The sequence below is a fragment of the Falco rusticolus genome, chromosome 2 (assembly GCF_015220075.1).
Source record: "Falco rusticolus isolate bFalRus1 chromosome 2, bFalRus1.pri, whole genome shotgun sequence".
Taxonomy (NCBI): domain Eukaryota; kingdom Metazoa; phylum Chordata; class Aves; order Falconiformes; family Falconidae; genus Falco; species Falco rusticolus.
In genome coordinates, this window is record NC_051188.1 from 8,449,398 (window position 1) to 8,737,755 (window position 288,358).

At 44.8% G+C, this 288,358-nt stretch overlaps 3 protein-coding genes and 1 long non-coding RNA gene across 7 annotated transcripts; 3 read left to right on the plus strand and 1 right to left on the minus strand.

The window, feature by feature from the left end:
- The first annotated feature begins 21,662 nt into the window (after positions 1 to 21,662).
- Positions 21,663 to 23,789, plus strand: FAM181B (family with sequence similarity 181 member B). Its single transcript, XM_037378548.1, has one exon. The coding sequence runs from the start codon at positions 21,882 to 21,884 to the stop codon at positions 22,953 to 22,955; it is 1,074 nt and encodes a 357-aa protein (XP_037234445.1). The 5' UTR covers positions 21,663 to 21,881; the 3' UTR covers positions 22,956 to 23,789.
- Positions 23,790 to 37,300: 13,511 nt separating this feature from the next.
- ME3 (malic enzyme 3) lies at positions 37,301 to 173,329 on the minus strand. The gene is made up of 14 exons (XM_037378101.1): positions 172,955 to 173,329; positions 98,797 to 98,930; positions 97,089 to 97,238; positions 79,776 to 79,851; positions 74,558 to 74,719; positions 71,439 to 71,542; positions 55,134 to 55,243; positions 43,118 to 43,215; positions 41,805 to 41,918; positions 40,730 to 40,835; positions 39,981 to 40,123; positions 38,916 to 39,089; positions 38,399 to 38,497; positions 37,301 to 37,584 (listed from the first exon to the last, which is right to left on the minus strand). Exons 1-14 carry the CDS (start codon positions 173,141 to 173,143, stop codon positions 37,423 to 37,425), a joined length of 1,821 nt encoding a protein of 606 aa, XP_037233998.1. The 5' UTR covers positions 173,144 to 173,329; the 3' UTR covers positions 37,301 to 37,422.
- A 51,398-nt stretch (positions 173,330 to 224,727) lies between these two features.
- Positions 224,728 to 232,799, plus strand: PRSS23 (serine protease 23). 3 transcript variants are annotated; one of them, XM_037377694.1, is made up of 2 exons: positions 224,728 to 224,849; positions 229,619 to 232,799. In XM_037377694.1, the coding sequence occupies exon 2, from the start codon at positions 229,632 to 229,634 to the stop codon at positions 230,748 to 230,750; it is 1,119 nt and encodes a 372-aa protein (XP_037233591.1). In that variant the 5' UTR covers positions 224,728 to 224,849; positions 229,619 to 229,631; the 3' UTR covers positions 230,751 to 232,799. The 3 variants fall into 3 exon arrangements, with proteins under 3 accessions (XP_037233591.1, XP_037233593.1, XP_037233592.1); XM_037377696.1 differs by lacking the exon at positions 224,728 to 224,849 and adding an exon at positions 225,797 to 226,675; XM_037377695.1 differs by lacking the exon at positions 224,728 to 224,849 and adding an exon at positions 226,714 to 229,097.
- A 15,854-nt stretch (positions 232,800 to 248,653) lies between these two features.
- Positions 248,654 to 258,257, plus strand: LOC119143434. Of its 2 annotated transcripts, none has more exons than XR_005102710.1 (2): positions 248,654 to 248,818; positions 258,023 to 258,257. It is a non-coding gene; the product is annotated as an uncharacterized LOC119143434 (long non-coding RNA). The 2 variants fall into 2 exon arrangements; XR_005102709.1 differs by lacking the exon at positions 248,654 to 248,818 and adding an exon at positions 255,088 to 255,300.
- Positions 258,258 to 288,358: the final 30,101 nt, after the last annotated feature.

The following is a 288,358-nucleotide window of genomic DNA, read 5'->3' on the forward strand; positions in this document are numbered from 1 at the left end:
TGAGGTCTGCCTGGGGAGGGAGGCCCCGTGCTGCTCTGCCCTCAGAGCCCTGCGGTACATCAGGGCATTCAGCTGTGCCTTGCTGCAATGCCTGCTGCCACACAGATCGGTTTAGAGGTGACGTTCAGTCACCACAGCCTCTGTGCTGCAACGGAGACAGAACCCAGGCATTTCTGCGAGGGACTGCAGAACGGGTTTAACAGTGGAGCACTGTCCAGATAGCTGGGGTGGGGAAGAAGAGCAGCCTGGGCTCCCTCCTTGCAAACAGCTTTTTTTGGATGTCCTGTTTTGGAGGATGGCTCATATGGTCACATGAGTCCGAGAGAGCTATGCGTTGGATCACCATTGGTTTATCACAGGTATTGTATCACCATTTCGTGAGGGAGGACTTTGGACCAGAATAAGACCAGAGAGACCTTGACTGTTTTTCTTCAGGGAGAATGATAAACCTTATAATGTGGTATCACTGCCCAGATCTTGAGTGGTGCTGCAGGGCTGCTCAGCAATGCCAGCGAAGTTGTCCCGTACATCTGGGCAGATGCTAGGGGGAGAGTTTCGGGAGTGATGGCAGGCATGGCCTAGTGGGTCACTATTTCCAACACTGGGCTTCCCCGAGCACCCAGGGCTGTGCTTCCACACCTGCATGTGCATCATAGGAAGCAACACAACTTCTCACTGTCTTAACGTAACACCTTTTGGTGTTCCTCCAGGCATCTCACAGATCCACTGGCTGCCCTCGGCTTCGTAGCTGAGGAGGCTCTGGTGACCTGGAGCCCCATTTCTTTGGTCCAAGGGGAGAACAGCGGCCCCCTCTCCATAAAATGTGGAGCATGCATGGGGAAAAAAGGAATTTCCACCTTCCCCCCCCTTGCAGTCTGCTGATGTGTCCAACCTTAAAAACAGTGCTCTTCGACTGCCCCTCAACATGTGCCAGAGAGGACAGGAGAGGAAGCAGAGGCTGTTATTTCCATGCAGAGGACAGTGCTCCATTCTCAATCACCATGAACGAGGCCATCAAAAAGGGCCAGGCCCTCCCAGGTCACACTGGAGGAGAGCGGAGGCTCCCACCTTTCCACCCAACAGATGAAGTCAGTACTTGCCACACAAACTAGACTAATAAATGTCGGGGCAGCAGGAGGTGAGTGCAATCAAGTGCGAGAGCCTGAGTTATAGCAGTAACCTGCTGAATTCCTGGGTCACAAAGTAATTTACAGAACAACCCTAATGTCATTCAATAATTATTCAGACAGCCCAGACCCCGGGGGGCACAGCCTCCTGCTGGGTGTATTATTAATACCATCAACAAGCAGCAGGATGTTGGTGTGAAGAAAAGAACCACAACACAAGCGTGTGAACCTAAGGAACAAATGGGAAATGGTATTTGTAGGAGATTGTACCAGCCTCTAAGGAGTAAAAAAAAAAAAAAAAAAAAAAAAAAAAAAAAATCTGTCTATCTTGTCCTAGCAAGTCATTCAGCAAAATATGAATGTGTCCCCTTTGACAGTGAAAATTGCTCGGGGCCGTTTGCAGCAGAAGGGGAGGAAGATCGGTGTGTCAGTGGCTGCTCATTTGTACCTCCCAGCCTCTGCGATAGTCCCCATGGAGACTGAAGAGGGGGGGGGGAGAGGGGGAGGAAGGTGGTTTCCAAGCACCCCAGAATAATTTAAATTAATATCCAGCGAACAATGTAAACCTTCTCTTTGACGTGGCGTGGGAATAGGCAGTCGCAGCGCTCGAACTAGGTCAGCTGAAAAGGAAGGTAACGCCACAGCCCGGGATTTGATCAGCAGAGTAAGCCAGGGGCTCGACCTCTGCTATCTCAGTCCCTCCCTTCCCCTCCCACCCACCACCCTCCAAAACATCTAGAAATGGCAGCAGAGACTTCTTTTTGTGATTGGAGACTTGCTGGATGGTAAGGATGTACATAAAGGCATGAGAGTGGGTGTAGAGGGCAACATCTTCTGCCGTGTGTACGACATGGGTGCCCGGAGAGGCCAGTGTCAACAGGGCAGCATTGCCACAGCTGCAATTTTAAACCGTTTTACATCACTGCTTTGGGTTTTGTGACCCTCCCTCACCCAGCTGAAGCTCTACACAGTCTAAAGGTTGCTGCAAAGTTGCAATAAGGAGTTACGTGGGCAAAGCCTCAAGTGAATCGAGCCTGAAGTAACCTGTGAGTTGTTTCTCAGCTGGAAAATGAGAGCAGAGGGCTACTTACAGCCTTGCTTTGATCTGGTGTGCACAGACAAGGAAAACCTCCCTGGTTTTGGCCCTTCCTCATGCAGAGGAGCATATAGTTTATTTAAACGTGGGGGTAAATGTTTCTCGAGGGCATTTACAGGATCAGAGAAGGCTTTCTGGCCGCTACCTCGGGGATAAATGGCATATGTTGGTTTTCAGCAGAAGAGGTTTTGCCTCAGAGCTGTTCTTGTAGCACAGGAATGGAGCTGGGCTGTTGCCTCAGGCACTACCTGAGGTGGTAGACCCATGTCGTCATTTGATCCACCACGTGTGTGGGATGTAGGTCACCACCAGTGACTGGGAAGTGACTGTTGTGCCTGGGGTGCCCTGCTCTGCATGGAGCCCTCCAGGAGCATCGCTGGCCACAGACTGAAGTTGTTACAGGAGCAGTAGCATCAACACATCGACTTGGGCTATGGGTGATTCTCTTTAGTCCTTAAAAGTGCAAAATGAGTAAATCTCCATAAAATTGCGCAGCAAAAAGAAGTTGGTCATGTGGAGCTGCCTGGTGGTAGGCAATATCCTGGACCAGTGCACTGCAGGACCATTTCATACTCCACTGGGAGTGCCCAGCATGTGAGGGGTGGACATGGGTCTATCCGCAGAGCTGTCTGGGTCCATGATCCAGCAAAGCACTTATGGCGGTAATGAGACTTGCTGGGTCCTTTGTCAAAAATATTGTAACTCCGTTACTAGATCAGGGGCTGCCAGAGCGGAGTCTGGAAGGCTGTCACCTCCCCAGTGGAGACAGAGCGGAGCACTGCCTGGGAGTCATCTTCATGTTTCCTATCAGAAAAAAAAAGACACAGGGTGGCTCTCCTTCTCCATCTGTCACAACTGTGGCCAATTCACCACTTTTTCATAGCACAGGTGGAATACAGATGGCTGTTTAACTACATCAGAATTAAGCAGAGGTCCAGCAGCTGATAGATGTCCATCTGCCCAGGAGAGGTGTCCCTGAACCTGCAAAGCCACCAGACTGGAGAGCCCCAGAGGTCCCGCAGGAAGGCATTTAATGTATTTGGGCAGTGGAGGGACAGCTAGTCCTATGACTGGATGGATAACCCATCCCTGGAAGTGCTCAAGGACAGGCTGGATGGCGCTTTGAGCAACCTTATCTAGAGAAAGATGCCCCTGTCCATGGCAGGGGGCTTGAACTGGGTGATCTTCAAAAGGTTCCTTCCAACCCAAACCCTTCTGTCTATGGAAACACATGAAGACGGGATCTCTGGCTGGGAACTGGGGGAAGCCAGAATCAACAGGTGTCCCCTATACCCGTGGTGGGCAGCCACAGCCTGAGGCTTAAGAAGCTCAGCCGTACAACCTGGTTCACTGGCCACAAGTGACTCCTCTTTCTGTGGCCTTTTCCAGTGTCTGGCCAGTGATCTTTTCCAGTTTGGGGTTTGGTTTTGCTTTTGCGCTGCCAGTGCACAGCTGGCAGGCAGGAGGGCCACAGAGCGCCGCGGACATCGATGGCAGGAGGTACGCAGGGCTCTGATGTGAGTTGCAGGCTCCAGCCCCTTTCTTTTGTTCACAGTTTAGCAATAAATTGCTAGGGACATCCACCCCCCATCTACCTCCCTCCTTGGCTTCTCCCACTGCCAGACGTGACGGTAATTTTGTGCCTGTGCTGCTTTTCTTGATGAGACCCAGGAAAAAGGGGTGAGAGATGTGTTATTCTGATGTTATCACTGTTGCTGCCTAAGAACAGGATCACCAAAATACTTCTATTTTCTCTTTTGTGCTTATGCACGGATGTTGCTGCCGATATTCCCTGAATTCCCCTGAAAAATAAAGAGTGTTTTATCCGTATTCCCCAAGTGCCCAATACAAATGCAAATCAGCTCCGAGTGTAAACGTTGTTTGGTTTGTGGTTGGGGTTTTTTTTGGGTTTTTTTTTTTTTTTTTCCTGGCTGCGCAGCATCACTTGGCAGGTCTTTTCTCACTTGTTTCTTTTCCTTCCTTTCCTTTAGCTGGTGTGTCCTAAGCGAGGTCCCCAGGAGGGTCAGAGACCTGCTCCATTCCCACACCTCTGCCCTCCTCTTCCTCCTCCTCCTCTTGCCCAACTTGTTTAAAGCCTGTTTGTTTATTAACCCCTTGAGCAGAAAGAGCTGAAGGGCTGAAAATAAACCAGGACTTGCTCAAATTCCCTAAAATAATGGCTGGGTGACCACACTGGTCCCAGATGAGAATATTCAGGCATTTTATGTTCCTGCTTTGCTGCCTCTCTGCACGGTTCATCTCTTGGACAAAATCAAGTAGGACATCATGGCTGCAAGGAGTCAAGATCAGAGGGTGCAAAGTGACTCTGAACTGTCCCATCACTTTAAATAGCTCAGTGCTTTTTAGGTAATAAAATACCTAAATGAGGGACTCCTAAATCCCCCATGAGTGGCACTGGAGCAAGTGGGATTTTAACCAGTGAGGCTGGTGAGAGTAAATCCTTTAGCCAAAGCAGATGTCTACTCACTTAGAAAATTCATGCTCGTATTTTTTAAAAAGTACAAATAGCCAGTAGACCTGGTGACCGGGTTGAAGCCGCGCCTGCCATTTCTTCTTCTGGATTTGTCACATTTTCTCACATGCTCGAATTTCAGACTGACGTAGACTCTCTGTGCCTTCAGAATCTTGGATTTGACTTTTTTATTTGAAGGTACAGCTGAACAGATCCGCAGGTTATGCCAAATGCACATAGGTTTACTGCAAGAAGACATTAAAAACAGGATATCAGCATCAAAATTCAGCCCCAGCAATCCAGCAAAAGGTGGTCTGCAGGTCCTGTGCTCCTGGCATCGCTGCCGGCGATAGGCACCGGCACGGTCAGGATCCATCTCATCCTCCCATGGGTTTCAGATCAACTGAGCACTTAATCAAGTGCACGAGCAGCTCCCACTTAGCGAAATGTTCTTGCAATGGGCTTAGCATTTAGGATGTCCCTAAACCCAAGCGAAGGGCTGGTGAAGCCCATGTGAGGCTGAGGGATGCCGCTTCCTTCCCCGCTTGGGTACACCAAGGGGCTCGATGTCCCGTGAACCTGCTGAGCCCGTGGGCTGGCTGCGTGTCACGGCGTTTGAGCCCACAGCAGGGCTGGAGCTGTCCGCTGGGAGGGACCGAATTGGGGTGGAAAACACGTGGGGCCCGATCCGTCACCTGCATCGCCTCACTGCCGTCTCCCATCTGCCCGGCACTGATACTGAGCAGCTTGTTCTGCCCTGAATGCCGCAGCTGAGCTGGTTCCTAAAAAAAGACCTCAGAGTTAAAAAATTCATTTGTGTGGGTTTCCTTTTTTTTTTTTTTTTTCCCCTTTTTCTTTCCCCCCTTTTCATCTTCTTTCCTGCTGCTATTCATTTAGCATGAAATAACCTTCCAAATCAATCCGGAAGAGATCATTTGAAACTGTTGCTGTTTTCCCATTGCTAATTGCTGGTTTCAAATCCCATTCGAATTGGCCTGAATACAGTCTGATGTTCCTAAGTGCCTACCAGGTATTTTTGCTGACAGGCTTTTATTTTCCTGCAAAAAAAACCCCAAAAACCCACAACACCCCAGTCCTGGCTCACTGGTTAGCTTTTAATGGGACAATAGCGTCTCCATAGTACGTCTTGTTTCCGAAGCAGAGCTGCATTTTGGCAGGAACCGACTGCTGCCGAGTTTCACAGAGCCGGCACTGGTTTGGTACTTGTGGACCCAGAAATGAAGCAGTTAATTGTCCTACTGGGAAGGAGGAAATTTCTTGTAAAAATCCAGAATCTGGTTGAACAATGTGGCCTTTTATTTTTCAGCCTTGGAATCAAGCCTGGCTGCCCTTGTAAACAAAGAAAGGAAAGAATCACTGAACCAACCCAACACATAAAAACTGACCATGTCTGTCTTTGAAGTTCCCTTTATGTTGTTTGGAAAACTTGGGATTATAGAGGGGTTTTTTTTCTTTTTTCTTTTTTTTTTTCTTTTTTTTTTTTTTTTTTTTTTAAGAAAAAGAGAGATGGGAGTTAAGGGAAACTTTTTCTTAAACAGAGCAGAAGTCATTAATTAAGTATCCCATTCATCCCTGAGGCACCGGCTCATCAATCAGATTTCTTATTAGCATTCTGATGACCCGCCTGACCTCCTGTCTCTGTACTGTCTGCATGACGACACGGAAAACCAGACCACACACCGAACGGAGGGGGATTATTCGATGCTTTTCCTTACTCTGGGCGGGGGAATGGGCTGGGAAGAGGAATGATGACTGACGTTGTTGTTTTGGGTTGAGGCAAGTCAATAAGTGCCTCCTGGAGAAACAGCCCTGAGAGCTTGGGAGGGTGACATACGTGGTGTCCTGGTGGGCTTGTGGATGCATCCGCAGGGCTGCTCCGGAGCTGGGACCTTGGTGCCATTGCAGGGTCTCTCTGCTCCCGTCGTGGTCATGGGAGGCTCAAAGTCAGAGTGAAGAGCAGGATTTTAGCCCAGTGACACCCTTGGGTAACCCCGGTTGGGAAAGGACTGGCTCCTGAAAATGTGCTGGCAACTTTGGGCCCCCTAAGTTGGCTGTGCCCTCAGGACGGGTAAGGATGCCATATTACTAGTCCTCCAGCCTTTCTCCTTCCAGGTTATTCCAGTTACAAGTAATTAGCGGATTATATCTTTACACAACTGCTCTTAGGCAAGTTTTTGCATTGGAAAAAAAACGAAAAAGAAGGCGGCAGTGACAGCAGCAAGTTACGATGTGTGCCCATCTTGAGGGAATGTCCAGCTACAGCAGCCCCTTGCTTAGCATGGGAATTCGCACATGCACACAGAGGCACAGGGCAGGCAGCCAAGGGTGACCCTGAGCGACGCCAGGGAAGCGGTGGGGTGGCCAGCGGAGGGAGGCAGCAGGGAGGACCACGAGCTGCCCTCCGTTAGGTTTGCAGCGGTGTTAGGTGGAGCGGCGTGGCAGCGAGGAAGAAGGGCAGTGTGAGTGATGTGCGCGTGTGCCGGCCGTGGTGATGGATACAGGAGTATGGCGCTGCTCTCAGGGCAACTTGTTACCAAGAGCTGGCTGAGATTTCCCAATAAGATTGGTTTTCCCAACTGTTCTCAAAATAAAACTTCTTGACTTTCTGTCTTAAGCTGGGGAGGCTGCTTTCCTGATGAAATAAAAGACTATTTGTTTTACTATTTCCTACTTCATTCTTCTCTTTTTTTTTCTCTCTCTTTTTAAAAGCAAAACTATAAAAATGTGTATGGTGGACAGAAAAAGGAAAATTGGAAAATGTGGATAAAATTGGAAAGTTTCTAAAGTATTTGGGGCCATTCATTTTTTTTTTTTTTAATTATTTCTTCTTTTTGATTTCCTCTAGTTGGAAGCGGTTGTACTTGACCAAGCGTGACGTGTTCTTCTTTTAGTCTTGCAGCCCTGGATAGTTACCATTACAGCTCATCTTGGAATTCAGGCAATATTCCCTGAGTCACACTAGAAACTGGTAGGGATTAAGGTCCATTAGACCATTAGGGGTGTGAGCCTCAAGGTTTAGCCCCAAAAGAAATGTCTCTCTGGGCAAAAAATTTATATCTGATCTCCAGCTAAACCAACAATGGATAAAACATCCTTATCTTTGGGGCTCATCCTCAGGGCAAAGGGTTGCACAACTGAGGGGGACATCGGGGAATGTCCTGGGCATGCAAGGACATCCATGTCAGCTGTTGGTGATGGAGTGATGGAGGAGGAGATGGGGAGGATGTAAGTGAGAGGGAGCAGCAGTTTGGTCTTTCATTTAAATACCAAAGTAGGTACCTGAACCCAAGGGCTCTGCATCCCATCCAGGTGCCTTTGGCACAGAGCTGCAGGAACATTGCCAGTGGATCCTGAATTATTGGACACCAGCGTGAGGGGTGCAAGTCAACTTCTTCTGCTCTGTGTTCCTAAATTAGCATGTTGTCATGGTTTAACCCCAGGCAGCAACTCAGCCCCACGCAGCCCCTCGCTCACTCCCCTCCAGTGGGATGGGGGAGGGAAGCAGAGGGGTAACAGTCAGAAAACTCTTGGGCTGAGATAAAGACAGTTTAATGGGTGAAGCAAAAGCTGCGCACACAAGCAAAGCAACCCAAGGGATTCACCCACCGCTTCCCACGGGCAGGCAGGGGCTCAGCCATCCCCAGGGCAGCCGGGCTCCGTCACGCGCAACGGGGACTTGGGAAGACAAACGCCGTCACTCCCCGCGTCCCCCCCTTCCTCCTTCTTCCCCCAGCTCTATACGCTGAGCATGACGCCATATGGTATGGAACATCCCTTGGGTCAGGGGGGTCAGCTGTGCCGGCCGTGTCCCCTCCCCGCTCCTTGTGCCCCCCCAGCCCCCTCGCTGCTGGGGTGGGGTGAGGGGCAGCAAAGCCCTTGGCTCGGTGTCAGCGCTGCTCGGCCACAGCTACAGCAGCCCTGCGTTATCAGCAAACGCCATTTCCAGCACAAATCTAAAACATGGTCCCACATTAGCTACACGCTAGCTACTATGAAGAAAATTAACTTTATCTCAGCTAAAACCAGCACACATTTTATTTGCCTTCTGCTGTAGAGTGAAGCTTGGGACACTTCATAGCATCTGAGATTTTGCTCCATGAATTCCTTGCTACTGTAGGAACTCAGACACTAACATTGCAGGTCTCCCCTCCTCTCTTCCTGAGGCACGCTACAGTTCCTGATTTGGTCATTTGCTGGCATGTGTTTCCTATGGCCCAGGGTGCACAGTGGCAAGTGAAAGGGATGCTCTATAGATCCTTCTGAACCACATCTGCTACAGCAGCTTCATGTTTCCTCCCTGACAGAGGCCAGAGGAGACCCTTGGGAAGAGTTGTATGAATGGGATGAGCAAAGAGCAACACTGTCCCCAAATTTTTCCCATCCTCTTCCAGTCTGTGGCCTGGGGACCTCTGACTGTGTAGCTGTCTGGGCTTCATGACCCGGATGGTGTCTTCTGGTCCTGTATAAGCCTAAACACATACCACCCAGGCAGCCCCTGTGGCCCCAAGTGCCCAGCTTTGTCTAATGTCGTAGGGGCATAACCAACCCCTTCTTGGCCAGTAACTGTGGCCTGGGGCCAGCAGGATCAACCGGACCAAGGATTAGGCCAAGCCAGAAATCAGACTATTAGTCAGAGTGGCTGGAAACCAGCTCCCTGGGCTACCGGCACAGACATTCCTCCCATGCACTCAGAAAGGGATCTGTGTATCCCAGGCACTTTAAAAAAAGGTTGTATTTTTGCTTGGCAATGGGAAGGGCTGGTGTGTGTACACAGACAGCCCTTAAAGGCATCCTGATGGTGCCTGGCTGAGGGCATCCTCACCAGGTCACATCTGGTCTCAGCTCCCTTCTTCTCAGGATCCAGAGTCCTCAGGAAGTGTTACCCAGTTGGGCTATTGCTGGACCTCCACATAGTGGCACAAATCGTGGACTGGGGGCATCAGGCTGTGAGGCTCCTCTCCACACCTCCATCGCAGCAGATTTCTGGTGTGTATTTTGCAGCTGGTAAACACAGAAAGGAATGAAAACTGTTACATACTGAAATGATGAGGGTGTGTTTTAGACATTGACAATTAAGTCTGGTTGTCATGGTCCTTGTTAACCGGAGCAATGCTTGATCTAGTTCCTCCCTGAGGTATCTGCTGTGGCCTGTCTGTCAGTTGTCTTTGTGTGCTGTGCCATGCCATTCAATACTCAGTGTATTTTAAATTTACATCAGCTGAAATGTCAGCTATTTCTCTGATGATGTCATTTTTTCCAACAGAGCGGCCTGGGAAGCAGCAAGTAAAATAACACAAGGAAGGAAGAATGTGTATTAGGTAGATACTGTCACAAAAGAGATCAGATGGGGAGAGTTTCCTATGTGGAAGACCTAAGAAATGCACAAAGAGTTGTGAGGGGGAAGGCTCAACCCCCTTCCATCTCTCTCCAGTGCAGTAAATGAGGAGGCGAGTTTGACTGGGTACCAGTTTGGCAGCTGCTGATCTGGTGCCCGACCGCCTGACACAGCGATCAGATGTTTCCAAAGCCCGCATAAATTAAATTCCATATACTCGGAAAAAATTTAAACAGGATCTCTGGTGCCAGCAGCTCTTCTTATCGCTTTGTAGCCTGTTTGCATTCCCTAGCAGATAATCACCATGACTAACATTTATCTGGCACAGCCAATTTTGCTACCAAAATCTGTTTCCTGACCTTAACTGACTATTCACAGAAATGACAGCTCCCCCTGCAACAGTATAAATGCTAAAAAAAGATCTCCTAGTAAATAGATGAGTTTTGTGGACACTTTATAAAGTCAAAATAAGATGCAATAAGTGCTCCAGAGAGCTGGAGAGAGGGGCTGAGTGTCTTTTATTTCTCCATTTTAGATTTGTGGTAGTTTCCTTCATCTGATTTTTTTTTTTTTTTTTTTTTTTTTTTTATTGCTGCTGCTGCGTGTTGCATCTTCAAATATAGAAAGACTTGTGCAGTTGGATGGCTGGAAAAAGAGCCACCTGCCATGTTCTTCGTGCCAGCCTGTCTTCTGCTCTTTCTTTCTTTGCTATTCCTAATCTGTATTTTCAAGAGGTCTGTAAGGTAGGAAAGGCTGGTACAAGTCTTTGGCAAGGCAGTGAAGGGCACTGGGGGATTGACCAGGGTTCAGATAAACCTGTCAAGATGAAAAAAGGAGAGGTTCAACTTTGAGCAGTCATGGGGCTGCGCATGATGCTGGCTCCAGACAGCGGTGGGAGCTGGAGCTGGGACAGGGGAAGAAAGAAGGACCAGGGCAGATGCACACAGGTCTGCCTGTGGCTCGTTAGCAGATTTCTAATCTAACAGGGCTCTGCTGCCCAGACCAATTCCCTTTCCTGACCTGTGTTTCCATAGATCTCCACTCATGTCATGTGCGTTATGAATCCACAGTTCATCCTCTTGGGACACAGACTAGGCCAGAGGGCAAGGAGTACTTGCTGGCTAGATATAGGAATCTTTTATCCCCAGTGAGTTTTTAAGCACTTCAGAGTTAACTTATCTTTCTCAAGAACTGAATTCTTCAAGTGGATCTGCCTATTCCTTCCAAAAGTCTGTAGTCTGTATTTTCTTGGAGACCTTCTGATTCTTCCTCCATGAAGCCCACAGCCTCCCATGAACCCATACCATGCTCCTAAGGAAAATCCCCCTTTAAATAGTGTGTCTAGGCCAAGTGTTCACTCTGCAGTGGTCCAGACCTAGTGGTCCTCACCTGAAGATCAGAGCTGAAGGCCCCAGGCTGCAGAGGGATGGCTTAAAGATGGTCCCTTGCAAAAAAAAAAATCACCAGGGTTCCTCCAGGCAGGGCTAAATGAACTGCCTCTGGGCAGCACTGAGTGCGAGATGTTTCTGTTGCCGTGTCTTGCGTGCCTGGCTGTTTGTGAGGGGTGCCGGCCTCAGAACTGGCTTGAGTCACTGGCAAAAGCAACCCACCCTGTCTGTGACTGGGGATGTACCCTGAATCCCCTCGGCCCTCAAGGTTTCTCAGTGGTTCCTCTTCTTCCTCCTCGTGCTGCCACTAGAAGACTGAATTTTTGCCTATACCGATGACTCTCCCCACCCAAGCTGAACGCGTTCTCCAAATCCCCATTCAGATCCTTCTTAGAAGTCCCTTCCGTAGGCCCAAAAAGCAACAATTCAAAGCTCCACCCCAGAGAAGATATTGCCCTTCCTTACCTTCATTTTCCTAGAGCATCCAACCATATGGACAAGGCTTACTGCATCTGCCAGCTATTTGTTGTACCATCTGTACATTCTTCACATGGGGCTAATTATGGATATTTTGAGATCTTATTAGCTTGTTAAGTTTCAAAATGGGAGCAGGGGGGATTAGATGACTTGGAGAATTCGGAAAGAGAGATGCTTTGCATTTTTTTCTTTTTCCAACTTTGGTGCCAGGCCAGTTGAAACCTGCAATGACCAGAAGCAGTTAGTAGCTGGGAGTTTTCCCCCTTGAATGGGAGTGTGGTGACCTCTGAATGGCTAAAGAGCATTTTCTTTCAGACGACTCTCCCGCACTGGTTTGACACCTGTAGCTCCAAAGGATGTTGGACCGAGTTGGCAGGCGCCCTGAGTTTTTAAGATCTGGGTGGGATGAGTTTGATTAGGTTGGTCATGGGGGGGCTGCTTCAAGGTTGGTGGGAAACCAGTCAGTTGCAAGGCAGGATCACTAAAACAGGGCAGAAAAGTTACTCCAGAGCTGCCCGCTTCTCTCCACCAACAAGAAGAGAGTTGAAGGTGAGAAGCCCATGTGGGGTCCTCTTCATCAGCCACGACCAGTGGCTCTTGGGTCTTTTTTAGTCAGTGTCTGTATTTGGCAATGTGGTGGGCAGCGTCCCGTGGTCCTTGTTGAGGTCCTCGCTGAGATGAACTGTGGATGGGGGGATGGCTGGGGGGATGGCGGGGGGATGGCTGTGCCTGGGTTCAGCCTGCAACAGCTGGGCTCCTCCTGTGGCTCCCCGTGGAAGGCACGATGGAGACCCTCGCACCCGTCACCCAAGGGAGGGTGGGCAGCGCACAAACCCTCCACCCTCCAGCTGGGAACCCTCTGGCAGCACCAAAAGGAAGACGAGAGCGTTAACACACAAAGCTTGAATGTCTTGACCAAAACCCAAGCCCCTGAGAAGGGGGCTGCCAAAATCCCCCTTGCATGAGCCCAGCAGCCCCCAACACGCGTGGTGGATGGGCCACGCCGAGCAGGAGCAGCCGCGTTCCCACCGCCGGGCGCGCAGCGATATGACGGCGTGCCAAAGGATCTTTAGGGGCTGGGGCGGGGGGTGGCGGTGGAAATCCTGGCATAGAATTTAAAATGTGCTCTAACCTTTTCTGCAAACTGAAAGCAAGAAAAATGCTCATAAAACTACTCTTTGTGCACAGAAAGAAGTCCGTTTTTATACTGTTGCTAAGTTCCTTATTGTTTTCTGGCTGTTTTTTGTGTTTCTGTGGCAGCCTTTTCTGTGGGCCTCTTTCAGTGACTTAGCTATATTGGCCTGCAGATAATTAGATCAGTGCTATCATTTTCACTGTCCTTTTTCCTCTGGGGCTATTTGCATGATAATGGTAGTTTGTGCGACTCTCCCTCCTTCTCTCTCTCTCTTTTAACAAGACACCATTTCTAAACATGAAATAATTCGGGGAACAATCTGCGAGTGGCTCTGTTAAGAAAAGATCGAAAACATCTGGTTAAGAAAACATTTCTGTCACCAAAAATTCGTTAGCTATAGCTTTCAAAAAAAAAGTAGGGTTTTTTTGTTGTTGTTGTTGTTTTTACAGTATTTTTAGTCTATATGTACTTGCTGTATGCAAAGCTCCTAACTACAGGACACCCCCACTCTGGGTGTGTATGTGCATATAATGATTTATTATGTGTTTAAATAATTTATAGACAAGTAAGATATTAGGATTTAAACTCTTAATGAATCCAATGAACACTGAAAAGGTAGCCTTTCCCCACAAACTGGTTTTACACCCCTCTTGCCGTGAATGAAGGCTTCCCTCCAGCAAGTTCTGCCCAAACTGAAGCATGAGAGTAAGCCCATTGAAATCCAGAGGCTGACCTGGGTGGCTGACGCTGGCGTGGCGTTGATTTAGGGTCTGGCGTTTTCCATGTGGGAACGTATCCCAGCCAAGGGTGGGCCAAGGAAGCGCTTTGTGCAGGAGCAGGGGGGTCCCACCGTGCCCAGGTCCCACAGACCGGTGGCTATTTCAGCCTGCAGACTGTGCTGCACCACTGAGAAGGTTATTTTTGCTGTAAGAAAGGGGTCTTGGGACCAGTTCCTGCTCCTGATGGGATTAAACTCCCTGCAGACATACCTCAGCAGGGGAGAAAAGAAATGGTTAAAAAAATAAAGGGAGTCAATAAAATTGGTGCTGGTATCAGGAGATCATGGAATTAATTTGAGAATTGGATTTCCCCATGGCAGCTCAGCAAGGGGCATCAGCCTTCCTACACCCAACGTTTTTTGACATGGATCTGTCAAATCTTCCAGACACCCTGGGAAAAACATATTCCTGGTCCAGCTCCAGGTCTCAGAGACCTCCTCAGGGCAGCCCAGCGCTGCAGTGGATGGCTGGTGAGGCTGGGAGTAGAAAATCGTATTTGCCCGTTTTTTTAAGCTTATTAAAAACTGCTTGAACCTTTCTAATGGGCAATTTTCAATAGGTAAAACTGGCCACAGTTTTGATAGAATTTTCAATTAAAAGTAAAGCAATTAAAAATTCCACAATTGTCCTTTTTATGAAAAAAAAAAATATCTTGAAAAGAGACAGGGTTTAACCATTTAAATACTGGGACACAGTGCTGACCAACATCTTTAAATATGATCCCATGCAGCCAACACCTCATAACAACTGTAACACACCAGAAAAAAAAATATTTCTTTAGGTAAATACCTATGAGAATTGGGCTCTGTTATTGTCTTCCGTGGGGTCACACAGCTCACACAGTGTGAGCCCCAGCTGGTGTGGACACAGAAGAGATGGTGCCAGAGCAGCGTCCATTGGCAGAGGTCACTTTGTTGCCACTGTCATCACGTTACAGATCCATCAGCTGAGCTGCACCAGGTTTGTTTAAGAGACATCAAGGAATAAGGAGAGTTATGATAGCATTGCTGTGGTCACAGGTACCTGAAGTCACCTCCAATTCAGAGACTCTTCAGCATGGTTGAAGCATCATTCAAGCTCTAGCTGGAGTGGGGAGAGGGCTGAGACCAGGCCATGGGAGAGCTGGAAGGACAAGCAGAGTTTAGCTTAGAGCTACTTTGGAAGGAAGATGTGACATGGCCTATGAAGACTTTTGCATGGGGTTTCCTGGCTCAAGAAAAAATTTTATTCCCAAATGGAGGGCAAAGAGACAGGGACTGGCTCACCAGAGTCATGCGAGTCGCAGATGCTCAGTGATTCTGAAAATTAGGTCCGTTAACTGGGGTCATTCATCACAGTGAAAGTCAGTGGAAACGGCTGCACTGTAAGTTGGACCGGGTCCTTACTTCAGAGCATAAATAACTAATGAGAAGACTTCTTTCTGAAACACTGGTGCCAAGCTGTGTATGACCACGGACCACACACCAAACAGCACCCAGCCCTCCTATGCTCTCCCCTGTGCTGTGGATGGCACATGGATGGACCTCCAGGAAACACCTCAGTGCCTTTGGTTTCAGTGACCATTTTGAGATACATGACGACTATTTTGCACCATTTACTAAACCCTTACTGTTTGCATCAGGTCAGATGTGAGGAGCTCCTGTCCTCCCCAGAGCTGTGCAGCATCTCCCAGCAAAGCCTGTCAGGCACCATGAGATCAAATAAACTGGTTCCTGCCAAGCAAACAGAGATTAGTGGATGGATAGTGCGCCGCAAACAAGGCAGTGCTTGACATTAGTTGCTCTTTGTTTGCATTTCACATTTTATTTCCACCCAGCAAAACTCTTCCAAGCAGTGCCCTGCACGACTAGTGAAAATAACGCAATGAGTTTGATCTTGAAACCCACACATCTACCTGCAGAAATGTTCCTGAGTGAAGATAAAACCCTGCAAATGTCAAGGAATACACAAGGACTGAGGAAAAAAAAAATAATATGAAAAAATATTTCTCAGTAACACAAAAAGTAATTTCCTTTCTTAGCCTTTCCTGGTACCTATAAATGCTTCCTCAATGCATATTTCTACCAGTAGCCAAGTGTCGGACTATGAGCAGGACTTGATGAAATGCAATTACAATTTCAACCCCCAAAACTCTTTCCTGAAGAGGCAAGTGGTGGGTTTTGCACAGCCCTTGTAGTGGTGACCTTGTAGACCCACCAGCAATACACCCAAGTGCTGTGGTCAAGAAGGCTGCCCACAAAACTTACCAAATGCACAATTTTTGTGGCAGACAAATTAATGTTTTTGCAGCTTTTTTGGGATTTTAGTCCATACCAGGTTATTTTTTATCAAGCCATAAATAATTACGCAAAATTTAGGTGGAAGACTGATCTATTAGAGCTAATACTCTTCCTGAATGGTCATGTTTTCAGAGAGTATGAAAAAATATTTAACCCACTGAAGGCAACTTCAGTGAAGAGCTGAAAGCCTGCTGCCGTCGCCTTTGAAATAATATAGGAGATTTGAACAAAAGTCATGATAGTCATAGGTATTATGTCCACGTATTATAGATAGAAACTTCTCCAACGGGAAGTTTATATAATGAAAACCTAGCTATGATCTGAAACAGTGAAAGCAACAGTTTTTTAAGCTGATGCTGAGGTTTGTTTTCAGATGAGCTGCCCCAGGAATTAGTTTTGGACATGTTCCCTTCCCCATTGCATGCTTCTTCTGATCTTGTTGTCTTAAGCTTCCAGTCTACCTTCTCATAGATAGATTTCCTTCACATATATCATCTATAAAGTGCATAACAGCTGGGGAACAGTATTTATGACTGTTCAGATGAAGAAGAATGAAAGGGCTATGATGGAAGAGCTGACTCACTGCTAAGCAACCCCAGTTTTACACAGGAGTAACCTCACTGAAATAAGGAATTCCAGTCTTCTAAAACCCGGAGTTGGGTCAGCCTCAGCTGAGTGATGGACTTCCCTATGCATCCAGAAGATTAAATATAGCCCTCGCTACGTGTGGTCCGTGTTTCAGCTGAGTCCTGCATGGCCCACATGGGTGAACTGACCATTGCCTTATGGGTGACGTGATCCCAGAACAGGACATGGCAGGACTGGGCTGCCTAAATCCCCAAGATTTCAGAAAGTACTGGAAAATGGGAAATAAAGTCTCTCCCTAATGAATTTACGAACTCAGTTCCAGCAGAAACTTTGGGTATACAAAGTTGATTGAATGAGGGCTTGAACTGACCTACTGTTTCTTTTCCAGTTCTAAACCATATATGTATTTCCGCCCCCCCCCCCCCCCCCCCCGCTTGCTTAAAATCACCACATAAAAATTTCTCAGGTTAAACGTTTGAAGTCCACCTCAGATAGTTGTGTCTAGCTCCGCAATACTTTGTTGAAACCCAGAAGCCTCCAGTGGCATCTCAGAGCTCAGCTCAGCCCATCGCTTTTATGTGATCTTCTGGTGGAGTGATGATCCCCTAAACACAGACAACACAGCTTTGTCCTTGATCCTTGTACAGCTCTTTCCAATGCAATGCAGTGCTTATAAACGCACGTCACCCACTCACTGGTGCCAACAGAACCACCAAAACCTGCTTTGCCATTTCTTCCGGAGGGAATGTATCACAGGAGAACATGAAACACACACCGAGATTGAAAAAGGGGAAGGGAAACTGAGACAAGGGCATCCAGAAGCTGCAAGAGGCGAACAGGGCTTCATTTGCAGGGTGCCAAGTCTGCAGTCCTGTGCCCACTGATAATTTCATCCTGATAAAATAGCATCTCTAAGAAGCCAAGAGTGTAAAGGAAGGAACCGTGTGTATGCACACATATGAACGTGCATCGTTTGAAGGGGTCTGCAGTGATTTAAGGCAGGTGAGGACTGGATCTACATAAGCCACGCAATCTTATATCTATACACATATACCAAATTTAGGTTAAGGGGCTTGAATGTGGCTTAGGTGGAATATGCCTTTCATGCCTCCTGATTTTATTGACTATTTTATTGTCAGTTTTTCTTCCTCTAGTAGTGGAGAAGCAGACTTACACGTTTTAAAATTTCTCCAACTGCTGCGAGTATAAACTTCCTGAAGATTTTAGCCTCCTTGCAAGAGATCCAGTAAAATGAAGATTTTTTTTTTTTTTAGGTCAACATTTTCTTCTGGCAGACTGAGCCTGAAGTGCACTTTATTTCCCTTTAATTTAACAGCTCCAGCAGCTTTTCCAGTTAAATCGACTGTTCATTATTGAGCCCATTTATGAAGGGCTGTGCAGTGCAGTTTAATGAATCCCTGGCACAAAGCTCCCTTTCAGCGTAGGGAAAGAATAGCAGCCTATTTAGGTCCTGTAGGGCTGTATGTCAAAGGCTGCCTATAATACTTGTCAGGGAAGGGCAGAAATTCCCACTGATATAAGAATGTGCAAGAAATCAACTTGCACAACCAACTCGCCGATTAAGACGCGATCAGGAAATGAGACTGTAGGTTGCGAGCGGTGACACCTGTTTGGGCAGCCTGATTTTCCCATAACTTGAGAACCATATGGGCCATACAACGGGCAGGGAAAAAAACACCTCCTCCCTCCCCTGCCGTAGAGATTTTCTTACTTTCACGCTGCCTTCCCAATGCTGTGATGAAAGGAGAATGGGTGTTGTGAATTGTGAGGGCTAGGCTCAGTGCTGGATTCGGTTTGCCTTCCCCATGGGAAGATTTTACTAGTGATGACAGAATCATGGAAGGGTTTGGGTCGGAAGGGAGCTTTAAAGGTCGTCTAGTCCAACCCCCCTGCAATGAGCAGGGACATCTTCAACTAGACCAGGTTGCTCAGAGCCCCGTCCAGCCTGACCTTGGATGTTCCCAGGGATGGGGCATCTGCCACCTCTCTGGGCAACCTGTGCCAGTGCTTCACCACCCTCATGGTAAAAAATTTCTTCCTTCTATCTAGTCTGAACCTGCCCTCTTTTAGTGATGGGGCACAGCATGAGCTGCTTCCTTCAGGCTGGACCCTAGTGGGATCCTGTCCCTGCCTTGCAGAGGATTTACTCTGGGGTTGGGCACCAAGATGGGCAGTCCCACGAGCATCAGGAGGGCAGCAGCTTCAGCCTCTGCAACCGCCTCCGGTGAGGAGCTGCTCCATGAAAATGCTGGCACCGTAACATGCTCCTCAGCCATGCAAGGCTTTCTTGTTTGCGTAAGCCGCTCTCTCCTTTTTGGCCCGCTCGGTCTGTAAGGATAACATATTGTTCCTCTTGAGAAGGGCTTGATCGTGTGGCTTTGAGCTCAATTTGTGGCCTGTGCAAAGCACCAGTGAGCACGGCGTGTCCCTGCTCCCTCTGCTTCACAGGGCAACTGTGCCGTGGTTCCCTCTTAAAAGCCAAGCTTGATGCCAAGGGGATCATTCTGGAAAGCCTTGGTTTAATCCTCAGAGCTGGTTGAGATGCTGCTACCTATAATGAGCAAGAAAATAAACAAACCCACACAAAATTCCTACACAGAAATGGGCAAGAAAATAGCAGTAGAGCCCTGAGAGCCCCTTAGTGAGTGCTGAACGCTCTCCCGCGGGGTGGAGGTTTGGGGTGGAGGAAGCGCTTCTGCAGCCACTTCACTCACCTCCCTCTGATGGGGGGGGAGAGCAAAGGGACCAGGACATCTGGTCCAAACATTTGCCTGGGGCTGGGATTATTTTGCGGGTCTAAACCCAGAACTTCCCAGACCTTGCCAGTGAGTTGAGGTGGATCACTAGTGGGGTGAAAGCCATGCTGCACAGGCTGAGCATCATCATCCTGAAAGAGCACAGGCAGAAGACAAGTGTTGGCTCACATAGCCACTGGGAAAGAGAGACGTTTTGCAGGAATAACCAAACTGCTATTTCCTTGGAAAAATTAAGTTGCTTTGAAAGTTGTGGCTTAGCAAATACCCCTCCAGGCATTGCCCAACTTGGGGTAATCAGCTCTGCTTGAGAGAACATGGAGAATGAGCATGTTTAATGCAATTATGAAAGCTTTCTAAATCTCCAGATCTGGTTGAGAATATGTAAATTCAGCTGCTTAGCACAACTGAATGCAAACTTTCCTTTGCATGCCTGACAATTGTTTTAATACTCTCCAATTTTTAGAAGGTAATAAAGTCTCCCACTAAACCGTAGCTGAGCTCTCAAAGCTGTTTATTTGACTGAATTCAGCCTTACAGAAGAGAAGCCGGGGCTTTCAGCTTTTTTTTTTTTTTTTTTTTTTCCTCTAAGCCACCGGATATTTAGCCACTCTGCATATAATACCACCCAGACTCATTAACAAGCCCCTTTAGACAGGCTATGAAATATTGCTGCTATAACACCGAGGCAGATACTAACCTGAGGACCATTTAATTGCTGTTCTGTTAAGAGTCATTTCACATTGCTCCGATAAGAAATGCTCCCAAACTGGCTGCACATCCAGCAACACACAGCAATCCCCCTTTTCTAGACCCATGTGGTGTCTGAAGTGGCCTCAAAGCAGATGCAGAACTTAGTGGAGCACACAGGGTATATATATGTTGCTCTTTACCTTTCCCCATCAATAAGGGAGCTTGGAGCAGGCTGTAAAGCTTGTCAGGGATGGTCAAAGCTCAGGTAGCTAATCCGTGTCGGTTGTATTCCAGCTAAGTAGTTTAAATCCACCTGCTATGTACAGATACTCATTCTGATACGAAGAGATACAGAGGTTTCCCATAGCCCTCTGCCTATCAGGATTTTTTTGCTTCAATTACACGGGTGCACTCAAAGCAGCTCCCCAGATAAGAGACCCTGGGAGGCTCCAGATACACAGGTTTGGCACAGAGACCCGGCTCTGATGTGCCGGCACCGGAGCCAAGGCTGTGCCTGGGACCGCGAAGCCTGATGCTGGGACCCCGCTGAGACCGGACCCCGCTGAGACCTGCTGGGATGCAGGTGAGAGACCAAGAACATCAGCATTTTTGTTTCGTAAAGGATTTGGAGCCTTTTTTTCCTCTCCTGAGATAGGTGCTGTCTCCTCTTTTCTCCTGGCCATCACTTGCTCTGCATTCAACAAGTGTTTGACACTACAGTGAAGTGAATTTGGCTGATTTTTCCACTTTACCACTAAGTAAAGTGATTTTTCCACCTTAGGAGCTCATTTCCCTTTTCATCTGCAGAGTTTTGCTTTCTGCTTTTTCCTTCCAATACAAAACCTGCTGCATTTCTAATGTGATCGATGCAGACCAAGAAAACTCACTTTATCTCAGTCTAAATCAGGTATGCATCTTCATCACTTGGACTTGTGAAGTATCATGGAAAATAAATCCGGACGTCAAAGGGTTGAGGTTGTTCTGCACCAGTATGAGTTTTCTAATGGGAAAATCAATCAAATACCTCCTGCCCCGCCCCCCCCCCCCAAAAAAAAAAAGACAAGATAGCTCCTTCAGGCGCTGTTATTGGTACTTGTAGCCACATCGCTGATTTTCCTGCCTTCCATAAGGATGGTTTACGCTGCTGCTTCACTAAACCCGGGCAAGTAAAAATCTTCAGTTTTAACTGAATGTGACCCAGTCTCTTAAAATCTCCACTGGATCACTGCGCTGGATTTTCTCAGGACTTGACCTGACTGGGAAAATACAATACGCCGGCTGACGCTGCATAGCAATGAGATGGGGAAAAAAACCCCCAAACCGACAAAAAACCCAAACAGCTTTGCAAATTAATTTCGGCTTGTGCATCCCGGGGGGTGCCCGCGCCCCCGGCGGGGACCCAGCCCCGCGGGACCGGGACCGGGACCGGGAGCCCCCGCCCGGCCTCGGGGGCGCTGCCTACCCGCTCCGGGGCGGCCGGGGGATGCCGGGGGGGCGGGCCCGGGGGGGTACCTGTCCCGGGGCGGTGCTCGGCCCGCCCCTCCGCCGCCGCCGGTGTCCCCGGCCCGAGGGGGGGGGCGGCGGGGGGGCGGGGTGGCCGGGGCCAGCCCCGCTGCTGAGCCCTCCCCCTCCCCCGCCCGCCGCCTTTTCCCCGCCGCCGCCGGCCGCCCCGCGTATCCCTGCGGAGCTCGGGGCGGCGGCGGCCCGCCGCCGGCCATGGCCGTGCCCGCCGCGCTGCTCAGCCCCCACCACCTCCTCTCCTTCTGCTTCCCCGCCGCCGCCGGCGGCCTGCTGGGCTATGCCGACCTGGAGAAGGGCTACGAGGGCGGCGGCGGGGGCGAGGCGGGGGACTTCAAAGAAGCCACCCGGGACCTGCTGAGCTTCATCGACTCGGCCTCCAGCAACATCAAGCTGGCGCTGGACAAGCCGGTGAAGTCCAAGCGGAAGGTGAACCATAGGAAGTACCTGCAGAAGCAGATCAAGCGCTGCACCGGCATCATCGCCGCCGCCCCGCCGCCGCCGCCCGCCCCGCCGCCGCCCGCCGCCGCCTCCCCGCCCGCCGCCTGCCCCGCCAAGCCCCCGCCGCGCCGGGAGGCCTCGCAGGCGGCCAGCAGCCTCCAGAGCAAGAGCCTGGCCGCCCTCTTCGGCTCCCTGCAGCAGGGCCGCGGGGCGGCGGGCGGCGGCGAGGCGGCGGGCGGCGGCGGGGCGGCGGGCGGCGGCGGCGGCGGGGCGGGCGGCCCGCGGAAGGTGCCGCTGCGGGACCGCAACCTGCCGCCCTCCTTCTTCACGGAGCCGGCGCTGCCCGCCGCCGCCCGCGGGCCGCCGCCGGCCGCCAAGGAGCCGGAGAAGGGCGGCGCGGAGGCGGCCGAGTTCTTCGAGCTGCTGGGCCCCGAGTACGGCGCGCTGCTGCCCGAGCATGCCGCCCCGCCGGACGCCTTCCCCGGCGGCGGCGCCCGCCTGCCCGCCGAGTTGGGCCTGGAGCACGGCCTCTACGAGGCGCCGCTGCCGCTGCCCGCCGCCCACCACCCGCTGCTGGGCGGGCTGCTCTACCCCGAGCCGCCCTGGAGCCCGGCCGGGCCCTGCAGCCCGCCCAAGAAGGCGCCGCCCGAGGCGCTGCGCCCGCTGTACCCGGCCGGCGGGGAGCCGGGCCCCGGCGGCGGCGGCGAGGAGCCCGGCGGGCACCTGCCGGCGGGGTTCGCCCCCTTCTTCCCCGAGTGCCCGCTGCCCGCCCCGCAGGTGCCCTACGACTACGGCGGCGGCTACCCCCGCGCCGCCTACCCCGGCCTGTAGGGCAGGGCCGCGGGGCCCGGCCGCCGCCCGCCGCGCCGCCGGGAGGGGCTGGGGCGGGGGTGAGGGCCGGGGCGCGGGCGGGCCCACGCCGGGGCCTGGCGGACGCTCGGGAGGCAGCCGGGACCTGCCGTGCGGCTGGGGGCTGCGCTCGCCCCCGCCGCGCACCCAGGGCCGCGGCTGCCCGCAGGGCTCGCCCCGCCGGCCCCGCCGTGCTGCGGGGCGCGCTGCAAACACGGTGTGAGGCGCTGGGTCCGGCGGGCAGGCCTGTGTCTGGCGGCCGGGCCCACTCCCCGGTCGCCCCCCGCCGGGCTCCCCCGGCCCGGGGTGCGCGGCCGCCCGGCTCATCTCGGCAGGCACTCCATCGTTCCAGTCCAAAACCACAGCTCGGTCAAACTCTTCGTGGGATGCGGTTTAAAATTTTCCCCAGCTTGGCCTGCATCGCAGGCGCCGGTGGGATGTTCGGCTGAGGACATGAAGGCCAGGGGGTGAAAAAAAAAAGAAAAAAAAAAATTATTCAAGCAAAAGCGTTTTGCTGCTACCGAAACTTAGTGTCCCGAAATTTAACAGTGCCTCGCAGGATCTCGCCGACAGCCATTCATAGCGCTACGTAAAGTTAATTGACGGCATAATTTGGGGACAAAAACGTACCGATCGCAGCCGCTACGGCGATGCGGCTCCTGCAGACCCTTGGATTTCTTCCAGGAATGTGTCGAAGCTCGGAAAGCGACGCGGCTCGGTTTCATTGTGTACAGGAGATTATTTGATAATCATTTAAGTTATGTAAAAGAGTCTATGATAGGTCCTATCGAAATAAAGCTACACAATAGATCTAAAGGTCTGTGGTTGTTACTGCCCTGGAAATGCAGCGGTGGAGGGGCTTCCACCGCGCCCCCGCCCTCTGTAAGGGTTTCTTGGCAGGAGTTAAGACGGGCCGAGGGTTTTGTCTGTCCTAGATCTTTTGAAATGCCAGTGTTTTACCCACAGCACCCCGTGCTTGTTTTGCCTTCGTTTGTACCCGGCTGTTTCTTTAACTTCCTAGAAAGAAAGGAATGATCATACGCTACAAAGCCGAGGGATGAAAACTGTTACCGTTATGAAAACAGATCAAAATACTCGGGAGTTTTCCTATTGTGATGTGAATCTCAAAAGGCAATCCCGCAGCCGGGCTCCTTGCCAGGCCCAAGCGGGCTGTTTGTTTTTGAAACGGGATCTACATACGGATCAGCCTGAGGTTTTACCCTCAGCCGTGACAAATCCATGTGCCTTCTGTCTTTTAAAAGATAACGTGAAAGGTAAAGCAGTTTCCTTCATTCATCAGCCCAGACTGAACTTTTCAGAGACTCGGGGTGGAGCTGGTGGGATGCCTGGAGAAGTGAAGCAAGATCTTGTGGAAATAAACTGTGAGATACATTGTTTTGGAAATGAGCTTAATTTTAAATAGCAAGAGCTGTAACTTAATGCTGCCTCTTTCCTCCCAGAAAGCTGCCCGAGGTCTCTTCAAGCTGTATGGAAAGGAACCGCCATGGGTGAACATCCACAACACTCCAGTGTCTTAATAGCTGGATGCTGTTGAGGAATTGCGCTTCTCAGGCATAATTTTGTGGTAGTTTATTTAACCAAGCTTCACAGGAGCCTGTATGAGGAACAACGAGTGTCCGGTCCAGCCAAGGTAGCTACAAATTAGGTTAATCCTGCCCTGCTGCTGGTTTTGATGGCGGGACAATGTCCTGCTCTGTGAACTCAGTCCTGCCTTCTCCGCTTTGGCAAACCTCCCAGCCACGAGGGCGCGAGTTCGCCTTCGCAAAGCGCCGCTTTGCCAGGTCCAAGCAGAGCTTGCCTATAACTATCTAGACAAGACCAACCGGCAGGTTATTTTGGTTGGAGAGGTGGTGGTGGTGGGGTTTTTTTGTTATTTTCGGCAACTGCTTCAAGCAATGGAATTTGTAGCCTATACGAGCAGCTGCTTGGAGTATTTCAGCTTGATGGTGCTGTGCTAATATATATATATATATATATAACAAATATTTTTTTATATATATATATATATCAAATATTTTTATATATATATATAATATATCATATCACCCGGCTCCCCCACCTGAGCCGTGCGCCTGAGGTCAGCGTTTTCAGCAGGCCAGGCAAACGAAGGGGAAGCTGATAATGCTGCGGTCTCTGCTAAGGAAAGAAAACACCTTGTTTCACTGAGGATTTCACCAATTTATTTCACAAGTTCGATATGCAAATATGTGTTAACCAGAGATCTAATCCTGAAGACCTCGCAGCCTGTCCTGTCAGCTGTCTCATGGACTTCAGTGAGATTTTGCTCAAAAAAAATTCTAAAGCAAGTCTTCAGGAACAGACGCTGGGATGTGCTATGTAGACAGCGTGAACCTGAGTGGTTTGGTTGCCCGCAGGCCTCACCTTTTTACTCCAAGTAGCTGTGAAGTGCCACAAATTGACCTGTCAGGTGGCTTTCATGACTTTGGTGCTCCGCTCCCTTGTAGATGGTTACCTGTGGTGCTCAGAAGCTGAGCATCATCGGCCTTCTTGGGTTAGATCTTGCCTCAAACCAGTGGGAGAAGCGGCTCTGTGGGTGTCATCAGAGCTGGGCAGCCCACCCCGGAGGCTGCCAGGTTGAAGGGCTCTTTGTGGGCTTGCAAAAAGTTGGAGGCAGGCTCCAGGAGTCAGCCTGACTGAGCAGCAGCTGCGGGTGTTGCTTCAACTTGGCCTTCTCTTCTGCAATGGTTCCCTAAAGCAGACATTTTCAGTTTACACTGAAAATAAAAATAATAATAACAAAAACCCCAATGTAGGACCAGCATACTTTGAAGCACCGCTGCATTTCTGCCCGAGTCTGCATTTGAGGAGTACTCAGTATGGGGAGTCTGCTAAGGCTGGAGAGGAGCTCACCACGGCTGGGTTGATCCCGGCTGCTTTCCCCACAGCGCTGGCAGGACACAGGGTTTCTGTGCAGTTCCTGAGGAGCGCTGGAGCTCACTGCCAGGCCAAGGGTTGCCGTCTGCTGGAGCTGCGGCTTTTCCCTTCGTTGGCTGTATGTGGGCATGTTTTGTTGTGGTTGTTTCCCCCACCTTGAATAGCGCAGGCACTGAAAATGTCACATGTAAGAGTCTCGCGCAGAAACACCCTTGGGAAATGGTTTTCTCCACTGGAGCACTGAAAAGCACCAACTTAAGCATCTGTAAGACTAAAACCTTGTGTGACAGAGCAAGATCATTCGGTTTATCTGGTGCACTTTTACAAGGGGTCTGTCCCCAAGAACTAAAGCCAATGCTTTTTAGCTTTTCTATCTTAAAAGAAGCACGTCTCTTTGAATGGAAGTGTGGTTGGACTGAGGTCAGACTATCAAACTATTTCGTTTTACAAACTTGCACTGAGTTCCTCAAATATAATAAATTCTGTTTTGTTGTTGGTGCATTTCACACACACCTGATTTTACTGGAGATTCTGGTGGAAAAGCATACACATCTTAATAATTTTTCATATGAAGTCAAAGATGATAAAGGGGAGTGACAAGAACCCTTCACTCTAATAGAGAGAATCCTATCTTTCCTTAATGGTGCTTTACTGATGAGTAACAAAGGGTTCACCAAGAAGTTATTACTGTGCCTCAATATGTTGTGATTTAAACAGTCTGGGTCTTTTCCAAAGGTCCTTCAAGAAAGCAGAAAGGTTCGTTCATTTTCTTGGATGGGCTTTTGAAACTATTTCATGACCCGAGTTTGGGATTGCTCTAATCCAGCCTGACCATCGACGATGAGTCATCTTCAGTGAGTTTACGTAGTTGTTCAAACAATGTTAGTAAAAGAGATACAGAAGTTTATTGTAGGCTGCTTTTGTTTTCTGACTTCTTGAATAAACTGCTTTTGGCAACAATGCAAAAACTGAAGGTCATTCTGCAGTTATTGGCAACAGGAGGAAAAAGGTGGTGGAGGAACTCTGTAGTCATGTGCAAGCAACTAAGATGGAAATGCGGGAGCTCAAGCCTACAAACCTGACTGTAGGAAATGAGAGTTGGGAATGCTTTTAGGATAGCTTTATGTCAACGGAAGAGACTGCAGCCTACCCTCTCTGCAATAAACTCATCTCTCATTTTTAAGATGGGTTAACACTCATTTAAAAATCCAATGGTTTTTGTAACACATCTACATAAAAGAATAAAAATAGAAGTGTATGATAGTAACCCCCCCTTTCCCAAAACCTGCATGTGTAAAGATTGGCCGAGGATTGCTGAAAGGTGGCGTTATGAAAGGTGTGGGAGAGAACTACTATTTTCTGTGTTTTATAGTATTTTTCAGTACCTCACTGTAACCTCGTTTATCCTTGGTGACTCCCCTCCCTCACTGGCAGAGAACAACTTCACTGGGCTGGAGGATTTTTAGCCCTTTATGCTTTTTGGACCCCCTCCCTATCAAATGTAAATGTACTGTCAAAGCCTTATTTTTCATAGTTATTTTGGTGGTAGTCCACAGACCCACGGTTGTCCGGAGATTACAGCCTCAACATCACTGCATTGCTGCCTGTGGAAAATATTTTTAATTGCTTGAATCACCCAGTGTAAGGTTGGAGGAATAAACTGGATTTCTGAAATGATCCTTCATCTCTCCTTCTCTGAGACGGGGGATTCACATCTTATTTATGAAATCTCTGTGACCCTGCTGGAGGCAGCTATAGCTGCACACTTACCCCTGTGCTCCCTCCAGGTGTTCCTTGACAATGCTGGGCATGTAAGAAAATGTGGACTGGTCTGTAATAAGGGAGGGGGGACAGGATTCAAGCTTTGCAGTGACAGGTTCTGCTGTTCCTGTTAGTGTGTTTTGCATGCCAGGATATCTCCTGGTGGGCATTTTAGGCTGCCCCGGTCTTAGCAGCTCATTGGTGTTCAGTTTGTGGGCTCTGCTGAACAGGTTGTGGCAAAGCCAGCTGTGCCAGACGCAGAGGTGACTGTCCCCATTTGCTCCCCTGCCTCTTTGCCACAGGTGCCACCCCTTAGCTGCGTGTACTGAGTGGAGCTGTGCCCGTGCATCCCTTACTCCAGCCTGTGATCAGTGCCCAAGCCCAGCTTCAGGGATGGTTTGAAGTGAAGTGGGGGTCGTACCGATGAGCCCAGGAATGGCTGGAGTGCAGCTCAGCCGGTTCAGCCACAGCTCAGCTAAGCAAATCTGTTGGCAGGCTGGGAGCGAGTTAAACCTCAGGTACTGGGCGACAACGGTACTGCTTTCTAGTAGCTGTAGACAGTGAACAGAGACTGCTTTCTGTTTGAGCAGAAGGTGGGCATAATCGTTACTGATTTTTGGTTTTGTTCAGCTTTATAAAAGCTGTAGGTCCACTGCTTAAACCTCTGTGTGCCTCCACGGCAGTGAAAACTCAGTGAATGCTTCTAAGTTTGATGATGCCAAGACACTCTTTGAGACTGGCTGCTGGACCGGGGACGGTCGCACAGGAGAGGTTGTGGACCAGATTTCGTCTCTTCTCATTTTCTGAATTGCAGACTGTGATCCGGGCTCTTCTACGCTACAAGGTGAAGAACTAGTTTATAGGGACTGATCCCCATGACCCGTCTCAATGACACATAGCAGACGTGGCCCCTTCTGCAGGTGGCCATCCAAACCTCATGGGAAGGACTCGACCCTGTGCTGAGTGTACTCGGGTCTCTGCTGTGGGTTCCGGCTGAGGCAGCGCTCCAGGGTGGCCTTGAGAGCTATCCTGGACCTCCCATAAGTATGTCATACATAATACTTCCTCCTTCTCTCAAGTCTCTTTGATGTGTTCAGCTCCTAAGAGAGCTGGAGCGCTTCTCTGGGTTTTGAGGCTGAGCACCCTGAAAAGTGCTCTTTCCTTCCAGCAATTAAAAATGAGGTTCATGGTGAGTTTGTGAGAGCTTTAGAAATCTGAGTGAATTTTTTGAACCCATCTGCAGGAGTTACGGATTAAAATGCCATTTATTGTCCTGACTGCTGGACAGCCTGGGTGACTCCGAGTTGAGCTGGACCCTGGCAGAGCCCTTGGTTGAATAATACCAGCCAGCGTTACAATTCTGTGATCAAATGCCCTCCCAGTTCCAGCAGTGTCTCTCCTGTCAGAGGCTTGTCAGCTAGATTCATTAGGTCTGGAGTAAGGAGCCCTGTTGTTCTTGATATACAGAAAGCAGAGATCAGATCGGTAAAACTGGGTGTGAATTCTAAATAAAAGGGAAATTCCATCCTTCCGCCACCATTTCTTTTCAGTGGATAACTAATAAGGAATCATTTTTTGCATAGTAACGCTTGACGGTAGAGCTGGGCTTTAAAGAATAGCTATAATTGCTTCTGTGCACTCAAATAATTGAATATAAATCAATTACCACCATTTTAGGTATTTGAACAGCCAAGCTCGCTCCATGAAGAAAAACATTTCTTTCCTGTTTAATAGCCAGACCTTTAGCTTCTTTGTTTATCCACATATCTGGGACAAATGATTCAAACTCAGTCATTAATTAGTGATTTTATCAAGATTTTTCCTTTCAGGACTGAAAGGTCAGCACACCCTTGAAGCGCTAGCAAAACAAATGTCTCCGATTTGCACATGAAGTCAAGGCTTGCGAGGAAGAAGCCTCAGAAAATGGCTTAAAGGGCAGGGGTTTAATTCAGGGTGGCTGCCTGGTGTGCTAAGCACCGATGTGATGACCAGACAGCCTGTATTTGATCAAAAACTCTGTGGCTGATATTTTTTTATCAATTAGGTGACCCTTCAGGGGTAAAGCCGGGTGACAGAAACATCAGGCACAAGGGCTGAAGTAAATGTTGGGCCAGAGGAGCATGGCCCTGACTTCGATGTAACTTATTTTTATTGTACTGTTCAGGGACCCTCCGGCTGCCAGGGCCACACGCTGGTTCCTGGATGCCGGGGATGAGCCAGCACCGCAGCCTGCGGCACAGCGCTCCGAGCAGGATGGGCCCTGCCAGGGAAGGGAGAACACATTTTACTATGAGACAGACGCCACCTGACTAATCCAGACCAGCTGAGATTATAAATAAGATGCAATTTTGTTAACTAAAAGGAGAAAGGTGAGTGAGTAGGCAAAGAGGAGTGAAGGGGGTTTCCTGGCAGAGGCAACCCAGCCATCAGTCAATTGCTAGGCTTAGCATCATGTTAGGATGCCATGGCGATCCTTTCCTGGCTTGAAACAGGTATTAATATTGCCACATTATTACCTGTATTGATATCTTTTTCTTGTATTTATGCTGGTTTTATGACTGGTTTCAAATCACCTCCCTTTTCAAAGGAAGAGAAAAAGAACAACTTGGGTAATAGAGGACTTGTTCTGCTGCCGAGAGAAGAAGTGGGAGCAAACAGAGCAATCCAAAGGGATCTGTTATAAATAGCCTTGCTTTAAGTTAGAAAACAAAACCGAGACAGGCAGCAGCTAAAAATCCCACAACATTCAACTTGTGTTTTTCCTACACCGATTTAATCTCTTTTCCTAGTTACTGTGCCTTGTAAAGCAGCCACGCAGTGATTTTGGGGAGTCCTCCTACGGGAGATTTTTCTTCTACGAGGTTGGACAAGAGCAAAAATACTCATTGCCACTGCTTAAGTCCCTGGCAAAACGTGATGTATGATGTATGGCTGACAGGGCGTTCGCAGCAGCCAGGGACAGAAGTCCTCTGCAGCCCTCGGCTGGTTCGCTTTGCATCCTGCACGTTGGGAGCGCAACGGGCCAGCCTGGGCGGTGGGGAAGCTCCTGGGATGGGCATGGTCTTCCAGAAAAGGCTCCTAGCGAGCTTGCTGTGCTCTTGCAAGCCTTCCCCTTCCTTCCCAGCTCCAGCAGCCACGGGGAGGATGCGCTGCCTCCCAGCAGCTTCAGCACACCAGGCGGCATTTTCAGCTACGGGGCAAGCAAAAGCATGGAGTGAGTTATAGCCAGAGGTGCAAAGCCAGGGGCTGTGGCTCGACGGCACGGCAGGCCTGCTGGTGGGGCTTGCCTGAGCTCGGGGTAGTTTCCCCTGCAGCCTGCTTTCTCTAAGGAAGCCAGCGGGAAAGGCTACAGCGCTCAGCCTCTAAAGCCGAGGGGAAGAAAGCTTTCCCTGCAGTGGGCATGGGAGCGACCCTCGTCCTGAAGGGAGGAAAAGAGACGCAGAAAGTACCGGGCTTTCTCCTGGAGGAAAGCTAACAGGTGAAGCTCAGAGAGGGGACAAGCATCTGCAAAGGGCCTCCATGGGTGGAGAAAAGTCGGGTTTTGCAGCACTTTAAACCACTCGACATATGCAAGCCCTCTCCGCCTCACTCCTCTCCCTGCGAGCCTGGCACTTGCACTCCTCCTCCCTTCCTTTCCTTTCCCCTCAGGCAGCGATGCCTGCTGATTTCTTTCATCCCCGCATAGCCGGTAGCATGCCTCCTGCCGGGAGCTAAAGCAGGCAATGGTGAGAGAGATGCTGATGAAGGAAATGTCCAGAATAAGGACCCATCTAAGGAGGCAGGTGCGCCATCCTCAGTGGGCACCTGTCCTGCCCGCCGGTGACCCCCACGGGCTGGCGCTGAGCCTGGGACTGGGCTGCAGCAGGGCTGTGTGTCAACAGCCCCTTGGTGGTCCTGCAGCCAGGCGGGAACCCCAGCCCCACCCTGAGGTTGCCCCGACAGCCGTGCCGAGCACACGGCTGTGCCCAGGACCTGTGGCTACACCAGTGGTGTCCCTCCATGGGGGAGTTGCTCTAGCCTGGCTTCAGGACATCCAGTGGGCTGGATGATGGGAGAGGTCTTTGCATCGCCACCTCTCATGGTGCTGCATGTTGGAGTGAGCTTGGGCTGGGCTCACATCTTCGTCTCATGGCAATATAGGTGCAGGTGATACCTGGAGGATGGTTGTCCATATGGGTGGTGAGCCTGGTGCTCAGGTAGTACCGGTGGAGTCGAAGCATCATCATCATCTTCTCATCCCTCACCCTCCTGGAGAAGACAGAGGCAGCCGCTCTGGACAGGTCAGTGACCAAGTAAGCATGTGCCAGCTCCCTCAAAGGCCTGTACGAGTGAAGTGGCAGCAGGCCATCTGAGGGGTCAAGCATGCAGGCTGCTGAACTGTTGGCTTTGGCTTTCCATCCCCTGGCTGCTTCTGGTAGTTCCCTTCTAGGTGGCAAGGAATAGATGCAATGATGCAATGATGCAATGACGCAATGATGGGGAAGAGACCCTGACTCCAGCTGTGCCCCAGCTGCCCAAAGCCCATGGGCTAAGCCTTCCCTGGAGCTGCTGGTCACAGGTACCCCGTGGAAGGGGCTGTGCTCCCTGCCGGGAGCTGCGGGCAGGTTGGCAGCCCGAGTGGGAGGGAGCGCTGCCTGCTGCTGCAGCTGCCGTCCTGTGCAGTGATCCGGGGGAGCAGGCTGCTGGAGAAGAGGAAGGAAGCCCGGTAGGAAGACAGGTGCAAGAGCAGAGCTGTGGAAATCCTGAGGGAGACTGGAGAGGAGCTCCTGTTCTGGTAAGCCTCTCCTGCAATGGCCTTCTTCCCCGTGCCAATAGCCCCTTGGGCAGCCAGTGCTCTGGGCTCTCACCGGACGAGGGGCAGCTGCAGGCTTTGGAGACTGTGACCCTCAACCAGCCATCTCTCCTGCTCCGGAGCAGTAGGTGGGTGCTCCAGGCGAGAGCGCCGGCTGGCACTCAGCACCCATGGGTGGCTCCACACTTAGGGATTCTCAAGGGGGATCAGGCGCTGGGCTCCAGGTCCCCAAATCACGCAGCCCCTGCTCCCTCCCAGCACCTGCAGCTAGAGGGGCTTGCCCTGCGCCTCTGCACCTGCTCAGCCAAAGGTCTGTGCCCTGGCCTCGCGTGGTGCCTCAGCCTGGCTCTGCTGTGGGTTCCCTGCCACCGCCTGGGACACGAGGGGCCTCCACCGGAGCCCCCGGGATCATGGGGACACCCACAGGCCAGGCACATGCCTGGGAGTGTCGGGGCTGAAGGGGACAGGCAGTGTTTTTCAGCCTCCCTTGCTGGACCTGAATCTTGAACCTTTTATTTCTCACTCCTTAGCACTGCTGAGAAAATCCACTGGTAGGCCCAGCCCGAAGGGTGCCAGTGCTCCATGTCCTGCAGCTGGCAGGAGAAGCTGGGGACGCGGTGCTGCCCTCTCGCAGCTGCGGAGCTGTGAGCAGAGCAGGGAAGAGCATTTTCCAGGGTGAAATCCCACTGCTTAGTGAGCAGTGAAGAGAGTTGCTTCCAGCTGCAGGGTTTTGCAATTTATTTATTTGCAGGAGCTGGGGAAGGAGGATGGGTTAACAGCCCCCCACACCATCCCGCAGGTTGCTGTGTAGAGTGAAGCCAACGTGTGCAGTATCACACATGAATAGCTGCCCGAACGGCTTCTCCTTTTTGCAAGGAAGCCCAGGTGGTCCCTTCATCCTGCCCCAAGCAGCCCTTTGTCTAGACTCACCAGGCTCTCTTCGTCCTAAGCTGCTCACTGACCTGCCCCTGTAGCCTGGCATTGCTCTGTGTTTCGCTGGGCCAAGGCCAGGGAGGTCTTAGGGCTTCAGGGAAAGGGAAGGCTCGTTTTGTCCTGAAGAAAAGCCATTTTTGTGGCAGGCACAAGAGAAGCACCAATGGTAGGACCACTTCCCATGCCAGACTGCTTTCACTCTTGCCCTCTCTCCCAACAAGAATCCCCCTCGGGTTCCTACCCCAGCATTTTGGACCACCCAGCACTGTCTCATGAAGTGGCAGGAGAGGAGGGATGGCCACCCTGGGCGCCTGCTCTGTGAACTGTCAGTATTGGCCTCTCTGTCCCCAGGGGAACCCATCTGAGCACCCCAGGTGGGAGCCCACAGCCGGGCAGCGCAGCGTGGGGCTACTGCTCTGTGTCACACACCGTCCTCCAGCAGCTGTGCCTTCTGCTGCACACCTGGGCAACCTTGTGGCGAGCACAAGCTGAGGAGATGCCTCCAGTTGTGTGCCTGCAGACTGCTGCTTGCACGCCAGAAGAAAGGTGGCAAGAGCCAGAGCCTGGATGGAGACATGTTTGTATTGGACATAAGGGAGCTGGAAAGGCACCTTCTATGTGTCTGTGCCATTATTCATACTTTGTGCTGCTAAGGAGCAGAAGCAGAGAGCAGAAAAATGTCTCGGGGAGAAATGTGTCCAATTTGCAGGCTCACAGGGGACAGTTTTAGAGGGAGAGGGCACTTTCAGACCTCCCCCAAAACAGCTGTTGCCTCTGCCACAGGCAGCTCAGGACTTGGTAACCCTGGACACCTGCGTTCGTTGGGACACGTGCAGCGCTGCGTGCTCCCGTGTTCCTCAGAACACCGTACCGCACTGGGCTCGAGACCCCGCCGCTTCTGTCTTACACCCTGGCAAAAAAGCAGGCTTTGAATTCATCTGTAAGGACATTGTCCACTTGTTCCTCTACGGAATTAAAAGTTCAGGTGTGTTTTACCGCAGGATTTCTTTGCACCCTGCCTGGATTTGATGGCCACCTGCTGAAATCTCTCCTCAGTGCGAGTGTCTCACTCTGCCAGCACTGCCACTAGTTCTGGGGACATGCCCTGAAAGGCCACCGGCAGCGACTTCTTGCTGCAGCAAAACCTCCTTGCGGGTTTCACTCATCCCCTGCTTGAGACGGCTGCGCCTTGCCCTGCACGAAGCCGGGCAGTGCTATTACAGCAGCTCGCTGTGCGCCTCCTGCTTCTGATAGAGGGGCCAGCGTGGAGGACAGGGAGCTCTGCCAGAGCACAGCTTTCTGCCTTAGCAGCCCAAAGGCTCATTGCCTTGGCAATGCGATCCTTCCCTGGGAACGGTCTCACCCAGGGCCATCTCTCCTGCAGAGGCCAGGGACGAAGGGTTTGGCCATTTCAGGCAGAAAAAAAGCCCTTTCCCAGGTGGCTCCTGGTGATGTCGCCGTGTTTCCCAAGTGGGTACGTTTGCTGCTGCAGCCCTTGGTTCTCTTGCATCAGCCAGTTGTGCTAGGGCTTGCCCACTGGTTGGGAAGGAGCTGGAGGGAGGCTTTCTCCAAGGGCTAGATCCTGTTGTCTTCTTGAGGATTGGGCTCTATGTAGCAGCTGGAGGCAGATGCCCCCGGGGGCAGATGGAAGAAAAGGGAGAAGCAAGGATGGAGGAAAAGCCTAACAGAACAAGTAATGCGGGAGGTGGCTCCAGGGAGTAACTGTGTGTGCAGGTTTTGCTTTACGCTTTAATCTGTCTTTTATCTCAGCCCAGAGGTATTCTTACTGTTACCCTTCTGATTCTCTTTCCCGTGCCACAGTCCGGGAGTGAGCGAGCCCTTTTTATGGTACTTAGGTGCCTACAATCGTTAACCAAGAACAGACTGTAACGGTGACCGGGGTTCATGGTATGGGGAGAGGGCCACATGCTCTAGGGATCACTCCTTGTGTGCCTGAGCTTCTTCAACACACCGGGCTGTTCCTGAACTCCCATGAGAAATGGCTCGGACACTTAGAGGGAGAAGGGTCTGGGTATGGAAGGCACTTTCAGGCTTCCTCTGAAACAGCTACTGACTGTTCCAGGGGAGGTGAAGGTGGAAGGTACCCAGGTTCCAGGAGTGTTGTTGCCTCCAAAGAGCCAGGCAGGGGCTGTTGCCTCTCGCTGGCCTCATCTCTAGAAGGCATGCCGTGCATCAGACAAATCCAGAGGATAAAAAGAGGTCCCTGCTGTGGCAAGGGCACAGCTCGATCCTCCCTCTCTTGCGCCTGCTATTTGCCTGGCCAAGATGACCTGGATCAGAGCCAATATTCTGAAGAATAAACCATGATTCTGGAAGTCTCATTTCTAGAATAGCGAAGAATTAAGACTTCTAAGCCACCTGTCAAAAAGCATCTTGACTTTGGCTTCACTGGTGGAGGGGGAAGCCTTTCCTGCTGGCAGTGTTTGAAGAGAGACTGTCCGGTGATCATCATGAGACCGGCTGAGCACTCCCTGATGCTTCCAGGCTGTTCAGGAAAATTTCCTCTCTTTGTGCCTCCACCTATAAGGCATTTTCTCTCTCTTCACTTTCCTTTTTTTCGTTCTTGCCTAATATCTGAGAAGTTAGGCCCAGAAGCTGCACACACAGAAAGGCTGAGCCTTTAACTGAGCAGTGAGGAGGTGCACAGGAAGGAAAAGAAGAAACCAAGAGAAGCTCTGTAGGGACCTTCTGATGCAAAAGAAGTAATTGCCACCCTGCTACCTCTTTTCTCAAAAGCAGAGTTTTTTCCAGAAGCCATGGAAAAAGAAAGGAAACCTCAGTTTCCAGGTCTCTTGCTCAGGAAATGCGAGTGTTTCTCAGTGTCTCTCCCTGAACCTGAAACTCAACAGCTTTCTCTTTCCAGAAGACCTGCCTATGTGAGGAGCGTGAAAACTGCTGGCATCACAAGCACACAGACATTGGAGAGGCCAGGGCTCCTCGGCAAAATGATGAGGTTCATTTCCTGGTGCTAAATGCCACTTACAGATACTAAATAAAGACTGGTAACCAGCCTTGGTCTTGCTGTGTGTCTTAGCGGTGAGAACTGGGAAGGGAAGAGCTGCCAGCAAGTCCCTCTGTTCTTTCCCAGTTATGCTCAGGAACACTGTTATCCCACTGGGACAGTATTTGGCAGGGCGTGACAATTTTGCAGGGTTAGGGGAGGACTCCCTGGGACTCTGTGAGATGGAAAAAACCCCAGGAGGGCCTTTGGCTGATGGCAGTGCTCGGTAGCAGATGCAGTGATGCAGTGGGGTGCCTGTGTGTGGGTGTGTAGCAGGGGTGGTGCCCTGGTCTCCAGCATCTTCTCCCTCCCTGCATCCCTTGGCTCCTATTCCCTCTAGAGAGCAGCCTGGACTGCAAAGGGGAGGGAGCCTGTTGTCCCCATGAGGCTGAGGGAGGTTTTGGGGTTTGTTTCCAAGGGGAGGTGGGAGCACAGGACAGTGCCAGGCTGCACAGCCCATACACCAGCTTGGGTTGGATGAGACTCCTCGAACACTTGGGGACATTCAAAGGAGGAAAGGGTAGCGCCGCCCAAATGTACAGCTCTCCCAGGGCAACGCACGCACTTCCCACCACACCCGGAGAGCCACAGGCAAAGTATGGCCATCATGTGTGAGGGATGATCACGCATACAACTGTCACCATGAGAGTGTGGCTCCGAGCTTCCCGAGGGCACTCCCACTAGGAACGGAACTGTTTTGCTTCTGAGGTGGCCCAGGTAGCTTCTGAGGCAGCTGGGCTGAGAGCTGAGCAGCATGTGAAGCAAACAGCAACACACAGCGCTGACGGACTGGGACAGGCTGTGGCCACAGCCTGTCTCTCTCCTTGGAGTACTGACTGCCCAGCTTGGGCTCCGTTTTATTCCCTAATGATATGCTCCCAGAGAGAAAAACCAGCAGCAAGTAAAAAACTACTTGGATTAATTTACTTTTATCATTCTGCAAGCCTGGAGGTGCGTTTGATATCAGCAATGATATGAACCATGGCAATTCGTGGTAAAAATGAGAAAACAGTTCTCACAAAAACTTAGACATCTTGTGTTTGCATGGCTGCGGGGGGCCACCTGTAATCATCAATAACAAACGAATCATAATCAGGGCTGTAAACGAGCCGTTTCACAAAGGCTTCCTTGTCTGCTGGCTCGGGGTACCAAGAAGCAAGACCATGCTTGTAGGCCCAGTCAACAATCTGCAAAAAGATAGCAAAATGAGCCGATGAAACAACGTCAGCAAGTTGAAACCAGCTGCAGTTTGGCCCTGCTATATCTTCCCGATTTCCTCCCCTCAAAATTGTGTCCATTTTTGCTTTTTTTCTCTTTGTGCAATTCCTTGAGTCACCCGCACCTCATCCCTGGGGTGAGGGAATGCAAGCTGCCCGCAATTCCTGGATGCTTAGAAATGCACACCCCTGCCCTGGCAAAACGGCTGGAGTGTGCAATTAAAGGAGAGCAGCCCTTTAACCACCTCTGCTCACACTCTTAAGCTCCTCAGCTACACTGTGCATCCATCAGTTACTCCTAGCAGGCCAATGTGATTCTCCGTGGGTGTCCCCTGAACAGGAATTACAGATTTGATGTATACAGGCTACCAATCCCACAGTTAGATAACAAGCCCAGATCTGGAATAGTATTTAGTACTTAGACCCTTATCAAATAACAGGAGAGGTTCCAAAATAGCAATTTGGAACCTAAAATCTTTTGGCAACTTGTATCATGTTTGAATTTGGCTCTAAACCTGATTTTTTGAAGTGCTGAGCACCCACAACTCCAAGTAATAAAGCAGAGCTTTGTGAGCTGTGAGGCACCCAAAATCAGGTGTTTTTCACGTTTGGGCTTTAATGATGGGAGAAAACAAAGCAGCAGTTCTGGCTGGAAAGATTCCTGAGAATCACTGCTTTAGGCTGTAGAATAAGTTGAATTAAAACAGCACAAAGCAAAAATGATGCCACGGCAATTCCTGCCCTCCCTACCATGGGAAGTGGAAATAAATGTGGAAATACTCACTTTCACAGCAATTTTGAGAGACACCTCTCTGATGCTGTTCAAGGGAGGATAGAGTCTTCCTTCTGCAAGATTCTGCTCTGTCACCTGGGCAGCAATAGACTAGAAAGAAGAGAAAGGTAGTTTATGGAGATGGTCTCAAACTCTCATGGTATGTGGTTGAAACCTCAGCAGTGGCAGAGCTGGGACTTTCTCAATGGGAACTGCTGAACTATTCAAAATACATGTGTGCATAATACATTTCATTACAGACTTAAAACTGGAGCCAAAATAGTGGAAGTGCTGTGCCAGAGCAGCAGTTGTGAAGAAGGAGGAGAACCTTGCCATGGCTCCTGCACCTGTGTAGGTGCAATAGAAGTGTGAGCTTTCCCCGAGTCTGGGAAAAGCTGTAGCTTTTTGCTGAGGCTGTGCCATTTCCACTCAATGCATTGCCCCAGGCAGGTTCTTGAAAACACCCAAAGCAGGTGCATGTGTCTGTTACCATCTTTTAAAAAACATTAGTGAAATGCCAGTTGGAAACCTCTGCTGTGACGAGGAAGATATCATCAGATATGTGCCGGACTCCACAGGCAATGACTCCCAGTGCCACTCCTGGGAAGACGTAGGCGTTGTTTCCTTGGCCTGGGAAGAAGGTCTGTCCATTGGGCAGAGTTACCTTTGAGAATGGACTCCCACTTGCAAATATTCCCCGGCCCTGATCAAAGAGAGAGAAAGAGGCATCCAAATTCAGAAGAGAAGTCTTATATTCCTGCTGCACACCATGATTTGTGCTCAGGGGACTCTGGTGACCAAGTAGAGAAACCTCCAGCCAGTCAGTGAGAGCCATCTCCACTTGACATCTCTGGAGGGCCTGGTCCCCAGAGGCACAGCCAAGGCCATGGACAGGGCCACTGCGTGGGCGTTTGCACTGCCCAACTGCAAGTGCTATGAGCTGGCTGAGGAGTCTCTCTCCCTTCTCTATCAGCCATCTATGGAGTGTGAAGAGAGACTCATGTGGGATAAAGGTCTGGGGGCTGTGTGATTGCTCTAGCCAGCAGCAGTTGGTGGGGAGGGCAAAGTGGATAGTGAGACAAGGCCTCCTCTCTCACACCAAGTCAATGCACATGACAATAATTCTTCAGTGACATTGTGTCCAAGTTGGGTGATGAAACTGTTACATAAGCAACTCGGACGGCAAAACACAGGGGACAGTCAACCTGGGAGGATGCGACATCTCAGACAGCCACGGATGAAGGAGGCAAGCACTTTCTTTACAGGATCACAAAGTAGTTTGGGTGGCAGAGACCCAAACTCCTGCTCACAGCAAGGTCAGCTATGAAATCAGAATAAGTTGCTTGGGGTTTTATCCAGCCTGGTCTTGAAAACTTGCAAGGACAGAGACTGCACGAGCAATCTGGGCTCCTGTACCACCTCCTGGCCCTCCTCACAGTGTGAACATTTATCTTTACGACCAGCTTGAACTTCTCTTATTTCAACTTATACCCACTGTCATTTTTCTGCCCACCATGCACCACTGTGGTTTCCTTGGTACAGTCATCCACGGCGCACCCAGAGCACCCAGTTTCCCTATGCTGAGCACCAGTACCTCGGTGAGGCGGTAGCACTGCTCCGCTGTGCACTCTGCTTTACTTGTGGGGTTGCTCAGGGCAAACACAATGGGCCTTTCATTGAAGGCTGCCATGTCCTTCAAAATCTTCTCAGTGAAAGCTCCTGCAACGGCTGCAACACCTAAAACAACAACAGCAGAGTGAGATGGTGCTTTCTGACTGTCTGGCTTCAGTGCACTGGGCTGATCCCTCTGGAATGCCTCTGTTGGTAAATGAACTGTGGGAGGGAGCGGGCTCCATCTCTGGAGATGCAGGTGGTGATGCTTCTGTCTCATATTACGGTGAGATTAAGAGCCTGTCTCAAAATAAAGCCCTCTGCTCCTTTGGGCGCAGTGGGCATCAGTGTTTAGACCAACCTGGCTGCGGCAATGTGCCTCCCAAAGGCTCAGCACTTTGCTTTCAAAAGACTTACCTGAGCTGCCTGTTGCCGTCGTCATCCTGCCCACCCTGCCAGGGCCATGTTTGCTGCCGAGAGCCCCAGATCCTGCCTGCCCCAGCACCTCCCTCTACAGCCCTGTCCGGGAGGGCTCCTACAGCTCCAAAAGAGAGGAAGCCTGTGCCCCACAGCCAAAGGGGAAAGGATGTGGAGAACTCAACCGACAAAATGGGGGTAAAAAAAAAGCTCATTTCATCTTGACTCGGAGAACAAAAGGAGGCCCTGGAAGAGAGACAGAGACTCCCCTAAGAACTGAATTGATGTGAAAAGGTCATGCCAAGGGAACTCCACCTATAATTGCTGTAGGCTTCACTTTCTGCACAACCTCTTCCAGCGTGTTCACACTGGGGTGGTCCTGGGCAAACATTTCTTTCTCATGGTTCAGGTGGCTCCTGCCCTGTGAGGAAAAAGGAGTCAGACTTGGGTCTGTTGGCAAAAGGTGGAGACATAATGTAGTAACTCATCAGTTCATTTCACCTCTTGGCCCAAACCCTTCATCTCTACCTAAAACAGATTCCACAGAGCAGGAATTCAGCGTCAGCCAGTCAGGCACTGCGGTGTTGGTGTAATCATAGAATCACAGAATGGTCGGAAGGACCCTTAAAGACCACCCAGTCCCACCCCCCTGCCATGGGCAGGGACCTTCCACCAGCCCAGGCTGCTCCCAGCCCCGTCCAGCCTGGCCTTGAGCCCTGCCAGGGATGGGGCACCCACAGCTGCTCTGGGCAGCCTGGGCCAGTGTCTTGTCACACTCACAGGGAAGAATTTCTTCCTAATAGCTAATCTAAATCTAGATAAACTAGTTCCCCTCCCCCCGCTTTCTTATAAGCCCCCTTTAAGTATTGAAAGGATGGTAATGTCACGTGGGGCTAATGTCTGCTCCTCTCACCCTCCAAAATGCAGACCGTGTGGAAGAAGGATCTGGCTGCCAGGGCAGAGAAGCTGTACATACAGCACAAGTCTCCTCTGGCCTGAGGAGGGACAAGGGCAGAGGCTCTGAGGACCCAGGGAGTGCAGAGTAGAGCTGGACCAGGCTGGATCACCAAGCAGGGCACAATGTTGCTGTTGTAATGCCCCATATGACATGCAAGAATTGCAGCACTGCTGGACCACGGCCAGCAGCATATCCTACCACTTTAAAGGTCCAGCCCAAAGCATTGCCTTTAGGGCAGCCAGTGCTGCTAGTTCACTGTTGTAACCATAAAACCTAGTCCCCTGAAAGCAGGAACAGCTCTGCTGACACCCATAAAACTGCAGCCCTTACTCCAGGGCTGAGCAGGGGTCCAAGGTATCAGCCTGCTCTGGCCTCTCTCTAGCTTGCAGGAGGTGGCCGGGGACTGGAGCTTAGCTCTAGAGACAAATTTACCTTCACAATCAGTCCCTTGGAGTCCACCATCCAGATTTTTTTTATGGCATCCTCTCGTGAAATTCCTTCCTTTTCCATGGCCATGAGAATGAGATGAGCTATGCCCATTGCAGCCTGGAACACAGTATATAAACACTTCATTGGGGTATCATCATCTTTTGGGTGGGAGGGAAAGATTTTTAATGAGAGATGTGTTGGGTCATCCCTCAGTGCTGCACAAAGCAGGGAGGCTTTCTGCTCCATGGTTGTACAGTGCCATGGCACGGGGCAGGTCTTAGCATTGTAGGTGCTGCTATAAATAAAAAACCCCAACAAAACAATTGTCCAACAGAACAGGCTGCCTGTAAGGCTGGAGCAGCGGAGGTGGTACCTTGACAGGCAGAGGCTGTCTCTGTCATTTAAATCAGCTGCTGCAGGGGAGGAAAAGGGGCAGACACTGAAGAAATGTTGGTGACGATGCCAGCGAGGAACTCAAAGCAAAGTGGAACTGCTGCATCTGAAGTACTGCCAAGAGGCAGGTCCTTTTCTCCCATTCCTGCCTGAGGAAGCAGCCCTGGACAAGCTGTGTGTCTCAGTGGTCCTACAGCTGTGCTTGGCCCTCCTGCCCAGATGGGGACTAACAAGGCAGGAGGGTCTCTGTGCCACAGAGAGAGTGACCAGCACAAACATGTCTGCCAGGAGGGGTGGAGAAAGGGAACTATCAATCTTTGTTTCACAGAGGGATAGACAGCTGTCACAGGTGGCTGACAGCTGAGCCAGGACCTGGACCAATGCCTTTAGTCCGCAGTCCAGGCTTCAGAGACTTGCTCTTCTCCCCGCCTCTCTGAGCAAGGTGCCATACAGACTACTCGACTTCTGCCATGGGGGCAACGTGACTGATGCCCAAATTGAGGTTACGCTCTTACGGTTCTTTGAGACTGAATCCTTTTTGACTCTATTGCTAAAGAGGCTGTGGTTTACCTACGATACCACCCCTGAGGACTCAAGCCAGCCTCCTTAATCTTCCTGCAGCACCCCGCCTCATCAGGGGCTTCCCTCATGGTACTTAAAGCCCCATTGACACAGGGGCAGCCTCGTAACACCCAGGAAGTCTGCCCACGACTCAGGGGCCAAGAGGCCACTGAAAGATTGTTGGTAACTTCTACGCAGCGGCAAGATCCACTTGTGGGGCCCACTCTTGCCCAGTGGCAAGGAACCTGCCTCTGTGCTTTGTTTTCACGAAAGCCAAGCCTTGCAGGAAGTGTCATGGTTGACTTTTCTCTCTAAATTTGAATTTAGATCGTATTTAGGAACAAACTCAAGAGCATTCTTACCTCTCCCGCTCCCTGGAAAACAAACTTATGGTCAGAGAGCTTGTTCTTTGTGATCCTTAAGGCTGCAAAGATGCCAGCGACTGCAACAGACGCGGTGCCTGAAAAGAGAGAAACACCATGAATATGGTAAATGGATTGTCTACCCCACTAACATGCTGTTAGAAACCTTGCGGAAGGAACCATTCCCCTAGATTGTGTCACTAAAGGATCAGAGTGCCTTCCCTACTCTGAAACCTTAATCCTCAGAAGACCCCTGCAAGGCAGGAGAACACCAATGTCCCTCTACATAGAGTCAAAAGGACACCAAATCCTAGAACGCCTGAAGTTAATACCAAACTCCCAAGGGTTTAAGGTTCATGTGACTTGTCTAAGGTCACCTAAGGCATCTGTAGCAGAGCGGTGGTCTGAAATTGGGCACCCTTGTCACAAAATCCTCTGTGATCATGGAATTACCATCCTCTTCTCCTCATTTACCTTCACAGCCCAGCACCACCTTCTCTTTTTTTACTTCCCTAATACTCTTGACACGCTGACTCAGAGCCATCATCCCTCGCTGCCAAGCATTACAGAGTCATTGAGAACATGAGCTGGTCCCAGATTAGTGAGAAAGTATCCAGTGTATGGAGAGCAGAGTCCTGCTGTTACAGCCACTGTGATATGTACAACTTTGCATCCATCGAGAGAGGCAGATGTCTAGACTGAACCAACCTGCCCTCACCCCACATCAATCACACATAGTATTCATCTAATGTCCTATTCCAGGTGAAGGAACACGGTGGGAAGAAATCAAGTGAGGCACAGAGGAATGAGCATTCAGGCACTGGTGGTATCTCAGGTCACCTGGGCAAGCTGCATACAAGCGTTAAAGGTGAGCTAGGAATGAAGGAGACAGTTTTATCACAGAATACCTCGAGTTGGAAGGGACCTATAAATATCATCAAATCCCTTAGTTTTACTCCTCAGCATTTTAAAAGATACCAGTTTGGATGCACCCCAGCTCTGATGCTGTCCCCAGCTCTAACGCTGGTCTCTCCATTCTCATCTTCAGAAGATTTGTGAGAAATCAGGGAGTCAACAAGTAAAAAGCCTTGTGTGGGAGGTCACAGGTGGGGCGGACAATGAACCCTTTTAGGTTAATAAAACCCGATTTCAGCAAATTTCCAGCATTTCCTCTTTTCCTGCCCATTTAACCAGCCAGTGCATCAGTGTTCCAGTCAGCCAGTCCTTCAGGGAGACCCCCTGCCTGCAGGGTCCTTGGGGGCTGGGGTGCTGCCAGGCATCAGTGCACAGCCCGGCTGGGAACAGAGCAGCTCAGGAGCCAAGCACGACCACGAGCAGTGAAACCGGCAGATGGTGCTGCCTCATCTGTCAAGGACCCAGAAAGTACATTCAGCTTTACCTGCTGCGGCTCTTGAGTGCAAAAGTCACGGATGAATTAGAAATCTACTGGTATATCACGTCGCCGGGGAATTATTCTCTCTTTCATTATTTCCCTGCAAGCAGGACACCTAGTGGGAGCACAGGTACTGTGGCAGAGAAGTAACTTTTATTGACATGGCTTATTTTGCTTAAGGAACCTATATAAGCTCCTCTGACAAAGAAAATCTTTATTGGCCAGACCAGAAGCATTTATCGGTACCATTAGCTCACCAACATTTTGTGTTTATAACTTGGATGAGTTTAGTTCTCCCAAATTTAATCATTAGTGCCACCTAAGAGTGATTCTGGTTTAGCAGAGGTGGTAGCGGCCGCACTCCTGCAGCAAATGTTAGTGCTGTGGTGTCCGTGCACTGGGATGCTGGTACAGAATAGCAACGGCAGCATTTCTTACTCACGAGGGCATCGCAAGCGTCTGTGTCTTAAACGCAACATGGACTAGACTAATGGCTGGTGGCTTCGTAAGCTTCTTTCTTGCAATGAATCACTTGAGACACTCGCTTCGGCACCAAGGATAAATTCCCTTCATTAGCTCAGAAAACAGTTTGTATCATTTCCAGACCAAGACCATCTGAGTTCAGTCCGTTTAAAAGTGAGTTGATAGAGACGGAACCGGCCCCTGAGTGCTCTGCTGCTTCAGTGTTAACGAGTCAACTCAGACAACTGAAGGATGTATAGGAAGGATTTCCCCTTGCTTCTGCACCAATTCTCTGCCTTTTTAAGCTGTATTTGTATTGAATAATGTATTTGCCTGGTGAAATGCCACGCTATCGGACTAGAAAAATTACAGAGGAAGATAATGAACATCCAAGATATCTAAAGGAGCACCAGATAATTGCCTAGTTTTAAGACTTTGCTTTTTATGGGTGTCACATAGCTGGCCCATGCTCATTCTGTGTATTTTGGGAAGTATCTTGGCTTGCTGCCATGCCAGATGCTGAGGTCAGGACTCCTCTAAAGAAACATGTATGATCCTGCTCATGCTGAAGCAGATACCTGAACTGGGTCAAATGAAATGCACCGTGAAAGCGTCATACCACCACAGATTTTTAAGAGAGACAACATAACAAGAATACATGTAAACATCTCTGTTGCAGACATCTAAACGGTGAAGGAAGGGATCCCACCCTGGCACTGAACTGCAAAGAAGTGAGGTCCCACAGCGGTCAGCGATGCCAAGCTTGTGACGTGTAGCAGAATATGAACCTTTACATATATGCTCACACGTGCTCACATGTTATCTCCCAGGCTTACTTTGCACAGAAATCCCTGAATCCTCATGTGGGTGGGCGTGGGGAACTGATCAGAGGAAAAAAGCCAAAATGGAACAATTACAGTGTGACAGTGTACGTATCAGGTTACAGCATTAGCAGCAATAGATGCCTGGAAAGTATTTAAAAGAAAGACATGTAACTGGAGAAATATCTTGTTTCTCTTGGTCGAGACCCAGGCAAAATGGCTTTATACCCTATAATTGTCAAGAAGTCTGGCAGGACATCTGCAAACCCATTTAAATGGAAAATGCTCACAGGACATTCAGCAGAGGGACTCGAGGTCTTTTAAAGACGTTAATAGCAAGAATTTGAGAACTGAGGTGGCGGAAAGAAAGGGTGCACAGCCGCAGTCTGCAGAGCAGCGTGCACTCTGCAGAGAGGAGAGCTGTGGGACTGGGTGTGCCATTACTCATCCCCCTGCACTTGTACTGCAGCTGACTAACAGCAGGACTCTGTTCAGCTCTGCCATGCCTAATCATCTTCCTCTCTCACCAATGTGTTTCTAATCCCTCCACGTCTCCCAGACTGCATCTCACCCCCATTATTCAAGTAACGAAATTACTGTACCTTGGCCTTAGCTCAATATTTTTCTTCGATAATTACAATTTCTGAGCATGGAACAACAGAGCATCTCTACAGAGGGGAGTTAACAGCTGGTTCATGTAAGGAATTGGCTAATCATTGTGCTTCAGGTCTGAAAAGGCCACAAAATGAGACTGGGTGGGGGAAGGCCAGGACCCCTCACCATGAGTTCTGGCAAGAAAAAAAACACCACGCTTCAACATGTTGGTCTATCTATTCTCCTAAGAGACTGAATGCTGCTATTGTCGATAACTACTTCCCTAAGTAATTAGCGAGAGCCAGCTTGGCTGGTCCGTATCTGAGGTGAGATATGGAGGGACACAGAGAGATGAAAGGAAAATCCTTGTAAATCATCTTGTCTGTCCAAGGCTCAAAGCGAACACTCACCATATCACAAAAAAGCAAGCAGACCTCAGGAGCCTCTCTGGGGAGTCCAGAGCAACAGGACCAGTAAGGAAAAGAGGCATTGCAGACTGAAGTACACTCAGGAAAATGGCCATCCCCACAGGAATTAATCTCTGATGCTCAAGCACATTCAGAACATTGTCAAATGTTAAGAAAATCCCCTCCGAGGTTAATTCCACTTGCACTAGTGTAAGTAAGAACAAACCCCAGTAGATGTCAGTGGAAGTACACTGGAGCAAAAGCCGGGGGAAAGGGTCTGCTCCACCGCTTCAGGAGACTGCAGGGATGGAAAAGGCTGCAGCCCAGAGGCACCCATGCCCATGGACCTCACCCTTCCTTCAGAGTGGGGAGCGCAGACACATGGAATTTTGGGCAGCGCTGGCATGAGCGAAACAGGGGACGTGCTGCCCAGCGCCCATGTCAAGGCTGTATTGCGTGTGACAGCACCCAGTGCCTAAGCAGGGGACATGGGGAGAAGCAGGGACCCTGTGGATGCTTGGGGGCAGGAGTCCCCCCATGCTGAGGACTGGCACTGCCCTGTCACCTGGTCTAGGTGCTGGCTGAGGGGCAGAGCATCACCACCCTGCCGAATCCTTCTGATAGCAGCAGCGATGGGAGCACGCAGCGGCACAACTGCCCGTTTCTTCATACAACACCCGCGTGGGTGATTCCCCCTGGTCCACAGCACACTCGTGGAAGAGATAGCCAAAATCTGCCTGATCTGTTATTTTTTACCCTTGCCTTGCCTGCTTACACTTTGCTGCATCAAAACCATGCCAAGATGAGGGCCCAGGGAACTGCAAACACCAGTTTAACAGCTACAGCCACGGGCAGCCAAGAAAATATATCTAAAGTTATGGATGCAGAGAAAGCATAGGGCTTTTCCAAAGCCTGGTTCACATTAATTCCCTGCAGCAGTTCCGCCTGTTACTGGAAAGCAGAGTGGAGCGCGTCCAGATCCACTCCAAATAGACAATCAAAAGTCAAACACAGCAAAACTGAAGCAAAAAGCTGCTGAAGCATTTGCAGCTCAAGGTCTTCGCCTCCATGGCTGTGGGCTAGTGTTACCTTTCCCCCAAAGGGCCTCTGTAAAACATTAAGAAAATAAACCTCAGAATGGTGTGGAGTGCGTCAGTAAGAACAGCAGTAAAACACAAAGCATCGACGCTCAGGGAAGGAACTCGCTTTTTCCACTAACAGATTTAGGGCGACCTAACCCAGAAGAGGTGGTGGTACGGTGAAGAGCTGTCTGACAGTGAAGATGCAGAGCTCATCTTAAAGTAGATGCCTAATGCAGGTCATCTTCAGGTGCCTGTTTTTAATCCTTCCACTGTAAAGTGCTTGGACTATACAGTGCAGTGCCTTAAACCCACGCTGCAGCGCTGGCCTGCAGCACTGCCCTCACTCCTGCCTGCACGAGTGCCGGCCAGCACGCAGGCTGTGCCATTGGGCACACTGAACCCCCTCGTCCACTAAGGCAAAGGCTACCAGGCAGCTGCCAGCACTTTGCAAGAAAGCTTCCCCATCCCCATCAGCAGTGGAGGCCCTGTGGATGCTGTTTTATACCAACAACCTAAACCAGGTCAGAGCACAGCCTTGTTGTTCTATCCATTTTGCCTCCTTAGCCTGTACTTAAAAGATCACAGAGAGCTTAACACAGAGGAGATGCGTGCTGTTCTTTACTGCAAAGGAGAAGCTTGCCGTGGCATCCAGTGAATAAGAAAAACAGCAAATAAGAGAAGTAGGAGAGGAAAGGGAAACCAGTTTTACAATCCCCATTTACAAATGGGATGGATCTTTAGAGCTCTGCACCACTAAGCCCAAGAAACTAAGGCCCATCTACACCCAGGAGTCCACACTGTTCTGACCGGGCTTGTTTAGCGGTCAATGTGTGATTAAGAGACAAGCCTAGGATAAAAAAAAAACCAAACAAAAAACCCAGAAAACCTGGCCCTTAAATAGTTAACATAGTAGCATCAAGGGAAAATGCAGAAGCCTCCTCTGCTGCAGGGCACAGCAGGTCCCAGAGCCTTGTAATGGTGAACCTGTACCGGACTGAGAACATCTCCACATCCATCTTCAGGCTGGGTAAATCCCCACCGGGAAAGCGTGCTGCTCAGGAGCTGCCTGGCAGGACATAGCCTGCTTTGTTCTGCGGCACCGTATCAACCAAGCGCTCCCTTCCCATTGTGCTTCCCCCCTCTTTAGTTTCCTGTGATGATTACCGATGCGTTTTCCACGCCAGCTGAAACAACAAAGTAAGATACTGTACCATTTTAATCTGCTGAAATGAGTTAACACCGACCCAAAAACTAGCGTCGCCTGCTTCTCACAGCACATGGAAACATGCCTGCAAAATAGGCCACGTTTGCACAAGATTGCTTTCTAACTTGTGCAAATGTTTGAAGCCGCTCAGATTTGCGGCGCTGGAGTTGGCGTGTTCCCAACCACAGCTGAGGTCTGGGAGCGGTGTTCCTCCAGGCTGAGACACCGCTTCCCGAAGTGTCCTGGAAAGGTTACAGAAAGGTTATCTACTAGGATAATAGGAAAAGGCGCTGGTGGGTCAAGAGATATTTTGAGGCTCATCAGCAGTCACATACCTGTCAACAAAGGGGACCCATTGCTCTAATGCTGGAAAAAGACTCAGAGAGGTTTTGCGAAAGTGATGACCCCGGGCATTGCCTGTAGACTACTTTAGTTGTGGAGGGACTGTGGAAATACAAAAGTTTTTTTATGTGCCTTTGTTGATTTGGTGTTTCCCATCTTGAAGTGCCTTGAAGAAATCTCATTTGCGTGTTGTAGGTATTCAGGATTTTAGAAATCCTGTCTGTTTACAGTGTCTCAAACTGGATATGGATATATCTGAACACTCAGACTGGTGGTTTGAGAAGCTATCAATGTCATACTTTATATCAGGTCTAGTTTTAAAAGACTGTTAAAAATGCCCAGAGCCAGGAGATAGTAAGCTTTATGCTTCTGTGTGCTATTCTCTCTGCCCTGCCCATATGTGTGAAAGGCTTTTGAATGACATGATTAGATACAACTAATGAAATAACATGTTAGAGCTTTCTTCATTTTTCTGCAACTCTAACTGAACAACTTCTTTTGCAGAACAACTTCTGCTGATCAGTACCGAGTAAGCAATCTACACCTGAAGAATTCATTTGATATGTGAATATGTGGGGGTTGGGGGGCGGGTAACACACTGATCAACCAGGAGAACAAACTTTCCATAGTAAAAATAAGCTTGGAAGAGATGCCTGGAGGTCATCTAGTCTGATATCTGCTTAAAGTGGGGCTAGCTTCAAAATTAGAGTAGAGTGCTTAGGGCCTTCTTGAAGGATAAAAGTCCCAAAGCTTTCTGCACAACTTGTCCCAGTGTTTGACCACTCTCATAGTGAATAATGTTTCCGTTCTGTCTGATCAGATAACTGAACCATGACACCGAAGCATCTCTGTTGCAGCATAAAGATTTCAGCTCAGCAAGCCGAGCCAACCAATTCCAATCACAGGTTGATGCATCTGATCCCACTTTTGCTTAGCCCAGGCATAAACCCCTGCTGATTCTTTGGTTACTCAGTGCACATCTTTGAAGACTGTGCTGGAATTAGACCGGCTTTTTTGCCACAAAGATGGGGAGGCACATGCACACAGAGCCCTAGTCCCATGCTGAGAACCTTAGGTATGCAAATTTACTGGGTTTCTGTGGACTCCTGCCTATTTAGCAGGGATTATTCAACACATCCATGAGACCTGATGAGATTCATCTAAAGATGCTGAGGTATGTGCCCAAAGGCATTGTGAAGTCATTCTTAGAAAGGTTTTGGTAACTGGAGAGATTCCTGACTCCCCAAAAAGACAAATGTTACACCCATCTTCAAGGAGGGCCAGAAGGATCCAGGGATTTTTAGCTCAGTAAACCTAACCTCAGTATATGGGGATTACAAAGCAAGTCTTCTGGAAGATGTTTCTAGGAACGTGAAGGTGACTGAGAACAGTATGGATCTCCCAAAGCAAAAGAGGCCTGACCAACTCAGCTGCCTTCTACAATGAGAAAACTGGCTATGTGGACAAGGACAGGGCAGCGGATGTTGCTTTCCTTGACCTGCATGAGGCCTTTGAAATAATCTCCCACAGCATCCCTGTAGTCAAACTGGAGAGACGCAGACTGAACAAGAGGACTACCAAGTGGGTGAAAAAGTGGCTCAGCTGCTAGGCTCAAAGGTTTGTGGTCAGTGGTACAAAGAGGACAATGCTATTTAAGTTCTATCAACAACCTGGATGGTATGACAGAATGCACCCCCAGGAAGTTCAGGGATGATTACAAGCTGGGGATAGTGACTGATACTCTGGTGGGTATGACTGTAATTCACAGGGAACTCAGCAGGCTGGAGGAATGGGTTCAGGGAAACCTCATGAAGGTCAGCAAAGGCAAATGCAAAGTCCTGCAGCTTTGCAGAAGAAGACTTGGGGGTAATGGTGGACAACAAGTTGAAGATGAGCCGGCAATAATCCCTTGTGGCATAGAAGGCCAACAGCCTGCTAGACCGCATCAACGGAAGTCTAGGCAGCAGGTCAAGGAAAGTGATCGTTTCTTTGTATCACAGAACTTTTGAGGTCATTTCTAGACTAGCATCTCCAGTTTGGGGCTCTCAGCACCAGGAATATATCGACAAACTGGAGCAAGTCCAGAGGAAGACTGCAAATGTCACGAGGGTGTACAGAGGACTGTGGGATCTGGGTTTGGTTAGGCTGGAGAAGACCAAGAGGGTAACGAATTTCTGTTGACAACTACTTAACTGTTTGTAAAGAAGCCTGATTCTTCTCAGAGGTACACAGCAAAAGGATGAGGGGCAATGAACACAAGTTGCATCTAGGGAAATTCCAATTGGATATTAGGGGGGAAGATGGACAAGCAAGATGAGAAAACTTTGGAACAGATAGTACAAAAAGATTGTGAATATCCGTCCTTGCAGATATTGAAAATTATTTGGCTGGACAAGGCTCTGAGGAAACCTGATCTAATGTCAAAGCTGGATCTAAGTTTGAAATCACCTTTTATTTGAGTGAGGGCTGGGTGACACCCAGAGGTCCTTTCCAAACTAACCTCTTCAATGATTTTATATATTTTCTTGTATGAAGCAGGAAGCCAGAGATGCCTGTCCCAGGGATTCACAACACTTGACACCTTTGTAATACAGACTTTTCAGTCATCTACTTTCTTTTTACCACTGTGCACAATTAAGTGGAACAAAGTTATAGTAGGAAGAGAAAGAGCAGAATCTAAAGCATTCTCACGTCCCTCCAATTTCATATGTGTTTCACTGCCTGCCCTGGCGCTTTACTGGAAAAAAAAGAAGTGACAATCAATTTTCTCCTGTAGAGCTGCAACTGAAGCTGTTGCCCCTTGCATGAACCCAGGCAGAGCTGGGAAAGGACTGATGTCATCACCCCCATAGAGGAAGGCGAAGCATTCCCTTCATGGGGAGCTCCCACACGCGGGCACAGCGAGCCCGCTCCCGCCAGCTCCCAGGCTAGCTAATGGCTTTCAGAATAAGAGCAATCACCTCGTCCGGGATTGTGGTACCTGGCAGGAGTCCCACTCAGCATCAGCAGGCTGGCTCAGACTGGAAGGGGTCTGAGTCACTTTCAGTTCTGTGGGGTTAGGGCAGATTTGGCAATACAGTCATTTGTGTCACACAAAAAAAGTAGGTGTTAACAATTTAAACTGCTTTCTGTTCGTGTGGGCACTGGGGCAGCACCAGGGATGCCTAAGGGAAATCAAGCGGAACAAGTTATATGCTCATCCCACATCTCACCTCTGTGTGTGTGTGTAGGCACATTGCACTCAGAGTCCCACTAACCAGTGGGCAATGAGTTTAAATTAGTATAGCTCAGGCCTGATCTAACGTACACTGTGCCTAAGATGTGCTTTTAAATCAATATACTTAAAGCAATGCCACATCATTCAGGCTTCAGGAGGTCTGTTCCTGCTCGACTTGAGGAAATGTAATCAGGCCTGCTTCAACAAGGCTTTATATAATTCTCACTAATAATTTAAAACACAATTTGCATTGAACTCTCCCACTTTTTTAAGTAGGGGAGTCATGAAACACTGGAGTGTTAGAAAAGAGAGAGCCTGAGGCAAAACCAAAGAACAGGAGGGTGTAAGTGAGAAAATGGCAGTTCCTACCTTTCTCATATCGTCTGGGGATACAGAGGGGTATATCAGGGCGGGTAAATCAGACTACTCATCCCAGCTTCAACTCCATTAATCTCTGACATGACTCCAAGACCAGAGTTAACTGTGCAGATCCAAGTTACTTCAGCTTCCCGTAAGTCCTCAAAACTCATTCCTGACTACAACTCCAGCTTGGAGTTCCCCATTCTTTCTGACTGCTACATAAAAAAGCCTGAAACAGTGCCTTCCTTCCCTTGATTCATCACTTGTCTGTCCAAAAGATCCAAAAGATCTGTCTTCCCTTACCTACAACTGTGAAACCAGTGCCAGCTAGATGCTTCATTTGAGAATATAAGGGAGTTTTACTAGTAAGAGGTAAAATCCTACTGTTTTAACAGGTGGGACTCCAGAGAATTTTCAGGGGACTTGACATCTCCCATGCACCGTGACACGCATCTAACCGGGGGGAAGAAGACAAGGTCCATTTTATGGCAATGCTGCTTTACAGCATCATCCTGGATGTGGTTTGCCTCTCTGGGGGGGTCATTTCCAGAAACCATCTCAGGCATTCAGCTATGACCTATGGCCAAAAAGCAACTATAAAAAAGATACAGTCTCCTGCTTCCCACTCATAATCTTCAGCTTTGCTTTAGTATCGTCTTTTTCTTCTGTCAGTTGAAGAAACCATTCCAATTCACCAAGAAACCCTTCCAATTCATGCAGGTTCCCCCAAGAAAACCTACATCGAGGGCCATATATCTGCCACATCACCTGACCTCTTTTCCTTCTGACTGCTGAGTCCCCTTCCACTAGCAGAGAGAGCAACTAATCCAAAATAAACCTTTACATCATGGGCTTCTCATTATGGGCTTCATCTGTCCATCTCCTGAAAACTTTGAGTTCTTGGTTCCTCCATTCAAGACTACAATTAAAAATGTGTCTTCTGTGTTCTCTTTTTCTGTGCTTCTCTCTCCACTGAAAGTTTTTCTGGGTGGCAAGAACACCTAATGCATCTTCTTGTACAGGCGTTTCTATCTCACCTTTTCTGAAATGCCTTAAGCTCCTCTGCTTCTAAACCCTCTTCATGAAAGTGCCTTTGAGCAGGACCATGCATCTCATTATACCAACCATATTTCCATCAGCCAGGGTCTTACTCCTTCCTGTGTCATGACAGATATTAACAAGCTGTTACACACACTGAAAATATTGCTAGATGGGTAGCAGATGCAGAAATAGCGCTGTGTGAAACATGACACTGACATTTCTGCCAGTCTCTTTCAAGTACAAGTGAGGATAAGTCCAACCGAGTGCAAATAATTAAATCAACAAACCTTGGAAATTTCTGCATGTTGCAAGCAGGACTAGAATAAATAAGAAAAGATGAAGGGACTCACAGAGGAAAACTGGTTATTTGTAATCACTCGGGAAGATGCTGTCCCTGTTGGATAGGCAAACAGCCCTTCCAATGGTTTAAAGCGAAGCCAGTACCAGACCAGGATGCCACCAATATGCAGCTTGCATCCCTCTGTGAACCTGAGCAACTCTGTTGACTGCTGAGCCTCACAGCAGTCTGGGAGGCATGCTGGTTATAACTCCAGGTTTGCTGCTGACATTTCTCTTTGGTGCTGGAAGAGTTACGTTAACCGCTCTAGGGGAGAACATACCTGTTCTCAGATTACGATGGAGTTAGCATCCACGGAGAGGAAAGAAGCTGGTTTACCTTTTAGTTTGTGCATGTAATAATGAGGATAACAATAGAAGGACAATACCAGGATCAGCTGCTGACCACCTGGCTCATGGAAACTGAAAGCCTTGCATAACTGTTAAATTGTCACCATCGTTTTAGCTAAATTATAGAAAATGAATGGAACTCTCTAAATTACCTTAATCTAAAGCACATGATCCATTTCCTCCCTTGAACAACATTTCTGCAGTGAACAGCTAAATTCCTAAAATCAATGGAGACTCACTTGTCAACTTAAGACTGCTGTGCTCGTTCTTATTTTCAAATGCTTATGTGTAAACTCTAAACTTTATTACACATCTGAGTATTGTATAATAAACAGTCTTCTGATCTTAATCACCTTTCCTCATGACAAGCTGAAGGTTAAACTTGCATTTTCCTAACAGTACTTACCCTGAATATCATCATTGAAAGTACAGTATCTGTTGCGGTATTTATTGAGGAGACGAAAAGCGTTAGCATTAGCAAAGTCTTCAAACTGGATCAGACAATTCATGCCGTACCTGCAAGTTAAAAGGTAATTAAAAATGGATAAAAACATTCTCACAGTGTAGGATGATAGATACATCTTTCACTGGGACAACAGAGCTAGAGACTAATGTAGAGATAAAAGTATCGCAAGAGAAATGCATCACAGTAACAGCAAACAGGATCACACCCTTCCCAAGGTCCATACACTCAGAAATGTGGAGTCACCAAGAATAAATTGTATTCATAAATCAAGGGGGGGCTTCCTAATATGTATTCTATACCTATATCGCTATCTATCTATCTATCTATCTATCTATCTATCTATCTATCTATCTATCTATCTATCTATCTATCTATCTATCTATCTATCTATCTATCTATCTATCTATCTACCTGTGCATCTTTGGACTATCAGTACGATGAATTTTCAGTGATGTCTTTACCAAGGAGCTTCTCAAAGAGAAGGAGATGCTCTTTTGCAATGGACATTGCAGCTGCCACGTTACAATACGTCAAATCTGTCTGCAAAGGGAACATCAGTTAAAGGGACACAACCAAGCGCCCACTTCAACTGTAAGTGACCGAGAGATGAGAAAAAACCTGCTTGTAGGATTCCATGGACCGAGGGCTTCATGGTGTGATTTCATAGCCGCATTTTTGTGCTTTGGAAATGTTTCTCTCCACTGAGTTGCTTAGCAGGAAACCAGCACACAATGACAGCTAGTGACCCGTAGAGCGAAAAGGCGGGAAATAATTGCAGACTTTCCATAATTGTCCAGTAATATCAGGGCAAGTGTGCAGTTTCTAAAAATTGGGTTATATTCAGACTACTCCATATCTATACACTTTCAGCACTTGGTATGTCTCTAGGCTGCATTAAAGCTTTGTGAATAAAGTCTAAAAGAGCCATAAGTACTCTTCTATCTTGCATAAATGTTACAGGGCAGTGGGAGAAGCTCAGGGAATGAGTACTGAAACTATTAGCAACCTCTGGGCTGCAGGTGAAAGGGCTCTGAATAGCTGCAATTTTAGAGACCTGAGCCTCTCTGGGACTGTGAGCAGTGCAGGGGCAGCATCACCTTACATACCTCCCATTCAGACTTTCCTCCTTTGCCACTGAAACCTCAGGTAGGGGACACCTCTGCTTTAGACTAGAAACTGATACTGGATAAAACATGCTCCATTTGAGAACCGTGGCTCCTGTCATGAAAAGTTCTTTTCACAGCACTCGCAGTGCAGAGTGCCAAGCTCTCCTGAAAGAGCCTTGAATTTTTTATTATTATTTTCTATTTCAGGTATGTCTGTCAGCAAGGAGACAATGATAAGCACATACATTGTGCTCCTTTATTTGTTCCTCATGAGAAACTCTTGCTTCGTAAACCCTCTGGTCTCAAAAAGGGAAAAGGGTTGGCTCTTACACTTGCTTCACATTCTCTGTGCTTGCTTTTAGAAAAGGACCACAATGAGGACAGACCTCTCAGCAGGGCCTGCAGCTGTAGGACAAAGGGGAATGGTTTTAAACTAAAAGAGGGTAGATTCAGACTAGATAAAAGGAAGAAATTTTTTACATTGAGAGTGGTGAAACACTGGCACAGGTTGCCCAGAGGTGGTAGATGCCCCATCCCTGGGAACATCCAAGGTCAGGCTGGACGGGGCTCTGAGCAGCCTCATCTAGTTGAAGATGTCCCTGCTCATGGCAGGGGGGTTGGACCAGATGACCTCTAAAGGTCCCTTCCAACCCAAACTGTTCTATAATTCTATGAATGATTTTAGAGCTGTGTATGACTCTCTTAGATACAAAAATTTCAGATTCAACTCAACTCCAGTTGTCTCCCAATATCCTACTAAGCTTAGTATTTGCAAAATAATAGTAATATTTGCAAAATTTTCAATGAAAAATTAGGTGCTTGGAGTCTTTGTTGAATCAGGGTCACAGAAGCTGTGGAAATTTTTCTATGGGGTCTGCAATGCAGTGTCATCCCCAGAGGGCAATGTCCACTGCTGCTGTCACCAAAGAGCAGCAGAATGGGGCATGTCCACCTTAGAGAGCCATGTAGGCAGCAATCACTGACTGCACACAGCACAGCTCCGTGCCAGAACATGGTGCTGCTTCCTTTCTGCTGGGCACCTTCTGGCTCTCTTCAGCTTCTCCTTTGCTGATGCTGGGAATGGATGTGGCACACCTGCAAGGGAGGACATGCCATGGCAGGTGGCTTTCTTCCCAGCTAATGTGGAATCCAATGACTGAGGGCATCTTCAATTTATCTCATATGCAATCCGGGTACCTTTCTACTATCTGGGCACCATCAGAGATGGACTGCCATGCCCAGTCCCCACTGTATGTGCACCCCCTCGTCTCTCCTGAAAGAGAACACAGTGCAGAGGGGTTAAAAACTGCTTTCAACATTAGCCTGTATTTATTGTGTGCATTTGATAGCTCCTACTTTATGAGGTATACTTACTCCCCACCCTGCAATGTCACAGTCCACTAAGCCTTCTCTAGGTAGACAGAGGCAAGCATGACTGGTCATACTGGCCAGAAAGGCAGCAACTTCTTGCCTTGTTTACTATGCTCAAAGGAGCAACAAAAGAGCCCTGTGCAACATCCCTGTTGTAATTGCACCACAACTCTCACCCTGAGTAGGGAGGTTTAGGCATGGATTTTCCAGGGGACCAACAGGCCTTGAAATTCAGCAGAATCTAGATGCTTAGGTGGGGCAATTCCAGCTTGCCATAATTCAAGGGGGAAAAAAGCCCTAAAAGAGGGACTGAACAACCGTCCCCCTTGGTTTTGTGACTTTGAACAGGACAGATCCTTTCCTTCACCCTATATGACAGGCCATGTTATGTGGCTCAACAGCAAACTGGCGTCTATTAAAATCTTGTGTTTCTTTTTATAAGATGCTCTTAATTTGTCCCCAGTGTGCTGCTAACTGCAGGTTACACTGAGTATTTGAGGGACAGACTACTTATGTACTTTAAGCCTCCCCACTGCAGATTCTGGCAGCTATGAAGCAGAGATCCAGTATCAAAATTTCTAAAAAGTTGAGCAACACTTTGAAAAGCAACAGATTAAGAGTCCCAAGTCACTTTTTCTCTGTAGTCTTGGGAGTCAAAACGAACACTGTGGATATCCAAGGAATCTGTGCAAATAAACTACAAAAAGTGCCTGCAAAAATCAGTTTTCTAATGGACAATCCTGTTATCCATCATTTGAATGTGTGAGGAAAACATGGCTAAGAAGGAGAAGACACACCATCCAGATCATCTGCTAACATCTCACAGCAAAGAATTACTAAATCTTTAAGCAACTTCAGTTGCTATAGAAACTATTTTTCTAACACCAATCTTATTATTTATTTGTATCACCGAGGAAGTAACATTACTGACCTGCTTAATGAAATCAGTGATCTCAGTCAGCATTGATGTATGTGTGACCAACTCTCTGAAGAGCATAAGGGTAGGTGGGTGGGTTTCCCTGGCTACAGACTCAAATTTGCAAGAGTATTAACCTGAACATTTTTTCCCCCTCTCTTTTGAGCACAGAATTCTTTCTTCACTTCACATTCATGGTCTGCAGCATGAGAGTGCACAGTCCCTTCTGTTTTTGCTTTTGATCATTTTTTATGAAGCAGAGCCCAAGGAAAGTATGACGCCCTATAAAGACCTCATTTCTCTTCCTGTCCCTCAGTATGACAGGAGAATGCTGGAATGCAAACTCTTTTTTCACTGACCTATTTTATTGAAGATTGTTTTCTTCTTCTCTGCAATATGTCCACTGAGCTTTTAAAAGTATAAACCACATTTCTGAGCTTATGTGTGCCTTTGCATAATATGAGAATCAAAGTCTTCAATGATAAAGGTCACAAATTGGTCACGGCAGGACCCTAAGACCAGATGCTTTAAATGAAAGAACCGAATATTTCAGATTCACAATTAAAGAGGGAAATGTCAGGATGATGAACCTAGTCCTCAACGGCTACCCACCATATTGGGGTTTTGAGAGGACTATAAAGCACTTGTGCTGCTCAAAGTCACTGAAATTAAACACAAATTGGGCAGCCTACTTACTGAGCCATCTTAGAAATCCACGGGTTAATGCTTACTGCTCTTTCCTAATGGTACTTTGGTGGCTGTGTGTAATGCTCCTTCTTATGATGACCTGAGCAGTCTAAGGGTAAACTTAGCAAGGACTATGAACAAAACGGCTGCTGGGGCCATCTGCAGTAACATCTTTGTGAGTATCAACATGATGAGTCAGTTCTACTGTCCTTCCTCCACAGCACAGTAACTCACAGGTTGAGTAACCTGCTTCATCCCAAGGGAATTCAGAGCACTTTATAAAGAGCATTTGGGTGGCATCCAAAAGTAAAATGTAGCCAACTTGGGACTGGAGCACAGAAGTGGTTTAATATGCAACAATGCTAAAAAAAAAAAATAAAATATCCAGCTCATGTGAGAAGGTGGAGAATACTTGTTACTGCAAAGGGAAAGGGCGGCCAGAGAGCTGCTACTTGTACTGGAATTCAGCCAGCAAAATGCAGTGCAAAATGGGATTTCTTCCACTACCTTTACGTATCTAAAAGCTGGCTGTGTAATGCCCAGCTATACAACTCTGACTGCCTTCTCTGACGATGGAGAGAAAGAGGCACGTCCAACAGCAACTTCTCTGAGCTAGTCTAAGTGGAAAATGGAAGCAGATAACATCTCTGGAGATGCCTCTTTCTCCACAGTTTCTGCGAAGACATACTAAGGTGACCAACTTGAATTTAGATGTCTAATTTTAGACACCTAAATTAGGAGAGATAATCTAATGTTATCTAATTATCACAGCTGGTTAGGAAGATCTTAAATACATGTCATGCACCCTAGGTCACTGCCCTATCACCCTTTCAACTGCAATGCTTTGCTGTCCTTCAAAGCCTGTAATTTCTTTGTTGATCTTCTGTACAGAAATTGCCCTGCTCCGTCCCTTCTGTACGGTATCCAAGTGATCCCCTATCAGCATACATGGAAATACTTGAGGATAGAATTAATTATATTGGCCAGTCTCCCCCTATTGTAAGGTTTTTAAAATGAAAACGGGATTTTGACAAAACCGCTTCATTGGAAACATTGTGGTTCCCATTAAGAAACCAAAATTAATGATTTCTTTTTGGAGGAATAATTTTTAGTGAGGTATGCTTTTGTCTAACCAGCTAAGAAATTTTGCTTAGTTTAACTTATGACATCTGATATGAATGCAGTCCCACTTGGTACACCCACACTTGCCGTCTATAGGTGCAGGACGCCTTTTAATAGAGAAAGCAATTTTAAAGAGTATTTGAACACAGATTTCTGAAGATCCCCTCCAAGAAATTTAAAAATCCTTAAATTTGTAGCTAGAATTGAGGGTGGCCCTGCAAAGAGATCTTGAAAACTGCTGTGGTAGGAAGAGATTCCTGAGGTCAGTCTGCTTGGCTTGTTGCCAGTTCTCATAGATTCCTCCATGCTTCAACTGATCCCTGTGACTCATCTCCTAACTTTCAGCTTGGAGCCCAAAGGAGAGTTTGAAGCCAAAAACAGCAGGTCACATCAGGACTGAATAGTTTCCAATCCAGGAAAGGCAGAGCCAGCTAAGGGTCACTCCCTCCAGTAATCTCATGCTGACCGTCAATGACTCATGTCTCTAAGGCATTCATTCTACCATAGAACCACAGAATCATAGACTGGTTTGGGTTGGAAGGGACCTTAAAGACCATCCAGTCCCACCCCCCTGCCATGGGCAGGGACCTTCCACCAGCCCAGGCTGCTCCCAGCCCCGTCCAGCCTGGCCTTGAGCCCTGCCAGGGATGGGGCACCCACAGCTGCTCTGGGCAGCCTGGGCCAGTGTCTTGTCACCCTCACGGGGAAGAATTTCCTCCTAATAGCTAATCTAAATCTCCCCTCTTTCAGTCTAAAGCCATTCCCCCTTGTCCTGTCACTGCCTGCCCTTGTAGAAAGCCCCTCTCCAGCGTCCTTGTCGGCCCCTTTAGGCACTGGCAGCTGCTCTAAGGTCTCCCCGGAGCCTTCTCCTCTCCAGGCTGAACAACCCCAGCTCTCCCAGCCTGTCTCCACAGCAGAGGGGCTCCAGCCTCTGATCATCTTCACAGCCTCCTCTGGACTTGCTCAAACAGGTCCATGTCCTTCTCCTGTTGGGGGCCCCAGAGCTGGACGCAGCACATCTTCTTGCCATCTGGGGCCTTAGTAAACACCCAGGATCTAATTGCCTTTATCTAAAAGGAAAGCTCAAATGTATCAGGGTTTCAGACTGATGAAGTACATTGAAATACAGCAAGTGCCAATCTCCAGTTTGGTTCCTTCCATTCCCAAGATCTTTCTTCCCTGGTCAAAAAAGGAAGGTTTTGTTTTTTGACCTTCTGATTTTGGATTCAAAGTTGTTCCCATTCCTCTTGGGCACACCGAACTGTGCACATCTCTGCAGTCCTGTATCTCCTTGTGGGATTGGAGCTTTCCCCTTAGCATGAGTTAGACATTTTCAGTCTGTGGAAAAGCACGCTCGGACAGCGCATTTCTGTGCCTGTCTTACAGAGGTGCTGTATGCGGTCCCCGTGCCCGGGCGCTGGCGGGGGCCGGGTGCCGGTGCCGCGGGCAGCTCCCCCCGGCCGGCAGAGCCGCTGCCCCCCGGCTCCAGGCCGGGCCCGCCGCTGGCCGAGGCCGAGCCCCGCAGCCGCGGGGGCAGCGCCGCGGGGAGAAGGGGCTGAGAAGGGGAAAAACCCCCGCGGGGGGGAACAGCGGCGGCAGCGAGGGGGGCCGGGAGGGGCGAGCAGCAGCCCCGCAGCCCCCCGGGGCAGGGCCGGGCCGGGCCGGGCCGGAGGAGGCCGGGGGGGCTCCGGGCGCCGCAGCAGAGGCTCCCCGGCAGCCCGCGGGGAAGGGCAGGGCAGGGCAGGGCAGGGCAGCCCCCGGCGGGGCAGGCTGTGCCCCTCAGCCCACGGAGCCCGCGGGGGAGCAGCTCCCCCCCGCAGCCCGGGGCAGGGGGTGCCCGCGGGGGGCTGTGACCCGCGGGGGCCGCGCTGGAGCCGGCTCCGGGCAGGGCCCGTGGCCCCGCGGGGAGGAGCCCGGGCCGGGGCCGGGCTGCGGGCAGGGCCGGTGCCCCCGGGGGGGCTGGAGCCGGCTGGGCCTGAGGGGCTGCGCCCCGCGGGGAGGACCCTGTTCTCCACCATCTCTGGAATTACTTAAGCCATTTTATAGTATTGGAAACAAAAAGATGTACCTTCTCAGTTCCTCCTCCTCAAAAAAAATCACTACTCTTTCACGGTAAAGATTAATATAATCTTTTTTATTGCTATAATTGCTGTCTCATTCCTTTGCATATGTTGTGGGTTTGTGCCATAAATAATTATAACCCAAAATCTGTCTTTCCCATATCTTGCAAAAACCTTCCTGTAAAAACAGCCTCACTGGGAGATGCTTCATACAATGATCCCACACACTCAATGTAGTCCAGTCTCCAGATCTCGCCTAGCAAATTTTGCACAAACAGTCTTTTTAGTGAAATAATATACTATTGATCAAACTAATAGCATAAGACTGTCACCCTGAGGAAGGATGACTCTAGGAGCTAAACACATAGAACATTAAAAGTGTGTTGTAAAAGTTACCACCCAAAATCTTTATTAAGAAATTATTCAATTTCCTGGAAAACAAACAAGCATAGGATTCAAGCTTTGTTTATCACGGTACTGCTGTTCCAGTACTGTTACTGTCAGCCGAGAGCTACACGGGATCTCGGGGCTGTGCTGACAGGAAAGGTGCTGTTTAGTAAAGTCTGTATCCCCTGCAGAGGATGATACACATCTCTCTTGGAGGAGCTCGAAGTGTGGAATAAAAGAGTGTGAACCCCAGAAGAGGGAGGCAGATGTTTTCCTGATGACAATGCTATCAGCTTCTTTATTCAAGAGACTTCTCAATTGCCTGAACAATTCCATTATGCAGCTTTTGTTCTTTCATCCTTATTTGTATGTACCTCTTTGAGTTCATCCAGCCTCATTATAAGCCATGAGGTCAGAGAGGAAAATATTCACGAGGCAGCAGCAGTCACCATTTGAGAAGCATCTGGCCAAAACTGCACAAGTCAGAACTTCAAGGGTGGCCTGGGCACCTGCACAGTGTCTTCGCCGACCAGTATCAAAAGGGCATTTTTTTTTACCATGAACAGAGAGTATTAAACATTCCTATATGCATGAAAAAGTATTTGCAAGAAGGTCCCGTTCCTTTATGGAAATAATCACAAGAAGGAAGTTCCAATCCTTGTCTGAATTTAGCATTTTATAGCACTGCTTTCAGTCATTCATGATTGAAGAGATCTGCTTTGATGCGCTGCGACTCCTACTCATAGTCTTAGATAAAACCAGGCAGAGAACAACCAAATTGTCCTTGCCCTTGTCCTCGAGACCTTCTTGCTGCTGCTTGGTACACCAGAAAACAAAGTTCTGATTTCCAAGAAAAATGAAATTTTCTGTAAAGGAGACTGCCATCATAAAAAAATCATGCTTGGCAAGTGATGAGCATTTAGGATTGGAAAACCAAAGTCCACTCTAGCAAGTTAAACACCACCAGCACCTGAGTCTGGCCAGTGCCCCAAGGCTATTCTTACTGTAAAACTGTTAGCATGATCCTTCTTCTTCTGATCAGCCCAGCAGTACTCTGCTGTATGATACCTGGCCACATTTAGGGGTCAGTTTGGTCAGGCATGTCCCCAAAAGGGCAGCTGAGGGCAGCTCTGTGGAGAAGGATTTGGGGGTATCGGTGGATGAAAAGCTGAACATGACCCGGCAATACGGGCTCACGGCCCAGAAAGCCAACTGTATCCTATGCGTCAAAAGCAGCGTGGCCGGCAGGTCAAGGGAGGGGATTCTGCCCCTCTAATGCACTGTGGTGAGACCCCACCTGCAGTGCCGTGTCCAGCTCTGGGGCCCCCAACAGGAGAAGGACATGGACCTGTTGGAGCGAGTCCAGAGGAGGGGCGTGAAGATGCTGAGAGGCTGGAGCCCCTCTGCTGTGGAGACGGGCTGGGAGAGTTGGGGTTGTTCAGCCTGGAGCAGAGAAGGCTCCGGGGAGACCTTAGAGCAGCTGCCAGTGCCTAAAGGGGCCGACAAGGACGCTGGAGAGGGGCTTTCTACAAGGGCAGGCAGTGACAGGACAAGGGGGAATGGCTTTAGACTGAAAGAGGGGAGATTTAGATTAGCTATTAGGAAGAAATTCTTTACTGTGAGGGCGGCGAGGCGCTGGCCCAGGCTGCCCAGAGCAGCTGTGGGTGCCCCATCCCTGGCAGGGCTCAAGGCCAGGCTGGACGGGGCTGGGAGCAGCCTGGGCTGGTGGTAGTAGATTACTTTTAAGGTCTGTTCCAACCCAAACCATTCTATGATTCCATGATTCAGAGAGAGAAAAGGCAAGCAGTTCCCATAAGGTCTTTGCAAACTGAGTTTTTACAAACAAGAGTAGAAGAAAATTAGACTTGTCTCATCTGAATCCAAGGCACAGAACAAGATATACTTTCATCCATGTTAGAAATAGAGACAGAACCAGCAATCCTAAACAAGGAAACACTGCTGCCAAGCTAAGAAGAGGCTTAGAGGGAAAAAATTACCTTTGTTAATCCTACAGAAAAAGGGTGCAAGGCCCAGACTCATTCTTGCTATCAGGGATCCAGTTCTTTCCCCCCTCTGAGTGTGCTGATAGCCCAGGTGGCAGCTCTGGTATGGTTGTTGGGCTCTTTGCAAAAGAAGTTACACAAAAGCATAAGAATGTCCCAGAAGGCTAAAGCTTTTCTAATGTCATTCATGTCTCAGAAATCTCATGTCAAGATTGCAGTGTTTGCATATTTGTATGTGTTTCTGGCCAAGAAGAGGAAACCCAGATGGCAAAGAGAAAATAGGAAGACAAGTTTACTACTTGGAGGCATGGGCCCAGGCAAGTGCACTACTGTTTACAGGGGGAGCTTACAAAATTTGTATGCTTACAGGCTGCAAACAGATGTTATACTTAACATCAGAAAAAGCCTTTCATTTTTAAGACTTCCACACAGCTAAGAAAGCAAGTTTTCCCTTAAAAAAATGAAATGTCAGTGAAAACTAAAATTTTGGTAAATTAGAAGTTGACCTGGTTCTGAATCCACTGAAAAAACCCTTCAAATCCTCACCCGGTACCATGATGTGATTTACTAGTACTATTTATATCACTCATGAAATAGTTCTAATAGTGTTAGTGTTAAAAGGAGAGATGAAAAGGTAAGTTAGAAAACATGATCATATCTTAACTTTCTTTTGAAATGGAAACGTAGTGAGTAAGGTTCTTTGATTGCCGGTGCGTTTAAAGTCAAACCCAAGGATCCACATTAGAGGTCATGACTGTTAACAGCAGATGTAGCAGTTATGAAGGCCATCATGACTGAGATAAAAACGCAATTCCTTTTATGCTAGAATGTGTGTTTTGAGCCAAAAGATGGGAGCTTTGCAAAAACTTGTAGCCTTTTGAATTGTAGCCAATACAAAATTTGGAACTCTGGGTCTTGGGTTTAGAAAACCCATGCCAGGGGGCTGCATCATGAACCCAACAGGACCTGCTGCCTGCCTCACCATCTGTCTTAGGCTGCAGACGATTTTGGGTTGGAGTCTCACTAGGTTTCTGCCAACATAAACACAGCCACCACACCACACTCTGAGGCACAGAGCCTGCTGTGGATTCAGTGAGTGCTAAGGCAATGAAAGTGACCCCTGAAGCACAAAGATAGCAGGAAATCCTTGAATCTTGCACTACTGGAAGCTGGGGGGGCATGCCAAGGATTGCATGCTTGCTGTTCACAGTCATATGCCAGGGCATCTGCTATGAGCTACTGTTAGAGACAGGATATGAGGCAAGATCAGGCCAAGATCAATTACAAAGTTCTTTGGGGAAAAAAAAATCTTGAAAAATCATAGTCAACCTTCCTCATAGTGATTACAGCAGAAAAACCTGCAACAACTCTTTTGCCCAGCATATCTCATGACTTCCAAGACCAGCACTAATGGCTGCTAAGGCCATTCTTGGTTTTTTATACAAAATGATGTCAACCTGGCAGTGGGTCTGAGGAAAGACTGCAGCTGGAAGTACAAGGTTTATTAGGAGCCAGGCATAAGCAAGAGATGCAACCGTATTAGTGCTGACCCTCAGATGTAGGCTTGAGCTACCCTCTGACACACAACAAGGAATGGAGCCTCACCGCCTGCCTTCCAAGCAGAACTCCTCCAGCTACGTCTGAACCAGCTGCGGTAAATCCGGCTTAGGTGGAAAAACACAGACAGAAAGCCTAGAGCAGAGGGCTTTTTGACATCTGTAGCTGGATTATCCCAGAGGATTTGAAGGCAAGGTAATAAAAGTCCATTACCACTGAGATCCTGTAGCAGCACCTCGGGAGCTCAATCATTCCTCAGTAGCAGAAAACCAAGCTAATAAAGCCTAAATATTATCCTTTGACTTTAAATATCATCCAGTGGTCAAAAGTAGTGAGCTCATCCCACAGCAAGCTAGGATAAAGGACAGCAGGGGTGGGTCTTCCCATTACCGTCACTTCTTCCTTCTGGATGGTGTCAGAGTCCAGAGCTCTGACCATGGTCACTGGGGAAGATGGGCAAGAAGAATATCCACCTTGGATTCCCGTGATGGCCGGAGTCGGTCTATACCATCAGCCCTGCCCGGGCACTGGTGATGGTGTGCGGGTCTCCTAACCGACACAGAGATGCTGAGGGGGGACTTTAGGTGCCAGCAGTATTATGTGAGGGCTTTGTGGAGGCCAGCAGTGCCTAGGGACTAAGTCTTTCAAGATCAATTAGCCAAGTTAACTAGAGCAGCTGAAGAAATAACACGGGGGCACCTGTACTGGTGGTTTTGTTTCTGAAAGGTGCTGGTGAATTTGTGATCCACAGCCCTGGAGAACTGCTGGAAGAGAGGCAGCTTGTTTTTGAGCAGGCTCTGCTTGTTGGAGAGCACATGGGACCTGACTTGGTATGTTTGTGGGTGAAAGTACTGGGAAGGTATTAGGAAAAGAGAAATCAGGTATAAAACAAGCTCAAGGAAAACCAAACTAAGCAGAGCTACTTTCCTTCTTCTCCCATTTTGAGAAACGGAGTGCTTGATCTCCTGAGGTCTTCTGTGCTCTGCCACATGGCACAGGCTGATTGACAGAAAGCTTCTGCTTCCCTGGTCACCCTGGTAATAAACGCTGATGGGAAAGGAAAGGGGAGTGAAGTTATGACAGCTTAATGAAGCTTCTGCAACATGGTTTGCTTGTGTAGGGAACTGCACCTCACAGAATCTCAGGCTCCGTGCTCAGCATCTGCTGGCAAGTGACTGAGGCCAGCATTCAAAACAGAGGCTGAAGCTTGGGGACAGCTCATCTGTCAATACCTCTGGCCACTTGGAGCCACCAAGCTGCCCTGTTACCGTATGATGAAACTGCAGAAGGAGTGAAAGGAATAGGACAGATAAGGAACTGGTCTCCAGTTTCTATACCAGTTTAGGAGAAAAGAGAAGGAGGAAAAAAAAATCCAGTGGTAGCTTGCTTTGGACGAGAGTCCAAGGATTAATGCATGTTGTTAGTGTAGATGCTGGGCTGAAGCCCTTCAGAGCCCAGAGAACACGCGCCAGCGCAGCTCCCATGGCATTTTGACTTCAACCTTAATTTGCTCATATAGGCAAGCCCCAGAAATTCTGTGGGTTACTCAGATTACAATCCTTGGACACTTCAGGTGAAAATCTATTCCAGCCTACAAAAATGTACCAGTTCAAGAATAAAACTGATTTGCCCTTTGCCATGGTAACTGAGGAGAGGGAAAACTGTAGCAGTGCATTTTCCCATACAAAGCAGATTACTCATTGTAAGAAAACAGCAATTTGTCAGGCTGCTTCATTCGGTCATAGGCTAGGCTCAACGGGCCAAATTTTGCATATAGTTGCCTCCCAAGAGGAGCAAAATGCATAGCTTGGAACTCCTGTTAAAGAGCTCAGTCATTTCATGTCTTTTAGGTGAAAGAGTAATGAATGGAGGTTTAGGCAGCAGGAAAATGCAGAAATGCATCCAGCTGTTTCCGAAAGGGCTTTTCTTTCTAAAATTGCCCAGAAGTTGCACTTTATTTCAAGGTACTGTAAGTGCTAACTCTGAAGCCTCTGACACTCTCCTCGTTTCATTACTAGGTGGCTATTACAAGACCAGGAGCCCTTTCTGCTGACTGTAGGGGTCTCCAGCTATAGAAATTTGACATCTGTTTGATATTATTATTCCATTAGAAGAGTAAATCTTCGCTTCCCTGGCTTTCTTGTGGGCTCTGGCACATTCCACTTTGGTGACAAATGTCCCTTGAGCCAGCAGTGATTTGACAGGGTGGGAAGTACTCCTGCAGAGGAACTGACAAATGGTTTCCATGAGAAGCTGAAGTACCCTCAGGAAGTAGACAGAATTTCTGCACGAATATCAAGCTGAAAAGGAAATGCCCAAATTGCAAGAGATTTGTGGCAACCCAAAAGATTTCTCCCCAGATAACTGAATTTGCATGTGACATTATAGACTTGCAGAAGAAATCACAGCAGACCGAAGATCACAGCAGTTCATACTCACAGGTTTCCTCATATGTGGAAGCAGACTACAATAAAGCAGCATGTTCTTGACCTTCTGAACAATTTCTGCTTCCTTTCGTAACAGATGCAAGAGCTCCTACTGGGTTGCATCCAGTCATTGCACTGGCACTGGAAATTTGAGACCAAATGAATCCGTTTCATGTAAGTTTGCCAGACCCAGGCTGATAGCAGGATTATTCACCACCCCAGAGGTCACAGAGGATCACACTCCAGCCACGCTTTAAAGTATGCTGGTGGTCAGGATGGTAACATAGGGTAATGGCAACTTTCACTCAAGGATCTCCAAATACTTCACAGATGGGAACCGAAAAGTGCAAAGTGGAATATCTCAGCCCCACTTTGTAGATAACTTTTTGGGGGCTTACTGTGTTCAAGCAATTCATCCTGGCTAAGAGAAATAGAAAAGCTGGGACACGGGCCCCAGGAATTTGATTCCCAGTACCTGGATGAAAGCATTAGACATGACATCACCTCCTCACAAGATAAGATTTCATTGTTTCATAGCCAAGTGACTTCTCCCTTCAACATGGAGATTAGCTCATATAAACTAACCAGAGGAAAACAACAGCCAATCCTTCTCCTCCAGCAGCAAGCACAAAAGAGACGAATTGTCTTTCTGGCCCTGTCACTGACATCGAAGGAGTAGTGGGTGCAATAAGCTTTACATTTAACACAACGAGCATAAATCTATGATGGCTGAGCCCATCATCTGAGCTGTCAATTCTATTGTCCCCATTCTACCACCGACACCAACACTGCAATACCCCTGTGGTGTCCTGGCCAGAAGGAAGTGGGATAGTTTCCTTGAAGGATTAATTAGTGACTACAACCAAAATGAACAAAAACCCCATAAATCAACCCTGACAACTCTTAAATCTTGTCTACTTGTAGAGACTCTTGTGATTTCCTAGTTGTGTTTGACCACTTTTCTAACCTCCATGAATTGCTTTCCCCTAGGTAACCCACAAGTGTCTAACATAATACCACGCTCTAGCCAACTGATATTTCAGTCAAGCTTTCTTACCAAATAGAAAGAAGGACAAACCAGAGCACAAACACAAAAGTCTCTTCTCTGCAGTCACTCTTAGGTATTTTTAATCCAACCGGCAAGGCAGCACTACTATGTTCATATTTGCAGATATAGGGGCTATAGCACTGACTGACAGCAAGTATCTCTGCACAGTAAGTGGGCAATTGCAGCTGGGTGGGTTGATGTACTGGCTGGCTGTCACATGGGACATGTCTACACCATGCTGCTAAACAGCAAAGGCAAGACTCCTGTCCTGACAGCAGCGTTACACATGCCGCACAGAACCACCACATCAACAGATGCTGAAATGCTCCCTGACGCACTCGTCCCTCTCAAAACTTGGTTCATCAGCTGTGACTGAATGGTCCTCAGCATTTCAGCCCCTGTTTCCTACATCCCTCCACCCACAGCCAGCTGGGCGGTCAGACATGGAGAAGATACGCTTCCCAATGGACGGGTAGGTGTTGTCATTAGACACTGGGCATGATGCCTCCTACCTCAAGGATGAACTGTGAGCTGATGACACACGCACCACCCACTCCCTTCCATATATGCAGGAACACACACATGCTCATAAAGCCGGCTGGACACGCAGAAAGAGGGAAGATCAAACATACCCCCTTCAGCTGTGAAGAAAAGATCCTACAACACACAGACAGGCAGCAGCCTATTAATCAGGCACAGGCTGCAGCTCCCTGCCAGTCCTTATCAGTATCACCTGCTGCTTTGGGAAAGGCAGAAAAAGCTGCTTAGGAGCTTGGGCTTTCCAAAGACTATTATTTTTTTCCTTAACAGTTGTTCTCAATTTCCTTCATATGGTAACTTCTGATAGTCATGGAGATTCTAACATACTTCTTTTTTTCCAGAAAGGAACTCAATGCAGTGCAAGAGGTGCCCATACAGCACTGAGGTTGTGGTTCTGCTCTTCCCAAACTCCCTGGTACCTCAGAGACCCTCTAGCCCAGCTAGTAAGTAAGAATGGAAATGCAAACTTGCTCTGTGCCACCATTAAAAAGACAATGCTTATACACGTATATGCCTGGCCATCTCACTTCACAGACTTAAAATGCCAGCAGGGAAGCTCCTATTTTTAACAAAGCGATAGACAGGCAGTCTGGGGACTCAGACATCACCGTGTGGAGTAACATGCCATTTCCATTGAGATGATTTCCTTCACAATGGTGAAATCTAAAAACTTCCTTTACGAAATGTAAACAAACCGAAGTTTAGATTCTGCCTGTGCTGAACGAGGCTCATAAATGCATGATGGAGGCCAGATACAGCCCACAGGGCATATGTTTGACACCTCTGGCCTATATGGACAGGAAATGGTTATAAATAGTCTCATTTCAGTTCTCTGAAGACAAATATTTTTGACACAGAGCGCTCAAGCACAAAGAGCCATTTGTAGACCACCCAGGAGACTTGCATTTAAATGACCTTTCTTTGCTTGGGCGATCAATTATACTAATGTTTATTTCACGAGTTGCAACATTTGCTCTTAAATGGAAGCAGCCCAGAGGAGCCATGTATATAATCCCACTTACTTGTTGGTAACTGCCTGCATAAACTCATCAATCAGTTCGTCGTACTGTTTCCCACGAACCCTCTTGTGTTTCAGTCCAATATAGAGTGGATCACTCAGGAGAGCCTAGGACACAAAGCAATTCTGTTGACATCTTCTCTTCCATGGATGGACAGAGATTTATGTCCCAGCCTACCCAAAAAGTTTGTCTGTTGTGGTCATGCTATTTTTACTTACTATGCAGTGACGGCTGGGTCACACAGCGCTTCCTGAGCAGCAAGTGTTTGCGTAAGAAGTTACGGGCTATCTTTTTGTGTAAATAAAGTCAGAGGGATGTAATGCTTCTTGACTGCCGTAGGAAATAGAGCTCTGTGTCTAGAACAGCTCTACCAAAGGCTCTCTGCCAAGGTGCCTCGCTGCTAGTGCATAAGACTGACCCTGTGTGGGGAGTCTTTACTGTTCATTCAGTTCTTAATTTTCCACTGACATTACCAGGAAGCCTGTTGACTGTAGACAGTGCTTTGAGCAATGAAGATCGCCTGAAGCAACTTGAAATGACATGTGTCATTTAGGTCTTTATGCGACATCCCAGCGTTGACCAGAACCAGTGATCAGATGCCAAAATGTTCCCAAGACCTGCACCTATTTAGCACTCACCTTGGTTATCTGCAGGTGTCAAGGCAAGGTATTTTCACACGACAGGTTAGTTTATTTTTTGGCTCCCACTACGAATATATAAACAGGCTGTTCCTCCAACCCGTCCAGCAGGTGTTAAGTCAGGACCCCTAAGCCACCTAAAAAGGACTGGTTCAGCATGGAAACAGCACATATTTTGAGGAAAATTTCAGGACAAACTGTGGCAGGAGACAGGTGACACCTCTGTGAGTCACTGCAAAACAACAATACTTCCCGTCCGATTTCAGGAACTGAATCATCCATGTGAGAAGGGGATGAGCCATCTCAAACCTATTGTCCTGCAGCCATATGGGCCCTATGTATTGGCAGGTATGCTAAAATCAGATTTGTTTTTACAGCCACAGCTGTTTTCTCTTAGAATTAAAGATGAAAGTATCCGAGTATGATACATTAACTCTTCAGGGCCATGAAACAGAAAGCAGACTCATTTGCATTACTTCACTGATTGCTCCTCTAGCACGGTGTGCTCCGGGGCTGGTTCACAGAGTATAAAATTCTTCTGCAGGCAAGTTGAGAAATGCCAAGCTCTGAAAAAACATCAATTTGCTGAAAGAGTATACAAAGTATTATGGACTGTTAAAAGACAAGGTGGGAACTGATGCTAAAACTATGGTATGACTGCTGTATTTACTCCATTCTACCTGAGGTTCCTGTGTTAACACCACAGTTACCCTAGGCTCACCACATACTAACAGGCAGAGACAAACAGGATGAATGCCTGGAAGAGGTGTCTTATTTCTGCACTGATAAACACGTTTATTCATGGGGCGGGATGCTTGATAAATGGGTTTACTTGTGGGGCAGGGTGCTCCTGTGATGTGCTTAGGGTTCAGTTAGGCTGGGTTTATGCACATGAGAACCCCATTAAATAAATAAACACATTCTTTATATTGTGAGGAAATATATTGTTCATATTGCTGGAAAACAGCAACTTCTGTATCTTAATCCCAGATGTGGAAATTGCCTCCACAAAGAAGTTCCTGGACACATAAGTTACATTTGATCCTGCGCAGTATCAAAGCGCCCAAGACTGACTCTGGGAGTCCCTTTTCTTGACACAATTTAACCCTTGGAGATACCTAAAAATCATTGGGGCCACTCTGGATTTTAGTGTCCCCTGGATGCTGAGATAGAAACAGGTAGTCATGCATGGTCAGAAGCTTCCCATGGGAAGGGAAGCACTTTCACCCAGGTCCCTCTGGAGGGAAACTCCAGCTGGGGGGCTCAGAACATGCTCTGGGGGGCTCCTCCAGCATGCAGGAGAAGGAGGAGATGAAGGAGCCAAAGTCAAGTGCAACGCTGTATTGACTGGAAACTAGAAGCGAGAGACAGAGACTTAATTCCAGCTTTAGCCTCAGAGGGTCCAAACTCAGAGTTCCCACTTTTCAGGAAAGACCATGGATCAGGCTGAGATGAGCACACCCTGTCTTCCACAAGTCCATGACAGGCCACTGTGCTAAAGGGATAAAGTAATCCTGGGACCAAAGACCAAAGAAGTAATGGAGAATCTTATCCCAGATGTCATCTAGGGCCACAGATTTTGCTTTCTTTCATTCCTTTCAAGTGTCTAGTGTGACACACTTGGGACTGGAGTGAAAGAGGTGCAGAAAATCTAGCTTTCCAGTGAGCATTGGCATGTCTCAAAATGTCGGCACTCATTTATCTTCATAGACAAACTCAAAGCTCTTATACCCCAGATTTATTGTTTCTCTCAAAAAACCATGTGTTTGGTTTACTTGGGGTCAAGTGAGGCTCAAGTACATTTCACAAAAATGGACAAACCCAGGCGATCACAAATAACTATAGGATATTCGTTTAAAAATGACATCCTCGCAGATGTCTGTTCTGGCATTGCTAAAATGTTGCACTTCGGCCTTTCTGAGCCAGAGTCATAAGGCAAAAATCTACAAACAGATGGAGTCTTCTTGTCTGGTTATCATGTGCAGTGAAGTGTGCAATCTGACAAAACACTGAAATTAATCATTCCCAAACCACCCACCAGGGATTCTCAATTTTCTGGAATATAGTCACCTCTACGCAGACACGAGTATCTGCCAGTTTTCTCACAACTACCAGAGGAAGAATAAATCCGGGATTTCCTGTACAAAACCTTTCAGCTCACCTTGCCGTGCTGAAAGGTGGTGCTGACCCTTCAGCTCCAACTGGCACTGCTCTGAGTCTTCTCACCAGGGGACCACGAGGCTATTTAGTGTTTATTTCAGTTCCCCATAAAAGCAAGAGTTTCTTGAGCATCAAAGAGGAATGAAACCTCCCCACTTCCCTGCAGTGCTGGTCTAGCCATCTTCTTATCTTGGATGGCTCTGACTTTGTCTCCACGTTTAGGGAACTGGCCTCACTTAAGCATTGATCTCAATTCTTTTTCTCCCCTCCCCCCCCCCCCCCCCCCCCCCCCCCCCCCGTTAGATTTATGAAAAACTGTCTTACCTCATTGTCTGTGCCAACGTCCAGCAGGACAGGGAGACACTGTTGTGGGTGAACTCCACCACAAGCTGTGTACAAAGCAAGCTTCCCGACTGGGATACCCATGCCGTAACTTCCTAGATCTCCTAAGCCGAGAATCCTCTCTCCATCTGTCACCACGATAGCCTAGGAGGATCAAATGAGACTGTTCTATGGTGTGGCCAAGGCTTTAGAAGCAAAACTAGCTCCACTCTCTTCACGCCGATGCCATTTTGCAGTTGCATCGTGCAACGGATATTTGCTCCTTCTACATGACATGACGTTAATTGGCCGTTCATTTTTGGGGGCAGAGATAATGTGTTTGATGGGTAGCTGCTCGCAGTGTGGGAGAGCAGCAGCTCTGTTTGCCAACACTTCACTTGTAGCGGAGCCCAACCAGCATGGCTTTTTGTGCATCTTGAGTTGTATAACAAGCATCACAAAAGGGATCTGGCTTTGATTTTTCCTCTCTTTTTCTGGAAAAAGAGCGCTGTACAAAAGTGTTTGTGCTTATGAACTGCATCTGTGGAATTAACAAGCTCATGTCTTCATACTGTTGTAGAGTAGCTTGTGGAGTAGCCAACACTGGATAATCAAACCAAAACTCATTATCACTGGGTCCCTTTGCCTCTGGTTCCCCTGACTGCAAGGCGGGCAGGCAGAAGCCAGCAGCATGGACTGTGGCGGGGCTCCCATGCCAGGTATTAAATATTTGACCTTTTTTCCCACCCAGTTGGGAGTTAAACAATTGCCATTTAACTTGTGCAACTGGCCTTTGGCATTTCGGCAATACTGTGATGTGCTACCTCACCAAAATCTCCGATCCATAATTTTAGGGTTTTCTTGTTATTGTATCATTTCTTTGTGACAAGAAGGGAAATAAAAGCCTGCTTAATGTTGTCCAAATTAGAAGCCTAAAGTTGAGCTGTTCGGCCCTCACTGTACATCACTGATCCCTTAGGAGGCAAATGACCGAGCAGATCTGACTAAACTTCCCAATTTTTAGGTTAACTACTCTGTTCGTTTTGTCCCCAGGGTCAGGCACTCTTTCGGGCAGTCCTGAAATCCAGTAAGAACAGGAATATACTGGAATCCAGTCCCACTGCGGGAGAAAAGCTGTAAATACAATAATAAACTTCAACTTTCAGCGCTGTCCCAGCACTTCAGAGAACAAAGCGCTCACATCAAATGGTTTATCAGACTGCGGGGGACTCAAGTTTAGCTTGGATTTCAAAGGAGAACACTGCAAAAAAGTCCTTTATTTTCTGATCTGCAAAGTTAAGGCTAAACTTAGGACATACACATGCATGTGCTTTAGTGAGAAAATAAGAGAATGGGAGATTAGAAGCTATCTCAACAGATATACTTCCTTGGGGAGGGGCTAGATAATAAAGATGCATTCATTTATTGCTGTGATGGAGAAGCATTTAATTGTTTAGGAACGGAATAAACCTCTTGCTGTACTTTTCTATTTCAGGAAGAACTGTACTCATTTGGTGCAGTGTCCTTTCTTACTCAACATAAACTATATACACATCCCAAGCCTATTTTCTCCCTCAACGTAAACCACTGTTTCAGGAATAAGCCTGAGGAGAAACTACAGAAACAGAAGACACATGCACCTATTCCACCTTTTACATCTGCTTTGCCCTCCTGCAAAAAATCCCGAAACCTCTGGCAGTCTGAGGCACGATACGTTCCAGGGTTGTATTGCACATAATAATAGTGACAACTAATATGTAATAGGGAATATTTTGAAATGGTCCTCCTATATGTAGAATATGTGTTGTTGTGCTGTTGCCACTTTCTTGTCACTAGGAGACAAGAATTCCTAAAAGTGATCCTTCAATGAAAAATCTATTACAAATAAAAGGACTATACACCTATCCTTAGGCTAGAGGCTGGATGATCCCTGACACGGGAAATTCAGTCATGGCAGTGATACACTTACCCATCTCCATTCTTTAACATTTTCCTATTTGCTTTTCCTTCTGAGTCAATGTGAAATGTTAGCAATGGGAAAGTCTCTTTTTGTGTGGGCTCCATCTGTTTCTGGGTGTGAGCTCACTTCTTTACTACACCCAGAGGATGCAGTTGGAACTGGAAGGCAGTAATGGGAACAGGGAAAGCAGCAAGCACATGCACTGCTACAGGTTTATCCTTAAATGGATGCAAATTACATGAAAAGGAGTTAAAATCCTAACTATGTGAAGAATATTAAAAAAAAAATCTCTAATGAATCAAAAATATTTCTCTGGAGCACAGATCCGCTTTCATCTAAACAAATAAATGTTCTCAGGCAAGATCTCAATAGCACTCAGATATCCATCAGAGACAGAAAATTTCTTCAGCCTTAGATGTGCTGCATCCTGTAGGTACCAGAGCTCCTCAAGGCAACAAAGAAAAATCAGAAGAACAGAAAATACAGCACAGGAGACATTCATTGCTGTCTGTATCAGTGATGGGAAACTGGATTCACATTTGTTTGTGGCTCTTTGGATTTGAAAAACACCAGAAAAAAAAAGTGCACAGTTCCAGTGGGTACCTGATATACAAGCACATTAAAGGAATGTTTTCAATCGCTCATATTCATGTGATCAGAACTCAACAAATAGGACATTAATCTCTGGCTGAGCAGGACAGAGCCTTCTAACTGAACCACTGGTTTAACAATTAGGAACCTATTTTCTACTTCCAGCTGTGCTACAAATTTTCTGGATGACTCTAGTCGAGTCTTTGGCTAAAGGTTAGGTGTGCAGTTTAAGCCAATCATCTAACCAGCTTCTAAACTTCTTTGATAGCTGATGGGGAGAGACAGAAACCTCCAGAGTGTACCTCCTCCCTCCAGCAGCTGTTTTGGGAAGGGATGAAAGGGGTATTTCTCTTTGAAGATGCTCATCTCCCTCTTTATTGATCACTGCAGAGGTACTCACAAGCTGAGGTTAGGCACCGAGTCTTCTTCAGGCAGCTGACGTTAACTGAGATGACTCTGGACCATAGGCTGTATCCAGTTAGCCAATGTAGGTAGCTAGCCCAGTTTTGCAATGGGTCCAGCTGTGATCCAGAGCCGATCTCCAAGCTGCCGAGACAATGCAGAGAGGCAAGTGCCACTGTTGGCATTCCCAGTTTTCTGCATCAGCTGCTGAGGTCAGCTTTTACAGGATGAACTGATACTCTGCCTTGAATGCACCAACAGAAAACGCTACGTGGAAGGATGAGTTTGAACAGTCCTGTGTGGCAGTAACCCTGATGGGGATTCAAGATGCTGAGTGCACTTCTATGGTAAGCATCCTATGGAAGGAGGGAGGGAGGGAGTAGCAGCAGCAAGCATGGCAGCACACTTGTCTTGGAATAGAAAATACAGTTTCTGGATTATCCTCACTTTGAGATGGTCTGAACTCACAGCTGCCAGGATGAAACCCTACCACAATGCTATCCTGTATGATTCTCTGCATCCCTCTTGCTTTAGCTCAGCCATTGTGCAGAAAAGAATACAAGACTGAGCAACCAAAGAGAAAATTAGCAAGGGGAGGTATTGATGAGGGCTATCACCATTTTATCCAATGGTTCTTCATGGCAGGATTCATTAGTCACCCTGGAAGGGACACAAAACCCTCACACTCCCACATGAGTATGTTCAGAAATGGCTTCTTCTTGCTTGTTCTGCTTCTGGCACTATGATTCTTTTAGAGCAGCCCAGCTTCAACAAGAGGGGTGGAGGTGGGGCACACTGAGCTTGGCTGAGGCTTTGCAAAGCTAAGCAGAGCACTCTTCCAGCCCCTCCTGGCAGAGATCCAGGTCTATGTATGACCCAGATTTCCCATTTCTATAGTAAATGCTGTTGCCACGAAGCTTTAACAAGCCACAAAGCAAAATATGGACAGCATCTCCAGGTATTTCTTCACTGTCTTTAACAGGACTCACTCGTGTTGGCATTCAGCCTTTTCAAAAAAACAGTGGGTCCCTCCAGGGACTTAGGTGCAGCCCAGGTGCCTCCCTACTTATCTCAAAATCTCAAGTGTTCCAGTGCCTACCAGTTCAGGCACGGAGAAGTCTGTGTACAAAGACACAGGGAACCCTGCAGTCCAAAATAGTGATACTGATGAAATCAGCTGCTTTTGTAGTCTGGCAAAACTGGAAAGCAGATAATCTGAATTTCTTCCATGGACCACTGCCCTTCCTATGGTCTGTTTTGGGTGCCAGAGGGGGCTGTTTCAACAACAGTCTCTAATTTTTCTGTGCCAGTTTCCCCATCTGCACAAACGTATCTATTAGCCATAATGAGTTCTGCTCACAGTCTTGAGTCAGAAACAAATGGAAATATTGAGATCTTTGGACAGAGCAAGGACTAAATATCTGGTTTGCATCTGTTCTCCATGGCTCCAAAGACAAGGTTATAGAAATATGATTACTTTTTCTGGAATCATGTTAAATTCCTTCCCCCGCCCCCTTAGAAATAGAGAATGCTTGTGAGGTTTTCTCAGTCGCCAAACCTTTGTTCCTGGAAGAAACAGCTGACCGATAGGGGACCAAAGCTCTGTCAATAGCCAGGGAAATTCCTAGGCACATATACTTTCAGACTGATGGAAGGAGGTGACTGGCAAGACCTGTCTTCAGTGTTGACTTTATTTCATGCCAGGGACTTGCCCAGCCCTGAGCTCTAGCAAAAAACACTTCACAAGATCACTTTTTGGGTGGGGCATCAGTAATATTTTCAGCTGCTGGATATCAAACATTATTTGCAGAGTTGCCAGTGTTCTGGATGTTGCATGACTCATTGCATTTGGGAAGACTCCTTCCCACAAGCAAGTTGGTTACAGAGCTATCTTAAACAGCTTTTTACATCTAACAAGTTACAAGTTAGCCACACACTTCTTCAACACGTCTTCCTTCTTCACTAGGATCTTTATTTTGTACATATTTATTATCACACATGCTCTTTTTTATTGACCAAGGTCCTGCTACCTTTGAAAAAGTTGTTCTTGACCACACAGAACATGATAGAGTCTCTGAAGTCCAACCTGGACTGGAAACTGAAGCTGAACTGAAGTCCAGGCTGGTAACTCCCTGAGGAAGGGAATAATTCTTTGCTTGTCCTTTAAAATATGCAATTCTATAAATAATGCAAAGCAGCTCCATTCAATGTCCCATCTTGCACCCAGCTCCCTGTAATTTCCCGGTCCACAGAAGACATGCCACAAACCTTAATATTTTCTTCAGGCCAGGAGTTTAGCATCGTTGCGATATGGCCTTTGTCATGGATGGTGATAAACAACCCCCTACAAAAGGAAAAAAAAAGAAGAAAAATAAGCCTTGTAATAAAACTAATAACTCCAAGATAAAATAAAACAGGTACAACTTGAAAACGCAGGGAAATGAGCTGCTGACCACAAACCCAGGTGATTCACTGACATGGAAATGAGACCTTAAGGGACTGCTAATAAGTTAAATTTGCATTTCAAAAGCCCAAGGCTCAAGATCATTAATGGCAACTTCACTCCACAGCCACTGGCGTTGCACATTTCACCCTTGCGAAACACCTTTGCTTTGGGCTGCAGAAGAGCTTTCTAGTTAAAATAATTTTGACACAGGCAGGGGAGGTGTTTCTTTCCCAGGGAGCCTGTTGTTGCCAGCTGTTGGAACAGTGAAAGCACGATACTTCTCACCCAGCTACCAGTGTCAATGACGTGGATGGCTACTGCAGAGCTAGATATTTTGGGTCCCCTCTCTAGCCAACAGGGCTCCAACGGGATCTGACTGGATCAGTATTTGCCATGGCATTTGCTTTGACCAAGCCAAACCTGCCCTCGCAACACCATTTCCCCCCCAAATATCTGACACTTACATTCACCAAATGAAACCCACCAAAAATTATGAGAAGTGAAACAGAAAATTAACTGTTTGGGTGAAACCTCAATATGAAGTATTTACTCTGACAAGAGTATACCTGATTGCATGAAGGTTCATCACTTCTTAATACAAATGTCTTCAAGGTTTAAACAAAAATGCCTTCTCTTTAATAAAATTAGGAACTGGAAGACAGCATTCTTGAAACGTGTTTTAGATTTGTGGTTTGTTTCTCCTTTTTGCTGTTAATACCAAAAATAGTATCCTTAGTAGGGATTCTTCCAATACCCAAAGTAGTAGCATTCACATTGACTGATCACGGCTCAGATATTATGGGTTGATTTTTTTTATATTTTAGCTCCTTTTAGGCAGCACTAACCCCGAAGAAGCAACCTCCTCCATTATCTGTCTCCGGGGAAACTGCTTACAGTGCTCACAGTGCTCTCTAATCAGCACAAATCAGGGGCTCTAACTTGAGGACTCCTCTTGGCAGGAGGTGGCACACATTCTCCTTGCCTTGTTATCTGCTCACAAAAGCTGGAGTTGTGCCGGTGATTAGTATCAGCTGGAACAACGGAGAAATGCATTTTTGCTGCTTACTATTGCTCAGCCCCAGTAAGTTCAGATCTGGTCACGGTTTGGGGTGAAATATTAGGTAGAAAAAGCTTGAAAACAACCTCCATTGTAAGTCCATATGAGTGATGAATAATCAGAGATAATTGGGCTACTCTCTCTGGCAAGGACTTCTCTCACACGACTCTTCTAGGGGGCAGATATCTTCCCACAGTCAGCTGTGGGATTCCTAATGAAAAAGCCCTTTACTTTGAAAAGAAGAAAAACAAAAGTGCTGACTTCAACACTGATCAAGTCACAATCACACAGGAAGATCAGAAACGCATAAAAAGGAAAGTAAAGGTTCATTTATCCAGCATAACTCTTGAAAACTGTGCCCAGTGTCCAACAAACTAATCACACACACATGGCCTGTCTCAAAGGCAGTATTCACAGATGTCAATCTTCATAAAAAAGGGGGACTGTGCTGCTGCTATCTAGGTTTAGGAAGCAGCTACTAACTGTGAGTTAAAAGCACAAATTAGTAAATCATTTACTTCAAGTTACAATATGCATTTAGAAAGAATGCTACTGTTTTAATGTAACATTTTCCATAAAAAATTCCTGTTACTTAAGTGTCTAGCTGTGCCTCATCTCATCAGTGCTGAAGGGAGTCCACCAGCTATTTCACCTATGAAAGACACCCAGTGCTCACAGCAGAAGCTGAAGCCCAGCTGTCTACCCACCACCACCAGTCCTGGGGCTTGATGAATTGCAAACTGTTTCACACAAAACGGAGAGGGCAGATACCCACTGCCTCTGAGGAGCTCCTGACTCTGACTGTTGTCTCCGGAGGGCAGTGGGCTGGTTTCCAATCCCTGCTCCAGATCTTGCAGTAGAGAGAGTTCATCCTGGGTCTTCCAAAATCTGATGACTGCTCTCACTATGCTCCTTGGGAGAAGGGCTCTCACAGCTGTCATCACGGTATGTTTTGCCTGAGGAAGGACTGGCTTGGCTTAGATAGCCGGATTGGTGACTGAGAACCAAGCATGGAGAGGCACCCTGCTCAGAATTTTTGTTCCCTTCCTTAATATTATGTTTATTTGATGTTAATCAGGCCTTCCCATTGAGTACGCTGGCTTCTCTGGATCCTTCTCTGAAAACAAAATGGCCACGACACGCATTCGCTCCCTTCAGGCTACACCACTGACCACATCCCTAGTCCTAGCCGCTTACCTCCGCTGTCAGCTGCCGCGTGCATGGAGCTATTCAGGTGAACAATTTCTCCTTACCTTACTCCAGGCAAAATCAGATTGCTTGATTTAGACTCACAGTTAACACACTAATGGCACTACCTGCTTTGGAAGGGAAACCAAACCTGGGGAAAGGGACCTCTCTTACTGACACAACCCCACTGGGGAGCGGGCACATACCTAAGCAAGCCTCATATTTCCTAACGCTGAATCCAAGAGCCAAGGGGCCAGTTTCAATAAAACATAAAGGTTTCCAATGCCATTAAGGCACCCAGCAGGGGCCCATTCCTGCACCTGGTCGAGGCCCTGTGGGCTCCGTTAGGTGTCCAAGCATTCAGAAGGGGATCCTGGCAGCGGTGAGCTGCAAGTCCCTTCGCAGACCGAGCATGCAACAACCACCTCTGACAGGCACTTCAGCAAATTCACTGTTTTTAACAGGATGCAAAGGGAAAGAGACACACATCAGGCTTCAGAGTCAGGGGTCACAGGTAAGTTCTCATTTTTAATGATCCCTCCCTCCTGCTGACAACAGTCACCCACAGAGATGAGGTGGCCAACTTGTTGAAACGAGATGCCCAAAACTGGCAGAGGGTTATTAGTCTCTCCTAAAATCCCTTCTGCAAGGAAGGCAGAAGGAACAGACAAGCTCCACAAACTGAACTCAGCAAAAGGTTTGCTGATGACTGAATGGGGAAGAGCAGCAGCCAGGTTTCTCTCAGGGGCACACAGATTATAGGAGAGGTAACGGGAGCAAAAGCTTATTTATGCCTTTGAGAACCCAGGGACAGGCTGGTCTACGTGGACGAGTACTAAATAAGAAACATCCAAGTGGCAATAAAATGAATTAACTCGATTTTTCTGAGGAAAAGATGCAGCCTAAGCATTCTGAAGAAGGAATGCAACCTAAGTAACAGATTCTGCCTCTGTCATCATACCTGCTTCATCTCTCTTGGGATTACAGGTGATAAATTGCTTCAGAGAAACAAAAACCCAATGAGGCAATTTCCCTTTAATCTCCTTGGGACTCAATAAAAATGATTCGATTAAAATAAAACGCTAAAAAGACAAGTCATTTTGATCAAGTCACGTAACATGGGCACTTTTGGGGGCAAACACACAGCCTGGTTTTCCAGACCAGAAAACTCACCTGTGCCCAGGAATCTGCCATTCTACATGGGTTTAATCATTGTATATCCCCCCCTGCTCCCCGAGAAGCAGCTACGCACACAATGAGCTGGAAGCCAAGCACAAAGCGTAGGGGCAAAACCACAAGAAGTACAGTTTAGTAAAAATTAACTGCCCCAGCAATTTAAAGCCATAACGTACACAGTGTACCACTATTTCTGGCCAAATGGTAACCTTCAGAGAGCTGTTACCTTTGTGGGGGTAATTCAGAGTGGGGAGTGTTCAGCCACACCATCCCAGACCTTTCCTCATCCCCAAGCCAGGGACAGTATCTATTCCGTTCTGGTTTTGTCCTGGCCGAGTTCACGGAAGCACTCCCGGAATTATAAAGCTACACAGCGTACCGTGTGAGCCACGGGAAGATTCCTGCTGTGATGCTCAGTTCTGGTTAGGTCTTGGCCATCCTGATGGCATTTTGACCCACAAAGAAGACAATCCCAGAACTGCAAGGCTCGTTTTAGAATTCAGGGTCAAGGGAGACAGGACATATTTTTGATGGCCAGAGGAAGCAGTGCCACATACTGGTGGTGCGTTTGAGAGTAACATTCATTTCTTTTAGACATTTGGGAAGGAATAAGTTTTAACATGTCTCAGGTATGAGGAAACAAAAATATTCTTTAATGTTTTTATTCAATATGCGGCTACTTCTTCAAAAAGGCAAAGTAGTAGTCCCCTTTCTGATCTTCCTGGTCAGCGGTGCTGCCTTCTGAGCTATTTCCCATTAGAAGAAACAGTGTATGGTGGAGCCAGCAGTGCTATCTCTAAAGCACTATTATTTATTTACAGAGAATGTGCAAAGCTTTATTTCCCCAAAACACAGAGGGGAGTGAAAAGATTACGCAACTTCTTTCCTCACAGCTCCAAATCTCTCCTCACTTCCCTTCTACCCCAGAGTCTCCCTCCCTCTCCCTAATAGCTTTTCATTGGCAATTACCAGCGCTTCTGTGGCTGTTTTGTTGTTGTCTTGCCCCACTTTTCTAGCCTACTGCTGCCTCTGACACGCAATCAAACGGAAATCCAATGCAATCTAATGCAATCAATGCCTTTGCTTTATCAAGCTCCATGTAAAAACCTCTTTGGCCAGTGCCGTGCTCCTCTTACAGTCTTGTCCTGTGCTGTGGTTTCGGGTAGCACTCCTACGACTTCAGTTACTTGTTTACATCTATACAATTACTGGCTTCTACACTTACCATATATGAATAACAGTCAGCAATTATATCCACAAGCTTCACCACACTGAGCAAAAGCCACAGAAGAGCAGAACAGGGGATGCTGCTGGATCACTGATACGTATACTAGCATGGAGCAAAAGGACACCACTTTGCTTCATGTGAATTTCCCTTACTAGCTAAGATAGGACCGTATTTGTATATTTATGTTTCTGTGGAGGAAAAAGGACACCACTAGAAGGATCTCAAAAGCTCCTAAGTTGACAGGAGTTGAAAAACACAAAACCAGCCACTCAACTATTGCAGCTTCATCCTTCTTTTCCTCCCTCACTCCTCCAAAACGACTACTCTAAAGAAAAAGATACTTGTTCAGTAAGGGTGGAATGTGGTTGCACTGCACTATCCAATACTTACAGATACTGCAGTGGTCAGGTTCCTCAGGGTTTGGTATATAGCATGAAGAACACAAAAACCCTCAGCTGCAAGTTCTACATTCTTCCCGCACAGCAATCAGTCCATCAGTCTTGTTTATTTGATCTCAGAAAAGAAACATCAGAAGTGTCTTCTTTAATGGGCTACCAGTCTTTGCCTTACATCATTACTTGTTCCTGACTGATGAAGGGAAGCAGATTAAAATAGTAGCTAAGTCCCTGATTCTCTAGATACTCAAACCCTGCTTGTCAGCCAACACGAGAAAGGGTGCTGGCAAGGAGTCTGGTTCCTTCTCTGTGTGCTGCCGTACCAGTGTGCAATGAATTGCAAGACTAAACCTGAATATGGCAACAAAACTCAGGCTTTTGTTTCATTTTCTTTCCACTTACTGACTTCTAGTTTGTGTGCTAGGAGGGGAACTTGCCCTGCAAGCGAGGACAGGATAAAGACTATGAGGTGAGATAGCATCAAGAAAATGAGCATACTCATATATGTGTATCAGACAGGCAGGTATCATGATTCAGTGTCTTCATCCAGATAGGAAAGGCTCATTCTCAGAACAAAAAGTTCAGGATAAAGGTTAAGCATCTCCACTCACAACCTGAAGGTGACGAAATCCTGCCCACGTAAAAGTCCTTGAGTATTTTGACTTAGTAGGGCCTGGACTTCCTTCAGAAGGGGTAGGAAGTCCATGGGAAGCCATTGCTTAGAAAAGCAACAAACAAAAGAGGTGAGTCAGATCTTTGCTAACATCCAAGCCTGCACCAGGCTGTGGTTGAACAACCGTGAAAAAGTTGTGAGACGGTGGTCAGAAACCTACACTGAGATCCGAGGCTGCGCAGGAACAGGCTCTGACAGGCACAGCACAAGCTGACCTTCCGCAGCGAGCACAGCCATCGCCTTACATAAAGGCATGATGCTCTTAGAAAGCTTTGAGCAAGACCCTCTCAGAGTAACACTGAAGTTCACCTGGCAAAATTATCGTTACACTCAAGAAAGTAAAGGACAGGTTGGTTTGTCACTGTGGAAGGATGCTGACCGCTGCTGCATGCTGCTCTGTGCTCTTCGGAGTTTGGCTGAATTATGCTCCAAGCCCAGATGACTGGGAGGTATTTTGGCTGTCCAAGGCTGCAAAGGGGACACACGCGAGGGAGGGATCAGCTGATGGCCTTGGCTTTTGTTGCATGCTAACCACAGAAAACTGTCACAGCTGTGCCAGAAGAGCAGATTGGAGGACACGTTCTAGATTAAAGGCCAGTCTGTGCTAGAGATGCAGTAAATGTGGTTACAGTAAAGCCCTACATTTGGTTTCATTTATTTACACTTTCAAGACTCTTACACAAAATTGACAGGTTGAGCAATAGGAGCCCCTAGAGACGTTTCCACCAGCTGCACCCCTATTGTTGATTTCCTTGGTTCAGGTCTCTGCCAGAACAGGACAAGAGGCTTCAGAACAAAAAAATAAACTTTGAAATTGCTTAGGTTTTTTTTTTTTGTTTTGGTTTTTTTTGTTTGTTTGTTTGTTTTTTTTAGAAAGCTTGAGATTATAAATGCCTGTGGGCTACAGGCTAGCATGCACTGATTTGTCTACAGTACAATTAATCATCAAATTGGACAAAATCTCTGTAGTGATTCATCAGCTTTTTTTGCAGATTTTTTAACAATAAAAGCCATGAACTTTTTGTTGTCTTAGATAATTTTCTTTGTAAATTGTAGGATGCTGAACAGTACCCTGAGGACACTGATGAAAAAATAACAGAAACCAAGCACAATCAACTATTAATGAACTGATATATTGTACAGAGATTTATAAGGCAATATCCTATAATTTAAGTATGCTAAGAGATTTAATTTCAAGTAATCTTCAAGGTGAATGATTGCATTAATATTATAAATGACCTTAAAGTTGTCGTCATTTATTTTAGGCAGGAGAACCAAAAGTCAGTGTGGGAGCCAGAAGATGCAGGCTCCAAGGTACAATAATGAAAGATTCACTATCCACACCAACCCCCCAAACCCACGCAGGGAAATCTCCATGATCCTAAGGGACAGCAAGCAGCTAAGCTGTAGGAAACTGCCAAAGATCAGGAACAGAGAGATTTGAACGAGGACATATGAGTGATTTCTCCGAAAGGCAGAGCAGTGCACGCAGTCTTCAGTGCAAGCTGCAGCCCCCCCAGTTCTCTGGCACAGTTCAACCCCTGCCGCAGCAGGAGGGTCCAGCTCAGAGCCTAAAGCAAAGATTTTGGATCCATCTCCTAGTCTGCCACGTTATTAACACCCAGCACTATTTTTAGCACATTGTTTCCACCCCCCTCCCCCCCAAAAAAGGAGCTTATACAATCACTCTGTGTCCTCTCTTACCTGCTAGCTCATTTCAAGCAAATTTATCAGAGAGGCAAAGGTCTCAAAGATGTTTGCTCCTACATGCTTTTATGGAAATCAGTGTTGAGATAAAGGGAAAAGATAATGGGGTTCATGTCCCCACCACTCTGGGGAGAGGAACGCAGATCTTCCTCTTACAGTTATTCTGACAGTTGGCCAAAAAGGCAGTTTGCAGCTAGACACAATATGTGCTGACTCACAGCCAGCTCCACTAGCCCAGCCCCAGCAAAACCTTAGAGCCTTCCTGGGCTGCAGGACTAAGCAAAAGGCAGAGAAAAGGAGGAAAAATCTGACTGTAGAGGAAACCAAATGAAAAAAGGGAATGGTTATGGGGCAGGATCAAAACTGCACAGATAGGAAACTAGAGGGGACAGCACACAGAGCTTTCAAAGCTGTGCCCGCTGCTCCCTGAAGAAAAGGCGAGGGAAGGGGAGAAGCACAAGCTGGTGTGGGTGGCTATGGTATAGCACAGGTGGATATGGAGAAGGCACGAAAGGGATGCAGAAGGGAACAGAAGGTATCACAAATGTGAAGCGGTAGGGGATAGTGGACAGAAACCAAGAGGAATCCTGAATTCATTGGTTCTGCTAGTCAGGAAACACCCTAAAGAATAAACAAAAAAATAAAAACAAAAGAATAAAAAACCCACCACCTTTCTTTCTCTGCAGAGGCGAGTCGATGGAGAAAGAGCAGCTCAGTAACTACTGGTATTGGTCATTATGCAGCAATGTGAAAATGCAGAGAGTTGACATCAGGTCCACAATGAATCTCTGCTATCCACAGTCTAGGATTAAGGGAGGAGGTAAACAGACCCACGTTGCTCTTGGCTTGTCATGAGCCGCTTGTCCCTACTGGATTCTCAGGACTGGATCCTCCGGTTTAACTGCAGAACTGTCACGTCATAGTATACTTCAGTGCTTAAATCTTGCTTGTCCTTGAAAGCTTTGGAAACCAATTTTTTGCAGTGTCCTTTTCAAGCAGTGGTGTTTCAATAGTGGTGTTTAAGAGGACATCTGGGAAGGTGTATGTAAGGATGGAAGCCCTGGAGCCAAGGGCTTGTTGAGAGTCAGGCAGGTCTGCAGCACGGGGTCTGACTTGCTTACCCTCAGCACCCACAGCTCCCCTCCTGCTGGTGTGCAGGAGGCAGAGGGAGAAACCAGCTCATAACTACTCTGCCACCCACGTGTAAATTTACAGATGCGCAAGGGTAAAGATCAGGCTTTGAGGTGAGACATAAGATCCCACCACCCAGGGCTTCCACCAGCCAGCACGTGTGGGCATTTCCCAAATTCAGTATCCTTTGCTGCATTTAAGCTCATCACACTCAACCTCTGTTCAAAAACAATTTTAAATGTAGGAAAATCTGACTCAACCCTGACTTTTCTCTGCCTTTTTAGAGGCTCAGTCCTACACCTGCCTGTGTGTTGGATCCTGGCAGTGTCTCAGTAATTGGAAGATTACAGCATTGCAAAGAGAAACACGCAGAGATGGGCAATCAGTGCTGCTGCTCAGTGGTGTTGACCAAGGAGCCCTTATCTGTTTTCACTGCTAAGCAAATTATGTATTCTGTTTTACTTGTTAGTACAGAGATTAAGGTGGGATCAAAAATCCCTGGGAAGTTAAATTAAGTCCTACCCTGATTATATTTCCTTCCTGCACTGTGCAAATTCTTCCAAGACCCATACCTTCACTTTTAAATTGCACTGCAGGGAGCCCCAAGAATAAGCACAGAATTAGGATGAAGTTTGACAATGAAAAGAAACAGAATATTAACCATACCAGAGCAATCAGCTTTCAGAGAAATTAAATCTAACCTGGCATACTTTGTCTTAGTGAATTTACCTAATAAAAAATTTTAACTTTTTGCCATAAATTGCAGCATATGCAGAAAATATCAGCAGCTTTTGCAGCAGATCTTCCATAAGCATGTATTGAAGATATTGAGCTTGCCTTGTCAAAATGTTTGAATGGTGTATCTGCACACAGAGTTCTCCAGAAACAAAACCCAAGGAAAGTAAGAATTATGGTACCAAAGCACAGAAGCCCTCACTTTATGCAGACCTGTTGGGGAAGTCTTTGGCAAATGCAGAACAGCTCTTTATGCTGCCTGTTGATTCCTCTCCTCTTTCAGAAATGGATACCCTGTTATTAGAGGATAAAAGTGCCACCTTGCTAGCTCTGACACAGCTGTAACACAGCAACATGAGACTGTAACTCTCACAGTTATCTTGCAGTGGCATATAGAAGTCAATATAAATTATATAATAACACCATATCGTTTATTAATATAAATAGCCCATAAAATAAAGTTAAAAAGAGGATTGCTCCTTATAAAAAATGTCCTGAGGTCACAACGTGTAGTCCATGGGAGGCTGTCCCATAGCCCAATGGACATTGCTGTCCAAGGTTTTCATGACAGCCAGCGTTATTCCCCCTCCAGTTTGCATCCTGGTATTCATTATTCCAAATAATTCTCTTCCCTCCTCCCTGTCTCTGGCATTTTTTGTTTAAGGTGGGGTTGTTCCTTGTGGTAGCAGCATAGATTTACAGCAGATTAAAGGCAAACACTTCCTCTTGAATTTCCTTCACCAGGTCAACCTCTTTCTTTTGGCCAACCCCACCTCTTCCTTTGAGCTTTTCCTGGTAAATCAGGGAATTTCAACAGGCTTAAATCTAAATCATCTCTGACAGCAGGGGAAAGCTTGGCCTTCACAAATACGAGACCTTGCTGTTAACTTCAGTGGGCATGAGATTCTACCTCGTGCCCATGGAAGTTTCTCTTGGTTGTCAGAACCACTGCACATACATTTTGCTCAGGAAAAGTAAGGGGAGACAGAGAGAAGACTGGAGAAATGGAAAGAGGTGCACTTCTTGTCTTTCTAATGAAAAAATGGGTCTAAGACCTTTTTAACTCCCACTGCGGTATAACAACTGTGGTACAGCCTTCCAGCACCAACCATGTCCATCCTATTCTCCAAGCCTCCATGGTACCTCAGATCACAGCTGATACACAGCTCTTCTCTCTGTACGGCCAGAAGCCACTCTGTGCTCCTCTCCCCATCTTGAAAGCCACTTAACTGAAGGGGGAACAGAGCAGGGAGAAGGATGGGGGTACAGCATGCTGAAAAGATTGACCTGGAAAAAGCGGGGTCAGCACAGAGGGAGCAGTGGGAACCCTTGAAGTACTCTGGCACCTCTCCGCAGAGGTTTCCAGACAGGCTGAGCTGTTCTCATCAGCCCTGGGCTCCCTCTGCACTAACTGCTTCCTCTTCATCTACTCCAGCCATGGTCTTCTCCTCATTCCATAACCTTGTCCCATCCAAAGGACTGCCTCCCACTTATACCTCTTGCCAACCTCTTCAGGGCTTCCTGACGACAAGTCTCCATGGTCCTTTCCACAGATCCCCCGCTCAGTCTGTTACAAGACCAGTCTGCTTGTGGTGATGTTACCCAAACACACGTCAATAAACACATCCATTATCCCGTACACTGACTTCAGCTCCTTCTGGAAGAAGGCTGAACCAGGCTGGTGGCAACAAGAGAAGTTATGACAACCAGTGTTTTTACAAGAAGTAGATTGCCTAAAGGGGTTTCAAAGTACCATTTTCAGGACAATAATCCAAAACCTAGTCTTCCCACTCACTTTTGTTCTCCACTGTTTTATAGAAGAGGGAGTGCAAATAATTCTGTAGTTGGGGACAAATCTATGGGATTTGCACCTTTGTTCTAATTTCCATTTGGTTTGGGTTTACAGGTAACTTTCTCTCCTGCTGCTCAGACTGTGCAACACCATTAAAAAAACAGTGCCTCAGTAGAGCCAGATCTGTTGACAAGACAATTCTGTAGACTGACTGATGGTTCATTTGCTCATTTTTTGTCAGACGCACAGATCATTATTCTGTCAGACTTAATTTTCGCACCATCTGCATCCTGTTAGCTTTCATTCTGCAGGTTCAGCTTCAACCCAATATGTTTTGCATTGTTCTACAATCAGTCCTTAAGGATATTTATGCCTCTAGAAAAGAAAAGTAAATTTAGCATGTTTTTTTCTGTCCCCATAGCTTTCCTCCAATGGTGACGCACCAACCTGTTCAAGTCCAGCTCTCAGGGGATGCCAAAAGCTTTCAAATACCAGTACGCTTATGAATTACCCAGTGTCTTGAAAGACTGTGGTCTTATGGCACTGTAAAAAACTAACACTCACTGTCACAGAAGAAATAAACCCCTGATTCCATGACCAGAGATAAGTTCCCTCTCTGCTTTCTCTTTGTGAAAAAAATGTAAAGTCTCTTTCCAAGGATAGTGTCACAATTAAAAGAGATCCTCCAGCTTAAAAAATACATTTTAAATAGCACATTTAAATATGCACATTTCTTCATAGAGGACTTTTTATCTTCACTCTAAAGCAAAAAGGACTCTCAACCACAGTCTGAAAGTTTTTAGGGCTGGTAGCAGCATTGCCTAAGGTAACAGTGACTCTTTCTGTTAATGGAATCAAAGAACAAAGAATCCTCCTTCCTTCCCTCTTTTAGCACCTCAAAAAGTTGTAAGCTCTGCTCTTGCATTTAATTTCTTCCTCCTACCAAATTTCTGATGAGGATAAAGGGTCTCTGGGCTTTGAAAAGCAAACAATTCCAAGGCCCCTGTTCCTTAGTACCTAGGCTAACCTGTCCTTTGCTTGAAGCTACAATTATTTTATCACTGCTGCTGAACACAAGCAAACTTGCTTGCCCCATGCCTTGAGCAGCTTGTTCCTGCTTCTGCACATCCCTTTCATCACATCAGCACAACTCCTGTTGCAGCTGGCAGTGAACTGGCTCTCATCTGGACTACCACTAGTCTGGCCCAGAAAAGACTTGGATCTACCTAGATTTATTCCTGACGCAGATCATTGCACAGCTGCGTGGACATCTGTGGAGGTGCAGGGGTGGCGGAAGGGAGAAGTGAATAACCAGGGATGGATTGCAGGAGACAAACTGCAATGCTGGCATGTGCAGCCATAGGATCTGAAACTGTAAAACTCTGCAAGAAATCTCCCTTAAGTCTGGCTCGCCCTTGACCATCTGAAATTACACCTAGAAGCGAAACAAGTCTTATCACCTTAGGACACTATTTCCAGCCATTTCCCTTGGCCTTGACCGTGTACCTACATCTGGGTCCCCTCCCAAGTAGGAGAACTTGTGAAGCCAAACACAGCAGCAGATTTTTGTAACAAAACTACCACCACAAGACCCTGAGATAGAAAATGAGGAGGAACATAACCTGAGAAGCCCCCAGAAAGTAAGCATGTTTGTCTACCCTAGTCTCATACTCCTCCTGTTACTGGCCACTGCTGCAGACAGGATCCATGGCTAGGAAGACTTCTCTTTGGACATGGTTGCTCTTCTCTTGTGCTTAATTAACCTGGTCTGATCACAGAGAAGACATTTTGACAGGGTCCTTAATCATAATTGTGACAGAGGTGCTATTGCATGGGACTTCAACCTGTACTTACAAATTATACAATAATTCATATTTTTATGTTAAAAATTCAAAATATAAAATTATATATATAAATAAAAAATATATATATAAATAAATAAAAATTATAAATATATATATAAATATAATCTTCAGGCTAGTACTTCGGCCTGAAGATTTTAATGCTTATTGCATGACTTTGAATAAATAAATATTAGTAAATCAGCAGGGAGCTGCTTGGAAAACAAGATAGGAAAAATGTGATTCAGCATAGACACCTTCCAGCAAAAACTTCACAGCTCTTAGGTGACAGTGCCAGAATGTCATTTATAATAATTTGATGGTTTCACCTCTCACCCAGTCATTCTAAAACCCTGAGTCTTCATCACACAGGGAAAATCTGAGGCCACAGAAAAAAGAAAAAAAAAAAAGCCTGCTTGAACAATATAAAGTGATTCTGCAGAAGTCTGGGGAAGGCAGAGACAGGAACCTGCAGGGGCACCAGGAGCTCTGCCTGGCACGCCAGAAGAAGTGGGAAGATTATGGGTATCATAGATAAGTATGCCAAGAGTTGGATGCTTGCAAGTAGTTTTTTCCTAGTAGCATTTTTCTACTGGTAAACAGAGAAAGCCTGTGATTTTAGACTGCTGGCCAGGTAGCTTTTTGAAAGGAAAGAACATCAGGTGTCTGATCCCATTTGGAGCAGATACATCAGCTGACAGAGAGGATTCTGGAGCCCTAACCTGGAAGGAGAACTCCGGACATCAGCCCCGTAAAAGTGCAGATAAAAGGTCCACCCTTAAGAGTCTGTATAGAGAGATCAGGGAAGGTAAAAGAGGCATTGAGCCCTGCAATTATGACAGCAGTATCTGGCAAACAAAATCTGCAGCCATGCGAACACTGAGAAATGTATCCTGATGAGAGAAGCCCTGCTGGATCTCACAGGACTATTTTCAGATGCTCTTGTACAAGAGTTGCTTTGCAAGCAAGTTACTTGTGCTTTAATCTTTCTGGGCTCAACCTTCAAATATAAAGCCAGCACTAATGGGGCTGAAAGATCTCAACACAGCAAACAAGTCTACTGTGTCCAAAGGTCACTAATTGCTGCTGCTGTGGCCGCAGAAAAACTACAATATTCTGTAGACTTCCCTCATTACCATAAGCTGTGCTATATGTTCACGTCCATCCATGTTGGAGCACCATGTGGTGTTTTCAAACTGAGACATCTCATCTCTCCTACCTGATCGACGGCATTAAATGTGACAGTTTGGATGAAAAGGTAATTGCTACAGCAAACACTCAAACCAGCTCCCTGTCACCCAAAGTCAGGCTGAGAGGTGCAGCACTGCAGAGGACTGATTTAGAAAGACTTTGATTCACTGGAGAGATGAACCAAGACCAACAGGACCGAGTTCACAGCAGGACATGTAGTGTGGAGAAATGCTAAGCACAATTCTAGAGTGGCTCCTATTTGGTGGGGTAATTGTGTCAAAGAGAAGATTCACAGGGAAAAGGTGATAAAATGAGTTACAGTGACCAGACCACTCAGATAATGCCCAAAGAGGTGAGGGCACGCTGGGATGTGTTAGCAAAAGATAAAATTTAACTGCTCCAGTCTCCGCAACACCACCAGTCCTCCACGGCAAAGCGGTGCTCACTCTTCTGTGGGTGCCTTTCAGGAGAGATGTAGCCAAACAGGAGACACCAGAGTGGGACAACCTGGACAGAACAGCGTGAACTACTGGCAAGAAAACCACCAGGCTGAACATGATCCCAGTCTTCTACTGTGAAGAGGCCATTGTAGAGAGGATGACATTGGCAAAGAACATTTAGGTTATATACTAGGGGGAAAACACTTTCTACTTATTATGAGAGTTACGTACTGGAATGGGCTACGTAGGGCAGCTTTATTGCAGACTTAAAATAAGACATAATCAGCTAATGAACAGGATTATATGATAAGGCTTCCTGTGACAGCTGAGCAAAACTGAGTGGCTTGGACAGCCTCTCCAGTTCTAGGTGCTATGTTCTCCCTAAAACCAGCGAAATACATTTACGTGGGTGTCATTTTGTTTAAAAAATCTTCCAATACAAATAAAATTAGGTTTTAAGAATCAGTTTTCCAGACTGCTAGCGCAGCTTAGGAAAACGAAAATGGGAAGAGCTAGAAATTCAGACTTAGATCTTAATTCCTGAGCTCCCCAAACCTGCAGATCTCAATGATTTTAGCAGAAAGTGTTGGCATCCTACCCTAAACTAAGTGTCTTGCAGGCCAGCTCCTGATGTACATAATATGTTCCAGGAGAGAAAATACATACTGCAAGACAATAAGAGTCAGACTGACATAAAAAGCACACATGAATGCTTCTCATTTTAATCTCATCACTTTACATGATATAATAGCTCTTTTCTTCTTGCAAGAAAAACACTTCTGCTAGAACAACCTTGATTAAAACCAAATCTGAGGCTAGGCTGAGATTCACTCTACATCTTCAGGGAAACAAACTCCCTGCCATAGGAAATTCAGTGTACTAAGGGCATGATAGTTTGCCCTTCCCTGCGGAAGACATGGGCTAGAATCCAGAACAGCTTGAAGCCCCCGTTCAGCAGCAAAACTGTCAGACTACAAGAACAGATGTTCTTACCACATTGGTAAAATACTGTGGGTTTAAAACACGAGAAAGAAGGGAGTTACAGGAAGGGGAATTCTCCCACAGCAACAACTGCAGAAACAGTCCAGCATATGGAAAGATACCCCTGCTTTCCTGAGGATAACACACGAGGGTAGGTAAATAAAAGAAGCAGAGCTCCCAGATATTGTTTTAACTTCTTGCAAGGTAAAGGCAGACTGAAGGCAAAGACACAGTGGCTGTAGAGCAGGAATTGCTGATGTGAATTTTGATTAGCTGAGAACCAGCAGCGTGCTCTTCCCTGCCCGACAGTGCTCACAGCTCCCTCAGGAGACAGAGTCTGGATTCTTTTCTGTCTGCTTTTACTCCTACCCAGAAGGAGTAAGTGTCCTTCCCCTGCACAAAGAACAATTCCTTCTCTGGTTTCCTCATATACACTGAGGAGGAGGAAGAGTGGGTATGACCAAGGCTTGACCAGATGAATGACACCACAGCCCAGCAGATCCAGAAGCTGGGTATCAGGGGGAACAGATCATAATTACCTGGGATAGACACAAGCCAAAAAGCAATCCCAAGGAGCAGCTCACATGAAGGAATACAGTGGCTTTACCAGAAATTTTGATGACAAGCAGGATGCAAGCTCGTCTGCCAAGATAACCTTATGCATAATATGTTATTCATTATCAGTGTACACGGCCCTTACATCTTCAAGGTCTGCCTCAGGGTCCCCTGCGACCTTCAGTTAGTTAGTAGAACTTGCCTCAGTTTCCCCACCTACCTCACTACTCTCAGCTGAAACTACAGCTAAACCTCATGCTCGTGAAATGCTTTTAAAATGGTATTATTCCATTCCTTTACTTTGCACATTTCTACAGCAAAATCAAAAATGTTTATCTGCTTACTGGCACATTGCAAAGAAAAAAAAAACCAAAAAAGCTTGCAAAGAAAACTGAACCTTACCAGTGAATTTTCAGGCTAGGACTAAAATGTATTTCAGAATGCTAATGAGGGCTTTATCTAAAAGTTAATCAGTAAAAAGAATTATGCAGAACAGGGCCTTCCAACATGGTACAGAGTGTTTAATGTTGCATGAATTTACACAGTAGCTGTTCTGAGCAGCAAGGCAGTCACTGAAGCAGAGCATCATCTCCTATGGAAATTATTCTTGTGGGGTGGTTTGTGGAAGTGCACACAAAAGTTCCAAATCAGCACAACGTGTTCAATCTCAGCACAAGGTATCCAAAATCCAACAATTACTCGAACGCCAGCACTGCAGAAGGCACTCAGTGCTCCTGAGACAGCAGATGGCGAGGGGTGCAGCCATAAGTTCAGAGTGCTGTTTGGAGCTAAGCTGCACAGACTGTACAGTACTGTTTGAGAACAAAACCATTCTGTTTGCTGTTCATAGGAAGAAGGAAGAGCTATTCTCGACTCCCCAGCTCATCATCAAATGTACACACACGAAGCTGCTTGCTAGTCCATCTTTTGATGAGAGATTGAGTATTAGATGTTTCGGGCCACCCACATGAAGAGGGACTGTCAATACAAAAGAAACGTTCACATGAAATTAAAAAAAAGGGGCAAGAACAGCCTCTTCACTCACCGTGGTCTCCTGAAAGCCAAACCATACTGCTGACAAGCCAGGCCAACTGTTGGGGTGTAAACGATGGGCATGAATCTCTCAATGTCAGAGGTCAGCACTCGGTAAAAAAGCTTCTCATTCCTGTCTTGTAATGTCATAAGGACAATATATCTTAAAAGTAAAATAAAATAGATACACATTAGTATTTATGGTTGTTGGCAGTTTCATAAAAAGCACTAGTGGGCTCACTCACTATGTACTCGGCTCTCCCAAGCCCTGACACTCCTCAGTGCTACATTATGAGCAGATACTTAGAGCAAAATTTCCCAGAGGACCTGGCCAGCTCCACCATCCTCACCAACAGCCCACAAAGACTCAGCAGGGTTGGAAGTCCAACCCATGCATAGCTGCAGAATTTTGGAATTTCATTGAAGACAAATGCATTGGAAAAGGTCAAAAGTAGATTTCAGGGCTACCTGGGACACAGTGGGATATAATCTTAATTATAACAAATTATCATGCAAATTGTCAGATGAAATATGCATATATGCAAATATAAATATGCACATTTCAAAGCACTGTTTGTCCTAAAGTAAAGTTTTTCCAAAAAACCTCTCCATTTTCAAATGTTCTCAATTACTTAATCACTAAAATGAGAAGGATGGCTACATTTCATTTTGGAAAAAAAAAGACAAAGCCATTAATTTAGAAAATGAAAATGTTAAATCAGCTTTGTATTATTAGTGTTGTTCAGGCTTGCATGTGCATCACTAGGTTTATGTGAGCGCTTAGTGACTTAGAATACATTACATCTCTCCAAAGATTTTTCTTTCTTGAAAACGCTTCATTGGCTAAGATTGAATTTGTCAAACTGAAGCCAGAAAAATGAGTATATCAGAAAAATAGAGATTGCAAATGATGTTCTGCCTGAGAAACTTGTGTGAACGTAATGACAAACTCCCTTTTGTGTTCAGCACCCAATTTTGCAGCATGGCTTCAGAAAAAGCATCACACATTGCCAACAATATATGATTTGCAAGATCAACACAGGCATTTATGACACAGAAAAACCAATGTAATTGCTCTACAGCAGAAGAGTCCTGCTGCCTCAGTCCCCAGATCAACGGCAACTGAGACAGATGGAGATGCAAACCTCACCATCCATCACAACAGCAGTCAAACACCTTCTTCCACTGATAACTCTGATGAACAATACTGGAAGCAATGGAAGCTCAGGAACAGAAACATTAGTCAATACACATCATTGCTTCTGCTTTTTATTTTTATCCTACCAGTTGGCAGGTTCTTTCTTACTGCTCTTCCATCCAGTATTTTAGTGAATGCGTTGATGAGCATTCGGATAGGTACATGCGGTACATGTGGTCATTCTACCTCCAGTGCCCTGAAGCATGGACTGACTGCCTTTTTGTTGTGCACTTGTACCTGAAGTACAGTGAATTGCTTGCCTAAGACCAGAGATCTCCAGCAGTGTGGTGGTTGAAAAAAGCAGTACCAGTGCTATTTTGGGACCGGGATGGCATGTAACTGAGGTGAAGGTGGACAGGCCAGAATAAAGACTGCCGGTGCTGGAGAGTATGGACAGCTGGAAAAAAGTGCCTCTTGGGGAAACCTGTAAGCTTTGAAGCAGGAACCTCAGGTCTTCCTGGGGACTTCAAGAAACTGAAAATTAAAGGGGAAGGGAGATGGAAATTTGATGTTTTTGACATACTTGTCTAGATCATTAGATTTGTTCTCGTAGTTTTTCATCACACGGAGCACTTGAACATCTTGGCTCAAGAAGCAAGGAGGAAGGAGGCCATGAATTCCCAGCTGCAGCCTCTCTTCAAGCGTAAAAGCCATTCCCTGGGAAGAAGAGAGGAAGGCATGTTCAAATGGCATGCTATGCACTACTAGAGTAAGCGACATCATGCAACTCCCGAGGGCCCCGAGGCAGTCCTCCCCTGCAGGGACCGTGGGGCTCGGACCACCCAGACCCTACAGCTTCTGGATTAGCAGTCTCAGCGCCAGCAGGGTTTTGATGATTCTCACTCTTTTGCTGTTTTAATTTGGTAGGTCTCTATAGTGCACATATCTTTAGAGTGTATATATCCTTAGGGTTTTTTTCACTTTATGCTCTTCTTAGATTACTTAATTAGCTTATGCTTACTAGGTTTAATGGCCTTCCTGAAAGCCCAGCTCTCGGTCTTTTACAAATCACATAACAGGTTTAGAATTATAGAATCATTTAGGTTGGAAAAGGCCTCTGAGATCATCAAGCCCAACCATTAACCTAACAATGCCAAGTTCACCACTAAACCATGTCCTTAAGCACCACATCTACACAGCTTTTAAATACCTCCAGGGATGGGGGCTCAACCGCTTCCCTGGGCAGCCTGTTCCAATACTTGACAACCCTTTCGGTGAAGAAAATTTTCCTAATATCCAATCTAAACCTCTCCTGTCACAACTTGAGGCTGTTTCCTCCTGTCCTATCGCTTGTCACTGGGAGAAGAGACCGACCCCCACCTGCCCACAGCCTCCTGTCAGGCAGTTGTAGAGAGCAGAAGGTCCCCCCTGAGCCTCCTTTTCTCTGGGTTAAACGCCCCCAGTTCCATCAGCTGCCCCCCCCGAGCTGTGCCGCAGCCCCTTCCCCAGCCCCTGCCCGGCTCTGGACACGCTCCAGCCCCTCCGGGTCTGCCTGGGGGTGAGGGGCCCAACGCTGACCCCAGGGCTCGAGGTGCGGCCGCACCAGGGCCCGGCACAGGGGGACGGGCACTGCCTGGCCCTGCTGGCCACGCTGCTGCTGACACCGGCCAGGGCGCTGCTGGCCGCCGTGGCCACCTGGGCACACTGGGGGCTCATGCCCAGCCGGCTGCCGACCAGCCCCCCCAGGCCCTTCCCCGCCGGGCAGTTCCCAGCCCCCTGCCCCCAGCCCGCAGCGCTGTGGGGGGCTGGTGTGACCCACGGGCAGGGCCCGGCACTCAGCCCTGTTGGGCCTCATACAACTGGCCTCGGCCCCTCGGCCCGGCCTGCCCAGACCCCCTGCAGAGCCCCCTGCCCCCCAGCAGGTCACACTGCCCCCAGCTCGTGTCCTCTGCAAACCCACTGCGGGTGCGCTCCATGCCCCTCGTCCAGGTCATCGATGAAGATACTGAACAGAACTGGCCCCAGTACTGAGCCCTGGGGGACCCCACTGGCGACTGGCTGCAAACTGGATTTCTCTCCGTTCACCATCACTCTTTAGGCCCAGCCATCCAGCCAGTTTTCTACCCAGCCGACAGTACACCCACCCAGGCCATGAGCAGCCAGTTTCTCCAGGAGAATGTGGTGGGAAACAGTATCAAAGTTTTTACTGAAGTCTCTGTAGACAACGTGCACAGCCTTTTCCTCATCCACCAAGCGGGTCACCTTGCCATAGAAGGAGATCAGGTTCATCAGGCAGGACCTGCCTTTCATAAACCCACACTGGCTGGGCCCGATCCCCTGGCTGTCCTGTGCATGCCATGTGATGGCACTCAGGGTGATCTGCTCCACAACCTTCCCCAGCATCAAGGTCAGGCTGACAGGTCTGTAGTTCCCTGGATCCTCCTTCTGGCCCTTCTTCTAGACCGGCATCACACTGGCTAACCTCCAGTTAGGAAAGATTTAGATTTGGATACTGAATAGTATACCCAACTCATCAACTCATCATAGTATACCTAATTCATCAACTTCAGTTACCTTATGGTTTTCCACCACACACAATGTGTATTAACAGCACATTAGCAGCACAGAAGACAGACACGACAGGCAGGATGCTTTCTCAGTGCTTTTTTTTAATTCAAGGAGTATATACAGTGCCACAAGTCTTACAGACTGGCTGTCACTGGCCCACAGATGAAGCTTGAATGCTAGATTGAGTGGGATAACCCTGCTCTTATGGGACAATTTCATCCTTCCTAGGCAGAAGCCTGATCGTGTCCCACTCCCATGCATGCAGGGGCTGATGCTCCAGACGACCAGCAGCGCCCTGTGCTAGACTCAGCCTGATGAATAGCAACGGTAAATGCATTCTGCAGGCTGTGAAGAAGATTAAAAAAGGTCTTAGTCCTTAATTAATGGGATTTCTGCTATGCTGATAGCAGATTAGACAGCAGGATAGAAGGAAACATTTTCAGAACCGTCTAAGGAGCTTAAATCCCAGCAAAAACTTCACCCATAACTAACCAACCGACTCATATCTTGATGAACAGCTGGCAGTAAAATATTCAAAATCAGTAATTTTTGGACTACATCTAGTCAAGCACACAGACAAATGCTTTAAAAAAATCTTAATGAGCAGCTTTATGACTACATAGCTGTTAAAATGTTATTTTCTTCCATGGATTTAGTGTTTCCCTCTGACAAATAACTGTTATTACCATTGCACAAGAAAATCTGAGGATGTATCTCGATGAACTTGGGTTTGGCAGCCTTCCCTCACCTCCTGTTGCTTGTTCCTGTCCCTGTGCCATCCCAATGGTTGTGCCAGCGCAAGCATGTGTGCAGTCACATGGTTAATCAGTGAAAGGAAGTACCTGGATTAAAAATAACCAGGTCATCTGAGCTCAGAGCAGCTCCCCTGGCTGACGATACACTGTAGATGGCTCTACAGACATCGGCACAGCCCCTGGGGACATACAGCCATGGGAATGGACTGCTGGAAGAGCCATTCACTTCTAAGTGGTGAATACACTTGTAAGCTGGTGAAAAAGTCTGTCAAACTATCAGTGATGCCAAGTAACCTGTGACAGGAAAGAGGAAAAGACTGAAACTGATTCTCCTGTTTGCCAGATCCATGCTTTGAGCATAGTATGACACTTCTTTTCCTAGTAAACTGTGTACTAGCAAAATTTTTTTTTTTTAAAAAAAGTTTTCATATGTTTCAGAAAAAATATTCAGCCTCTAGGACATCTGAGAAGAAAATCATCTTTATCCCAGAAGCATTTTCAAAGTTTTTTCTGCTGGGTATTAGGATAGAGCCAAATATTTTTGAAATCTTTGATGTAAGAACATGGCAGAGAGAAATCATTCCTCTCCCAGCCAGCAGACCAGGAGTCAGCAGTTGCCTAGGAGGTGGGAGGTCAAGATTTTGCTGTCAAACCCAGAAATGAGATCGAGGTCTCTGTGGTCATTGTTGAATGGAGTGCCCAGGACATGGCTGGTTCTGCTGAAGCGCCTGACATTTATGACTCAAATTTCCTTCCTGGACCTGAGAAGCCTTTCCCTAAATGAGTTTCATAGCAGAAATGCTAGGTTCCCACAAGATAAAGTTCGAGTTTTTCTGAGTCATCATTTCTGAATTTAAAAGCCCCAACATGTTCTCATCAGAAAAATAGTAACCATCCACATTCTCCACACTGGAGCCTTCTGAAATATTAGACTAAGATCAACATCAGTTCTCGGTCAGTATTTGGCTTTACACTGGCAATATTATATCACAGCAGAGAAAATACAGCTAACTGTGGAATGTCAAAGTTTATCTGCAATGAATGGGAAAAAATAAAAAGATACAATTTCAAACCATTTACTTCCTGCAGCCTTTGAACATGGAAGATAGATAATGGGAGACAGAAATATTTGGCAGTAAACACTCCACTTGCTCGTCTAGAGGGAGTCATATCACAGCTTGGCTGCTCAGGGTCTCAGACCTGATCTCAGACCAGCTTAGCAAAAAAAGTAAACCAGTGATGCTTACTCTCCCAAAAGAGGTAGAAAAGGCCGAAACACACTGTCCTAGGCATTATTGCCCCCAAGCACTAAAAATCTTCTTGCAGGATTTTTTTCAATAGGAAAAAAGGTCTTTCAGTTATTTGCCACGCACTAAAATAGTGAAAAGCTTCACCATTTCAACAAATGATCACACACCCAATACAAGAAAAAAACTTCTATATTTCAGCTCATTTCTGTTCAAGGTTATACCATGACACCCTACGACACCAGCAGTCTGCACGGCCACTGGTAGTCCCCCGTTTTGCTTCCAGTGGGTTGGACATCCCCAACGACCCAGCATGGGCAGGAGTTCCCTTTGCCCAGGGGTGCTGTGAGATCCGTGATGGAATTACAGCTGCCAGGAGGGTGAAGCACCTGTATTTGGGCACTTGCCCTTCAGTCCCACTGGGACTTTTTTCTCCTTTTAGGGGGAAATTGGCTGAAAAGTGTTCAGCAGTGTGCTGGGAAACCTCTTGAAGTGGTATTGGGAATTAATGTAATAATTAGTAAGACTGAATAAGGCCAAAAGGGACCGTGGGGTTGTACAGCAGTTTGTCTGTGTAACTAGGGCTGGGAGGGACATTTGTGCGTGCCTTGGGCACAATGCCGCTTGGTGCTTAATTTCTGGCTAGTTTTTAGGTCTGCACAGTGCCAGGAGTATCTCCGTGTCTCCAGTGCCAACTCACTATTTTAAGACACAGCAAATACAAGACTCCGAACTTGAATCTTAAGCAATTTGGAGATCTATGCGCATGAATGCATGTTTCTGGACGGTGAGAGCAGATTGAACTGTTTAAACACCACAGTTGTGCTGTTAACAGTCCAAGGGTAAGCACGGTTGTACTAATATACAACATCTCTAGCTCACTGCACTTTTGCATTTATTTCATTTGAACGAGCTATACCAGTACAAGCATCTTCATACTGGAGCAACTGCAGCCATGTGAGATGAGGAAGTCGCTGCCTTCACAATCAAGTTAAATCTCCAAAACACTTTTAAGTGCAGAGCTGGTCCATCATACAGTGGCACTGTGGCAGGGTTGGGAGCAGAGCAGAAATTGCCTGCTCTAACTTTGAAGGCTGCTTTCTGAAGTTTCTCGGAAGGTCTAGGAGTAGGACCCCTGGGTGAAGTGGTTATATTCACTGAAACAGCACAGCGTGAAATGAATTTGGAAACACATTCTGCCCCAGATCAAAAGCTGGAATTCACTGAGGTATTGCTATGTTTAAGATTAAAGCTTTTAGGGTTGGATTTTTTTTTTAAGACTGCCTGAAAGCCATATTGTACCACTCTTTTTCTGGTCTTGAAAGGTCTAATGATTAGATGGTGAGCCACAGCCCTGCAGAGCTAAAGCCAGGTGCTCCAATTCATTTTTAAATGTGTGGGAAATGAGTTGGCATGGAGAGGGCAGATGCTATGTCACTACCCAAAAACAAAGGCAAAAATATCAGCTGCCCACAAGGCTTCACGCTACGTAGGGGCTAAGCCAGGGGTTTTGTTCTGAAAAGGGCTTGCTGCAAAGAACCTCAAATGCTTCTGTTCTCTTATCACTGACAACACCATGTCTGTTATGTGGCAGCTCCCTCTTTGCAGCTCAAGCCCATAAAAGCCACTTACTTCAGAAACGGAAGGGTGAAGCAAATTCACAGATAATGATGAGTTTTATCACTGCCTGTACTCTCTAGCAATCAGAAGGGAGCATTTCACTCAGGGATGAAAACAAGCAGGAGGGATGCTAGCATGGCTCAGCCTTGTAATTTACTCATTAGAGATCATACTTCCGTAAGTGGGAACAAAGACACAAAACAGTAGCTCCTAGCGTAGGAGAAAACTGTTGTTGAGGTAATGGGGGCTTAATCAAGGGCTGAATTAGGCCTTACCTAGTAAAGAACATGCAGAGTCCACTGTGGCTCAGGCCATCTCCAGCTGCTCAGCATCTGTTTGGAGCAAAGTCCTGGCTCGCTGCAACTTTCCATGTCCCTCTGCTCTAGAGTGCACGAGCAGCCACAGCACAGGGAGGGCTGTGGGGTGGCTTGGGTGGCCAGACCAAGGGGTTTATGCAGTTTGTACAGTCCCAGGCCACCGCCCTCTGAAGCTGCAGCTCTCAGGCAGCCTTTGGGACCACAGTACCTAATCCACACAACTGGAAACTGGCCTGGCAGTTTCTGAGCTGAGTACACAAGGATCAGTGAACATCTCCCAACCCTCTGGAAAACAGGCCCTGGAACAGGGAACTTCCTAGTTTGATAACAGCAGAGTGCTGGAAGGGGACGCCGGGGAAATACAGACACACAGGGATCACCACTGCAGGCTGCAAGAGCAGGCACAACTAATCCGCTTCTTCTTTATCATTAGTACGTTAACAGCCATGCTAGGGAAGTCCTAATAAGTCAGGGAACTTAAAGGCTTATTCTGTACATATTTTTCCTGTAATGTGTTTTCCATAGATATTTGCACCTGTCTAATTTTACAGCCGGGATGTACTTTGACTATTTGCAAGCAAAAGTTCCTCCTGTAAGGGGTCAGTGCCAGAAGCTAAACTAATCCCTACTGAGACTGTACACAGGGGCCGGGGAGCAGAGAGCAACAGCAGGGAACATTGATTTTCTACACTATGAAAGATTTTTCGGCAAAGGTCAGATCCTGCTGTGGCCTCCTTGGCTCCAGCTGACTTGATAACCCTCTTCACAATGCTCCTTCACAGCTGCTCAAGCTTCTCTTGCTGGCGTGGATGGACTGACACAGGCCTTGTCCTGCCCTGCATCCCACGCTGGAAAAGCTGTATGGAAAACATTACTTGCATAAAAAGCAGGAAGGAGAGGAGGAACATCAGAGAAGTAATCCTTCATTTTCACATTTTACATGTCTTGTAGCTTCTTATTAATTTGTATGTGTTTGTGCTCTTAGGCTTGGAAGAAACCCAAACCTGTGATGCTTTGGTGTATGGGGAAGACATCAGCATGTCTTCTCTGAAACCTGGAAAGAAGACTCCCCACTGTCCCTTCTCAGTAGTTATTGCTGGGCAAGCATTTTCTTGACTAATTTACAAACTCTTCTCACAGTGTGTGTCTCTTTCTGGGTTCAAAGTCACCAGCTGAAAAATCCCACACTTTTGCCCATCCCCTTTGTTACAAAGTGATATAATAGTGGATTTCTAATCTTTTCATACCACTGTTCCTTCCTCTCCCACAGAGCCTGGGAATGTTAAAAAACCCTCCAAGACCAAGATAATTAAGCAACTCAACTTCATGTTTGTTTCAGTTCCCGGGGAACCATCTTTAATGAGGTCCACTAACTCTATTACAATGTGAGTTGTCCATACTATTAATGAGGTTTTACCAGTAACTGTTTTCTTGTCTGCAGGTAACTTCCTTTCACTGGATTAGAACGACAAATTTCCATTATTCTTCTCATTTTTACCTTGTCCTACAACAGTGACTTTTGATTTACATCAACGTAAGAGTGAGCAGAACTGGAACATGACAAAGTCCCTGTGCCAGAATACTTACTGACCAAGCACCTGATCCTTCACAGTTTATCTCACAGAAGCAAATCCTTTCCTGAGGAGGACATCCCTGATGGGCATGTGACAGGCAAGATGTGACAGGGTCACAGGCAAGAAGAAGCAAAGCCATGCTGTTCCTGCATGTTCCCAGGTGTTGTCGAGGTTTACCTCAATAAATCTTGCAAGACAAATGTCTTCAGGATTTTGTTCATTTATTCATTAATCCACAGGAAGAACTTGAGCAGTAAACTCTTCAAGCCCTGCTCTGTGATTTCAGACTGCAGGGGTACAGCTCTATACCAAATCTGGCAAAGAATTCATTAATATTTCCCACAGTTTGCCAGCCTCCAGGGCTCCTTAGGAAAAAAAAATAAAAAAAATCCATATGCTAGAAATTGTATGTGTTTAGTCTGCAAACAAGAACCTGCTGCATTGAGAAAAAGAGATTTTTAAAGCTGAACTAGATAAACTTCCCCAAACAACATCTTGTTTGGCATATTGGTTTTGTGAAGGAACTATGAACTTCGCAGACGGGTAAAAATAGCATCATTGCTCTACTAATAGGAAAGGTGAAGACTGACAATTAATGCCACGTAAGAAGTGACAAGATACAGCTGGGTTTTTTTTAAGAAACTCACGTTTTTCGGTTCCTTGTTTCTTCTCACAAAAGCAGTTATTAAGATCCTCACAGAGTTCTACCCAAGGTAATGGGAATACTTCTTTGGTTTTAGTGAGAAATAGGTTAGGCTGGTATTTCTTTTGAGATTTTGACTAGATTCACAGATGCCTTTACATGCATGAAGTGTCTAAATACAAGCTTCAGTGTCTTCCAATAAAGGAGAAGAGTAAAATCACTGCATGGAGAATACAACTGCCATGCTACACAAAAACCTGGTGTCAGGGGCAAAAAAAGAGAGAAATGCTGAGAAATTATTAGGAGCAACAGAGCAGCACGGAATCCCAAATGGCATGGGACACATGGTGCATGAATACATGCAAACAACAGAGTAAAAGACTGTTCCTGCCCAGATGAGCCTAAAATGTAAAGTACTCACTGGTTTCTTTTTCACGTATAGCAAAATACTGGGTAGAGACGGGAGGTATGATGGCACAAGCAGTAATGAGAACGTCAGGTTCTAGGCTACAGCCAAGCGCATCGTCAGATTCCTGAGGCAAACAGCAAATTCTCAGGACCCTATCAAAAAATATCCCACGTGATCCTGGCACACAGATCCCAGTGGACTGGTCCTCCTGACTCCCAAGAAAATGAAGACACCCTGGTGTCTTTGTTCATCCTCTACATGATTCCCAGTCTCCTTGTATAATTCCACATCTGTTTTACACCTACCATTGTCACACCTTTACATGCCAATTAGTCAGTGAAATGAGCTAGTCCACGACAGAAATTAAAAGCTCATAATCCACATGGCTATCCATCTCAGCTGTGGGGGATGCTATTTGTTCACCTCATGGGGAGAGGGAGCAGGGTAAAACCAGTTCGCTGCAGGAGATTTGCCCAGCACAAAACAGTATTTCTGTCAGAATATGGCAGTTTCTGTGATGCTGCAGACACACATTTCTCCCAATATGATGTCGCCCCTAGACAGGAAGAATACAGCATAAATTACAATGCTTGCATTCCTAAGTCTATGAAAACCAGCCCTCATCCTCAATTCGAACAAGCAAGTATGTTTGAGAAGAAAGATCAAGGCAATTTTAAGGTTTAAATGTGATCCAAAACATTAAGAGGATACAGTTTTAAAAGCCAGTTTTACAATGCCTGGAAACTTCTCCCACTGTACAGGCAGCTGGTCATGTGAATCCTGGTTGTATATAATTTGAGTTCGGTGGTACAGAGAGCACTAACTTCCTTTTGAGGTTCCAGCAAATTACATAAAATGAGGCTTGTGCGCTTACTGCTCGCACGCAAACTACATCATGCTGTGGGTTTGGAGGATGGGAGTCTCTCCACAAGTTGTATCTCATTTGCTGTTGCCGCTCCAGCAAGTGAGGTTGCTTCAAATGTAGGTTGGATCTGGATTACAGTTAATGGATGATTGCTGATGGCTGTATTTGGTTAAAGACCACTGAAATGCACTGCCTAAGCTGTAGAACTAGCTGTTTCACAACAAGATCGCTTGGGTGGAAGCTTAATCTGAATGAAACCAAGAGTAGTTTTGTTACAGACTTTACCAGAGATGACTTCTCCACTGTACCATTCGTATGTCCTTGTATGCTTCTTCTACCAAAGCTCTGTAGAAAGGAACCATCAGCAGCAGCTTCTTGAACAGTACCAGATGCTCTCTCATTCCCATCTAATCCAGGAAAAGCAGGCTTGGCTTCTGAACCACCATTCTGATAGCTGTTTAATGAGATGCCTGCTTCAGTGCACTACGGGGATTTGAGATGCTTACGAAACATTCAGATACCCCCTCAGATAAGATTCTGGAGAAAGGCAATGTCTTCCCTTAAAAATTAGGAATATGAGAAATAAAGAAGGCTCTAAATAAGGAATCTGTCATCTCAGTACAACAAATGCACTAGAAAAAACACCACTAAGCTCTCCTCCACTTACACAGCCACCACTTGAAGACAACTACACATGCAGGTAAACACAAAGCATCCTGCAGGAAATCTGCAAGCCTCCATTTCCCGTTTGAGTAATTTGCCCTGGTTTTGTTTTTCCCCTCACTGCTTCTGCAGTCCATCTGCACTGTGAAGTCGCTGATGGACTTCAATCCAGGCAGCTTATGCTGGGGCTCAACAGAGAAACTAGCTATCATGAAGTGCACAGGGCCAAGGTACACTCACCCACTGTGGTACCCAGCGGCATTGCAACACACCAGCTGAAGAGACCTACAGCACTCTCCGGAGTGTCCAGCTTCCCTTTGGAAAGTAAGAGGAGATCCTCGCGCTCTCCTCATTTGGCAGCTCACCTTAGAGTTTAGCTGTGCTTTGCACCATGATGATATTTTTCTTCCCACTTCTCAGCCTTCCACCGGCTCAGCTCTCTGATGGTCTTTTATTTCGCCTCTCAAGGCATTATGCACCTTGCTTTACTCTAGCATTTCTACAGCTGTATTTCACAAAACCAGTCTTTAACACTGACAGGTAGCTAAAGCTGTATGTATTGCACACACACATATATACATATATATCTGTAGCACAAACGTCCTTTTCCAGTCCAGCCTCCAGCCAGCCCTAAGATGATCTCCATGCTGACCTCAGGGGCTGTTGTTTTGCCAAGGACATGTTTTGCTTAAATGCTGAGATCAGTCATCCAACTGTCCAAACTACTTTTGGCATCACCAGGAGAGTAGCTAGCCCACCGTGACTACCCTCTGACCCAGTCCCTCGTCCTCCTCCTCGTCTGAGTATTTTACTTCAAACTTTTTCTTCCTTTTTCATGCAGAGGGGAAAAAGGAAGATGCATGAAGTGCTCACAAAAGTGCAATCTGACCTTTTGTGTCTACAGCTCTCATCACCTTTGCGTGCACTCTCCCAGCTATCCTGGTCTATTGTCAACTCGATTTGAGCTGTCTCTAAATTATACACAGTTGAATGCACAGCACTCGGCATGCTTGGCCCCGATACCGGAGCATCTGGACTGCAATTTGTACAATAACACAAATACAAAACGATACATCCTTTCTAACGTACTTCCCCCCCAGGACCTCTAAATATTCTTCCAATTATATAGTTCTTTTATTTTCCACTTTTTTTGCTCCTCAAAACTTCAGCTCTATTTTTCCCATATGGTGTGAGAAAAACTATGTCCAAATACTCCAGGTGATAAAATACCACTAATTTTATACAAGTGCTTCAATTTTTATCACTTGCTTGAGATCAAGCTTAACCACTTCCAGTCTCAAAAGCATCCACTGCACTACCAAGATATTTACACCAAACTATAAATCAAATAACTAATAAAGTTCCTGAGATTTTCCCAAAAAAGTTCAAAAAAAGAAAACTCCCATCCTCCTCTTCCAACTGTTTTTAATCAAGGGCAGTATGAAACAAGTTATCCAAGTCCAGGATGGGGGGGGGGGGGGGGAAAGTACAATTACTCTGAGATGAAATTTAAAGATTAAAACCCTTTTGATTCCCTGAGCTGTTTGACAAACATCTCTGTGGAACAGGAATTGCAGCAAGATGTTATAAACCATTTGTCAGTTTGCAACATGTGTGACCACATGTTGGTCAAGACAGCTGAACTGTTCATTATTACTAGGAAGCTGTAAATCGCCCTTTTGGCAAACCTTCAAATGAGTTTAGAAAAAAACCTGGTTCTGTTCTTGATTCCAATAGATGCTATAATTTAAAATGCAAATAATATTGTTCTTGGCATGGCTGCTGCCTGTCCACCTCAGCACAATTACTCCAGCCTCTCCTAGCTTGGACGAGTACTATCTGAGGCCAACGCAACAGCTTCCTTCCTCCAACAGAACATCTATTCTTCTGTAACCGAAACAATTTGGCTAAATGACACAAAGATGAAATGTGACTGCAGCAAGGGTAACAAACACAGCCCAGGCTCCTTGAATACACAAGTGTTATCTGAAAATAAATTGCTATATTAATGATCAGGAGAACGCAATGGCTAGAGCATTGATTTCCCTCATGCACGCCTGTTTTTTTTAGGAGGTATCAGCTGATGAATCAAACCTTTAAACCTGCCATTCAAAGTTGGGTTGCAGCTTAATAATACTTGCCTTGCTGAAAGAGCATGGTGCAGTGCCGGGAGCACTGGAGGCAGAACCAGCCAGCCAGAGTCCGCAAACACTGGAACGGTTTTCACTTATGACCTGCTGTGAAAGACCTGCATGAAGGACAACGGGATGGCCACTGATTTTGTTTCCTTCAAAACCAGCCAGTGACACTGGGCGCATCTTTGGGAAGAGACCTCTCAAACTCAGGTTTCAGTTCAGGGTTTTGATTCTCCTCTGCCTGGCACCACAGTCATGCAGCAACATCGGACTAAGGCAAATGTAAAATGACTTTGAACTTGCTCAGTGTTTGAAATAACCAAAGCCCTGGATATTCAGAGCTGACGAGCTAGAGGGAGACATTACTGTGATCTGTCAAAATATAAAAGGTGCTTATAGGAAAGATGGGGACAGACTTTTTAGTAGGGCCTGCTGTGACATGACAAGGGGTAACAGTTTTACATTGAAAGAGGGTAGGTTTAGACTGGACATAAGGATGACATTTTCCCAGATGAGAGTGGTGAGGCACTGGCCCAGGCTGCCCAGAGCAGCTGTGGGTGCCCCATCCCTGGCAGGGCTCAAGGCCAGGCTGGACGGGGCTGGGAGCAGCCTGGGCTGGTGGAAGGTCCCTGCCCATGGCAGGGGGTTGGGACTAGATGGTCTTTAAAAGTTTCTTCTGACCCAAACCACTCCACAAGTCTATATTCTGGGGAAAACAAGGCTATACTTTGGCATCAGTATGATTTTGTCAGTGCTCGATGATTATATGATGTTTTATCACACACCTTCCTCCTGGGGCTGAAACTCAGATATAAGCAGTTATCACAGTATCCATAAAGTCTGAGTGAGTGAGCACTCACTCTTGAAGTTGTTTGGTTACTATTATGTTTGGTATTGAACAAAACCTAAAAAGTCACACTCTGCTTTATTATCCTTTACAATAAAAGCATAGTTGTCAGAGTATGTGTCTGTATGGCATGTCCTTTGTGTGTTTAAAAAAGCTTTGTCTTCCGTTCCATCAGTACGCAGAAGTGCTGACTTTGCCAGGTCAGTAGTTAACATCATTTACTTTCTGGATGTGCCTCTGCCTTAGTGCCACACGACAGCATCCTTTCCCAACCCATGAGAAGAGGTCAGCAGTTTTGACTGACTGATCCATTATTGATGCTGATGAACTAAAGGATGCTCTCCAAGGGAAGGCGTGAAGCTGAACGGCACCCCGGGGAGTTATTTAACGGTTATTTAAGGATGCGCATACAATTGCATCAACAGCCTCTTCAATAAAAACCATGCTCTGGACAAAGGTCCAGCATCCCTAATGACAGGATCCCAGTCACGATACCTGTGTAAGCAAACTGACAGCTTTTTTTTGTTGGTTGAAAGATCCAAACAGCAATTTAAGAACAGCATAGTGTTTTGCTTTTGCCTTCATACCTCTGGAATTGTTTCAGTAGTATGTGCTTGATACTATAACCTTGTGTCTGTAAACTTGCTCAAGAGCAATAGAATAGCCCTGGTGATCTCCACCCGAGGAAGTGGCAATCTCTACAGGAGGGTGCTAGCCCAGTCCCTCTGGACCCAGAAGTCAGTACAAGACGTCAGTGAGAGGCAGTGGGCTTTTCCTTCACTGAGCTGCACAGATTGGTTTGCAAGCTCATGACATCGGGGTCTGTTTGAGGAAAATGTTTTCTTCTGGGAAGCCCTAATCAGGGCAGCAAGAGGAGTACCTGAGCGTAAGGTCTCTTGCAGTTGTTAATGCCATCGTGTCTTACACTCAGTAATTCAAGACGATCATACCCTGCAGCTCTGAAAGGCTGTCATGGCAACAGAATTATCAGACTGAGTGCCCAGTGAGTCCAGCCAGCTGGTTAAGAACTAGCTTGACACACTTCCTAGACCCTTCTGTCAAAAACAATGTGACCAAAAAAAAGTCGACTGGGATGGGCAAGGGGAAAATGAGCAGTTAATGGGTTATGAACTGTGCAGCACTCTAATACTGTGCAAGGGTGAGAAGGAAGCCCACGGGATACTTCAGCCCCCACAGCAGCACCGTGCACTGCCCCAGGGGCTGACTCCGTCCCTCCAGGGCCCAAGGGGGGCTTCCAGAGAAAGTCACTCAGGCACCAGCATTTCCAAGCTCAATTGCATTTCCATTCCTAAAACAGTTTCTACGGCTTTACTACATCGATGTAGCTTGCTTATTCAGACCCACCCCTCTCTCTCTTCACTTTCACAGAAAATGCAAAGAAGTGGCAGAGCCGATAATCAATGCCAAATTATCTTGTGGAAGATGCTATTTCTAGGATGTATTATTTGGAGCTTCCAAGTACGTCAGTGAACGTTGTTCAGTAGTCACACACTGTCATTGTGTTTCCTCTGATGACTTCCCGAAGTAAGGTTTTTGTTTTTTCTAGCTGGTAGTAGATGTGTGCATGTCAAACTACGGAAACAAACACTATTGGTGCCAAATCTGCAGGATGAACCTTACTGCTACTTCACTGTGCAATAAAGAAAACGTGCAAAGTAACTCAGGTTGCTTTCATGGAAATGTTCTGTGTATGAATAATGTCAGTGATAAATATAGAGGATCCTTCAGAAAGTTCCCACTCATTTGCTCTGGGCTGTGTTAGGCAACTCGGTGCACATTGATTTGAAGATTACGAAGTGACTCCAGATGGCACAGAGTGGCTATCTGTTCCCTTGGGGACAGCAGCGGCAGCGAGTCCCTCAGCCTTATGTTCAAGTGTGTACACTGGTTTCCAGACAGCAACATTAAACATTGGGTCTTGCTCTTTTGAAGAAATCAAGGGACAGAGCCCTTGGTTATGCAGGTTGAATTCTGATACAGAGCTTGATCTCTGAACCACGGCAGTGGCTGGTTTTCTGGGACAGGGCAGATACCACATCCCAGGGCAAGTTGTGTGCAAGCTGTGTACACGCTGACAAAGATATCAAGCTCAGGAAGAAGCTTTCAGTGAAAGTCAAGTAGATCCAGGATGTGACCTTCTGGAAACAACCAAAAGCCTTTCCCTTCAGCATGATACCCCTCACAACTCCAAACAACCTTTTATTCCTAAAGCCCTGTTAATTCAGCCCTTCAAAAACACAAAGCACAACGAAGGAGAGCCTAACCACAGAGTCCGGACTCCCTGAAGGAGTCCCTGAAGTCTAAGGATGATCAACTAGGAGGACCTAAAGGCAAAAACTGCTGAGTCAATCCTTCTGGTAGAATAAATTTCAAAAATGAAAACTTTAAAGCCGGTGTCAGAAGTCTGCCTGAAAGCCATCGCTTCTGCCCAAGGCTTGCAGTTTTGTTCTGAGCTTAACACAGGCCTTTGCTCAGCAGCAAGCTGGGGTAGAAATTATGAAGTTGGCATTTAGGCCATGCAAAATCATACCCTGTATGTACTGGAATGGAAAGCAAAGTGGACTAAACTTTCTTTGTTCCTTAGCTGGAGGGTTTGGCTTAGCACTCAGCCGAGCCCTTCTTTCCAGCTGAAGATAAATTAGATTCCAGCGATAAAACCCTGGCTCCAGCAAATTACACAGCAAAACTCATACTAAATCCAGAGCAGATCAGATATGATAAGTATCTGGCATTTGTCTGCTACACAAAAATATAAATGTAAATAATGACACGTATTCCATTACTATTCAAAAATAAAACCTCTAAGTGAAAGTTGAAGCAATGGCAAGGCATACTGCGAGGTCTTGAGAGGAGCAGGGACTTGGACTTGATGATCCTTATGGGTCCCTTCCAACTTGAGGTACCCTACGATGCTGTGATATTACAGACTTAAAGTTTTTAACATAAATAGAACTTCTAACAAAAGAAATGGTACATTATTAAGTTACTTTTAATGGAAGGAAAACTCATGTTTAATGTATATAGTCCAGTATCAGGTATGATATGCAACAAATGCCAATGAAGTACACGCTTCCAAACATAAATCCTTTCATTTCTGCTACCCTGAAATGTCTCATCTTAGTGTCCTTGGATTTGAGTTTAGCTAGCAGGTACAGTATTTTTTCTCCACTTGGGCTAGCCACAAAGTGGGAGAACCAACTCATATTTGAGAAAAGAGAACTTGTTTTCCTATGACATTCTTTTACCAAAACAGGAACAAGAATCAAATCTATTTAGTCAAAATGAAAATTAACTTTTCATTTACTTAATGAAAACAGAGCCATATTTTCCAGGGGTATTTAGGTACTTGTAAATGCAGAAAGATATCTACTGGGATTATCAAAGCTGTATTAATAGGACAGGTCTGTAATTTGCATTGTGTCCAGATTCCAGAGATTTAATACAGCACTGCCTAAACACCTCCACATTTCTGATTGGAAAGATAATAAGAAATTACAGATTCTCTAGTGGCTGTTAGTAATTTATTTATTTTATACATTTGCTTTTCTCAGTAAGATAAAATTATTCTGAGAGGGGCAAGCCTACACAAAAAAAAGCTGTTAAAAATTCCTTTCAAAGACAGCTCTAATTTCTAGCCAAACAGCCTTAATACAAAATCAGTAAAAGCATCTGGAAAAGGAAAAAAGAACAACACGTATGAATTGATCTAGACAAGCCACCTCACTGCTTAAGTAAAAACAAAGTTTTGGGGATGCTTTCTGATAACAAGAACTTGCTTAGAGACAAACGCATCCATAAGCATTGCCAGCCAAGGAGAAAGAACATTTAGGAAAACAAAGAAAAAATAAAAAACCAGGTTTCCTGCTTGTTACAGGTCAGCCCATCTCACCTCAGTGGCCAGCACTTCCCTCTAGATCATTTACTGTTTCTGCACCACAATGTTGTAACCGGTGACTTGCTTCCTCTACAGGGTTTCACTTCATTCAGAGGGCTACGTGAGTTTCCTAGACGTACAGTTTGCTGCACAACCAAATCCCTCACCTTCTAATTTTGAGACCTCCTCTGCAACTTCCAAGGCTCAAACTATCCCAGCATATTAAGAGGATGTACATGTGCTTGAGTATATTGTTTTATTAATGAGAGAGCCTAGAATCACTAATTAGGAGGTTAGTGTCCGTAGCAGAAGTGCTTAATATAAAATGGCATTTCAGGAAAGCCTCTACCAGTTGATTTCTTCTATTTAACCACGAAGCAAAAAAAAAAAAAAAAAGGCAAAAAATAAAATAAAAACAGTAAATACATACACATTTTTCCTACAGAGCCATGTAAATGTATTTCTTTTTGTTATTTTTTGTTGTTGTTGTTGGTTTAGAGGAAGAGGAAATAATGCTGTGCAGGTATTATTACACCGTACTGTGGAGACAGACACATTCTGTTAGCACAGTTTTGTCAGCAACCATCTGATTACTTGGAGCTTTCTTTAGAGCCTGGAGCAGAGCCAGGTGGTGCCTATTGATGGCACTGAAAGAAGAGAAACGCGGTGGAGGTCAGTCACCAAAAGAGACCTTTCTGCTTTGCCAAGTTGCTTGACGAGGTGGCTGATGGAAACAGCTTCCTTTCACTGGTTACAATGGGATTCTTTCAGGCTCTTTCTCATCTCAGCCTTATTGTCAGCACCGTACACAGGCCAGTGCCGAGTCCTGCAACGAAGTCACCATAGAAATGACATGGAGAGCATTTAGTGACCTCCCAACTGCGTTTCCTGGCCCTGAAATAAATTTGAGCTCAGTTATTACAGCGCCTCTGATTTAGTAATTGCCTTTTGGGAGACACTCAAATGCTTCAAATGGAATCTTTTCTTAGGGTCAAATCCTGTCCCTATTGTAGCCTACGGGAATTTTGCCATTGGACTTTAATGAGACAACAATTTGGCCATTAATCCGTGAAAATCTGCTACTGTAGTTCACACTGCACTCCCATTTAGGACCCTGTTGTTCAATTCACTCTGAACCAGCTTGTTTTCACTTCCAAGATAATTGCACAGACTAGGGAGTAATTCAAACAAGAAATTCAGCAGTAGCAGGCATTAGCTGCATTAACTATATGACTGCTGGGTGGACACTGCCAAACCCTGCTGCAGAATCTTCCCAAACCTGCTGACAGTCACTAAGTCAATGAAAATACTGAAGAAGCATCTTCCTCCTCATTTCAACAAAAAGACAACAAAAGCCCCATAAACAAGGAGTTTCTACGGTGCGCAGCCTGGGACCATTAATACCTTTCACTTCCAAGAGCAGGAGCTGATTCTTTAGGTCAGAGAGCATCAAGGATCAAATTCTGCTCTAGATGTACCTTAGGGCAGGCATTCCAAATCGGCACTTGCACATCCTGGCTGATCTCAATAAGTTTCTATCATAACACACTGCATTTTTGTAGCCTTGTTTTGAGTTGTAGGTCACTGAAAATCTTCCGGCACAATGCAAGCGCTCTTTTAGAAACGTCCCTACGTGGTTTACGGTTTAGCAGATGCGTGCTTGTGTTCCTAACCACCCTTCACAGACATGCTTAGTCACAGATTCCTGAGGTTCTCAGGTTAAACACTAGTGGTATAGAAAATCGAACAGATTTTCAGAGTAAGTCCCAGTGACTTTAAGTCTGTTAGCTGACTTTTCCTACCTCTCGCTCACAGCCGATTCTAAGCTATACTCCTGGACTTTATTCCTGCAACATTTTGCAGCACCTGGAGAAATACCTTTATACGTAAATGGCAGATTTCTCTGTGTGGAAGGGGGTTAAATAAGAGAATACCCAGGTTTCTGTGTCTCTGGTTAATAAAACACAAAATTTCTCTCCTGTTGCCTCTCATTGACCCTGTTTAAGTGATCTGGCACGCTCTGAAAATGCACAAGGGCTCTATTATGCACACGCACTAGGTACAGCAGCTTTCACTGGACTGTAACTGATTTGTTTCAGATGAAGGGATGCTGTTAACCACCACTGTGAATATAATTGCTTAGTTGATTTCCACATTCTTGTCATTGTTGGCCTGGCTACTGCAAGAACAAGCTGGTGAGGAATTCCCTAATGCTGGTTAAAAAAAGAAAGGGGGGGGGGGCGGGAAAAAGGAAGTCTTCAGTTCAAACCAGGAGTTCATCCAGCCAGGCCCACACCAGAGGCAATACGAATAACCCCTTTCACCACTTCACTGCTTATCTTTTGCTCCTTCTTTAGACCACAACCAACTCCAGGAGGAGAAACCCTCTAGGTGAAGAAGGAAAGGGACCCTTGCAGATGGTCAAGATACTGAGGTGCCACCTTCGAGCGAGCTCTGGGATGCACACTATCCAATTCCTTTTGTCACACATGGCAGGGGGCTCAGGAGGCTTTAGCAGACTTTCACGACAGGCTGTTGCTCACAGCTCGTCCTTGCCCAAAGCACAGCTCTGCTCCTGACACGTTGCCTCTCTAGCATGTCCTGGGCTATTAAGTTTGTGGGAAAGCCCCCAAATTCCAGCTGCGATCAGAGCTGGGCTCTCTCACCACAGCAGAAAGAAAAGCCACAGTTAATGCACCACACGTAGACTTGCCAGTTGCGGATCTGGTTCTCTTCCCTCTCACAGGCTCGGAGCAGTGTGTTCCCACTCTGGAGTCTGGTGGCACCTGCAGCCTCCAACAGACTAGTGCCCACCCGTGCCAGGCACTGGATATACACAGGGAACATATATTCTCGCTTAAAGCTTGTTGAACAGCGTGGCACCAAGAGTGGGAATGTTACGGGGAAGGTTTTTGCAAAGGCATAACTGCACAAGTCTGGCAGTCCATGGGGACTGGGCATCCTGGTGACCTTAAGGTCTCTCTCTACTGCCACTTCACACTACATTTCTAATCCAGATTGCTGAGTGAGGAGAAAGGGGTTTTTTCATTGTGTTCATCACTGCAGGTTTGAATCTTCTTCTCCTTATGGTCATTTTGTCTCAGTCATGGAAAACTCTCCTTGACGTCCTTCCTCCTCTGACTTAATTCTTTTCCAAACACCAAAAATGAAGGCCTCCTGATTTTACAAAGGCTTTTGAGTATGCTTTTGTTTCTTCATTTGACATGTAATGTTAAGCGTACACATAATCCTTTCAAGAATGGAAGTCCTAGGCTTTCTTTCTTACCTTTTAACTTATCTCCTTAGTCATTATTATCTAGATCTAGGGTGCACTATATTATTCATTTCACAGTAAAACTCCTTTGAAAATAAGGAGGAAACACTATCATTTATTGAACATTTTACTTGTTTTAAATAATTAATCAACATGAATTTGCCTTATGAAAAAAAACAGTGGTAAGACATAGGCCTTTACAGAAACGGCCTGGCAGCATTTAATATAGACACCTACACTTAAGAGCATTGCTTGACAGCAACACAGACAAATGAGGCCAATGTACTCCAGGTATTAGGAAGAGACTGTGAAGTGCAGACAAACTGGAAGAATGGGAGCACATTTCAATAAATGCTAAAGTTTTGTTTGGGACTATGAACAAACACTCAAAAGGTATTCGTATCAGAAAAGCTCTTGTTATGCAGCACAGCCTTAGGGTCCAAAGCACACGGTAAAAAACAGGAGATCAAAACAAAGCAATGAAAAAAAGATCGGCTTTTTTCCAAAGAGACAACAGGTAAAGAGAAGGAGGAGACAACAGCGGAGCAATACTGATTAGCACGACAAGCTTTGTCCTCGGCACAAGTCTCACAGTACTCTCAGCATGCCTGCAGCCAAGTCGGTAAGCCAGCTCAGAAATATTTGTTATGTTAAAGTAATCCTTCTGTGCTTTTGCTCTAGGATGACAGTCATCTCCAAAGTAAAACACAGAGGATCTTTGGCTGAATTCTTATTGTGAGTGACACGGAAAAAAACCCCTCGCCATAGGACACTGATTTATTGCCTATGGCTCCATTGAAATGGCTGCATAGAAAATCAGGCTGGTCCCAACGAGCTGTGTGACACCCAGCTGAGCACACCGTGCAAATTAGGAGCTCGCAGAGCTTTGGCAATAACTGGGCCTGCTGGGGAAAGACATGGCTACAGCACAACAGGCAGCCAAGGAATGCTTCCTCAGAGGCCCTATATATCCATTGAACAGGCACTATGGATCTATACAGTAGAACAGAAAAAACAGCATGTTGTTCTTTGTAAAAGCAAGGAGCACCGACCGAGCAAGAGACACTCCAAGTTTCTACCTTGCTTCACATAATTAAGATGCATTACCAGCTACAGGAGGTATGTAATCAGCATAAATTACTTGATCATTAGCTACCTAATATGCAACAGTTGCCCTCAGAATTAATCGGGTAAGCTAGGAAGGGCAGAATAAAAGTAGGCAATGACACTGTATGATGTTTTTCCTGCTAATGCCCCTCAGTAGCAAGCAGCAGCGGACCAGCCCTAAATGCTTCTCCCAGAATTTTAACCAAAATTTTCCCAGGAATATTCAAAAGGAAAAAGGCTAGGAAACCATAATGGTGTGATGCTAATGTTTCTCCATTCTAAGAGCTCTACAAGTAGAATTATGCAATTGGTGTAAACTGGGGAAGACCCTAAGGGGGAAGATGTAGGGGCTTGAAACCGCTTTTTTTTTTTTGGTGGAGATATGATCATGTGCCCAGAAAATAATCTTGATGGCATCTACCTGGAACAGGCATATTTCCACAGAACATCACTATATATGTCTTGCTGACCAGACATTGCTAGTTACAGCAGTACATACGTTATAGATCATCCCGCTATTTATACTAGTGAAAACCAAAGACAAATACTAAACAAAAACAATCTAAACAAATAGCTAAAAGATAGTTAAAGTTAATAAAGTAGGGTAGATTGGAATGCACAGAAATCTGGTATTTAAGTTCCTAAATATATTATTTTTTATCACTCATTCATTTCTAAAGTTAAAAAATAAAATAGCAACAAGTGGATCGTTACGTGATGACTCTTCTTAGGAAATCTCAAAGAAACCTCAAATCCTCCTGTCTGGTATTATTTGTATGAAGTTTATATATATTTTTATATATATATATATATATACATACACACACATATATGTAAAAAGGCACACTCCATAAGAGGGAGTCCTTCCCCATGTTCTGGTGGCTCGGGCTCAGCCTGGATTAATGCCAGCCACCCCTCACACCAAGAATACTTCATCAGTGTTAATGCTGGTGGTCTCCTGTCTCACCAGAGAACTTCTAGCAGGGCACAGGTATCTAAGTAAAGCTAAGGTTCAGGTAAAGCAACAGCATTTCTCACAGCTGAAAAAAAAGCCCAACAAAGGTAATACTGCTGTATCTCAGCTGTAGGCAGATTTCTCAGCTCAGGTGATAATACCCTCTACGTGCTTATTTCTCCCCACTGGTTATATGGGAAGACCAAAGAATTGCCTCTGGTGGTAGACGTCTACCCCATGTCTGTGTCAAAAGCAGACCGAGAACGTAGGTCAGGAGGCTATAAGGAGCAGTTTTGGGATAGCACTACATCAAAGGGTATAGATGGCTTCTAGTAATATTCCATCACTAGGGGTGTCGTACTTCAGTCCTATTACATCCTTTCACAAACTCTGTGAATACATCATTGATCCTACGAATCTGACATACGGTAAATAATACGTTAAATACGACCTCAATTCCCCCAATAGCTCACATTCTGTACACATTTTACTGCGAACACAAGGACGCTTCTGCCTTCCAATTCTGCTGCCATGCAAAGTTCACAAGTCGAATTTCATAGTCTGCATCTGAAACGTGCAAAATGAGTTTTCAGTTTTACTGCGCCAAAGGGAAGTTTTTCCACGCTGCAGAGGAACTGCAGCCGAACATGAATGTTTAGTTTCAGCCTTGCAGGAAGGGCTGAGAAGCACACGCAAAGCACACTGCTGCCAGCACAGCCCTTCAGGGAGGTCACAGGCTAAAGGTTTACAGCACTTTCCCTAATATGAGAAAGGAATTAATCCATTGTTTCCATACTGGACAAAAGGTTAAAGCAAGACTCTCAAAGGCCAGGGCTCAGAGGTAAGCAGATGGAGCCTATCAAATATTCTGCAAACTTCCTTTTCTTCTTGAATTACCAGAGCATCTTACCAGGGTAAGAATTACCAGGGCTGTGTGTGTGTGTCAGCTCGTGAGACCCAGAGTGGCTGTCCTGGAGGTGGTACTAGCAGAGCAAAAACCTGCCCAAAAAGACCATAAAGCATGGGAAGGTCCAGCTGGTATAGGCACACAGCAGAGCACAAACATGTATCTGCAAGAGAAGCAATGACTTTGATATACCAGTGGCTTAACTTGGTAAGGTAGTTGGGTTTTGAAAAGTTGGTGAGCATAGCAGTTTTGGTGGTACTCAGAGGAACTTCTTCCTAATGTAGGGGAAAATGAGAGAAAGCAGAAAATATAACGAGGGAATGATGGAGGCTCATGTTGCAGGCTGCTTTCAATTGGGAGTCAATATCTTGACAATAAATAAAAACCCTATGCAATGAGAATCACCTGTGAACCACTCTCCTACCACAAAGACTGGTTTGTTTTACTGCAGAAAAGTGGAGAAAGAATAGCAGCACACAGTAAAGCTAGGAACAAAGCAAAAATGCTTCAGGTTAATTTAGGTACAGATTCTAAAAGCCTGGATGAAATTATAGCTGTATGACATTTTAGCATAAGAAAGACCATACATTAGAGATGTTATGCCCAAAGCAGTTGATAACATGCAGCCATACTGAGTACAACCTTCAGAGAGACACAGGGTACAGGTTAAGCATCAGGATGGAGGTTGCCACTGTTTACCTGAAAAGAACGCAGGGAATGAGATACCAAATTATCTGTTTGGTATGGTGAGCTAATAGCTAGATACCCCTTAAGAAAGGTCAAATATGACTGTATCTGAATTAGGCTAAAATTGTAGCTCAGAGAGAAAGGGCTGTAGTTTGGAAAGGATTTGCATGGGGAGAAATATAACCATAAGATATACAGGTAGTGATAGTAGTTGTATCTGTGGTTCTGGTGAAGGTCTCCCAAAGAACGAGGGAAGAGAAGAGGGACAAATGGCAGACGATCTTCCCCCAAGAAGTCCACCAGTGAAAAGAAAAGAAAAATGTGATGAGAGAAGTACAAGTAGAGGCAAATAGTCACAGATGGCAAAGGATGTCACGACTTATAGAAGAGAGATGTCATGGGCTTTGTTGAAGGTGGCAAACAGTGGCACAGAAGAAACTGTGTAAAATACTATCTTTGAGTTTTTCCTAAGATGAGGTCACTAGAAATGTTTCTCCCAGCAGGAACATGCAGTGTGTATCACACAGTTATTTAGAGCACAGAGAAATGCTGCATTTGAACTTCTATTAAAGAAGGAGAAACTCCCATACCACCAGGATCACTGACTTCCAATTCCTGGTGTCATAGCTGTTCCTGCTGAAAAAGAAAAATTGTGATGCAAAGGATTAATGACTCAAGGCACAGCTCAGCTGCAAATAGAAGAAAGGGAGAAACATGGATGAAAAACACAGCAAAACCTCAGAAAGGGTGAAGTACAGCCAATGGAATGACAATCATCTGGGGACACGCAATTCCTGTCCCATGGAAACAGGTTGTAACATTTTGATGTGAAAAGCTTGTATCAGCCTTAAAAACAGCCACAAGATATGAAATCTTGCAATCCTTAAAAATAAATTTTGAGCCTTCAAAAACCCTGCTGAGGAATCTGCCCTGTCCAAAAGCTTCAGGTCTCTGCATCAGTCTTTACATGGAGCCTACAAATGAGGCAACACCGCTACTAGGAGCAGTACTGGGCTATCCCAGTGGGATCTGGAGCAAGGTCTTAAGCTGAGCCGGTAACCTCCTGCAGCTAACGTCACAGCAGAAGGCAGCCCTCAGGAGAGGAGATTCCCCACAGTTTGGGGTCCCTCTCTCTCTTTTTTTTTCTCTTTTGATTCCTTCTGAAGCCTGAGCAGCTCTTCAGTGCGGTTCTTAGATCCAGAGCCAAAACCATTTAAACACTCGTAACGTGCAAGTTATTGAACGCTTGCCCCAACAGCATGCACCTTCGTTTATAGTCCCCTTGACTAACATAGGCCTTTCCCAATTCAGAACCTATAGGACTGCATATTTTAACAGGGTATTCACCCTGTATTAAAAAAGCATCCCTTAACTGTAGCCAGATGTCCACTGAACTCTGCAAACAGCTTTTTCTACCAATGCCACTTGGTTTACTCTTACATCTGTTGCGTAGCTCAGGAATCAGTAGAATGTAAAACATTTTATGAATTCCCTCTGCTCTCATTCAGCATTAATATATTCAACATGTTTTTCTAAAATCACATGCAGGCACACACATGCACGCTTTCCCCCATTTATTTTAATCTTTTTGCATAACTTAACTCCCGAAGCTAACCTGGAAAATTCACAGAAATGGGAAACAAACCCCATTCACCTCCAGAAAAGCTTATTTCTAGTTCTAGGGAGGATCATTTCCAAAGGGTGAAATCTGGCCTTCCTGAAGCTAGTGGCAAATCTCCGAGGGGCTTCATTAAAAGCAAGTTTGGTCCAAAACTACCTCCAGGACTCTTCCCTCACCCCTTTTATTTACAGTTAAGGCACACTATGCACTTTATACGAACTTGTTTGAACTAGTATTCAGGAGTTTAACACTGCTTGGACTGTGCTTAAGCCTATACGCGCCATAACGGCATCACGTTGGGATTATTAGCATTGCCGTTGCTTTTTTTCTACACGTTTCTTTTTTCTCTGAGACTGAACTTTCTAACTTGCTTTCTCCCCTTCAATCCCAGGAAGCAAGCACAGGTGTCAAATCTGCCAAAATATTCCCAAATCATCTTCGTCTTTTGTTTTTTGGAAATGAGTGAGGGAAAAATGACAAACTGTAATTACCATCTTATTCCCTACTGTGCAAAGCCCAAATTGCTTCATATTCTCAATAAATAGTAAATCTGTTTGCTAAGTAAATTCTGACTTGATTCCAATTTTCTCCTTGTTCATAAAGGTCGTTGTTTGTTGCAGGAAAGGAGGGAGAAAGCAAGTGCTCAGTGCTGTTTACGCAGTATAGACTTAACAAGAAGGGTTATGAAAATCAATGAACAGGAATTTGCTGTTCAGGATGCTGCATTTCCATCATTCTGATCTCAGACTGTGCTCACAGTGCCAACATAAATCCACAGATAGCAGCAGCCTCTGCAAATCTTGTGCTTCCAGCTGAACTTGCTACTTTATTGAAAGTGAATTCCCTTTGCAAACTGTTACCCCAGCCAAACGCTTTAAGGGACAAATCCAGCTCCTTTCTCCTTGCCAGTGCCCTGCTACCATAGCCCACATAATGTCATTGCACGTAGGCACAGGGTAGGAAATACATCTGGAGGAAGATCTACGCACAATTTCGCAGTCATGAGCCAATGTTTTTTGCCTAATGCTGCTTGCCCTTGTTGGCTTTCCTGGGGTGGGGAGAGGGAAATGCATGATCATTGACCTACCTGAAGAAATTACATTCCCTATCAAGTGCCCCTGGGAGAGGATTAATTTCCTTCCTACTCAGTCAAGCCTCCATGGAAATATCCCACAGCCAAAATACCCTTTGGGTCTAAGGTCCACTCAGCAGCAGTTACTGTCCTTCCGCCCCAGAATCAGAGAAAAAAGGGGGTTGGAAGAGGCACGAAAGGATCATCTAGCTCAGTCCTCCACCAGAAGGTAAGATGTGCTACACATACGTCACTTGGGACAGACATTTTAGTCCTAACAATCTCCCCGTTACAAGTTCCACATGATCCATTCATTTCCCTCCAGAAAGACCTTCTTGTTGTTCAACCCTCACTGCAGTGAAGCTCACTACTTCCCATCACGTCTCCCACAGTTACAAAAGTCAATTTATCCCTCTGTGTTACTGCTCCACTTAGATATTTGAAGACCACTGCCATGTCACCTTCTCTCCTTTACCAAATGGCCACCTTCTTCTGGCCAAGTGGGCCACAGCTTTTTGGAAGCACCATGCCCCAGGTGGGGCACAGCACCCAGCTCAACTACACAGGCCAAAGAGAGGAGGTTTACTAAACACATCTTGCAAAGGACATTCCAGTCCTAGTATGTCCTAGTACGAAGACTGCTTTTTTTTTTCACAGCGGTACGACACTGTTGTCTAGCATTTGGTTTTTGATCCATCACAACTGCCCCGGATCCTTTCCTGCACAACGGCTCCCTGGCTGGGTTTCTCCCCTTATCTTGTGTTTGCACTGCTGATTAGTGCAAGTCAACCTCACATGTATGCTTTTCCCACATAATTTCTGTAGTTTGTGCAAATCATTTTGAATTCTAGTTCTGCCCTTGGATGGGCTCACAGGTCCTCCATAGCTTGTTGTCACCAGCAAATGTAAGGAGCAAATACAATAATTGCACCGTGTTGCTTAAATTGTCTTCAAAATTATTGCTAACTCAGTGCCTACAATATTCAGAAAGCAACAAAAAGCACAGGGGAAAAAAAAAATCACTGCTGGCATTTGAATTTCTAACAGCCAGTTTAGAGGAATGATTTCTCAGTTTCTGTCTTCTACCATGGCAAAGCGCATGGGAGCATGATGGGAGGTTCTTCTCATTTCGGTCAACTCAGGAAGGGGGAACCATTGCTCTCAATGCCAACAGCATTCACACTATCTCAAGCAGCAGCAACCATCAGCATTTGATAAACACAGATTGCTTAAACCTCCCCAGTCCAGGAGGACCTGGAGGGAAAAGTGAGTGAATGAGGAGGTAACATACCAATAGAGTAATTTTACTGTATTGTCTACGTATTGCATCCAAAACACGCAAAGCACAAGCTGTTCAAGTGAACAAAAAGTAAGTGCTGCAGCTGCCACTACCAGAAATGTTGGCTACACCTCACATTTCAGCAGAAAACATCCTAGACTGGATGTTTCAAAGAGCAGCAGGGTCCCATCAGAATGAGTTACTTAACGGCTGTTGCCAGAGCATCTCTGCACTGCACTTCTCAGGGGAACAATACAGGACTGGAAAAAGCAAAATGGAACAAATGTTTTCTTTAATTTATGGCCCACAGCTGTTATACAAGTATAAAAGTTAGGTGGAAAAATTTCTCTGAAAGCATGAAACAAAGCAAAAATGCATTAAGGAAACAGTCTATGTACCTCTTTTTCTGTCTTGTACATGTTCTCTGGCTTCTTGATGCTTCTTTTCTCCCTCCCATTCCTTGAAGCTTAGGCATAGAAGTTACCACATTGTAGCAATGAGCACTCTTGAACCCCCACTTCTTCACACTACCATGGCCTACAACACAGCCTCGTGTACAGCATCCAGCCAGAACACTGCTGCCAGGCCTTACCTTCCATCTCTCTCTATCCATACCTCTTGGCTGTGGCTGCAATCAGCCAGGACAGCTCAGGGCTGCAGGCAGAGGTGGCTACCAGCTCACATTTGGAGCCAGCTGATGGCTGCTTCAGTCAGCTAAAGGACTCCTTTCTCATTGCAAAAGCCACCCCTGCCTGGTCCATGACTTTTACAGCTCCCCTGCAAACTGCCTGTGCTGAAATAGGAAGGGAAAGAGATGCACAGGGATTGGGTACCAGCTCCTCTTCCCACTAAGAAAAACCTTTCATATCAGCTTTTACCTGCCTGGTTCACAGGCCTTTTATGACCCTGCATCAGCCCACCTACAAACCAAATGCTGAGCACAGTACCATTGAGTTTATGACTTGCACCAGGGGAGTGAAAGCAAAAATTTCCTTATTCCCTAACTTACAGCTAGGGAGGATAAACACCATAATTCATGCTTCAGAAGGTCTCCTCTTTCAGACTTGGACAATGACCTAGTGGTAGACAAGGAAAAATAGCAATAGCCAAGAAAGCATCTCCTGCCTCCCTATGAGACCTGAATAAGTAACAGTGTTAAGCGATGTTTTCCCATTTACCCTAGCCTCTCCAAAGGCCAAATTGTAAAGGGAATAAGAAGCAGACAACTTGAAGAAGTGATCCTGCTGCATTACATTGCTCCATGCCACAGGCTACTTTTTAAAAAGCTTCAGTCAGCAAGCCGTGGAAGCTGGAGCACGCTGGCTTGAGAGGATTTGAGCCAGAGGGAAGGGTGCAGAAAAAGCAGTAGCAGCAGCGACCTGCAGCGAGCTCCCCTCCAACCCAGCACCTTCAAGGGCAGTGAGCATGTCGCAGCAGCAAAGCTGGGTGTCTGTGTTCCTGAAGAGCTGGGAATCACACGCAGTGCAGGAGCAGGCGGGATGTCTCCTACTAGAGCTGGAGAAAAGGCAGGAGGAGCAGGCAGGACGCAGAGCAGCTGGCAGCCAGGCAGGTGCAGCAGCCCAGCCAGAACAGCAGTGGTGTCAGCAACCTGCTTACCTCGCTCAGACAACGGCCAGCACTGGCGGTTTGAAAAAGCGGGAAACGACGTGCAAGGATAGCAAAAGGCATTTGCTTTGTATCCAGTGTGTTTCCTTTTGAAAGTCTGGAGTTTATGCCTGAACAGTCTATCTGCACCTACATATGTACCAGCTGAGGTGTTCATGTGCTCAGCTCAAAAGCCCTTGGAAGTAGAAAATAAAACCCTGCATTTTTATTGTGGTTCTGCAATGCTCCGAACCTTCAAGTTCATTCAGTAAATAACAGGAAAATCCAGGGAACTATGCCAGGTCTCTTTAAATCCCAACCTTTCTGTAACTGAATCTCACCTGCGAAAATGGGTGATGTTCCTCACTTCACTGCTTCTTTCCACCTCTCCCTCTAACTCAAGGCAGCTATGGATGCCTCTTCAGCACCTGTCTCCAGCACAGCACAGACCCCTCAGTGCTGGTCTTGCTGCCCCAGCTCATCCCTCCTATACAGGTGAGCAAAGCTCTGCACTAGGCTATGGCTCAGGCAGAGAGCATCGTACTTTTTCCTGGAGTCAAGGTTTGCAACCCAGTACCTTTACAATCTCATCTCAGGTAACTGTAAATACTGGTTTTAATCCTTGTATTAAATGTTAGCTTCAACAATGTCCAGAGTTTCATGGATTTTATACACAATTTTTTTTTTTGGTAGTTATCCTACGGAAACTGTGGGATGTTGGAAAAAAAAAAGGGAGGCAGCAACAAAAACGTTTAGAAATCTTGTATTATGATGAAGCACAAAATTATTTCTATTTCACCAAAGCAAGAGATATGGGCTAAAGCTTTTGAACACTTCAAATTTCTGTACATGGTAGAGTAGGAAAAAATTGGCAAACAACTCAGGTACCTTACTAAACAAAGGACAGAAACGGGTCAGGGCAGGTCAAATAGCTAAACCCATCTTTTCAGGCCAAACTGATCTGAATTCAAACCAATGATGTCCAATTCTGTAATTTACAGCTTAGTAGCATCTCCCTCTGGAATGTCAAAATAGCTTTCCATTTGTCCAGTGCTTTCACATTTCCCTAATGGAGCTATTCACATGCTAAACAAAGCCTGAAAAGAGCCAGGCTAGGGGGGAAAAAAGTATGAATCTCACTAAATATTCAGTATTTAAAATGCAGCTCAGAGAACACAATTGAGTTTAATTAGAAAACTAAAATGGGATCCTGCATGTTAATGCACTTGCTCACTGCTTGGGTTCATGTCAAAGTGTTCCCATTTGATTGTCCTTGGAGACATTTGTGTTCGTAACTAACAAAGGAGATAAAAAATGACAGGAAATGTTTGTTCTGGGTGTATCTGTGTAAATCTGCTTGCAGCAAAGATGTTATTGCAGCCCTCCACTGCACCACTAAGTTCATGAGACAGGAATGGTTGGACACAGCGCTGTGCAAACCCTCTCCCCTGGAAAAGCCCTTGCTAACCTGTATCCGTAGCAAAATGTAGTTTCCAGTGCACTGGCTTTTGACTTTTACAACTTTGGAAAACTGCGGCAAGAATTAGAGCAGGGACACACATCCGTGTCACAGCCTGCCTGTAAATGATTGGGTTTTCAGTGCCTGGTGGCCAGTTCCCAGCTGTAGTGCACAGGGATGCTGCTGCAATGCACAGATGTGATGATGGTGGATTTAAAAAGTAAAACTTTACATGCTTTTTTATGGTTATAAATAATATTGCTTCTTGAAATCACTCAGTGTAATACTGAAGGCAGAAAACAAGTGTGTGAAGCACAGTCCCCACTGAAGATCATCAGCTACTCCTGTTGATGCTACTTGAATATGATTATAGTGAAACAAGTTGGATAGTGTGCCTATAAATAATTTGTTCAAACTCTCTAGAACTCTTCACTATCTGCTTTTAAAAAGTTATCATATAACATAAACCAGCATTTTTTATAGCTAGGTTTAATAAATTTTATGTAACCAAAAGTAAGCATGTGTTGTGCTTAGTTTTCCTTCAGTTTATGGCTTTCATGGAAAAAAACACAGGGCACAAATCACAGCTGAATTAAACACTATGAAATGTATTCAAGAAACAGTATAGGCTACTTTAGACCAGGACTGACCTGAAGGGAATATACTAGGGGGTTATTCTCAGTATATATAAAGTACACATATGGGTACAAGGAAAAAGAAATGAAATACTGACTGGAGGCACACAATATCTGTCTGTGATTGCAATGGACCTGAAAAAATAGCCCAAAAGGAATAGTCAAAAAAAGTCTGAGTGTTTTCAGACTACTCCTGTTTTCCTGTTGTGTGTGCAGTTCAAAAGTTCCAACACTAAACCAAGGCCCTCGTTCTCAAATTTTCCATGCAGAGATCTTTCCTTCACAGAGACCTCTCCTGGCTAGAAGGTACCTCTTCTGTTTGTGCAGGGCAAGAAGGGATGGAGGGCTGGAATCCCAGTGCTGGGGCACGTAAGGAATTGAACTGGAATCAAAACAGATTATGAACAGAAGATTGACCTGTGAAGATGCGTGTTATTTTAGCTGAGTGAAATGTAACTATAGCAAGTGGCAGCAAACACACACACATGTAAACTAAGCTTGTTAGCACCAAACATAAGATGTAAACCATACTCGAAGAAACATTCAAACCCATTTTAAAGCATTATCCACAGATATAAACATAAAAAAAACCAACCAAAAACCACCCAAAGAAATCACAGTCACATAATGGGGTGAAGATGAGGAGGAACATCCTCTTCTGTTCTTCATGACTATCTCAGCTCCAAGAGCAAATGCAAGACTAGAACACAGACGTGGGGTTGTCCCATTTTCTGTAACAGCCACTTGTAAGATGGCCTGTGCATGGACCATGAAAAGTCTTACTTTGTGTTGCTTCAGCCTGGAAAATGCTAGATTTAAGTGGTTGCTTACTGAAATAACTGAATCTCTGGTTCAATGCACTTGGTCAGCAGTGGTGGGTGGCTCATTCCCCTCAGTGTGACCCAGATGCATGGGATAGTCTCAAGGAATCCATCCATGATCCATTGCTCACCAGTTTCCTTCCCATGATCATGGTGGAACCAGCCCCAGACACCTTTCTGAGTTTTAATCTTAGAGGACAACTTGTCCTAGATAAGGTCTGCTGCAGCTAAAGGCTGTCCCATGAGGGGCATTCCCACCCCGCACAGACTGAGTGCACTCACGACCAGTCTCAATACAACACCCATGTCCAGCAGCTGGAGGTGGGACATGACAAAGGCACAACTCTCCATCTTCTTCCCATCATTCCCTCTTGTGGTCATCAACAAATTCCATGCCCATTTGAGGAGCCAGCTGGGACACCACAAGGAAAATCCCAAGAAGATTGGCCTAGCTTCTTCCTAGGAGGCACCAGCAGCGCTGGGGCATCTCTCCAGTCACCCTCACCTGAAGAGCACACATCAAGCAGACCAAATCCTGGGAGAAACGTTAACCGCCTCATTTGAGTAAAACCTTACCCAAAGGTACTGGCTGAAATAAAACCAGAATCTGCTCTTAAATTTCTCACCTCCTCATTCATGACTGAGGGTATTCTTTGGCAGATGCCTGTGTGCTTGTATTCTGTCTAGACGAGCGACACTTCCCTGCCTGCCCTTAGCAATATATTGTGGTAGTTCAGGACAGATTTCACTCACCAGCAGCACAACAGGGATTGCATTTTTTTTTTTCCCCAAAGGGGAGACAAAAGCTGCTAAGCATTTCTGCATTGAACCTTGCAGACAAACTGACGAAAAAAAAAGAAATCTCATTACTTGGGGCATATTTTACCTCCTGCAAAGGGTGAAACAGGCCAAGTGCAGAGATAGCTAAAAAACCCAAACCCATCCCTACAAACTCCCTCAAGCCTAAAGCATTACCAGAGATCTCCCACTGTGGGGAGCTACAGACCACAGTGCCCTTGACTTACCCAGAGAAAAATAAAATTAAGGGGCTTTAATACAGCAGGTAGGAGCTGGATGTCAGGCCTTCCTCCTGGAGATTGTACCAAATGCTGCAGTGAACGGAGAGTCAGAGATGGGTACCCGTATGCCAGAACCACGCTGGTCCCCTGAGCAAAGGGCTGGCAGGTCGCATGTTGCATGTCCCTCTCAAAGCTGCAGGTAGCTGATGCTCTGGAGGAATGTAAGCTTTTCCCTCCTTCAGAAATGCTCCTGGCTCTTTGTGTGCTGCTCCAGATAGAGGAATTCCCTTCCTGACCCCCAGCAGGAGATCGGTTTAGGCATGTGCACAGACAGACAGCCTGCTACGCCAGCCAAAACAGGCTTTCTGAAATCCTTCACGTTGACATCAGGTCGTGAGCTGATGTCTAAGAAAAAAAATCTTTGTTTTAAACTAGTCCCTTAGTGGAAAAGCTTGTAGCTGTAAACAGATGACCCTGTTTCACCTAGTAGCAAGCAATGGGAAAAGTTAAAGAACTGTTAGATGAGCACTTGAGTGAAGTGAGGCTAAGTAGCATAGGGATTTCACCATGAGCTGAACACAGAGCTGAGAGCTGAAATCAGACGCAAGCTTTTGTGTTTCAAAAAAAAAACCTTCACAGAACCGAGTGACAGTGCAACACAGAAAACCACGGAGGAGTGGCAACAAGTCAGCCATAAGGAGTCGAGATGCTGCTCCTCCAGATAGCTCCAGGGCTGACTTGTATGTGAAGACATGAGCTCGAATACCCACTCACCTACAAGACTCTAGGATGCACCAAGACACTGACCTTTCAAAAGGTCAAATTCTTAATAAGCAGCAGAGTGAATAAGGCACAAGAAACAGCCTGTTTCTCAAATTCCAGGCAGGACAAATCCACCCCATCAGCAGTGAAGCAGTGTCCGATTCGTGCCAAATTCAGCCCTGCTCAGGGTTGGACTTTGCTGCTGGGCTGAATCTGATTCAAGCAGTACAAAGATGGTTGTTTCAGTTCTTCACACACACACCCCACCCCCAAACTGCTATTGTTTTTTCCACCTTTTAATCCATTTATAAAAAAATAAAAGACCTGGTACAAAGAACATAGGCCAGGCAAACGAAAGTTGCTCCATCTGAAACTGCTAAGGAGAAAGGCCTCCGTTTTTGGCAGGGAGGTTGAAGCAAGTTCACTCACAGGGTTGTTTAAGTTGGTTTGTTTAGATTCAAAGTAGAGGCCACGAAGTATACAAAAAGCATTCACAGATACAGCAGTGAAGGCATTATGATCCCCAGAGTTTGCCAGGCTGAATAAGAAAGTACTTTTCTGCCGCAGGTTCTACAAGTATAAAATCCTTCTTCCCTGTATTTTCACTGTATCTGCTGTTTTTCCACACACATAATCAGTGGGTAGTCTGTTAAAAATGCAAGACCTGATGATTCAGCAGAGGTGATACCCAACACGCATAAAACAAGGCTGAATTTATATCTGTTCCTCCCTTCCATCTGCCCTGTGGCCTCTTGTGTCTATCGCCTACTCCCTCTGCTTCAAACCCCCTCCTCTCCCTCTGCATCTGATTTTGGTAGATTATCTGCAAGTGTTAACTTTTTGTACTTTTAGGAGGTTCAGTTTATACAAGTGAGAAGAAAATGACCAAACAACAAAGCTACATTTAAATGTTTGCTCATTATTTCAGAGAGAGTGGGCCTTAGAGCAAAGGGGTTTATTTCAAATACCTGCAGAGTTTGACGGACCACAGCACTGCAGCATCACAACACCAGCTCAAAGCCTTTTTTACCCACTGTGGGAACAGCTTAGAGCTTTATTGAGTACATACAGCCTAAAACAGGATAACTGCATTCCTGGCAATAGCTGAGGAGCTCTTAAGTAAACAGTCCTAGGGAAAGTTGATGAAAGGAGACAACAAACACCCATTTTAAATCTCTGGGCTGTGCTGTCCGTGTTTATGACATGCTGCAGCAATCCCCCTTTTGCTCTCTCCCTATTACTTCTTCCACTGCTTTGTGTTGAGTTTCCCTGGCTATATTAGGGTCACAGAAGATGCAATGGGTATTTATCTGTAGGATAGCCCCCAAATCAGAAAATGCTTGCATAGAAGCACGGACTAACTTCCCATTAACTTCAGCAGAATGTTACGCTGACATGAGGTCACAGTTTACATCTCATTCTGGTTCTAACCAGTGCAAGTGGTTCTTCCATAATAGCACGCAGGTGGGTGTAGGTAGGAAATGCACCAGCTGTGAAACTCTTAAAGAGTTAAAAGTGGTTGGCTAATAGTAATTTTTCTCTCAATGGCAATAGACATTTTAGTAAGATACGTACCTATGCTTTAAATGAAAACTGGAATTAGAAGACATTCGAGATACACCATTTTCAGATATTTTGTTGTTAAAGCAGTTAAACTTTCTGTGTCCTGTACATTGGAAAACCCTGTATTTTCATATCAAATGTACATGGCCTGACTGGATGAAAAATAAAATGACCACAAATCACAGGCAAGATACAGTACAGGCAGTAGAGTGACACTGTGAATCTTTTAGATTTTAAGGTCCCTGCAGGAACTGCCTCTCTGGTGATTTTGAATGCAACTCTAATATAAACGTAACATTTGCAGCACAAGTTGAACATCTGTATTTTCACCTTCCAAAGGAAACAAACTGTGAAACTGACAGAACATAAATCTTATGCCTTACAGAGAGCACACTCAGATGCAACTAAGCAATCCATGGATGCTGTAAGAGCAAAATCCTCCAACTAACACAAAGCGAGGGTGGGCAGGTGGGCGGATTAATTTAGGACAGGGCTCAGTGCCAAATCTGGCATATACATTACCGCACTGTGTGTAAAGTATGAAACGCTTTCAGCAAGCTCCACATGGCAAATCCTGTAACATATGTCTACATTTAAACATCCTGGGTTTTCTGAAGGCTCCAAACAGGAGAAATCAGCTGAAAGCCAGAAAAGATGGGGACTGAAGAGCATAGGGTAGAGTAAGTTACACGAGGTCAGGAAAGCGGAGAGTTCAGTCTAAAAGCAGCACGGGGGATCAGTGTCCTCCCAGAACCCAGATGCAAAGAGCGGAAAAGATAGACATTATCCGTATACATTTAATGCCAGTCCTAAAGCAGAATTCTTATTGAAAAGCCCCAAACAAGATGCCTAAAATGATGGAGAAAGGAGGAAACACGGTCCCATCTATAGAAGGTGAAGTCTCACCCCAGTGACCACCAGGTACCACAGAGAAGAGAGTCAGCTCTTTGGCAAACCAGCCAAGGGTGGCTGGAAGAGAAGTCAGCTGCAGTGAGCCAACCACTGCCACCGAAAAGGAAGGGTATTAGCTAAATGCACCCTAGAACTACATTTTCTTACGATTTTCTTTTGTTGATGTTCAAAGTAGTGCAATCATAACTTTTGACTATCTTTATTCTATGAAGATAATGGCCAAACCTAACTCTTACCTTTAAATTTTGTCTGGTAATAAAGCAATTTCCCAATGATCTGACACTTGTGGGGAACCTTTGGGATTAGTTCCCATTAAACACAGGGAAGTACCACATACTGTAAGATGTAAGCTAACTAGTTCTCTAAAGCCGAGAGATACTTTACGTCCTCCCGAAAGCAGCTGTTTCAGGGACTGGTGGGACAACAGACAAACTTCTGGTCCTTTTAGTGGGTAAGAAACCATTGCCTGAAGGCAAAGAACAGCAGTGTGAAATCAGCTGCTGACCCTGAAAACACTGTCTCATTCCATCATCCAGAAATTAATATGGTTAAACTAAATGTCCTGGGAAGAAATAGGTCATTTGAAGGACACAATACAAAAAAAGATAGCTTGAGCATTCCGGACTTTGGGTGCATTTTTGAAATTATTTACTGGGCATCTTGCAAAAATATCCATTTCTGTGACTGCACAGGCAACAGAAGTAGTGCGTTATTGAGTCTGAAAGTTGGTATGTGCTCCAGAGACCCAAGCCTACTCAAGAGTCTTTACTTGCATCTTAATTATAAATGCATTGCCCTGGGACAAGACAAACATTTCTTTGCCAAACGTGACCAACCTTCACATTTTGATGATTGCCAATTTTCATTTTTAGCAATTTTCATGGTCTTCAAACACAAGCATTTGCAATTATTGCATTATCTAGATCAACACTTTAATACATAAATTAAAATTAATTAGTTAAGCTCAGGATCTTGCCTAGCAGCATTTCCTGTTCAGTGATTTGGATCAGCGTGGGCTGATCCTTATTGGAATGCCTGAAACCTTTAATTGTATTGCATGTAAACACAACAGGATTTTATGTTCATGGCAGTGATTTAATGTCCACTCCCCTTTAATGCAGTGAGTCTTTTAAGTGATCCACACAGAAAAAGTTAACAGTTTTAATACTTTGGCCCATGCGGTTTACAGGAGTCCCTTTATTGATCAGCATAAACCCTGATACTTCTGCAACAACTCTCATAGCAAATAATTGGGCGCTCAGCTCAAAAAACAACTCTCAGCAGCAATTGGCCTGGTTTGGGAATTAGTGCTGCTCTCCTGGCAACAGTTGAGGGAACTGTTTTGCCCAGTTCTTATTAAAAGTCTGATTTTGATATCGCTTATCAGCAATACCTGGAGCAACTCCACTGAGGTTAGTAACGTTACAACAGAGTAAAATCAGGCTAAGTGAAAATAAGGACTCAGGACCACAGGCAATAGAAGTTTTGTGTCTATATCAGATCCAGGCTTGGCCTGGCTGATCAAACTCATCTGTATTCATGAAAAACAAGGATGTGCAATGCAGGAGAGGTACCAAGTAAACTTGAAAGAGAACCCACTGAAATATTCTTGGCTGCTTCTAATCTTGTCATTCTTTATTTACCCAGTGAATGCAAATCACTTTAAATGTTATTTCCCCTCCGAAATTGAGATAATCTTGAAAACACCTTTCCTCTCTTCCCTCTATTCTGGCAGGCCTGTAACATCCTTCAGAAGACTATGAACAACCTGGGGGCAATACTGTACACCTGCACAAAAAAAGCACAAATTTATCGTCCTCACATTCCTATCTAAATAAGCCAAAGCTGCTCCACTCTGGAAACAATGCAGCAGGCCGCTTCATCAATGACTTATGTGGCTGCAGACTTCTGAGGTGGAGCTCTGTTACTTCTGGCCAGTTTTCTAGCAGAAGCAACTAAGCTTAAGTCTCTCTAGACTCATTCACTTAGATACAATGTGTGTCTTACCAAAAAACCCAAGCAATACTCAGGAATTTGAAAATTGTCACTAATTTTGAGTTCTTGTGTTGAAGCACTTTGTGTCTGACTTCTAGATACCAGGGGAAGAAATGACTTCATTAAGCTCTGGAGATGGCCAGGACTTCAGAAACAAAATGAAAACAGAAAGACCAAAACCAAGCAAATTAAACTCACGACTCAATTTAGGGTCTGAAAAGTTAAGGAAAGTACTAAGAAAATCACAGGGAACTAGTGACATTTTCACCTCCCTGTTTTAATTCCTGGGAATTTTCTTCCAAGACATAACTCATGGAAATGGCATTCTACATTCATATATGCTGGAAAAACTGAAGTTTGTGCATCCTTTCCATGCCACTCACAATTTTTTAAACCAAACAGTCCTAATCTGGTTAACTGTTCCTTGTAGAAGCCCTTGTACATCTCTGATCCACTCTGCTGCTCTTCTGTGGGTCTTTGTCAGGACATCCCTTTTGGCAGGGCATTTATAAGCTGAGCAGGACAGATCTTAGCACAGATTCCTCTGGGACTTCACTGACAACCTCCCTCTACTCACCCCAAGCCTTTGTTTCTCATCTTTTGATTACTGGTATAACCATGCCAGGATCTTCCCTCCTCTATCACAATCGCTTTGTCTCCTAAAAAAGCCTTTGGCAAGGACTGCATCAAAACCATCAAAATCCATAGAGACAATATTAATCAAACCACATTAACTATGTATTTGTTGAACCCTTTGGAGATTTACAAACCAAGAGGTTTACAGAAGCCTTTAAAGAAGCTGTATGGATTCTTCCTCAGTAGATTTTATTTATCCAAGTATCTATTCATTCTATCCTGTATTAGAGAGTCTCTGCTAATTTGCTGATGTTGCAGGCCTGTAGCTCTCCACATTCCCTTAGAATCTTTTTAAGGTAAGACAACCATCATCCACCTTGTAATCTTCAGATGCTGAGTAAGTTTTAAGCGATGATACATTCTACTGCAACCAACACAGCTACCTTTAATGTTTAAATTCCTCTAGAGCTCCTAGGTGAACACCGTCACGCTTGTAGTATCTACAGTATCATAACTTCTTCTACAGCCTCAGTATCGGACATATTCTCTCCTGACTTTACCCCAAAATGCTCTATGGCTGTCTCATAGCGAATAACAATGTAAATGATTAATCTGGCTTCTCTGCAATGGGGTGTCCATCATCTCCAGCTGCTCCTTTTTAAACTGTGATCATAAAGTGAACTCTCTGGAAAGCTTTTTGCTCTTGATGTGCTTGAAGAATTTAGTACTAGTTTTGAGTCCTTTAGCTAGTTACTCCTTTTTTTGGTTTTGCTTTGTATTTTCATATCACCTCTACTAGAGATTAGGATCCTTTCCATTTTCATTCTTTGGATATGCTTTTATCTTTTTGAGGACTGCCTTCCCATCTTTTCATAACCTAATTTACTTTGCTGTTTAGCCCATACCTGCTCCCTTTGACAATTTTCTAAGCGCTTATTAAAAGGTGATCCATACTAGTGATTCTGGTGTGGTATCATTCAGCATCTCCACACCTTCTGTTAAGTGTTTATTTTTCTTAAAAGCCCTTTTAATCATCCTTTTATCAATCTTTCTCATACACACATATAATCTTATAGAAGATGAGCACAACTGTGGTGTATGTTTGACCTTTATCTCTGCAGGGACACCGAATCTAAAGTACCTTGTAGTCACTGATATGAGCAACACTTAGAACTGCAAAATTTGCAGTCAGATCTGGCACCTTAATACCAGATCAAGGGCTGTATTTTCTTTTGTGGCATACCTTGATCACCTGCTGCAGAAACAATTGCTGACAGTGTCGCCCCATTTCACCTCTGGGCAAATATTAGACAAGATGTGATGCAACAGATACGGTGGTAACTGGATTTTCCACATAGAAGAGTATTTTCTGCCCCTGCGATCTCCGTATATGCATGGTCCTGGTAGAAGAGCCAACAGTAAGGATCCAATGTTGTATTCCTATTTAGACATGAAATTTCAATTCAGGTTGCACAGAATCCCTGACAACTCCTGCTACCTAATCTGACCTTTAAACTATTTTTTTGGAGGTGGGGGGATGTTGAGTGCGCTCAGACAATACAAATTCATGTCCAGACTTGCACCTTACTGTGAATTAAGCCCTTCCAGGTGGCAAGTGATATCTAAATGTTGAAAGTACAGTTGTGCTGCTCTCTCTTATGTCTAAAATAAGCCACTGACAGGTCTCCCTGATGTCCTTTAAAGAAACAAAGAAATCACCTATGTACAAAGATTAACTTTTTTTAAAAAAAAAAAAAAAAGAGTCTGAAAAAAGTTGCAAAATATGGATTCATTTTTGTGTGGAACTGCTATTTGTAAGGATTTTAACCCCTGAGAGATGAGATGGCAAGCTCTCTGTCTGCCTGGCTTTCACATAAACAAAGCACTGTCAGGAGATGCTGTTCTCAGAATTATTTTTTCACATCCCTATAGTGCTATACCAAGCACATGGACTCTCATCTTGAGCAATGACCCAAATATTTCTGGTGGAAAACAGGTCAAGCCCTGGCTTCAAGTTTTAAATGAACCAGAGACTTTTCTGCATGAAAACTAGTTGTCAAAGTACTTCTTGCTGTCGAAGAGCAGGTTTAAATTACCTGTGAAGACCTTGCTAGCAAGAGCAATGTCCTTGCTCCCTACTGCTTCAGAGATGCTGTATGGATATGCAGGTTTTTTAATTTTGAGAGCTCTGTGCTAAGGAATAGGTAAGGAGAAATGAAACAACAGTTCCCCTTGGCACAGATTAACAAAAACCAAACTGCCTTCTTCCAAAAGTTGTAGTTTAATTTTGGTCTCACTTTGAAAATAAACATTACAGAACATTAAAATCCTGTATTTTATATCCCTTAAGCAGCAACAAAGTATCAATTAATGTCAAGCTAAGTAAAAAGAAACAAACAAAAAAAATATTTTCTAACAGCTAGAAATGAGAGTCTTCAACCCCTTAAGCTCCTGGCTTTAACCACAAGGACAGGGCTGCTCTTCCAGCTGTCCAAGGCAGCAATGGAGGCAAACCCCTGAATACTGTCAGACAATACACTGAAGTAGAATCTCCCCCAGTTACATGAGCGTGTCACACAGTCACAGAGTAATTTAGGTAGAAAAGGACCTCCAGAGGTCACGTAGTCCTATCCTGCTCAGAGAAGGTCAGCTTGCTCAGGTTCTTCTTTGTAGTTTGCAAAACCCAGGTAAAGCAAAGAGAATAATGTGACTGGAGCACAACGCTGATCTCATTGTTTAGACTCACATTTCCAAATAAAAAGGATGAAAACCAGTAGAAAAATGAATGTGTTTTGGGATACCCATAGTAAACCAAGTTTTGTTGTGTTTTATCATAACAAAATGACCTTGAACTGAGACAAGCAAAATATTTATTGTTGCTGACAGCTGGCACACTGTGCAAGGTGACCTGAACCAGGCATGCCAGACTCCCTCATCCTGCTGAAGGTCTGCACTTACTGACTGAGGGTCTGCATCTGCGTTTGTCTGCCTGAAGGAACCAAAGCCAAGCGCCTTGTAATCTTTAATTGCTCCCTCTCCCATTCCTTGCTTGTCTCATGTGGTGGAGAACAGCAGAACAGTGTCTCTCACTATTTGAATTAACCATAATTAGCATAAAGAGACCCCAGGTCACATATACTGTATAGCTCTAGACAATATAATTACAGGAATACATTTATTTGAAGAATTTTGCCATTTGCATATTCCCCTTTTGTCTCATTTTTCCTCACACGGATTACAAAAATACTCAGCTGGTTGTGTTCAGTGAATTTATCTCTGCCTGCAAGACCCTTGGAGGAGGTTGGATTTTGCTATTTCAACCTTATTTCCTCCTCTTCTGTTCTGTCTAACAGAAGATATATATGTAACTTCCCCCTCCTCCTTTCACATTTTAAACTCCCTTTTCATTACTCTAGCTTCTTAAGTTTGAGCTGTTGAAAAAAATCGCCTGCAATGTGGTAATGGGGCGAACAGAAAACAGCAGGTAGCCTTTTACTGTACTCGGTAACAAAAAGTAAAACTTTCTTAAAAAGAGTAAAAGAAAAAAACCCCAGAGTTTTAATATTTCATTTTAATCAAAAGCTGGAAAACTTCTAACAAAGGCTTTCCACTGAAAATTCTTGAAAGACACTTTTGTAAAGAAAAAAGTTTTAAATAGCAAATACATGAAATCCCAAAGTAATTCTCACCTTAGAACTGTGGGGACAGACACAACAGCAGGCCTGTTGCGGCAGGACAAGGGATAATGGTTTCAAACTAAAAGAGGGCAGGTTCAGCCTAGATAGAAGGAAGACTTTTTTTACCATGAGGGTGGTGAAACACTGGCACAGGTTGCCCAGAGGTGGTAGATGCCCCATCCCTGGGAACATTCAAGGTCAGGCTGGATGAGGCTCTGAGCAACCTGATCTAGTTGAAGATGCCCCTGATCATTGCAGGGGGGGTTGGACCAGATGACCTCTAAAGGTCCCTTCCAACCCACACTGTTCTAGGATTCTGTTTCTAGCTGTTCCTATTCACAAAGACCTTGGTTTGACCACTTCTCCAGCACTACCAGCTCTACTGGAAAAGTTGACTAACAGTTTTCAGCTGATTCCTCAATTCTAAGTAGGTTTTAGGACAAAACTTCCTTGTACTCTACCAGTACAGGTCTACAATCGACAGACACCTGCAAAAAAGAATTCCAGGTCAAATTCCCTGGATGCAAGTGAAGTGAATTATGGCAACACAGACCCCAATTACAGTCTGAAAGAAAAAAACCCCAAAACAACACCCAACAAACAAAACACTCAAACCAGAAAATCCAACCACAGTGATGAACAGATGAAACTGCACAGAACCACAGGGCTTCCTGCAGAAGAAGCTCGGAAGCACAGCCAGGAGAGCTGCCTAAGCAAAAGAGTGCCTGGGGTGCAAAAGTTGACAGATTAAAGTTACAAATTTCTTTCCTGACTGTATCATTTATTTTACAGCCAAAGCTGAAGAACGCTTTACCAGAGCTGCACCTCTCCAGACAGCAGATGGGCACTACCAGTCACGCTGCTCCTCACAGGCATCTTTACGGGCACACTGTCATGCTGAGGACAATATTGAAGACTAAATCCACAGTTGCATTCCTGCCCTCAGGTCACACTCACGTGTCATCTCCAGCATTTAGTGGCAGAAACCTCCCCACGATTCTGAATGGACAGGACTCTCTGTCTCCATATCTCCCCAATCACCATTTTTTTTCCTTGGTTCTAGGTTTCAGCTTTATTTTCTTTCACATTCTCTGCAGAACTGAAGCCCAATGTGAGATACTCAGCCCAGCTCAGAGATACTCCTCAGTGAAGCAGATGATTCCCCAGTAAGATAAAGTAGATGGATTGGGAGCATTAACGAGCTTTAGGATCTGCTGCTGCAGCTCCACAGCATAGGGTATTTCTGCTGAGGCTGCGGGGATGAACCTGCTGGTTTTGCATTCATTCCCTTACCAGCTAATAACAAATCCTCAGAGCCTGCTGTGCAGTGAATCACTTCAAAATATGTAGAAACTTCAAGCCCAGCCTGGGCATCACAGCTATTTATTTATTTTAAATTAAAGCCAGGCTCAGAGTAGATTATTACATAAAATGGACAAGGACTGTCTCCTCCAGAAAAAAAATTATCTTACACAGTTTGTTGTTTTTTTATTTTTTTAAATCCAACATATAAAAACTGCTACAAAGACCCTTAAGGCTTATCTCTACAGCTTTACCACCATGGTGGTGTTTACTTTTTCACAAAACTATTTGCACTGAAATTCTATCATACCAATTTATCAAATACGTTTTGAGTCTGTGGAATATGTGCTTTTGTGGTGGACCTGAAGTTACAGCTTCAGTTTATGGAAGTAATTTCCATTGCAGAGCTGTATTCTAGACATTGCTTTAGAATTCTTAGTTTGTTATGAACTAAGAAAACAGACTTCATATAACCGAACATTTCAAATGGAGCTCTACTCCATCACATTAGGGCTTTTCACTATCAAGTCTCCATTCTACTTTGAAATTCTATACTCATTTCCCATGAGAATTTAAGCAACTGGCTGAGAACCAATTACTTTAAAAATCTCATTGATTTTAGGTACGCTAATTTTTTGTGATCATCTTGTGTGAGGTTGGGGGGTGCTGTCTGTTGATTTTTAACCTTGGTGTGACTCAAAACTAATCTGCTTCAAAGGTAACCCACATTTCATGACTCCTGATGTTACACCCCCACCCCCGAAAAAATGGGTGTTAAGATTCAGGAGGTCACGAGCATTTGATGCATTACATAAAGCAGAAAACTTGATAATAAAGAAGAGATCTCCACCCTATCTAGTTACCCCTAGTAACTGGTCCCTAAATCTGAGAAATTGAATTAGGCTAGTACATCTCACGTGCTGAGATTCTCTAGAAGTCTCTCTTAAGAAGTTGCTGGAAATCAATTTTCTCCTGGAGGGACAGAGAAACCTCTGGTTATTCACACTCCCTTCTAACAGAAGAGCAAGAAGGCATCAAACACTACCACCAAACTGCAGGTTCAAAATAAAATATTTCTTTACACAACACCCAGTCATCTTCAAGAACTCCTTGCCTTGTATGTTACTTCTTTGAATATGGAGTTTAAAAGCATTTAACAAACTGTGTGTGTTATATTTTGAAGGCTAATAATGCAATGATTTAAGCTAGTAGCTCCCTGAGACAGAACCGGCTGGCAGCAGGAAGCACTGTTGCTGCTTGCTTGCCTATCCCCAATTTTCCCTGAGCATCTGCTGTTGGCTGCTGTGAGAACAGGGTACTAGAATAAATTAGTCTAATTAAAGCTATGTAGACATATTCAAGCAGTAAAATGATCAAGCTACCTGAGATAGAAGAGAAGGTAAGATACAAAAAGCCACTTGGTTGGCAGAATACGAAGAAACCCCAAATCAGTTCAAATTTCTCATGTTTTTTCATCCTGTTTCTTGCTGCGTGCTCTCCACAGGCATCTTTAGCATCGATGCTGCAAGGCCAACTCATTTCGGAGCTGGGGCATGTGCCAGGGGACCTCACCACACAGTTTGTGCAGAAACCAAAACTCTGCAGCTACCAAGCAGTGGCTTGTAACAAGATCCCCTAAAAAGGCAAAAGTATGTTCTAATAGTTTATAAAGCCCTGAAACAGCATCAGCAACTCGAGTAGCTGTACATCGTGGAACCGATTCTTAACACCAACGAAAGATTGCACTTTCCCTACAGTAAGCTTTGTACTGAGGCTGTTATTATTCATGGGAAAACTGGGTTTCCTAATGGCACAGGACTGGGAATGAAGTAGTGCAATCCCTGAGATTTCTTCACTTCCAGATTTTTCCTTTCCAAACTGTGCAACAGGGGAAAACAAATCAGAGGGTGGGTGGAGGGAGGACACAATAGAGTCAGCTTGACCAGCCAAACCCTGCTGACAAAGCCAAACAACATCATCTAGCATCGGTTATCGGCCAAGAAGCCCTACATCGAGTTGAGTGTGTTCTGTAATTGAGACATGCAGTTCCAGCCCAACAGATAGGCAAAAATGCTGAAATAAGCTCAAATATACTATAGGCATCGCTATGGAAACAGCACCCCCACACAATGAGACATTTAGATTAACAGACTGTAAGGCAATAGATGAAAAAGTGCTTTTGCAATTTGAAACTGTATCACAGTCACGAATGGTCAGGGCTGGAAGGGACGTCTGGAGGTCACCTAGCCCCACCCCCTGCTCAAGCAGGTTCTCCTGGGGCAGGGTGCGCAGAGTCACATCAGGTGGGTTCTGAATGTCTCCGGAGCAGGAGACTCCCCAGCCTCTCTGGGCAGCCTGTGCCAGGGCTCCGTCACCCTCATGGTAAAGAAGCTTTTCCTCATATTCAGATGGAACCTCCTGTATTGCAGTTTGTGCCCGTTGCCCCTTGTCCTGTCGCTGGGCACCACTGAAAAGAGCCTGGCCCCGTCCTCCTGACACTCACCCTTAAGATATTTGTAGGCATTGATGAGATCCCCCCTCAGCCATCTCTTCTTCAGGCTGAACAGCCCCAGCTCCCTCAGCCTTCCCTCATCAGGGAGATGCTCCAGTCCCCCCACCATCTCTGTAGCCTCTGCTGGCCCCTCCCCAGTAGCTCCCAGTCTCTGTGGAGCTGGGCAGCCCAGCACTGGACCCAGCACTCCAGGTGCGGCCCCACCAGGGCAGAGCAGAGGGGGAGGACCCCCTCCCTCGACCTGCTGGCCACCACGCTCCTCCTGGTGCCCCCCAGGGTCCCACTGGCCCCTTGGCCACAGGGCACACCGCTGGCCCACGGGCACCTTGCTGCCCACCAGCACTCCCGGGCCCTTCCCCGCAGAGCTGCCCCCCAGCAGGTCACCCCCAGCCCCTGCTGGTGCCTGGGTTTATTCCTCCCTAGGTGTTACTATAACTTCAATCACTAAAGTATGATACATGAGGAAGTACTAAACCTGGTGACACAAACCTAAAGCCAGCTAAAGCACTTAAAGGATTTATGCACGTTTCACTCAGAAAAAGTCAAGACAGAACTGATGTCTTGCAAGTTTGTGAAGCCAGAAATTAAGATGCAGTGCTTCTCCGAAGATGCTTAATACATTTCAGAACAGAATGCCTTTCTGAAGTGCTGAAGTGTAGCACAGAAAAACCATGCGTCATTCAGTTAGATCCCCATCCCTACACCAGATCTGCCTGAAACCCCATGCTAACACCTGACAACATGTCTGAACTGAGTCCTGCTAAGCATAAAGGCAGCAGGCTTTTCTTGGTGTTTAATGAATGTGAGATCTGTTTGCAAAAAATACCTCAAAACATCATTTCCCTTTGTATACAGAAACACATCCTTTCTTTGTAGAAAAGAGACTTGACAACACTCTACAAATGAGCAGAGCACCTTCAGGGCTCACAGATGCAGCAAACTCTTTCAAAATCCAAACACCCACACAGAAGAGGTTGTACCACGCCACAGATGAGGGTCCTTTGAGGGTCTGTGAACTGCTGTGGTGGTAAAGCTTCATGTTCAAGCATGAACATTTATTTGCTTTAGGGTAGAATGTGTGTCACAAGGCCCTGAGGATAATTGCTGCTGCAGCAGTTTAAGATCTTAAGAGTCTCTGATTGTCCAAGCTGATTTTCTGGTCTTGAAGTTGACTGCCTCTGCAGTAAGGTGAGCAAGAGTCTACCGTGTCCAGAATAAAGCATGAAGCAACGAGCTTAAACCACTGATGAAGGGACAATTGTGAAGCAAGATAGAGTTAACCTTCCAAAAACCCTCTGAACTTGGCTTGTTAACTCCAGAACACCACCCAAGATACTTCCCTTGGCAAGCATCTTTTTTTGGAAGGGTGATGAACTACTTTTGAAACACAAGTCATCACTTACTCTGGTGTTGATGGAATTCTACTTTTTGGAGGTCCATCAGACTACTTGCCTCATATCTGGGACCTCTCCCACCCAGACATCTCTATGGAAACCTTTTGTATGTACCTCCCAATCACACAAACCTTATAGGTGTTGCCTTTCCATCAACTGGCTAAAGTACACCCAAGATACTGGTAGTCATTGGGAGCTGTGGAGTTCTAAGCAACCCTGTTCCAGAAAAGACCTCATAAATGGGCTCTAGTTCTTCATTCCTCTCTGAAAGAGCTGCCCACTTCAGATGAGAAGCATCAAGCAACATACCATAAACTATAACTAGTTAGTGCAAACCAAATAAGAACCCAAGATTTAAAAGACATTATATTACAGAATTAAATATTTCACATAATAAAGTTTGAAGCGTGAAAAGATCAATGTAATTGTCTAAAGTTATCTGCAATTACTTTCTTAGCTTTCATAGTAATAATCATTGGGGAAAACTAGTCCATGAGAAGAGTACTGTCCTGGGGAAATGAACAACATTCCACTTGGAAATGCTCAGCAAATGCATTAACCGTTTCTAAATTAACCATACGTGTGGCCATTCTCAGCTTCAGATTTATGAGCTCCTGGCATATGTCCATCATTCCCATTGAGCTTGGCTATGCCAATCAATATAGTCAGGGGGGAAACAAAATGATAAATGCACAAGCTTTCAGGGTCACAAATTCTTCTTCAAATACTGGAAATTTTTGTTTACTCTAGACTGTTTAACCAAGCTGTAATTTGTGGGTTTAGTGCCGCATGATTCACCAACGTTGAGGTAGCCCACAAGAAATAGAATTTTCAAATAATGCCTTGAAAATGTGTGTGGGAAAACCCTGTTTTGCACAAGAGGTCTTCAACCCTTTGACTCTGTTGTGGACTAGTGTAAAAATCAGCAAGCAGCTGTCATATAGACCGCACTAGAATTACACTGAAAAGGAACAGGCACAGAAATCTGGGGAAAGCAGAGCTGGAACGATGCTCCAAGGGGTCAGTGTACTTTTCCATATTCTAATTTTTTAGCCATCACTTTGTAAGTAACTAAAGCAAGATGCTATCATGCAAAAAAAAGAAAAAAAAATAATTTTCATAAATTGTACATCCTATTCCAAAGCAACAGAAACAGACATAACAGTACAACTGAGGTACATCATCAAGAACAGTAAGGCAATATGAAGTGCATTTGAATATGTATTTTAGTAATAGAATTAGATATAGATTCTGCTCCAAAAAGAAAGTCTACTTTATCCAGAAGCGGTTCGTACAGGGATTCATATACCAGTCTCTAAATAGAACGCCTGTTACAGAAGAAATGAGAACCTGTGGTCATCACTGATGGAAAAACAAACTCCAAACAAAGCAAACAAACAAAACCAGAACACACACCCCAAAAACAAACCCAGTATGCATGAAAAGTCTCCCTAGCTGAAAAAAATCCAAATACTAAGGAGAAATGAAAGATTACAGGCAAGCTGTAAATCAGTTGCAGAACTAAAAACCTAGCCTGTATTTTGAGATTTAAAGAAAACTTTGCTCACAAAAACTAAATTGTACTTTTGTTAATATCAAGAGTAGAATTGCTGTTTCATAACAAATCACATTAAAAACAAGTGTAGGGGAATCATTAAATAAATACAAAACAGCTGCTAATTATCAAAAGCTTGTAATAACCAATACCGTATCTTAACTGAAAACCCATGACGTCTCCCAATAACAGTTAGATTCAAACCTTCTGCAGCAGTCAGTCCTATTTATAGGCTTGCTGATTCCTGGTGTGGCCATTTGGGAGCTATGATGGGTCACAGACCATACCCAGAAGGGTAAGAGTTTAGTAGTGTGCATGCAGACCTTGCAGATGGCCTCAGTGGCAAAGAATGGTCTAGGGTATGTTTAAGTTATTAGTACAGATACTGCCTACATCTAATGTATGTCTTTTTGGGTTTCTTGAGCTTCTACATCAGCAGGAATCCAGCACAACACAATATTTAAAGTAGCCCCATTCACAGAAAGTGTTGACTGAAGCGTTCCCATGAGACAGGAATGAACTCGAGCTAGAAAGCCTGTATTAAGAGACCGTAACCAGATTATGAATGCAAACATTTAATTATGTCATCGAGTCTAGCTCACATGGCAAAGCATCCCATCAACTGTGGTTTTAAATGAGCATCAGGATGTACTTGTCAATTAAGGGTCCAAGGAAGGCTGCTAGTCATCACAAAACAGTTGAGATCTGGCAGATTACCTGGGAGTTGAGATGGGTAGTACATCACATTTGATTTTGATTGTAGAGGTCAAGCTACAGCTTTCCTGGACATCACACACATAGAAAAATCCCTAAACACTTTCAAAAAGCTTACGCCACCCTTCCCCAAGAGCTTGTATGTTATGATACCTACCCTTTAAAATTGCTGAAGGGTTACAAACACCTCTTCTAGCGCCATCATACCACCAAACCCTGATGCCTGATGAAGATTTCTAATTGAAAAACCTTCAGTTCAAATCGGATGTTTTCCTAAAGTCTTTCTAGATGTATGAGAAAGCTCAGTAAACTGTGGGCAATTAAAAAGTAGTTATAGGTTCACATCCAATGAATTAACTTGTTTGTGGCAAAAAGCATCTGGATTTAAAACCTGTTTCTTTCTTCTTCTCTTGGTAGCTGAACAGGTTGCAAGATGAATAGAAAATCTCACAAATCTTGAACTTGACTGTAATTTCTCACCACTTTTCAAGTCCTCAGGGGGCAAGAAAGAGGCCTCTATTTTCATTCTACCTTTGCTTTCCTGAGATAGATCAGTAAAGTTTAAAAGAACGATCCTCTCCTTGACTTCAGGATGGCACAAGATACAGGTATCTGTACTGGAAACTCAAAGAGCTACTGACAGAGAATGGAGAGGCAAAGCACACTGTGCTGCAGCTGTAGGGTATTTTATACCTGTAAACTGCATTGTGCAGTTTTCACTCCCTTCCCCACTGTACAGGACCAGTTTTTCTTTTATTCATTTTGAGAGGTTTATTTTTGCTTAAAGATGTAGAAAAGTAAACCAACTGGAAACAAAAATATTTTATACAAGATTTCAGAAACTGAAATACCACCTACTTCTACAATATATCCTGAAAAGCCAGGCTCAAGGCTTGTTTCAGCACCTGCCCATCCTGCTCACCCTCAAAAGCCCTCTAGGGAGCATCACCAGGATGATCATCAGGCTGCTATCACTAAAGGAAAAGTCCAAAGTACAGCCTGTGCTTTACAGTACACTCAACACATGTTTGTGTGTACTCACGCTCAACTGCTGTGAGGTTCAGATGACTCTCTCCCCTCCTTTCTTCAGTGACCTGATGCCAACAGACAAGACCACAGATGTTTCTGAAAGTGTCTGCACAAGGGTCCTTCAGTTTCACAAACAAGCTGAAGTTGGGCTGCTAGGACAGACAGATAGAACCAGAAACTGGGTTCCTCCAAGCCAGCTCAAGTACAGTATAAATACAAGCAACACAACAAATTGCTTTTGCTATTACTTTTCATTTCATTGCAAGACAGAGATTTTCCTTATCTTGTACTCCTGATGGTAAAAAACCTCTCACCGTTATACTAAAATCCCTTTCTGACAGGTATGTCATAATCAAAGTAAGTTTATATCAATAGAATGCAATGTTTCACACTTTTCTCGAAAGGGTTACAGATTATCCACAGAAAGCAGCTTCAGGCTTGAAGCTACCAATCCATTTCCCAAACACCTCCATTCCTGATCTACATGCAATAAAAGGATGGCCTACATCCATAAAAAGAGAACTCTAAAAGAAGATGGTTTGTGCAAATACATCCAGAAAGTACTATTCAAAACTCAGCACCTGAAAGCTGTTTTTGCTTCACAGAAACGTTTTTGATTGCAAAAATACAGAAGCACACAAAATAACAGGTTAATACAAAGTAGATAAACGTGTCATTTGTTCACCACCAGAATACACGAACTGAAGTATGAATTAGTGACTGCTAAACAGCACCATAAATTAACTGATGCCCACCTAACAAATTGGTTACATGACAAGACATATTCAGTCTCTTAACACCAGCGTTTAACATAAGATAAGGATATGCCTTTGAACATTCTTTTAAAAGTCATCATATGCCGAGAGGTCAGAGTGATTTTAGCATGATGTAGAAGGTGCTGATGTTTTGCAGATGGCAGTAGCAATGTCTCTTTCTGCAGGAGAATCAGATTTTCATTTCAGAGAACAGTGGGGGTGAATTAGGACTCAGAATGAAGAGGCCAGATCCTGCCAAAAATCATGGTCTAGGCACATACATGTGCTTGCTTATGGGAGGAGGGGGGGAAGAGAAAAAGTCATTTCAGACAAATTTCACATAAAGTTCTACTTTGATGAGTATCCAAATTACTCTAGTTGCTCAAATCCTGTACTGTTGGGGATGTATATTTTGTACCTATGAAAATCTTACTTCAGACTAAAATGTGTTAGTGCAGAGGGGTGCCCCTCAGTTGCACATTTTACATTAGCTTCCTCTTAGATATAAGAGGTTTATAGAATCGGGTACCTCTCTATTCCATTATGTCGGTCTCAGTCAAATTTTCTGCGTAAAAGTTGCCCCGACACTTCTCCAAGCCACCTTCTCCTCAGAAAAAAAGAAAGCAGTTCTGCAAAGTTTGAGGTTACCTGAATAACTTAAAGACGTTAAAAAAAAGTTTTTTCCAAAAGCCAACAACTTCTAAACTATGTTTATGTTGGAACAGCATTGCTAAGACTCAGCATGAAGCAAACATTCCAGGTTTATTTTTGTCCTCACTGAAAATCCATGCCTTGGAGTATTTTTATTATTTTTTTTTTTTAAACACGTATCTGGTCGTCTGCATTCAAGTTATTCACAAATCTTTCTACCACTGAATTTCCCCACCAGATCACAGAATTTGTGCATAATCACAAACACGCTGTCAAGTATAAGTCTTTCTATATGGATAGGATTCCACTTCTTGACTGTAAGCATTGCATCTAAGGATCTCCAAGATCATAACACAAACATTTACAAAATGCTGCTGATCTCAGTTTTCTTTTCAAGAAATACAGACCTTTTACTTGCAAAGGTGCCTAGTATGTAGAAGAGAGACTGAGTTTGCCATGGCTGTAGGGTTTTAGTCCTTCTGTTATACCTCACAGGCAATCCTCACTATGCTTCTTACTACCGCTATACTTTGCTTGTTTTCCCTAACTTCCCAAACCTAGGAGTTGGGGACAGGCAATTGTGAACCTGAATAGCAAATGTGTCAGAATATGTAGTTTTGCACCAAGGCAGAGAGAGTGAACCAAAATTTAACATCTAACTATTTGGGGAGGAGAAAAAGTTTGCTCTCCATGGCTTGGAGACAGACCCTGACTGCGAACGCTCTTAATGTGTGTCTTTAATCAATCATGCTTTAATTAAACTGCTCCGTTACTGCATAGTACGTCGGAAGGACAGGTCAAACCCCTACGCTAGCGTTAAAGAATGTAGGATCTAAATCCACCACTAATAAAACGGACTGTCATACTGCTTCAGGACTTTCCTTTCATCAGTTACTGTTCTGCTGCTCTTTTTTTAAATTAAAGGAAGAAAGCAATTCAGTGAAAAATTTCCATATGGCCTCTGCAGTGCAAAGCTGAGAGCAAATCTATACATTCAAAATTTTTAATACCTGAAGTGACTGTGTTTTTCTTCTGGTTTATTAACTAAAGCAAATGCCTACTGGAGACATTATAAGCTGTCTGAACCTCATCTTGGAAGTTCATTTCATTTCTGCACTTAATTTTCTTCTGTCTGGTACTCAATAATACAGATACATTATTGTTGGGGTTTTATTTTTGCTTCTTCTCCCTCTGAATGCAGAGCAGAAGTGCATCACCACTTGTTTAAAACCCAGTTGTGCTCCCATAAAGCCACTCCTCAGATAGGCTTTAGCCAGAAGACACTCATAGTCTTAATAGCAGTGGGATACTAAATCAAAAACCTATGCCCTAGTTCAGCAAAGCACTTTCTTAAACAATATGAAGCCAATAAGGCTGTAACTCTGAATACTTTCCTGCAAAGGGCTGTAATTACTCATTTGTTTCCCATCACATTCAATCTGCTTTGGACCTAGTCCTACACATTTGCTGGAAGGTATCATTAAATAGGATGAGAGGAAAGTCAGGCCAACAGGCTCTCAATTTCTAAGAAATCGCCGGTTGTAGCATCTGCCTGTTCAGATGCTTAAGAAAGCAGCCACAGAGGGACCACACATCACACCGAGACCTCTGGCCCACTAGCTTTAAACATAAGTATTTGCCCTGTTTTGGTTCTCTCTTTGAATTACTACTTTAATAATGTAGAAAAGGTAATTACCTCAAGTTTACAGGTATTGGCATCTGTAGCGTACACAGTGTGACTGGAAGTTTTGAACTGTTACATAATAAACCCAGAAAATGTAAGTGATTCACGAAGTATATTAATGGGAAAAAAATGAAGTGAGCTCTAGCAAACAACTAGAACAGCTCCTTATTATCCTCACTTCCTTTGCCCACAACTTTTGGGAAACATTTCACAAAATGCTTTTTGTTTTATAAAACAATGTATATTTGATGGCATGTGATGCATGCAGTTGATGTATCACATATGTTTCTACCAGGCTGTGTGGTTGAGATCACTCTTGGTACAGACAAAAGATGCTATGATAAGACAACTGAGCAAACAGGCATGCTGGCTGAATGGTCAGGGAATTAATTTGGAGGTACTTACGTTCAGTTACTTGGTCTGCCATAAATGTCCCTTATTACATTGGGCAAGCTAAATTCAGTCGCTCACTGAAGTGAAAATAACTATTTCCCTGTCTCAGAAGAGTGCTCCAAACCTAAATGGGAAATACAATATGCCAACGTGATGCCTGTGAGTGCCTGATCCTTTCTCCAATGCATATTAGTGACTCAGAAACTACCCTCCATAACTATTTGGTAAGGAACAACAGAGCTCAGAAGTGTTAAATGTAATGCAGCAAGCATGTTAGGACTCCAATAGCTTGAACTGCAATGCCTGAATGAATCTCATTAAAGAAAAGCAGAAGCTGAATGATACATGCCCTGGAAGTCATATTATGTGCTGAATGCCCCCAAGAATTAGGAGTAAGAAATAATAAACCAAAAAATGTGACTGGAAGAATTACTTTTTCTTTCCTTTTTTTTTTTTCCCCTCAAGATACGACATTCAAACTCAATAGTTCCTACATTTTGCCACAATCTGGCAACCACAGCCAGGGATGACATGTCTAACCACAATATCACTGGACTGAAAAAGTAATGTGTCTCCACTTCAGGCTCAAACTGGAGAAAATTCTAAACCTAAGTGGTACATTCTAGATAATGAAGATTTTTCTTAACTTCTAGAGTAATAAGTAAGTTCCTTTACAGCTTCTAGTGTCTTTTTTCTTCACCTCATATTTGTCAGGTGAATTACCAAACACGTATATAGATGTTCTTTCTACAGAATGAGCTTTGAGAGCTACTCTCTCACATACCAGTATCTCAAGGCATGCCCTCTATTTCCACCTAGATCATTTATTGGGGAAAAATGTAAGGACTTAGGTTATCGCCCCAGGATTTCTGAAAGTCCAGAAGCTGGCTCACAGCTAGTCTTACATGCAGAACAATTTGCAAGTGGACAACAACTTCAATGCATCCAAAAGATGATCAGACTCTGGATATGTACAGACTATATGCAAAGCAGTTGCTGGATGCCCAGAAGTCCCAGATATCTGGCCCATCTCATACAGAATGGAGATGAGGAATATCTGCGATATTTGAAGTAACATGCATCCAGATGGTCCCACCACCACGTGCACTGCAGATCGGGAAATTCGCACACTAAAGGCTCCTCAGCCCATGTGCCTCAGCTCTCCTAGCTGCATTCTTCTGCCAGGGTAGGACAAAGTACTGCTGTCACAAAGTTAAAGTTGAAGCCTCTTTTTAAGAGACATAAAACACTTCCCACAGTATGAAATTACTACAGACCCAAATGGGAAAAGGCACACAGGACTTCAAGCAGATTTGGTTTGGGTGTTTGGATCCCAAATCAAGGTTCATAGCAATCAGCTCAGAGCTGAAAAAAAACCAAACCTTTGCCACACTAGGAATGTCAAGAGCAGTAGTGAACTGACCAAGTGACTGTTTCATCAACAAAACTGAAGTTTATGCCTCCTGCAAGCACACTTGATACAGCACTACAGTTCAGAAATGATATTATGATAATGCCAAGCAGACATCAAGAAAGATTTGAGAATGGTTTCAGCTGTCCATTGCTTCCTAGTAGACCTGCTACCATGTTCACCACTCTTCTTCCCTATTCCAGCAATATGGAACATTCAAGCTCCTGTGAGTTGCTTTGTTTATTCTCTGACAAAAAAATAAAACGTTAAAAGCGTCCACTTTACTGAATTTGCTGTTCCTCAGGAAATACTAATTGAAAACTTCTTGCTCTGTGTTACAAGTTGCAGCGCAAATATTATGATACTTCAAGTCAAACAAGATTAATACCCTTCTTTCCCTGCAGGAAATCCTAAGAAGTCCTACAAGGGTTCCCAGCTTTGCAGGAAATGAAACTGCTGGATGCTCATACACTTCTACATTGGCTTCAGTGAGAAATTTGTTTTGCAACTCCCCCAAATACCAGTTAGATTACCACAAGCCAAGCAGTCCAGTTGCCAGTCAATAGGACGTTTGACCTTGCAGAGAAACCTGAAAGGCACTTGTACAAAACAACAATATCTGGTTACAGTTCCATTCTCACTGCCAAATCCATTAAAGCTTATCTTTAAAATACAATTAACTTGTAAAAAATGGCCAACACCAAACCTGTTTTCCAGCAGCAGTCAGAGCCTTGCTGTTGCTTTCCAGCACCTTTGCATCATGTCTTTTCTATTTATATGAGAAATGACTTCATTACCTTATAACTTCAAATACAGTTAACATGTTAAATCCAAAACAATTACTTGCCTTCAGGGAGAGTAGCCCAGTTTCAGCATCAGTCATGCATTCATTCTGGTTTCATAATCCCAGTTACCCTTGACTAGTGGACATTTGGAAGGTCACAATTCAAAAGAACTTCTGTAAGTTGTACTAAGCTACAAGAACTCTCCAGGGCAGCTTCAAGCTTTCCAAGGTATCTTTGCTTAGTGCCCTTATTTTTCTTCCAGCAGGTCTCGTGAAGAAGTCCAGCTCTTCCTGCCTGCATGCCAGAGGACAGCTTTTGGCATTAGAACAGCATCACTGAGTTGGTTGCTCCAAAAGCTCATAAGGAAAATGAATAAGCTTGGACAAATAATGCTACAATAAAGAGTACTAAAAGGCACTTTTGACTTTTGGGACATACAACTGTGGAAACAACTGGGGCCTTTACATGATTCTCTGTCAGTAGAGATTGATTATATTAGCAAATTCCATTTTTTCTTTGAGATTTTGGCTTAAACAATTAACACTTTTTCACATATGCTTCCATTTAAATTACTATCTACTAACAGAGCAAGACAGTGAAGTTTCACACTATACTGCCTTTAATCTTACCCTTTTGTGATCAAATGATCTTATGTCTTGAATGGTGCAGCTGCTTATTCCTAAATTCAAAAAAGGCTTGATGCAAAGTTGATTGAAATCAGCAGAAAGCCTCCCAATGGCTTAAGCCTATGCTGCCTCTTAAAAACCAAAGAGCAATGCTCAGGGAGACCCCTGTGCTGTTTCAAGCATATTTCCCCCCCCTCCTAGACTTATAAAAGCTGCTGGCATCAGCACATGGAGTGAAAGGCACGTCACACATGTCTCCTAATAAATACTGCTACACATCACAACCTGGGCAATTTACCAAGCCTAAGAGGAATCTGCTGCATGTGTGCAATGAGAAACAAGTCCCGGTGGTATGTGCACTGAAAAGCCTCCAAACTTGAGAGGGAAAAAAATGCTTTTATTACTTTTGAGCAACTAAGTTTGTGTTTGTTACTTGACAAAGCTTGTAAGACACCAATGTAAGCAAATTTACTAGTGAGTATGAAGTAGCAGACATCCCAGAACACAAGCCATTCCACATGGTGATCAGCATCGATTTAGGCTTGGAAAGTTTTCTGCAGACACACCTACGTGGAGCACACAGTCACATCTATCGCTGCCTTCCAACACGTTCATGCATCAAGCTATCTGCTAGGCACTGGGGGAAGAGAGAAGTTTTCAATTCTTCTTCCCAACATCCTCATCACTTCAAATACTCTGAGATCCTCTTGTGCAAACTGCATCTTTCACCCAGAAAGCACCCGAACTGCTAAACTATTCCAGTACAAGTCCCTTTCATGTCCGGCAACTGTTGCACACCTCTCTCCATCTTCCCTGCAAGAGTGTCTGCTGGAATTCAGACTTTGTGCACACGGCATTGGTGCAAATTGTTTGCACTCCCAGAAGTTTTTTGTTTTTAAAGAGAATCTGTTTAAAAAAAGAATCCAAATCAATGGGGGATTCAACACACTTTTAGATTATATTTAGTTTTTTCTACAGCATTCGGACATAGCACTTCAGCAAGTAATTTTTATTTGGCTCATTTTATGGCTAGATTCAGAAACCTTCATACAGTATTAGGGGAGAGTAGGGTCTTGTCCCTCCAGTAATTGTGATCAAGGGATCTGATCAACAGCACACACATTTTTTTTTTTTTATTCCAGCAATGAGCTACAGACACAAATGGCAACATGAAGACATCCAGTTCCCTGTTAGGTAGGACATGGCTAACAGGCCGAGGTTTGGGGTGAGGGATTTTTGGCTGGCTTTTTGTTGTTGTTGTTTTGCATTTTTCTGGTGGTGTTTGGGTTTTTTATGGGGTTTTTTGGTTGTTGTTGGGTTTGGTTGTTTATTGGACCAACTGATCTAGTTGGGGATAAAAAAAATAAATTAAGTTTCTAGAAGAAGGGCTATGAACATGAAAACCCATGATTTTACTTCTTCCTTCCCCCCTGCCATCTAAATCAGTTGGCCTAATAACACACATCAGCTCTCCCTCCAACCCCTGCCCTGCTTGCATGCTCAGACTGTCCCGACAACAGAAATACTCAATAATCTGGACACTTCCAAGAGTGACAGGATTTGGCACATATAATCCATTTGCTCATTTGCAAATAATCACTGCTAAAATTACCTGCAGGCTTCACAATAAACCCTCCAAAATAGAGGTTCAACAGAGTTTAATAGTTTCTGTAGTTAACTTAACCACTAGGCCAAGTGACAAATCTATTAGCCCAGAATTAAAGTTCAAGATGTCTTGTTCAAGAGAATATAGCACTGCTGTATTTGAAATAACTAATTCCTTCTTATGTTGAGAAACAGAGTAAAGCCTTAACTACACATTTTATGAGATTGGACAGAGCTAATCCATATGGACATACTACAGACTAGACTTATCACTTTGTAAGCTAGACAACGAAAAAAAATTGCTCTGAGATGTGGAACTTAATCTTTTTTTATATATATACACACAACAGAGAAATTTACTGAAACTCTGTTTCAGTTCCATGGTTCCATGTGTTGGAAAAGGACGTGCAACAGAGAGCTGCAAAGTGAAACGAAGCAGAAAACGTTGATACGCAGAAAACTTTTGCGTTGGTGTTATTTTCTTTGGTAGACCCACAGTCTGCTCAGTGTATGTCTGAATTTTGTGTTTGGAAGCTGCAGAACTATAAAAAGCTTTGCCATTTAAAACATTTTAAAAAGAAAGATACTGTATTCAGCTGACATATGCAAGTCATTTATTAAAATGTCAGATTGTTTGGGGAGACAGATAGCAAGTGTCACCCCTGGGCCTCAAAGAGGAGGTTAAAAATTAAAAACATGCTCATCATCTCTACCAGAGCACATTATAAGCTGAAAGTAGTCAAGTTTGCTGTTGTGCTAAGCTTTCTATTGAAAGAGAGGGAATTACAGAACAGTGTTTACTCTCCCCCAAGCACCAAGGCCTGTCTGACCTGCTCACAACAGCTCTAAAGCTAAGTCTGTCCCAAAAGAATTTCTTTGGGTGAAAGCTGCAATAGGCTGTTCGAGGTTTGGTAGCAGGTCTGGTAAGTCAGGGGAAAAAAAAAAGACAAAAAAAAATTAGTAACAGTCAGAGGAAAAGCAAGAGACAAAGTAAAAACTTTGTTTTTTCAGCCTGACTTGTCTCCTAGGTCTTGCCAGTGTAAGAATATTTTTTGATCCAGACCCCAAGGGTAATTAAAATAACCATTTGCTTCTTAGCTCCCTGGGTTAAAAAATAAACACACACACACAAAACACCCACACCACACAAAACAACCCAAAATCCACAAACAATGAAGGACGAGAATCTATAGCCCTGCATGGCATTTAATTTGAGACAGGTACAGGCAAAGCTCCTGCCATGCAGGGCAGCATCCAGGTTTCAGCTGCAGCAGGCACGTGCGTTGGAAGCTCCAACATCAAACTCCAGGCCCTAATTCTGCAAGGGCCTCGGTGCTAGAAATACCTGGGTGCTGTCTGCAGGGGGGAACCTGCTGGCAGTGGTACTCCATGAAGATAAGAATGAGTAAAACACTGCAACCACTGGACAGCTGCCAAAAGCAGATGTTTGTACAGTACCTCCATATCAGCCAGGCAAGTTGAGGGGGCAGGAAGGGAAATCAGCACCACTTATAGCAAGTCAGAGAAGGAACACTATCCCATAGCCCTGAAGGAGCCTAAATATTATAAATGGTCATAAAACTTCTCCCTTCAGCAAGAGGTATCAATAGAGTGCAGTTATTTGTTAAAGACCCACCTTTTCTTTCTCAGCTCTGAATGAATGCCAGTAACAAGCAGCTGGAGTGTTCTTCTGGAGGTGGCTGCTATAGAATTTAGAGGGGAATTAAATTTACATTCTCTTTATCCAAAATCAAGTCCAATGAAATTTGCTCTAGGGTCCAGTTTTGTTCAGCCGGTGCCAGATCTGACACACGAAACTCAAAAACTCTGCCACACAGCACTACAAACACCACCAGACCCATCTCTAGTAGTTACCCTTACTGCATGTGAAATCCATCTGAAATCAAAACCAAGCCACTAACTATTGCTCTTCACTCCATCTTGTGAATTAGCACAGCCTTTCAGCAGCTTCCATTAAACCATCACTAATTCTGATGAGCACCAACAACTCATCTGAACATATAGCAGCACACAGTTCCTAATGTCAATGATATTATACGTCATGCTACTTACGGGGGGCAAGGCTTGAAGCCTGCTGAGGTCAGTGGAGTGAAGACTGTTTACAGGACTAACCCCAGATACAATATTCTCAGTCTTCCCATCAACATCTACAGTGCTTCCAGAATAATCAACTGGTGGTTTGCCACCTGTTTCACTAGATGCAGCAGACAGGAATGCTGTAAAAGATGTAACAGTCGGCCTTCTGTCCATTCTAACTGCAACAATATCCATTTTCATACTACTTAAACAGTTGTTACTTAAGTGCAATTCTTACTCAAGCACCACAAAATTTAATCCACGCTATGAAGCAAGAGCTACATTCGGTCTTTGCTCTGCCCTACCAAAACACGCCTGGTGTAAGGGTTAAGGCTTCTCTAAAAGAAAGGGCATGGTAAAAAGTGACGTTGGCAGCTTCCAAAATGATGAATTTCCACAACTTATAGGCAATTTTGAATGTATAAAAAACAACAAACTGCTCAGAAAACAGCAACAAGCATTTTGGTCCAAACGTAATTTATTTTTGTTAATAACTTAGAGTGACTGCAAGCAAACTCAGCACTTATAAAAAGTTGCCCAACCGCAAAATGAGGACCAACGTATTACAGGGTTAGTACAACACAGACTGAGGCAGGGTCTGCATCAGCACCCCTCTCACCTTGGCAGCCGCAGGCTTCCTCTGCGCTTCCAAGCTTTTCCACATGAGCTCTACTCCCAAAGCATTAGTGGTATCCCAAAGGGGAGAGTGACAGTGTTGGCAAGAGATTATGCAGACAGACAGGAAGGCAGATGGTCTACTGGTTTGGCTATGATAAAGGAGAGGAACTGGAATCCAAGCTGGGGAAGCAAAGGGACTTTTTCAGGCTAATACCCTGACAGATTTAGTTCAGGCTTAGTTTGCTGACCATGACATTAACAACAAGTTCCTAATGTTTTGGTACCAAAGAAATGCCACCACCAAAAGATACTCTGGACTCAAAAAGAGATATGCCTGACAAACACCAAACAAACAAAAATGGAACTTCATGCACCAGGATGAAAGCCAAAACAAATCTCACTGAGCAATCATATTTCCAGAACACCACGACATTTGCCAAAATACTGGGCCAAAGCTCATCTCCTCAGAGTTTGCTTCCACTGAAGTCAATGGCAATACACCTAGACTTGACTAATGAAATAAAGAACAAGTAAAATCAGGAAAACGGCCTCTCTGCTCCGTACACCATTGAAGGCTCATCATACTGCACTGCACTCCAGCTCACTCACATTTCAGCTCTAGAAGAGTTGGAGCATGACTGGATAAAAAGCACTCTCAGCTGCGGTTTGGCTTGGGTCTGAAGTGGCCCATGTACTGCAGGGTTTGCCCATGAAAGCTGCTTGTTTGATATCCCTAGAAACACAAGAATCCTGTAAGGTCAGTTCATCTACATAAGCATCTTGTCTTCAACAGCAGCCATAAACCTTAAGAAGGGTAAATAACACTGCACACTCCCATCCTTTCACCATTTTTGGTTTGGGGACTTTCTAAGCCAGGTGTGGTTTTAGGGTATTTTTTTTTTTAATGAACTTTGTCTAGTCTAAAACTTGTCCCCTCAAACTTACTCAACTAGCTACAGGCTCCTGAAAAATAAGAGAGGAATCTCCAAACTCCGCCCACCTCATACTCTATAACTTTGCAAAATGTGAACAGATGGGCAAGTTAACAAATGCTGGGAGTCACACAGCCACTTATAGCCCGGTGTGTACCTCAGCAGTTACACGCCTACCCAGACCTAAAGCTAGCCGACTGGAAACTCCAGCTGCAAGAACATAACCTTGTGGATTTAGAGAGATTTACTAATCTGAAAACAGAATCCTGCCTCAATTTGATCTTGCCAACTGCCATTTCAGACACACTGTTCTTGTGCTCATTACTAATTTTGTTTAAATGCAATCATATTACAAATCCAGCTCATTTCAGGCCTGTTTCACCACAGTTGCTGTGTACAGCTGTTTGCAAGATCCCATCATTTTTTTTTCTCAGCTGCAGTGGCAAATTACTGACATTACATTCAAAGAACCTTCAGTTAGCTCCATTCTAATCATCGCAAAGCTGAGGGACAAACAAGCTTTCCGCATTTTAATGTGTACAGCAGTACATTCCAGAAACAGTGCAGACACCTACAGCACTTCTTTAAAGTTTCATTCTTACAGATCCAGACTGGTAATTTTGGGGTTTTTTGAGTTTGTGTGTTTTTTTGTTTGGTTGTTTTTTCCCCCCAATTCATTATGCCACATTACATGAAAAGTAACAGAGAGCATGCATACACATCAAAAGGGTAGTATCCAGAAGTACACAGAAGACCCCAAATTCTGATCCATACACTGCACCTTGCAGAAAGGTTTAGTATGTTATTATCTCAACCCTTCAAATACAGCAATATCCTGCCACTCTGAAAACAAACTGTGACATCCAGTTCTGCATCTGTTTGTGATGGCAGATCTCCAGCGAGGCGTGATTCATCTCAGAATTAGGACTTCCAGCAAAATGCATGAAATGCAGCCAACCTTCCAACTGAACACTGCAGTCAGATGTCATGAACAAAATTACAGTGGATTTTGGACAAGATTTTTGAATGCCTACAGGTGTGTGGCTAAACAGGGAATTGTCCAGCTCAGTCTGTTAGAACACAGAAAGGGCACATGAATTTGACAGAGTCCCTGGAAGAACAGGAGAATCACAAACATCACATCTGAGATGAGCAGAATTGCACAAATCTTGAGAATGGACAGCAGCATCAGAGAGAAGGCAACACAGCCGCAACCACACCAAGCACAGGGTAACTTTGATAAATAAGGTTGTGGGTAAGAGATGCCCCATCTTTCCTCCCAGGGTCTGAGTACTGAATTAGCTTTTCACAAGGCTGAAGCCCCACAGACTTGTCTCTCAACAAGTCCAGCACTGCTGCTCCCCTGTCAGCAAGTCACTTACACATGGCCAAAGCTAACATATCCTCCTGGCACCCAGCTTGCAGCTGGATCACCACAGAACACTCTTACCAGTTCTCTGTAGTTACCTGACATTGTTAACACTATTAGGTTTTTCAATTCTGCAGCATTCAAAGGAAGAAAAAGAACGACTTCACGAGGTGCTTAATGAAAATATGTGACAAGCTCTCCTTCATCCTCTTGTTATTTCTGAGACTGTTCTGTCAACTGAGAACAGCTGCTATCATCTTTTAAGACTGCAAGAACCTCTCAGAAGACTGCTGACATTTTCCAAGTCCTGCACTTGGATCAGCCACGGGCTGTAATACTTCACAACAGAAGGAAGAACAGTATTTGAATAGTGCAGAAACGTGCAGTGCACTAGAAGTCTCATCAGCATAGATGAAGCATAACTGGTTCTGCCTTCAAAGTTCCTCCTACTGTCCAAGGATTCAAACTACTAACTTCCTCACATGTGACCTCCCCAATGTCACACAGAAAGTGTGAGACATAAACCCAATCTCAGAGATGAAACACAGCCTTGCCTTAACTGCAAGAAGCTTCCTCCTCTAATTTTTCCCCAGAACACCTACTCAAGCAAGCTCTTACATGCAATACATAGCTTGGCCAAATGATTTAAGGACTGGACAAACTCATTTACAATCCATGCTTAATACAGTGTTGGCACTCTTGATCAATATTTAGGAATTCAATTTCTTTACATCAGAAAAACCACGAACTTCACATAGTAAACAATGACCAAAGGAAAGAAATGACTGCAAATTTCTGACATCTATCACCAGTTCTTCCATTCATTTTTTTCTTCAGGCAGATTTGGAAAACAGAGGAGCTTCTCAAAGGACAGCCTGCTTTTCACAGAATCATAGGATCATTCAGCTTGGAAAAGACCCTTAAAATCATCAAGACCAACTGTGAACTTGGCACAGCCAAGCCCACCACTGAACCATGTCCCTAAGCACCACATCTACACAGCTTTTGGGCAGCCTGTTCCAATGCTTGATCACCCTTTTAGTGGAGAAATTTTTCCCAATATCCAATCTAAACCTTCCCTGGCACAACTTGAGGCTCTTTCCTCCTGTCCTATCGCTTGTTACTGGGAGAAGAGACCGACCCCCACCTGCCCACAGCCCCTGTCAGGCAGTTGTAGAGAGCGATAAGCCCCCCCCCCCCCCCGAGTCTCCTCCTCTCCAGGCTAAACACCCCCAGTTCCCTCAGCTGTCCCCCATCAGAGCTGTGCTCCTTGTTGTACCCAGGGAACAACTGGTCTTACTATTAATGACTAAGGCAAAGGCGGCATTAAGTACCTCAGCCTGGTCCTCATCCTTCGTCACTACATTTCCCCTGGCATCCATTAAAGAAGTGAGACTCTTCTTAGCCCTCCTGTTGTTGCTAATGTATTTATAAAACCATTTTTAATTGTCTTTTATGGCAATAGATTAAGCTCTAGCTGGACTTTGGCTCTTCTAATTTACTCGTTGCATAACCTCACTGCATCCTTGTAGTCCTCCTGAGTAGCTTGCCCATTCTTCCAACGGCCATAAATTCTCCTGGTTTCCCACCCCACCGCCCCCCCCGAGTTCCAGGCAAAGCTCTCTGTTCAGCCATGCCAGTCTTCTCCGTCCCCTGCCCCCCCCCCCGGTCACCTTTCAGCACACAGGGACAGCCTGCTCCTGTGCATTTAGGATTTCCTTCTTGTAGGAAGTCCAGCCTTCCTGGGCTCCTTGGCCCTTCAGGGCTGCTTCCCAAGGGACTCTGTCAGCCAGGCTCCTAAACAGGCCAAAGGCAGCCGTCCCAAAGTCCAAGGTGGCACTTCTGCTGACCCCTCTTCCTTACTTCTCTGAGAAACAAAAACTGCATCATTTTGCAATTGCTGTGCCCAAGGGGGCCTCCAGCCACCACATCCACCCACAAGTCCTTCTCTGTTCACAAAAACAGGTCCAGCGGGATGCCTTCCTTGGCTGGCTCCCACACCAGCTGTGTCAGGACATTCTCTTCCACACACCCCAGGAACCTCTAAGACCGTTTCCTCTCTGCTGTACTGTATTTCCAGCAGACATCTGGGCAGTTGAAGTCCCCCATGAGAACACGGGCTAGTGACGGTGAGATTTCTCCTAGCTGCTTATAGAATATTTCATCTGCCTCTTCATCCTGGGTGGGTGGTCTATAACAGACTCCCACCGTAACATCTCCCTTGTTGGCCTTCCCCCTGGTTCTTACCCACAAACACTCAAGTTTATCGCCACCATCATTTTAAGCTCTAGACAGCCCAAACCCTACCTAACACACAGGGCTACCCCACTGCCCTTCCTTCCTTGCCTACCCCTTCTGAAGAGTTTATAGCCATCTATTGCAGCACTCCAGTCACATGAGTCATGCCACCATGTTTCCGTGATGGCAGCTATGTCATAGCTTTCCTGCTGCACAAGGGCTTCCAGCTCTTCTTGTTTATTGCCCATGCTGCGTGCACCGATGTAGAAGCACTTCAGCTGGACTATCAATCCAACCACCTGTTTGAGGTGAGAAGGCCCAATTCTTATGTGACCATCCTCAGGCACTTCTGTGGTTTCTAACACATCAATAACCCTTGCGTCTTTGCTGCCAAATGGATCTCCGATCCCTACCTCCATGGAGATGGAAGACTGAAGGACTTTGCTAGCACACTGTCCCTTAAACACTGGCGTGCCACCCCCAGGCTTATCTCTGGTGAGCCTGGTTTTATTCCTTTCCCTGTTCAAATCTAGTTTAAAGTTTTTTCAACGAGCCCTGCTAACTCCTGTGCAAAGATTCTTTTCCTGCTCTGAGAAAGGTGTACTGTGTCTGTTGCCAGCAGGTCTGGTATCCTGTAAAATCACCCACAATCAAAGCACCCAGAATTCTGTCAGTGACACCAGGCATTGATCTGCTAGCTCTTCTTGTTTCTTCTCTTATCGTTCCCTGCAGCTGGAAGGATAGAGGATATTACTGATAGTTAAGGTATTATAGAGGACCCAGCAGCAGTGACTTCCGAGTCTGCTGCTGCTTCAAAGCACCTTGAACCTAGTAAGCAAGCAAAGGCTTGAATCAGTAACCTCAGACTGTAAATCTGTCTGTGATTTTGCCAGAGTGACAGTCTTCTTCGTTGAATAAATATCGCACACTTCATTGCTTTAGACTGACGCTTCAAACTTCACCCAAAAGCTATCAAACAGCCAGGGCGCTGAAGAAAGTAGCAGAACACTTTCTGCCCGTGGCCTCGCTCCTGTAGAACTTTTTCAGAGGTTCTTGGAAAGACGTAAGGACTATCCATCCCTGCAGAGCAGCCTTCAATCAGATGAAAAGCTTAGATTTAAATAAGATCCACTGCAGAAAAACAGCAATGACCCCATGCCCACATTCAGCTACCAAAGGGTTAAATAGTAATTGCTATGTGATGAGAGCACAACAGCTGAAAACCTACTGAGATCCCTAATTTTGACCTACACCACTGCAGCACAGCAGACCAAAGGGCCATCGATCATACATTAAACATACGAACTGTCTGAAATATCCCGTTTCAGGTGACCACAGTTAATTCCTCAGATACAAGAAACTGTTAAGAGCAACAGAAAAATAGAAGCCTCTTTAGAAAAGTTTGGAAATTTACTAATGACTAGTTATCTAGGTGCATAAACATCTTAGCTCTTACCACAGATGTCAGCCATTTCTGTCCTCCTTTGGGTGTTCTGTAGATGACTGCATCACTGATACTGACAGAGGAACATAATGACATAAACAGCAGACACCCAGGCTGGAGACCAGCTGGGAGATTTATCATGGCCAATTAAATAGGGGAGGAAACAATTAACAAAAGCCTCAGTTCTGAAAATTATCAAATGGAACACTCAGAATGTATTTCTGCAGTAGCCAGATCAATTTAAACTGTGACAGAGTCAACTGTTTGTGTGTTATTATTGCGTTACACTGAGCAAAGGTCAAAGCATTAATTTTTCAGTTCAACTCAATACATGCACAACTACTAGAAACATTAGCAATGTCACTCTCTGTAACTATCATCAAACACCCAAGGGAACAAACGAGATGATGAAGAAAAAACCATCAAAACCACTTAATGCTGACAAATTACTGTTACTTATGAGATAGTTGGCAATTCCTCTTCTTTTCAGTCTCACAGATATGCACTGAATAATGATTCAAACCAGACTGCCTACAAAGTTGTTGCATATTCAGTAACATCCTGCATCATCACATGACTTTCTTAAGGGGTTGACCTCTATGGATGCTGCAATGGTACCAGGAGATGCAGCCCAGCATACTACACAAAGTAAAAGTTGTCATCCAGGGAGTCCCCAGTCCAGAAGAAGACACAGGAGACTCGTATGTTGGATAACTACATACCAAGCAGATGATAAACAGCCATAGCCCCATCAATTATCAATACCATATATAATACCTGCTTATTTTTAAGGTAATTAATGTATTCATAGTTCTATTTCTAGCAATATTAATACAAGAAACTAGAACCCAACACTCTTGAATCTCACCTATCTGATCCCAAAATTTGCATCCAGACACACACTTCCCCTTCAAATTATGAAAAGGGATGGAAAAATAGTACGGGGTTATTTATCAAGCACATATATATTATACATGTTCCTTTTCCAAGTTAAGTAAAGGTGGCCCATCCACCTACATCAAAACAATTAGTGTTTTGGCAGGATAGGTGACGCATCACGATTCTGTGTCCCTACATACTACAGGCACTTTTTTTTTTACCGCCCATCAGCTCTTCCTACCATTGTGAAATAGAATTCACTCCTATGTAGGCCACAGGCAACCCTGGATCCTGCCTAACAGATAGAAAGATAGGAAAAACCATTTTATTTGCAATTCATAAAAAGACCATTACAATTTGCAACATTTTACAACAGCGCGAGTGACTTACAAACATATGTACAACAATCACTGAAGAAAAGAGCTCTCTGTTAGATGAATGTTGAGTGACCTTCCCTTGTTGGGAACTAGAGAGTCAGAGTCCAGCTAATAAATCATAATTACCTTGATGCCATTTTCCCACCCAAAAGGAACCATATAAATTTAACAACAGTAGCATTTGTCAATTACTGAACTTGATCTTTTAAATGCTGGCACTTCTTTACTTTTTCAGAAGCAGCAACAGTTAAAGATGTTGATCATGAACCGTGATGTCAACTACGAGGGCCTGACTTTCTTTTACAAATATTAAATCCAGTTTATACAACTCATTTTGCTTGTCTCTCAATAATGGTTCTTGAAAGACAACCCACTTTTTTTTCATTTGCAATATTACATATAATTGATTATGTCTCTTAATCCTTGCATCTTGTACTGCAGGGCAATATCCTGCTTGATATTATTATATGTGTGCAAGATTCATTTTCTGCCTGGCAGAGTCTACATAATTTAATGTAAGTCTCTTGTCTGCCCTTTGCCAAAAATTCTCTAGTTGGATACACGCTAGCTCTTAAATGCACTGCTGTTAACAGGTTTCCTCTGAGGAATGCCTCTATAATGCTCAATCCAATTATTACTTTATCTCTGTCAAAATTAGAAATACCATGGCCCTGAGATAACAATTTAGTCCAATTTATAAATTCTTGGGTTTGCCGGTTACAAGGCCTCAGAAAGACGGTATCTGGAACAGGTACTTCCCATTATGAGACTGGTTCCTCCCCCTTGGCAGGTACTATCGTTATCGCTTTTGGGTGCCAAATAGATGGTATTTTATCTTTATCCTTCTGCTACCCATAATCTTTCAAATTCTTCCTCAACACCCTCCTGTTGAACAACTTGTCTTACTGTTTTTTCCAAAGACTGTGCAATCCTGTGCAATCTTCAAGTCTGTACACTGGGAATTAGTCCCACAAGACCGGTAATATCCAAACCACCGTTCCCAGTGCTAGAATATAAAAAGGCATCACAGGTGCTCACTGGTAGATGTAACCGTTCTTTGACAGCTGCTCAAATGGCCAAGTCAAGGGTTTCTAAATTTGTATTTGCGTGCCGTAGATCTGCCAAGTAGACCAATCATGCTATAGTATACTCTTTTAAGATGTCAATTTTCTGAAATGGCTTCAAAAGGAGCCTTCTCAATTTGATGCAACCAATCATTAATTTTTATTAGGAGTTCTGGTTTTGACATTCCAATCCATGGATTAATAAATAAAGCCAAATATTTTTCAGAACTGCCAGGTTCAATCATATTCAAGGGAATGCCATTAACTGTCCACGGAGGACAGTCACTGATCACATATGTATGTTTAATGGGCTTGATATTAAAGCCATAGCAGTTTTCCCTTTCTATCTTGAGGCGAGTAAGTTCACAAAAGACCTCGAAAATTTCAATATTCTTTTGCGTTCCCTACAATGAGCCACTTCACAAGACTAAATAGCCTGCAAAAGCCATAGTTGTTATCTTTCTCATTATGGTGTTGAAACCCACTTCCCTCCATTTCCAATTTACACAGTAGAGGGTCTACAGACAAGTTAAATAAAATAGGAGATAGTGGGCCACCCTGTTTTACACTGATCTGGATCCTGACAGGATCTGACTGCTAATTCTTCAAGTCAATGTGAGTGTTGGTATTACAATATAAGTTCATAACCAGGGCTATAACGTGATTGTCCACACCCTTTTGTTTAAGGGCCATAATGATGTGTGAAAGGCTTTAGCTAGACCTACAAAATGCACTTCCAGGAGTCCATGTTCCTTCTTAGCATTCCTAGTTAAACGCTGTAATAGTTTTAAACTCTCTGCACATCCTGATGATCTTATAAACCCTCTTTGCTGCAGATGAATGGGACATGCCTTAGTCATACTCGCTGTTAAAACCCTTGAGAACAATTTTTAAACGATTGAACCAACAGTAACGGGTTGACAATTATTGATGCCATTCAATATATCCAGTAGAGCCAATTTAGATGTTAGCACAGCCTGACATTCTTTCACCATGTGCGGTATACTGCCAGTCACTAGCCATAGACTGAAAAGCTCCACCAGTTGGGTGCAAAGAGGATTTATCTTAACAAGATCTCTCAAACTAAGGCCATCTGGTCCTGGCACCGCATTTTGACTAATCTCTTCGACGTTTTTAGGGATTTCTTTTGCTGCGATCATGGCTTCAAATGCTGAGTTGTCAGCCTGACCCATGGTCCTGAAAGCACCTAGGCCCTTGAATGTTCCTGACAATTCCCATCTTGACTTGAATACTTTGTGCACCTCATCCAGTGGGATACTGCATTTTAGGGATTCTACGTCATCCAGGATAATACCAGCCAGTTTTCCTCTATCCAGGTAAAACAGCCAGAATCGGAGGAACTGGCCCCGTTTCTTAGCCCTCTTCTTCATCCACTGCTTTGGTAGGCTACTTGGTGCTTTCGACCCTGACTTGCTTTCAACTCAGAGGACTTCATAAACAGGCATGCATAGCAGTCTTCAACTGCCTTGTTAATCAGCGACAGGGACCCTTCCTTCCCTTCTATCACCTTTTCAGAAGCTCCCTGAAGGATGGGCAGCTTAGTAGACGTTAACCAGTCTGAAATTTTTCTACTATAATGGGACCTTAGTCCCCTTTCCTCACATGATCCAATGTCAGCAAGGTATTCCCCCTCTTTCCTTATATGCTCTCTCCACGCTTGATCTTTCTCCATCCTCTTTACAGGACTTTTATGCAGTCCTCTTATCACTTGCCTGCTTAGTTGTTTTTGACAGAATATGCTCCACAGTCAACTTATTTATGTTCTTACTTCCCTCGTACTGCTTATGCAGCTTTTTCAACAACTCCACCTCCTCATCAGTCCAGCACTGCCAGTGTAGTCCTCTCACAGTACCCTCTTTAGGGCAGGAAGAGAGAATTTGTAGAGGAAGGAAGGCAGTGGGCTGATTAGCATTGATAACATGCAGCTGTGGCCTTGCCTCGAAGGCAGTGGGTTAATTGATATGGATGATGTGCAGTTGTAGCTCGTTCTGCTAAGTAGGAGGAACAGTGTGGTCTGACCTCTGGAGGAAGGAGAAACAGCATGGACAGTAGAATCTGGCCGACGGTAAAAATCCTTATTGCAGCCCGATAGCTTGTTTGTGCTGCAACAATAATTCACTCCGTGTTTCCAGTAACTGGATGTGCCAGGTGTTTATGTCGCCCAAGTCTAATTTTTGTTTCAAGTACTCTCTTATATTCCTCACATATCCAGCCATTGACAGTTGCTGCTTCTACAACCCCTTTGCACTTCAGAAAGCGGCAGGCAACACTATGATGTTTTACATCTGTCCTGCCACAACAGGACCATGTAAACACGATCTTTTTCCTTCCATCGGGTCTCTTTAGATGGTCTACGAGTCCTGATATTTTTCCTATCTGGTTCCCACACCGTGGACAAGATGTATTATTTTCCAGGACCTTTACCGCCAGTGTTCCATGAGTTGATAGGCCCATACTGGTTCCCAGGATAGCAGTTGATGGCACTGGAGCAAACTGAACCACAGCTCCTGTGGGTGAAAGCTCCTCCTCACTCTTATTCTCTCTTTCCCGTGGGCTGACTGTAATGCCCTTATAACTCAGGGAAGCAGGTTCCTCATACACCTCTCAGAAGCTGGCCAAGCAGTCCTCTGAAGTGGAAGGATGACACCATTCCAAGCCATCAGCCTCTGAGTTTAACTCCAATCCAACCAGATTCAGTCTCTCTTCCACTGGTTTTTCAAGGTCAGAGATGGTTCTACTGACCGCAACATCTCTCAAGCCCTTAACGCTTGTTTGTGTGGTGACCGATACATGAAGTTAATTGCATCAGTCTACCCATTTTGGCAATTTAAATTTGAGGACAAGTATAAGCCAGACAGCACAGCCTTCTACAGCTGTCAGGCTGAGCCCAACAGTGCCCGTGGGCACAGGCTTTGGGCAATGAGTAATAATCAATGGCAGGAATTTATTTAACCTTATTTAAATACTATCAAGTCGTCAGTGGAGCCATTAGATGGGAAGTAACTCAGTAACTCAGATTGGGGCAGAGGGTCAGCTCAGTTCCCCTGAAGAGCATCCAGCAGGACCACAGGGAGGTGCGACCTCTGCAGCTAAGCCCAGTTAACAACTATGATACCGAGTTAAGAGAGTCTTAGTTACCCCTGAAAAATACAGCGGGGCTAAATTATGGGGTCTCATTTTACAAGCCTTGCAGACTTCATTGAGAACCTTTCTCGAAACGCTTTTTTTTTTTTTTTTTTTTTTTTTTGGGTAAATAACGTTGATGTTTCCTCAGCACTTTAGCCTGGTAAGACGCACTGCTTTGATAGCGGGACGCACATTGCTACACATATGCTACAAAAAGAAGATTTACAGCAATAACCACTGAACATGCTTGTTGTAACATGAAGGTGTCAACAATCCATTTCACTGCCGCCAGCGTAACATCATGTACATCAAAACACCCCAAGTTTCGGTGTTGCATTTTTTTGGAGAAGCCACACTTCCCCCTTCCTAATTTTTCATCTTTTCAGGCAAATAAATGACCTCAGGTCCTAGCCAAGGGCACTGCTGCCCCACAGGCTCTTCCAGTGCCATCAGCGCCGCGGGCAGCCAGGCGGGGGCCCGAGGGGGCGGCCCAGGCGGTGGGTGGGCGCCGGTCACTCGCCCCCTGCTCCGGTGGGATCCGGTGGGATCCGGTGGGATCCGGGCCCCTCGCCCGCTGGGGACGGGCACGGGCACCGCTGCCAGGGCACCCACCGCCCGGGACACCCGCGGCCCAGGCCGGGCACCTGCCGCCGCCCAGCCCCCCTCCCCCCGGAGGACACCCCCGCCGGCACCCACCTTGTTGAGGTGGGGGTTCCGGGTGATGTCGTAGCCTCGCTTTTTGACGGCCAGGGCGCCGCCGCGGTGGGTCGCGCTGCCCCCGGCCTGGCAGCCGCGGCCCCGGCTGGCGCTGAGGAGCAGCGGCCTCCGGCCTGCCCCCACCAGCCGCAGCAGGCGGCCGCCCGCCCCGCCGCACACCGGCACCATGGCCCTGCCGCGTCTACCGGGACGGCGTGAGCGGGGACGGGCGCCCGGCGGGGCGGGGAGGGCGGGGCGGCCCGGCCCAGGTGTGCCGCGCCCGGCCCCTCACGGCGCGGCGGACCCCGGCGAAGCGAAGCGAAACCCAGGAAGCAGATCCCGGTCGCGCCTCCTCCGTTACCTGTTAAGGCGCAGCCGGCGGCGGAGGGGAGGGGGCTGCTCGCCGGGGCCCGCCCCCGCCGGGGACAGCGGGCCCGCCCCGCCCGGGGCCCAGCGGCGGCCGCGGCACGGCCGGCCTGAGGGGACGGGGTCAGCCCGGCTGGCGCTGCGCCCCCGCGGGGCTCGCCGGAGCCGCTCGCCGCGACCCCCCTGCTCCGCTGGTGCCGGTGCTGTCCCCTGAGGCTTTAATGAAGGGCACGGTGAGGGGGGAGCCCGGGCCGGCGCTGCGGGGAGCGCGGCTGGTGCCGGGGGTCCGGGGCAGAGCCGGGGACCCCCGGCGGGACGCGGGGCGGGGGGCGGAGGGGGGCAGCTGTGGGTCCTTGGGAAGCTCTTGGGGAGGCCCTACCAGGCTGCCCCCTTCTGCAGTGTGAGCGGCCGTGGGTAGCTCAGCATTTCAGTCTACCTGTAATCTGTACGTCCCATGTATAAAATCTATATGTGCCGTATACTGCCTATACACAATGCATATACCATATGAGGGTCACACGTGTATTACATGTATTTCTTTTATATATCCAATTCACCGAAGAAGGCAGGGCCCTGCATCCGTTTCTCCGAAGAGATGAGCTCTTTTATCCTTTGAAATGCCGACATCACCATCGCTGCTATCACTTCTCGTATGAAAACCCACTGCCTGGCTGAGTCCCCAGCACAGGGGACGATTCGGGATCGGTTCCACTCTCAGATCAACACTGCTCCCATACGCGTGTCCCCATGGCGAAGCTCAGGTCTGCTCTGGGCGCTCTCCAGCTTCTTCCATTTGCGTTGCTTTCTGCAGATGTATTTTTTAATATGCTTTCATATTTTGGGGGACAAATGATACAGTCTGTGCAGAAAAGAACAGACTACAGAGTGAAAGGGGTTGATTATTTGGATATGCTTGTCCTTTCTTGCCTTGGCATTTTATAGGCACTCCATAAAATAAGCTATTTCAGCTTAATTCCATGACCTTATGATTTCTCCCTAAAGGGTATATGGTTCATGCGTTGCCCTCAGTGTGCCCAGGATATTTACGCCTCTGCTATAAAACAATGATTATATTCAAACCTCATATTTCCGGACTGTGGCCACTTAGTAACTACTAGGACCATGGGGGAAAATACTTCCCCACCCAGTCAGATATATTCTGAGAGTGAGGTGGTTGGTCAGGTCTTTGGTTTTTTTTTCCTTTTGCTTTAAAATACCACAAATTGGCCATATGTGGAGATGCACCACTCATGCAGTGGAGATAAGGAATACGTGCATCCCTGAGGCCAGGTTATAATGAGGGAGATTCTTAGTGCATGGAAGACACAAGAGGGAATTTTCCACTATTACTGCTTTTTTGCATAGCTATAAATTAGAAAAATTTGAGACTTTGATCTTGGGAAGATCAATCTGCATAAAAACTAAGTCAACATCTTGCCAGCTTCACAAAGTTTTCCTGCTCCCACCAGCCAGCACAACAGTGGTCTCACCCAGCCTGAATTTGAGTGAGCTGTTCTCCACACCATTACAGATCCACTGTAAATTCTGCAGTGTCTTTGTGGTGGCTGTGGCCATGTGCATAGCAAACAGGACATTTGACACTGCTGTTTGTAGGAGAGTCCATAATACTAAATCTCTGGATTCTTGAGCCACTCCTAGTGAGCAAAGATAAAAAAAGAGGAGAAACTTCCCTGACTGCTTTGCAGAAGTACACCATTAAGTTGTTTGAGGAGATTTATGTGACAGAGGAAGAAGTGCCAGGCTGAGAGCCTGCACAATACGGTTGCTTGACACAGCTGAGGAGCGTCTTGGGTGGTAGCATTAGCTGTCCTAGCAAGAGGTGTCCATCCTTAGGCTCTGAGCAAATGCATTTACCTGGAGAATCTAGACAAGCTCTTCCTACCTGCAGGACCTAATTACACCATCTAGTGCTTTCTAGTGGACGCACCACTAACAAAACGCAATGAGTTCACTTTGCCTGTTTTGTAAAACACTGTGTGCCTCTTCTTGGAAAAAAACAGCCCACAGCTTCATGTTGAAAACGCTCTAAGAGAAGGTCAGAACTCAACGTCCGTATAATTTGACTGTGTATGTCTAACAGTTAACTTAAACTGGTTTAGACTACATGCAGATTTGGGGTTCATGTGCTTGTCATCTCTGCTATGAACCGCAGGAAGTGCCAGTTAGTTTTAACTGGTTCACTAAACAGTAGCTTTAGCGTCTTGAATTGTGAAGAGTCAAACCACCATGCATTATGGCGTTGCAAACCTACCTAGGGTGTGATGAGCATTCTGCATGATACAGAGGCAGTTACTAAAAAAAAAAAACCAACCCTACACTACAACCTGAAATGTATTCAATGCAAAATTCCCATCAACTGTTTTGACATTTTTAACCCAATATTCTTCACTGTGGGGGTGGCGAGGCGCTGGCCCAGGCTGCCCAGAGCAGCTGTGGGTGCCCCATCCCTGGCAGGGCTCAAGGCCAGGCTGGACGGGGCTGGGAGCAGCCTGGGCTGGTGGAAGGTCCCTGCCCATGGCAGGGGGGTGGGACTGGGTGGTCTTTAAGGGTCCTTCCAACCGAAACCAGTTTATGATTCTGTGATAATTCTATATCCGCAGACAGAAAAGGTTTCCTAGCATGCTGAATATTTTATCTTCTATGCCTAGTGACAGCTGCATACAGGCCCTACAAGTGAGGGAAAGAGAATTTCAGGGCTAGATTAAATCCCTCGTTGTATCACTCTAAGTAGGTGGAACAATTAACCTGAGAGGCTTTCAGACCTCCAATGGACTAAATTTCCAATGTTTTGGAAATACAGAAAGGCCTATTAAAGTGTAAAATAATAAGTATGAACATGATCTAGTGAAAACAACTTGTTTTTTACAGTAATGATGTTTTACTGATGAAAATGGGTATTATCACAAAGCATTTTCATATCTACAGAACTGTTCATTTTTCAGTGAAGCTGAAACCCTAACTAGTCTCAATTTTGAATTAAAAAATGAATTATAAGAAAATAATCTACTGAGAACGGATTTTACAAGAATTTTTTACTGTGTGAATTTACTTTTGAGTTTAATTTATTTTATATAATCCATTTAACAACAGAAGTTCCAAAGTTCCATCTGAAATAGGTTTGATTCTTCAGATCAACACAAGCAAGAATAACTCTTATTGGGTCTTTTTCAGAACTGATCGCTTAAATTTACTCAGCTGTAGCAAATACTGAAGATACAATACTTCCTTGTCTGAGAGGGGGCAGGGTGTTGCTGGCTTCTGTATCTACAAACCATGTATCTCGCAGCCTCCTAATCCTCTGAACCTTCTGGTAGACCTTACTTAATTTTGCTTCAGAGGAGTAGACGACTAAGTACTATTAAAGGCAAGATGCGAAAGCACAGACATCAGCACAGTTACCGTGGAAGGCAGAGACCAATAATGAAAAGCAAATTTATGGTCCATGCCTGCTTGATAAAAGACAGGGAAGCTGTGGGAGGAGGAAATAAGGCATTAAAAGGTCTTTCCCATGCCATGGGACCACTGGCCCAGGCTGACAGCTTTGGTCTGTTCCTGATTGGTGCAGGGAATTGTTACTTCCTGACATTGGACCTGAGTGAGTGAAGGTAAGTGTGACACCTCCTCGGGCTGGGCTCCAGTTTTCTAAACACTGGCAATTTTATTCTGCTTTGTAATGTTCTTCAAGGTGCCTTCTCAGAACTCGTGAATCACTGCCTGTTTTTGTGACATGGGTGGAACACACTTTTTAAGCTAAGAATGCCCATAAACTAGCACACAGTGAGCTAACATAATTAACATTACCATCACAAGGATTTCACACAGTTTTCTCAAGAGTAAATCAGCTTCTCCTGCCTAATACTATTCCAAAGCACAACAAAATAAAGGAGCTTCATCGCTTGCTTTGGGGCTTGTCAAACCACATTTCCCAAAGCAGCAATCTGAAACTGAGAGAGCTCCCCAAATAGTTGGTGCATTTTCTGGCTGGGGACACAATTTCCACTATACCCCTGGAAGAGAGTTGCCATATAAATCTTGACTTTGTACATCTGTCTTCTCCCCATCGGTGCTGGATTGAGGGTCATGACAAAACCATAAAGCAGCATGTGAACTGTCAGAAGAGAAGTCTCTTTTCTTTTCCTGGCCCTGAATTGATAGAATTATTATTTTGATTTCAGGAGTGCCTGGAAATGTGTCAGGGACCTTGCACAGTACCCCCTCAGAAGTTTATGGTCTCTATGTGCAAGAGGGACAAACGTTGGCAGGGATCAGGAGGCATCATTTGCCTGGGGCTACACAACAGGTCAAATGGCAAAGGTGGGAATTCCTGCACACGTCTCCTACAACAGACTGGCAAAAAGCGCAAGACAGGGAGTGAGGGAAGTGCTATATCCATAGTATCTAATTTCTAAATCGGCTGCAGAAATGGCTGCATATGAGATATCCCACTATTGACTGCTAAGGATCTAGGACAGCAATGTAAGAAGGGTTATTTTTAACAGGCTCACAGCATTTTGAGCATTTTTGGCTCATGTATACACTGCCAAAGGAAGATATCTATAGATAGATACATATACACACACATATAAACACTTTTGCCTTTATTGTTACTGTATGGACTCTTTCACATACTTTATTTCCTTCATTTTAAAATTCTGGCTTATATGCTTCTCAGAGCAGGATGTATTGTATATTTATAAAAGTAAAAATAAGATTTTCTCTGCAGCCATGAATTGTCTCCCTACTGTTGTGCAGACACTGAATAGTGCCTTGCTGGCGGCTTCTCATCTTGTACCCCCTATTGCCTGGCAATAGCCATCAAACTGATTTTTTGCAGCTCAGTGAAAAACAGATTACAGATGCTGGGTTTCTAAATTTTACCTGGCACTGCAAAATAAAGCGTGGATCTGATTTAGATTCTTTATCTCCGAGATGCAGAGTGCTTGCTGTCAGGTGCGCATGAATGCACTTTGTCTAATGCGCAAGCCTCTCTTGAATGCATATTTAATTGAAGCAACGGTTAAATTCTTGATTAAAAAACTAGAAAGAGTGCTACAAAAAAGCTACAAAAGCAGTGAAATGCACGCATATTACCATTGAGCTCTTAGGATTTTATTTTAGCTATTTTTCAGCAGCGAGAAGGAAACAATGGTTTGTAGAGTAAGATTCTATATACACTTGGGGATTTGTGGATTGCTGCAAAATGCAATTGAAGTTTCAGAGCATGTTATAAGAGCTAATTTATTCCTCTACTAGTTTAAAACGCCTCTTTGTGCTGTGGCCTTGCATTTAACAGTTCGTCATCTAAGAGAATGCCAATGAAATAGTCTTTAAACTTACCAGAGAATGAATCTCTGACATATAAATCAGGACCTTAGTGTCTATTCTACGGCATTATCTTTCCTCTCAGGAAATGAATGTAAGTTATAAACTTACATTGTGGTGGTTTTCAAACCACATACCTTGAGAATTCTTGGCATTGTGCAGCCATGTATCTCCTGGTTTATTAGATTTTGCAGAGACTATATACTATCCATTCATGCAGACTGTTTAAATTGATCATGACGCAAGAAGCTTAACACAACAGGGGCCCTGAGCTTTGGTCGGGACCCCTCTGTACAACAAACAGTGGCAAGAAAAACTATAAATGCTATAGGAGAGTCTGGAGACAGGTGGGTCACAGATAGCTTCCCACATAGAAGGCGACATAACATTTTCATCTGTTGTAGCATTTAGGCTGCTCTTCTGGGTCATAACTCTATATAGAATGTATATTTATGCATACATATATTGAGAGAGAATACCTGTGGAATAATGTATGTGTAGTAAATACATACATTATAGGTAACTGTATGCATTAGCTCAGTTAGAAGTTACGGGCTCAATTTATATGGCATATGCAGGGTATCAGACTGGGTCAGGCCACGAGATTTGAAGGCACCACAGGGATCATCATGCCAGCCTTTCCCAACTGCGAGCAATTATATACTTGATAATCCACAAGGATTTGTAAAAGTCATCTCCAGATGCAGCAGCCCCAGACCTCTAACAAATACAAGACCTAAGGTTACAGAAAAAATGCCACAGATGATCGCATGCCACTATAAAATAGCAGATTCCTGCAATGGGGTAACAATCCCCTCTGGTCTTAAAAATCTTTATTACTACAGCCTGTCCCATGCAGCAAAGTTCAAAGCCTTTTTTTTTTTTTTTTTTTTTTATAATATAAGCATGGTTAATGCCACTGTGCTAACTCCCTGTTTTCGCATACACATTAGAGATGGAGGAACATGCAGAGGGTTCTTGTTCACGGTCACATACTCAGACAGTGATGGAGCTGGGAACAGGATCCATACGTCCCATCTGTCAGTCCCTTGCTTACTTTGTCATCTATCACTAGGCTCCCTTTGTCACAGTTTGTTTCCTTGACATGTGCTCTCATGATGTTATTCTTCAGCAGTGAGAGACTTCACTGTCATCCAGACAAAAACCATCTGCAGTTGTGCAGTTAAGGCCTTAATCAGACCTTTGGACCTCTTCCCTGGCTTTGGCTAGTTTTAAGTGATAATGATGATAGTTTATACTTCTACCTCTTAAAATTAAAAATGAGCATGAAGATAAACACACTTTAGTCAATAAATTCTGCTGTCCTCTCTAATATAAATTTTGGCGCTTTTTTTTGGGTGTGGGTTTGGTTTTTTTTTTGGTTGGTTGGTTTTTTTTGTTTTCCTCCCATCTTACCACAGATGTCCTAATCAGTACATTAACCCTGTAGTGCACAGACATGATCCTCTGTCTGAATTCTTGAAGAGAAATGGGCAAAACAGCAAAGACAATACACTATTTAACATCTTAATTTTTACTAAACAGAATCAATTTATAGTGATAAACAAACATAAGATGTTCATTTATTTTAAAACCGATTTTATTCCATTGGCATAGGCTTTGAGCTTCCTCCCGTATAAGTTTTTGCTGTTGGCATAGGTTTTATAGTTGGTTTCAATAGGACTTGAACACTGCTGTAGTCCAGCTATAAATTTAAATCACATTTTAATTTCAGAAATAGTTCTCTATAAAGTGCAAAAGTACATTTTTACATCTAGCACGATGACACTGTTTTTGAGGAACATCATACGTGTCTAAACAGAAGGTTTTGAAGACCAAAAGGAGGTGGATAATCTTTCTCCTTAAAAGTCAGTTTGTTATTTGAAGGAGCACAAGAACCTTCCAACTAGTAATGTGCTACAAGTCTGACCTCCACCTTCAATTTTGCCAGAAAAGTTTGTGCAATTGAAAGATTGCGTTAATATTATGGATTCATTAAAATGATGCTGAGTGAGACTTTGCAGCTCACAAAAAAAGGTAAGATGTCCTGATAATGCCTTGTGATATAAAAGAAGTCAAGGAGGTGATCAAAGACTCAGACACATGAACAAGAGCTGTTATACAAGTCACCGAGGGGTAAAATTATGGTGTCAGCAGATCCACCCATGCGCATCCTCACTCACTGCTGCTGTGAAGGCAGTTTGAGGTAGGTTAATTACAAGTGAAAGTACACTGCAGTCATCTGTATTACCTTCAGCCTGCCTGGGGTAAGCATACCGATAGCTGGGTTAACCTCTTTCTGAATAGCTCACATTTGTCAGGACATGGGGACACGTACATATACAGCTGATATGCAGCAAGTTTGAGAATTTACAGTAACCAAAGTTTTAACCGTCCTCTCTGGCTTTAAAGCAATAAAATATTTATCATCATACCAGAGTTTGGTCAAAGGAGGTTTAAATGATGACTTGCTGCCATGAAAATAAGCGTAACATGTTTCTGAACAATCTTTTTCGGTTGTGCAAAATTGCAATTAGCACTTGACTTTATCAGTTCAATAGTTTCAGACTAGATATAAGGATGACATTTTTTACCATGAGGGTGGTGAAACACTGGCACAGGTTGCCCAGAGAGGTGGCAGATGCCCCATCCCTGGGAACATCCAAGGTCAGGCTGGACGGGGCTCTGAGCAGCCTCATCTAGTTGAAGGTGTCCCTGCTCATGGCAGGGGGGTTGGATCAGATGACCTCTAAAGGTCCCTTCCAACCCAAACTGTTCTATAATTCTATGTTTCTAATTATTTTAGGTCATTCCTAAGTCTTTATGACATTCCTAAGTCTTCTAGGGCAGTACAAGTTTATACAGTGAAAGGACAAATCTGTGAGAAGCTTTTAATGAGAAATGATAGTTTATACTTCATAAACATTGTATTCATTGACTTCTTTGCCGATGTGATTTTAAAACCTTTTACTTATATGTGTGAAAAGGTGAGGTTTAAAAATAGATATTTTTTAATATTGAAAAATGAGAAAATAATACCAGGTTGTACACAAATCAACATTATGAAAATGCCTGCAGATCCAAGTAAATCTGGATATCATAAAAGACAAAATATCATGAAGAAACCTGCATGCCTGCATGCAAAGTGTTTCTTCACCCTTTTCTCTACAACCAGGCAGTTGTCATTCCTTCATTTTTTGAATCTCATTCCTAGAAGACAAGCTTTTTTTTAATGTTAAACAGAGCATTTTCCAAGTGCTATATTTATCTATTACCCTTTATCCTCACCCCTATCCCAAAGGGTATCTTCCTCAGTGCGCAAGTCTCCAATATGAACCGTAGTAAGAGTAAGGACTGGAAGGATTCATCTGTTGGAGATTTCTCAGGCTCGTAGAGAAACTGGTGCCAGTATGGTCCAAACCCCTTTTAGAAATCCTCTTTATGTCAGCTGGCCTCTGTATAATTGTATTAGCTCTGCAATTAACAATCAGTAACTATCAAGTAAAATTGCAACGATGGCCTCTGAGTAAAATCACCTTGTTAGTGCTGTACCCGAAAGCACGCTTTTTTAAAACTCTGTGGCAAAGAGAAAACACGGGCACAAAGTTGTGAGTGATCACCAGTTTACAGAGGGCAGTAGACTGCTGCTGAACTTTGCCTTGCATCCAGTTAACACATGGCAGAGCTCTTCAGAGACATATTGATGAGACACAAGACCGATAAGGAAAGCAAACAGCCGAAAGTGAGAAGTAGTTGGAGAGGTCAGCTGTGCCGCTGAATAGGTACAGATGTACTCGGCTGCTGGCATGCGTCTCGTACCTGGCACGGAGCTCTCGCTCTCGCTGCCATTTAAAAATCCTGTGCGTAAAGCCAGCCTAAATGCTTTGCAGAGTCCTAAGAAATGACAAGAGAAAAAATAAAGTGACAGGCTTCGTAAATTGTGTGGCATAAAAGCATGCTGTTTACATAAGTAACACAGAAATGTTTGCTGGTTTTGTCATTAAGTGCTTTTTTTTTTTTTTTTGTTGGCAATACAAAGGTTTGCAATAATTTTATCTGTTTGTCAAGTCTTCAGTCAGTTCTATAACCTCCAAGACAAACTTCCAAAATGCCTTTGGGTCTGATTTTGGGAGACTTTGCGTCTCTTATGCCTCTTAAAATAAATCAGGACAAACATTTTTGAAGTCAATGGGCCTATATTTTTGACTGATGTAAATCTTTTTTTTTTTTTGACATCAGTATTCCTCTTCTTCACACTAGCAGAAGTTTAGCAGGCTTGTATCGCTGACTTGATCACTTCATTCCGAACACAGCATTTTCCCTGAGTGCTTGTAGTTATAAAGACATATTTGTTACAGAGACAAGAAAACCAGAAAATAGGAAATTAATGCTTTAAAAGGCCATTTAATAGAAGTACGGGAAAGCTTGCACTGCTAAAAGTCGATTCATCTAGAGAGTTTACTGAGAAATCTCTCTGATACTCTTATGTCATGGAGCCTGCCTGCATGAGTCAACCATAGAAAGGAATTTTAATCAATATGTTCATTTTCTAATCAGAGCTGCTACCCATCATTAAGAAGTGTGGCCTGCCAAGCTCCAGCTGAAGCTATCGACTTTGCAGTGGAGCTGCTGGGGACTGGGTGGATCTTTGCTTCTGCTGACCCTGCTCTGAGAAATTAACTTGTGCCAAAGGGGGCAGACAGCTGGCTCTGCCGATGTAAACTTCTGCAGCACCGATGTGTCAGAGAGAGATTCTTTTAAAGGAAAGAGAGAAAACAGCAATCGTAACACTGAACCAGGCAAAAATGAGTTTGGGTTGGCATTTTTTTGCAAATAGACATTCTTTAGGTCACAGTGGGGAATTTTGACATTGCAAAAGGGATGAATGAATTAGCAGGCAAAAATAAGAACAGTCTCTACTTGTAGCTGGAATGTGCAAACGCTGCTAGCGCATCCTTACAGCTCTTGGATCCATGCAGAAGTCAAAGAGGCTTCCAAAAGCCTTTTTAACCCATGGAAAATGCCGCATGTGAAAATTAATGCTTTGTGAATTGCCATCTACTACGTTAGGAAAGCATAGATCATTGTCATGGGGAACTGTGCAAAATGGCTAATTTCTGCCATAATGAATCTTAAACAATGAACTAATTTGTGTCACTTCTAGAACTGGAGGGAAGGATACAGCAAGCCAAGGGTCCACCCCTAGGGAGCTCAGACTAACTCCACTGACACCTATCGGCATGTACAATGCTGATGAATAAGCTCATTCTCCAGGGATGAGCGGAGGCAATTCATCACCGATACAGAGAAATCTGCAAGCAGCAAAGATTGCTGTGAGCCATTCTTAAATGAGGACACACTCCCTTAGAATCATAAAAAGCAACTTGACATCAAAAGAACTTCATGTCCGAAACTCATATCAAAATCAATGTAAAACTATTTGTCTGCACCCCAACATCACTACGGCCAGCAATAGGAGGAATCGGGGGAGAGAAAGGTAGAGACATGCCACGTTCAAAGTGCATGCACAAATTGTAGATCATCTCTAAAATCTGAAGACCTGCTAAGATCAAAACATTTTCACAGGATAAATCATGCATCTAGCAGTAGTATGTGGGTGGAGAATTTGCTCATATTATGTGGCAGTGGTGTGCTGGGTTTGGCTGGGTTTTTTCTTCACGGTAGCTGCTATGGGACCATGTTTTGGATTTGTGCTGGGAAGTGTTGCTGATAACGCAGGGCTGTTGTAGCTGTGGCCGAGCAGCGCTGACACCGAGCCAAGGGCTTTGCTGCCCCTCACCCCACCCCACCAGCGAGGGGGCTGGGGGGGCACAAGGAGCGGGGAGGGGACACGGCCGGCACAGCTGACCCCCCTGACCCAAGGGATGTTCCATACCATATGGCGTCATGCTCAGCGTATAGAGCTGGGGGAAGAAGGAGGAAGGGGGGGACGCGGGGAGTGACGGCGTTTGTCTTCCCAAGTCCCCGTTGCGCGTGACGGAGCCCGGCTGCCCTGGGGATGGCTGAGCCCCTGCCTGCCCGTGGGAAGCGCTGGGTGAATCCCTTGGGTTGCTTTGCTTGTGTGCGCAGCTTTTGCTTCACCCATTAAACTGTCTTTATCTCAGCCCATGAGTTTTCTCACTGTCACCCTTCTGATTCTCTCCTCCATTCCACCTGTGGGAGTGGGAGTGAGAGGCTGTGTGGGCTTAGTTGCTGGCTGGGGATAATCCAAGACAAATGGATATTCCACTGAAACGGAGCTGTGAATGCCAACGTGGCTATGAAGAACTCTTCGGTACCCTCCTCTCTGATACTTGATTAGCAGAATACAGAAGGGTTCAGCACAGTGAGCAAGTGTTAGTGGAACTAATTCTCCGAACCGAACCACCAGACCAAAAAAGAGGAAAGTGATAACATCTCTTTATCACAAGATAAACCATCAGTTGCTCAAGTGTCAAATTGTCAATGTGGTGCAATAAAACATCATGTAACAGAAGAAAATGAGGGAAGGACCTTTTGAAGCCCAAACCCATATGACATGCTCCTCAGACATTAGATGTTTCTAAACCACAGAAAACAGGATGGCTAGTCTAAGAGAGGTGAACAGTCTAATCGTGAGTCTGATCTTGAGCAAAGAGGGAAAGATGTCTCCAGAGGGCACTTTCTGCCATCCTAAGCTAAGAGTTTAAGGGGCCGTGAATCACTGGTGAGTGCCTGCCTCCTTTCATCTGAAAGCGTGGAGGCGTATCTTCAAGCCGCTGTCTGATATTTAAATAGACAAAACTGATTAGGATTAATCCTTCGAGATCACTTGTGACAAGCCTGGTTTGCGTGCCTGGTTCACTATGGTTTAGCAACTGAGCTAGAGCAAAGATCCTTTGCCTCTCACTGAAGCTGGCTGCCTCCTCCGCTGCGTGTTCACGTCGGTGTTCACTGCGGAGAGCTAAGGAGTTCTAAGAAGCTCCTGCGGCTAGAGAAGGGTTTCGGCTGACTCCTGGTTAGATGTTGTATCTCTAGCAGCAAAGTCTTGGTAAGTGAAGGATAAAATCTGAAAAAGAGGGAGGTCTATGTCTCTGCTGGAAGAAGGGTGGCAGAGCTGACAAAATACAGAAGCAAAATTCCTTTGGAGGACTGAAGGTGCTGGGAACCTCTGGAACCAATACAGGCAGACACAAGACATCCTCCCCTTCCCACTCACATTTTCGAAAACCTGGATGCTTATTGACACACGCTCGGCTGCGTTTTGGAGCCCGTGTGAGTCACTGAGCTAGGGTTTGTTACTCACCGCTGAGCAATAGCTAAGGAATTGGGAGCTCCGGGGCTCCTGCGTTGGTGGTCACTATATACACGATGTTAAATATGGCAGGTTTGCCTGGGAACCCTCCGAGTCATCCCTCTTTTCCTTTTATTTATTTATTTAGTTGTCAACAGGGTTCAGGGACAGGGTGTTCCTGCTTTCTGGGTTATTTTGTTACCCTTGAGCGAACAAGCAGACAATCTGTGCAAGAAAATGGATTTTATTCATTGTGGGAAAGTGAGTGGATACGGGGCAGGGGGGTGGGGGGAGAAATGTGTTCCACATTCTCTCCACATGATGAATTTAAGATTCATGTGGAGATAAACCAAAAATACCCATGAAAGGGCTTTGGTTTTTACATTTCATTTCCACAGGAGATTCCCAGAGTTGTTTGTTTGAAATAAACAACATAAAAGGAGACCCTCAGCCCACTCTCTGATGTGAAGTAATTATTGGCTGAATCAGCATTTCCACCCTTAATTCTGCTTTTCATATGGTTTGTTTTAAAAATTTGCTCCAGACATGAACTTTACATGTGATAATACTTCGCATTTACAAAAGTCTTTCATCTGAGCAGCACAAAGTGCTTTGAAAATATTAGTCAATTAAGATTCACAACATCACGAGAGATACAGGCTCTTTTTTAAAGAGAAACTGAGGCATTTGGGGTCAAACACACTGGTGACATTTTGCTTAGTGATACAACAGAACATCAGAAACCCAGATTTCTGTTCCTTAATTTGGATAATCATTTGGACCCATCACTATTTCCATGTCTTACATAAAGACGGCTTGTTTAATTTTTCATACCATGAAGAAGTTTGAAACAATTATTGCACTAAAATTTTTCTGTGTGGCTAGATTCTGCTTTATGATATGAGATATTAATAAAGAATTGATAATAATAAAGATCTTCTGGTGTGTAGAACCATCCTGAATTATTACAACAGACCTCATTAATGAAATGGTGGGAGTCACCCTCTGCTGATCTGCACCCATCTTATGGGTGTTGAGCATCTAATATTAACAGCATGCCACATCTGCACTGCAGCAGAGTTTAAAACAGATAACGCAGATGGGAGAAGGAACTGTAAATTATACTTACCTGGGGCAGAATTGGCCCTCGGTTTTATGATTACTGAGAATCTGGATGGAGATTAGCCCGGGTAATTTAGGCAGCTGTCTTACATCCTAAATTCCCCAAACCTACTCTAGCCAACTAGGTGCTTCCATTAGACAGATTGGATGTGTGCCTCCTTCTGATGTTCTGCAAAAATTGCGGTGTCCAAGCATCCCTCCCCCTCCCCAGCATCATTTCAGCACTTGGTGCAGCATTTAGGGCTTGCTCAGGGATCTCTCTGCGCAGTATTCAGAGCTGGCCTTCTCCATGAGAACGTGTAAGTTCACAACACGATACAGCCAGGTGAAAATCTTATTTTTAGGGCACAAAGAAGTAAGTGTAAAAGTCTCAATATTTTTTGTTCTTACCTACTTTGCTCAGGTAGGACCGCTGCTAGGATGTTTTGCACCGTGGTAGGGAAGGTTACCCAACCCTACTCTGCGTGGTGGGACATCCAGCCTAAGCCTGTGGGTACTCTGTGTATTGTGGGGATGACGTATAAAGAACCAAGTCAGAAAATCCTTGTCCCTTTCCAACCTCACTACCTGATTTATGGAAGATTGCAGAAGGTGGTTGTAATAAACAATCAGAAGGAAGTGAAGAAAGAAAAGAGGTTTTATAGGAAACCACAGGACTACACAGCTCTAAAGAATGCACAATCAAATCATTTCAAGAAATTACGAAAGAGTCAATTATATGAAGTAAGCATAAAATCAATGGGAAAGAAATGAGATGCCTCTCCTGACCATCTGCCCAGCTGCAAGCAATTGGCATTTCCCTGCAAGCATCGTGGAACAGCATGGCACAAAAATCAGTGGCAGGTGTGGGAAAAGCTAACAGACACAGCGAAGAAACTGAAGCTGGGCTGTTAAGGTCCTAAACATTTCCTGATTCCCAGAATTTAGAAAATTAAGCCAATGTGAACAGCAGTCTTCTGTTATCCTACTTGGTTTGTGATGTTCAGTTTGCCACCAATATCCCGTTTTGGAACAAGACAATCCAATATCTTAGCTGAGAAACAAAAGCCCTGGAGTGAAGACCATGGTAGGCTGTTTGTGGTACTGTGGAGAGGAGCACGGAGGGAGGTGGTGAGTCCGAGTTAGTCCTGTTCATCTCTGTTTCTCTTTCTGAACATGTTTTTTTTCCCAGCAATTACAAAAACTGATCAAATTTCAGTAACCAAGGACCAGCATATCTGCTCCTTTCATGGTCTGATCTCCAATGCAGAGATTAATTACCAGTGCTCTCCACTTAATGACATAACTAAGACAAAAAAAGTATTAGTATTTCAGTAAGATTTCCTCCAAGGAAATAAATTTGAACTTCGTATTACATGCTGTTCAAATCCCCCAAAGACCACGATGTCAAAGCTTGCATATAAACTGGTTCCCTGACCTTTATCAGGAGAAAATGTATTTCAGCTTTTACTCTGGAGAGGCAAGAGTAAGGAATATATGTGGTTGCTAATAAGCTGTGCAGCACACAACGTGCTGGAAAGATTGCAGAGTTGTGCATTACTGTAATGACTTTCAGAGGGAACGACAGTCCTGCTCTACAGTATATTGATCACCAAAGTGGCTGCCAAAAAAGTAGAGCAGTGAAATATTGAATATATATTGAACTTGGCCCTTTTCCACACTGTCTCTTTCCAGGATTTCGAACTGAACAACCTGAGGCATGAAATGGTCCTGTTTCCATCAGCTATGTATTCCTCCTGAGGAGCCCTCTCTAACCGTTGTGGCAAAACACTTCCCGTCATCTACCTGGTAATTCCTGCTCCAGCCTCTCATGTTCCCTGTTTTTCGGTAGGGGACCTGCACCATAACTAAAGAGTGACTTTTTAAGGATCACTTGGGAAGTCTGTGTCAAAACAGAGGAGTTTCATCTGTCCAGCTTAGTGCACTAAAGCCAAGGCCATCTTTCCCATTTGGATTTTCAATAGGTTCTTGGGTGTAATCATCTTTTCTGTCAAACTGTTCCAGTGCCATAGGTCTTCTGATTGTAAGTGCAGTAGATATGAATAGAAATAATCCTGGTGGCACTGGACAAGAAGTTGGGAAGCTGCACACAGTAACAGGAGGTGGCTCTCAACTGATGTACGTAGCACTCTGCTGCGTACAGGGTTTAGACTTCGGTTTGTGTGGAAGCCTGTGATGTTTCATTGTCTTTTTTTGTTGTTGTTGTTGTTTGGGTTAATCTAGGGCCATTGTTGCTGGTATAAAATCCTTTTAACAGATGGCTTGGGGCATGGCCCACCGTGATCAAGGGCAGCACATTCGGTCCCTGTCATTAAATAGTGCTGCCTCTAATCCCCAGAGGTGAATGACGTTCTGTATTTTACAATGTGGCAAAGGCATCTGGCAATGTTCAGATACAGGTTATGAGAAGGCGTTTTTCACAGGCATGCATGCAAATACATAAAGTTGTTCTGGGCAAGGTCAGAATAATTCACAATACATATTTTGGCTCAGCTTGAATATCATCTGCAAAACCTACATAGAGAAAATTGCAGGCAAGACTAATGAAAAACTTAATGAGCCTTGACCAGCAGGAATAGTTTATTATGAATTGGTTTAATAGTCCTTTCAGCTACTCTTTCCTCATGCCAATAAATATCAGCCATTACCTGCCCATGAACTTTTGTTTAGCTTGCCATGGATCACACCTCAGAAAAGACCCTATATGGGAAGTGTGTTTGTGTGGACACTCCAAGAGCTGGAAGGACCAAAGCTGGATCTGATATTTTTTGTCCACACCCAGAACAATGACACTGGAGTCACTTATCAGAGTCAAAAGTTAAGTTTCAAAATACAGTCTTGTTTATGATGAACTATTCCTTTTTAAGGCTAATACCAGAACATTAAATGCCTTTGGATTGTTTTATCTATTATTCGGGGCCTTTGGATTGTTTTATCTATTGTTCGAGGCAATTTTGTTTGATAAAGTCCTACTTGAATATCTGAGATTTGCGCTGGGGAGCACAATAACAGGATATGGTCACATCAACAACTGACTGGGAGGTTCACCAGCGCCTAACTTGCAACACTTCAGCTATTTCGTGGTAACAACCCTTTACATGCTTCGCCCCGCGTCAGTCACCGGGGAACAAGCTCCCTGCGGTTTCACATGGAGAATGCTCCAGCGCTTACCAGGATGTGAGGGATGCTCTGTGAACCCAAATCCCAACTAACCCCTCAACAACATGCTCATGGGCCTAAGCCCAAGGCGTTTACAGCTGCAAGACACCACAACAGGGACTCTTTAGTGTCAGATAGGGAACGCTTTTGTCATGCAAAAGATTTTGGATGTTAACAGAGGGTGGGAGCAACAGCTTTGCCAGTGGATTTGGAGACAAGCTTTGAAGGAAGAGAAGGGAGGATTCTTGGAGTACAGAAAGCCTGAACTGCTAGATCTTTTTTTCCCCCCTCTAAATAACAAACAAAGCTGTGACCACAGGGTCTGCCCATCCTGAGTCCCTGGGATACTGGAGGGAGACGAGTGATTAGAAACAGCTGAAATACTGCTTTAAGTCTCCATTATTAATCCTGCAGCAATTCCACTGTCTTCATAACTTCCTTTAATAGGAAATTTTCCTTCCACTGTCTGAACGCTGAAGACAATTTATTTCTTATGATTATATGCCATAAACTTGTTTTGAAATGAGTTTGTCAGATTGCCCTGAGTGATGCTGCACCTACCAAATGAACCTGTGAATGTGAAGAGCTACCACAAAGCATTAAACGAATTCCTCCACCTATAGGAAACCGCTTGTAGTGCATAAGCATCGCCCTGGGCACGATCACGGCAGCATTCCCAGTGCCAGGTACCCAACGTGGCAGGACACTAACGGTCAGCTTCAGAGACCACACCTGTGACTGCAGCAGGAGGGTGCCATGGGCTCTCTCCCACGACCAGTTTTAGCAGTCTTCCAAAGCTGGAGCTGGGAAGCCGCCTTTGAAGAGGTGCCAACAAAGAAGAATTGTCCTGACTAGACTAAAGGGCAAGTCCGCACCTCTGAATGTATATGTATGGATCCTATCAGTAATAATGCAGAGGTAAGACAGAGTATAGGACACCTAGGAACCTGCGTGCTGAAAGCCCCAACAATTCAAGCCCCTCATCTGCGAGATGAGGAGACAGGAACACACATGAAATAGGTGTTAATCGTGGTGTTCTTGCTCTGCACAACACTGACTCATTCTTTCCATTTTGGCAGGCTATATCCAGAAAAACAACGCTGGATGGTGGCTGTGTGTTGCCTACAAGCCTGGCAAAGGTACAGCAGTAGAGATCACACCTCTTTTTATAGATGTGAAAAAGCCAATGGTGAGAAACAACCAAGATGGAAGAAGGCATTTTTGTTTGCAGCTGTTTGAGAAGTAGGTATGCACCGTCTTGTCCTCTCCACCCTTTTTTCTGGGTTACTTCATCACTGGGACAGGTCCTCATCTCGCCTACCTGGAGATAAAAACACGGGGTTGATATAGGTAACCTGGCCTTGCATCTGTGAGCTCAGCTTGCACCGAACTTGCTTTGCTCCTGAGTATGTTAGATGAGTGTGTGTCATCTGGGAGAGCCAGAGGATTTCTTTGAGACTCTGACAAGAAATTCTCATGGGAATAATGCCTTAAAGCAGGACCACATCCTCTTAATGGAGCTTTACACAGAGCGGGGAGGAGAGCTGGGAAGGTTTGCAAGTGCTGTGGATCAGGAGCAGTAACTGAAGGATGTGGCTGCTGACAGGAGAAGGGAGGAGGACCCCAAGTCACTTGAAAAAGTGGGCCTCGGCTACCAAAAGGTCTTGCTGCTGTCCTGTTTTGACGATAACCTAGCTCAAACACCTGAGATAAGACTGGCATTTAAGCCTGGGGCTGTACAAATATGCTGCGAGGACCTCTGAAAACTTATGGGGTATAAAGCGAGACAGGGAGTGTGTGGGAGAAGGATGCTGCTCCTTCCCGTTACACAGGGATTCACCCCGACCGTGTAAGAAGCTGTGGCAGAGCTGGGCTTTGCACATGGGTCTTTGGAGCCGCGACACCTCCGTAACCCCCAGCCAGCCGTCTGTGCTGGTGGCAGGGGACATGCTTTTCTCGTGAACTGGAGAAAGCCTGAATGCCACAGATGTCTGAAAGGCAGGAACACTCAACCGATACTGTCTCACATAATGAAATAAAAGAAGCAGAAACATCTCTCATACAAATCCACAGCATTATGAACGTTCATAAGAAAATAAAACTAACCCCAAAACCTGAACACACTTTGTCCCAGCTCCCTCTGGAGTGTGCTGCAGTGTGTTCGCCTTTACCCGCAGGGAAGGGATGGGAGAACAAATACCAAATCCCAGATGTTGTAAACATTGCATAATGAATTACTGGAAAATAGTATAGGGATGGATGAATAGATTAATGGTGAATAATACAAAATAAATAATAATAAACCACACAACTACAAAACAGAACAAACAGCTCTCATGCAAGAAGCACTACTAGGCTGAGAAAGTGTTACCTAGAGGAACCAGAGGAAACTCCAGCCCTTTTCAGAGTTTCAGCTAGAGTGGACAAAGCACTGATGTACAGCCATCAGGAACACGCTTAGAAGATTGATAAATCGTATTATCTGGATCACTTTCCTGTCTCTAGATAAACGTCATACTATAGAAATTGCTGGTTTAGTAACATTCAATTCACATACAAATGGGCTGGGTTTTGACTTGGTAAGATAACTTGTCAGAAGCAGACTTCCTTATTTATTCCCTTAAAGATTTTCCTAGTGTTACATAAGAATTAAGATCTTTTTTATCTCACGGAAGAAAAAAACCCTTTAATAGTGACTGCTCCACTCTTTCCAAACACTGAAACTCACTGTAAAACAGTCCTACAAGTAGTCTCTTGGTGTATAACTACTACCCACATTTGCCCGGGCCACCAACTCCTGCCAGGGGGAACCTAAACTCCAAATTAACAGTCCCGTGACACCAACAGCTACCAGCAACTCTCCTTTAGTTCAGTGTCTGCTTTCTCTGGGGTAGAGCTCTGTTCATGTGGTGAAATTTCAAGTAACTATAGCTTGAAGGCAACATCTGTTCCAAGAGGTGAACTTTAAGAGACTTCAGGATAACGGAACCAGCAGGTACTGAGATGGCATTTTTACAGATGGTTTCCTGGGTGAGTATGGCGCTTACTCATATGAAGCAAAGTCCATTGTGTGCTTTAAACTCTAAGATGTGAGTTACACAGAGGCAAGCAGCTTGATGCAGCACAGACTATTGTTTTCCTCACCTCCACTTTTCTCCATGCCTTGCTCCTTCCTACTGTTTCCTGGCTCTAACCTCTGAATACATCAAGAAACAAAGAGCACACCGAGTCTGAGCCTATTTCTGAGAGAAATGCTTCTGATATCTATTGAGAAAGGGTACAGAACAAGAGGATGGTGACAGATGGCAGGATAAATGCGTGGAGAGAAAGGTAAGGATACAGAGAAAGGTAAGGATACAGAGAGTAAGTTTCTACACATTGCCCTGAAGAATTCAATTGAACACTTAAAGGAGAATTAGGGCATGGAAAGTGCTGATACAGAGAGCCAATGTGAGTGAGTGCACAAAGACCAGCAACTGAGATATATCAAGTAGCTTCGCCCTAATGCTAGGGAAAGAGCAGGGAAAGGGAAGGAGAGATGAAGATTGTAGTATTACTCAGGGCTCTGTCATACGGGCGTCCTTGCCCAGAGGCCAAAGTATGTGGTTTCATGTTATAGAACAGAACTGAAGCTTTGAGGTTTGGGGTTCGGGAGGGGGGGGGAACACAGGAGCTGCCATTTCAGGCATCTGACTGAGAGTGCAGGAATGCAACAAATGGGCGGTGTTACTGCAGCTTAATGAATCAGCTGAGCTGCTGTGCACACCGATGTAAAGCGGCTTCACCTGTCATATCTGCAAGACAAAATGTGTTAACTGACCCTAACATGAAAGTGGATTCTTTCCAAGGCCCTGTGAGAGGAGGTTCAGCAAATGTGTGTTGATTAGCTCTTCAGAGAGGCTTAAAATAAAGCTGAGGTGCATCTTAGGGGACAGGTGACAAAATCACAGTAACCATGTTGCTTTTATTCAGAAGGTCATATAAATCACCACTGTTTTGGTTTTGGCACTGATAGTCTACAGTCAGTTATTTCCTTGTATGTTCCACGGGCTTTCCTTATAACACATACTGAGCAACTTCCCAAAGCCATTTTTCTTTCCTTCTTTAGACCCTGTATTAATAAGGAATATGAATATTAGAAAACTGCCGTGGGAGCAAGAGAGAGGACTGAGTTTCATACCAATAGCTATACTCCTTTTGTTTAACTCAAGCACAGATCACAAAGTATCCCTCATGTATTACAAAACATGCCATGTAAATAAATCATAATCCCCTTAAGTGGAGGAAGAGTTAGGGATTATTAACCTTTCCCTTTACGGTCTCTGCTCTGAGTAGTGTAGAAACCTCCCCTTTTTTGTGCTCCAGGCAGGTATTTGAGTTCAGCTAAGCCATTCCAGCAGAAATTTTCTAGCATTCATGTACCCCGCACGACACCTTCCATCCCAGTGTGTCCAAGCAAGCAGTCATCAGTATTGCTGGTGTACGGCGAGATCACTCACTTGCTCTGTTAGTAAGGGACTAGTAAAAGTGTGTGGGACCCTACTGAGCCAGGAAAGCAGCTAAGTGCCACTAGGCCTTTTTTTAACATATTAATTCAGTTATGATGCAGAGGTAATTCTAAAAATAATTACTGCATTGTCCCTGAATTTAGGGAAGCACCAAAGCTGCAGGATACTCAGTTGCCCAGTACTAATCCTTCTCATGGCTGAATTGAGCCTTGTGTTTACACAGCATCATCTGGTGTGAAAAAGACTGTCATTCTGTATTCTGCTTTTAAGAAGTTTGATCTTTACCTATTCAAAAGCCAGCGGGTCCCAGTTCAAACTGGGCTGTTGGATACAAAAGTAAATGCAGCCAAATGCAATAGAAGACACGTAAACATTACACACACAAATATGTGCACAGATGTGTGGCAAATATATGTGTAAATAGTGCTTCTGAGGCATATATATGTTTAAAGAGTGGTTTTGCATGCCCTGAATACTGTACACTTGAATGAACTTTCCCTCAGAGCAGAAGCATAGAGGGGTTTTTTTGTACTCATAATTTTTTTCCCATAAAAATAGTTTAATGATTTAACTCCCATAAGCCCAAGAGCTCCAGATGCATATTTTAGTTGTTTGTCATAAAGAACTATCAAAAAAAAAAAAAAAAAAGACCAGTCTTTTCAGCCAGAATGAGTTTGCACAATGCTTAATGTTAAAGTCAAGGAGAAGAGTTTTTCATTATAGTGAAATAAGTCCTTGTAAAAGTGTCATTTGTGAAGCTTTAAAACCAGCAGTAGTAAATTAAGAATTTTTTTTTGCCATCTGAAATGCTTTAAAAGGAACTAGGTCTCTAGAAGGTGAACTCCAGTTCCTATCAAAGGCAGCAATAACCTTCCAATTGATTTCAGTGGTGGCAAAACATGGACCTACCTGTCTGGCTTTGTATTTCTTCTCCTGGGGGCATCCAGATACTTTGTCAGATACTTTGGATGCGGATATAACAGAGGAACCCCACAGAATTGCACATGTGGGTGGATATAGATTCATGTGCTTCAGAAAAAACTGGAATTGCACTAATTTCAGGAAGCAAAGTTCACTGTCATCTCCCTAAGGGATAGGATTCAGATGCACCTCTTAGGACCCTTTCTTCCAAACACACCTATCTCTGCTTCTTTGTGGAAAGTGCTTCCAGAGGCATCTGTCAGAGGGAGCAGGCTCTTTTAAGTCAGATGTGGTTAACAGAACACTCGCTTCTCATCTCTATATAAGACAGTGTCATCAGTCACCCAATTCTTTTTCAAACTGCTTATCTTTCACTCCTTGTTAATGGTTTTCCCACAAGCAACACTGTTTGCTTCTGGAATTACTTGGGTGATGCCCACTTAATTGCCTTTTGTCCTTTTCACCTTGGGATGAACTCATATATGAAGAGGGATTTACCTAAAAGGGAAAGTTCTTGCAGTCTTCGGTTAAGTATTTACTTATGCCTTTTTTGGTTTGCCTTCTCCTTGGTATTCCCAAGTCCTTTGAGACATCGATATCAATTCCCACTGACTCTATAGACGCTCCTCCTCTCCAGCAGGGTTACTCAATACTGTTTTGGAGGCATTTTCTACTACTTAACTTGACTGCAAATATTTTTGTATTTGTGTTACAAAGGCCAACAGGGACCTTGTAGATCATTTCCTCCTGTTCTTAGAAAAGTACGTGCAAGAGTGGTTAGGATACAGACATTTCAGACTGGATTCAGACTGGACTGCAGGACCAGGCTGCAATATTAATTTATATAACTCAGAGTGATCAAGAAATTACTGAATGAAGGGCCTAGGTCACCCTTCGCTTATCAAAGCACATTTTAAAAGTAAATTACAAATACAAATTTACAAAAATTTGTGTATTACAAAATACACAAAGACTATCAGTAAAATGCACACCAATGCTGCAGTACCTTGAAACCCCTTGGCTTTTCGTAAAAGGAAGCAACAGAGAAGGAAGGGAAACTAGGGGAACACCACGGGCCCGAAATAGGAGAAAAGTGAAGTTAGATTCAAGGTAATGTATAGATGTGGCTCAGCACTGAAGGAGCTACCCTTCATACTCCTAGCAGCACTTACTTACCTAGACTGCCTGTTTTCTGAACAGGGGGCATTTTGAGGCTGTGAAAAGGAAGAAGGTGGTATGCTGAATGGGGAACGTCCACAGCCACGTGCTTCGGGGACTCCCTTGACACCACAATGTCTCTACTCAAAAGCCTTCTCACAGCAGCGACCTGCTCTCCAGCTGCTGTTACCTGTGGTGACTGCTTCAAGTATCACCTTCTTTGCTATCATGAAACTGGTCTTCATGTCTCTTACTTCCCACATTATATTAAATAAAGAAATATTTTTAAGGACAGGCAGAATTGTTTGAGCCAGCTCTGAGTATAACAGGCTGTACAAAGTGGGAGTAGTTACAGAAGGCTGGAGTGGCTAAGGCAGTCCCCGGTGAGGACACCACTCACCTGGAACTGGGATGAGTTCAGACAGAGAAAGAGTTTACACGGGAGCCTCCCTCCTGCCCCAGCTGAGTGATGCTAAGATGCTACATGTAAGGGGCAGCACGTATGAAATGGAGGCACTTCCCAGATGTCCTGTCCTGGCTGGTTTTTGTACCAGACCAAGCAAGTAGATGCTCTCTGAGCTCTAGGAAGAAGAGAGAAATGTCCATTCTGAGGGTCCCACCAGAACTTCATCTTTAATAAAGACCCCTAGCGATGAGGTGGGGGCAGGCTTTAGGAGGCTTTATTCATACACCAAAATATTTCTTCTTAAACATTAATGAGGACTTTTTGTGTAGTGTTATGCAGCAGCTGACACGGATCCAAGGCTGCCTGTGGAATTCCGGTATTGGACTTCTGTACCTAAATAATTATTTTGGTGGTTGAAATCCATTATGAACCTAAACTTTAATGTCTGCACTCCAGAAAACCATTTTTTGTATATTCCTAACCTGTACCTGTAGCTGAACAGAGAAGTTTTCTGTTTTCCAATCTGTCCCCACAAGGATCCCTTCCTCTCCATCCAGTTGTAGCTAGACACCCAGGACCTCCGCATGGGCTGGAGCTCAGTGGGAGCTGAGGGCTCACTCAGCTTTCTGCCAGTCTTCACCTCCCCAGATGGTTTAGCATTACCAGAATTGCTCGTTGCAGGAGGTAATAGCCATCCTTTCTGAAATGCAATGTGCATCATTTCTGCTTGTCCCTTGTCTAGAACTGACGTTTATATGGCAAACGTACAGTGCTGAAACAAAACAGAAATGTTTCAGAATTTTCTCTAAGACATTTGTGAACTTTTTCCTGTGTATAAAGTACAACATTTCTACCAAACTCAGCCATGCATGTTCTTATCTGAATATTTGATTTACAAACCATAGTGATGCTAGTTCGCCTTTTTACCTTTTACTGACTGACCAATCAATCCACTGACCCTTAGGTATCCTTCTGTCTAGTCTGTACCCACAGATTTCCAGGTTCAGTGGCCTTCAACTGAACATCTATGGGCAGGAGGGAACATCTATGGACAGGTAGGAGCAGCCTCATGTTCACAAATGCTGGTCCTCATGGGGGACTTCAGCCACACTGGTATCTGTTGGAGGGACAACAAGCAGAGCTTAAGTAATTCCAGTTCCTGGAATGTGCTGATGATACCTTCCTTTTCCAAATGACAGAGGAGCCAATGAGGAGAGGTGCCATGCTGGATCTTGTTCTCACCAATAAGGAGGGGCTGGTGGGGAATGTGAAGCTCAAGGGCAGCCTTGGCTGCAGTGACCATGAAATGGTGGAGTTCAAGATCCTTAGGGCAGCAAGGAGGGCGCACAGCAAGCTCACTGCCCTGGACTTCAGGAGAGCAGACTTTGGTCTCTTCAGGGATCTGCTTGGTAGAGGACCATGGGATAAAGCCCTGGAGGGACAAGGGGCCCAAACAAGCTGGTTAATGTTCAAGGATCACCTCCTCCAAGCTCAGGAGCGATGTGTCCCGACAAAGAGGAGGTCAGGCAAAAAGGCCAGGAGGCTGCATGGATGAACAAGGAGCTCCTGGGCAAGCTCAGACACAAAAAGGAAGCCTGCAGAGGGTGCAGGCAAGGAGAGGTAGCCTGGGAGGGATACAGAGATGTTGTCCAAGCAGCCAGGGATCAGGTTAGGAAAGCTAAAGGCCTGATAAAATTAAATCTGGCCAGGGACATTGAGGGCACCAAGAAAAGCTTCCATAAGTTCATCATTGATAAAAGGAAGACTAGGGAAAACGTGCCTTCTCCAGAAGGAAAGAGGAGATACTTAGTCACCTGGGGTACGGAGAAAGCTTAGGTACTGGACAACATTTTTGCCTCAGTCTTCACTTGCAAGTGCTCCAGACACGTTGCTCAAGTTGTAGAAGGCAAAGACAGGGGCTGGGAGGATGAAGAAACAGCTGTTGTAGAAGATCAAGTTCAAGACCATCTAAGGAACCTGAAGGTGCACAGGTCCATGGGCACTAATGAGGTGGACCTGTGGATCCTGAGGGAAATGGCGGACAAAGTGGCTAAGCCACTATCCATCATATCTGGGAAGCCGTGGCAGTCTGGGGAAGTTCCCACTGACTGGAAAAGGGGAAACATAACCCCCATTTTTAAAAAAAGGGAAATGAGGAAGACCCGGTGAACTACAGGCTCGTCAGTCTCACCTCTGTGCCTGGCAAGATCATGGAGCAGATCCTCCTGGAAACTTTGCCAAGGCACATGGAAAACAAGAAGGTGATTGGTGGCAACCAGCATGGCTTCACTAAGGGCAAATCATGCCTGACAAATCTGGTGGCCTTCTACAATGGGGTTACAGCGTTGGTAGATGAGGGAAGAGCAAGTGGTATTATCTACCTGGACTTGTGCAAAGCATCTGACACTGTCTCGTAGGACATTCTTGTCCCTAAAGTGGAGAGACATGGGTTTGACAGATGGACTGCTCGATGGATAAGGAATTGGATGGATGGTCACATTCAAAGAGTTACAGTCAATGGCTCGATGTTCAAGTGGAGACCAGTAATGAATGGAATTCCTCAGGAGTTGGTATTGGGACTGGCCCTGTTTAACATCTTTGTTGGTGACATGGACAGTGGCATTGAGTGCACCCTCAGCAAGTTTGCTGACAACACCAAGCTGTGTGATGCGGTCAATATGCTGGAGGGAAGGGATGCCATCCAGAGGGACCTTGACAGGCTTGAGAGGTGGGCCTGAGTGAGCCTCATGGAGTTCAACAAGGCCAAGCGCAAGGTCCTGCATGTGGGTCAGGGCAATCCCAAGCACAGACACAGGCTGGGCAGGGAATGGATTGAGAGCAGCCCTGAGGAGAAGGACTTGGTGGCATTGGTTGACGAGAAGCACAACATGGCCCGGCAATGTGTGTTTGCAGCCCAGAAAGCCAACTGTATCCTGGGCTGCATCACCAGCAGCGTGGCCGGCAGGTCGAGGGAGGGGATTCTGCCCCTCTGCTCTGCTCTGGTGAGACCCCACCTGCAGTGCTGCATCCAGCTCTGGGGCCCCCAACAGGAGAAGGACATGGGCCTGTTGGAGCGAGTGCAGAGGAGGCCACAAAGATGATCAGAGGGCTGGAGCACCTTTCCTATGAGGACAGGCTGAGAGAGTTGGGGTTGTCGGCCTGGAGCAGAGAAGGCTCCGGGGAGACCTTAAAAAAAAAAAAAAAAAAAGCAGCTGCCAGTGCCTAAAGGGGCTGACAAGGACACTGGAGAGGGGCTTTCTACAAGGGCAGGCAGTGACAGGACAAGGGGAATGGCTTTAGACTGAAAGAGGGGAGATTTAGGTCAGATATAAGGAAGCAATTCTTTATTATGAGAGTGGCGAGGCACTGTCCCAGGCTGCCCAGAGCAGCTGTGGGTGCCCCATCCCTGGCAGGGCTCAAGGCCAGGCTGGACGGGGCTGGGAGCAGCCTGGGCTGGTGGAAGGTCCCTGCCCATGGCAGGGGGGTGGGACTGGATGACTTTTAAGGTCCCTTCCAACCCAAACCATTCAATGGTCCTATGACTCTATGAATAAAAGGTGCTGGCAAGAACCAGCATCCAAATTCTCTACACAAATTGCACACAAGAGCAAAGACGCATTCTTTGCCTCTGAAAACACCTGTGTGTGTCGGTCTGAAGACCTGTTAGGGTGGTGGCTGGCCCAGGCAGTGCAAACCCTCCTGTCTGGTTACTCATGTAAAAGAACCTCTGGTTAGAAGGTATTTGTGTTTACCTTGAAGATAACTGATCAGATTCCAGCCAAAATGTCTTGAACAAGCCTTGAACATGCCCACAAGCACAGAAAGGTATTTGGGAGGGACAGTGCTAAGTCTTCTTTGTGCATGTTTAATCTTAGGTTGCTGATAAAGTTTGGGAAGTGTGAGGAAAACCTCACGACACAGCCTGTACTTCAACACAGCACCAAGCCCTTTGTGGAAATGTCGTTTTCTTCCCCTAAAGGGTATCAGGCCACTATCTACATATTATGGACTTCCATGAAAAGGTACCCAGTGATGCTTTTCACGGTTTGCTGAACTGGTCCATGGAGCTTCGTTATTAAAAAGTCCCACTGGTTACAGCTGTACTCCTGACTGCAACAGACCAGTGACTGTAGCCTGGCATGAAGCCAAAGGGCATGTTATGATTCATATCCACATGACTAAACACTTCTCCCCCTAAAAACAGGGTGGCCACACCCAGCCTGCCTGTTGGGAATGGTCCCAAGAATGTGCTGTTCTCCACACTGTGCTCAGGTTTTGTCTGTTAGCTGATGCTAATCCGCATCAAGGGACCATGAAACAATACAGACAAGCATGCACTGGTGCTAGAGCTAGTGTCATGGCCCGGTTTAATTTACTGGTCTAGACACAGCCATTATTACAAAGAATTTAGCAGGATTCTTGAAAGGGCCAGTACATTTATACAGCTAAAGAGACTATCCAGAGGAACAGGAAAAATATTTCAAAAATAAACCCCCAAACCAGATCAGGTGTTTTGGAAGTGATAAAGCATTAAGCTCCTCTGGGAACAGATTACCCAGAAATGCTTCTTAGAAGGTTTCTGGTATCCTCCCCAGCAACATCTGGTGCTGCAGGTTTTTGGGAAGAGGATGCTGGAGACGATGGCCCCTCTGCCCACTCTGCTATGGCAGTCCTGGTGCTAACCGCCATCCCATGGTACATTTCCAGTAAAAGGTACAGAAAAATTGTGAAAATTCCTCAGGACCTCTGATTTCCTTGACTTTCTCCCTGACCTGAACAGGGCAATGTTTGGAGTTGGAAGCCGGCTTTCGCCCAGTGCTGCATCCAGATGAGCAGGCCTGGGCGCACTGGACACAGGGCTGCTGAAGGAAGCTGTACTGCTCCACACCTGGGCTGGTACATTGACACGAAGGTGGATATGGTTTGCAAGGCAGTTTTACTGCCTGGTAGCTATACACTCGTGGGAAGTGTACCGCTAAGTTGTATCTGTCATTATTTTTGAACTGTATTCTTCAACTCAAAAGCTTACGCTTTTTCTAATGTTTTCTTATTTAGATCTAAATAAAGACATGGAGTCTTTCGCATGCATACATAGCATAGCTTGCCTCTTGCATCCCTTCTCTTACCTCCAGGATGAACTCAGGTTCTTGTTCCAAACATGACTGTGGTGTGATGAGTTGGAGAGTTTTAACAACTTCTACTTGAGCTTCCTTTTGTGAAAGTCCATGAGAAGCAGCAGCTGAAGAAGAAAGGTTGAAGCAGAAATGTGTAGAAATGGCACCATGGGCAGACCCTGCCAGCAGAGACACTGATTCTGATAGCAGCCAACACACGTTTGCCTTGGCTGGAAATATCAACAGATTATGGGAAGTTCAGAATAGCCATGAACGACATCAGCAGCCTCCTTCCTGAGGCCAGAATCTGGGACACAAATGTAGCCATTATATGGAAAAATACAGTGATGCCTAAGTGAAGAACCAGTTTTAGCAACCCACCTGGAGGCCCCCAGCATGCACCAATGCCTTCTACTGTGGGAATGAAGACACGGATTGCATAATCCTTACGGGAGACCCTGAGCCAAAATGGCTCATGTCATGCTGTTTCCTTCAGATGAGTGGCACTACCTTTGATCAGTGGTAATCGGTCTGCAGATATTTTATGTGCAGTGTCTATTTACATCGAAGAAATATTATCATGGATAATAAATCTGTATGCCCCTTTCATTACAAAGGCAGGCTTCAGGTCTGAAGCGAAATGTGAAGGCATATCCTGTATCTCATGCCAACCCCAAATTCCCACCAAAAAAGGGCTGTGGAAATACAGAATCGGACCCAGGCAAAATCTAAATGCAGTTTGTCCCTGTTCTTTCTTGTGGGTGATACTCAATTCATTACGGAGGCTTAGCACAAAGCCTAGCCCACACTTAAGCCCCTCAGCAGGATGTTCAAGTGGTGTCTAGGCTTTGTGCTGGGTCTCTGCACTGGCGTGAATTTTTACCAGTGGGGAGAAGAGTTGCTTTGTCCATGTTGAAAAGTACACAGTCAGCCTTCCCTGTAGTAGGTCTCTTAATTTAGTTTTGATTTAATCCTTTGCATTGAGGGGTGCTGGTTTCTCTAAAGAAATAAAAGCTGCCACTCTGAGGCATGTGGATTTTACTATCCACGCGATCCAAATAGTTACATTCAAATGAAATTGAAGCACTTCAAGAGCCAAATCTAGAACAGTTTTTCTTAATTGGCATATAAAGTTTTAGTTCCTTTCGTTAACATTTTAAGGCAAGTTAAAAGCATTATTTTAAATGCTGAGGATTAAGCACAGTAGCCTCAGATGTACGAGTGCTCCCATACTCTTACTTCATATGATCTATCTGAGCTCTGACTAATTGTAACCACAAGCCCTTGAAGACAGCACATAACCCCTAGAAGCTGCAATAACTGTATTAGGTATGGTTCATCATAGATATTTTCATATATGTAAATAAAAGTCCACTTACAATGCTAAATATACCTTCACTTTGGACTGTATACACAGGTTTCCCTTTGTTTCTATTCTGTTGCCACTAGCAGCTGCTTTTTGGATGCTAGGGCCATGTCGCCTTTGCATAGTGGGTTTCCAGCGAAAGACTCAAGGATTTGGGTGGTAAAATAGCTATCGAGTAAAAAAAGGAGCTGAAAAACTTTAAAAACTGTCAGCTAGAATACAAAACCAAAGTTTTGGTTCAGTGGCTTGGTAAATATTCCAGGAACTGCTCTTCTCTCTGTGGCATTAGGGGTGCAATCCTCCCTCATTTCCCTGTCTCCTTGTAGAGGTGAATGTCTCTGACACTCCTTAGGGGGTGGTTATAGCAGTGGGATCAAAAAAGCTCAGATTATAGTGGTGAGGCACGGTGGTCTCCTGGTTCAGGCTGCAACCTGGACATCCCAATGTGCATTCCTGGGTTTATCACACTGACTCACGGTCAGAATAAGGACAAGTCCGAGGTACCCAGATTCGTTTTACCTTTGGTATACACAGCGCTCTCCAGCTGTGTGCGGAAGAGGCTGGGAGATGCTTCGGTGAGAAGCACTATAAATGCAAAGATGTTGGCATGTGGGTGATGAGGGAGAAGTATTTTACTGAGCAGACCTACAGGTATCATGATTGGGAAGAGGAGGGTGGAAACGACAGTCAGTAACTAGGCAAGAGGCAACACTTGTCAGAAGGTCATGATGAGGAACCCCAACCCAGGAGACTGGTAACAGCTGAGAATATGAAGAAGCCAGCCTTGCTTGGCTCTGGAAGGTCCCAAGTACAGGACTGTGAGCACAGCATGGGCTTAATCACTGAGCTTAAATCCATAAATAAACAGCTGCTTTCCAAGAGCACTGAGCACCAAAATGAAGTTCTCTTGAGTTCCTCTGAGGTATGTAGCTTATATAGACTTGCCTTACCAACTGAAATGTTGGGCTGTCCCTCCTTTCTGATGACTAGGATCATCACATGGCTACAGGATGAAAAGAGTTAACCCTGCCTTTTACACAGTCGTGTTGTCCTAGTACACCTCAGCTAGCTTCACACACTTATCTCATACATCTAAGGCTATGCCTCCACTAATAAATTAAACAAGGCAAGGAACGTTACAGGGCACAGGACTGCTGCTATACTATCAGAAAGGCCCCTGACATCGGTGTAGTGGAGAGTACTAGCCCTGTTCCAACAGTCCCTGGCCGTGACCTGGGAGCCCACCAGGCTGGTGGTCCCTACAGAGACACTTTGATCAGCAAAACATGAAAATTTACTCACCCGGATGGTGGCTGCATGGTGCCATCTGGCCTCAGGACTAGAGCTTGGACACATTTAACTTACTAATACAGACCATGTCTAAGATCTGGAAAGGTAAAGACGCTTCCAGAGTCTGAGTCAGCCCATCCAGGATCTGAATCAGTCCTAAAGCTGTCTGTCTGTCTGTGTACTGGGAGGCTTAGGTGTTACCTTCCTAGGCAGCTGCCTCAGCTGCAGGTATACAGTCAGGGCAGAGGAATCTGAGCAAGAAAAGGTAGCCAAGGTATATGGGATTAGACCGGAGGAAGGTATTTTCTCTTGTACTCTGCTGAATGATAAAATAATTAAATGGTTGACATTGTTTTTAATAATCCTATCCTGATTCTCCAGTCACTGTAATAATAATATTTAGTGCTTTGAAAGCGAATCTGGATGTTTTTGTAATAAGAATCTAGTAATTTGCATCCACCCAGGGTCACAGAATGCTTTATAAATTCTCTTCCATAATGTTATCAAGAGGACTCTGAATAATAGTGTCCCTGCTTGATGAATGTGTAAACTGAGGTACAGAGAGCTGAAAGGACTTTTTTTGCCCTTTTTTCCCCCATATAGCTAGTCAGAGATGAAGCTGGAAGTGCAGCCCCTGGGGCTCAGGTCGTACTCTCCCAAACCTGCCAGCTGAGAAAGTGTCTCACTTTGTTTTAATGAAATTCTGTTTGCCATTTCATTTTGCAGACTGTTAGCCCAGAATAATGGGAAGTGGGTACCCTGATGGATAACAGAAAGCCTTTCTGATTTGTCAAAGTACAATTAATAGCTGGCAAGCTCAAGACCAGCTCTCTGTCAGTAAATACCGTTTGGGCCAGAGTCACTTAAAGGTTTCTGTCCTTGTGCCTCTAGTTGGCAGGGTCAGCTGCAGCTCAGTCTGGAATTTGAATCCCCAAGCGCAGAAGCAATCTTTATCCTGCAGAGCCTTCTCAGAAAAGATATCCCAGGCCCCCAAGACCATGAGTCTTTTGCATCTGGTCAGAATAAAGGCAGAGAGACAGTCAGCAAAGGGTGAGGTCTGATTTGTGTTTTTTAACAGAGTTTTGTTGTCCTCAAGCTCTTCTCCGAGGTGAATTTTCTTGCCAGACATTATCAGCTTCAGTGGTTTGGCTCAGATTTTTGCTCCAGATTCCTTTGTCCTGTTGACTTTTGGATCAACTCTGCACTGGCTCTGTTTTGAAAGTTGCTTTACTCATATTAATGTTTAACTTAAACAAGTATTAAATCATGAGTGTAACATGGAAACGTTTAAGTCTCTGGACAGTTCCTTTCCTTGCTGCTTTCAACTTGTACATGAGTATAGCTTCACTTGGCAGGATTTCTTCTGTTTGGTGCTGGTCTCAAGACACTCCATTATTACTTCTGTTTTAATGCAGTGGAAAATAAGAACCACTCCCCCCACCCCCACCCCCACTGTGGCATTGTAGGCAATACTGTGGGCTCCTGTGAGTCAGAGTGGACCAAGGTGGGGGGACAGAAGCCTGAAACTTATTTATTTCCCATTATATCCATGAGTATCCACAGTGTTTTGGGGCTGGGAACTTGGTGGTGGATCTAGAGGCTCCATGAGGAAGGAAAAAGTCTCTTACTGTTGTCATATACCTCTTTACAACTCGTCAGTTATGCTCTGGGCATTAGATGCCAGTACCAATAGAAATGGAAGAGAAAACCAGATATTAGGTGTATCAGGACAGTTATCCCCATGAAAAGTAACAACTTTCCATGCTGGTACTGCTTTGTGCACATTTTCCAGGGAACAGCTGATGGAGTTACTGCTATTCCCACTGCCCTGAGTTGCCTTCAGGATCTCAAAGTGGGGCTTCTGAAGGCTTAGTACCCCAAACAGCATGGACCTACCACCACTTTCCTTTTCTAATGCTGCTTTGTCCCATATCCTCCCTTAGCATGTACCACCCTCTACAGAAGATTAATATATAGTAGAGTTAAAAGCCATCTTGTCAAGGTCCTGGGTGTCTGTCCAGAATCAAAGAATAGCTCAAGTTGGAAGGGACCCGTAATCAGTGAGAATAGAAACAGTCACAGTTACTGGAAAACAGCCACTGATTAAAAACGTGGCCAGCCTCAACAGCAGCAGAGCTTGGACCCTCACAGAGTTGTGACCACCCCCTCCATACCTTTGAAAGATCCAGACTGCTGGTTTTCCATGTGGTACAACCTCTGCACGGTCCCTCCAGTCCGTTTGTAGAGGCTGTCTGCGAGCACCTTACAGACCATGCTTGCTGTACATGAACTCACACTCTCCAGCATGCACATTTAGTCACCCAGCTGCATGAGCTTTGGCCTTCTCCTGATCTTCTGCTCCTGAGGCAGTTCTACAGCCATGACAGGACAGTGGAAAGAGGAGCTAAGGCATCTCCACATGGCTGCAGTACTCATTCCATCCGTATTTCTTTGTGGAAAAGGCTTTCAGAGAAAGAATTCATTAACCTTTATTTCCAGGACACCCATCAACAAACAGCCCTTCATTTGGGGCAAATGACAACTGATGATGATGGCTGTCTTCTGCCTGGTAGTTTTAGGTTCCCGGCCTTTGTCCCTGCAGATGGGTGTGCCATCATCTTGCATTGCTTCAATTCACTCCCCTGCTGTGTGTCTACTGGGACACATTTTGAAGGAAATGCTGTTGTTGTGCTCAGTGAGGGAAAGGCAAAGCAGCCCGGGAGTGAGGAGAGGAGCTCCATACATTACTCTCATGGTATCTTTCTTTTCTGTCTCCCTCTACAGCCCCAGCAGAAAGCTCTGCCTTTGTAGAAAGCCATCCTTCCTAGCATCTGACTGAGCTCTCAAGCCCTTTCTACTTGGCTCTGTACAATATGCCCTACCTGCCCATTCACATCCACGGCAGACTCTCGGATACTGCACGTAAAGCACATCAAGCCCTCTAAGCTGTAGGTAACTGAAGCTGCCGATCACCTTCTGGGACAGGAATGCAGTGCAGGAGCCTAATGTCTACCTTGTTGAGATTAACTGGGGTACAATCAAAGGGCCCAGAGCTGTGCTTCCCCTCTTAGCACTTTCCAGAGCAGGGAGCATGCTGCTCGTGGCCTGATGATGCTGGGGCTATCAGGGCTCACCAAGCCCACTTCCTCATCCTTCGGGTTCTGGGTTGATATGCTCATGGTTTTCAATGAACTTGCAATCTATAGTGTGACATTCTCAAGGCATTTTATAAATGTAATACTAAGTATTAGTATGAGATTAGCATTAGCTAATTAGATAAAGTATTAGATTAGCACACTCAGTACAGAAATACTCTCATCTAGGTTGGTGCTCAGCAGAGCAGCTACTGAAAAGCACTGGTAGGGCTGTTAAGGTCAGGGAGGGATGGGTACGTATCCAACTGCTGCTGTCAAAGCGGTGCAGAGAAGTACATTGTACTTAGATTGGGATTTGTCTAGGACTCAGAACTGAACAGCTTTGTCTTTCAAAAAGATTTCAGTGTCTTTAGGGAGCATGGGTGGTTTGGTCTTCAGAATTATATCCCCTGCTCTTCTTGTAGTACATGTGCCATAACATGCAATGGGGTGTTTGCCTGCTCTTTAGTCAAATAAGTCACTTTCTGCAATGACTGGGAAGGTCATTTGGAGCCTGCCTGCTCCCTCCAGACTGCTGTTGCTGCTCCTTACAGGAGAGATCCCAGCCTGAGGGCAACTCTGGCATCTCTGCCCAGTTTCATGAAACAGAGCCAGAAGCCAGCAGTATGAGTAAGGCAGGATCCCATGTGACTGCGTAACCACTGCTTTCCATGGGAAGATATTTCTCACATTAGAAAGTCCAGTGAGTGGGAGGGGGGGAAATCTATAGCAGTGGTTTGGCTTGAGATTGTGGAAAAGATATGTGATGCAAGCTAAACTACTGGCCTCTATCACCTTCACTTGGCATGGGAAAACTGTCTCTTCTTTCCAGCTCACAACTGGCAAAGACTGTGCAAATGGTTGCTGAAAGGTGCTGTAGTTCTGGGTTCCTCATTATGATTCGTATTTTATTAGATGCAAAAACTCAAAACCTTTGGCTTTGTCATGGCTATAAATAAAAAGCCTGGGCAGAATAATTCCTCCAACACAGTTCCCCAGAAAATGAGCAGGAAGTTCACTCAGTGAAGCAAAGAGGTGGTAAGTGGAGCTGTGCACATTGTTCCTGGCTTTATCCAGCTGAGATAGGTTGCCAGCCTCACTTGTCAATGAAAATGTATTCTATTTTCCTCCCTGTGACATGCAAAGTTTAAATTAATCGCAGCAGCAGAGACAAAATCTCTATTGACTGATTTTGGCTGGAAGTACTTTTTCTGATTTCCAGCCAAATTTTTCCTGGAGGTTAAGGTCGTTTTCTGACACAACCATGTCTCCCTGTGTTTATGAGAATACAGCTGGATTCTACAAAACAGGTGTGAGTCCCTGCTCTTAAAGTTGTAGTCTATATTAAAATAATAAAAGGAATAGATATAAGGGAGACTTTTCTCCCTTTCTGTGAAACAGATGCTGTTATATCTAGCTGAAACCTCAAGTTTCCATTCCACAAGAAATGCCCACATTTTGATGCCGGTTCCATTATGGTAAAACAAAGAGTGCTATTCTGACTTCAGCTTTTTGGAGTATTAATATAATATAATCTAGAACAAAACATGTTTGGAGACAACAGGTTGTTGGGAAATGAAAAATTAGTCGATGGAGTCAACCCAAAATATCATCAAAGTCAGCACTGTTGTAGAGGAAGGTTTCAAAGTAGACAAAACAGGAAAAATATGCTGTCTGGATTATTTTCAGGCAGTCATAGACGCTTTAATTATAGTTGCATTATCATATAGGTAGACAAAGATAAAAAAAATATATATGGCTCTTTTTCTGGCGAAAACCAGATGCTAAGTCAAAATGTTCTTTGATTGCCTCACACACAGCGTCAACACAATCTAGTGAGAGATGCAACTAACCTGTACATATGTTTATACATATGTGCTTGGTACAATCCAGCAAATAGGTGGATAAAAACATTCTATATGATAAATCTCCAGGAACAGTGCAAGAAGACTTCCAGTGAGAAAGTCTCCAGCTTTGAGGAGAAGATACCAGCATTAATAAGCCGTCTTTTGGCAGGATTTACCTGGGGAGGACTGTATAGGCACCTGCTCTCCTCATTAGCACTGCCCACAGTTTGTCCTCATCTCTGGATAAGACGAGCTGTGTATCTGTTTCCCCACTTGCTATCAGCCCCACAGACGCCTCTGCCCTTGCCGTTGTGTTTAGCAGGCTCGCAGGGGTACGTACACAGGGCACAGAACCAGCTGAGCTGCCAGGGTTTGAATCACCTGTTTTCACCAGAGGGATATTTTCAGGCTGGCTGACCCGGAAAAGATAATGTATCCCAGAGCCATGGAGCAAGAGAAATGCTGACATTTAGAACAGTTGGCATGATCCCCTGCCTGGCCACTAGCTCCTTGTCCTTGACACATTCAAGTTCACCTGTGATTTTGATTTGATTGCTGTATCTCAGCAACTCCTTTTTGCCTTCCAGGGTGCCGGCTGCTCCCTGCGCTGCACTGCACCCCTATGGTGTCTGTCAAATTGCATCTCTCAGCTGCTGGTAACTTGGTCCTAATTCCCTTATGGCAGCATTGTACATCCTTCCTAGTTTGTGTGGCCTCTTTTCTCCATAGAAGATCTGGATCCTACAGTGGAAAGGCCAGAAATGGCAGAAATAAAGGATCAGCGCAGTTACCCATACATCTCGTTCAATCATTTACTTATTGCCATTCCCTTTCTTCTGCTGGCAGACAGGAGCAGTGCCTGATTCTGTAACTCCATAGAGCATTTGAAGTTGACTGAATTCAGCTTCTTGAAAAAAGCTTTTCTGGAAAAATTCTTTTCTGGCTACAGAGGGACCTCTAAGTGAAAAAGACTTTGCCAATCTGCAGTCCTTCCCAGTTAAGTACCAAAGGATCTCTTTCTTGGAAATCACTGGAAAACATGACTGCAGAATTCAGGTGGCAACTACCTCCCGCCCCAGTCTTTTGCTTCAACTTTCAGAAGGTTCTTTCTGACAGGGTCTAGCAGGACTGGCATCCAGATAATGAGGAGGCTGTAGGAACTACCCAAAGCAGTTAAACATGGAGCTATGTACTTCCTATCCACTGCATTTAAACCACACACTGATAAAACAATTAGCTGCCTCTAATACTGCACATTAGTTTTCAACTGCTGTAAATAGATACAGTTGAATAGGCAAAGTGATTGTTCAAACTAATTTCTGACAGATTTTAAGAAAAAGCTTAAATATAAGCTTTCAAAATTTCACTTGGTATTTCTTTTCATTATGGCTCTTATAATAGTATCCCTTCAAATAACGGTTTGCCAAGCAGCTTTCAAAATAATTTTTTTTTTCCAGGTTACTACTGCTGTAACAATGGAGAATGATACTGCCTGCAGCTGGACGTGGGAATGATTAAGGGCTTCTGGGCAGCCCAGGCAAAAGCTCCCTCATCTGATGGCTCTGTGGCCGAGGAAGGCCAGAGGTAGATGTGGAAAACTGGGGAAGACAAAATGTCATCAGGCATTTCAAGAAAAGTCCAGTTAAGGGTAAAGCAGTTAACCTGTAGATGTCAGTGAAGGTGTAAGTCCCTGTGTTTATGCCACCCTTCTGTCTCAGGACCTTCTATCCTAGCCCATCCCGTCATGAGACCCACAGCTTTAAATTTTTGCTGTGACTGCACCTTGACAGGCTTTTGGGCTTATAATACCTCACAGCAGTAAAATGCTTATTTCTAGTGCAGAAAATCTGTCCTGCTTCTACTCTTATCGTTTAACCAGCTGCAGTTTCTTAGGTTGTCTTGTTTTCTTCTGTGAACGTAATGCTTGCAAGAAGCAACTGAATGTGAGTCTACCAAAATGAGAACTAAATACTGACTGATATTCCCAGGCACAAGTGATTTTTCAGCAGAGGATGTCAGGAACTTGTCTTTTTGGCAGAGTCTTTGTAATTCCAGTTTTATCATTACTTTCAGGAAGTGACCAGGAGGGAAAGAAGTTTTCTAGCAGAATGCAAGGGGAATAAACTGTGACAAGGGAAAACGGAGAATGTAGGCTGGCCTCTGATGAGAGATCTGTGAGGCTGAAGAATAATCCTCCAAGGAAAATGCATCATGCAGAATTGTAGAGAAATTTACTTTGTAAAGGACCTCTGGAGATACCTAGATGTCCTGCACATTGGAGCTCTCCTCAGCACAGCACAGCTGCCTTCTCGTCTTCTCTGTACTTCCTAAAGAGTGCATATGCATGCGTTACAGATCCATCTGTAATGTTTACAACCCATAAACATCCCACCGCAGATCTGTAATTGCAGCGATGGCACAGCTCTGCAGCTGCACAGACCTCCAGTTCCTCCTGTTTGTTTCCCAACCAGTGTGTTGGTGTGCAGGAGCTCCCCAGGACATCCTCTGCCTCCAGAGAGCATAAAGGCCTCCCCCAGCGTCCTGTCTCCTCTGTCATTTCATCTCCATCCACAGATGAACCTACTTCAAAATCTTCCTCAGTGGGTTAAAAAAGACAGGCAGAGGAGCATTTTGAGAGGGTCAGACAATGACACACAGAGCTTTCCCCTTTGCCAGGCGTTCAAATGAGGTCCAAGGCAGCAGTAACCAGAGTTACTGTCAGCTGTCAGTTTGGAGACATGGGCTTGTAATCTAAATTCGGCCTCCCAGCAGCACCACTTTCTGACATATTTATCAGTTGCCAGAGCAGAAAGGTCAGAGACTGCATGAATTGAGGAAGACCAGAGGGTCTCTGCCCCAGCATGGAGACTGTCGCACGCTAAAGGAGCAGGTTGCTGGTGCACAAGAGGTCCGTCTGATGCTACAGCACACCGCTGATCCCAGAGGGAAATCTCAGAGGTTGTTACCTAACCTGACAGACTTTTTTAATTCCCACGCTGGAGAGTCTCTGTCAAACTATGAAATTAATTAACCAGCATGAGGAAACAAACAGCTCCTCAGATAACTTTCTAAAAGAGAATCAGTTTAACCTCAAAAGCCGCTGTTTTCCAGCTTCACATTTCTTTTGCTTTCTGTCCCTCAAACATTTCCCAGAAGGAAGAAAATCGGCTCCACACATTTATTTTTATCTCCACAAGCACATTAGAGACAGATTAAAAGTTTTGTCCTTTACCAAATGTCATGTGGGGTTGCATTATGGGATCTTGATCAGTTTCCTGAAACTACTATTAGGAATAAAGAATGTGAAAAAATATGATATTCAAAGGTGAGTTAAGTACTAAGGTTAGGGATGTAGCTGAGAAACCTAATTAAATTAGAGTAATAGTGCCTACTGGACAAACCTAATTAAATTACAGCAATATTGCCTACTGGACTGGGGTTCAGGGGGTGTTGGCTTTATTCCAGATTGTGCCAGTAACACGGTGTGCAAACATAGGCAGATGGACTGTTTTTTTCTATCTTGACTGCAAAATAGGGCAAGAAATTGGACTTTTATTTTTCTTTTTTTATAATGTATAGCACAGTGCCGTTCCAAACTGAGTTAGGACTTGTGGATCCTGGAGAAATACAAATAATATATGTAACAATATAATACAATACTGTTCTTAATCAGACAGAGCTCCCATTTATTTCAGTGAGAATATTGCCTGCAGGATCAGGTTGTCAGGTCCTAATTAGGGCTCAGTCAGCTGTCGGCTTTCCCTGCCGAGCTCAGTACAGGGGACTCAACTTCATCTCACCCTCCTTCTCCTCGCCTACCCTCACAACAGAAACTCCATATTCACATTCAGAACAAGAGCATTCAAGACACACTGATTTAATTCTGACCAGGCCTGGCATTCCCCTGGCTTTGTTAACGTCTGTGCTTGTTTCGGTGCCGTCCTTTATTGTAAGCCTAATAAGTACATAAAGGCTGAGGAATGGGGATCCCGGCAGACTCGCAGCAACGAGCTTCGAGGAGCTTGTTTGCCTGGGCAGACAGACTGGGTAAACAATTAGCTTCAGCTCAGACCTTCAGGTCCTGTAGAAGAATTGGATGCTTGGCACTGGCCACTCTCCATGACATTCAAAATTTGGCTTTTCTCCAATCAAATATTTAAACATTTGTGATCGTTTGTCCAGCCCCACAGGCTCAGTTAGGAATTTCTGCTCCAATCTATTTTTGTAAATGGAGATAGGGCAATTATTTACTAAGAACTTTGAAAAAATGTGCTTAGCTTTACAGCAGGGGTAAAAGAGAGTGTTTGAAAGTCATATAATAGAACAGATCAGCAGCTACCAGCATAATACTATAAGCAACGTACGCTTAGACAAAGTATAGCTTGGAGCATTGCTGTCACAGGCCCTTCTGTGTTCATTGCTTGTAGCAAACAGCTGGCTTTTAATGAAGCATAATAGAAAATTTGTGATTTTAAAACTGCCTTTCCATTTATAATCACGCCTGCTGCAGGACAATGGAGAATTGTAGCCTTATTCCTTCATGCTGGCAATGTAGGAAATGTTTAACTAGTGCTTGGTAAGTATTTATTTTAAAATACATTAATGGTGTGTCTCCAAATCAGCAAAGTTAGTATACTTTGAGTCATGCATACATGTCGTACCTTTTGTATCAGGACATCATATTTATTATAATACATGCCTGTCATAGTTTAAGATTGATACAGTAAAAGATGCACAGCATCACCTAAGTCAATCTCCTGTATATTGCAAACTTTTGTGTTTCACCCCATTTCACTTTATCCAACCCGTTTCTTCAGTTAGAGTAAGGAACTTGAGTAAGTTCTTAGGAAATTAAGCCAATGTATGCCACAGGTCTGCCAACCCAGCTTCATCATAGTAAATGAATAAATAAAATCTGGTAAACAACATGAAAAATTGAAGGAAAATATTTTTTGTAAGACTTTTGAAGAAAATTAGAAAAAAAGGTTGTTTGTTTTCATTGGTTTTCACTTGTCTTTGAAAACAGAATCAAGCCAGTCCAGCACATAACCACTAAACTTGCTGTTAGTTGTTTTCTTCAGCCATATTTGCACAAGACATTTAGAAAAGAACAGAGGGTATGGGGTAGATCACTGTGGAAGTCTCAACCTGTCAGGCTCCACACGTTTCCATCAAAAATTTGTAACCTGTTCAAATGCAGAAGATGATCCTTGATGGATATTCTGCAAAAGAGGGGCTCTGTTGGACTTAAGAGCTGAATCTAAGGCTCAGCTTTGGACTTGGTCCTGCTTTGAGCAGGAGGTTGAAGACCACCAGAGGAAACCTAAATTATTCTATGGTTCTCTAAATAGATTTAATGATTACTGATGGTCTAAATGAATACTAATGACAGGTCATCCCATTTACTACTGATAGCAGAGATCTCAGCAGGGAGCTACTAAAAAGAATGTTCAGGTGATCTGGAAGAACTGGTAAATGTGTGGCAGAAGCTAGGTAAAAGCAAGGTAAATAGTTGAAGTTAAAGCTTTGAAATTTTTTTACCTACTTTTCCTAGGGAAACAGGACAATCCAGATGGCCTCCAAATCTAGAAAAAGGTATATAGACTTCCAGAATCATAGAATCATTGAATCACAGAATGGTTTGGCTTAGAAGGGACCTTAAAAGGTCATCTCATTCCACGCCCCCTGCCATGGGCAGGGTCACCTTCCACTAGACCAGGTTGCCCAAAGCCCCATCCAGCCTGGCATTGAACACTTCCAGGGATAGGGCATCTTTGGAATCAGGCTGGGGCATTAAGCTGGTAGAAAAAAGAGCAGAATTAAAAGGTAGAACAAAAGCACACTCTTTAGCACACATTTAAAACATCATGAAAGAAATCAGCAAAGCAACCAAGAGACTTGCAAAGAAGGACATATCTAATTTTCCTTAAGCTATTACTCAGACTGGAAAATAAGCAAGAGGGATTTGCCTGCTCATTAATAAACATCAATTTGACCTAACTGATATTACTGAATTTCATGGCAGCATTTTGAGATCAGACAGCTTAAACCACTTGTTATAACTAAGCCAGCAAGTGATCTCAAAATAGCAGAAATCGTATGTCAAAAATGGCATCGCCTCTTTCTGTCACTGATAAGTGAAGCCATTGATCTCAAACATTTTTGAACCACAGGATAAATACTTACTTAAAACACTTCTTTGCAATGTATAGAGAAAGTGACCTAGTCTGAATGATGTATTCTGGATTTCCCACAGTGACAGTGGGACTTTGTAAAAATTACATACAACACTTTCCTAGACTGAAAATCAACATGGAAAACACATATTAGCCTTGCCAGTTAACAGAGTTATCGTTCCAAGAGTTAAATATTATTGCTTACAGCTGTTATTAAAATTAGACATTTTAAAATCAAGAGTTTTCAAAAACTTGTCAAGAAGTTCTCTTGACCATTACTGTCAATTTTCAGTTAGTCCTAAAGCAGAAGGAAAACTTGTAAAAATCTGGAAGAAAGTGAAGGTGATATGAATATTTGAATAGGCTATAGGGAATTACTCCGATAACTGTGGGCATTTCTACTTGATTCCAGTCAAGTAGATCAAGATGACATAATCAGATTGCTGATATATTTCACAAAAGATTAAAGTAATATAGTTAAGATTTATGAAAACAGATTTGGTTGAAGAACAATACTGCTTTTAATGAAATTGCAAGTTTCAGAATAACAGTAATTGTACTCATACAGTATACTTAGACTTTTAAGGCCTTTGACCGTAACATGTCTTAATAAACAGCTGAAGTATAAATAGAAATAACTATACAATGATGAACCAAAGGCTGCAATGATACCTACACTGTAATAATTTTTAGCTCAAGACTGACTGTTCCTTAAAGTATTTTTCTAGCTCAGAAGAGTGACCAGGGGCAGAGAAGTCCAACAGGTAGTGCAGGATGTCAGACTACATCAGGGTGCTTCCTTCCAGCTATAAAGCCCTGTGGGTAACTTGACTATCATGTCAAGACAGGCCAAAGTGTTTGGCAGCATCCAAGGTACAGAACAAGCTGGTACTTCTGTCTGGGGTCTTTTCTCATGGCCCAGGTCCATTACTGCAATCAGTAGTTACGTGGGATCCTCCTACCAATACACTAGAATGAGGGCAGTGTCAGGACCTTTACTTTTCCTAAGTGCGGCATCCAGGGAGTATGTGTGTGGATGTCTGGATCGGATGCACTGCTCACTCCTTTCCTGTATGAGGAAGTCTTCTGCCAAAGTGGCCATGGAATAATGCCATGGAGTTATAGGGGATGCCCCTTAGAATTACTGTCTTAGGCTGTTGCTAAATGTAGGCAGATACCTATACCCTGCTTGTCTTAATTCCTATTTTCAAGAAGGATGAGAAAGCTAAATTCTAAATCATATTTGCAGGATTGATGCATGTCTCAGCATCTCGTGCGGACATGATCCTAGGCTCAGCTCTGTAGTATCTATATCTTTATCGGATTTGGCTTGTATAAGGCTGTATGCCTGTCATTAAAAATTACATTTTTCTACTTAAATCTCTCTCCTTGGTACAGAAGGGAACCCAGCTTAACTGAAAGAGTGTAGAATGAACGCATAGATTTGACATTTCAGAAATAGGCTTTTTCACTGAGTACATTTGAGGGAGGAAGTATTTTCAGGACATTAGTCAGTACCCAATACATCGTATGGAGCAGCACAAGGCTATTTTAAGACATTCATCTTTGAGTTTTGAAAGGCACACTGTGTCAGAAATAAGTTATAAGAAATCCAGACTTGCTATAAATATTCCTTACAAGATATGTCTTTGCAAGACATATCATCAAATGGGTTTTTTTTTATCTTCTAGGCTTTGAACTGTAGACTGCAGTAATTAGTGCTGGGAAAGACCTATTGGATTACCTAAACTGCTACATGATATCCAGCATTGTTCTTTCCTAATGTTTTGCCTCACACAGTTTATATATCTCCAGGGGTGGTGGGGGGTGGTGGTGGGGGGTGGGCTGGAAATCCCCTGGGATACTATTTCACAACCAGTTCACACAGTCACAATTTTTTCTGGTGACATTCAGCCTAAATATGTCTTTTCTTATTTCACTGCATTATACTCTTGTCATTATACTCCTTAGTGCCATGTGAAATAATTCCTCCTTAGGGTCCTATGTAGTCTACACTGCCAGTGTAGACTGTTAGATTCATTCCTATGATAAACTATAGAAGTTTTCTTTATTTACCTTTTATCATTTTTGTTGATTTTTTTGCTTAATCACCTCCAATTTTTCTGTCTCACGTAGAACTAGTAGGCAGAACTAAATACAGTACTGCAGCTGCAGTCACAGCTGCGAGGCATAAAATCACCACTACGGCCTTGCAAATGAAAGATGTCATCTGCTACCAGGGGAGAAAAAGGATCATAGGTTAGTGAAACAGGTAACCTATTTGGGAGAAAAATCATCACTCTTTTCATAGCTGGACACACTAGATTTGGAAAACAAGCCAAGCTCATCTTGACAAGATGTGAACGAGAGCTGCCCAAGAGCAATTCTCCGATGAGGAGCACTTAACTCTGAATGCTGTATTGCCACCTTAACTTTAAAAGCCGAATATCATCTCCACATGAGCCGTCTAGGCTGCTGCTATTGATACCCAAGAGAAAATAATTCCAGACTGCAGTTCATTCCATAATAACTGCAGCATCTAACATGGGTGGGATGGATTGCCCTCTGGAGATGCCTCCTCTACTCTGACTTAAAGATGGCCTCCCTTAGGCTACTTGTATAATTTTTAGGTGGCTAAAATTAGCTGAGGTTAATCTTGTTTACTTCTTCCCAAGCTAATGATAACTGACCTGTCCTGGTTATGCTATAACTCCTCTTCACATTTCACACCAGAGGCCCCTATCAGACAGTCCCACGTGCTGTTTGCAACAGCCCTCCTGTCTGCACTGGACCCCTGCGTTCATTCCCCATAGGAGCACTGGTCCACACGTGTTACACGGACTCACAGAAATTCTACCAGCAAAGGCTTATTTGAGAAACTAAGGCAGAAGTGCTCATTAAAATAGTCCCAGTCCCTGCCGGGTTTTCCTTTTTCTTTGTCTCCCTAAGCTGGGGAGCTACACCTGCCTTAGGTGTCCCCACAGTGCCTACACCCGTTGCAGGATGATCTTGTCAAGAAGACCACCTTCAACCCTCCCTCTCCCTGAGGGAAGCCTTAACTGCATAGGCTCTGCGCTGCCAGATGGACCATAGCTATAATGTAGTCTGAAATACGATGTGGTCCCTCACTTACAGGTCACACTGCTAATGTCAGGGTGCCTTCATGCTGGGTGCAACACGACAAAGCATCAAACTAAGTCTGAGCCCAAGCATCTTATTAGAAATCCTACCAAATCTTGCTGTACAACAGGACTAGGAAAGGCCTTTCCCAGCATTAGCCAAGCAACACCGTTGCAAAGGCTGACAGACAGATGGCGAAGGGTTTGACCAGACACTCTGCCCAACTCATTTCCTCCACAGACGTGGGCTCTCACTGTGGGGAGAACCTTCTCTTTTGCTGTGTGCATTGAACACAGACTTCTCTTTAAACAAGCTGAGCGTGAGGTGATCTCCAACAGGAGCTGAAAAACAGTTTATTAATACCCTCGATGACCTTCTAACTATACAGTAACTTCATGGTCACAAACATCACTTATAAAATGTTATAGTTCACTCTTCCTATATGAGTACACAGTGGATTCAAAACCACTAGACGGAGCAGTGAAACCTACAGCAGAACCTAAGCCCAGCAGATAGGCACAGGCTAGCATGAAAACAAAAACAGTAGTGATGAATGTGATCCACTTTTGCGTAACACTGATGATTCCCTTTTTCAGGAAATTCCTGAACTTCTCAGGGAGTGCAGTTGCAGTGGATGTTTTATTTTTAAGGTGTTATTTTGGGATTACTTCACTGTATTGATATGCTGTTTATCCAAATGGTGAAGATACAGCATCTCACAAGAATCTCAGTCTTGCTGGAGCAAATCCAGATGCCTGTTTTATTTCAACAAGTTTTCACTACCACGAAATTAAAGGGGCACTGTTAGTTTAAATATCACTTGACAGAAATGTTTTCAGCAGTAATTCCCAAGATCTGTATAGTTAAGCGCATATATAATATACATATAGCTGTGAATTTTGAATCAAGTCGAATTCAAAATATTCTTCCTCATTTTCTTCTTTCTATGCATCTCATAGTTTGATCAAAACTTTCTGCATCATATACTCTATTTCAATCAGATATTTAGAGAATCCCATACCATGTCTGACAGATACAGATAATCCCAATAAGCCTTTCAACTGAGAATTCTGTGGGGAGAAAAGAAACCTTACGAAATATTCCTAAACATACTATATTTTCAGTCCAATGTTACCCCTTGTGTTTCCTATATAGTAGTTGATTACTTTTCCAGTAATTTCAGAAAGTTTCTGTAAAGCTTGAGTTGTCTCAGGCAAAGCTCTTTGTTTGCACAGTTATGTCTGCAGGTAGAACTATGCAGTAGGAACCTTCCTCTGTTAGGATGAATTGCAACTAGATGCTCAAATACCCCTGATCACCCAGGAGGAATACGGACACACCAAGTGGGATTCACTTCATGGAACTGTAGGCATCAAAAAGTTAGATTTAACCTTTCCTGACTGACAATGGAAGGAAATGAGTGCTTTTAAGGAGTGATTGTCTGGCCTATCTTACATCCTATTTTAGGATGTAGTAAATCGCCCTCTGATGTAGCCCCTAAAGGCCTGCAAAAGGAACTTGAAGAGGTTGTTTTTATTTGGGCAGAGGAATCCTCTCCAAGGCTAGAGTCCTCCACACCACTCCCCTTGTGTCACACTCGCTGATGACAACACAGGAAGGACATTGTATACATTCAGCTGTCAGTTTTCCCACTTGGCAATCTTTTCTGTAAACCAAACAGCTCACATTCTTAGTCTTCACACGCTTCCTTCAAGAGACGACAGTAAAAGCATCTTGCTTCTGGGAACTAGGAATAAGTGCCTCCCCCACCACCTGTTTTCCATCCACAGTCTTGGAAAACCCAAGAAAAAAGAGTTTATTCTCTCTGGGTGGTATCATCCTATGCTGCAACATCTCTGAGGCAAATGTCTGGCCTTCCCCTTCCCATCACCACAGCACCCACAGTCGTGGGACAGTCACCACTGTATTTATCATCATACCACTGCACTGAGACAGAACGTGCTCTCACAGCCATTGAACAGGTTGGGAACCAAGGCAGCAGAGCCTTCCTGAAGTCCTGCAATGATGCAGGGGCAGAGATAAGGATAGGACTTGCTTCTCCAAAGTCCCAGTCAGCACCGTCCTTGCCTTCAAAATAGACTGTTTCCAAAGGGATAGAGAGTGTCTTCACCTTTAACTCCTTCCTCCTGCAGTTAGAAATGGCATTTGTGACGCAGAGGTCTCTGTTCCAGGGAAGGCAGAGGGAGTGTGCTGGTTAGCTGCCACTGCAGTGGGGAACTCCAAGGCCTTTTCTGCTGCATTAAATCAGCAGTGAGCAATAGGAGGACTCATTTCAGCCAACTGTAGGTTGTCATTCTTCCTTCCAGACTCAGTGGCCTCTGAAATCACTCCATTGTCTGCAGCAGAATCTGGCACAGGCCCATAATGTCAGGTTACTTCACTTCCCTGCAGAATAAAAGATTTCTTCAACCATGAGAAATTATCTCCTGACAGTGCCATTCATTAGGTCTCCCACCTGTAGACCGTTTCATTTTCAGCTTACTCACAAGGTGCTGAAAAGTCAGCATGTGTGTTATCACTTGACAATATAGTACAGCTAATACCTCTTCACCCTTACTTACATTGTCACTTACTGCTCCTTGCCTCAACAATGGCTCACAGTAACACTCCGATCTTGGACTTCACTCTTTTTTTAAAAAAGCTTGTGCAGCCCAATTTCACCAGAGCTCTTGTTTCTTAAGAATTATGCATATGGTGGGAGGTGGGGTGGGTGGGGGGAATATAATCTTTAATTGGTACTTTTTTCCTCTTTTGAATTAGAAAGTAATTAGAAAGTTAAAGCATTAGATTTTGTCTATAGCTGCTGGAAAGAACTGGACAGTAGTTCATTTTTTAAGACAGGCGTTCAGATAGGCTGGGTGAACTACCTTTTCTGAGTTTATGGTTCAATGTATGCCATAAAAATTATAAAACTGTAGAAGTTTTTATGGCAACCAAATGTCTTGTAACTAAAGTTCAAACTAAACATTCTTCTCCACTCCTATTGACATGAAGGAAGTTTTGCCTAACACTTTGCTGCAAGGTTTCATTCTCAAGAGGAGTCCTGTAGACACCAAGCCTTGTGGCTCTTGTTCATCTATCTGTTGCACGTAGAGGCACATGATGTCTTATAATCTGCATAACTAAAATACCGCAAACTGGTAGCTATGGACCAGCTCCCCATGGTGGCAGGTGCTGTGCAAACGTAACACACAAAAAAAGATTTTCCTTTCCTCTAATCAGAAGTAGAGAGACAGCAGTCAGTCACAGGAAGACAGAGATACACCAGGAAGCCATGAGAAGTGTAGTGGGATATCTCTAACTATGGATTTTGACATAGGCATTTTTTGGGTGGGGTGCCTTCATCTTTCCCAGCACTGACTTTCAGCTGCTGCTCCAGGCAGGGAAGGTCTGTGGTCTGTATTGTATCATGGATAGCCCAGGGCATCCCAAAGCCCGACAGCTAGGTGAGGTGAATCCCAGCATATGTAACTTAGCAGTCATGCACCTCTGCCCCTCATCTGCTGGAAACGTTTCTATCAGTGTCACATCTTTTAGGATTGTATCTATTTGAATTTGTGCCAGTCAGAATTTATTCACAGTCATTGTAAATAAAAGATCGGGGAACACATACAAAGAAGGAAAAAATTGTGCTGATATTTATTCCTTCTTCCCACTGAGACTCTTGAAAACAGAAGTGTGATACGGGAAGGCGGATATGTTTGAGATAAAGCAGGAAAGGGACATATAGAGAATTGTTCAGTGGAGGGTTTGCAGTCACGTAGAAGTGACCGCTGAGCAATTTGTACTTTGTCAGAAGAGTAAAAATGATCAAGAGGCCTTGTTTGGTGCGGTGATCTACCACACCTAGGAAGACCTGTGAGAGGAAAGCTGGGAAGGCCCTGAAGCACACATGGCAGTTGTGAAAGAAGAGGCTCTATGCCCATGGAAAGCAAGAGCCCACCTGGACCGCTGCTGCAGCCCTGACTCCCATTACATAACCAAACCCCACAACACTTCCACCCTCTACGAGACATGGACCAGCTCCTCCATCCACGCAAAACAGCAGAGAGAGGTGTGCAGGGCAGAGCTTCCTGAGCGGTGGGACTGCGTATTTAATCAGGAGGTGAGCAGACGCAGAGTCCAGATAAGGAAGGCATCTGTGATTTGTATGGCATTGCTGATGGAGTCTTACTTGTTAGCTGCCTACTGATACTCGAGGTGTCTTCCTTGCTGTTGCATGACCATTCCCTGGTGGCCCAAGAGCAGCTGAACTGGTGTCACCAGCCCTAGCTTCCCCCAGACACCGGTTGTGTTCTCTAGCAGTGTTTCTGCTGAAGACGTTTGCCCTTTACCCCCGGGGACCTCTCCCTCACATCGTAATTCTCCTCTGATCATTCGTAGTTGTGAAAGACTTGTCCAGGTTGTTACGATTTTTCCAACCATTTGTTAAACCTTTCCGCAGGCCCAAATGGGGTTGGTGCTAGGGCCAAGTAAATGAAAATTAGAAAAATAACATCTAAGAACGCAAGATCCTGTTAACATCTCAGCTCCTCATGTAGGGTCCATGTGTGAGGCAGAGTTTTTGCCATGCTGCAAGGTCTCCTGGTCCCCTGGAAGGGTAGCAGTGGGGTGAAGAGGTCAGTAGAAGGCAGCAAATAAATTGATTCCCGTGAAATTTATATTTCCTTTCTGGGGTAATGGTGATCAGCTGGGAATTTTGGCAAAACCTTCTGTGGATTTTTCTCGCAGACTTAAAACACATTGCAGGAATTTTGCCTTCTTGGCCCCCATTTCCTCTTTTCTTGCCAGGTGTCATTATAAGGATTCAAAAAGGATGAGTAATTAAAATCCATGCAAAGAATGTGCCTGACAAATTCAGATATCTGCCTGATGAGGGAACATAGGCGACAGGCCACAGAGCTCCTGGAGCTTGTGCCCTGCCGTGGCAGAAGGGACCCCAGGGGTTCACCCCACACCGGGGGACCCTCTGAGAAGGGACCCAGGTGATGGGGACCCAGGTGTTGGGGACAAAGAGCCTGGTGCCCTGGGGGCTGCGAAGGTGCCACCACTGCTCCCTGAAACCTGCCACCCCAGCCGTGGCGGCCTGGCCACCCCTGAGGTGAGGGGCCGGCGACCCCCTGAGCTGCCTGCAGTGGCGGGACACCGCGCGTGAAGGCAAGGACGCGGAATAAGCTATAGTTTTCGTCAGCAGATAAACGGCAATGGCAGTAAACGAGGAAAGAAGCGGGGGTGCTGTGCCACAGGCTGCGCTGCGGGGCGAGGCCTGCGCGGAGGGACGCCCCGCGGCCGCGGGCGGGCGGTGGGGCAGAGGGCGCCGCCGGGAGCGCTGCGGAGCGGCGCGGGGCCGAGCTCGGCTCGGCGGCGGCGGCGGGAGCCACCTGCGGGAGGCGCCGCTCCGCCCCGCGCCGCTCCGCCCCGCTCGGAGCGCGCCTCTGGGGGCCGGCGGCCGGCGGGAGGGAGGGGGGAGGCGCCCCCGAGCCCCGCGGAGGCGGCGGGAGGGATGGGACCGGCTCCGCCACCTGCCTGAGCGGCTCCCGGAGACGCCGCCGCCGCCGCCGCGGGGAGCTGGTAGGTAGCGGGTCCCGCCGGCCGCGGGGGGTGCCGCGGGGTGCGGGTCGCCCCGCGGGACAAAGAGGCGGCGGGGAGGATGGCGAGGGCCGTCCTCGCCCCTCGGTGCCCCGGGGCCAGCGCCTCACCTGCCGGCGGGCGCAGAGCCGAGGGGAGCCCGGCGCTGCGGGGCACCGGGCGCTGCCGCCGGGCGGCCTGCGGGAGCCGCTGTCCCGGTCCGGGGCGAGCCCTCCGGCGCCCAGAGGCTTAATTTTTAACGCCGCTCGCATCAACGGGAGCGCAGCCGGCACCGCCTCTCCGCCGGCGGGCAGACAAAAAGGGGTAACGCGGCTTCTCCCCGCCGGTCCCCGCTCCGGGTCCCCGCCGCTGGGGCGGCAAGCACCGCCGCTCGCCTCTCCCGGTGATAACTTTAACGGGGGATACAAAGATTCGCCTTCGCTGCGTTTCGCGCTTGGGAAGCGTCAGAAGTAGCTCCGCGGCTGAGCCGCTGCGGTCCTGTGCTTCACCCCCCTGAGGCAGAGCATCAGTCAGTGTGCTGGCTTTGGGGAACGAGTGACACCGTCTCCTCAGCGGGGCGGCTGGGGGCCCGCTGCCCCGGCGGGGGCGGGGGGCGGGGGGGTCCCGCTGCCGGCCGCTCAGGTGGCGGCACAGCCCGGGGCCGCCTCCCTGAGGAGACCCGCCGGGGCTGGGCTGAACACGCCGCACGGTCCCTCTCCTCCGCCCGGGCGTGTGGCGCTGACACGCGTGTCAAAATCCCCGTTGGGCCGTGTTAGCGGCCGCCCGGGGGCTGCCGGTGTCAGAGCTGGTTTGGGGCTCCCCGAGGCACCGCGCCCCGCGGCCCCCAGCCCGGCAGGGAAGGCAGCGCCGCCGCACCCCGCTCCCGGCAGCGGTGTTAGGGTGCTGGTGGCAGCCAGACCTCGGCAGCTCTCAAAGCGCGACTCAATTATGTTTGCTATGTTTTAACAAGTTCTGTGACTAAGAAAAGCAGCAGAGGTATTTTGGCACGCCAGTGACAGTAATTTAGCTCACCTTTATGATTTGCTTTGAGGCAGGTTTTTCTCTCTTACTCTCTTGGCTTCCTTCTTCTTTTTTTTTATTTTTATTTTTTATTTTTAACCGTGTTAATCATTCTGACTTCCAGCACCGTGGAAAAACTTTCTTCATTTCAGAATGTAATGGAGACTGTTCACTTCACGGGCTTTCACACTGCATGTTCCCAGATCTGTTGTTATTTAACCATCTCTTACAAGAACCACCCCTGAAGTAGTGAACTCTTCCAGAAAAATTACTTGCTTACTAGAAAATGATTCATGCCAGTCCTGAACAAGGCAGTTTTCTTTCACTAACATCTATCTCCAGGCGTGAATGCCCGTAGCAGGCAGGAAAATGTGTCTGCAGAGTGTTTTAGCAGCGTGGGGAGCCCCAGGGTAGCTGTCACTGTTCCCTTTCTCTAAACAATTTTAATGCCATTAGCAAGTGTGATTATGTACAAACCGCTTTCTAGGGGGTTTCTAGGCTGGATATCGGAGCAGGGCTTTGTACCGAGTCAAAGGGTGGATTGAGTTTATGACACAGTTTAAATAGAAACAGAAGAGCAGTACTACAGTAGGGCAGCATGTCGTAATTCATTGAGTATCATTTTGTGATAGCCGTTCCGGGAAGTACTCGCTTCTAACCAGTTTGTTCGATTAGAGAATATCTTTCCGGGGTAACCCATGAGTAAATAGCTGAACACAGAGAGTGTTAACCCTGTTTCTTGCAGCATTTTGGTTTTGTTTTAAAGAAAAAGCAAAAGAGAAAGGAAAAGGAAAGAAGAGTCTTAACTGGTAGGTCTCTCTTTAAATTCAGACTGCTTTTACAATTCCTTTATTTTTCTGCTTAACTATATTTTTTAAAGAGTAACAATCTACACAGAAAGAGGTACTATGCACTAATTTGCTATGTTGTTATAATTGAGGCTTATTTATTCTATTTATTGCAGCCCAGAGCTGATTTAGTACCAGTTATGCCTCCAGATAAGATGTAACTACAAAGTCTTCAGTAAATGCCTTGGTTTGTGAGCACTGTTTAGCTTATATGGTCAGGTATAAACTCAAACCTGTTAGGTTTTAATAACATTTTAAACAACAGAAATGTTCTGTAACGGATGAAAAGGCTTTTTTATCCCATACATCTGCAATGCAATCATACCACAGAAGCCACAGGGGCGTGTGTGGGAAGGCTTACTCAGAGACATGGAGTAAGTACCACTTACAGAGCCCAGCACAGACAGATACCGTCTTCTGAAGCTTTTTTTTTGGGACCAGCTTGAGTCCCCATCCCTGTCTTGTTCTCTTCACAGGGCGGCCGCCCTCTGCTGTCTAAAACTGCCTTTCCAGCGCTGGCGTTGCTCCAGTGGGGATGGTAGGGAGATAACGGCAGGGCAGGTTGCAGGGAGAGGTAATTTCTCTTCTCAGCCCGGCTGATGCTCTCCGAGAAAGGAGAGAAGTTGTTGGGCATGCAAGCCCCTTCATCAGGTCGCTGTGCTGACAGGCATGAGGGAATCTTCCTGCTTGTGCAAATAACAACTGACAAGACACTTCTAATTTTCCCCTGCCAGCTAAACAAACCAGCCAAGGGCCAGCATTGGCTCAGTTAGCATGAATGATTTTTAGATCCAAGTGGCATGAGTGGTGCAGTTTAGAGATTCCATCTATCAGGAAAGCTTCAAATGTAATTTGTGGGAGTAACTGGTGTGAAGCAGATGAGAGCAGACTGGTTATAAATACACGCTCTTAGTGATGGGATCTGCTACCTGACGCACAGCATAACTGTGTTTTAGTCTGTTCTCAGCTTCTAACTGGGAAACCAGTAAACATTTCTGTGTACAGCCCTCACTGTTGCAAGCAGGATGGCTAACTTATGCTATTGTGTATTGTCTTTGTGGGGACGGAGTGGTATCATTTGCCCCTGTTACCTTCTTTTTCTATGTTTTCCTAATCAGTGTTATACAACAAGTCTATTTGATAATACAGCAAGTGTTCCCTGGGCCATCCTCTTACCATCATGAAACTACCTCATTTCATAGCTTGCAAAACCCAGCCACATCCAATATTAATCTCTGCCGTGGAAGGAGCCAGAGGAGCTGATGGTTTTCCTTGAATAGCTGGGACACCCAAAATGATGCAATTCTGATTCATGTTTAAAGTGGCCTGTATTTTCCAGCATGACTTGCCCGTTAGGGATAAAGCAATGCATTCTGTAGAGCTTAATCCTTCTAGAAAAGGGGTATGTCCCTTTAAAGATGTCCTGTTTGTTAATGAAAAAATTAACCAACAGAATGCCTGGTCACTTCTGGAAGAGTCAGTACCTGCCTCTGTGGGCATCAGTAACGTCAGCTCTGTTCATCTATGTCTGTCTTTTGGAATGGAAATGTTTTGATATCCTGCACGGGGCAATTAATATTTTGAACATTGTGTGCTTTAATTATAGCCTTCATTCCCAAAGAGGATGCTACCAACAATGGAAGAATCCAAGGCCAATGTTTGAGTTGGACACCTCTGGACTTTAGCAGTCTGTAGCTTCCAAAGTCTTTTTCAGTGCAGCTTGCTGATGGAGTATTCCTACAAAAAGCATTGGAGAGAAGGCTTTTTCTTTTTTTTTTTCTTGGACAGCTGTGGTCATCTCCTGCATGATTTGCTTTGGTTTACTCATTTGAGGTATTTCAGGAATGATCCTGCAGTTGTGATCAGTGTAACCTCAGCAGGGTTTTAAATATGTGTAAGCTCAACATAATTGTGAAGTTTTGTTTGAATAATCTTTGTCTGAGGGAGATCCTGCCTGCCTTCTTGCCCAGGGTGCAATACCTCCTGCAGTGATTCAGCTGTATGGCTAATTTTCAAATAAACTAAAGTTACACATTTTCTTGACACAGTACTAGTGCACGCTGTTCTCTGCAGTCCGAGGCACTCTGCCTGTGGTTCATAAACACATTTACAGTCCCATTTGCCTCCTTGTGCTCAGAGGGAGTCGGTTTGCATTTCTAATTAATTGAGTTTGTAAAGGAATAAGCCAGTATGTTAACTGAAAATTCCCTCAGGAGTTGTAAACTTAGTTCATTAGCTGCCCTCATGTAATCTTATCATTCTTTCTCATGTACGCCTAGGGGAGAGTGAATGCTAGGTGGAGCAGAAACCTTCCTTGGGTATGAGTTGCAAGGGGAAGCGAGTCTCCTGTGTGGTCATGTTCTGCAACCCAGCTTCTGTGCAGGTTACCTTCTTTGTCTACCCACTTGTTCCTACCATCAGCTTGATGTCTTTGGCTAAGACAGCAAACAGTGTGAGGTGATTTAAGGACCTCTGTCAGCAGAGTCAGGGAGTAGGTGGGAGTTTTCAGAGACCGCTGTAATCTAGCTGAAGACAGACACATTTGCTCTTTGCAGGAGCTATGGTTTCTGAATGCAGGAATTTACAGGGTCTGACTTTTCTTTACACTTTGTGAAGACAAATACCATAACTTCCCACTGATGTCAGCTGGGGGTTGGTGGCTCAGCACAACCTAAGGGTTAAACGCCCTGTGTTTCAGTGTTAAACTGGGACGCTTGTTTGAAGATACAGGTTAAGGCGCCAGTTTAACACTGAGAAATCTGCAGTACATAGTGATAGTTGGCTCCATTCAAATTGCTTGACCCTTATTATATGATACTTGGTCAGCATGCCGTTACTTAGCAAGGTAGATTAATCCTGCAACATGTCTGGGTGAATAACCGGACTTCCTTTTGTCTTCCACAGACCGGCATTCAGAATGGCAGGCTTGTCCACTTTAATCCTCCTTTTGTGTGCTGCTAAAGATGTGATGCCCTCCAGTTCTCACTGGAAGCCAACTTGGCCGTCTTACAGAGTTCCAGTTATCCTGCCACAGTCTACTCTTAACTTGGACAAACCACAGTTTGATGCTGAAGCCAGACTGGAAGTGGTATCGCCCTGTGGCCCAGCATGCCACAAAAGTTCTCCGCTGCCAACTTACGAAGAAGTGAAGAACTACCTGTCCTATGAAACCTTGTACGCTAATGGTAGCCTCACTGAAACTGAGGTGGGCATATATATTCTGAGCAACAGCGGCGATGGGTCTCAAGGCAGATCTCGAACTAAGAGGCAGATCTATGGCTATGACAGCAGGTTTAGCATTTTTGGGAAAGACTTCTTGTTGAATTACCCATTCTCCACATCGGTGAAGCTGTCTACAGGTTGCACGGGGACGCTGGTGGCTGAAAAGCACGTTCTTACTGCCGCTCATTGTATCCATGATGGCAAGAGTTATGTCAAAGGAGCTCAGAAACTGCGGGTGGGGTTCCTAAAGCCCAAACTGAAAGATGGCAGCAAAGGGGCCAATATCACCAACTCGGCAATGCCTGAGAAAATGAAATTCCAGTGGATCCGAGTGAAACGGACACATGTCCCCAAAGGATGGATCAAAGGCAATGCCAATGACATTGGCATGGATTATGACTATGCCCTGCTGGAGCTGAAGAAGCCTCATAAAAGAAAGTTTATGAAAATAGGTGTGAGCCCACCAGCAAGAAACTTGCCTGGAGGGAGGATTCACTTCTCTGGCTATGACAATGATCGTCCGGGAAACCTGGTTTACCGTTTCTGTGATGTCAAAGATGAAACATATGACCTATTGTACCAGCAGTGTGATGCCCAGCCAGGTGCAAGTGGATCTGGGGTGTACGTGAGGATGTGGAAGAGGCAGAATCACAAATGGGAGCGTAAAATTATTGGAATATTTTCGGGCCATCAGTGGGTGGACATGAATGGCACCCCACAGGATTTCAATGTAGCTGTTCGCATCACACCACTCAAATACGCACAGATCTGTTACTGGATCAAAGGCAACTACCTTGACTGCAGGGAAGGATAAAGACAATGAAACTCCTTGAAAGCACTTAATAACTGGTTTTAATTACTCATCTGAGGAAAGGCTAGACTTCTGCTGCAAATGTGTGTGATACGATCTTGTAACATTGCGATGTGATACAAAGCTTTTCAAGCAATCCACCTCGTTCTTGGGACAGGGGCTGTGTGGTGCTGTCGTTGCAGCTCGAAACTGGGGAGAAAGGAACATCAGCTGGGTGGGGAAGGAGCAGGTGGACTTGCTGAATTTGCAGCTGAGCAACTGAAGATTAATTAGGGGCGGATCAGTAAACAGTATGAAATCAGAACCGTCTCCAAAGAATCTTATAAAAGGGACGCTGTTGACTATCTCATGCCTACAATGTTTGTTTTAATAAATCCTAGGATTAGTAGAAATGCTTTGATCTGAACTTTTAAAAGAAAATATTTCTATGCTGTTGGGGGCTGAAGAGGGTCATTTAATGGTGTTTGCAACCCAAACATTACAGCTTTGTGTTCCTGCATGAGAACGGGAGTGTGAAAAGGGCAAGGCATGTGCTGTGGGAGATGAATGCCACACAAATAGCGTGAGGGGTAAATAAGTGCATAACACTTCTTTCGGCCTGAGTGATTTGAGACTTTATTAGTAACATAGTTAAGAAAAATGCTTTTTGAGCAAACAGACCTTGACCATGCAGTTGCAAGGACTTGACCATGAAGATGATGTTGGTCGTATGAGCAGTGCCATTGCACCCTGCTTTGGGAAACAAATCATACATGGGATTAAATCTTTATAGCAGCTGGGGTATAGCCTTACACCTAGCAGGACACCTATGAGTATACTGTTACAGAAAGCGTATGGGGACAGAGGCTTGTTTCCCGTTATGAGCTACTTAGATCTTTATAAGGAAAATCTTGTGTCAGCAACTCACATTTTCGGAGGGGAAGCCTGTCTTTGGTCTTGCTGGCCATCTGAATTGCTGCCTGCAAAGCAGGTAGAGGGGAGAGCAGGACAAGGGTTCTACTGACTTTTTCCCCTTTCTGTTGAAGATCCATGCTGTTCTACCTAAAAATACACCAGGCAGAGGGACCCTAGTTTATAAGTGTCTCTCTATTGTACCCCTGTGACAGCGTAATTTGTATGGCATCTTGACTTATGTTTCTTGTGATGTTTGGAGTAGGAATCCTCCTCCCCATCAAACTGTTGAGTTACAAATAATTCTTGGCAAATGCACAGTTAGTAATTCTACAGCTGAAATAGAGCCACATTGTAGGGTGCAATCTGAGTTTGCTATGGAGTGATGTTCTGTTGTCTCTTATAGATAAGTGACTTATATTTTTCCTATAGCAGAATTGGAGTTTAAACCAAGAACTGTCTTTTGTAGGTAAATTCAGTCCAGCCAAATACTTGTAGCTCAGCAGATGGCATTGGGAAGTCAATCTGTACAGTGTTTCTCAGATGGGTTGTGCCACTGTATTGAAGTAACATGGTTAAGTACATGCTGCCATGCCAATATTATTTTTTTAAATAGGAGGATAGACACTGGCTCCAGTTCCGGTTTCTCTTCCATCCATCTGTCACTGTCCCCTGAAGCTTATGAAGTTGCCCATGGCCCTTGGTGTTGTGGGGCAAATGCACGTCCCTGGTGTGAAATGGCAGAGCTGGGAAGGAATGAATTTAAACAGAGCTTCCCTGTGCTATACAAATACAAGGAAAATGTTAATTCAGATAAGCCTTTCTTACAGCCTACTAATTACTGTGGCATTTGTAAACATATGCCTGATGGTGCTTTATCTTTGTGATGGATTTGGCTCTAGTTCTGAAAAACATTTTTTGCTAGAGCTGCCTGTGATTATTATTTTTATAGGTGCAGCATACTAAAACAGGGACCCTCATGGGCTTTTGGTGCACTCAGATACAAGCAGTTACTAATGCTTTGAAATATGAATAATCACCATATGTATCTGATGGTCTTTTTCTGCCTTCTTATTTTAATTTCCTTTACTCTATGGCTGTTATCTGGAGCACTTTTGTTTGAATGTATCACAGTGAATAAAGAAAAGTTATGGAATTACAGTGCAGACATTCTTGTATTTGTGCTATACTTGGGTTGCACTTCCAGTCTCATTTCACTTACTTGTTTGTAAAGACATTCAGATACAAACCAGATTAATTAATGTCCACAATGCTGTTTATTTTCCTTCAGTTTTCTTTTGTCCGCACCTCTTAAAAGTCTTTGTTTTGTTTTGTTTGTTTGTTTTTGTTTTTGGTTTGGTTTGGTTTTTTGTTTTGTTTTTTTTTTTAGTAGGCTTAATTACACTGTGTCTTTGGATGGTAGTAATCGATCTTAGCTTTTGTATGATTGTTGCAGTTCCCAAGCCAATCACGAGCTTGGATTAGTTAGAGCTGAAAATAACCTATTAGACTAAAAAGTCACATTCTTTTTATTAACTTTAGGGTTGATAAACTATGGAGAAATTTGAACCAGTCAGTATAAGGTCATAAATCAGGTCACTCTTCTTTTTCTTTTAGTTGATACACTAAGAAAGTTCCTCTGAGGCCAACAGTGAGACCCACGGTTTTTGGAGGAACACTGGAGTGCAGAAATGTTCTACTTTTTGATTTGGGAATTGCTACCCATACAACTTTCCTGATCTCTGAATGTGCACATTACATCATGCAGGCTTGAGAACATCAGTCCTGGTTTATTAGACATACTTCCTATCCATGGTCCTATATTCTCAGCTGGCTTGTCAGACTGTAGACGAAGGTCTTTTCATAGAATGATAGAATGATTTGGGTTGGAAAAGACCTGTGAGATCATCAGATCCAACCATTAACCTAACACTGCCAAGCCCACCACTGAACCATGTCCCTAAGCACCACATCTACACAGCTTTTAAATACCTCCAGGGATGAGGGCTCAACCGCTTCCCTGGGCAGCCTGTTCCAATGCTTGACAACCCTTTTGGTGAAGAAATTCTTCCTAATCTCCAATCCAAACCTCCCCTCGTGAAACTTGAAGCTGTTTCCTCCTGTCCTGTCGCTTGTTATTGGGAGAAGAGACCGACCCCCACCTGCCCACAGCCCCTGTCAGGCAGCTGTAGAGAGTGATAAGGTCCCCCCTGAGCCTCCTCCTCTCCAGGCTGAACACCCCCAATTCCCTCAGCTGCCCCCCATCAGAGCTGTGCTCCAGACCCTTCCCCAGCTCCGTTGCCCTCCTCTGGACACGCTCCAGCACCTCAGTGTCTTTCTTGGTGAGGGTCCCAAAACTGAACCCAGGATTCGAGGTGCGGCCTCACCGGTGCTGAGTACGGGGGGCAAAGTACATCTCTTGATGACTGGCAGAGTAGAGTTGTGCAGAAGGCAAATGAGCTAGAATAATGTGAGCAAGTTTTTGTGTGTGTGTGTGGTGGTGTTTTTGTTTTTTTGTTTGTTTGGGTTTTTTTAATGTATACTGCAAGTTTAGTGTAATCAGGGGTGGGAGAGTCTCTTTCTACTGTGTACCCTATGCAAACATTCCAGGTTGGTTTTGGGAAGAAAATGAAATCTCATACAATGTAGACAGAATTGTTGTGCTCAAGCTCAACACTGTTTCACCTGTGCTCACCTGAGTTGGTGGTAATTTTGGCAGTGTATTCATTCAGGGTGGGGCTGGGCCACTGCTAGGTGGGTTTGGAAATAGCATTCTGAGTCTATTTGTTTTGATGCTGTAAAGAGGGCTCTTTTAAAACCAGAACTTTAAACTCTTAGAGAGATAGCCAGGCAGCCAAAATAGCTCATCAAGGAAGCACAAGGAGCTAAACTATATACAGGCATGACACTAGAAATGTCGTTGTCCTGCTGCTGATGACTGCCAATGATCTGAAGAACTGAATCAAGTGCCTCATTCTTCTTGAACCTTAAGGCAGGACCGCAGATGGGTATGGAGGGGCTGTTTCAGTTGCAGATGGAAAGGGTTAGAATCTGCTCCTGCGTCTTGAAGAGGCTGACATATGAAAAATTCTAGTTAATGTGATATAACTCCCTCTGAGAACAGTGCTGGAGGTGGAAATTGAAGTCTTGAGAAAGCACAGTCCATGCCGAGCTGTTCCAGAGCACACAGTGAACTCAGCCTACTGAAGACTGCAGAATATCATCAAGTTTCCTTCTCAGAGGAAAGGTATTTTCCTTACATCTGTAATTGTTTTGCAACTAAATTCCCAGGCCTGCCTGTTTAGAGGGCAGCCCTCGTCTTAAAGTTGCACGCTGAACTCCAAGCAAGCATAATACATGCTTGAAATTCTTTTCTGGGTTTCCACTTAATCTGCCATTTGTTAGCAGGTTTTGGTAGCGTGCCAATGCAATATGCGCAGGCCTTGAGAAGAGAAGCTTTCAAAGAGTGGATAAAGTGTGATGGGTGGGTAAAAAACTTCTTTGCTTTCCTGGAGTAAAAAGGAAGCGTGGACAGAGAAGAGCAGCAAAGAATTCAAGGGCAATGTGATTTGTATTACAGGAGCAGAATTCCTAGTGAATTGGTTGCTGTGTATAAATGCACATGTATGGATGTGCATGTGTATGGGGGTTTTATGAACAAAACTGTTCATTTCCATTCCCTGTTCTACTACGTATAGAAGAAAAACTTATTAGCTGAAGCAAATGAAGCCTCTTAAGAGGAGTGCATAAATACCAAATCTGAAGCCAGTGTGCAGCACATATGAGAAGTTTAGGCTGTGATTTGTCTATAGGGACACAAGAAAAGCGTGTCAGTGATCTTAGAATTAGGAACGTGATCTTTTCCACCCAGAAGATGTTTTTTCCTCTCTTACACGGTGACTATTAGGTTGCATGAGCTTTGTGCCTGCTGTAAAATATAGCATGGGCTTTTATAGGTAAGTGATTAAAAAAGAGAAGAGAAAAATCCTAGCGTGCCTCCAACACTATTATCAACACTGATTATTCCCATGATAAAATTATCAGAGATGCTTTGGGTGTGGATTGATTTTGAACTGAATGGGAATAAGTTGAGTCATAAAGCAGGTTCATACCTTTTTTAATCTAAAGATCTCCAGCAGTAATTAAACGATTGTAGCTCGAAGGGATACAATGAATGTTCATCTGCAAGCCTTTTATGGACAATGTGGGGGTTTTAACCGTTTTAAATAAAACCACTTTAATTCTGTTTAAAAGATAATTATGCATCAGGGGAGATCTACAAGAAGTTAAATACTTCTTTTACTTCACCAAGCAAATGATCACGATGTAAAATACTCCATTTAGATAGCAAATTTAATGAAAATATCTGATACTTGTTAACTGACATTTGCTCATTTGCTCTCATTTCAGTTTTGGAAATCACTGTTCATGCAGACTTGGTGAGAAGGGTGTATTTTTCTGGAAATCCTGGCCAACTCCAATACAAAGAGCGTGTTCATGAAATGCTGACTTATGATGGGAGTATGAAGGTTGTTAGCTCTTATTGGAGTGACAACAGTAATAAGGTGTAACATTTTTTTCCATCTTACCCTAAACAATTTCCTATTTTATGCCACATTATCATAGATTTAGTGTTTTTCCACAGGTTACATACATGAAGATGTTAATTTGATGATGATATAGATGAGGTTTTTTGCATCCCCTTACCTGTGAAGTATTTACTCCTATGGGTAGGTCAGAAGGGGACAAAAATGTTCACGTTTGCAAAAGTTTATGAAAGGCTTGTCTAACATAAAGTCCCACTTCCAAGCTGAAGTTGAAATATATTTGCCATCATACAGAAAGGGGTAGGTTTAAATGGAGTGGTTTAGATGAATTTAAACCTGAGCTAGCCAGAAAATCCTTTTTAGTATTTTCCCACTGTCTCCAACCTTCTTTTTCTATTCCTGCCCATCCTTGGAACAGAAAACTTCCTGTGGTGAAAAAGAATGGAGATCCTTAAAAATGAGGCAATAAAACGCACTTCAGAAAACCTATTCACCTGGTTTGTTTGTGCTTTCCTGCTCCAAAGAGGGAAAACAATAATGCAACCAACAAATGGCTTGGCTGTTCTGATCATTCTGGGACAGGCTGGTGGCACTTGTTTTGGTTTTGCCCAAAAATTTCCACCTGGGACAAAGAAACCTTTCTGATAAAAACTTGTTTGAAATCAGGATGTTTCAACAAAGCTTCAGTTTCTGTGAATCACTATAAAAGGTAATTTTTCTAATGAATTTTCAGTCAGGCCCTGCTTCAAGTAACTTTTCCTGTGGTGGTGTTCTGGTCCCTGTGGGAAAGAGGATGGCATCACTGCTTGGAAGATGATACTATGGCTTATCAACAGCACTCAACAAAATTCTCTTGTCCCAAAGTCATGTTTTATCTGAATTTGTTGCAGTTTTGTCCATTCCAAATGGAGAACAGAGAAGCTTGTTTCTTTGTTGGTAGGGGAAGGAGCATGTGGGGAGCTACGCACCACTGCAGCGCTGGGTCACCCAACCGTGGGACCATAGGCTACAGAAACAGGTGGAACAACAGGGGTTTTCTGGCCTCCACTGTCTCACAAAAGCTTCACTCAGCAAAGAAGCGTGGGGTGGAAGAAAATGTCACACTGGGCTTCATCCCGCACCCACCAAAGTCTGCTATTGTGTTGGGTGGGAGCAGGATCTGTGCACCAAGGGATCCGCCACAGGGCTTAAATGTCACCAGTCGTGTGGGAGCACTTCTCTCCAGCCAGCCCTTCTAAGGGATCATTGTGGGCAATGAAAGCACAGGAAAGGCTTTTCCAGAGCGTGTGGGTGGGGGGAAAGCAACCCTTCATGCTGGGAACACATTGGCTGTGCAGATAGCTCTGAAACATCTTTTCCCTGAAGTAAAGGGTTACAGACCGGGTGAGCTCTGCAGGTGGAAGGAGAGCAGCTTTGCTTCAGCAGGATTCCTCCCCGTGCCCAGAGATGTCTCTGGCTGCAGCTGAGCAGGAGGGGGATTGCCACGCTCCCACCTTTATGGATGAGCCACTCAATACCTTCCACCTGCCTTCTGTGGGCAGTAACTATTTAACAGGAAAAATGATAAAATATGAGAGAATAACCTGAAAGAAGCTGTGGAATGTGTTCAGTTTACAGTACCGATGAAATAACTGTTTACAAACAGGTACCCAGAAATACCTGTATTTTTTCTAAGTACCTGCGGCCAGTGCTGTTGTTGCCAGTGCTACGAACCATGCTTGGGCTGGACTCAACCTGGTAGGTACTGTGGAGGCATCCGGATTAGGAATTCACATTTCCCAGGCTTCACCATAAAAACAGACTTTCTGTCTCTTGTTTCCACCAGAGCTCATTCAGGAAACACAATCCCCTTTTAAGTACATGATCTTAAGCTTTGTATAATGAAATATCTTTAGGGTATTTCTCAGTAATCGGCTCCCTGAGTTCTTCCTGTGAGACATTCTGCTGCTCTTCCCAGCTTTGTGTCATCAGTAAATTTCATTAATGTGCTCCTTCTTCTTGTGCAAATGTTGCTGGTGAATGTATTTAGTTAAGACTGGCTAAGAGTGATGGTTGAGAAACTGTGCTTGTAACCTCCCTCTACCCTGACTGTTCCCCTTTCAGCACCTTTTATCTCTGCTTCAGCCAGACCCTTTTGCTAATAATTCTCTATATGGCACTGTTTCAATTGCTTTGCTGAAATCCAGTTAGATGGGGTCTGCCAAAGCCAATTATTATAAATTAAACTGTTGCTTGAGCAATGCTAAGAATTTGCAATAAATGATGTGCAAAATAGATGGCCTATTTCATCATGATCACTTTAATCTCTATTTCAATGTTCACCAGAAAAAATCAGTTAAGATTACAGTTTTGGGTCATAGCTTTGAGTGTAATAATATCAAGATAACTGGGGTTTTATGGGACAAAATCTCAAAAGTATCTAGGTTTCAAGTTTAGGAAAAAGTTGTATGCATTCATTTTTATTAAGCTCTAATCTGGAACATAAACACTCTATTGGTTCTCTTCCTTCATACAGCTGACTGTTTAGAAAGCTGATAAACCACAGATAAAGCCTAAGGACACAACGTGACTTTAATTGTCTATAGCTGCCTTATTTGCATTGTTACTAATCTGAGCAGACGCATGATCTTTAGCATCATCATGATGATAAAACAGCTCATTCTTTTGATGTCAGATAAAGCACAATTTTGATGTGATTCTGAAGCCAAGAATCATAAAATCTGCTATCATAATATCTTCCTCTACACTTGAAAGGGCTGTGAGACATCTGGAAATAGAAGAATATTTTCTTTTGCCTCATAAAAAATAGTGTTGCCCTCTTTTTCCTCCCAGTTTTGACTTTTGCAATCTGGCAAGATTACCAAAACAGTCTGTGAAGTCAGTTTATGGAAAGCATTAGTAGAAATCCTCTGTTTGGGCTATGAGGTATTTTGCATATTTGAATGGAAGAGTTAAAGCAGGAATCAAAGTTAAGAATATCATCAGCACCAGGTCACGGAGTCCCTCACTATTTTGGAGTTGCCAATGATGAGAGGGACATGGTTCCCTGCATCACTGCCTCGCCTTTTCCACAGCCTCAGAGGGAACTCCAGCACGCAGGGGTGACCTGGCATGAGCTGGGGGGTGCCAGGACCCCTGTTTCCCCCACTGCAGGGTAGTGGGAGCAGCCTGGGCAGTCCTGGCTGCTTGGCACCCAGCTGGGATTTCTGGTTTCCAGCACCATCATGATGCAACAGCCACAGCCATGTACCCATGTGACCTGAGAAAATCCTGTTTGATCGCTCTAAGGTTTGGCTAAGGTACCTCTGTAGCTCTTTTTTGGGTTATTTGGGTTTAGGTTTGGGGTTTGTTTTTGTTTTACTCATCTTTGTTGTTAGCTGCTCCCAGATTTCCATAACAATGACTTCCCTTGTGATACAGGCAGAATAGCAGCCTCTGGACTGATGTGCAGGGAGACTTTTTGTTATGTTTGTACCAAACACTGGCACCTTTGCTGTAGTCCCTGGCTTTCAAGTGCGTTATTTTTCCAGAAACACTGTTACTGAAGGGACAAGCCACAGGACACCATAAGCCCAGCAATGCACACTTGCTTTTGTGAAAGATCTGTAGGCTGAAGGCGAAATGGGAACAGGCTGCAGGATTTAGTGACCTATTTCACATGATCCTTCTGAATTTAATACATATGGTGGCTTTAGGTCTTACAACACTTCACAGGACACCAAATACCATTGCTACTATATTCTTTAATCAACACGGAAATCAAAGTCTGCAGCTTCTGAGTTCCGCACATATTGTTGCTGCTTAGTGCATGATACGTGCCTGCTCAATGTTCTTACCAAAGGCAGAACATGGTATATTAAAAGGCACGTAAAAGAGAAAGCATGGCTTGCTTTGATCTTGGGAATTCTTGCGCTACTTGCTACTGAAGTTTTACATTTGCTCTTCACACACTATATGCAATTTGTTTGGCTTTCAATAAAAATGACAGACAGAATTAATAACAGCCCTGATATGGCATCAGAAGATGCATTCCAAAAATATCTATCTATCTACACAGTGAGTGTATGAAAGCCTATATGGGATCCTTGTCAATACAATTCCTCTGCTTCACTCCAAGAGAGACTTTTCATTAGTTTGAGAAAATGCTTTCCTCATTACGGTGCCTTACTTTCATGCGTACAGAAAGATATTGAAGGTAATTGATTATTTCTAAAGAATAAACTTTTCATACTACTATGGCCTAAGTATTTGATTATTAAAAAAAATATTAAAAAGAATGTTCTTTGTGGCAAAGGATGAGGCTATGTTGTAATGCTCTGGGACACCCTGGAGAAAGATAGTAGTGTTTAATTAAGAATTTTTATCTATGTACATCAACCTTGAATTAAAGCTGCGTGGGCCATTTATAAACTTTGGAACAGTTTGGAGATTGCAAACCTAAACTATTCTATGGGGATCCATCTGGTACCCACATTGGTCAGCAGCACACCTGGAGCATGGGTTTACACCACAGATACTGAATCGCTTCAGCTAAATCAGAAACTGCATCACTAGGTATTTGGGGGTTTTGAGGGTGGGCCATCTATGTAGCCAGGGATGGGAGTTATCTTTGTCCTTATACTTCTCAGACACTTCCTGACAACAAAGGAATTGTTAAACTTAGGGCTCTCAGATTCCAATCTCTGCCCTAATGAACAGAAATTCCTCTGTATATTTTCCTGCCAAGTTTTATCTTGTCTGCTGCACTCCTCTTTCTTCCTCATCACTACCATCTGGTGCTGGAGACATTCCACTTTGTGTTGTCTCAACTGGTTATCAGAGAGTTAATGAGTACCTGGATAATACACGATGGAGACATGCTCCATCCTTCCCGCACGTCCTGTTTAGTCAGTGGGATTTCCCCCTCTCCTCAGCTTTATTTGTGGTGCTGTAAAAATAGATCAGCAGAGTTCCGTCCAGTACTGTGAGCAGAGTTTACTTTTAATCGAACTATGTGGTCTTTTTTATAAAATCTGTGACAAAGCTACTATTAAATACCTTTGAAGTTTTTCATAGCCTCCAACCTCAAATGCTGCAGCAAAACAGTTCCATTAAAGCTTTTAGCTAAGAGATAAAGAAGGTGAGTAATAGCAGCTTGGAAACAAAGCTGGCTCCGTTTCCTTTAGCGTGTGGAACAACTCTTCAAATACCAATGGGCATGAGCAAGCCCAGCCTAGGAAAGGAAGGAAGATAAGATGTTTGGATGCAGTCCAAATTATCACAAAGGCGCAAATGATGAGGAAGCAACCTTACAGAATCATAGAATCACTTAGGTTGGAAAAGACCTTTAAGATCACCGAGTCCAACAGTTAACCCAGGGCTGCCAAGCCCACCACTAAACCATGTCCCTAAGCACCACACCTACACATTTTTAAAACACTTTCAGGGATGGTGATTCCACCTCCCTGGGCAGCCTGTTCCAATGCTTCACCACCCTTTCAGTGAAGAAATTTTTTCGCAATATCCAACCTAAACCTCCCCTGGTGCAACTTGAGGCCGTTTCCTCTTGTCCTGTTGCTTGTTATCTGGGAGAAGAGACCGACCCCCACCTGCCCACAGCCTCCTGTCAGGCAGTTGTCTCACAAACAAAATCATTGTTTTGTGTCAAACACAGTGTCAAGCCCAAGGACTGTCTTTACATCAAAAATGGAAATACCCACCAGCTGCTGTGTGGTCTGGGTACCAAGTCAAAACAATACCGTGATCTCTTAAACTGCTTGGGATTTGTGTCTTGTGGGATCCAGCTGCTAGACCATGTCTATCCACCAGGTGGTAGGTGACGTTCAGCTCTTTCTTTTGACTGATGACTGTCCAAACACGAAGAGCTTTTTCTAGTAAGGTCAAAGTCAAGAAGTGTCTATAAAAGTGCTAGACCAGGAGGCTGGTAAGAGTGGACCTCTGCCTGGAGACAGCCTGTCTACCATAGGGAGGAGCTGATCGATAGATCAGTAAAAAGCCCATCCAGCTGGAAAAAAGAAAGCGTTAGAGACTAAAGTCATGAGGTCACGGTACACAGGTGTGCTGTGAATGTGCCACACTGGCACCCTTCTCCACCCCTGCACTATTTCAATGGGAAATACACCTCCCCTGCCTATGGGAAACATTAACTGAAGCTGCAAGTTCCTTGGAGAAGACAGTGAATGCACAACCTTCTTTTTCCCAGTCTCACTCACCAGGCTTTTCAGTCCAGTCTCCATCTCCTTCCACCGCCAGTTGCCTCTTTTCTGGCTTTTATTCCTCTTTTTAAGCGTACCCCTTCACCTGGGCTGGTTCCTATCACCAGCGATCTGAGCTGGCTCCTCATCTCCCTGTAGAGACAGGAGAGAAAGATATCCTGACAGTAGCTATTTGCACAGAAGAAGTTTCTGTAGAGCAAATATAGGTGGGTGTTTGGTTGTTTTTCTTTTTTTTTTTTCCCGAGAGCTTAAGAGATTGGTCTGATTTGGGCAGACTTAGAAAACAACAAGAAAAACACAGCTGCTGCAAACACCTGGTCTGCTAAAATATAAGCTGCTTTTCCAAATCCAGCAGCACTAGAACATCTTTTTTTACCCAAAATGTGTGTTTGTGTGGGAGTGTGTTTGTTTTGGGGGTTTTGGTTTTTAACCTATGCAACAATCTCTTTCATACCCTTGTTTCAACCCAGGAGTGAGTGGAGTTTCCAAGAATACGTCAGCAGAATGCTGAACATCAGGAACATCACTACCTTACACCTGGAGTTTGCCAAGATCTTAGGACTTTAACCAGGATCTTATAAAGGAAAATAGCAGGAAACTTCAATAACAGGCAGAGTCAGTGAGCTCTGACTTGTAGTTTAGGGCTGACGGGAGGTAGGGAGCAGAGGACCTGAGACAGGAGAGGTCGAGAGCTCTAGAGCTGCTCAAAGTGTTTTGAAGGCAATGACAGGAAGAGCTGCACAGGTAGTTGAATGACTGGAGTAGAAGGAGTTTTAAGCAAAAAGAAAGTGAAAGATGGACCGGACATCTGTTTCCTCATTATGGGAATTGTGGTTTGGTTACAGGTCAAAGTGGGTGGAAACTCCCTTTCTACCTCCCCAGTGAAGGAGAAAAGTTGCTCAACTAGGAGAGGGGAGAAAACTTGCATGGAGGAAAAGAGGCATGCAGGAAGGAAAGTGAAAGGCAAGATGATTTTTTTTTTTCCCCCCTGGGAAGTATGATCTTTTAGTTGAGTTAGAAGATAAATTTACTGCAAAATTTAGTAACTGTATATGACTACAGAGAAATCCTATAAACCATTTTCACCTTATTGTACTACTTCATTTAATCTATGGTGGAGGATGGCAACTCAAACAGAAGGAGAGCTTTCTGACAAGATTAAAATGTAAATATCTGAAGAAAAATAATCAGATAGTTATGATTTTAGATAGATTTGGTGTGGTGCAAATTTGAGACAAATTAGAGTTAAGATTAAGTTTTGAATGATCAGACAATGTAATTCTAGGCAAGATTTCTAAGACAGAGGAAACACTGAGATTTGATCTTCTGGGGATATTTATGCTCTGTTGAATGGAAAAACTCAAACCATATTGGCCTGTTTGCAGAATTTAGCTGTAACTGATAGAGAAGCTAAAACCAAACTATTTCTCATTTTACACCAGACCCAGAAGGAAGATAATGCCTGGAATTCAGACCTGGATTTACTTTCCCTGTCTGTGTAACCACACACAGATTTGGAAGACATTTAAATGTCAAACTCCAACGAAAGAAAGAGAATTAGTCTGGGCTTTAGTTTCTCTGGATGCAATTTGGGCTGACTAAATGCAGATGTCTATGATGTGATAAACACTTCTTCGCAGTCAATGGAGAGGAGAAACCATTTTGTAGGTCACGATTCAAGTTTCCCTAAAGTTGATGTTTAAAATAGGTCAGGTGAATCATTCAATAATACTGTTTCTCTCTATTGTCTCTAAAAGGAGCTGAGGGCTCTTAGCTCAGTTACAGGATTGCAGAACTTTCCTGTTTTGGAAATGTAGCCCACAGCTAAAACTGTTAAATTTGGAAGGTGCTCAGATGATGGTCTAGCAACATCAAAGTGCTATAGATAGATTTAAAAGGTCAGACTGGAACACACTTGGTTTCCTCTTAAAATTCAAAGTGATTTGAGTCAGATGTGAGCTCCACAGCAAATCTTTAGGGCTTCTGCCCATCTCTGAGAATTGCTCTGATTTTCTGGGATCCAGTGAAAGTCATTGATGTGAGTGTTGGAGGATTGGGAAGTCCTCAAATGAAAATGCAAGCCCTAACCACCAGGCAGACCTGGGATGGGCCCCAGCATGATCACTCCTTTCCTTTAGCCACTTGCCTTACTGTGCCAAGGGCCAAATAAATTAAGGAAACTATAACTAAATGCAGCACTGAAAAAAAAAAACCAATTAAAATTGCCCCCGATCGGCCATGCCTAGCTCTACTCATTTACAGGGCCTTGCATCTTTTCATTGTATTTTATCAGTTTACTTTTCATTCCTACTTTCCATACCTTTCCCCTTTCCTCTCTTTGCAAGGAGGGTTTGTTTTATGCTAGCTGCACCACTCTGGACACATGGCCCGATTTCACACCACCTGCTCTGGAAACCACCTTGGAGTCAGGAAACTTGTGCTTCATATCTCCTTCCACCTTTGGTGTTGTTCTGATCCTCTGGCCACATCAAAGGCAAGCAGAAACCACCACATGCACCCAAAGGCATACCTACTTCAACCACATCCCTTCTGTATTGCTTTGGGAACAGGAAAATTGCTTCCACCTTCAAAGAGGTTTTCCTGGTTTTGTGGTGCCATTTGTAGGTGCCCGCCTCTGTCTCAGATCCTCGGGACCTTCACAAAAAAGACATCCTTTCCTTCCTGTGGTTCCTCTGAGATGCTTTCTGAAGCATTTAGCTGCTAGCCATTTTCTCCCTTTATGTGTGACCTTTCCAAAGCTAGGCAAGATATAGCACAAACCCCAAAGCATGGTGTCTTCTGCTTTGGCTGGGCAGCTCACAGCCCTAACTTTTCCCTCTGTTGCTTCTCACCTTCTCCTTCACCTTGCAAAGATCATGTGCATGTTGTCACACAGGCTCCTCCAGAGCTGATGCTGTGTGCTGTTTTAATACGCTGTGAAGCCCCCACTTTAAAGACCTATTTCAGGATAGTGCTGTAGCACTGAGCAAGATGCTGTGCTTGTAGGTAGAGAAATTTCACCACCACCACCTTCAAAAAATGCAGATCACGTGAAAGGTTGTTCATGGTTGTTCTCCACAGCATTGCAAGACTTTCAGCATGCTTGAGGATTCTTATGTGCAGAAATCCTATGATATGCGGGTGAAATGTATTCGAGGAATTTGGGCAATAGGATCCTGTTCACTTCCACAGACACCACCTTCCCATCCAAGACCCTCAGAAGTCCTTTATCTGTTTTTCACTTCTTCCTGCGGGTTTGCACCTTTTGAGCTCTGAGCCCAGCTCCACTCCCTCTCCTCTGCTGCTTTCTCCAAATGCTTCCACACTTCCCTTTGCCATAACTTTCTTCCCTGAGAATTTCCTTCTCACTCATTGTACATCATTGCCTGTAATTCACCTCTTCTTACCTGTGCAAAACCGGGACTTATCCCTTCTTTTCAATTACATCACCTGCCGTAAAGAAGGATGATGACACCAAGATGCTCTGGTACATGCTGAGTGGGGATCTTAAAGGAGCCAGATAGAGTGCATAGGGCTTCAGAGCAGTCCCAAATGGTTTTCCTGTAATCAGCTCACCAAAATGGCCTGAAAGGTCTTTTGAATGCAAGTTTCATTACAGCGCAAACACCAGACAATGAACAAAGGCTCCTACGTGTCTGCTGGTCCTTGTGGCATGTTTGGAAGCAAGGTGTCAGTAACTTCTAGGCTGCAGCAAACTACACCGAGTCCTTGTTCATGCTTTCCTTTTCCTTCCTGCTCCTGCCCCTCTCACCTCCCTCCCCATTTCTCTGCAGAGCTGTCCTTGCCCTCTGTCTCTTCCCCTTGTCATCTGGAGACACTCGGTTGCCTCCAGGCAATGGATAACTTCCCAGCCCCCTGCTCTGGTCACTGAAAATATGACATGAACTGCAGCAAGCAGACTAGAGGTGTCCTGCCCTTCACGAGCACATTGGGTGAGTTTGTGCTCCAAGCAGATTTGTTTTCCACTGCCTCAGTTGCCTCTGGTTCCTACCCCGACGTGCACTCCGATGGCAGCTCCCGAGCCTTTTCCTTCTTCGCAGACTGTCACTTGGTTGTTCTGTCCATTTCGCAGTGGCGTTGGGGAATTCTAAAAATCCACAGAACTCCTGCATCGCCTGAACTGCACAGTGTGCCAGCACGCCTGGCAGTGTCTTTGGCTTTCACAGCTGCTGGGATTTTTTGGTGTTTTTTCTCACAAGCCTTACAAGAGTCTTAAGTCTTTCCTTCTATCCTGTCCTTAGCAGCACTCCAATAACTTTAGAATCAGACACAGTAATGGCAAAAAAAGATTTATTTCATCATCTAGTTCATCCCTTTGCTGTTGCACAATTATTCCCCAGGGAACACTTCAGGCTCCTGTCCAAGAAGTTTTTATGTTTAGCTTCAATCTCAAAAGCAGCTCTGCAAGCATGATGGTACAAGGCTCTTTGCCTTTCAGCCATTTCAAAAATTAATTTGCCCAAAGTACAAATAAAAGGTTATTTCCCGCGCCCCCCCCCCCCCCCATTCCAACAATCAGGCCTGTAAACTGTTTAAAACATCAAAGCCAAACTGCGTTTCTTCTGTATCTAACTTCATTAGCCAGAAAGCATCTGCAACTGGAAATGAATCTGCAGCTGTGTTGATGGTTTGCAATCCAGAGTCCCACAGCACTTCACTGTCTCATAGCTCTGTTAGCATTTTATAGCAAGCAGGAGGAGGGGAAGAGAAAGAAATCGTATTGTAATTAATAGGGGTAATAATTTTAGAAGAGTGATCTTTATTGAGTAACATTTGTATGTATCAGTATTTCAAGGAAATCCATTTTTAAAAGGCTGCTTAAACTCTGACAGTCACTGTAGGTAAGATATGAATCATAATTCACTCAGATCGCTGACTTCATTAGTGGTAAGAGGGAGCGGGGACAAGTGATACACATGGCTCTGTAAGGCAGGAGACAGGTTTCTTCTCTTGAGCTTCTCTTGAGACACTGCTTTTTCTTGTCCGTGCCTCTGTGACCCTTCTCTGGGGCAACACCGTGTACTGATTTATGTCTTTTGCCTTATAAATGGCCCAGGTGATATGAGGCAGCCACAGAGTGTAGGTAGCCCCCAAATCCTCATTTTGTTGAATATGCGGAGAATGCAAAGTACAGTCACCCACCCTGTCCTTGAGCCATTTTGTGGGATGTTCCCCCATGCTCACTCACTGGGCTGGTGCGAGGATTAGTTCATGCTTATTGAATGTATTTTCAAGAGCTCCAGACATGTGTAGTGACAAAACTCACATGGCCAGAAACAGTAAAAATTACTGCAGGTGCAATGTGTTTTTCAGACCCTTAAGACAGATTAACCTAGAGATACATAAATGCCATGCGGAGGCTTTTCTATTGCTTTGATCAAAGAACAGGGGTTTTCATTGCTTAATTAAAACCCACAGGTCTGTTATTCCCCTCATCCACCCATCATCACACACAGTTCAGCCAAAAAGGTGCTGAGCCTGGAACGTCACCAGATTTCCCACTTTCCCTCTTTCCATCACTTGCACCCAGAGCTTGTTGCTATGAGGTTAGCTTTGCTCAGAGGGTTTTGAGCCGGGAAAGTCCCTTGTTAAGGCTCAGCTTTTGGAGCATGGTTGGCATGATGAAGAATGGCAGGGCTGGGCATTTGCACCAAGGCTGAAAGCATTAGCTTGGTCACAGCCCCGTGGTGCGACTGCACAGGGACGGTCACAATCCCATGGTCCTTTTGCCATTAGAGGCATGATGTGGCCAGTTTGGGAGGCCTGTCTGCATCCTTGGGACACCTATGCTGGATTTGCTCGTGAAGGCTCAGGTTTTGCAGGGTGGCGGAGGGAGAAGAAGACTCAGATGGGGTCTGGGACTGCTCCATCAAGGGTGATGCTTGAGCTGTTGGCTGCAAGCAGCTCTCAGTGCTTCTCAGGTCCTAATGATGCAGAATATGGGAACCTGAGGCTTAGAAAACAGTTTTGTTTTAAAACAGTTTATGCCACTTGGAATGTACTCTCTTCTTCTGGGCTGAGCATTTGCAAAATGTTATTTAATAGACACATAATGTAAAATCCCAGATCCAGACACAATCAGCTCTTGGTCCAAAAATAATCAAAATCTGAGCTGGAACCACATGCCAGTTTTGCAACTGGCTCCGTGACAGCAGTTGAACTATAACCACAGAGTCAATCAGCCTAGCTCTTTGGGAGGTTGAAATTCAGGCCAGATTTTGAAATCTGGGACCTCTCTTTAGTAATTTACAGCATACAAAAAGAAATTCAATAATAAGCCTGGTTTAGCTTCCCTAAAACCTTTGGGTCCACAAAGAAGCACTTGCACATGTTCAGATCTATGGAGTCCCTCTGCTTTCCTTCCAGTGAAATCCTTGCACAGCATGAAGTGAGACAAGTTAGTATTTTCCAATTTTTTTGCATGGATTTTTAGCTAATTCCCCTTCTTCTCTCTGAGGAGGGGTGGTTCCAAAAGGAGGGTGTTTTGATGAGCAAGGAGGCAGCTCTAAGCATGCACTGCATTGGACACAGTGGAGTAAATGACATTTCTTTGCTGATCTCATCAATGAGCTGGTTGGTTCTGGGTTTGTTTTTACAGCGGTGGATCTCTTCCCTTGCCTGGGACTTCCAGGACCTTTGTCCTGCAAATATTTCAGAACCATAAAAAGCCTGAAAAACAAGAGTGACTACAGGATATTAAACACTTGCTGCTTTTAAATGAGCAGATGGTACTTCTACCAAATAATATTATTTTGACCATATTTTTCTTGTGTTTTCGTTTTTTGATAGCTTATTTTTCCTGTAGAAAAGGTCTGTGAAGCAGCTGCCAGCAAAGTGATGGCAACTGGACAGCATCTGTACATTTGAAAATCTTGTTAGATGTTATGCAAGGGAAGTCTATTGAAACACGTTTTTCTGGAGTTCAGAAGGTATTTCATGCAGGGAATTGTTCCGCTGTAGCCTAGGTCTGCCTTTTTTATTAAAACACGAAATGAAGATATTGTTAAAAAGAGTGCTTTAAATGTTATTGGAACAAATTACCCCTAGGTATCCTGAGTGATGTGGTAGGTTGTGTGGTAAGGCACAGACCTGCCTGGGCTGCACATCTCAGCTTGTAAAGAATGAGTTGTTTTGAAGGTGCATCTCGGTGTATACACCAATGACACGAAGTAGCAACAAATGTTTATATCTGCATGGGATGGAAGTGATGAGACGGACTGGCTTTTCGAGGTCAAAGAGGCTCCATGTGGAGACACAAAGGAAGCTATGTGGAATATTTCCTTTCAGATATTCTTAGCTACCACCACTTTTCAGTGGAATGTGTTTCATTTTCTGGAGGTAAGAGCTAGGAAGTCCCTCTGCAGCTCCTGCGAGAGATCGTAAATCTTCCTGTGAGAAAAAACAGCTACTAAGAGTTTCCCATCCATCTTTTCATCGCCCCTAGCCCTTTCTCAAATTTTGTCAGCCTTATCAAAATACAAGTTATCATTAATAATGCTTTGCTACTCAGATATGCTTTTCAGGTGATGATCTACCTGCATGTTATACCAAGCGAATATCAATCTGTGTTGCACACGTATTTTGTAAACAGTAATGTGCTAAGGCTGAGAGCAGTCCTGAGAAATGGGCCATTGCAACCTTACCTTATTGCTGGATAAATTAGGTTATAAATGGCATATCAAAGCTCCCAAATCTGAATTTGAGACTGAATGGTAAGAATATCCAGGTCCTGTTGGCTGAGATGAGCTAGAAGAAACCACAAAAATGTATGGATGTGTGTATATTAAGCTGGGTTTTGGATATTTTATTTTTTTTAGTTTATACACAACATACAACTCACCATGATGTAACACTCGGTTTTTAACCTCATTATATCTATATGTAAACCCAGGTTTTCACTTAACCCCTTTCTTCAGAACTTGAAATTGGCTGGAGTATTGCATGGCCTGGCCTGGAAACTGCATCCCTTTTCCTTTGGAGAACATTGATACGTCTTCAAGGTGCTCTTGAAGGTCAGCTGTCTTGATTTGACTTGCAGTGAAGCAACCTATGCCCAGCTGCCTTGCTCGTAGGAAAGTTACACGCCTGCCAAAGCCAGGAAGGCTGGTGAAGCTGAGTACGGAAAACACTTTGGGATGCCTGCAAGAGCTGTCATCAGCTGCTCATGGGATCCTCATGTGTGGGCTAGGTATAGGATATTTAAGTGCCTGCTTGGGAGCAGTCAGAGTGAAGCTGCTCCACGAGGGAGGACGAGCTGGAAGCTGAGGGGGCTCCCAACACAGACAGTGCCATCCCTGACAGGGTGCTTTTCCAGGTGGGCCACCAGCAGTGACCAGCTCTGTTCAGTGGCCACCAGACAAGGCAAGGTCCGGGGTCCATCTGGGCAGCCTGCTCAGGAGCAGGTGGAGATGGAGCCCGAGGCGGGGTTGGAGACAAGGCTACTTACAGCGTGGGTGCAGGGGGTCAGGTTAATTAATTAAAGCCTGTGTTTGGTCCCAGGGTCCTGACACTGTTCAGCGAAAGCTCACTCGTTAGCAAGCTAGCGTGGCGGCAGGCAGAGCCTGCTCTGCGGGGCGACTGTGCAGGCTGGGCGGTGGGTGCTACCCTATAAATCTCTTCCTGACCTTCACACCTGCTCTGCTTCTATGACTTCTAGCACTGTCATCTTGGCCCGAAATCTCAAAAGCCCTGAGCCAGCGTCCTCGAAAGTGATTTGGATTCTTTCCACTGGCTTTAGTTTTGTTCGAGCCAGCCAGTTACTGGGATGGGCTCTTCCTGGTCTCCCAGCACTGCTGCTGAGCCTGCTGCATTTTCCATCCACTAGAAAGGGAGTCATCCATGGAGAGGTTCAGGTCATCTGACAAGCAGGGAAATTTGCTTGCAAATGGCTGTAGGGAGCTGTTATTAGAAATTAAAACCACACCACGGAGAGATGAAAACAATTCTTGCTGTAGGTGCAATAGGGTGTGTTAGCCGGGAGGTACTGCTCTGCTTTTGGTTGATTCCTGCTCTTTAATTAATCAATTCACTTCATTATTCTTTTTGGAACTTTTCTGGAACAACAAAATGAGAAATCTATTCAATCAACTGTTTTTGCAGGGCTTGACCTGCTTGTGGCTGGCTTTCCCGGGCTTCGGGGAGGGCAGTAGCAGCCGTGCCCCTGCCTGTGTGCCCGGACTGCCCGGGGCTGCCTGTGCCCAGAGAGGCTGTGCCCCATGGGAACAATCCAGTTATCCCCAAGGGGAGCAGGATGACCTATGGCTGGACTGGGGCTTCACCCCGTGTTGGTAAGGGCGAGGGTTTGGGTTTCAGCGGCACCAGTTCCCTTTTGCTGCTGGGGCTCGCTTTGTGCAGCTCCTTGGCGGAGGAAAGTCCCCTCTCCGTCCTTGAGCTCGTAAGTGGAAGGGACAAATTTTTATTTTTTATTTTTTTAAACAGGAAAAAGCCACTTGGCTCTATTTGTCATTCTTCATTAACCTTATCTCAGTCCCTCTTTATCCTCCTTTCTCCCGTGTTGCCTGGTCACTGTAGCTCTTAATACTTCCTCTCCTGATAAAGACGTCTTGTTCAAAGTGTATTTATATCATTAGTTTCAACTGCCTTACTTGGCAACGCCACCCTTTGTGACCGGCTTGGTTGTTGTTTTCTCAGTCCCAGTCCAAGGGGCAGGGTTATAAAAATGTCCCGTACAAGTGGTGAGGCCCACCCCTCCCCAGGAACCATTTCCAGGCTTTACGCCGTGCCTTCGCAGATCAGCCCCGCGGGATCACACGAGGTCGGTGCAGCACGTATCGCTTAGTGCTCAGCTCTTCAGCCCTGGCTCCCAAGGAAGCTGGACCCCAGGAAAGGCAGAGCAAAACGCAGAGCCGAGGAGCCCTGACTGTCATTTGTCATCCCCCATCCCCCCACCCCCCTTCATTTTCTTTCATTTTCCAACACATTACCTTGTGTATGCTCTGTGGAACACATTCATCATTTTACATATTTGTTGATGTCCTTTGCAGCAAACGTGATGCTGAGTCCTCTGGATGTTTCTGGTTATCAGGGCAGCCTTGCTTCAGTGCAGTTGCAGCATCACTGCAATCTCTCCCTGGGCTGCAGGCACACGCCTCCCCCTCTGTCAGCATTCCTCACCCGTTCAGACATTTAGCCATGAGGAATTTGGGGTTGATTTTCCCTCTCTTCCTGTCCTTTGTTACATAGATTAGATATAAATATGTATATGTACACACGCATATTAGATATTGCAGGGAGCTTAATGAACGTAAGAAACCCTTGATTTCCAGTGTCACCCTGCAGAGATTTAAAGGTCCATGTAACGAGAGTCAGTGATCAGACTTCTGTTGCGATTTCCTATGGAAAAAAGTTTGTGAAAGTGGATAAATGGAGAAAAAAAAAAGGAGAAAAAAAAAGGAAAAAGAAACAAAACTTGAGTTCTTAAAAATATTTGGAAGCTCAGGCCAGTTCTAAGATGTGCCAGGGGAGGCTCCAAAGACTGGTGGGACAGTGTTTGTGTATGTTTGGTTTCCAAGACTGTCTTTCACGGAAACAGCATGATTGAAAATGGTTTTGGTCAGGAATCTCAATACCTTTGAGGCCAGCACAGTGCCAAGGAGATAGCCCAGGCTGTCAGGGTTGGTGCTGACTCCATTTTCCTGTGGTTGGAACTCAAACTTCAACCTCGGGTTTCAAGCCTGTGACCTGTAGGCATAAGGCATGGTCAGGTAGTTCTTGCAGCTTGAGAGCGGGTCGTGTCGTCCATGTGGGCAGAGCTAGAAGGTCTTCTGGCATTTTGCTTTGAGTGAGGGTGTTCACCTCTGAGGTTTGGTTGAGGGGGACTTGGAGAACCTCTGTTTCCTTGCTGTGAAGGAACAGATGTGCAAGGAGAAGAATGTGTGCACAGAGGAGTAACCTCTGTGTGGAGTGGGTGTCCCTGAGACACAACTGGTTTAGTCGTAGTTTGAGACAGCTTGGCTACAGTTACACGGATGGTCTGTATTGAAACATCTGCTGTGGGATTCAGTTACACACTAAAACACGTAAGTGCCAGTATGTACGTAAAGTTTAAGTGTCTATGCTTCCTTTATACTCAGCGGAGATTGAGCTAATACAGACCGTGGAGCCTTCAGCATAATTTGGTGTACGCTGCAGGAGTTACCTCCTCGTTAGTCAACTGAGTCACTTCCAGACTCCGCTGACTGTAACTTTATTGTAGGCACCATCCATATTTGCCATGACGAGAGCATAGTCCCTAGTTCACATGCAGCCACCTACAAGCGGGTACTTGAATCCCACCCCAGTTGCCTTTGCAGTGCACACCTCTGGTGCCCGTTAAGCTTTTGGAAAATTTACAGGAGTCAAATTTTCAAGCAATGACATTATCTTTTATCAAAGTCCCCTGGAATGGAACTATCTCTTAGGCACCTGAATTTGAAAATCTTGACCACTGTTGTTATTCTCGAATTTCGCCCTCCAGACACTTTGGTTTGTCTGGTTCTGGATATGGAACAGAAACCTAACACCAAAATATTTCTCCAAGCTTTGCTGGCTTCTCCATGAATACCATCATGTGTGACTCATGCTTTTTGGCATGAATAAGTAGCTCGATTTAAAATATGGTTTTGTACTTCTTTTGAATGCCAAATAAAGCCTAATGGAAAAATATTATTTATCCCCCCACTTTATGCATTAAACAATACACTGGCTTGGTTGCAATAAAAAAACCACTTCATTCCCTATATTAAAAAAAAAAAAAAAAAAAGTGGAATGTTTTTACCAAGCATTTTAAGTCTGAAAAATCTGAGTAAGTTTCTCATTAGTGCAATCTTTTCTGATTAGCCCTGGCAGGGGAATACTTCTCTGCTGCCCCAGTGTTCTAAAGCTAGGCTTGTGCTGCCTGAGAGGGCGTTTGGGATGCATCTCGGTGGAGATTAGCAGGAGCTGTAAAGCTTCTGACCTTTTAAACACTAAAGCAAAATCTGCAATCTCCGCTAGTAAGTATTCACAACTTTAAATCTCAGGCTGTGTTTTTAACCTTGTCTTTAATTAGACACCCGGGTAATAGCACAGCAGAAATAACCCCGTGTGTCAGCACCAACACAGCCTTCAGCAGTAGACGCAGATGCTGTTTGGCAGCCCGGCTTCCTCCAACACTTGCATTCCTTCTGTGTGCCCTCATCTTCCTCACTGGTATCTAACACTTCACCCTGGGCTCTGGTGGAGGAATAGGGAAAATCACAAAGAAATTTGAGAAGAAAAATACAAATTTGGCCACGTCGCAGCCAGCACAGCCCGAAGAAAGAGGAGGTGAATGCTTTGTCCGTACAACACGTTTTCCAAGCCCAGGTCAGACAAAGTTGGGTTGCTCGCCCTCCAGAAAAGGAGATTTGTCTTGTTGCTCTTCACTACTGTGCCCTGTTGTCACCCCAGCCAGTGCCTCCGCGTGACCTTAGGGAAGTCACTGGAACGCTCTCTCTTTCAGTTCTTTTTATCTACAGGATTATCCTTCCCCCCCGCTCTCTGCTCGCTCCCCTCGGTCCCAGCAGCCAGGCAGAGGAACGGAACCGCGGCACCGTGCCAACGTGGCCGCGCAGCCTTTGGCTCGGAGCTGGCTTACATCCCACCTGCCCTCCACCCTGGCAAGGCAGGTCACCTCTGCCCGCGGTCTCCCCGGCAGATGGATTCAAAGTGACCTAGTCCGAATGCTGGAAGTCATTAGTGTGGCACGCCGTGCTGGTTAATTTGTCCTCCTTCACTGAAGGTGAACGGAGTGTGAAAGGAAGGTTTGTTATCCAGCTTTACTGACAGGACATTCAGCTATAAGATCCTTCAATTTCTTCAACATCAACCTCCTTGCTGTTATGGGGATTGCCTCTCGCGGTAAGGACTTTTCACAATGCCTGTCCCAGGGGGATTCTTATCTCAATTGCTTTATATAGGTGCTATTGTAAAAGTGGCAATTATAATACAAGATCTGGAAAGAATAATAACTTAAATGCCCTTCTTTTACTTGTTTAATGGCATTTCCCTCATTTCCGAGTGTTTCGGGAAATTCAAGTTTTTTCCCTAGTAGCTGGTTTTAGCTTTATTTAGGAAGTTCATCTTTATGTAAGTGACGTTGTCCCAGAGGAAGGACTAGCTGGATCTGCGTAAGCTATGAGTGTTTTGAAGGAAAATGAAGTGTCTTCCTCATTTGCCTTCAGACAGCGAATATTCATCAGAAGTAAGCTGCAAATATTTTAATCCCGAGATGACCTTGCAGCTGAGACAGGAACAATTGCTTTTGCAGTAATGAAGACTGAGTCACATTTTGACAGAGCTCATCTGGGCAGGAAGGGTTTACCTAATTTCCTAAAGGTGCTCAGGGACTGAATTTGTCTGATCTCTTCTAACAGCCAGGCTCCAGGGAGGAGAAAAAAAAAAACCCACACTTGTTTTGTCTTCAGCTTAATCTTAGCTTTCTGTTATTCCTGAGATAGCATCACAACCTCAGGAAACCGAAATGGGCTAGATGACTGGCACCAGAAGCTGCCTGGGAGCCAGTGGAGTCATCTACATCCATGGAAGCCTGAAGCACGGAGGAGGCAAGCTGAGCTGGCCTTGTCCTCATATCCAGATTCAAATAGGGAATCACAGCGAGTCAAATGGGAGGTCAGGAAGGCATGGGTCACTGAGGCCTCATCCAGAAGGAAATAAGGGAATTTCTTAGCTTGCCAGAGATGAAATAAGGTGCTTTTAGAGAGTGCTGTCCTGCGAGTTCTGAAAAGGACTCATGTTTCTTCAGCATGGGGACAGCAAGGAGACATCTGCTATAGAGTGATGTGAGGTCAATGTCAAAGTGAGCTCTTTAAAGCATCCCACCTTTTTAATCAGCATCCCTTTAGTCTTGCTTGGGTTCATCTGAGCCATTGCTGTCCACAATGTGATTTGCACTGATGCTGAGAGGTGCACAGCTGAGTTATCGCTTGTTGGCTAAGGCTCTGTCCTTAACCATCTTGGACACCAGTGACACACCACTATGAAGCAGGGGTACAACCAGTGTAAATGTTCTCCTGAGACCCTCCAGGCAGAAGCCATGGTTTCAGCTGTCACCTCACTGCCAGAGAAAAATGGTTGGACCACTGCAGTGCTGAGGCACCCCAGATGGACAGAGGAAGCCCCTCAGAAAGGGTATGCAAGTCTTAGAAGAGACCACAGCCATAAAAAAAAAAAATAAAAAATTAACCCACTAGAGCAGCCCCTGTGCTCCTGATGAAGCATTACACGTTTTCAGTTAGTTTTGCTACTCTCATCTCTGAGAATTCAACAACCTCTGCCCACAGCAAAAGAATTAATAAAACTAAAAACCGTAACCTGCACAGTTTCTGAAGATGTTTGAGCAGGTTTTTTGCGGGTCCTGGAAGAGACATCACAGTCCCAACTGTGGAAATAAAAGAAGCATCAGAAAAAATCCACATGGCAGCTCATAAACAGGCATTTGTCACACACAGACCAAGGCAAGGCAAAGAAGAACCCACCACTTTAGAAATGTGAATGGACTACCTTACAATGTTCATGAGAATTAAAGGTACAGATAGAAACTGAACCAGCCAAACAAACAGCGGAAACTGAGCAAAAATGTAATACTGAGTGTCTGAGCAAATGACGTGTAGCTACTTTTCTGGTGAACCCAAGACATCAGCTACAGCTAACAGTCTTAATGGGAGCAAAATGAAGGCTAGCATCCAGGTGGAATTCTGCTCACCTGAAAGCATGCGAAACTTGGAGATTTTGTATGTGGCGGCTGTTAAGTGACTATGGAAACATGTAAACATGTCTGGCCCTTGCTTATGCAGCAGAGTGAACTCCTGCCTATATACAGGACTTTACCAACCGACTTGATTAACTAAAATGAACTTGCAGTGCTTCTTCTTCTTGTGAGCTCTGCAGGGACAACTTCAGTGTCAGAGTGGGTTTCTGGTTTATGAGTTGTAAACACAATTGCCTATGAAAGTCCAAACACAGATTATTGGTGATGGAAAAGTGAAAGACAAACACCTGACTTTCAGGTTCAGTTTGTAGACTGCAGGAGGAATGGTTGGGGTGAAATCTTGAATCCACTAAGTCATGCTACTGGGTTCAGTGAAGCCACCCTTGATTTTCTCATAAAATTGGCTCTCTTGCTTCAACATTAATCAAGGCATAGATAGCCCCAGCTTCTATTCCTGCTAGTAGCCATGCACAGTACAACTGACTTTTCAGATGGAAATTTGTGACTTTTGCAGGTTTGAAACAAGCAAAATTCATCAGGCAAAAAAAAAAAAAAAGGTTCCCATGGCCTCACCTGGTAAAACGTATAGAGACCAGACTATAACAGAAATGTGGAGAAGGTAGGCAGAAAGCCCCTTTTCTTGGGTTTGGGGTTGTTTTTTCCTGATTTTGTAAGGAGCATGTATGTGAAAAACCATCTCCATATCCAGAGGGGCTGTCTGATGCCAATACCTCATTCTGTAAGATGGGCCAAAAGGGGTGGTTATTTTCTTCAACACGTTGGCTTTGATTTCTTCTGAAACTTAGTGTTATGATGCCATCTGAAACTAATAATATTTCCTTTTATTTACAGCAATCTCATCTTGGACTGTATTTTGATTTTGATTATATGAGAGATGACTCTTTGCAAGGACTCATCTCCATGTGACTCCTGGCCCTGCTTCCATCGCAGACTTCAGCAACGGCACGGCTGTCCTGGGATGCTTCTGCACAAACTGTTTGATTGATCCCCAGTTTGTATGGCTTTAATTCAGCCCAGTGCTGTTTCACACTGGTTTCACTGCAAAAATTAAATTTGCCTTCTGTCATTTGTGGCTTTATCAGGATTTTTATTTTTTTTTACCCTGTGCCAGTAAAAAAAGGAGCAAGGGAGCGGTAGCGGCTAAAGAAAAGGGAGTGTTTACTGACATCTGAGTGCGTTCCTGCCTTCGTCTTGGCTTTGCCTCACACGCACTTCAATTTTGTTAATATTGTCCTTCCAGAAACATGTGGCTTTTTGGAAGCTGATTTGCCTGTATAGAGCAAAACAGACCTCTGTCAAATGACCGTGAAGCTGGAAGATATTTACTTTTGGGGATGACTGTTTCACACTCCTGTACCATATGAAATTTACTGAATGATAGTCGGGGTATGTAGAGTAGAAGGAATACAAATATTTATTGTCAGGCTCTCACAGAATTAAATGAAAAATGCTCTAGACTGAGTTTAATGGCATTTTCCCCAAGTTCTGTTAATACTGACGCTGGCCTGATCTTGATATTTCACTTTGTGCTTTTCCACGGTTGCAGAAGGGATGAGGACTTGCCCTAAGGGCGAGTGCATGGGAAGGGCTGCATCACTGCAAGGCATTACAGTCCTACCATAACCACCACGACTTGAGCACCCATTTAACTGCAACACTTTATGCAAAGGGGCAGGAAAGTAGAGGTGACTTAGATCCATATTGTCTCCCCATCTCTTTGCATCCCAGCCTGCTGGTGAGCACAGCATGGATCAAGGACTTCAGCCTTCAGGACTGCTAACAGAAAAGCTGGTGTCTTGTGTGAAACTGATGGAGACAAGGAGAGGCAGTGCAAATATTTAGGTTTCTAATAATATCAGTAATGCTTCAAAAGACTCGCCTTTGCTCTAGACTACAAGTGACAGCAGACTAAAGGTGACTGGCAAACAGCATTGAGAACCCACTTGGCATTTTCTTCTTCATTCTTAATGTTTGCCTTTCTATCAAGAAAATATTTTAAAAATAAATAGATTAGATATGTAAAGGACATTCTTGATGTGATCAAAACAAGCGTCATAGATCTGACCTGCTTGTCTCCTGTTACAGGAACGAGGTTACCTGTTGTCATCCCAGATGTTTTCTCTAACCCAGCAGTGAAGGATGAACTCGCCAGCTGCCACCCATGGCCTGGAGCAGTGGAGCATGGTGTCTGGCAGCTGGGGCCGACTTGCCTGCTCCAAAACTGGGGGCACATTGGGCAGAGGACGTTGCATACAAGCTCATTAGTCTTGCTTGTCGTAGGGGTTGTCCATTAAAAATTTACACTGATGTGGATGCCCCGCTTTGCTGAGGTAGTATTCAGTGCTGCTTGGCACCCCATGGATGTGCAGGCTTGGCAGGGGTTAAATCACGGTCTTTCTGCAGGAATTCACTGTACAAAACCCCGCACCCTTGCACAGGTCTAACAAGACCTCCACAGGGAAGGAACCACCATTGAAAGTGGCCTGTCAGTGAACACCCCTCGGACATGATTGAAAGAAAAGGAAAAAGGAAAGAGATAAAAGAACAGTAGCTTAAATATGAACAGATTTGTAGCACCCCATTAAAAAGGCTGGGGGTATTTACAATCAAATCATATAGGCTTAAACCAACACCAACAGCCTGGAAAATCCAGACTGGCAAAGCAAATGTTTGTTGAAAGTAACCGTCCTGCTCTCAACCCTGCTAATGCAATGAACAGCCGCCTCCTGCAGTAGCTGAAGTGATTTTCAAGGATAACCTAGGCAGGGCATTTCACGCTAATCTAATCTGCGAGCCAGGGCTATCAGACACTGACATCCCCGTTTGCCAAATTCAGACTGACTAATGCTTCCCTGACCTTGGCTCCTGTTACCATATGAATCTGCACAGAGCAGGAGAATTGGCAGCGTGACAGCAACGCAGGCACTTCATCTTCAAGGCATTTTATTTAGCATTCCTGTGAAAAGTGGGGGTATTAAGATGCCTGGTTTACAGAGGGAGGAGAGGTGACAAAGGGCTGTGCCCTGGGCTGGGGGCCGGCTGCTGGAATTCAGGCTCAGGAATGTCCTAAAGCGAAACCCTCTCTGCATCTCCGTCTGTTCCCCTGACAGTTCTTGCGGCCACAGAAACAACAGCCTAGTCCTTTTGTAATATTGCGATGCCTTTTATTATTTTTTTTCCCTTATTAAAAAATAATCTCATCAAGACAGGAATCACCTCCATCTAACATCTTCTCACAGCCTCTGCTAGCCTGGAGCCAGGAGTTGTGTCAAAGCACATAGCTGGGATCAACTCTTTGTATTCCTTTATTCTAATATAAAACAGAATTTGGATCGAGATTTCCGGCAGCGTGGAGTGCTTTTCTTTTAAAATGTCTTCTAGGAACTGTTCAAAACTAGAATACACAGGAGATGCATTAGAAAAATAATTTTAAAAGCTCTAAAATGGTATTTTTAATCTGGGGTATTTCCACAGCAGCTTTCTAGCACTGTGATCCTTTGCCTGCTTTCTGGGGCAGAGGGAGGCAGGATTTTGACTATTTTTTTGGTAAAGGGATAGTACACACTGTTCCCCTCTACTGAAAACAGCATTAACATGAATTGGACAAAACAACCTCAGAGGGAGACCTCACGTTGAACCAAAGACTGATCCTCTGCTTTGGACGGCAAGGTGCCATCCTTGCCTTGTTTTTTGCTTTGGGAGAGGGACGCGGGATCCAGGGAGAGCAGCAGCTTCCGCAGCCGCCGTCGCTGCGTGTCGGAGCAGCCTCATCAAAAACTCTTCCTGAGTGGAAGCAGTTGGGTTTGCTTCCAAGGCTTCCTCCCTGGGCCTCCCAGAAACTGGCCCTGGCTTAGCTTTCCTCCTAACAAGCGAACCAGTGAGGGAAAAACAAAAGCCGAGGTGTAAACAGAGTCTTTTCTTTTCCTCATATGATCCTGCAAAGCGCTGAGTATTTTGACCCTGCTCTAATAAAACGCTCGCTTAATGCAACGCGCAGCGCAATTCTTTAGAGTTCACTGAGTATTCACTTAACATTATGCAGATTTGGGTCAGTATTTTGCTGAATTCAGCCCAGGCTCCTCAGCAGCAGCTGCGGGGAGCAGCCTGCCTGCCCCGGGGAGCGCACGGGCAGCTCGCCCCAGCCTCTGTAACCATCTATCGCTCAGCCTGGCTTTGTTGCATTCATTGAACTCCCTCTGGTGGATACCTTCACAGGATTGTTTTGTTGACATAACCCCTTCACTTGGGGCCTGTTTTCCTCAGGACTGAGGGTGAGTGTAGGAGGAAGAGTCACATTTTGTGAAATGGGCTCTTTAGAGAATGAGGATTACGGGGTTGGATGTCCCCGCAAGCCACTGGTACCGAGGCTTTGCAGCTCTGACCCCCAAGCCTCTGTTGCCAACTTCCTCCAGTCTTCTTCTGACCTTTGTGATGTTCAGCCCTTCTGCCACATGCTGTGTAGAAGTATTACATATTTTTCTGGCCGAGTGGGCAGCTGACCTGGGAGAACAGCGGTTCCTGGTCTGCTCCCGGCTATGGCTTCTTCTCAGAAGGTTAATGGCTCTACAGAAGCAAATCCCAAGGAAACAGAGCAGTGCCCATGCCTCCTGGTGCCCAGGGCACTACCTTAACTACTAAACGTTTGTGTTTCTTTTTCGGTTAACTCCTACCACCTTACTTGCCCAGCAGAGGAGGTGCCAGTGGAAGGAAGGACGGGAACTGCAGCCAGAGCCATAGCCTGGTGCTTGTGGGTTCGGTGGGAACTGCTGGTGTGCCTTCCCCCAAGCTGCACTGATCCTGTGCAGATACGCAGAGGTTCTTGGAAGTGTTGGACCTGCTCTGGGGTGTTCATATGGAAGATCTTTGGAAGAGAAAGGGATCCAGGTCTCTCAAGTCCAGCCTGAGCAGAGGGACAGCCTTGTTCTTGGCCTGAAGAGCCCTGGCAGCAAGCTGCTTGCATGTCAAAACAAACCTGAGCAAAGCAATTCTTTTTTTGTAAAACCAGGATACCACAGGTACCTGGAAGGGAAGTAACCAACCCAAACACATCAACAGTCAAGAAGAATCAGTCATGCATTTGATGTCTTTACTTAGGGCTATCAGTGAGAAACGGTTAAGATGGGAGGAAAGGTTTTGATGAAAACGAAATACCAAATAGAAAATACAAAATACTGTGTTGTCAAAACAGCTGTCAAAATATCAACAGCTACCAGCATATACTGATAGCTACCAGCAGTGCTTGGGGCATTTCTCTGGACTGCTGAGACTTGCTAGATGGTTTTCCCAAGCAGCTTGCTGGTATGAAATGAAAGTCGTGGAAACTTTCACAGATAAAAACATAACGCTTACTTTATACAAAGAGAGATGGAGATTTATTTATTTTGTTTTCTTCACCCATATGCACAGCTATTAAGTAGATTTGTCAAGGTCAGTCTTTCATCTGATGGAAATCAGCTCTTCAGTTAACTTGCTAGTGACACAGATATACAAAGGTACTGAAATTCACGGAGTTTTAGGAGGCAAAATAAAATATACAGCTTTGGCTTGGCAAGATAAACATATCAGTTTTAAGCATAAATACTGCTGAACAATTGCAGGTGAAATCTGAATAAGAATAATGGGTTTTATTGGCACAGTGATATTCAGGTCTGATGCAGAGCTGCACTTCTTTTTGTTGGCCTCTCCCAGAATAACAGCAGTCCTGGCTCTTGTATTTCATCTTCATCTCAGTGGGTTCAGAGCACTGGGTGCCCAAGGGATGCAGAGCAAATCCAAAACCTGCCTGGCATACAGTGCTGGCAGCCCAGCTCTTCAAAAAAATGTGAATTGGCTCATCACACAGAGGCGGATTTGTAAAAATAAGAGTTTCTCTCTCAGATTTTCCTCACAGACATTTCAAATATCCCATTTTCAAGCTTTTTACTGTAAAAACAAAGACCAGAACTGTCTAGGTTTGGTTTTAAAGGAGGAGAGGCTGACATAAAAGCAGTATTACCTGGAGGGGTACATTTTTTAAGAGGGCAAATGTGGCTGTAGTTTGCCTCAGTGAATCTGTTAGCTATACATTACCTTTATATAGTGATATATATTATATATTGTGATTATATATAAATATATATATAATATATAAAAATATATAGTGATATATATGTATAGTGATTTATATGTATAGTGATACACAGTAATTTCAAAGACTTGCTGCGGGTAGGTCTCAAACAGGCTATCTCTGGATGTTTCCCTTTATTTAGCTGTACCTCTTTTGCTTTGGGATCTGCACAGCAAACCCCACAATCAAATCTTTCAAAAGCTTTTCAGCTCTTCCCCGTCCAGCTTAAGCCGAAATGACCCAAGAAGAGCTATTCCACCAGTATTTTCTTCTGTGCTTCATCTCAGCTGATCCCCAGAAAGAGTAAAAATATTGCTGTTGGAAAGCTTCAGATTCATTTTTTGTTTCACCCAGGTGTGGTTTTTTCCCCACAGCTACCATGGTTCAAACACATTTAATTCACTAGATAAGACGCGTAACTGGAAAAATAGCACTTGCCAAAGCTACGTCAGCTGAGCATTTCATTAAACAGTCAGCATAGTTGCGGTTCTGATCGATGCCCAACAGCAGCTTGGTTACGTGGCAAAAATGAAAAGTTTCAACAGCAAAGAAAAAGCAACACATGGACCTGAAAGATCTGTTAGTAACAGAAATGTTAATACGTGTTGGCATAGGGTTTAAGATCACAAGATCAGTTTAAGATCAGAAGGTCAGAAGATCACTAGGTCACCACCTATTTTGATCTCTGATATAATGCAAGCTGGAGTGTATCAGTCAGCTTTCTATATATGGAGAGCAAAGGCTTGTCTTTGGAGCTCCAAAAGTGTGTCCAGTTTGTATTTACAATTGCAAAAGATGACAAAGTCAGACAGTGCCCAAGGTATCCAGTCCTGGGCTCTTTCTTTCCAAGTGAGAACACTTGGTAGCAATGGTAGAAGTCTGGAACCCCAAAGCCAATATCGAATGTAAAAGCAGAGAAGTGTCAAGAGAACACGGTAAACCAGATGTTATCAGAGAGGTTGAAAGATACGGTCAAGGAGAGCCAAATAGTACTGGAAAGTGTGATGTGTAGTACCATTGCATCAGCAAACTTCACAAGATTCACTATACCTAGGAAGAATCAATTAAAGGTACAAATAGTACAGTACAGTAAACCCTTGGTATTAAGTAAGGGTCTGTTAGTTGTTACTCACTGAATAGCATGCCTCCTCAACTTCCTGATATTTCTACTTAGTTACAGGTGTTTCTTACCACAGCTCAGTAAATCACCTGATGAGGTGAGCTGATACTTGTTCTTCAGACCTGCCAGGATCAAGTCTTCTGGCTGGTACTACTTGGGTAGCTTTGCAGCATCCAAAGCAGATGTATTTCAGGAACCACAAGTTAGCACTCCCTGCTATGATAATAGTGACAATGACTGTAGCACTGCGAGCTGGTGACACCGTATCCTCCAGAATGGAGTGGTGTCCTCCTGCTGTGGAGAAGGGACGCAATGCTCTGTTCTCACTTGGTAATGACAAGTTGAGAGTAGTTGCAAATCAGAAATTGCATATAGGAATTGAGCAAAAAAATGCAACATTGGTGCCACTTAAACAGAAAATTTAGGAAAGCACAAAACAGGACACACTGGCATTTATCTCAGTTAAGTTTAGACATTTTTGGTGTACATGGGAATATCTGAGCTAGTGTGTCTCAGCTTGCTTGCAAGGAAAAGCAGGAAATAAGGTCTTTGAGGGCACAATTAATTTGCCTAATTTTACCTGCCTTTAACATGAGACAAGTCTCTCCCTCAAAGTGCTTTTTCTTTGCAGAGATTCTAAAGGAAGTTGGAGAGTGACTAGCTTGGAAACTGATGGCTGTATTTGGTCAGATGAATCCCACATATGATGTTTTTCATTCTTGGAAAAAGAAAACACAAAACAGCTGTTGAACCCGGTTCTGTGGAAATATCCTTTTGGGTGGCACAGGAAGAAAAAAAAAAAAAAAAACCCAACAAAAAGCCCCACAATGCAGTGAATACAAGGATAGACTGCTATAATACCTGAGCCACAAAGCCCTAAAAATGGCTTTGGAGTAATCCTGTTCCTGAGAAGTAAGAGGTTGTTTGACGCTTTTTGACCTTGGTTTAGCTTAATCAATTCATTTGGACTATCCTTGGCACTGACCCTTACCCTGGGGTTTGATACTTGCTACATGCAAGCAAAAACCTCTATGCAAGCAAAAACTATGGACATCCAAGATCTGTCACTTGGCAAATCCACTGCTGACAAGTGTTGTTATTTAGCTGGGGGTTTTTTGTTGATGTTCAATATACATGTTTTCCCCCAAAATGCTGCTCAAAAGCAATGCCCATGTCCAGCAGTACAGACTGTGTCACTCTGGCCCACTGAGATGCTATTCAATATCCAAACCAATGCCGGGTACCCCCTGCTTCAGAGCTCTACAGTACTATCCCCCATTACGGTCCTCAGTCAGGAGCGTGATGAGCACGTGGAGCACATGTGTGCTTACCATAAAATTCTGTGCTTGGGTTAAGAACATGACCAGATTAATTTAAAATCTATGTCTGAACCTACTTTCTGTTTACCTTCCCAGTTCCTGGCCTATCAACATTCTTGTGTAATTCACCCCTACTTTATAGACAAATCTCATATTGGCATAATTTTTTAAAATTATTTGATGACCACCTTAAAGAGACCTCATGCTTGATGCAGCATGTTTACCCCTCCAAATAAGCCGCGATACATCTGACTTTTGCACAGAGACATATTCTTTCAGCAGAGGTAGGATGACTTTGAAGGACCTGACAGTGCAGAATCCTGCTCTCAAAGTAAGAGCAGAAACAAGACACACACTCCACTTTTCCTGGTCATTTTTAACCCTGAGCATGTTTCCTTTCGTTTGGCACAAATAATTTGTTATACGTACATATAATACATACATACATAGATACATATATATATAGCGCATATATATATATATGCATATCGCATTCTGCATTCCTATATGTCTCTGCTGACTCTGTTAGCAAAAAGAATACCAAACTGTTATATTTTCCATGTGGAATTTCATCTAAGTTCAAAGGGCAGCACACTGTGTTTTCTAAAGGACTTATCCCTACGTACATTTCCCAGGGGAATCTATCAAAATGAGGAAACAGGAGCTTTAAATAGGATTTTCCTTTGAAAGCAGCACTAAAATCACCATTTTAATCAAGACCTTTTCTTTAATAGGGGCCAGATTTTTCCATTCTTCATCTTGTGAGTAGAACAGTGATTCTGATAAAAGTTTTTGGAAGTCTGAAATATGCTGTGGCTTTTCTTGGTGTTTCTCATCTAAGACTTCTTTCTCCAGCGCTCAGGCTACTTTAAACGGGAGGCCTTGAAGTTCAGCCACTGCTCCTACTGTGCCGATATCCCACTGATTTCAAGATCACACTAATTAAAGGCTCACCTCTGTTATGATGCCAGACAAAACACTCCCTAGCAGACTTAGACTGTGAGAATGCCAACCTTGATTCTTGCTCAATTTAATATGGTTGTAACTAGCTAAATTTATGACAATTTCACTGTTACTTTGTCCTTTTCACTTATTATGTTTTTCCTTGCCCTTTTTCCTTGCCTTGTATATAGACTGTAAGCTCTGCCGTACAAGAACTTATTAAATGGGTGCCCTGTGCCTCAGAAATGAGTGCCCAGTGCCTGAGAAAGAGGAAGGTGGGTCTGTGGATGGGGCTGCTTCTTGCTCCTGCAATGCAAACAGGCGGTAGCATGAACACTGAGACCAGCCCTTGCATCCAGTTAACTGAGAAAGCAAAGTTGGTGTAAAGTATGAAGCACTACCAAAGAATTCAGATGGTAACACAAGGCTGAGCGGTATCTGTGAAGGCAAAGGATCTTCATTTCCCTTTGTACCATCTTCAGCTACTCCAAGTGCAAGTTCATTTTTCACCTGACCCATCTGTTTGCTTCTGCATCTCAGCAACTGTAGAAAGGTATGCATGGCAACGCCTCTGAAAGAGGGAATGCAACTGCCCTGGGATCATGTCCATCTGAGCTGCTGCTGGCATACAAGTCCTCTCTTTCAGTGAATAAATAATATCATGCTAACCTCCCCTGCACAGATGCAAGCAGCGGCCGGGGCCAGTCCCTCTGCAAAGGGAGAACACAGAGGGCTGTTCAGGCTTGTTCCTTCTCCACGGTATTGACTTTTCCTATCAAGTTACGCTGCCTCCAGTTTTAGTGGCAGAGAGATTGCCAGCTCAGATACCCACAGTGCTGGCCCTGTCCTTTGTCAGCAAACTGACCCGCCAAGGAAGGGGAAAGGGCAAGTGGCACAGTCAGGGATGGGGAGCAAGGCAGTGAAGGAGAGGGAAAGAGGATGACACCTCTACACCTCAGGCTTTGCTTCACGTCAAACTCCAGCTGTGTGTCCCCACGTCCAAAGACCCTTATAACTCTTCTCAGTCTAGCCAGCTTTTGTTCCTCATCAAGCTGCTTCTGATAAAGTCAGCTTCATCCTGTATTTATTTACGTTTCCAATGATCCTATTTACACTTTACATCTCACTCAGCCTTAAACCTTTACAGTCTCTCTCTCTCTTTAAAAATTCCTCTTGACCTAATTCTCTCCACTTTTGTAGCAAACCAGCCAGCACATCTTGGGTGGAGTGGAGCACAGCTCTGCTTTGTTTACAGCATTTAAAATAGTAGATTTCACAAATATCCTGATTTACCCATCTTTTCCTATAGCTGAACAAAACCAAGCACCTCTCACACCTTTGAAAAAAACAGGCTGTTCGCATGTGTTGAATTGTATGTGCTTTGACCGTCTCCCTTTCACCTCCTCAAATTATGCCTTTTGCCTTCTCATGCTGTAAAAAAAATTCAGGATGAAACTGCCTTCATGTATTTGATGCATTACCAAAGTATAGATAAAACCTTTGGTCATGCAAGGGCACGTGCATGCAGAATTATTTATAGGATTTTTGCGATTTTCTTTTATACAAACAAATGCACTAATTCTGCTCTTCCCCATGAGTATGTGGAATGGTTGGGAAAGAAGCTGAGATCAGTATTTGGGGCATTTTTGTAACAAGTCGGTGTCAGTACTGTCTGCAATGAGTGGGATCAAAATGTCATTTCCATGTCTGAGTGCAGTGGAGTCTAGCTCAAATTAAGGCTGAGTACTTGTCCTCTTAAAAGATGTTTCTTCTGTCAGGACAAATTTTCTTGAATAACTTGAGTCCAGAACTGGCTCTTTGCAAAGCAGAGGAGACTGTCATCAACCCACACAGGTATGCTGGTGGAGCACAGCTGTAAAGTATGCAAACAATCTGGGCACCTAAGGAATTTACTACCTTCTCTAGTAGCTTAAAATACCAGTCGGACCTGATATTGGGATCTTCCTGACTAGAAACCTGCCATGAAGTGAACGTCTGCACGTTGGCTTTGTGAGAACTGGTGCTGGATCTCAGTGTTGGGACTTTGCTGAAATAGCCGTGTGGTAACAAACACAAAATTCATACCCCAGCACTAGGGAAAAGTTTCTGGGATGTTGTTTTGAAAAGAAACTAGTGGTGAATAACTGCTTAAATTCTGTGTCACTGACTCCAGAAACATGTGCTTTCTCTGGGACATAGAAAATACTGGTGTTCCCCATTAAGTGACAATCAGTAACCACGAGGAGCAGAGTGCACAGTCCAAAGCTCATCAGCCCAGCTACTTTCAGTCCCTGTAGTGAAAGTGGGAAGGCAGGCAGTGGGAAGAGAAGGATTCCAGGAAAAGATCGTGCAAATTCATCCTACAGCATAAAATACGGTATCTTACCCACACCATAGAAATGTCAGCTGCTCCTTGTTTATTAGATAAAATGAGATGTAGACCCTAACTTTGCAATTTTCAACAACAGTTTTTCAGATAATTCAGTCAGTTTTATCAGTTCAGAATTCGTTTCTTCCACAGTTTCGATAGTTCTAATTAGTAAGATGGGAAGGGGTAAGACACAGAGAGGTGGGGCTAGAGACTAAGAAAGCACGGACGTGGGAAACCCACCAGACTCATTTTGGAGGTGTATGTCTGTCTTTCAGATGGGAATCATTTCACAGGCTGAGGCAACTCAGGCATAATGGTAATTCACATATAACAGATTGGCCGAGTATACATACAAAGATATGGCTATATTTGTTTACATTTTTGATCTACCTGTTTAGCCCAGGACTATAGATTTTCTAGCTTTGTTTGTTTGTTTAGGACAAATGTACCATACAAGTTGAACATTTTTGACTGGAAACCTTTTCGTGCACAAAAGCTATAGAAAAAGTCCTACTTCACTGTAGAAACAGAAACAAAGACAATCTATAGAATATTATTCTAATTAAAGATGATTAAATGCTTTTTTTATTATTACTATTTTCAAAAAATGAAGTACTCAGCCCACGAGAAGTCTGACTTTCAGCTGCATGCTAAGGTCAGGGTCATTGCTGCTCCCCTCCCTTTCTGGTTTCTTTTCCCTTTGGGCCTGCAGCTTTACAAAGCAGACTCAAAACACAAGTTGGGTTCATGCCAACCCTTTTGTTGTGCTGATACCAGTATGGTGCTGGCACAGACGGGAGCTCTGGACTGGGATGAGTACCAGGTAACATACCTTAGCCAGCTGCATACTGTGCTAGACTCAGGATCATTCTTTGAGGACAGGCAAATGGCTTTAGACCTGGACACCACCTTCTTGGGTCTTACCATAAACAACGGTCCAGCTTATTCTCCTAAGAAAAGAGGTGGGGTTTGCAGCTCTCTGTTCTTCCTGAGACTGGGAGAGAGAGAAGAAAGCAAGCCCTGGGAATTGGTAAATGTCTACAAGGTCTTGCTATAGTGCAGGACCAAACTAACAGATTTGCAAGCCCAAAGGAATGGGATGTATGTCAAGTGAAGTCTGACAACCACATTTTACTACAAATCATGTTATTTTCCATTACTAGGATATGAACTTCAGGAGATTTTTTTAAGGATACACAAAATCCTTTCAAAATTTCTCTGGTGCTAAGCGGAAACACACAGGCTACAGGATGTTCTTTACTCAGATGTGACGATGTGAAGACCAGGAATTATCTCCCCCATGAATACACCAAAGGTATATGTCCCTGGAGGGTACATACTGAGGTCACGTGGCTCCTTGCAAACAATTCCCTGTGCGTCCTAGCCCTCTTCCCACACAAGAGGTCTACAATTCTCCCATCCCCTTGCACAAGATGCATTTGATGCTTTGGTATTTCTGGCCAGTCATCAGACACTGTAAGCCCCTCTGTCACAAAGCTCATGCCAAGAACATCTCACCGGATCAGACAATTAGCAGTTAAGTCTCCAGCTGTTCTCACAGGTCTATGCAACTTTCTCTGTCCAGCCCTGCAACTCACCCTGCAGCTTGCCAAACCAAACACAGCCACCTGATCAGCACATCCACCCAGCAGCATGAAACCGCTTCTTGCCCTGTGGCCCTGACTGTCCTCAGTTATCAATGATTTCACAACGCCTGTGATCTGTAAGAATGTACTAGAGGAGCAAAATGAAATTACTTCAGGTAGTAGATTGCCAAGAACTTCTTCATCCCACCTGGCTAGCAGAAGAAGGCTCATTATGTATCTCCATTGGGTATGAGGTCTTCTGCAAATGTAAAGACAGAAAAATAAAGGTTTCTGTCCCAGATGTGAATCCGCTGGATCTGGGAGAGTGGACACAGTGGGCTGTAAAGCAGGAGATACAATCAAGTGAGAGGGGACACAAAGAAGGAGAAAAGTCTGGAGATACTTGAGAAGTACCAAGAACTGTTTGTGGGACAGAGATGTAAGCTCAGGCCAGTGGTGCTAAAACTAAGGAAATACAAAGGGAGTTAGCTGCACTATGTTGCAATTAGTGATTTGTATCCAAGCAACATTACTGCGGAAGTAGGACACAGGTTCATCATTTCAATTAGCACTGAAATTCAAATGCAGATCCCTTACCCTGACCTGTCAACAAATCTTTTGCCTTTTACTTGAGAGTACAATCTAAAATTTTCATGAAAAACATTAAACATCTTATCAAAACTGCTTGTTTCTCTTAGTGCTTGTATTGTGCTAGAAGATCTATGAAGCATTTTTATGTTGGCTCCTGATACCATGTTGGTTTGCAGATGATTTGTATAAGACTGAGGCTCCACAGCTGTTAAGGAAGTAACAGGAAAAATAGAGGCCCCTCCATGTATTTAGCCAAACTGGAATTATCACTCCCAATAATTTGCCACAGCTTTATACTCATGAAAAGCATTATTGCATTTTAATGGGTGGTAGGCAAACAGCAAAGATGCCAGGACAAATACTGGATAGCAACAGCAATTTTCCTGCCCTTTCTCTGCGGCCATCTATGACACAAGAGCTCTCATTCTTGTGGAGCCTGACCAGGATATTCAGAAACCCAGAAATACAGCTTAATACTTTATTTTTCAAATCTGAACCAAGGAGAATTTGAAAATCCCAGGAAATGGCAGTGCTTTTGAATAGATCTGTATAGATTTCCTGTCACGAGTGATGACCTTCGGCAACTGAATAATGACAAATCTTCAAGGCAACACTGACTTCCATAAAATACCTCTTTAAACTCCTTATTACTAACTGGAGGAATGAATCTGCCTCCTTTGAAGCCAAGAAAATCTCTTTCCAAAGGAAAACTGGATGCAAAAGAAATGGCCTGTCCAAATGTATCTTATTTACCTAAGATAGTCTAAGAATTCAAAAAAAGCACGTTGTTTCTGTAGATTAAATGAGAATTTGATGTAATGAGGTTGTTGGAGACGAGCAGTTGTCTTTGAAGAGTGTGATTTGACTGCCTTCTGCCCTCATCTTCAGGTTTAAAGCCAAATTTTGTTTGTAATAGGATTACTTAAGCTCAGTCAGGCTGCAACTATAGGCAATCATTTAGAAACTTAAGTACCAGGTAGTTTTGCCAGCTTCAGAAGACCAAGGAGCACCAGAAAAGCCTAAGCTCTACAGGGTCATTTGTGACCTGTGGATGAGCAGAAACCTGTGGATGTAGAAAGGCAGGACCAGTTTTCCAGCCAGCATGACCCCACTCTCCAACTAACAGTACTAAAGAGAACTAGAGGAATTCTCATCAGATTCTCCAGCAGTAGCTTTCTTCTTCCTGAAGTAAGAGAGCAAAAGATATGGCTACATAGGTGAGAAGCAACAGTCAATCATTAGATCATTTTTCTTAGTCTTCTGGTGCAGTTGCAACAGTAAATGTTATTCATCAGCGAGTAGTGCAGCCAACGGGATCCAAGCTTTATTAAAACACAGCTAATTGCAAATTTTCAAAATCCATGACATCAGCCCAAAATTTACTGGTGTTTTAAAGTAAAAAATACATTTCAATGCTGGGGTTTTTTGCTTTGTTTGTTTTTGTTTGGTGGTTTGTTGTTTGGTTTGGGGTTTTCTTTTGCTTGAATGGTTATTTTTACTTGTCCATAAAACTGAAGATTCAGGTTTTTCAGGCTTTTCTTTTCAAACCCAGGGACTGAGATATGAAACAGGAAAACTCAGATTGTTATGTAGTATTGGCACTCCAGCACCTGGGTCTTCCAAAAGGCATCGTATTCCACAAGGCGCTTGGGGCAATCTGACTGCCATCCTTCCCTGACTCTTGCCTTACATTTTTGTTTTTCCACCAAAGCAAACACAAGATGCCTGGAGAATCTTGTTTCTTAGTAACTGCCATCTGAGCAGAAAATATTGATATTTTTACATTTTATAAAGTAAGGTTACTGAAACAGCTTAAATCTTGAAGTTAAAATTGCTCAGTTATCTGGTGATGTTTTTGTTTACTTGGTCCTTCCTCAGTGCTTATTTGAAACTCTATAATTGAGCATCTTAATATCAATGCTAATTAATCAAACACGTGCATTTTTCCAGAAGCAGTGTAATGAAGTGGTTTCGGTGTTTTATCCATGGGGCATTTTTCAGGGTAGCTGGCCACTCTTAGAGCAAAAAAGCAACTGTGTTCTCCTCCGGGCTACCTATTATGTGCCCATCTGGCTCAGATGCTACAGTCTATAGTAGATGTCCAGATGTACAAGGCTGATGTCTTGCACTGTGTTGTAGGGCTCACCAAGTGCAGATGACAACCAGAAGGCACACTATAGCTACTACATTTGACATTATTTTCCTTCCAACACAAAGATGTCCATCTTTGACCCACACCTTCAGGAATGAAGAATTGCCTCAAGAAGAGCTTTTGCAGCACATAAGCCTCCCATAGATGTTTTACAAGCCTTCACTTTCTTTTCAACATGGTTTTTTTTCCTGGTGCTATAGACAAATCAGTATTATTTTTGCAAAACCACACACCATACATTGAAAAATGAGCAGATATGTGGAAATTAATGTTTTGGTATCCAAGTAATCAAACTGAGCACCGGGGACAGAGCTGGGTTCACACTGAAGTCTAAAATCCCAGAACTGGCATGAACAACAGCATTTTTCATCCTGTTCTTGAAACAAATTATTTCCTCAGTCCTACCCTTTTCATCCCCTAAGAAAATAAATAAATATATATATATAAATGGACTCTGTCAGTTGCTGTTATATTAGTTTTCTGTTAAAAGATGTGGAGTCACCCCTTTTATTAGAACTCAAAGCAAAAAGAACGTGAGAAAAGTAAATGCTGGCAGCATGCCTTCCTACACCACCTTTAAAAATTGCTAGGAAATAAAAATGAACAAAGCACAGGTGCACACTTCTGTCCTTAAAGCTTCATCACTATCACAGAAATAAAAAGTTTTAATCTCAGAAAATCCTGTGTTAAATGTTCCAGTATATATGTAACAGAGGCATCATGTCTACCTAGTCCCCGACTGTACAGTACACGGCCATGACGTCTTGCACCCAGGGCTGCGTTCAGCTCTTCAGTCTAGTTTCAAATTGCCAAACCTTCCCAATTAACCACTCCATACAATTATCATTCTGCTTCGCCTAGCATGCAAAGTGGCTCTCTAATAAAGTTCCTTTTACTTTTTCTACCATTCCAAGCTTCTAAACGTATGTCCCAAAGCATCAAATACCAGCAAGGAAGAAGTTATCCTTGTGTTGCCTTTTTGTGGGGGCCACTTGTGCTCCCCTATACACGACGCCCTGTTCGCACACTGCCTCTGCTCCAGAGCCTCTGGAAATGGGTCCTCCAGCACCGGGGTGGGGGTGGTAGTGGAACTGGCTGATCTCCCTCATTTTAGCAACCAAAAAGTCTTACTCAGCTGCTGAGCAGCCCAGACTAGCACACAATTTTTTAGATGACTAAGTTCAGGTGAGACAGATACCAGCTTTAGGACCGTTTTTTAAAAGGTAAACCAAAGGGTTACCTAGGAATGGCACTAAAAGTGCAGAGGCTATCAGGAAATTTAAGCTCCCCAAGTGAATTACTCCCTCCACATTTGTATGCAAGTCATGTTTTTGGCTCTGCCAGCTCCATCTGCCCTACACCTCAGGTTCAGGGCCTCAGAGCTCACCAAGTTGTATTTCTCATACCAGGAAGGCAGGACCACCATTGCTCATCTCCATGAGGACCCATGCACCCTGTGGCTTTACCAAAACCATCTAGCTCTTTCAACAATGTAAAAGGGAAACACAGTTTCTCCTTGCATCCTTATCTATCACACATGTTCAAGATAAAGAAAGCTTTAAGATAAAATCAGATCATAAATATCGTATTGAGAATAACACAAGGTACAAGCAGTGGAAAGTCAGGGCCAGCATTTTCACAGGTTCTTACGGCATATGAATATATTTCAATACCAAAAAATGTTGTTGAACTCCAGTAGAAGTATTCATCAGGGAAATGAGAGTTGCTTCTCTTCGTCTTGTTTTTTTTTGGATGCAATTACAATGAAAAAAGCAGAGAGGGTGCACTGTCACAGTCTCCACCGTTGCTTGATATCAAAACAGAATGGCCACAACGGTGTCCAAGAATAAACACAGCAATGAGCTCCTGTCACAACACTCTCCAAACTATCAAGCTGCAACAAGATCTTTCACCATCTCATACCAGCATACTCTTCATGCCAGTCCCTCTGCTGCCTTCTCCTGGTCTCACCTTATCCAGGGCATGTGTTCTCTCTCCTCTTGCTTCTTCCTCTCTCTCCTCCTTGGCTCTCAACCACTTAACTTAACCAGCCACACCTGCACCTTATCTACATCAGCCAGCCCACCACCCCTGAAGCCAGCCCACAGCTATATGTTATCAATGCTAATTAACCCAGCTTCGTTCTTCTACAAGTTCCTGTAGAGCTCAGCCTTTCCAAGAGCTGAGGCAGGTGTCCTCTACCTCCAGTAGTGCACAAAATCCATTGAGCTTGACAAAATCAGTGACTTTGGGCATCAGTTCTATTAAAGCAGCAACAGCGAGCAAAAAAGTGAGCAGACATCTTTATCTGTCCCCCTTTAGACTTCTGCAGTGTAAGATACAGATCTGAATGAGTCAGTGGGGTTATCCTGGTGGCAAGCAGAGAGAAATACGTACTTTGTAGGGTGGGAGTCACTTTATCTTATGTTGGGTGTTTATAACAGAACAAACAGGTGAGGTGAGTCTAGATGACTGGTGCAGAAGTGAACACTGAGAGTCAGATGACTTCCATCCTTATTAATACAGAGATACAACAGTTAAAATGTGATTTTGCAACAGTAGCAAAAAGACAAATTGCAATCTGGTAAATGCCTGAGACTTACAGAAGCAAGACATGCTCTTTATTCAGAGTTACAGCATATTTTCAAAGATGTGATGAAAGAGTGGATGAAGACATACTTTATTCAGGGCTGTTCATGAATGGAACAAAAAGGAAGGATGCCCGGGCATGCTGTGACTGACAGCACTGGATCAATCGCATTTACCTCTTCTGTCCAGTATGTGCCCATATGAGTCGCAGATTGAGCTGTGAATCTAAAAATAATTCACTCAACCATCTTTGCAGTAAATATATTTCAAAATCCTGTTTTATTAATTATTTATACACACCAAAACAGATATTTTTTGTACCATTGAGTAGACCCAGCCACTAATTATCCACTAAGTGTCTCTGGATTATAAGCAACCTTTGCATAAGATTCTTCTGTTCACTGCCTTATTACAAGGACAAAAAAGCTCTTTTAGTCCCCCTTTTTGGGCCACAAAGGTTTCATTTTTGTTCTGCTTGCAATAATTAATGTGCCCTGCACGAAGCCAAAAGAGAAAAAACTCAGATGTGTTTCTTGGTCACTGTAGCAGTTTGTCCGTATTTCACTGAGTCCTGCATCCTTTTCCAGACTCCCTGGGAGCCTACCCTAAAGAGTTTGGGAAATTCTTTAACACTGAGATGTGTTTCCTAATCTGGGACTATAATCTTCTTAGAAACCACATTCGGTGACCCTGTCCTAGTGCAGACTTCATATCTGCAGTATCCTTCAGCCTGGATCAAGGTGGATATCTTGCAGCTTTTTGCATAGTTTCCCCGTATTTCACATATGAGTTGAAATTCTGCTGAAGTGGCTGCCCAAGCAGTTTAGTGGGCCATGAAATTAGCTTCCATTTTTAAAAACTCTGTCTTATTTCAGATATTCTTGACTTAAATTGTAGTGCACTGGAGTGTGAATTCAATACCTTCCCATACTCCATAAAGACTTGCTTCTGTCTTCCTTTTGCCTATATGTTTTAAGTTTGGATCCAAAGTGAAATCTTGTTTTAGGTCAGGTTTTGAACCTCCCCTAGAGCTTTGGATTTGGGTCAGATTCAAGATGATCAGCAGATTGTGCTTTGAATCTCATTTATTTTTCCCACAAAACTGTAGAAAGTACAATGTATCATCTCATGCTGCCAGATGAGTGCCACTGAAAATGACTGACTTCCCTCATAAAACCTATTTTATGAGATCTCCACCATGTGGATGGAATTTATTGGCTGGACTATGAATTTCCAAAAGGAGTTTGGCTCTTTACATCTCCTCGGGTTTTAGTCATCCAAGTTATTAAAGAACACAAATAAGAAAATGTATTTTTAAATGATAGCTTTTATCTTGGGGACGTCCCTTGTGATTACAGTTTTTTGGAAGTTTACTGTGCTTATTTTTGCTGATTAAGAAGCTTTGAATGGAAAGGATTTGATAAAAAAAATGAATGTAACGGAACTTCTATTGGTCCAAATAGATAAAATAATTTCCCTTGATTTATCATCTCCATTAGTATCCCTCGTTATAAAGCAAGTCGCAGTTCTCTTTCCCCAAGTCACTGGCAAAGAATTCATCCTGGCTCGTGAGGTAACGCAATAGCTGGAGGGTTTAGAGTGCTCAGAACACTTACCAGCGGTCACAATGCCAAGAGCATCCTTGGTGCCAAGTGCAGCAAGACACAGCTCTGCTCGTACTTTCTTGGACAGCTATTGCAAAAGTCCCAGGAGCTAACAGCTAACAGTCCTCCCAAGGCCAGGAAAGAGGCTCTTGTTCCATTTAATGCATAGTTAACAAAATAACTGGTTTAGTTGGTAAACATGGTCTCTGGGTCTTAACACAGGTTATAGTCCTGAGGTTTATACTACCAAAACCTGCAGGTCACACGCCCTGGCTGCTTTGTTGAGTGGGGCTGTAGGGCTGTTCCTCTGCATGCTTCTGTTGGCCATTCTCAAACCTCAGGGTCATTTAATTGTAACTGGTGCTTTAATTGTAAGTTGGTGCTCACCCTGCCTCTGAAAAAGGGCTTGGAAATGCAAAGTGAGAGGAGAAAAAGGTGCAGAACCCAGGAGGCAAGTAGAAGAATGTAGCAATTTACCTTTAAAAAAAGTTGTCATGATTCTTCTAAGCATTTGCTTTAACACTGCAAGCATGAGGCAGGTGAAGGGGCAGCCTTGCCCAGCAATGTCAGCGCAGACCTTGGTACCAGCTCCTCCTCTAGCACATGCACTAGTACCGCACTGCGGTCCCCACCGAGTGAGTGGCACAACTTTTCTCACGGTGACTGCGATCCTTGCAAAAGTCTCGGAACCAACTGAAGGAAAAACTGCCGCAGGGGCTTCCAGCTCCTGCCGTTACGGAGATGTCACCTGCTGGGCAAGATACTTGGAGCTGAGAAGGTGAGGGAGGAGAAAATGCTGTGCTCTAGCTGTGGGAGTTTCACAGCTTTGGAAGAGGTTCAGAGGGATGTGAATTAGCCCTGCTACAGGGTACCAAGAGTGCCAGCCACATGCAAAATAAACTTGAAAAATTCTCCACAAGTCAAATGTAACTCTCCTGCTTTTCCACCAGTCCCATCCGCAGAATGACTCAGGGTACTTTTTTCCTGCATATGATCTCCTCTGCCCTCTTAACTGAGAAGGATGCTCTGTGTGTCCCTCCATATCAAAATAGAGGGTTTTAAGCACTGATAGATGTTTTCTGTTATTTTTTTCCATTTTCTTTCTGTAGAGGAATTATAGAGGACTGTATGAAAAGTTTATTTGTAAAAGGTTTGTGATGATTGTTGAAAACATAAGGTATGCAATATTAAAAAGGAAAAGAAAAAAGAAAAGAAAAGGAAAAAGGGGGAATTTGTAGAGGAGTTATAGAGGACTGTATGTAAAATTTATTTGTAAAAAGGCTGTGATGATTCTTAAAAACATAAGGTATGAAAATGTTAAGAAATAAAAAGGGGGAAGTGTAGAAGAACGAAGCTGGGTTAATTAGCATTGATAACATACAGCTGTGGGCTGGCTTCAGGGCGGTGGGCTGGCCGATGTAGATAAGGTGCAGCTGTGGCTGGTTAAGTGAAGAGGTTGGGCAGCCAAGGAAGAGAGGGAGCAAGAAGCAGAGAGAGCAAGAGTGCCTAGGATCAGGAGAGACCAGGAGAAGGCAGCAGAGGGACTGGCATGAAGAGTATGCTGGTATGAGATGGTTTTGACCTTGTTTGTTGCAGCTTGATAGTCTGGAGAGTGCTGTGACACTTTCAAATGTAAAATTCCACAGAGCCTATTCACCCCATTTCAATGAAGGCTCTGCTTCTATTTCACATTTGATACAGTTGTGAAGGAAAGAAATGCCAAGCAAAAGGAAAGATAATGACCTCATGCTAGAAGACTCAGACAGGTGGAGTCTAGGAAGGGCTATAGGTTGATCTGTCCCTATGTAGACCATTTATATATTTGTTTAGAATTATAGGGCTTTATGTTGCAGCTTTGTTGCGGCACTGACTTGGTGAGCAGTCCAGGTTAACACGCCGTTCAGGCAGCTGGCAATTGAACAACACAAAGACATTAATGAACTGGCAGAAATCTAGAGTAAAGCAGCAATTAATTAAACATTAATGACCCAATAAGGAATATGTTTTAAAAATATTTTCCAAATCTAGCCAAGTATAACATAATCTAATGACAGTGCTAGGGGACATAGAGAGTAGCTATGTATGTATTACATACAGAACATATATAATTCTAAATTTCAGAGGGGCCATGGGCCATGAGGTAAGGCTATGAGTAATAGGATGAAGTTATGCAAAGGAAACTTTAGGATGAATTACAGGAAAAAATAATTAAGTCCAGTGAGGTAGTTTAGACTCATAGGTTCCCAAAGGAAGAAGGAAAATCCCAATACGTTTGTTACCTAAACCAAACGTATTATATGTTCTAGCCAGTAGATGCTTGAGACCAGTGCCTTACTGGCCTCTGTGGATTACAGTAGATTTCTAATAGCACTTTATAATCAACTTGGCTTTCCATGAGCCTGGTTGTATAAAGGCTCAGGCAAGAATTTCTAACATATCAGCATTCCTAAAGAAACACAGAGCTGCCTAGTGTGATTTTTAAAAGCACCTTAGAAGAAAGATTGTATGTCCTACCTGCCTTTTTAACCTCCTAAATATCTTTGGAGGGTAATCTCTAGCGCAAAGGTGAAGAATGTATGTAGTATCATTAAATGAAACTTCCAGTGAATAAAATTATCTTGGGGCAAACAAATCATTAGGGAAATGATGAACAAGATACTGCACTTCAAATAAAACTTTGGAATTTCTGGTAATGTCTGGAGTGATAGACCATTGCTATCTTATACAATAGTTTCATTTCAAATTGAAAAGACTGTTTTCCAGTTTTGGATCTCAGGTATGTAAGATTAAGTGGCCAATTATTTGCTTGGGAGGTATTTCTGGGGGTGATCTTCTTGGTGGTCTGTAAATGATGGAACAGACAACATTTTCCACGAAATAGAATGAGAAAAACTGCTCTGTGTCAAAAATCAGAAAGCTATTTTTGTAGATCAATAGAAAAATTCAGTTGAGTCTAAAATGATCGGCAAAAAACCACCTCCAGCAACTGCCAGCAGATTAGAGAGGGCCTTCCTTTCCTCCCTAGGCTGTCCATAGAAATTACCTCTAAATTACAGCATTACTATGGCAGCACTGAGGGAGATGAAGTAACTATTGAGACAGCCCTTCCTTTCCCACTCCAGTATCAGGAGAAGTTGCAGGAGCAGCTCACAGTCCCTTCAGCCCTGGCAGCGATTCCCCATCTCAGTGTCATCCTTTCTTCTTCCTATAGCAACTCATTTCTGCCTCCTGCTTTCTCAGCAGCTGAATTCCAACACCAGGGGGATAGAAACAATTTTTTCTTTATTCCCATTTGCAGTAACATCTAATTCTGCTGCTGTCCCATCACCTTTGGCATGGCTTAGAGAGATTTTTCTGCCAGGAGCTCAGCTTGCAGAGCACACCTGCAACGGGCTTTGTAAATTCTGATGGCATATGCCCAACAGACTTCAAAATCACAGCCTTGAAAGCATGTCCGTGGAAGTCAATGGATGGTCACACAGTCGTAACTTACCAAATTATCTGCTTTTTGGTGGTTTAAGTCACTGTGCTCAAGGGACTGGTGAAATGCATGGGCGCTTTCTGGGCTCAGCTCAAATGTGGTAAATCACGAAGCAACAGAAGCTTTACTAGTTTCTACCGATTTTAGGTTCCTAGGTACTCAACCGCTTCTGAGAATATAATTTGGAAGATGAAATCACTCAAAGGCTTTGAAAAATTTTCTTTGTCTCTACATATTTCATGGACAGCTTTGACAGTCTCAAGCACTTCTAAAACTACTCTTAAAATTCTTTGCAAGTCACATGAATTTACAAGATCACTAAGGTGTGTTAGTAAATTTCAAAGGGATTGGATTTGCTTTAGATACTTACAATTATTTGTAAGTTATTTCTAACTAATACTTTTTTCTAAGATTGGAGAAGGTTGTTGACATGCTGGTGCTATCAGACCTACTCCAAGTTGAATCTTGGCTTTTTTTGATTGGGAGCCATTTAGGCTGTTAATAATTTCTTTTAATTACCAAATGGCTGAAAATAAAGAATATAAACCAAGACTTTCAAGAATAAGTCCTCCTCCTGTCAGATTTTGTGTAGAGTTACATACTAGATTTCAGTTTAGGGTATGAGGGTTATCGTATTTCATTTTACTAACAATTAAAATAATTGAGCAACTCCTGAAGAAGTGTTGAACACTGCTTATATTCTGATCCCAATTCTGATTAAGAAAACGAATTAAGTATAGGGGTAGGTAGGATATTCTTAGCTTATAAATCAACATAATCGTACTGAGTCCAGTGGAATTGCATCATTTTATGTCAGCTGAGGATCTGACCCAAGCTCACAGGATGATTAATCTTCCTCACATACTCCAGAGTTTATACAAATTACATTTTTATGTATAAGTCCTCCCTTCAGCGCCTACCAGAAAGGTTAGCAAATAGATTTGCTGTGCTATAACCCTACAGCTTCCTTTTCCTAACATATGTAAAACATCCGGTGCAGTATGTCATTCTTAGCATGTCACCCATATTTACTAAATGCTAAACAAAGATACACTTCTTCCATAATCTCTTTTTCTAACTATTTTCTTTCGCATGCTTCTTGTAAACTATTATTTCCAGGTCCAGTTCCAGATAGAAAAGTAAAATTGGCCAAAAAAGATTAAAACTGTGGCATGTCTAGGATAACCCCAAAACCATCCATGTCGATTAGAGATGAAGAAAAGAAGCAAAGGGTCCCTTTGCTCCTACAGGGAATCAGTGGAGGCAAAACATTTGAACCGCATTATTATCACAGCATGCACTTCTAGAAATATCTACTGCTTTGCTGTTCATGTTATGCTTGTTTTGTATATTCTAATTCTTTTATCATTATTATTATTTTCCTTTCCTTTTCTGTCCTATTAAACTGCCTTTATCTCAACCCATGAAATTTACTTTTTTTTTCTGATTCTCTCCCCCATCCCACTGGAGGGGGAGCAGTGAGCGAGTGGCAGTGTGGTGTTTAGCTGCCTGTCAGGTTAAACCACGAAACTCACCTCTTTACATACGGGTGAAAGGCCTCATGGAAGGGTTTCGACGGCAGGAGAAGCAGTGTAGAATCCACACCACAGGAAATGCTTGGAACAAAGCTCACATTCATGGATGCAGGATAATCCAAACAGGAGATAAAAAAGGTCATGGGAAAACAGGCGCCATCGCTTCTGCTGCTTGTGGAACTACTTGTTTGTATCTAGTTTCCGGATGAGGCAGGAAATACTGAAATATCTCAAAAATGGCTCTTCCTTTGGCATTTTAGAGTAGAAGCAGGAAAAGAAGCAGCTGGAATCCTCCATCCCAATTTCACAGATGCCACAGGGGTGTATCCAGCCTTAGCCAAACTGGGGAATGAAACAGGGAGACGCAGGACCACCATGGAGCACAGCGCAGAGGTTCTGTGGTGACTCCCTTAACCTTGCTCATGTAACCTGGGACCTGGTTACGTTACCGTGCCTTCAGTTTAAGATCTAGATTTCAGTCTGCTCCAGTGCGGGGAAGTCGCCTCCTTTGTTCAGGCTGAGTGCAGCTAGATTCCTTCCCGTGCGTGTTCTTGTGTGTCTTGCATGCAGCTCAACACAGGGCATCGAAGTCCTGCACTTGGAGAGGAACAACCCCAGACACTGGTACATGCTGGGGACTGACCCACTGGAAAGCAGCTTGGCAGAAAAGGACCAGGGGGTCCTGGTGGACACCAAGTAGAACATGAGCCAGCAATTGGTCCTTGCTACAAAGAAGGCTAATAGTACCCTGGGTTGCACTAGGAAAAATGTTGCCAGCAGATGGAGGGAGATGAGCCTTCTGTAGTCAGCCCTGGTGAGGCCACACCTGGAGTACTGGATGCAGTTATGGGCTCTGCAGTACAAGAGACACGTGGACATACTGGTAAAAGCCCAGCCAAGGGCCGTGAAGATGATGAAGGCACTGAAGCATCTCTCCTACAGAGAAAGGGTAAGTGAGCTGGGACCTTTCAGCCTGCAGAAGAACAGGCTCATGGGGGATCTCATCAATGTCTATATGTAAGGGCTCTTCCTGAAATCCGTGCAGGCTTTTGCTGCTTGCTCCCGAGCCCTGGATGTGGGGATAAAGAAAAGGCTTTGTTCGCTGCCTGGGTGCCAGGCTGCAGTGATTATGCCTTAAAATGTAGTGAGGAAGCAACTGGCACTGAATCTGGCTCTGGGAGCTCACCTGCAAATCAGTTCTGTGCACACCTGCCTGCAGTGAGGGGCTGCCCAAAGCCTCCCACAGCTTAAATCCTGGTCTGGGGAGAAGAGACCTCCTCAGGTGAGCATGGAGGGAGCAAACAGCTCAGAGGAGCGTGAACTGGCTGCAAAGGTGCTTTGCTGCACGTAGGCACATTCCAGGGCAGCACTTGGGTGGGTAAGTGATTGTATACAAACGGTGCTTATGTACGCAATGAAGGATCTCACCTGGGGTCTGTGCCTTCATATGCCACATCTATAAATACCTGAAGGGACACTGCGGAGAAGATGGAGCCAGGCTCTTTCCAGTGGCGCCCAGGGCCAGGACCAGAGGCCATGGGCACAAGCTGAAACACGGGAGGTGCTGCCTGAACATCAGGAAACGCTTGTTTTTCCTGTGAGGGCGAGCAAGCACTGGCACAGCTTGCCTGCAGGTGCTTGCACTCCTTATCCTTGGAGATATTCAAAACCCAGCTGGACATGGTCCTGGGCAGTCTTGAGCAGGGAGGCTGGATGAGATGACCTCCAGAGGTCCCTTCCAACCTCAACAATTCTGTAATTCTGTGTCCCTGAGCTGTTTTTTACAGGAGGATGGCAGGTCACTGGGCCTCAGAGCCTGGAAAACATTTATAAAAGACCAGTGCATATGTGCAAGATTCTCATATGCAGAGATATGGGTCATCTGATGATTCTGATGGACTAGAGATTCCCAGTTATTACTTCTGGAGGTTAGAAATTATGAATAAACAGTAAAGCGCGCTGAGGATGATCAGAGGCTTTGCAGTTATTTCAAGTTAATCTCCATAAAGTCAATGGCTGTAAATTTGCTTGTTCAGCTCAAGTCTTTCATGTTGCCTCATATCTGTCTAGTTTGGTTTCTTCCTAGCGAAGTCAGTCATCTGCTAGTACTTGCATTGTTTTATTTACTCAGACTTTTGTTTTGGCCTAGCCCAGTATTTAGTTTATTTGACAGTTTCTTTATCCAAAACCAGATTTTTCCTACCTCCCCTGCAAACAGACTGAAGAAGATCATACGCCTATGGCTGAGTATGAATGATTTTTTTTTCTTAAAAGACATAAAGAACCTAACAGATAACTATACCTAATTAACCTTCATTATTTTATGAAACTTTTAGCTATGTTTTCATAGTTTTTATAAACACTGAATTTTCTTCTGAATTTACAGTGGCCATCAAAATAAACATCAAAAGTCTCTCTGTGATGAAAACAAGATATCCTGCTGCAATTCTTTCTCATAGTAAGTGGCATCTTAGAAGACATCCTTGAAAAACAAAGACTAGCCAGGGATGGAGCTACCAGCTAAACCGTGTGGCTGACCAACTGTCCAGTGCTTGAGCCTGGATCCTGGTCCTCTTTTGTCTGGGAGTGTTGGTGTACCCTAATACTCTAATATGACCTCGGATGTATCACTGAGGAAGCTGAGGTACCAAGACTCTCACATGACAGCCCTCTGTTTGTTGCAAGGAGTGTTGTGGGCTACAAACTAGGCATAAAAAGTCGTTACAGCTGAGATAAGCTATACATAGGAACAAAAGATGGCTACAGTCTTAGCCTGCACATCTAAGAGAGAGCTTAGCTTATCACCACTGATTTGTGTGAGTCAGACCAACTCAGGATGGACTCAAGGTACTGTACAAAATTCCTTGGAAACGTCAAAATATGGTTATAATATGGTTGAAAAGCAATGGGGTGTTCTTTTCTTTGAGATGCATTTGGGCAGATGACTATTGGATGTCAGAAACTCTGTCATTTTTTAAGGTGTCAGCACACAGCCATGACTTGTAAGAAAATAGCATCCTGGCTTGTATCCGAAACAGCGTGGCCAGCAGAACCAGGGCAGTGATCGTCCCCCTGTGCTGGGCACTGGTGAGGCTGTGCCTCCAATACTGGGTTCAGTTTTGGGCCCTTCACTCCAAGACAGACACTGAGGTGCTGGAGCGTGTCCAGAGGAGGGCAACGGAGCTGGGGAAGGGTCTGGAGCACAGCTCTGATGGGGGGCAGCTGAGGGAATTGGGGGTGTTCAGCCTGGAGAGGAGGAGGCTCAGGGGGGACCTTATCGCTCTCTACAGCTGCCTGACAGGGGCTGTGGGCAGGTGGGGGTCGGTCTCTTCTCCCAATAACAAGCGACAGGACAAGAGGAAACAGCTTCAAGTTTCACCAGGGGAGGTTTGGATTGGAGATTAGGAAGAATTTCTTCACCAAAAGGGTTGTCAAGCATTGGAACAGGCTGCCCAGGGAAGCAGTTGAGTCCCCATCCCTGGAGGTATTTAAAAGCTGTGCAGATGTGGTGCTTAGGGACATGGTTCAGTGGTGGGCTTGGCAGTGTTAGGCTAATGGTTGGTCTTGATGATCTTAAAGGTCTTTTCCAACCTAAATCATTCTATGATGCTACAACTCATTGTTTTTATGGCTCGCAGAGCACTATCTTCTTCCAGAATAAACTGGTTCATTATATATGTATTACATAATACATAAACATATAAAGCTATTTCTATGAGTCAGTGGTGTAAATAGGTGAGTAAAAAGTTTTACACATTAAAAAAAAAAAAAAGCGCTCTGATTATGAATCTGAGCACACCAAACCTCTGTGTGTTGTGGAGGGCAGTACAGACAAGCTGACCCTGGTATCAGGATCAGCACAACTCTGTCACTCTGATGCTGTAACTGAGCTAAAAATCCTTGCCCCAGGCAGCTAAACTCTTTCTGTGAATGGACCAGTACCATTTCTGCCCAGTACTTCCCTGGGTGGTGTAGAAATACCATTGAATTATGCTCTGTTTTTCCAGCTGTACCCATATGCCTGGAAAGAGTCATCCAGTTAATATAGTAGGGTGAAATCCTGCCCCAGTGAAAACACTGAACGTGTCACCACGGATTTAAAAGAGTACAAGAACTTGGTGTACTCCTCTCTGCTCATATCTGCTGTGTTAGAATGAATAGCAGCATCCTGAATTCTCTGACTCTTTGGCAAAGAAAGAGGACTATGACAGAGTAGTTTATAATAAGGTATTTACTGGGATTTTTTTTCTTCAGTAGTAAGAGCCTTTAACCTGCTGCCAAACCAGCACGTAATAACTAGGACCCCAGTTCCCTGCACGAGTGGGGTCTGGACCACCTCCAGCACAAATTAGTTCAAAAAAAAGATTTGTTTTATGTTGCAGGTTGCTTCTGTGAGTAGCACCGAACAGTGGTGCTTTCGCCAATAGATGCTCTAAAGTTCAGCTCGCTAGTGATACGGTACCGAGAGCACCTCAGCCCTAGGCGCGGATCCCTGCGGCAGGGCTCACAGTGGACCAACAACTCTTCTATATGTTTCCCTCAGCCAGTTTAATAATCCAAGCAGTGCATACAGCATCAAGAAAAGATGGGTCTCTGACTGCCACAGGATCCAAAGGATTTTTCTCCATTAACCACTCTCCCAAAGCACTTTCCAAAGCCTCTTAGATGTCAGTAATTCTTTTCCTGCTCATCCCACAATGCTTTGACTGGCCTGTGGGTATAAAAACCACAAAGCACTTAAAACAGGCAGTAGAGAGAATGGTAAATGGCTAAACTGATCTTCTCTTAAACTAGGTTTATTAGGTGAATTGCACAGAGCTGTTACAGTGTCCAGTGGAATTATGATAGGTTATAATATATCGTAACAGGCTGATAACTGCATATAACATAATATTTATGTCTCTACTTTGCTTACAACATCTGTTATTGGTACATTTATCTCTTCTAAGCTCTCAGTAGAGGAACGTTAATTTAGAATATGAACATCTGAGAAAATAAGCCCACAAGCATACACAAGACTGAATTGTTACTTTAAAGAGTAGGAAATCTCCATGAAAACATGTTTCATGGGAATGTATTTCTTCTTTTCACTGTTTTTTTTTCCTACTGTGTTTCTGCTCCATTCTAGCATGTCACTGATGGTGGTCTTGTTCTGGTTTCTCATGGTGCCACCCAAGCTACTTCATTCAGCAGAAGCGCTTCTGATGTGCAACCATGGCTTAACAGGTAGCAGAAGGGACCAAGGATGTTGTTTTATTTTCTTTTAATTCTCTGCTTTCCATCAGCATTAACCCTTTTACTAGGTCACAGAGCATTTCTTGTAGCAGGTGTACTGTATATGTTTTTATGTTCTTTTCCAGCTGTAATGGTAGCTGTAATGACATACATTGAGAGTCCACAATTCAATGTGCTAGGCAAAATTAAACTGGAATCTTAGCCCTGGAAAAATTTATATGGCTGTTATCTTTCTAGATGCTTCCTGAAATAAAAGTAAGAAGGTCTCCAACCCCCACAGCTATATTTTACAATAATCATGCTAATTTTTTTTTCTGCCTCTTTCTAGGCAATATATATAAAGAACATAAAGACATCTCAGCTGTGCTCTCCTCACCAAAGATCATACCACATTTCCTGCAGATGAAGAAACCCAAACTGGTAGGAGAGATATATTTCTAGACTAACACAGAAACCTGTTTGGGAGATCTTGACAGTTTGAGGTATGTGCTTGCATCATCCTTCTGTGGACATCTATGACATTGTTCCCTGCCCTC

Excerpts from the sequence above, each read along its gene's own strand:
- FAM181B (XM_037378548.1), top strand. The coding sequence starts at position 21,882 with ATGGCCGTGCCCGCCGCGCTGCTCAGCCCCCACCACCTCCTCTCCTTC.
- ME3 (XM_037378101.1), bottom strand. The coding sequence starts at position 173,143 with ATGGTGCCGGTGTGCGGCGGGGCGGGCGGCCGCCTGCTGCGGCTGGTG. Across the intron at positions 55,244-71,438 it reads ATGCAGGCAGTTACCAACAA|GTACGGCATGAATTGTCTGA; the intron begins GTAAGTGGGATT and ends TTTAACTTGCAG. Across the intron at positions 43,216-55,133 it reads TTTCAATGATGATATTCAGG|GCACCGCGTCTGTTGCAGTC; the intron begins GTAAGTACTGTT and ends CTCTCTTTTCAG.
- PRSS23 (XM_037377694.1), top strand. The coding sequence starts at position 229,632 with ATGGCAGGCTTGTCCACTTTAATCCTCCTTTTGTGTGCTGCTAAAGAT.